The sequence below is a fragment of the Cydia pomonella genome, chromosome 19 (genome assembly GCF_033807575.1).
Source record: "Cydia pomonella isolate Wapato2018A chromosome 19, ilCydPomo1, whole genome shotgun sequence".
Lineage (NCBI taxonomy): Eukaryota > Metazoa > Arthropoda > Insecta > Lepidoptera > Tortricidae > Cydia > Cydia pomonella.
Genome location: NC_084721.1, coordinates 16,472,472 through 16,759,756, shown reverse-complemented (window position 1 = coordinate 16,759,756; position 287,285 = coordinate 16,472,472). Strand labels below are relative to the sequence as shown.

At 39.7% G+C, this 287,285-nt stretch overlaps 9 protein-coding genes across 9 annotated transcripts in view; 5 read left to right on the top strand and 4 right to left on the bottom strand.

The window, feature by feature from the left end:
* LOC133528316 (transmembrane emp24 domain-containing protein bai) overlaps positions 1-11,426 on the bottom strand; it is a 17,154-nt gene extending 5,728 nt beyond the window's left edge. Inside the window, exons 1-3 of the mRNA XM_061865659.1 lie at positions 11,124-11,426; positions 10,743-10,863; positions 9,041-9,111 (exon numbers count right to left, since the gene is read on the bottom strand). Of these exons, the coding sequence (XP_061721643.1) occupies positions 9,041-9,111; positions 10,743-10,863; positions 11,124-11,300 (369 nt within the window). The 5' untranslated portion in view covers positions 11,301-11,426. The remainder of the gene's footprint in view (positions 1-9,040; positions 9,112-10,742; positions 10,864-11,123) is intronic.
* Positions 11,427-43,053: 31,627 nt separating this feature from the next.
* LOC133528326 (steroid hormone receptor ERR1) lies at positions 43,054-104,992 on the top strand. The gene is made up of 9 exons (XM_061865669.1): positions 43,054-44,254; positions 84,089-84,196; positions 87,491-87,727; positions 88,061-88,273; positions 89,998-90,183; positions 96,407-96,568; positions 97,365-97,537; positions 98,420-98,513; positions 101,605-104,992. Exons 1-9 carry the CDS (start codon positions 44,171-44,173, stop codon positions 101,671-101,673), a joined length of 1,326 nt encoding a protein of 441 aa, XP_061721653.1. The 5' UTR covers positions 43,054-44,170; the 3' UTR covers positions 101,674-104,992.
* LOC133528358 (uncharacterized) lies at positions 62,273-63,936 on the top strand. Its single transcript, XM_061865721.1, has 2 exons — positions 62,273-62,560; positions 62,642-63,936. Exon 2 carries the CDS (start codon positions 62,727-62,729, stop codon positions 63,813-63,815), a length of 1,089 nt encoding a protein of 362 aa, XP_061721705.1. The 5' UTR covers positions 62,273-62,560; positions 62,642-62,726; the 3' UTR covers positions 63,816-63,936.
* A 5,736-nt stretch (positions 104,993-110,728) lies between the features above and the next one.
* On the top strand, positions 110,729-143,549 carry LOC133528521 (uncharacterized). The gene is made up of 37 exons (XM_061865908.1): positions 110,729-111,938; positions 112,006-112,124; positions 113,702-113,877; positions 114,281-114,470; positions 114,980-115,095; positions 116,086-116,404; positions 116,540-116,692; positions 116,830-116,982; positions 117,120-117,272; positions 117,410-117,562; positions 117,700-117,838; positions 117,877-118,142; positions 118,482-118,598; positions 118,741-118,890; positions 119,565-119,718; positions 122,141-122,228; positions 123,446-123,642; positions 125,462-125,625; positions 126,048-126,178; positions 126,319-126,525; positions 127,283-127,395; positions 127,884-128,047; positions 128,492-128,625; positions 135,104-135,566; positions 135,608-135,777; positions 135,821-136,003; positions 136,047-136,229; positions 136,273-136,455; positions 136,499-136,681; positions 136,725-136,907; positions 136,951-137,084; positions 137,161-137,374; positions 137,651-137,842; positions 139,319-139,429; positions 139,564-139,678; positions 140,722-140,898; positions 142,260-143,549. The coding sequence occupies exons 1-36, from the start codon at positions 111,832-111,834 to the stop codon at positions 140,895-140,897; spliced, it is 6,153 nt and encodes a 2,050-aa protein (XP_061721892.1). The 5' UTR covers positions 110,729-111,831; the 3' UTR covers position 140,898; positions 142,260-143,549.
* Positions 143,550-147,130: 3,581 nt separating this feature from the next.
* LOC133528319 (uncharacterized) lies at positions 147,131-235,345 on the top strand. The gene is made up of 5 exons (XM_061865663.1): positions 147,131-147,301; positions 211,070-211,174; positions 211,323-211,506; positions 229,658-229,891; positions 230,210-235,345. Exons 2-5 carry the CDS (start codon positions 211,088-211,090, stop codon positions 230,299-230,301), a joined length of 597 nt encoding a protein of 198 aa, XP_061721647.1. The 5' UTR covers positions 147,131-147,301; positions 211,070-211,087; the 3' UTR covers positions 230,302-235,345.
* Positions 157,680-159,560, bottom strand: LOC133528520 (uncharacterized). The gene has a single exon (XM_061865907.1). It carries the CDS (start codon positions 159,330-159,332, stop codon positions 157,680-157,682), a length of 1,653 nt encoding a protein of 550 aa, XP_061721891.1. The 5' UTR covers positions 159,333-159,560.
* On the bottom strand, positions 164,505-166,225 carry LOC133528053 (uncharacterized). Its single transcript, XM_061865259.1, has one exon. The coding sequence runs from the start codon at positions 165,602-165,604 to the stop codon at positions 164,567-164,569; it is 1,038 nt and encodes a 345-aa protein (XP_061721243.1). The 5' UTR covers positions 165,605-166,225; the 3' UTR covers positions 164,505-164,566.
* A 576-nt stretch (positions 235,346-235,921) lies between the features above and the next one.
* Positions 235,922-268,406, bottom strand: LOC133528323 (structural maintenance of chromosomes protein 2). Its single transcript, XM_061865667.1, has 22 exons — positions 268,122-268,406; positions 265,615-265,764; positions 265,236-265,397; positions 263,873-263,983; positions 263,147-263,268; positions 262,528-262,684; positions 259,647-259,838; positions 257,793-257,928; positions 257,078-257,253; positions 255,947-256,130; positions 255,003-255,076; positions 253,381-253,527; positions 250,989-251,210; positions 248,448-248,590; positions 247,632-247,844; positions 246,440-246,548; positions 244,698-244,817; positions 241,552-241,746; positions 240,319-240,519; positions 239,156-239,371; positions 238,400-238,609; positions 235,922-237,250 (listed from the first exon to the last, which is right to left on the bottom strand). Exons 1-22 carry the CDS (start codon positions 268,287-268,289, stop codon positions 237,140-237,142), a joined length of 3,519 nt encoding a protein of 1,172 aa, XP_061721651.1. The 5' UTR covers positions 268,290-268,406; the 3' UTR covers positions 235,922-237,139.
* Positions 268,407-268,491: 85 nt separating this feature from the next.
* On the top strand, positions 268,492-286,716 carry LOC133528296 (probable cleavage and polyadenylation specificity factor subunit 2). Its single transcript, XM_061865627.1, has 14 exons — positions 268,492-268,992; positions 269,626-269,891; positions 270,673-270,918; positions 271,527-271,714; positions 272,264-272,362; positions 273,525-273,649; positions 274,032-274,178; positions 275,424-275,622; positions 277,010-277,094; positions 279,593-279,779; positions 279,990-280,080; positions 281,138-281,258; positions 282,544-283,919; positions 286,572-286,716. The coding sequence occupies exons 1-14, from the start codon at positions 268,844-268,846 to the stop codon at positions 286,662-286,664; spliced, it is 3,372 nt and encodes a 1,123-aa protein (XP_061721611.1). The 5' UTR covers positions 268,492-268,843; the 3' UTR covers positions 286,665-286,716.
* Positions 286,717-287,285: the final 569 nt, after the last annotated feature.

Here is a 287,285-nt window from a genome sequence, read left to right as displayed (position 1 = left end):
AAACTATCTTATATTACAGGTTTCATACAAATATCTATTTCTTAGGTCGTATGATATGGAGTTCGGTATAACGGCGGAGAATATCCGAATCCCACCTCTCTGCTATCATTCTCAGGATGCTGTTTGCGCTCCCCCTCATCCGCCTCACCACAGATGCCGTCTTCTTCCTCACTATAGCATAAAAGTCCTCTACAGCGGCATCGGCAAACATTCCAGAGGCGCTACAGAATCGAGGAAGCCCAAACAGCATTCTGAAAATGTTATTATATTGGATACGCAGGGTATTATAAGTCTTCAGCCTGAAACTGGCCCACAGGCCACACGTGTAAAAACTTTGACAGTAAGCTTTGAATAAAGTCAGCTTCACTTGGGCACTACAGCGTGCGAACCTGTGTGCCAGCATCCCACCTCGGACCGACAACGCTCTGCGCTCCCTCTCGATATCAAGATCGTCTTTCAGGTCCTCGGTCACAATATGCCCTAGGTATTTGAAATGTGTGACACGATTCAAAGGATATCCGTTCAACATTATTTTGGGCGTGTAGGCTGGACACTTTAATTTACCCCTAAAAATCATGAACTCGCTTTTGGCAGCGTTGTATTTCAAACCGTGCTGCTGCGCATAAGTCTCACATGTTTCAATTAGCTTTTTTAGCCCTGATACTGATGGGCTCAACAGCACCATATCGTCCGCATAACTTATATTATTTACACAAACGTTATCAATTCTACAGCCGGCATGAACGCTGCTGAGCCCCTCAATCAGTTCATTTATATACATACTAAATAATCTAGGCGAGGTTAGCCCCCCTTGCCTTACCCCACACTTTAGCACATATGGATCTGAATATTCTTTAGCCCATTTTACCACGTTTATCTGCTTACTATACCAGTGCGACATGATTCCCGTCACAGCCGGATTTATGCCTGTCTCTTTCAATTTTGACCACAGTATATCATACGACACGGTATCGAAAGCCTTAGAAATATCTAAAAAACAGGCATAAACAGGCGTATTTCTCTTAACATAATAGCTTGCTGTATGTTTTAAGGCTAATATTGCATTTTCCGTAGACAGTCCTTCACGAAAACCGAATTGCGCATCATGTAATTTAACGTGTTGGTTTAAACAACTATCAAGAAACCTATCTAGTACCTTGGCGGTGACTGTAGCCAAAGAAATCGGCCTATAGTTACTTTTATCCGCAAGATCTCCTGTAGAGTTTTTAACAAGGGGAATGACCACAGTTTTCATCAAATCAGGAGGTAAATATGTATGTCTCAAGCATAGCGTGAACAGCATAGATAATAATCTTCCAATGTGCGAACCCGCGTGTTGAAGGTGTTCAATGCTGAGCCCGTCGTGCCCCGGAGACTTACCTCTTTTCATATTAGCTATAGCTAGTCTAACGTCTTTAGCGGAGACTACAATAGGCGTATCTCTCATATTGGACTCAGCATTGAACCCCTTACATACGGGTTGAAAAGGGGGCTCCACCTTAAAATAATCCCTGAACAAGTTAGCAACATCTTTGGGTTCACTAACGCCATCTACACTAGCCGACAGACTTGGTTTACAATTTAACTTTTTGGTACTTTTCCAGAATTTATTAAACTGTTTAGTCGCGTGTTGTGTTGCTAAAATGTCAAATTTAATCTGCTCCTGATTGTTTTGACAGAACTTAAGCCTAGATTTAAAATTTTTACGACTAGTGCACATCTTTTCATAAATGGGACCACTCCTGGGTTTCCCATGTAATACATATGTCAAAAAATCTAACCTAGCTTGCTTGTGACTGTTGGATACATGTTTATTCCAGCCTAGAATGCTTTTACGCTTATTTTTCTCATTTGACTTATGCACACTACTTTCTACAGATGCTCTATTTAGCGCGCCAATTATGTCACAGTACAGTTGATTAATAACACTTTTATGTGAAATATCCTGACACATATTATCCGCACAGTAGTGAAGTTCCTGCGGAAAATCAACTACCTTTAAATAGTTATTACATAACTCTGAGTATTTAGCGATCTGTTCAGGGCTTCTCACTCCCCATAACACTTTATTACAAAATTCATTTTTCTGTATGTCTTTTGACCTAATTACGTTAATATTACATTCAATTTTTAATGGATAGTGATCCGACCAGTATACATCATACAGAACCTCGATATTATTTAAGGTGTAAAATGCAGAAGTACTTACCAAGCAATGATCCAACCACCTTTGCGATCCGTGCGCATCACTCACAAACGTGTGGGTTCCAGACGATGTACCCAGTCGAATCACATCCGCACATATCCACTGCCTTTCATTACAAAATTCGAACATTTCTTCATAAAATTGAGCCGATGGGTGTGCATTGTAATCGCCTAACATATACACATTTTCTACACTGTTGTCCTCGATAATAGCATTCATTTCGCCCAAACATTGCGTAAAAATTGGCAAATTATCCGGTACATCTGTCGGCATATATACACATAGCACCATGAACTCCTTTCGATCCTTGGTTACGACTTTTATTCCCGCGATACGCTCACTACTGCACTTTACAACGGTGACACTGTGAAACGCACTATTTCGCCAGAGAATCGCCACGCCGCCGTGAGGCCTACCGCGAAGAACACCAGCCGACAAATCCACCGCCGATTTGCCTGTGTAACTGAAGTCCTCATCAATTTGCCCTAGAAAGGCCAAATCATGGGGCATCAGCCAGGTTTCTTGAAGAGCAATCACATCCGCCCCCTTACAAAGCGATCTCACACAGTCAACGCTTCTCTTTATATTTTTGCAGTTATATGTTATAAAAGCACTACTATTATTACTCTGGGCCGTTCTCACAAATATTGTTTATTAGACCCTGCCCCCCACTTCTTTCAGCGGAGCCACTGGGTTTGAAGCGTATGAAACGGCAAAATTTAATACCATCGGGCCATAATTTATCGTCTAGATACATTTCTAACTTGCGTTTATTTACAAAAATTTTATATGCATTGTAAGACCTCTCAACTTTCATGTTTATTTTTTGAAGTGTGATTTGGTCATTAGTTTTACATTTTATGTAATCACATATATCTTTCTCCGACGTTTCTTTGTCTACATTTGAAATAAATAGCGGTATTTTTATTTCTGCCGCCTTAAATTTCATTTCAGGCACTGCAGTGGCCTTACCGAGACGACCTGTAACACGATTTTGCGATTTTTTCTTTTTCCTTTGTACTAATGTCCATTCGTTGTGCTTAATTTTATTTTCGCTTAACACCTCCTTCTTAGCTATATCAGAAAAACGATTCGTCTTCCTTGGCAACGTATCCTCCGATGGTTTCGCTATAGATTGCTGATTATCCACCACTTCCGTTGTATTATTTACGGGCGAAGCCTCAATGGACGATTTACAATTAGTTACAGAATCGTTACTTTGTCGCGGGACTGGTTCACGGTTGCGAGGCCTAGGAGTGACGGAGAGCGCGCTCTCCGCATGGAGCGCGGCGACGCCCACGGGCGACAGAGACAGTTGCGGCTGCGCTGATTCACACTGCGCTGGCTGCGCCGTCGACTCATTGTCGCGCACGCATTCATCAACCGCTCGGGAAACCTGCGAGCACATACCCGCACAATCCAAATTTATGCTGTGCGGCAACCCAATGGGACCGCTATCATAAACGAATCCACCTCGTTTTCTCATGTTAACGTTACGAGTATGATCGCTAACCATAATAGATGCATGCTTTAAATTATCCACGTCCATTTGCAACTCCCGCAATTGTGACACCGTTGCAAACATATCTTTGTACGAAATAAGTTCGTTTTTGATTTTTATAACGTCTTTCACTAACGTAACTGCATCGACGTGGTCAGCCGACGTTGGAGGCAATTTTTGAAGGTCACGAGCCACAAAGATCGGGATCAGATGGGCATCCGTATCGTCATGCATGAAGAAACTGACTATATCATCCAGGTTTCTTATCTTTTTCCCTTCGCTCCGCCTTGATATCACCGGCTCCTTTGTTGTAACGGATTCAAATAAAAGTTTCTTTGCACTTTCCACTTCACTTTCCGAAAAATGAGCGTCACACATTTTTATTAAACTGTCCTTGTCCATTACATCATGTTTGTATTGAATATAGGATAATAGTTCACAGATCACTATATTGCAATTGCCACATTTTAACGTATTATACGCCATTTTAGACAGCACGAAACGCGCCCGAGTGCAACCGCTGCGCGAACGTCACTGATTTATGTATACAGAAAGTGAAGGAAGCGAAAGAGGTATATGTCAGGATCGTAGCAAGTGGAAATCCGTGGTCTCTGCCTACCCCTCCGGGAAATAGGCGTGATTATATGTATGTATGTATGTATACAGAAATTAATTGGTTTATTAGAAAACACAATTCCCCTAATGAGGGCGCCTCTGAACGGTCGACACAGTCTTAATATGTGTATAAAAGCGGGTTTATGACATTTTTTTCAACGATTTTATCATGTCTATAAAAGTTTCGGTTTCGGTTTTGGCCGAAACTAGAGCCAAACCCGAATCTTCGGTTTCGGCATAAAAACATGTTTCGGTCGGACACGAATGAAAATACATTCAATGAAAATGTGACTCTTTTTCTTTTAAATGACCCAAAAGTTACAAAACAATGAAATTGGTATGTTCTTGATTACTCTTTGTTATTCAGACAATTTTAGCTCAACAGAGGTGCTGTTAGTATTGTTGCATGACAAACACACATTAAGTGCATCTAAAAACCTAAAACAACACTTCGGATCAGAATCGTCTGAAATTACCCCAAATCTCTGGCAGATGGTTGATTGCAGAACACCCATTGATAGTGATCGTAAGAATTAACAAAAAAAAAAGATATAACAAGCTGTGGGAAGTAAATAATACTTTAAAAAAGAACAGATAAAAAAAAATGAGGGATTTAACAAATAATATATTGAAGGTGAGCATACATTCACATTATAGTGTTCAAACTTTGCTGTTATTCAAAGGCTTATTTAGACGGTTCGAGAACTCGCTTGCGAGTTTAATTACATTGTGGCAAAGAGAATTAAGAAGACCAAGAGTGCTCACTCCATACAACGGTTTTGTTACCAAAATACTATTATTTTCGTAGTCTACATCTAGCGTCAAGTAGCGGAACTCTCAGTACTGCTACTCGACAATAGATGACGCGGCAAACAAAAAGTCTAATGCCTGCATTCCACTGCGAGCGGAACGGGCTCCGTACATAGTCCGTTTAACTAGCAATGGCGAACTGCATATATGTGCTTCTGCTTTTTAGGGTTCCGTAGTCAACTAGGAACCCTTATAGTTTCGCCATGTCCGTCTGTCTGTCTGTCCGAGGCTTTGCTCTGTGGTCGTTAGTGCTAGAAAGCTGAAATTTGGCATGGATATATAAATCAATAAAGCCGACAAAGTCGTACAATAAAATCTAAAAATTTAATTTTTTTTAGGGTACCTCCCCTACACGTAAAGTGGGGGTGAAATTTTTTTTTCGCTTAAACCCTGGAGTGTGGGGTATCGTTGGAAAGGTCTTTCAAAACTAATAGGGGTTTTCACGAAACATTTTTTGATAAAGTAAATATATTCGGAGATAATCGCTCCGAAAGAAAAAAAAATGTGTCCCCCCCCCCCCCCTTTAACTTTTGAACCATAGGTCCAAAAAATATGAAAAAAATCGTGGAAGTAGACCTTAAGAAACACATTAAATGAAAACTATAGCGGACATGATCAGTTCAGTTCAGTTCAGATCAGTCGGTGGCAAACAAGCATACGGCCCGCCTGATGGTAAGCAGTATCTGTAGCCCATGGACGCCTGCAACTCCAGAGGAGTAACATGGACAGTTACACCGACAGGAACACAACACTATGAGTAGGGTCTAGTGTTATTTGGCTGCGGTTTTCTGTAAGGCTGTATTAGATGTCACCTCAATAGTCCGCAATGTAACTAAAATCACATGCGACTGCAATGAGCCCTAAACAGACTAGTTGTTCAAAATTATCTAAACAAATCTTTGTTGTTATCAAGATAACAGGGCGTGTAGATCATTGTGGCTCATTTAGCTACTTCTGCTTCTAATTTGACATTACCTACGTGTGAAAGCGTGAAAACAAGTAGTCGCTGAACTAAGTAGCTCATGCAGAGCCGTCAATTCAGCGCTATTTATAGCATTGGCTGTTGAGCATCATAAATAAAGTCAAAGAGAATTTGGAATAGAGGTGGATTGTCAAAGAAAACTTTGTAGCCACAGTAAATTTACTGCCATCGAAATTTACTCATATGTGTTAAATTTGTGAAATATCAAAAAGAGGCGCCATCGAATAGATTAAAAGGCAAAGGAATGGCGGCATCGTTTCAAGCGATAGCGCCACAACCGATAGCCGGTAAGCTGGCGCCACTTTTTGATAATTAACAAAGGGTCTAGCCGCAATCCTATAGTGAAACTGCCCCTGGCTGAAATGTATACCTTTCTTAGAAGCGTTAATTGGTCTTATTATAAGATATCATTTTACAATATTTCAAGCCTGGAATCCCCTTGGTTTGGATAAAAAAACAAAAATATATAAAATCTTTTTTAATTTTTCTAAGCTAAACTAATGGTTAGATTTCTTTGAAATTCGGATTATACATGGCACTAATAGCAATACATTTTCAAAAAAAAAATCAAGGTTCTAACTTATTTACAAAGGCCTAAAAAAATATTTTTTTTTGTTTAAATTTTTTTTTATTATTTACAAGAGGGCGACAACCTCAATTTTTAGGTATTTAATGCACAATACAATATTGTATGAAATATATTTTTTTCATAAAAATCCATTTGGGGCAACAAGGTAAAAATGTCTTACTAATGCAGGCCATTCGACTTAAGGCGTCTGTAGGTTACACATTGGGCCAACGTACTTGGCTCATTGTGTACTTCCGCCTTTACAACCATTTAGTAGGTATTAACGAGCAGCAGCTAGTCGAGCAGAAAAATTGTTTACACTAAGTATAATTATATTTTTTAATGCAGTATTGCGTATTTCATAATAGGAATGTTTACGTAGTAGTTGTTTACGTACAGCAATGGTAGATTACATACCGAGGCCAATAAAATAAGAAATGTCTCAGAACACATCGGACTCGCCCATGAAGGGTTCCGTACCATTTATGACGTATTAAAAAAACTACTTACTAGATCTCGTTCAACATTTTACCACTTTGGAAGTGTCTCTCGCACAAACTATTCAGTTTAGAAAAAAAATGATATTAGAAACCTCAATATCATTTTTGAAGACCTATCCATAGATACCCCACACGTATGGGTTTGATGAAAAAAAAAATATTTTTATTTTATGACGTATGAAAAGAACTACTTACTAGATCTCGTTCAAACCAATTTTCGGTGGAAGTTTGCATGGTAATGTATGTCATATATTTTTTTTAGGTTTTTCATTCTGTTATTTTAGAAGTTACAGGGGGGGGGACACACATTTTTTCACTTTGGAAGTGTCTTTCGCGCAAACTATTCAGTTTAGAAAAAAATTATATTAGAAACCTAAATATAATTTTTGAAGACCTATCCATAGATACCTCACACGTATGGGTTTGATGAAATTTTTTTTTTTTTTTTAATTTTATGTCGTATTAAAAAAAACTACTTACTAGATCTCGTTCAAAACAATTTTCGGTGGAAGTTTGCATGGCAATGTATATCATATATTTTTTTTAGATTTTTCATTCTGTTATTTTAGAAGTTACGGGGGGGGGGGGGACACACATTTTACCACTTTGGAAGTGTCTCTCGCGCAAACTATTCATTTTAGAAAAAAAAATATAAGAAACCTCTATATCATTTTTGAAGACCTATCCATAGATACCCCACACGCATGGGTTTGATAAAAAGGTTTTTTTGAGTTTCAGTTCTAAGTATGGGGAACCCCCAAAATTTATTGTTTTTTTTCTATTTTTGTGTGAAAATCTTAATGCGGTTCATAGAATACATCTGCTTACCAAGTTTGAACAGTATAGCTCTTATAGTATCGGAAAAAAGTGGCTGTGACATAATCGGACAGACAGACGGACATGACGAATCTATAAGGGTTCCGTTTTTTGCCATTTGGCTACGGAACCCTAAAAAAATCAAGGTTCTAACTTATTTACAAAGGCCTAAAAAAATATTTTTTTTTTGTTTAAATTTTTTTTTAATTATTTACAAGAGGTCGACAACCTCAATTTTTAGGTATTTAATGCACAATACAATATTATGAAATATATTTTTTTCATAAAAATCCATCTGTGGCAACAAGATAAAAATGTCTTACTAATGCAGGCCATTGAGGTTGAGGTTGTCGCCCTCTTGTAAATACTAAAAAAAAAATTTTAAACAAAAAAAAATATTTTTTTAGGCCTTTGTAAATAAGTTAGAACCTTGATTTTTTTTTTGAAAATGTATTGCTATTAGTGCCATGTATAATCCGAATTTCAAAGAAATCTAACCATTAGTTTAGCTTAGAAAAATTAAAAAAGATTTTATATATTTTTGTTTTTTTATCCAAACCAAGGGGATTCCAGGCTTGAAATATTGTAAAATGATATCTTATAATAAGACCAATTAACGCTTCTAAGAAAGGTATACATTTCAGCCAGGGGCAGTTTCACTATAGGATTGCGGCTAGACCCTTTAACACATCAGTGAAAGGATAAGGATCAAATTCAAATGGCATTAGGCAGGTCCACACAGTGCGAGCATACGCGCGTGGCAATTTCCTCGCGCACAAAACGGCCAGTGTAGACGTGCCTCGACCGAGGCGGCGCGCGCGTTTTCCTCGCCCGAGCGCGCCGCACGTTTTGTGCGTGAGGAAATTGCCTCGCGCGTATGCTCGGTCTGTGTGGACCTAGTAGAATACAGTATTCTTACTACTTACTACTATGGCAAATAGTATATTACAAACTATGAGCTATGCAATAAGTTTCTTTCTAAGCTAGCTTCATATAGAATGCCCCAACTATGAAGTGTTATTTAAAAAAATATAGTACTTACACCCTCATAGTTTTTAGCTTCAATTCCAACTTTGATGTCTAGATGTACATCCTGGCTCACGCTACGGCGTTCTGAAAGAATTATAAATTAGAACAAAACAAACTCTAGAACCCTCAGAATAGATGAGGCACAGAGCTGGCAAAACTATTGAATTGTGCATTTTTTAAATGTTGATAACTGCAGTGAACTCTAGTCAACGTTCGTGTAGCAGGGGTGCAAAATAGTAGATAAAACAAAACAAGACCGCTTGAACACCTCGCCTATGGTCACAGAATAAATAATAGTACTATGGTACAGAAATGACACTTCCTATATACAAAACCGGAGTTTGGCAGCGATTCAGGGACAAATCACATCCCTTTCTAATGTATTTATTTTATTTTTTTATTTTATTTTATTTATTTAACACAGTGCAAGCTTACAGTACTACACCAATTCGCTTACACACTAGAAAAATAGATGTCAGGAAAATAAAAACATACAAACAGATAACATTGTACTATCCCTTTTGGTTATTTAGGGTTGTCAAATTTCAAGTAATTATCTTATCTGTGGTTGTGCAATTCTGAGCCAAGGTCGCGTGTTACCCACTGCTATGGTGTGTGGCGGGTCATCGTGAACCTTATCTGAATGTAGGAAAGTTGATATTTGGCTGTGCGTTGACGTTTTTGGCCGTCAAAGGATTAAGGCAATTATTTTGCAGAAAGAGCATTTGGAGAACATTTTTCCAAGGGTAATTATGCACTTTAACCCTTTACCAGGCTGACAGTTCAAAAATGACGATTGAATGTCAGTCTTACTCATCGAAAATAGAACACGTGTTTGAAGAGCCGCATGTGGGAAATATATATCCCTTAGCCTGGTAAAGGGTTAAACAATCTGAATGCACATTATTATACAAAAATCGTTGAGGCATTCAAGCTTTCAGTACACAGTATTTTCCTTTGTAGCTCTTCAAACCCTGTTTACTTAAAACATAGCTGGCACAGGATGCTAGTATCATAATCATACAAACAGCATCACTCTTAACTTCAGTGTACCTTATGCCTTTAGTAATAAGGTCCACCAATCGACAGTTAACAGTATGGGTGATGGTAGAGTGGTAGGTTTTTTTTGTGCCAGCTTTGGTAAATCAATCCTAAAACAATGCTGTATCTACTACTCGTTCATGATAACTATCTTTATGAATATTGGATACAGGTCATATCAGTTGTCAAACTGCTTGCCTGCTTATTAAATAATAAAATAAATAAATAATAAATACCCATGACAGTGCAGAAGAGTGAATAGTGCAAGTGAATCAAACTTTTACTATAAGTATTGTCAACTTACGTCTTACATCTTAAACAACAAAATTTTAATATTAAATTAATAAGATAATTCAAAAGAAGTAGTATATAGTAATAAAAATTTTAAGCAAAATGTGTTAATAATATTGCATTGCCTGCATTACTTTGTAGTAGGGTCACCATCAGATATATTCAAAGCATCTAGTATAAAGACGTTAACACTTTCAGTGCAAAGAGCCCGATAGGTTCAGGATCCGGTTCATATTGTATTGGAATTGCGGCACTTGGCACTGAAAGTGTTAATATTAATGCCCTCCATATCCTGTCTTTCAAAATTAAATTGAGCAGCTAGTAGAAAAAACATCGATAGCATAGTAATTAGGGCTGTAAGTTTTATAATATTTTGAACCAACCTGGCGGCACTTTGGAAATGAAGCACACTTCAAAGGTGTCATACGTTTCTGTAACAAATGTGAATTTTCCCTTTGTAATTGTGTCCTTCTGTGACAGGATGTGACCTTTTGAATCACGTATCTGTAATCAAGTAAAAAATTTGCTATGACATATTGCAAGTTTACCAAAAGGATTTCTAATAGGAAAAGATGAACTAGTTACACATAAAAGGAGCACTAATCCTCAATTAACTAACTAGTATTTAAGTACAATCCTTCCTTTATGAACAGCTAATTACACAGTTCATACAATATTGGAGAATAACTTAGATATGAGCAAAGACGTTAAACCAGTAGGAACTATGAATTATTGGTCAGGAATTACAGCTTTAGTTGACTTACAGTGTAATCTACTCTCTGGCCGGCAACTTCTGTTACTTCATACTCTCCGGCCACGAGGACATTTGCGTGCAACTCCTCTTTTAAACACTTTTGGGTGTTCGGAGCCAGGCTCCACATAATACCCTCTGAACCATGCCAGAAAACACTCAAAATGAATATGAGATAGTAAACCTCCATATTTACTTTTCACTAGATCTAAATTATTGCAATAAATTAGTTTCAGTTCATTACAATCAGGAAAGGAAAACAAACATATTCTGTGTCAAAAAGACCGATGAGTTGGCCCGAGAGAACGTCGTCGGCGGCGTATTGTAAAAAGTTGCCATATTGCTGCTCTTCGTAAATTGGAACGGCTACAAATGTGGCTACATCAATACGTATCATACATGAGTATCATCCAATAAAAAAGCATTTTCAAGTAAAAAATACGGTTTTAATAATATAGCATTGCAGATAAAGAGGGATTTCAGTACTGTTAATTTCTAGGTTTGGTTTTGATTAATTTCACAATAGTGAAACGCTGCGTAAAAAGAAACACGTGGGAAAATTACGGTAAACGACATTAAGCTAAAAAAATACAAAAATACACAATACACTATCAAAGTAGTTTCTATTACAATATGATAAGGTATATTTTTGAATATGATTCTTCTCATTCTTCTTCTTTAATCATGTGATTTTTGGAAAGTAGCGTAAGTTGTAAATAGTTTATCACTAGCGTTGTATCTTTCGTTGCACAACTGCATTTTATCGATAACATAGTATTCGACTCGAACCAATCTGATTTATACTTGATTGATGATTTTAATGATGACATTGTCTAAGTTTGTCGTGGCATTTACAATTTCCACACTTTATTATATTTATATTCAAGTCGACGCAAATCACGTAAAGTTTGCTTTGACGGACTCTGCTACGAGGGTCTAAATTTATTAAATTTCCTACCGATTGGCTTATATATAGTTTTCCTTATTCTTATTTCTGCCTATAAACGGACTTCTAGTACTTTCAAAGATATTCATTATTAAGAAAGATTTTTGAAAAATACATTTTTTCTTGAGTTGATCAAGATAAGTCTGCAACGATTTTGATAGAACACGCAGTGCAAGTGTTATTTACTCGTGTTAAATTAATACGTTATAATTTTATAGGAGTTTGATGATTAAAATAACACTTGTATATACTGCGAGTTCTATCAAAATTGATACAGACTTCTCTTCTCTTATCAGCATATTTGCGTCCACGTTTGTTTCATGGATTTACATATTGTTCTGTATGCGGCGGTTCTATGCCAGGTCAGCCCTGCCGTCTTTCTAATATCGTCCGACCATCTGGCTCGTGGTTTTCCGTCACCTTGGCTTCCCAGTCGAGGTCTCCAGAACAGTACTTGCTGGCCCCATCGGTCATCATCCCTGCGAGTGCGACATATAAGGCCGGCCCATTTACACTTCAGCTGCGCAATTCTTTTAGCGTTGTCGGTAACTTTTGTGCGTTGGCGAATTTCCACATTCCGAATTCTGTCTCGCAGGGATATCCCGAGCACTGCGCGCTCTATAGCTCCATAGCTGCCACTTTTAACTGGCGGACTCTTCCAACAGTCAACGTCCATGTCCCGCGACCATGGGTCATTATTGGGAGGACGCATTGGTTGTAATCCCTGGGTGCAGACTCATTTTGGTCTAACGCTATCTCTAAAATGGAAGCTTCTTTTGAACAGATTTATCTATGTATTATCAAATATATATTTTTTGTATTATGCATGTATGAATGCACAGGCAGCTTATAACGTGCACACCAATGTCCTGCACTTGTGTTTTGTCATATTTTTTTATACTACGTCGGTGGCAAACAAGCGTACGGCCCGCCTGATGGTAAGCAGTCTCCGTAGCCTATGTACGCCTGCAATTCCAGAGGAGTTACATGCACGTTGCCGACCCTAACCCCCTCCCTCCTCCCCTCCCACTCGTTAAGCTCTGGAATCTATCATTTCGTAAAGCTTAGATCTGGAATTTATCATTTAATCTATCATTTTTATATCTATTTAATATATATATGTGTTATCAATTTTTGTATGTCTTTTGTCGTTCTTTTTGTAAGCTAATATGTAGAGGCCCTTTTGACACTTAAATGAAATGTAAGGGGTACACTGAGCGGATGTTGCCCTTGCCCGTGTCATGGAATGCACGCTGAGACAGCACCCGCCAGGTTTTAAGAACTGTTTGAGTTGATTAAATCCAAACTGTGCCAACTCGCGTCTTATGCATGTTTCACTTCCACCCCTGAAGCTTATAGCTCTAACGACTCCATTCTGGCCAGTCGGCTAAGGCAAGGCAGAGAATCCTGTACCACCCACCCTAGTTGCGGGTAACAGAACTCCCCGGGAGCACTCGGGTATGTGGGGTTGCTACTCCCCAACAGCTTACCACAAGCTGCCCTGCGTTATGATTTATATTCTTATATTTTTCTTAGGTTAGGCTTTTTACAATATGTATATAAAAGTAAAATATAAAAACACTTACAAATCTACTATCTTTAAAATACCAACCCATTTAGCTAGAGTTAGGTCAATATAAATCTGCAACGATTTTGATAGCACACGCAGTGCAAGTGTTATTTTGAACGTCAAAAATTCTATGAAACTATGCCGTAAATATAAATAAAATAACACTGGCACTGCGCGTGCTATCAAAATCGTTGCAGAGCTATCTTGGTCTAGTTTTATCAAAGTATTTTTTAGTGGTCAATATATTTAATGTCGTTTAAAACCTTCACGTGTTAAAAAGAAATAAATTTGTGTATGCCTGCTATATTTTATATCGACAAGGAAATGCATTTTGTTGTCGATGGTCAAGCTGTCAAGACAGCACTATGTAAAGTAAAAGTAAATGTCAAATAACAGTTTCTAACCCTAATTCTGCGATTTTTCCAAATATTTTCGTTGTGAATCATACAAATTAGATTTCGTGTTATTTAAATACTGTTTTTAAGGACGACGAACTATTGTATTGAGTGAACCTTGAGTTTTGTGCGTCGTAAAGGGTGTGATTGACCTCTGAAAACCTGACAGTTAACAATTTTCTTATTTTGGATAAAATATTAGTGCCAATATTTTTCCGGACTTTAATTTTAAGACTATTCTGTTGATCCCAGTCCACAATAAACGTACCAACCTCCTGAATTTACAAGTAAGTTACTTTTATCATGTTGCAATAATGTTATAATATGAAATGTTTACATAACATTGTATACCACATTATTCATACTTATACTGATATTTCAAATGTATTCAGAATACTGAGGACGTGAATTATAACGTAGTGGACTATATTATCTTTTAACATGTTTCTTTTTAATTGCACATGTTGCTAGAAATGCTAGAAGTTATAGTAATTCATGCATTATCATTGTATTATAGTATTTGGGTATCTGCCTTTGTATTTAACATGTCAATAAAAGGACTGACCAAATCAAATCTGCCATGGAGGGCCCCTGAACGCATTTGCCAGGAGGACCTCTAACTGCGAAAAATTGTATGCCAAGCAAAGAGTACAATGACAAAGAAGAAGATTGCATACAGAACGTTCACAAGTTCATTTTATGTTTATGGAGCATTCCATGAAATTGTCTATCATTGTCCTGCACAAACACAAATGGTCTCGCCGGAAGATCAGCGCCGACCTTCAGGTCAGCATTATGCTGAGGCGAGCCCATTTTGTGATAAACAATTTCAATATGTTTTAATCTTATTTTTTTTGTACTTCTCTATGTAATTCAAGTTACCATGAAATAAATGAATTATGATTATGATTTATGACAAACACATTTTTTTTTCTCTATGACTAATGGTCTAAAATACGCACAGTAATATAATTGCCGACTTTAAACGCCGAAATAAAGATGCAACACAGGAAATAAAATGCGCCCGTGGAATGCTCCTATGTTGATTTTGTCAACTCCATGACAACTGATGGCAAAGACTAAATAAGAAAACTAACCGCACTCTGAGATGAAGGCATTTAAAAAGTTCCGAACTGGCAAAATATGAGCTGCTCAGGATTGAGAAAAATGACTAGCTTTGGAAGAGGCCTTCACACAAGCGATTCCTGTCAATTAAATTAAAATGGGATCATTTTGTATAACTCACTTTCACTTGAAGGTGGTGGTATTGTAATTGTAATGGCTCTATTATCCCTCATCAGGTACATAGGGCTCTCAGAAGGGTTTTCCATTTTTCATGTTCCAGTGTGGCCTCCTTCAGATCCACCCAGCCGAGGCCAACTGATGCACCCTCCTTTTCCACTGTGTGCCTCCAGGTGGTACAGGGGTGACCTTGTTCCCTTTTCGGCCTTTTCCCTTTTCATTTAAAGATACATATAAATAAATAGATTTTTTCATGCACTACATCTGTGGCAAACAAGCATATGGCCTGCCTAAGAGAGCAGTCTCCATAACCTATGTATCATTGCCTAAGTACCCACAACACAAGCTTTAATGAGCTTACTGTGGGACTTAGTCAATTTCTGTGATAATGTCCTATAAAAAGAAAAAAACAATAGACCAAATAAGACACTCTAAAATAAGAAAGCTCTGGAGTTGCAGGTGTACATAGGCTACGGAGACTGCTTACCATCAGGCGGGCCGTATGCTTGTTTGCCACCGACGTAGTATAAAAAAAAAAGAAAAAAAAAACAGCTCATGCTCATAGCTATGCTCCTATGCAAAAAAATTAAGTGGAAGTTGGCAGGACATACAGCAAGACTAACAGATCAGACTTCTTATACTTAAAGTAACTAAAAGTACAGGCCCTCTTGGCGAAAGAGTCCATTGCAGACCACTGATGTGTTGGGACGAAGATATAAAAAGAAGAGCCGGTACAATATCTTTGATAAAAGAAATATTAGTTATTTTATAACACAAAACCGATTAGGAAAGAAAATTAAATGAAAAAAAAAAACGATTATCATTCCGAAAACTCGTTGAACTTTACAACGTATTAAAATATTTAAAAATAATTTTGGTTACTGATGATGTTAAAGTGACGTCACAAAGTTTGACTCCCCCTCCACCTTGTCACAACATTTCACATTTTCTTGACCCCCTCCCTCCCCTTAACGTGTGATGTAATTAATGAATGACCCCCTATTTAATAGTAGTTTATGTGACTGCTACATAATAAAAGGCATTAAAATACACGAGGGAGGTTTAAGAAACGAACGAAATGAGTTTCTTAAAAAGATCTCACGAGTGTTTTAATGCCTAATTATGTACAGTTACATACACTATTTTATCTACACATATATTATAAACTTTCTATGAAATATTCACTAACCCAAATTACAGCCTCCGTTGGGGCATGGCGGAACTCGCGGATATATGGTGGCGTCACCGAAATATTTTTATCGCTTGTTTTACACGAAACTTTTGCTATAGTTACCTTTGAAAACAACAAAACATATTCATTTTATACTTAAAACGAATTAAAATATAAACTGTACGTGAAATGGCGGTAAATGAAAACTTTTTTCACACATTTTTTTTTAATTCAGAGACAAACTAGAGTCGGGGGCCTGTTTCCGTATCATTCGATACAAACTAACATGCGACATATGTCAAAATTGTATGCAGTTGACATTTCATTTCGAACAAAAAGGCATCTCGACTGATATTAGAATAGAGGTCAAATCGAATTGCTTTTTTTTTCAGAGATGTTCCAAATTTAAATGCATAACCAAACCGATTTTGATGTAGTTATGAAGCTATAACTACATTATCACAGATAAGAAATTTGTTGTAACAAAACAGTTTATCGTAATGTTGGCCATAATTTACGGATTTTGAAGGCATCATAGAGGGTTTATGATATGTGTGTAGATAAAATAAATTATTTCACACCATGCACGAAACATAGATAACAATTATTTTTAAACACAATAGATATTACTTAACTAAACAGTGAGTAGAGCCCAACAATTTGTTTTAGTGACTAATTTAAGTTGGCATGTGGTTTCAGGTGTGACATGAGTCGGAGCCCTGGCGCTGCAATGAGGGCCTCATCAGAGATATGTAGCGGCCAGCCGCATACACATTCGCCATAGAGCTCAGGTACTTCAATATGACATTATTTTTATTTTTATCACACATGCTCGATAAATATCTTATTTCATGCAGGTGTACTGAAGGACAAAGGCCTATATTGTTCCCGCGGGAGTTATAGATTGTGAAAAAAAAAGCTACAACTCCCTAGCGAGTTATATATATTTTTTTGTGATGTCACGTATTCATACAAACCAAAGCATAAATGAGTTTCACTTTAAGAATACTGACGTTTATAATTTAAGTAGTAGTAGTAAAACACTTTATTGTACAGAAATTTGGTTTGTATACATAAAAAAAAGCTATCCCCTTACTCCCTAGGGAGTTATAGCTTTTTTCTTTAATTATGTCACTTATTCATACAAACTATAAGTAGCATATGATTTTTACTTTTAAAGTACTGACGTTAATAATTTAATATTTTTGTTAGTGTTTAAATTATTTAATCTGATTAATTTAACAGCCGTATGAAATATTTTTACATAATTTTCAATCGTGGCTGAATGACGAATAGGTCTGTGCCTTCGATGCCTCACTTGCCAAGAAATTACAAAATGGCCGACGAATGTTTGATATGTCACCGTATTTAAGAATTATTTTGCTTAAAATTTAGTTTTTTCTTCGCAAGTGTGATGAAAAACATTGTGTGTAACTCCGGAGGTAAGAATATTGCAAACCTGGTCTTTAATTACCACCCTCGTATCTAAAATTTCACTTACTCGTTCGCACACTCGTTGCACAATGTAGTATTGCTTGTAGAAACTATAGCAGTGTAAGCGTAAAACCTATAAAGCCTGAGGGCGTTCGCTAACGGGCGCGGATGCACGGAACGGGCGCACGCACGCGGGTGCCATTGCTGGGCTATAACTGCGAAAATCGAAGTTCGTCAATTGCGGGCATTTTTCTCTGTCACTCTAATTACGTCTTAGTGAGAGTAAAAGAGAAAGATCCCCGCAATTAGCGAATTTCGGTAGGCCCCCAGGTTAAATCCGTCGCACGCGTCCGCGCCAGTTAGCGTGGCTCATACTATTTTTCGTTAACCCCTCACCCGCTCCATGCAACCGCGCCAGCTAGCGGACGCCCTGAACTTACTAAACCAACGAGTTCTCCGTACAACGTAGTCCAACCGATAGAATACAGATGGCGCTTTTAGTCAATCTTAGAAATTATATAAAGAAGTGCATCTCTATAAGGAAGTGCATCTCTTATAGAGAGTTAGGTTAGACCAAGATAAGTCTGCAACGATTTTGATAGCACACGCGTTGTAAGTGTTATTTTAAACGTCAAACTTCTATGAAATTATGACGTATAAATAATACTTACACTGCGTGTGCTATCAAAATCGTTGCAGACTTATTTTAGTCTACCCTACAACTATAATTCAAACTATTCCCAGTTATGTTTATGCCTTGTCTAAAAATGTTTTTCTTATGCTTTATAGTACCTAGTATTGGCACTGGTTTCTTGCGATTTTAATCCACCATTTTATTAGACCACCATTTTACTCGGATAGGGACCGTGCGCGTGTAGGAGGAATGGTGGTGATATTTTTCAGTTAGTATGGCTTGTTTACACTTATTTTTAAAATTACAGAATTTGAAAAGTTGTGCGTATTCCGTTTCGTACTTCTTTTTTACATGCTTAGGTCCAATTTATAGGTAACATATTTTTTCTATATACGTTTTAAAGGTTCTACCATAAGTATAGCATACGCAAGGTTTTGTACGGTAATTTGTACCGTAGGGTTAATATTTTACTTAGAATGGCTCTTAGTTAATTGTACACATAATATGGGGTCCCCAGTTGAATCTGTGGTCGATTATGAGCCCAAGATACATGTATTCTGTGATCACTTCGATTTTTGCACACTGACACGTTGTGATATTATGCTGGTGCAGGCAGCTATGTTGATGTGCACGTGAATAATATTATGAGTAGTTGTTGTGAGCCGAACAAATATGCATTATTTTCGGCTTTTGCGCGTTAATTACTAAACCGACGTCATGCGCATTTGCAAACGGTGTTGAAGTTAGATTGCATTGTGCGCTCGGCGGCAGCTACGTCACGGTCGGCTGTCGGGTGTCGTCCGCGAACTGGTAGACAGAGCTCTCGGTTATTACGTTGCACATATCACCAGCTACAGCATTTCCGAAAGAATTTCTTTCAAATGACTCTGTTAAAAAACCGGCCAAGAGCATGTCGGGCCACGCTCAGTGTAGGGTTCCGTAGTTACTCTTCCGTCACAATAAGCTAAACTGGAGCTTAAAGTATAGTAAATTGTTAACCAAGGGATGAAACGGTACCTTTCACGCGAGTTAAACAAATAGGCAAATTTGCATAATCAGTACCTAAAGTAAGTCTTTTTACTATGGGAGAAACTTTTTCCGATAACTCAAAAACAGCGAAACTGATCATGTCCACTATAGTTTTAATTTAATGTCTTTCTTAAGCTCTACTTCCACGTTTTTTTTCATATTTTTTTGGACCTATGGTTCAAAAGTTAGAGGGGTGGGGGGACACATTATTTTTCTCTTTCGGAGCGATTCTCTCCGAATATATTCACTTAATCAAAATTTTTTTGTTGAAGACCCCTATTAGTTTTGAAAGACCTTTCCAACGATACCCCACACTGTAGGGTTGAAGCAAAAAAAAGAATTCACCCCCACTTTACGTGTAGGGGAGGTACCCTCAAAAAAATTAAATTATTATATTTTATTGTACTACTTTGTCGACTTTATTGATTTATATATCCATGCCGAATTTCAGCTTTCTAGCACTAACGACCACGGAGCAAAGCCTCGGACAGACAGACAGACAGACAGACATACAGACAGACAGACAGACGGACATGGCGAAACTATAAGGGTTCCTAGTTGACTACGGAACCCTAAAAATGGCTTGAGTTTGTAGGCGGTTCTCCGCCTTTATTAGCATCGCCCATAGTGGTTAAAGTAGATGCACTATTAGATAGTAGTCAAAGAATAACTCACTTCACAATCAAAAGCTATTTAATATCAAATCAAAAGAATAATCACAAAATAAATGCACTGGTAATTAGGAAATCACACATTTCATCGATTTTACACTCTTTCAATTATAAATGACGCGAGATTACGTGGAACAAAAGCGATTCGTCGGTTCCGTGGTGCGCTCGTTGAAGTTTAAAATCATTCTGCCATTCAACATGGCGGCGCTAACCATCGACCCAACGCTCCGCCAGACTGACAGTTAATAGCTGTCAATCTAGTTCCATCGTAACTTAAAAGATGGCGCTAGGGAAGCGCCGTCACGGCCGGACTGACCTGCGACCGTCCTCGGGCGCTTGGTGTTGCAGTTCTGTAACAATCACAAAATCAATCGAGCAAGTATCAGTAACTTAGCTTAACCGCTCGTCCAACCTGACCGAGCAGTTAACTATTATTCCAACGCTGTTCTTATCACTATGGTAGAGAAAACGTACATCCTTTCGACCACGCATGGACCGGATGGCACCTTTCTGTCAATATCGAAACAAGCAATATTCTCAATCGCAACTAGTATGTCCTTTCAACCAACCCTAACATGAAGGTCTGGCCCGGACGATACAGTTAGATCAACCTCGCAATGCTGCATTAATCTGGACCGGACGGGTGTGTCCTTTCGACCAGCCCCGTGTGCATGGCCCGGACGACACTGTCCCTTCGACCAGTTATCACTTAAGGTTGGACCTGACAAATGTGTCCTTACGACCAGCCGCTTGCAGCTGCATGGCCCGGACGACATTGTCCCATAACCACCTTCACATAATCAATTCAACCGTTTTTTTTCAGACTTACTTGTAAAAGAAACTGATAAAACATTTGGTGTGTTAGACATACCTAATAATTAAAGACTGTCTTGCTCTGCGTGAATTTCGACATCAAGCTCAATGACTTCATGGTCGGAATGATAACTTAACGTATCTGAACCTGCTGTAAGTGTACCTGATTCTGCGGTATTGGTATCTGAGCTTGCAGTTAATGTATCAAAACTACCTAATGTGTCGAGGTGGTCATTATTAAGTTCTACGTTTTCCGGCGCCGTCGTGGCCTCGTCCTGACTCATTAAACTAGTAGATATTTCAACTAATCCTTCATGCCCTTTAGGTACTAAACGCAAGTTCTCGTGTGAGTATTTAAAGGTATGGTGGGAATCACCCAACTTTTTTAATTCGTATCGGTCATTATCTAGCACGGCAGTAATAACAAATGGACCCTTAAACTTTCTATTTAATTTAGTCTGGTTGCGTTCGCTACTTTTGATAAATACGAAATCACCGGTTGCGAATGGTTTAATAGTCGCGCGACCTTGGTTAAACCTTTGAGCATCTGATGCGGCTGCTTTCTGTATGTTATTAGATGCATCTTGTCTAGCAGACTCTAGATCGATTCGCTGTTCACTTTCTGAAGTAGAAGTCCTAATCTGTGATATACCCAAAGACTGTGAACGAATACCGAACATAAGTTCGGTTGGCGTAAATTTGGTGACTGTGGAAATGGTACTGTTTAACGCTAACTGAACATTTCCTAGCTCGTCACGCCATATTTTGTTGGCGTCGTTTTCGATAATTGTTAACAGGCTTTTCAGGGTGCGCATGACTCGCTCTACCTGTCCGTTTGCCCTGCTAGAGCCCGTAGCTATAAAGTGAAGCTCAATATTATGATCAGAGCAAAAGTTCTTAAAATCTTGGCTGACGTAACACCTGCCCTGGTCTGCAATTATTCGTTTCGGAGCTCCAAAAAGATAAACGGCGTTTTTGAGAGCTCGAACTGCACTAGCTGAATCAATGGAAAAGGTATGTTCTAATATCACGTACTTAGTGAACGCATCGATAATTACGGAACAATATTCTCTGCGGTCGCTCTTTCCACTTAACTTCCCGGTGAAATCTATATGAATTGTGTGCCACGGCACAGAACTCTTTGGAATAGGGTGTAACTGTACAGGTTGAGCACCTGAGGGGCCTTTCGATGCTTTGCAAACAATGCAAGAGTCAATGAATTTTCTAACAGATTTGGACATCTGGGGGAACCAGTACTGTTCGTACAATTTGTCCAACGTTTTATCACTACCTAAATGTTGCAATTCACTATGAACGTGGTTGATTAAAGTCCATGTCAAAGAACGAGGGACTACTGGCAACCATGAAATAATCTTGTTTCTTACTACTTTCCTGTACAGTATACTGTCCCTAACATCATATGTTTTGCCGACTGTGTCAGGAAAATCGTTATTATTGTGCTTCTTGATTAGATCTTGGATCTCTGCATCACGCTTTTGTTCTACAGAAAGCCAGCCTTGATGCAATTCCACAAAAAGTATCTTTTTGGACACAGAAGTAGCTTGTGATGAGGAGGGGCCTGGTAACGGGTTTCTGGACAAAAAGTCCGCATGCTCCATACCACGACCTTCGCGATATATGATGTCAAAATCATAGGCCTGTAAAAATGCCCACCAGCGATGAACACGTGGGGTCAGATCGGATTTTGATTTCGACGCTTTCAACGAGTTACAATCCGTAAACACACTGAATCGTCGGCCATATAAATAATGACGGAAATGTTCTACCGCTCGTACGACTGCCAGCGTTTCCAGTTCGTACGAGTGGTAGCGGGATTCGACTTCAGATGTACGTCGGCTGAAATATTCAACCACATGCGGAAAATCATTTTTCTTTTGAATAAGTATTGCTCCATACCCTTCAGAACTAGCATCACAATGCAGCTCAACTGGTAAGGCTGGGTCGAAAATGGTCAGAACTGGTTCAGAAGTGAGAATCTCTATTATAGTAGTGCGGATTTTCTCGTGTTTTCCCTCCCATTTTACAGGACCCTTCAGTTTTGTAAGAGGATACAATGGTCCAACAATTTTTGTAAATCCGGGAATGAATTTTCGGAAATAGGACGCAAGGCCTAGAAACTGACGAACTTGCGTGGCTGTCTTAGGCGGAAGGGAATCTATAAGAGCCTGTTTCTTGCGTGGGTTTGGTCTTACCTCACCACACTGGAGGGAATACCCCAAAAAATCTATTTGTTTCTTCATAAATTTACATTTATTTAAGTTGAAGGAGAATCCAGCTGTAGAAAGAGCATTTAAGACTGCTTCAAGTCGTTTAAGACCATCAGATATATCCTTAGAGTAACATAAAACGTCATCCATATAAATTAAGGGCTTATCCTCGAGCTGACGCACGGCCTTTGTGATGCAACGTTGATAAACTGAAGGGGCATTGCGCAACCCGAAAGGCATTGCGAGGTATTCGTATTGCCCTTCGGGTGTCACAAATGCCGTCTTCTCTATCGAGGCCGGGTGTATGGGGATTTGGTGGAACCCCGACGCCATATCCAGTGATGTAAAATAATGTGCACCACTAAGCTGATCAATTTGTTCCTCTATACGAGGTAGAGGGTAGTGCTCAGGTTGAGTATTGGAGTTGAGCTCCCGATAGTCGACACACATTCTATCGGAATCATCTTTTTTCTTTACGAGAAGAATAGGGCTCGCGTATGGTGATGAGCTTTCTCTAATGACACCGGCATCTAGAAGTTCCTGAATTTTTTCCCTGACTATTTGCTTTTCTACCGGTGCTAACCTGTAGGGGCGCCTCTGTACAATTTTATGAGGATCTACTAAATCGATTTCTAATTCCCCTGTATTTACGCGCCTATTGGGGACACCCTCTATGAAACACTCAGCATAGCGATTCAATAGTTCGATTAGAGCCGCTCGATCATTGCCTGTCAAATCCGTATCTACTTGTGAAAAGTCTACCTTAGTAGGGTGAGACTCACAAACATTTGTGTGTTCTTCAGAATAAAACACCAAATCATTGTTACTAATTTTAGCAGTCCACCCCTTTTCTATAATATCCCTTCCTATTAAGACAGGTTCTACAAGGTGTACGTCTGGTACTACATGAAATTTCAAGGTTTCTGAAATTTCTCCAATATTTACCTTACTCAAAATTTGAGACGTACACTTTATATCACCGCCGAGACCCGTAAGACAAACGAGATTATTGCGCACAGTACCTGGGATTTTACTAAAGAAGCTTTCTTTCACCAAAGAGCAAGACGATCCACTGTCAAATAAAAAAGTGACTGGCTCACCGGATGACGTCCTCAAGACACCCCTCGACAGTCGTTGTTCACAAACATTGACCTCTTTTTTCTCGGCGACTTTACTACCGCTCTTCCTTTCGTGACAATTCGTAGCTAGGTGTCCAGGGTTTCCGCAGCTGTAACAGGTTACAGATGAAGTCTTCTCCGAGGCACGCGCAGGAGCTGAGGCATCTCGTTGGTTAGGAGTCGCAGAAGAATCTTCTCGTCGCTTTCTACACTCAGATTGTCTGTGTCCAGGGATTCCACACCAATGACATTTGCCCGGAAATCTAGCATCTGCCGTTCGTGATCGCTTCGATTCAGGTTCTTGAGTTTCAGTGACATCCAATCGTCGCTTTACGGAAATGCCGCCTAGGATTCTGAATAACTGAGCTTTAGTAGTAATAGCATGTGCGTTCAATTCGCGACGTATATGACTATCCTTTTGGCACAACACCGATATAACAAAACCAGTTATGACATCTTCCTCCATTTGAGTTTTAGGAATTCGTTCGATCATATTCCACAAACGTAAACCAGCTTCTGGTGCGGTCTCCTTCATTCCGATTTGGAAACGTAGAACTTCATCAAAGTAATCTTGTAATAACTTGGGTCGACAAAACTGGGCCATCAAAGTTTGCTTTACCGACTCCCATGTCAACTCGTTCAAATTTAATTTAGTCAAGCAGGTAGCTGCACGTCCTTTTAAAGCACTCGTGAGCGCTACAAGCAAATCTACACCTTCTAGGCACTTAGTCTTTACTATAAGTTCAGTAACCTTGCACCAACCTTCTATATCCGCGTCGGCATCTTCAGGGTTAAACTGTATAAGTTTCACTACACCGGTCTGAGAGCTAGTACCAGCCAACGAAGCCTGTGACGATGCTATCATACGGGTAAATAACGCTTCCATGTTATTAAAAAAATTCAACGCACTATTTTCATCTGGCGGCCGTTTCTCGGACTGCGGTTCGGGCGTGATTTCTGGCACTTCTGATGTAGGCGGTTCTCCGCCTTTATTAGCATCGCCCATAGTGGTTAAAGTAGATGCACTATTAGATAGTAGTCAAAGAATAACTCACTTCACAATCAAAAGCTATTTAATATCAAATCAAAAGAATAATCACAAAATAAATGCACTGGTAATTAGGAAATCACACATTTCATCGATTTTACACTCTTTCAATTATAAATGACGCGAGATTACGTGGAACAAAAGCGATTCGTCGGTTCCGTGGTGCGCTCGTTGAAGTTTAAAATCATTCTGCCATTCAACATGGCGGCGCTAACCATCGACCCAACGCTCCGCCAGACTGACAGTTAATAGCTGTCAATCTAGTTCCATCGTAACTTAAAAGATGGCGCTAGGGAAGCGCCGTCAAGTTTATATAATTTTGTATGGCTGAGAGCCAATTTCTAACACTCATTGACATACAGGTCCGATTATGGATCCCTGAGCCGTGCCTTGTTCGGTTATTTGAGTTATTTCCTCACTGTATGTGTTGTTTATCTTTACTCGTGTATGTCTGTTTTTGTAATAGCTTTTCAATGAGTTAACTAAAGGGACCAGTATATGGCTCTGTTCTTGTTTGTAATACAATTTCATAATCTTGTATTTCAAAGGCTTTGCTGAAATCAATTAAAACTTCAAGCACATGCCTATTTTCATGCATATGCTCGTTGATTTCATTATTAAAGTCACAAAGTATCTGAAAAATATTTCGGTTTTGAAAACTGTATTGTTTACTGTTTATTATATTGTTGTGAGTCAAAAATTCACTGATTTCGTTAAGGTATCTCTCAACTATCTTATCGATACACGACAATATAGTAATTGGTTTATAGTTTTTATAGTCTGTATGTATCATCGGGGTATACAGATGTGGCAAGTGAGTAAGAATTGGTGTAAGTAATCTTAAGGCAATTTACCACCATACTACATTGGGCCGATGTCGCCACTGAAATTCGTTTCTTTTTTTATTTTATTATTATTGATTCTCAACAATAATTATTGTGTCGAACATAATTACTTAATGATTAAAATTATCTACATTATATTAAAAATTAAAATAAATATTGAACATAATTATAAATAATTACAATTACAAGGTCAACTTCAAATGTACACTTCCAATTTAACAATCACTTACTAGAAATTACAAATGCCAATCTCAAGTCTAATCAAATGTCAGTCTACTTAAACTTTCGATCGTGTATTGATACGTTTAGTGACGTCTAGTTACTTATGCCGTACCAAACAACGGAGAACTCTTCTTTGTTGGAAACTGTCGGTCCATATTTACTTTGGTCCATGGTAATAGATTGACACGGGGGCACGTTTCCAATATGGGAGTATTACTGCAATTTTCTGCCGCCAGAGTGCAGCACCAGCAAACTGTAAACCATAGAGTAACTCATATATACTATGCCGTAAACACAGTTTTTTTACCCGACTGCCAAAGGGAGGAGGGTAAAGTTTTTCGAGTGTATGTATGTATGTATGTTTCTTTGTGGCCTCCTGTAGCCTAAACGGCTTGATGGATTTTGATGTATGTATGAGGTATCGTTAGATTCATCTTGATCACGGAAGTGTAATTCTTTTTGAGGTAACTAAAAAGTTATAAATAAAAAAAATAATTATTATAAAAAAACAAAAAACCCGACTGCACACTAAAAAAGAGGAAAACAAGCCCCACAAGAACATTGTTATTGATGGTAAGTATTGCCCGACTTGCATCGCGCAGCGCGGTACGCTCCTAGCAATAGCAACCACACTTGAACTTGTTTTGCATGTTTTTGTTCTACCTGACACACACCACTTTTATTATAGATTGTATTTCTACTACTTACTAGCGCGGCACCATTATTTATGTATTTACTTTTATCGCTCACTAACTTAATTTGTAATTGATTGTTGTGTTTTTTCTCATATAAGTGAATTATTGTTATTCTTTTGAGAAATAAAAATCTTTAAACGGAAGTATCGCAGGCGGGGACCAACTGAGGGTTACTTATAGTCTTTTTGGTTGTTGCTCCCCGCCTGCGATACTTACCATCAACAACAATATTCTTGTGGGGCTTGTTTTCCTCTTTCTTAGTGTGCAGTCGGGTTTTTTGTTTTTTTATAATAATTAGTTTTTGACAGATTGTAACATGGCAAACCTGCACGGTGCAGCCATCGCGCGCACTGGCCGGTGATGAAAAAACTATGCCAGTGTCGCTTGTCTTTTGTTTTTCCATGTAAAAACTTCCTCGACAATTTGTAGACGAATAGCACAACTCAGATTAATTTAATGTTATTTAAAGCTTAAATGCTATATTATTGTTTAAAATTACTTCTTAATGGGCTGCCTCTAACGCAGCCCTTTCTTCTGGTTTAAATTAAAGACGCACGATTGAACCCATAGAAATAGGATAGTATAGAACGACTGTCAAACTTCGAAAGTGTGACCAAAAATGAAATGCAAGTGTGTGCGTAAATTGTCTATGTGCGAACAGAAATAGTGATTTCATGTTACAACATATTAATAATCTATCGATGTTTAACTGCTTTATCGACTACTTTTTCAAATGTGTTTGAAAAAGTTGAGAATGAAAAAGTTGAAGTTGTTTGAAAATGTGTTCGTGTTAAGAGTTGACTTACCAAAGAAAATTTGAATTTCGCGCCTTTTCCTGCTGATAAGTTGGGTTGGGTGTGTATACGCTGTGTACAAGTATACGCTGTCTTGTGTTTCCTTGTGTTGGCGGCAAAGCCGTGGAAAAGTGGTTAAAATGTAAGTACTGTGTTGGAAAGTGAAGTTTAAACACGTGCACCTTCAAAAAAGGTATTATAACGATCGTTATTATTTTAAGTCGGTTATAAAGGTAATATGTTAATGATATCTTGTGAACAACTTAATTCCATACCTACTAATATACCGACAAGTTATCGATACAGTCATATGAACATTTTGTCAAGCCCTAGCGTAAAGTAACAGTTTATGTTTTTACACAAAATATTCTAAATTATTGACTAATATGATGAAATATTAACACACAATTGAAGAAAAACTTATAATGAACTGTATAAATTGGTTTTTCACACTTTTTATGCTGTTAATTTGATAAAATATCGTTACGAAATTTTGCTAGGAATATCATAATTACCTGTGAAATTAGTATTTTCCTGGGTTTTTTGGCCCTGAAACACTACAACCCGGCACACAACATGACACCATCGCCACTAAATTACTTAATATATATTTTTCTTTTTGATTCTCTTATATTTTTCACGTTAAAAAATACGGCAATATGATCTTGGCCGCCTCGGCCGCCTTCGAACTCAAAATTGGTTACGTTTTCTCATATGTAGTCTGCCTCTTTCGCACTTATGGCTTGTTCATATACGTCATGGTTTCCCTTTCACTCACTTCATCTGTCTGTCAAGCGAAGCGACTGACATGTCTCTGATTGAACCTACTTATTTTCTTGATATTCGCTGCTGAAGTTTTTATCTGCTTGCTCCTGGTGAGCCCGCGTAGCCCGTAGTAGCACCCGCTGCTGGAATTCATCCTTCGGCTCGACGAAGATTGGAATTCGAGATGACGATATGCCAGTGACGAAATTTATTTGGTTTAGACCATAGACAAAGGAAACTGGTTTAGACGTACGTATTGACGGATATTATTATATTTCATTGTAGATATTTTAACTATTATATTGTTTTACTATAAGAAACTAGTTTTCATTTACCGCTCTAGTTAGCCGGCTACAAGGTTTTCACAGATTATTTGTAACGAATAAATATGACATGCACATCAAGGCAGTTTGTTTACTGTTTGTGCCAGTAGCGCCCCCTACGCAGAGTTTTGCATAATATTCCCTATTTTACATTGGTGCACGAGTTTCTATTCATACGGCCCGATTCGAAGAATAAGATACGATGACGATAAGTTCTCATTTAGATATCGTTTGTATGTCGTATAATTGACAGAGGCAGCTCGATTCGGGCAACCAATATCACTTTGACGTTAGAAATATCGTAGATAGATCTTATTGGGATCACAGCGAAATCGAAATAAACGTCAATTTTGACATGTCTTTTAGTTATCGATCTTTTAAATATCTTTCCAAGATCTTAAACTTGTCTTAATTATTCTTCGAATCGGGCCAGTACGATGGTTCTGTTGTTGGATTTACTCCCGCATACTACTTACTCTACGTACAGTCAAAGAATTTAATTTGTGACCCATTTCGTACCTTGTCACAGTGGCAATAGTATGAGGTCTCTGGCGAGTTTCATGTTGTTTGTCACTGTGATAAGGTACGAAATGGTACTGAAATTAAATTCCCTGACCGTACTTAGTACGCCTTACTCTTCTCTGGTGGATGGTCAATATGATCACCCTAATTATTTTGTTTTGGGGTCTGTGAGGACGAGCTCATGAGGATGAGGAGTTTCTAACCTGGATCATAGGAAGTTTCTATATCATCATCATCATTTATTCTTCTTCTTCCTCGCGTTGTCCCGGCATTTTGCCACGGCTCATGGGAGCCTGGGGTCCGCTTGACAACTAATCCCAAGATGTGGCGTAGGCACTAGTTTTTACGAAAGCGACTGCCATCTGACCTTCCAACCCAGTGGATAAACTAGACCTTGTTGGGATTAGTCCGGTTTCCTCACGATGTTTTCCTTCACCGAAAAGCGACTGGTAAATATCAAATGATATTTCGTACATAAATTCCGAAAAACTCATTAGTACGAGCCGGGGTTTGAACCCGCGACCTCCGGATTGCAAGTGGCACGCTCTTACCGCTAGGCCACCAGCGCTTTTTTATCATCATCATCATTTATTCAATAACAATATTACATTGTATTAAAAAAATAGAAATCTAGGCACATGTATACAGAAAATATAACAAAATAAACATCATAACATAAATAAAATAAAATAAATATTGAATATTATAGGACATCATTACACAAATTGACCACAGTAACCTCAATAAGGCCTGTGTTGTAGATACTCAGACAACGATATATATAATACTTAAATACATAGAAAACACCCATGACTCAGGAACAAATGTCTGTGCTCATCACACAAATAATAAATGCCTTTACCGGGATTCGAACCCAGAACCAGCGGCTTCAATCTTCATTGGCAGGGTCACTAGTGTCACTACACTAGACCAGACCGGTCGTCACATAAAAATAAATATTAAAACTAAGTAAAAAAAAAATATAAGGGTTACTCTCACTCCATAATAGTCCGATTGAGAAACAAATAGCGTTTCTTTCGCTACGGCGCAAACGATTGTCAACTTGGCTAGGCCTCTGTACAGATATGTTAACTTACTGAGTGCAATAAATAGGATAAGGTTACTCAAACGGAACTGGGAACACATCTGCAGAATGGATAATACCAGGTGGACGAAAAGTATATGAATGGATACCTAGAGACGAAAAGCAAAAAGATGGAGGCCAAAGGAAAAGATGGCGAGACATTTTCACACAACGGGTTGGGCCAGGCTGGACGACAGAGAAAGGCAATTGTGGAAAGAGATGGAGAAGGTCTACGCCGCTGAGGCGACTTCTACCTACTTAATTGTAATATGTAATTTGTATTTATTGTGAAGTGTATATTTATGGCAGTAGAAATAAAGGCTTTTTATTTATTTTATTTGCAGATATTTTAAACTGCATATTACTAATTGTGACTGTAAATAAATAATCTCTAGTGGATTTTTGAAAAATAAAATACTTATAAACTAGTTAGGTACCTACGACACGACACGAAATAGTCACGAATGTTATGCATGTTGCGGGAAATTTCCTGTTGGAAAAACATTCTCATAAATTTCTGGTTATATTTTAGAAATGCAAAGTATAAAATATACCTAATATATTCATACAAAAATATGAGAACAGTTTCCCTTTGTAGAAATGTTGCAATTTCGGAAACTCCAGCTTCACGTCAGTAAGTTATGACTCGGAAACAAAAAACGAAAAATGGCATCCGGGCTCAAAAGTCTACCTTAAACTCTTTTAATAGCAATCGCAACAATAACATTGTTGTGCTTTAACGTATTGCGACGGCGGTGACGTAAGCGCGATGAAAGCGAACGTTTCAGCGGTAGCGTGTTGTTCCATTCAGACGACGACTCGTTCGAAACTAATAGGCGTAAGCGGCTTACAACTACACGGCGCTTAAGACGTTTTGAACGGTATTATCGCAGCGGGGTGCGCGGGGCTCGAATGTGGGTCGCGCCGTGCCAGTCAAGTTCAAGGCCACGCACGCGCGCCGGCCGCAAGATGGCGCTGATGTTCCAAGTTCGAAATTTTGCGAGCGGGGCGCGGGGCGAGGGATCGGCGGGAACGAATTTTCGGTGCAACACATACGGAGCTGCACTCGTTTACTGGCAACCGCGACGCGTGGTAGTCTCTCGGTCTAGATTTCTAACATAACCTAACAACAAGCTACATGGATTGGATGGAGGAGGTGGTGAGTACTCTTTTTTATTAAAATACCGGCCATGACCCACCATAACATTGTTAGGATTGCGGCTTGCTTTCAACTTTTTTTTTTGACAGTCACTTTCCCTTCCAATATGAAAATTTTCACGTGGTTTTCCACCTATTTAGTAACTAATTTAAAATACATATTATCACTGAGTCATAAATTAGCACTATTAGCAGCAAGAAAATGTTGAATTCCGCGGAAAAAAGACGGTGTACCAATAATTCTAATCAAATTGTATGAGACTTGGACAAATGCTGTTTTCTGTATTAATTATCATCCAATCAACATACGGCTAATTTTAATACGAGTATTCTTCGTTTCTACGCAACAAATACTGTCGAGCGCAATTTATATCCGTATTTTCATAATCAATTTTAATTAACCATTAACGCAACTGTTATTGCTTGATTGCACTACATATACTACGTTAAGCATTATTGTGTAACATTATAAAACTATTTAAAAAGCTTTTTTGACACCAGACATAATTATATTCAATCTCGTGTAGCGCCAGCCAAAACAATAGTAAAGGCGCAATTGAAACGATTGTTGCTATAGTTTCTTCCGGTACGAAAATCCTGGCATGGCGCGACCTGCCTCAACAGATCGCCTATAGCGACAACGGCGCGCGCAGTGTCTAGCCTAACGGCATTTGCCATGATGTTTTAAACTTTTTTTTTCATCCGCGCTTATTTCTTTTCAAATGTATTCAATTATTCAGCCACATTACTCTGAAACTTGTGTATGTGTAGCTTGTACACTTTTGAGAAATCAGAAGTCTCAAGACTAACCTTCCAAATTGGGTAACCGTTCTTTATCTATGTATAATAGGCTGCTCCTTGATATGCTATTAATTTAAACAAGCTCTTTGTGCCGATAAAAACGAGTCGGATCTTTTGTTGAGTTTTTATCACGTCTGCTATATAGCTAGTATGCATATTTTTAGGCAGAGTTATCTGGTGCCGCGGAGGTATTTAAAATATTGCGGAATTTATTTCTACCTATCTATTTTTCGGATCTATCGGATCATTATTAAAATTCTTTTGGATTTGATGTTATCCTCTACATCTACACTGTTTACATTGAAATACTAGCTTTGTCCTGGGTACTCATTTTTCGTCCTGTCTGGGGACATTGTTCGTTCCTGGTTTTCAGGATCTTCTGCTTTTAGTCCTCTCTCCAGGTATTTAGAGGCTCTCTAACCCCTGGAGTTGCAGGCTTCCATATCAGTGTTGGTCGAACGTTAATTAGAATTGCCCATATTGAAAATAAACCATTACAAATTTATTGATTGATTCAATTTTTATTAGTTAATTTTTAATATGGTCAATTTTAATTAACGTTCGGCTAACACTGGTCCGTAGGCTATGGTCACCGCTTACCATTGTTCGCCACCGACGTGCTATAAAAAAATCCTCTCTCATCTGAACATTGTCTTCTAACTCTTAATCCAGTGGCCTCCAAACTACGGCCTGAGGGCTGGACTCGGCCGGCCAGCTTGCCAATTCAAGCCCTGAACAGTACAAAATTCCACCCAATGCGGCCCTAAAAAAGAGACCCTGGCTCTTTGGTTTAAAAGTTTTTATCTAAAAGGATTTATTGGAGGATTTAATTTAATTTCAACTGTGTATTTTATTGCTGACATGTAAAATTGTATATTTTACCAATAAATGAGTATGAGTATGAATCCAATGCCAGGTCTGAACTAACTGAATCACAAAATACAAAGTGCATCAGTGTGCGACAGATCAGCAAAGATGGATTCTTTGTTATAATTTCGTACAGATTAGGTAGGTACCTATCTAATCTATGTGCAACACGATGCATATGATAATGATATGTAGCGGCCTTGACTGCACCTTATCTCTAACTTCCAGCGTCACACGATCGTGATATACTGAGTTACTGACACAATTTTATACTTCTCACCTATTTGAGAGGCGTTCATTATTAACATTTATATAGACTATGATTAGCGCGTTTTGATCACAAATTATTAGTAAATGGGTTTGGCTCCAGCCAAAAGCATGTTTGATAAAGGATTAGTCTTATACGATCTGTTTTTGTAATGTACTTCTTGTAAGAGCCAAACTCCATACAACTTAGACTGCGTTCCGACCAAAGTTGTGTTTTTTAAACCAATAGAATCACTTCATTTGTTTTCCTCTATCTCTCTCATTCTATTTTTACTTAAAAACATATATCTTTTGTCGAAATGCAGCCTTATAGTCATTGCTATTGATGCGGATGTAAAAAAGCGAATAAAGCAAGGAAGATTCTACCACGAAAAATAAAAATAAATCTAAGGGAAATTACGAATTGGAAATGATGCCATTTGGATTAAGAAATGTGTCTTGGTCATACAAAATATTAAAGGGATAACCCTAAAAGATTTAATATTCTAAATTTGATGAAACGGTACGGGTAACCTTTAATATTTAAAGACCTGTTTAAAAAGATGTCTTCCCTCCATGTGGAGGGGGCGATAAGTTTTTATGTTCACGACCATGAGAACTATTATCGAACATCGGCAGACAATGCAAACATGTCTGCAACTATGTTGCTAGGTGTGTACAGAAATATATATATTTTTTTGTATTTACATACATTTGAGCTACATATTTTTAGGTTTTGGTATGAATAAAGGATCTCTTTATTCCGACGTCTTTCCTTAACATTTCTACATGTATAATTACATAATACTCATGTAACACTGCATTGAAGAAAATAAGCAACCTTGAGTAGATACTGATGATTAAATAATCACGAATAGTGATAACTGTATGTATGTCACTTTATTGCACGTGAACATATTTTACAAAAGTATATCGCAAATAAGAAATGTTAATTTCTAAAGAAATATATTCCGGTAATTTTAAAGAAAATAAGAATGAATTAAATTAATTAAAAAAACATGCACTAAGAAACCAACGATCACATTTGGGAAACTAACTGTTTTTACATAACTATAATTATCTGCCCTTGTTTAATTATCACAAGTAATATATTATAGTAAACTTTCCATGCTTTAAATATTCCTTTTCACAAGCTACTCCTTCAGAGATAAATATTACGTAGCTATTTGATTTCTTCTTATCTTAGCATTTTCTTAGCATACGATAATTTCCTCCCTCTTGACGTATTTTTATTTTGGTCTTGTTAAGTTTTCGATTTTTTTCCTCCACCTATTTCTAGAATTTTGGCGTTTTTGCCTGGCTAGAATTTTTTGCCTTATTTATAGTAAAATTCCACTGATCTGTTCATAATATGTTACTCCTAGTCCCATTACTTGAGATAAATGATGCTTCATTTGTATTTATCTAAGGTTCATTATTCGGTCAAGGATGACATCGAACGATAAGTGTTTCTGTACTATTTATTGCACTTCCGTGGTTTATTAATTAATCAATTAATATTACGGGATCTTAATCTTCTTCAACTTTAGTATTCTGTAAAGCAGCTCTTACCCCCTAATTTTCCAACCAGAGAAAGTTTATGCTAAATTTTGGACATACTATGGATACTATACAGCTAATGTCTTAGTTGCTGGCTAGGCTGGCTAGGCTAGATTTACTTTATTGTCCTTACCTTTTATGTAGGTGGGCTATGAGTAGCTTTATCTAAACCAGTATCCAGGAAGGCGAAAATAATGGCTTTACCGCGTAGAGTCACGTGCTTTGTATCATGCATTTATGTTACTAGTCTATGCACCTAGTTCTATTTTTTGTTTTGAACGGCCAATTTGAGCCGGCCTTGAGTTGATTCCCGCCCGCGACGGAATCATTATTTAGGTATATTTTGTTTTCGGTTTTTATGATGAGTATTTGCTGTTCAAGGCTGCTTGCAGAAACGGTATCTTTGAAGTTCGCATAGTCTAGTCATTTGTTTTTTTAACTGTGTATTAATTGCTATATAATCTTGATGATTAGATTCAAATACTAATGGAATGCGATATGCAGCGTTAAAAATACGTCGTCGGTTGCAAGTGTAAATACTAAACAGCCTTCTGCACGCGGAATTTTCGCACCTGCAGCATACATAGCTGTTTCTTTCCGCGCCTGGGGATTTTTTCTGCAGTAACGCAGTAGTGTAACAGCAATGGTATTAGTGTGTCGGATGGTTCGGGTGGCCGGGTCGGGGGGTGGGGGGGCCGACTGGGAGATTTGGAGTTGGCCTTGGCAATGAACCGGCGGCGCGCACACCAGGACGCTAACGCACACTAACGCACGTTCCACGAATGGCCTCCCACACCAGCTGCTTAACAATTTATTATTGTTAGGGCTGTGTTAGACGGTTCCTTGTCAATAAGTTTGGATTTATTGGGTCCAGTCCATCTAACCTCAAAATCACTATAATTCACTCTCGAAATCTTGCACGAAAGTTTCTGTAGCTCAAAGCTAAGCTGAGTCAAATATCAAAGAAATTCATCCAATGCATTCACTAGATAAAAAACAAGGCAAGGCTCAAGATAAGCAAAATTATTCTTCAACTTCCAAGGAAAGATTGTATGGCCAGGCGCAGTGTTTTAAACAAATAAGTATACTTAGATACCTACATTATTTATCACTTGTCGAGGAAGTGGCACTAGTTCTTGTTTGTTACAAAAAGTAAAAACATACGCAAACATACCTATGTATGTAAAATTGTATTTACAACATGGATTATGTATGCTGCCTGCTATATCTACATGTAAATGACAATATGTCCTTTTAAATCACCTCAAGCCGTTGTATTTGAAGACACTTCTGTATCTAATTCCACCCATGCATTGAAAGAGTTTTTGCCAGATAGACCGGACATCTTATCTTCTAATTACCGGGGGCCCTTGCGGATACACTTCGACCCATAGGGATCTTTTGTGTAGTTGCCCCCTAAGGAAAGACCCATTAGCTACTCAAGAGCCTTTTTGACCATTTTCATGTGTCGGATGATGGAGCTTGGGTAGCCTTTTGAATTCCTTTGGTTCCAGATAGCCTGTTCCAAAGTCCTTCATTCTTTGTCTGGCGAGGGCGTGACATTCACACATTAGGTGTGTTACTGTCTCTTCCTCTTCACCACACATTCGACAATCGGTGTTATCAGAGTGTCCCATCCTGGCCAAAACCCCGTTGACCCCATAATGGCCCGTAAACACCCCTGTTATAATTTGGAGTTGTCTCCTGCTAAGTTTCCATAGCTTTTTGCTCCAACCGGAGTCTACTTCTTGTATGAAGAGCTTTGAGTGCTTTAGACCCGTCAGACTGTCCGGACATAACATGTCTATGTATGTCTCTAGCTTTTAAGTTATTAAACAATTCCAGAAGATTCTGTCAAGAACCTCATATCAGTGGCATGACGTCAAAAAATTGCCTATCTAAGGATAGTTAATTAAGACTTTCTATTGATTACTGGCGAATAAGTAATATCCGATACGTAACGTTATAGAGTCGGACCAAGATAACTCTGCAGCGGTTTTTGTGCAAGTGTTATTTTAAACGACAAACTTCTATGAAATTATGAAATTTATGAAGTTTAAATAACACTTGGATTTTTGTGTTATAAAAATCGCTGCAGAGTTATCTTGGTCTTACTCTAGGTTTCATTATTCAAGAATAGAATTATAGAAGCACTGTCTTAATTGGCGAAAATGGACTTAAAGCAATTTATTCGATTTACTAGTTAGATACCACATAATTTTATAATATATATGACAGTACATATCGCCCTAGTGCGGTAACTAGCACTAGACGTGCGTATGTCGAAAATTTAAAGAGACATATGTACTGTATATTGCACAATACACGTGCGGAAAGGTAATTTAACATTTAAATTTCCCACTTTTCGTATCGTAATGTACTATTACATGTGTCAACCCTACAGCCAAAAAAAGCAACGTCTACCGGCGCGCCGGTGCCTGCCCTAAGACAACACATACATGGGCAGCCTAGGGCTGCGCTATCGCCTCCCGAACTGAGACTCGTTTGGTTTGAGCTGATTATTTGTATACCTTATTGCAAGGGCATAAGGTTCAGCGATGGTCAGTGAGCGTTGCTGTTATTACGCAGGGTACAAAAGAAAGATCGATAAGGAAGGTATAATTTGCGTTTGTTAACCCGAAAGGCATATGATATGTTTATATGTAGTAGTTTATGTGACTGCTACATAATGCCTTATTATGTACAGTTACTGCTTTATGTACACATATATGATAAGCTCTCTGTGATGTGTTCAGGAACCGCATGTTACGACCGCCAATTGTTTGCAACTGACATTTCATTTTGGATAAAACGTCAGCTCGACTGATAGGTATTAGAGATGAGGTAAAAACAAATTTATTTGTATATCAGAGACTTGCAACATTTGAATGTTATTATTACGCAATATATAATAACAGTTTTACAGATAAGAATTTTGTTCTAACAAAATAATTTATTTTTATGCTGGCCGTAAGTTGCGGTTTTTGAACGCATCGGCATATAATGTGTGTACAGGGGTGTACCGAAAAAAACTGTCGACTTCAAATGAAAAAGATACCTTTAATTTACATACATACAAAATTTCAAGACTGTTCTAGAGATGTCGAGGTTTGTCATAATCCGATTATGCTATACAATAAAAAGCTACTATCTTTTTTAAATTATTCTTTTCTGTAGGATTGATATGCAGCTTCTTCCTAGCGCATTCAGTAGGAGCTTTTTACGCAGCCGTTTTTCATATTTGCCTGCATCAACCCTGATGGGTTATAAAATAAATAAATAAATAAATATTATACGACATTATTACACAAATTGACTAAGTCCCACAGTAAGCTCAATAAGGCTTGTGTTGAGGGTACTTAGACAACGATATATATAATATATAAATATTTATAAATACTTAAATACATAGAAAACACCCATGACTCAGGAACAAATATCCATGCTCATCACACGAATAAATGCCCTTACCAGGATTTGAACCCGGGACCATCAGCTTCGTAGGCAGGGTCACTACCCACTAGGCCAAACCGGTCGTCAATATGTCGGTGTGGTCGGTATAGATGGGTTATAGAGGTGATCCTCATCACCTGCTGGAGTTCAAGTTTTTTTGGCTGTTTTATCCTTCCCATAAAACACTTGATTTGAGCTCACTAATAGTCTAGAACGGCACTGTAGGACGTTTGGTGCTCCTACTCTGCTCTTCATCAATTACCAAATGCGATTTTTTGTACGAAAGAAATAGTATGATTTTCGACTTGGCATAGATTTAAATAAAGCAAATTTATTACTTACTATCTCTTACTTCTTCTTATTTATTTCTTACTTTAGCTATCCTAACCTTCATACGAAGAATCAACAGACTTTCGTCGTAGTTCGTTGCACTTTAGCCGCATAATGTACCATAGTTATTACGATAAATATGACAGGTATGCTTAGTTTTCGCAAATTCTATTAGCATAATTTCTGATGGACCTCACTGGTCACTGGACTTGTTTTTAGAGATCTGCCACTTCGAGGCCTCTGTTCAAGAGACAACTTACTAAATTAGTTATTTATTATGAAATGCACGAAACTTCGAGGTAATTTTAAGTGTTTCGAAATGCATGTAGGATGTTGCAAATGTTCTCGCTATTTGGAAAAGACCAATATTCAGTGATCTCTTCTATTGACCGGTGTAACGTCGCACACTGTGAAACCAGAATTATTTATATTGGAATATATAATGCAATAATAAGACTTTATCGCTGTAAGAAATCCGTAGTCACGTTGCTTAGAAACAAAATTACAGTTTTTGAAATTTACCGTTTTTTTTTCTTTTCTTTGTATGATATCTGGATTGTCTGGTGCCAGACGAACATAACACAGGCATACGCTACACGCAGCCTAGGGCCTTGTTATCGCCTCCGGATACTGTGACGCAGTCGCTCAAAATACGCGGGATACAGAACGATCAATAAGGAAGATTGTTCGCAGTTACCGTTTCGTAACCCGAAATGCGTGAATGTCTAATTAGAAATGGAGGCTAAAGCGCCGCAAATATGCTGGTCTGGTGTAAGACTAAGACAACACAGACATAGCAATACTCAGCCTAGGGCCGTGTTATCGCCCCCGGATACTGTGACGCAGTTTCTCAAAATACGTGGGATACAGAACAATCAATAAGGAAGATTTTCGCAGTTACCGTTTCATGACCCAAAATCCGTGAATGTTTAATTAGAAATGGAGGCTAAAGCGCCGCAAATATGCTGGTCTGGTGTAAGACTAAGACAACACAGACATAGCAATAGTCAGCCTAGGACCGTGTTATCGCCCCCGGATACTGTGACGCAGTTTCTCAAAATACGTGGGATACAGAACAATCAATAAGGAAGATTTTCGCAGTTACCGTTTCATGACCCAAAATCCGTGAATGTTTAATTAGAAATGGAGGCTAAAGCGCCGCAAATATGCTGGTCTGGTGTCAGACTAAGACAACACAGACATAGCAATACTCAGCCTAGGACCGTGTTATCGCCCCCGGATACTGTGACGCAGTTCCTCAAAATACGTGGGATACAGAAGGAACGATCAATACGATAGATTGTACGCAGTACCGTTTCATAACCGGAATTTCGTGAATGTCTAATTAGGAAACGAAGGGTAGAGTGCTAAAGCGCCGCATTGATGTCCGCGCTGATCTCTTCAACAACCATATTGCGGTAGAGACCCTAGAGGGCCATGGAGTAGTGACGCCCATATCTTATTCCGGAATTTAAAAAAACATTTGCCGAGTAGGTATTCGTGGTAACTCTAAACTAATAGTACATTGTGTATTAAGGCCGGTAAACAAGAATTTAAGAACGAGTGTGAATTAAAGTCGGAATCCGCAAAGGCGAGGGCTTATTAAATATGTTAAAACGATACGTGAGTGACCCGTTTTAACATATTTAATGTCTCTGTCTCACGGAAGTTTTGTTACAAAAAAATTCTAATCTTTAGGCGAGGGCTTAATAAACGAGTTCGTAATTCCTGTACCGCCCGTGTCACACACAATGTTTTTCACAGCCCTAGGTAGAAATTTAGGATTTACAGAACGCATCACCTACGCGTTATAACACCTTTTACGAGCAAATGTGATGAAAAAGGAATATTTAAATAATAGCCTCAGTATGTTGTTCCGCTAAGTCGATGAGTCAATACAACACGTGCCTAGGCAGAGTTTGTTGACGCTCCCCCAAACTACGCAGCTACGGTTGAAACGTAGTAGTACACGTAGGGATCGATAAGAAAGACGTAATTGTGATTATTAGTTCCCAACATGAAAGACGATTTGACACAAAAAAATGCCCTTACCAGAATTTGAACCTGGCACTTGCTTCGTAGGCAGGGTTACTACCGACAAGGTTAGGAGGCTGTATTTATGTGTCCATCATCACTTCTCAGGCTGAAGCCGGGGATATTTTTATTTCAATGATCTGTATCGGTATAATAAAGAATTTGAACAAGGAAAAAACACACGGTCATGTCAAATACCTTTTTTGTTTAAATCAAAATCTAGTCCAAGATAAGAAAATCAAGAGTGAGAATATACTCGTAAGTAAATTCGAATTAAGAACTGAAATATCTGACGAAGCATTTGAACGTCAATTGAGGATTTTTTTATTGGAAAACCCATTATATTCAGTGAATGAATACATGGAATTAAAATTATAATAACTGTTTAACATTATAGTTTATGTAAAATTGATTTAAGATGACATTTGTTCTATAATATTATTATTACTGCTCTTAGTTATGTGTATATCATTATGTGATATCTACTAAATATTTAGTTTGACATGTATTCCATTATTTCTTTTTAGTTTCCTGTTTCCTTTGTTTCGTAGTTTTTAATTTGACGGTAATTTCAAATTTGCTTTTTTTTTTTTGATAATTATTATTGACGTTTTATAATTATATGTTTGCATGCCAAATCATTGACGATCATAATGTAAATTCATATAGATTAACATAAGAATAATTTATACTGTAATTTATCGTTATGAAAATAAATAAATATAAATCTAAATCTAAAATCTAAAGTTCCAATATTTTTTGACAGCTTTAAAGCGTCTGGTAAAGGTTACCGCAGCGCCGGCGCCAATTTTTTTTATACATACCTACATAAAAATCAGCTGTGAGAATTTAAGAAAAGTTAGTATTATTTTTACCCACCTTTAGCACCTTGTACCGGACAAATGGCCGTCGGGCCGATATAGCAAGTAAGCAAACATTAAAACTACATACTAACACTACATTATCCCATACATTTTATTCATGAGAAAATAAGTAAAGGTGTGGCGGCTCTGAGATCTTGCTCTAATCGCTTACATAAAATTTTCTTAAATGTAATTGTAGTATTTAATTAAATATGTTTAGAATACAGTATGTTTATGGTCCTCGTTTTTATGGCTTCGCCTTGAATGTAAGATTAAGATAACGCGCGTAAAAGATCTATGTGTCTGCGTTCACTCATGCGCAACTGCGTACGTTGAGTCAGCATGGACTTCACGCAGACACATAGGCATCTTGTAAGGCCTCTGTAGAGAAGACAGTCTATTGTCTGATTTACATGCGTGGCAAGCCTCGACAAGCGTAAGGGACGCAATTATGCGTTAAAGGGAGCAATATTGCTATCTTATTCCACCGTATAGCTGCGTCCCTTGAGGCTTGTCGAGGCTTACCACACATGTAAATCAGGCTTCAGAAGACCGTCTACAAGATCCTTCGTCGCTGTTACACACACAGAAGTTGAGCAGGAGTGGAGCTCTTCCTTTCTAACTGTGTCTGAGCGTCGTACGTATACACAAACACGAGTGTTTTTGGTCTTAGGTATGATATCTTCTCTGCAATAAATAGCGTGTTTTGATCGTCGGCGTCTAGTAAGCTTTTTTGTATGACTATATTTTGTAAAATTTTTAGTATTAAATTTGATCTATGAATTATATTCATTAGTATTATATATGGAATAATATTTACAACATCAATAAATTGCTTGCAATTGGTTTTGCACTGCCCAATAACTTTATTTCTAGCCACTGAATCGCTATCTGAAGGTTGTCTGGAAGAGATCGCTTTTTAGCGATAAGTCCGCCTGTTGTTACCTACTTACTTATGTCCTTTTTTTTTTGTTTGTAACATGTATGTTTCTTTGTAGTGCACAATAAAGTATTTTATTATTATTATTATTGCTCTGATAATTGGATTAAGATAATTATATGTAATACTGTCTTACTATTCATAAGTGCTTGTTGCTAGGCCTACATGAATAAAGTATATTTGAATTGAATTGAATTGAAGCTGAATCAGCGCTATGGCAAATGGCGTCGCTGCGCAATTGCGCCAACGCTGCGTCGAGCAGCAGCCGTAGAGTTGACTAGACGTCGACGCTCGGGAGACGCTAGGGTCGGGTGGATCTAAGGGTTGGATTAATAAGTTAATAACTGTGTGGATGGCAGGCCCTCTGTACCTACTTTTATTACCACGTCGCCGGTAGCTTATCTTATATTATTGTCAGACACAACAAATTATTTTTTTATGTCACTGACCTAAATATTAAACTTAATTAGTGTTTGGATCAAATACTTCCATACTATTTTATATTACAACGATTAGCAATTTGATAAGTACAAACGTCAAAGCTCATTAAACCTACTGCTTATAGTGCTTATATACACGGTAGTAATTATAACCAATTATTTCCTTAAGATAATAAACATCTCTAATTAACTAACGATAACCTCGAACTCATGTTTGCGACAATAGCAGAAAATATATAAAGGGAAATGTAAATACTTGCGCCGGCGCCAATACGGATCGTCAGCGGAAAATACCCCATATCATTGGTCCATTGAAAATAAGCCAATCGGAAAAGCGCAAAAGGGTTTTAGATGGTGCATTGAAAACGACGCGAACCTCGACTTTAATGCGATCGTTATAAAAGTGTGCATGATGTGCAACTGCAACGCAGTCACGCCCGAAATCCCAACTTTAATGTCAAGGGTATAAGGGCGTCGTAACCAAGGGACCAATGCCGGAGTGCGTGCCTGATGGTGGGGGGAGGCGTGGTCTGCGCGCACGCACTGCGTGAACGTCTGACAGTGCGTGGACGCGGCGGCGTGGCTTATAGTCGGTTTAGAATTTGTACCACGATAACGTAAGAGTTCGTATTTGGAACGCTTGCTACGTAAATCGAGTGTCATTTTTGCGCTTTCTTGTTTTAAAATTTATATATTGTTGACCGTAATAAAAATTTAAATCGGACTTTTGAATTTGGAATAAAAACGTTAAAAATCTTAGTTTTTGAGTAAGGGATTGTAAGTGAACATTGCGTTTAGTTTCTTAGTGAAGTTACCACAATGTGCACAGTTGAAGACAGCTGGCTTTTCTCCAACTTTGCTAACCTGGATTTGATGAAGAATGAGGATCTGATAAAGCATGAAGTAAGATACAAGTTTTAAATAATAAATCATTAATTTGCTTAAAAAATGCACAGTAGGTACAGTTACAGATGTTCACGTTTGTTCATTTGTTATTTGTTTATTCGTACATCTAATTTCTGAGCAACATAATTGTTATTACTCATTAGTGGAAACTGTTTGGCTTGTGAATGTGTAATCTGATTAACTTTGTGTGTTGTTTTTGCCTGTTTGTTTCCCAAAGGTTTAAATAAATAAATAAATCTAGACGGTGCAAGAACTCCCATGCTTTTTTCGTTACATTGAAGAGGTCCAATATACTTCACGCGTCGAATGATGATCCTTATGACCCATGACAGTTCCTCCAAGTCCCTTTTGGATTTATTGAAAAAATAATTGAAGTAATATGTTTTTATGTTTTGTTTTTCGGCCTAGCGTGGCGACTAGCCCAAGCCCTCTCGCGCATGAGAGGAGGCCTGTGCCCAGCAGTGGGACGTACATAGGCTGAATTATGAATTTATTAGGTTTTTACGGTATTTTAATTCCTTAAATGTTACATCTCTACATCAATTAATGTGCTATACTTCCTAAAAATGATCGCAAACATTTCGCGAGAGCTGCTCCATATAAAAATGATCTGTCATTAGGACCGCGAGGTATAGTTGCATCGATCTGTCCAATGCCGCAATCAAAGAAACTTCGCAAGCAGGTTCTCGCACTGTCTTATACAAAAGCGTTTATCCATGTTTACCGATGTTACGTTAAGTTCCCCCGTTGCCGCTGGATTCTGGGTTTCACCTTCCAAACGTATCAACATTCTCTTTCGCATTTCTTTTTTCAAATTTCCTAAGCAAACCAAGATGAGTTGGCAGCGATTTCGCCGCAATCGGGTAAAACTATGTAGGTGTAGTTGGTTTAGGGCTGTTGAATACCTAAGGTTTAACCGAATTAGTCTCCTCGCCTCGACTTAATTAAACTAACTTCAATAGGCTGCTTTTCACCAGAGATGTGCTAGGATGTTAAGAACAAATATAATCTTGATTTATTTTCCTCGTTCATATGTAGTGATTCTATTGGTTCTTAACAAACAAGTCCCTCTGGGGGGAAAACAGCCTTACTTGCCGTCATTCCTTCGTTCCAAACATTACACTGTAATTAATCATGACATTTCTTAAAAGTAATGTCATTTCATTACTAGTAGTACCTAGTGTCTGGTCCGTATAAGAGTTCGAATGTCACACAAGGCATGGAATTTTCCCAAGCGCTGGTCGCCTAGCGGTAAGAGCGTGCGACTTGCAATACGGAGGTCGCGGGTTCAAACCCGGCTCGTACCAATGAGTTTTTCGGAACTTATATATGAAATATCATTTGATATTTACCAGTCGCTTTTCGGTGAAGGAAAGCATCGTGAGGAAACCGGACTAATCCCAACCAGGCCTAGTTTACCCTCTGGGTTGGAAGGTCAGATGGCAGTCGCTTTCGGAAAAACTAGTGCCTACGTCAAATCTTGGGATTAGTTGTCAAGCGGACCCCAGGCTCCCATGAGCCGTGTCAAAATGCCGGGTCAACGCGAGGAAGAAGGAACATCAAAGGTGGGTCAGCGATGGTGCTTACGCATCTACACGTGGCCCATTCCATGGTGCGTGCTTTCAACCGTCGCATGGCCATTTCACTGGTCCAGCGCTGAGCCATCGTGTAGAGGAGCCATAAGAGCAAAACTCGTAACTGACCACTATAGTTCAATCAAACGCTCGCTGCACGCGAATACGTAGTGTGCTCTCTGTCACACCTACCTAAGGCGGGAAGGTGTGACAGACACAACTACAACAACACCTATACAATGCCAACTATAGTAGATTTTATGTCTTTGCAATAATGTTCACGAATTGTTAATTAACAGTTTGGACGATGGTATGAGATAATTACAATATACAGAGAAAAATTACTTAAGACTAGCTTAAGCCTAGTCAAAAAGTCCCCCTCGAGTTGTACCCGGCGCAAAGGTACCCATTAAACTAGCCGCAGCTAGATAATTACTAGTTTCTCAAATTTACCTAGCGATATAATTATGATTAAGTAAATACAGACAGCTCCACCCTCCACCCAAATAAAAACTGGTAATAAATAGAACTTTCTGGCATTTTGAAACATTTCATTTCACAATATAGAACCATCATATACTTAAAAGCATAATGTTATGCAAAAATGCACGTGTGTGTAAATAAGAGTGAGATAAGTCATCGCGGACGTCGGTGCATTCACCTTAAAACTATCAAGGCTACAGATGCATTTAAAAAAAACGGCAAGTGTGTGCAAAGTCGACTTTGAACACTGCTAAATCAATAAAAACTACTTAATAATTATTTACAAAGAAAGAACACAGACATCTTATATAAGCAACATACATAAGTTATTTTTGTACCTTAAAGTCTTCTGCTCGTAAAGACACGGACATTCATGGTTGAGCCATGTAGGGTTTACTGTACATTGGACATTTCATACCGTTAGTATTGACAGCCAGATTAGCTTGAACCCTAAATGGCTCAACAATTAAAGTCCGTGACTGTACATGTAAATGAATGAAAAATGGAAAATAATCACTGCCTCGGTGGAAACGCGAATTCGCGCCTCCTGGATATTAGCCCGGCGATCTGCCATACCAACTGATCTACCGTGGCTTACCCGTCTGCAGAGAACATTTGCATCATATACTTTATTGTTAGGTACATATGCCTTACGATGGCACATACATAGCGATATCTACTGGAAGTTATTAAGTACACCTCTTACCAATTAAAATCATTTAAGGTCTTATTTATTTAGTCTCACAAGGAAAGGTACCCAACTGTCCGGTTCTGATTTGATTTATATATGTTTTAGAGTAGTCTAAAATAACGGACACGTATTTTTTATTAGCTGCCCAAACTCAGTCTATTGGGAGAAATTGTCCTCCAAGTATTAAAAAAATACTGAATCTTCTAACGCCTATGGAAAGTGATGCTCAATTGCTCAAGCCACTTGCAAGTTAATGGCTTTGTTTGAGTACTTATATGTTTGAGAGCAGGAAAAAATTATGAGCACGTGTTTTGTTATATCTGCTTAAACTCAAGTTTTCCTAAAAGAAACACCCGTCTTTATGTGTATCTTTAGCGATAAGATATTATAATTATAAAACTTCGAATGTCTATTTTTTAGGTAAACATGAGTTTCGGCCGATATAACAAAACACGTGCTCATTATTTTTTTTCTGCTCTCAAACATATACTCAAACCAGCCATTAACTAGCAAGTTGCTCGAGCATCACTTTCTATAGGAGTTAGAACATTTAGTAATTTTTTAGTACTTTGGAGGACAATTTCTCCCAATAGATTGAGTTTGGGCAGCTAAAAAAAAATACGTGTCGGAACCGGACAGTTAGGTACCTTTCCTTGTCAGTAATGAACTACATAAGAACTTCTCAAATTCAAACAAATAGTACTTGATGAGCAGTTAGTATAACGCTTGGAATCACCGCCATATTATAGAAAAATAAATTGCAAATTAAAAATTGAACTGGCTATGATATGTCAAAAAGTAAATTCATTCCTAATACAACTGTTAATTATATAGGTGGGTTAGAAAAAGCAATACCTAATTATTAGTCTCCCACATACACGCATGCTAGAAAATGGACAATCAATGTATCGTTATAACCGAAACTAACATGTTACTACCATAAGTTCAGAGCCATAGTGAAGCGTATTAGTACCAAATCAGGGTTGGTTTGTCACCTAACGATATGTCTTCGGTTAATAGCAGCTATTATTTCATGAGGCTGATCTTTGAATTAGTAACTACATTAGAAATACTGTATTGTCATAGGACAAAAGCACAATGAACTCGAAAGTCAGACGTGACGTAGGTAAGGAAAAACCAATCACATAACATTTATCGTTTTTATAGGTCTCATCATTTTAGAAGTGGGAGAATATTTTTATCTACCTTTTATAATTAGTTGCGTTTATTTAGTACCACAGCAGAGTATTTGAAAAATCGTTTTTCAAAAAGTCTGCCATCTGCTCGTTATTCTAAAATATTTTAAATTTTAATATTATTGGATTGTGGTAGAAGACTATCACTACTGTCATGTTGTAACACTTAAGTGGATCGAGCATTCCATGAATGGTCTACCGTAGTCCCGTACGAACGCGAATTTTCTGAAGATTTTTAGGTTCAAGAGTTTCCTTTTCAAACATCGCCAACAAATAATCGCCTGCTTAAAACGCCGAAAAAAAGTCTAAATACAGGAAATAGAATGCGTCCGTACGTGACAGCCCGTGGAATGCTACAAATATGGTAGTGATATACTTTTCCTTTATAAAACAAAAACTTTTGGGGCACGATTAACAAAGCAAAGAACGGTAGATTTATGTAGAGCTAATAGAGATAAATATTTAAATGAATGAATCGCATCACCAACATATAGGTAAAATATCAATGGAGATAATAATTCTAAATTTAGAATAACGTTTATAGTTATATTTTTCTCCACGTGTTGTTGTGAACCTGACGGCCTACCGTGAAAAACAAAAATTGACTTGTCGTTATCTTCCTCTCTATCACTCACGCATATTCGAGCGACAGAGAGGCAGATAACGAAATTCCCTCTGGCCTCTCGAGCGTTATCAATATTGCATTCTCAAAAAGTTTGGTGGTTTTAGGCTACCTAGTCCTTAGATATGACCTAATTTTTAAAGCTGCTATCATTTGACCTCTAACCAAATGGAATGGGAATAGATCTAGGTGGTATTACACTTTCATTTGGTTCATACACATGTTCTTTAATTTCTATAATGGCAGAATAAATAGGTTTCACATCACATTTTTAAGAATAGGTACCGTTTGTAAATAATTATTTAGAAATATATTTAGCAAAAATGAAGTAACAGACGACTTCTAACCGATAATTAATACATTAAACGTGTTTGAAACAGATAACGAGTATTCAGCATTAAATTTGTACATAACAAAACGTACAATGTTGACAATTACCAACGTTATCTTCTGGATACTGGCACGATAACATTTGACCTCGCTGTTACATAAATAACACTATATGTTGCACAAAATAAATTATAGGCTTCGGTGACAGTTATTTCTTCATAACTACTAAATTACGTCAAATATTTTATCCTTTTTAATACAGTAGCTTCTGTAATAATATCTGTTTCTTTATAACAGATATGGTTGTTGTCTTTGTCTGATCAAGCCTGAAACCATCTTCTAGGTTTTCCAATTATTTTTATTTATCTCTTGCAGCTAATCACTTGAAAAATCTCTCTCTCTCCCTATCTCTCTGTCTCTGCCTTTCAGATGTCCTGTGGTACATTCTCTTTTATTACTACTATTATTTTTAACGTTATATTTAGCTACCTTAGTTTTGATACTTTCTTTTCAATATCGTTTTCATACTATACAATAGTATAGGCTACCGTGCCTCTCATCTCATTGTACAAGAGGATTGATAATTAATTTTACGTCAGCATATTATTTCGAGTGACTGGAATTTATTCCCGTCTCTTTGTGTTATGGATAAGTAGGTTAAGTTTATATTTTGTGAATGAGTTCACATTACTGATGTGTGGTCAATGTGCTTGTTATAACGTATTTTGTTTTATTTGTTATCATGTAACCCTAAACAGAATTTTCTAGAGAAGCGATTTAGAACCACTTGCGTTAGGGTTAGCCAACGAACTCGGTGTTAACCCTTTATAGATAGATAGATAGATGTGGACCCGGGTATGTCCTTAAACTACGTCCAAAAGAGAGGTATGGGCAATGTGAATGTCATCTCGCCTTGTATGGTAGGGCACAGCACAGCAGATGTCATTCCAGATCTAGAGCAGAGCCCAACTGGGGAAGTACCTCCACCTTACAGAAAACCGCAGCCAAATAACACTTGACCCTACTCATAGTGTTGTGTTCCTGCCGGTGAGTAAGGTTGCCAGAGCTCAACGAGGGGGGTGGGGTTAGGGTCGGCAACGCGCATGTAACTCCTCTGGAGTTGCAGGTGTACATAGGCTACGGAGACTGCTTACCATCAGGCAGGCCGTATGCTTGTTTGCCACCGACGTCGTATAAAAAAAAAAGATAGAATACCTTTTTTTTTTTTACTCAGTAAAAGATACAGCTTAAAAACAAATTATTAGTAATAGAGGCAAACAACAGGCGGTCTTATCGCTAAAGAGCGATCTCTTCCAGACAACCTTTATATTATACAGTACAGTTGAATCCTGTACATACGGCCTGTCTTCAAAAACTCAATTCCACCGGCTGGGCATTAAAGACATCATTCTCAAATCAGAGGGCCTACCGCGAACACCTAAGTCGCAAATTGCGGGCATCTTTCTCTGTCACTCTAATTACGCTTTAATTGGAATAAAAGAGAAAGATGCCCGCAATTTGTGTATTTCGGTGTTCGCGGTAGGCCTCCAGCTCTGGGATGTCCGAGTCTGTCAGTACCCGTTTAATTCCACTCCTCGCTACTTTGTCACATTTTACGAAGCGTGAATGCAAATACATTTGAGTTTATAGCTTATTTGACTAAATAACAAACCAGTTTACCTAAAATACTTACCACTATTTTATTCAGTTGCTAATTTAAATACAAACTAAATGCATATAACGTGAATCATTGGCACTGTACGTGTACTATTGCAAATTCTGATTGATGTCTAGACATTGATAGCGAAATTATGATGATCAATTCCGCCTATCGCATTATTAGCATTTGTCTGACGATATTCACACCCGTCCCTGTCATTAATTTAATGTTAATTTAAACCTCTACTTAGATAAACTTTGAGGCATATAACATATGTGTAGTCGTAACCATCAGCGATTTCCTTAAAACTTTACATACAGCTAATTACATAATTTGCAAACAAGAGTAAAGAAAAAAAAACCGTGAATGCTTACAAACTGGAAAAAGAGTCCGCACTTATACCAACATACCTTACTAGCTTCTGTAAAATCAAGCATGCCTCTGTAAAACAATTGCAAACTCTTATTGACAAATGTTCTATCAGTATATACAATATATGGCATAAGGTGTTGCCTTGAGAGATTCCCTTTAAAACGCCCCATACTTGAAACTACTGTTGTCAAAGCTTTTAATGTAAAATTTGATACAGAATATAAGATATGTCGGCGATCTTTTTTCATGCAGTCAAGATTCATAGAATTTATTTAATATCATTTTTTGGGCTTCGCACGTTTAGCAACGCAGACGTCGCTGAACGTGGGTCCTGTTTTAAATTCCGTTGGGATAAAATAAAAAGAATGAGTGCCCTTTTGATATTTATTATTAATATTAAACGTAAATTAAATCTTTCAGTCAGAAATGCAGAAAATGCGATAAACAATGTGAAATTGCCGTTTGTTATTAGCAAAATGAAACGTTTACAAACGAGCATGAAGTATCTTTATCAAGACAACATTCCTTTCCGTCGCCCTTATGTAACTCGCACGTGCAGCGTTGTTTTAAATCTTAAAGCGCGTGGCGCCGTTGCACGTTCTGTAAGCAAATTGTATCGTCCTTGCCTTACGGTAAAATTGTTCAACGTTGTCTTGCGTAATGTCGCGTTATGAGACAGAGATTCCAGAGAACCCTTTACGAACTTTTTTTAGCATTTTACTCCCTTTAGGCTCGGATGGGATTTTGTTTACAGGTGTGTTTTGATTAGTTTTATTGTTTACGTTGTAATTGCTTACTTCGTAGAAATCTTTGTTTTCGTAGATTTGAATTGCGTCCCAATGTTTGCATATTCTATTTTCACTCATATCAATTTATTGTAGTAATTTGAAATTTAGATATTTCTAGACGTGGCTGGTCGATTGCTCTTGAACTTTTCTGCCCTCATGTTTTTAATTTCGTGATTTAAACTTTGCTTTGTTTTTATAGGTCTGTAGTTCACTGCTCCGCCTCAATCTGTGTCTAAAATAAGAATATAGACATTAACATTTAGTTAGACACCTACGTATATTTACCATGATACTTTATGTTAGTAAGGTATCATCTTTAAGTTCTTTGAAAAATACTATTAGCATAAATTATTCCTCTCTCAACAATTTTGCGTTGTTACATGAATACCTATTTGCAGCTTCATAGATGTTTTCTAGACGCCAACGGTCTTGTTTTCCGCGGCGGGACGTAGGCCGTGCCGTAGGTCGGGCGCGGGCGAGCGGTCGACGCTCCCGCAATGTCACCCCGCGGCAGATTCGGCCCCCACCCCCCAACGCCTTCCTCAGACTCCGTACCTAACATCATTTCCGAACCGCAGCGTCTTAGATTGAGCTTCTTTGTTTAAAGCGTGAGTTCTTTTGCATGTATGATACATTGGGTATGCGTGTGTTTGGTTTACTTAAGTGTTGCAGACGTCTGTGTGCCAGTGTGTCATATGCTGTAACTGACCTATTAATGTCGTTTCTTGTTCAACCATTACCAAACGCAGATATTCCAATTGTCTCTAAGAAATAATCGCTACTTTTAGTTTTCTTTATATTCATTTGCCAGGTTTATTATTTAATTAATTATATTTTAACGTAAAAGCGAAACGTTATCACGTTATTGAAGCCATGTTATATTGGTTATTCTGAAAGCATTATCATAAAATAATGTCTACGTTTTAAATCCACATACGTAAAACTCCTAAATAAATATGTCTAAATTCGTTTAGGATTCGTTGAGGTTTGTTCGTGGAGGTTATAAAAAGATATCGCTCTTTACGAAGTTGATTATAATATATCATCAATTTACTTTAAATCTGAGGGCATGATTACGTTACTTAGGTTGATCCAATTTCAAATGAAATATTAAAAGGTAGAGATATCTTGCTCTCGGTGATTTTCTGGATTGTTTGACCTGGTTTCTCGTGATTTTACTTAGCATTTTGCTCTAATGTGAATTTGTCTGTGTCCTTTTCACTTCTTTCAGTATAATTTTAGTTAAACCATTTGTTAGGCATTATTTATGATGCGAACTTTGTTTGAGGTAGGTTTTGTGCTGTATCTCTTGGGTTTTCAGATCTAATTTTGGAATAAGTAAGTAAATATTCTTTATTGCACTAACAATTATATACATTTCACGTATATATGTAAAACTTCAAATAAATTTTAAAGGAAAATAGAACCAGGTAACAACAGGCGGTCTTATCGCTAAAAAGAGATCTCTTCCAGACAACCTTTAGGTAGCAGGAAATTTAGAACTCATACAAAAGTCAACAGGTAGGGTAAGGAGCTAAATATGGAGACTATTAAACACAAACACACATACTACTTATATAAGTATTAAAACAAGAGGTATGGTTCATTCCTTAAGATCTAGCTACCATATTTATTTTGGAAATTCGGCTTAGTCCCCAATAATTCCATAAATTCTCAAACGCTGAAACTGTAAAGCAGGTGGGTCACGTTATAGTAAACGAAATATCTTAAAATGGAGATTCTCCATGATGCCTAATCGAATTCCTTTGAGGCCTAGAATTTAGGGACCGGAATACAATTTTTGTCTGTGTTACATTATGTATTTTGAATAAGCTAAATGTAAATGTCTGCCTCTTCCAGTTCGCTGGGTCTTATTTCAGGGAAAGTATAAATCTCACAACCTGTGTGTTTTCACAGTTGTTCTTACAAAACCTGTGTCGTCTCAACGTAAAATTGACTGATATCTCTGAAAACAGCATGGTTGAGGTAGGTCGAGCAAAATTCCAATCAAACCTATTCATCTCCTAAATTTAAAATTTCGCTTTCTCCAAACTGCTAATTAAAACCTAAGAGACCCGGAGACCTTTTCTTTTCGGCTCACATGTCTCACGCACGTTGTGGTAGGTCATGTTATATAACGACGCAGGTACAGATCGTCCGCGTGATATTGGGTGTTGTCGGTCGTCGAACCCGCGCTATCTGCATTATTTGGCCCGCTGAATGTCGTCGCAAAGTCACGGGTCACAGACCTAGCGCTGGCGGCGTTGCGTTCCGCCGCGTTAAACTATTGTTTTGTACGTCTAGTCTGGTTTTCGGCTGGGGCTTGGATATTTATCTTTGTCTTGTACCTTAGCTTTTGATGGTTATTAGATTTTTTTGTAGATATCTGGTTTCTTTTCTCTTTGTATTTTTTTTGGCTTCAAGATATGTATTCTTTGTTTTTTTTTTCTGGTATTACGTACTTTATATTGCCTTCTTTAAAATAACATAATTATTTAATTATTGATGACGTTTCAAATTGGGTACTGACACTAATGACCTTACACAATTATATGAAACTAATCCATAGATACTTCATATTTACCTAAACGTTATCTTTCGGTATAATGTTTCCAAGAAAATATTTCTTTATTGTCTTCACTACCTGTTTTTTTTTTCTTTTCTGTATAGTTAATTAGATTGATTTGGGTAGGTATTGCTATCTTTAGTATGTTTTCACGAATCTATATTCGTAGATCATCAATGTACATCTACTTTGCTGTAGTGTATAAATTGTTGGCTGTTTCAATCTAGTATTTGATCTTACTTATTGCTCTGATTAGCTTTCATTTCTATTACCAAAAAGCTTTTCCCAAGACACCCAAACCTCATAAACACAAATCTTATTCTTACCGCCATATCTCTAGGGCCCTTCGCCAATCTTAATTCGTGTTTCATATCTGTCACTCCAAACAAATATCCAGTTACGAACCTGATCTACCACACTTATGAAACGCTTCACTCGGTCTCTGGGTCGCGGCGACCTCGCTCGCGCCCAAACTCGCGTCGGTCAAGGCCGCCGTCTAGACACCCCCACCTCCCCTCCACCCACTACGTCCCCCTCCCACGCCTAATCCTTACTACCTATTTTTACCTTGACGGCCTGGGCTGGGACCTGAATCTATATCACAATTTTTTGATGTCACTGATTCAAGGGAGCTTTTACTGTTATGTATTCTAATTGTATTCATAGTGCAAGGTTTTCTAAAACCACATGACAATATCACAAAATTGTAATATTGCAATGTGTTTTTTAGTTGTTTAAAACATCACTTTTATCTACTTTGACATTTACAAGATAATCGACAAAAATATGTATTTTATTGTTTCTCGATATCTAAATGCTTTCGTATGAATACAGAATACAGAATACAGAATTTTATTGGTAAAATAAAAGTACGTCTTACAAGTCAAAATAAAATACAATTTTACAATTAATAATTATAGATTCAATGAAACAAATCAGGAATAGAAAAATAATAATATTTCGTTTCACGATGTTGGGTCAATGATCTTTGGTTAAGGTTATACACATGAAGTCATCAATTGAGTAGCATGCGTGTTGAATAAGTAATAATTTAAGATTTTTTTTAAAAATTGAGTCAGTTTTCGAGTCCTTTAATGTAGATGGGAGTGAATTATATAATTTTGGTCCGATTACACTAAGCGACCGTCTCGACTTAGCGAGTCGGCAACTCGGAGCAACCAGTTTGGGAGTCCTGCGGGGCGGCCGGTCACAGGTACGTATAGATGCATTAGTTTTATACGTATGCATATTTGCTCTGACGTACATACAAGCCGACAGTACAAATATACAAGGCAAAGTTAATATTTTATGCTTTTTAAATAGCGGTTGTGCTGGGTGGTCAGAGGGTTTACCGTCGATTATGCGGAGAGCACGTTTTTGCATTCTAAACACCCTATCACGTTCAGCGGCTGTGGCCCAGAGATCTACACCATGTGTAAGGATCGAATGGAAATATCCGTAATACGCTCTTTTGAGATTATCCGAAGTTAGGCTGGGTGCTAACCTGGACAGTGCATAGCAGGCTGAAGCTAGCCTGTCGCAGGTCGACTGGATATGTGGACCCCAAGTCAGCCCGGCATCAATTTCGAACCCAAGATATTTAACTGTATCAACCTGAGGGATTTGGGTGTTGTTAAGAACTATATTTAATTTTGTTTTAATCGTGTTTCTTAACTGGAAGTGGATAATATTCGTTTTATCCAAGTTTAATACCATACCATTAGCATTAAACCATTTGAAGAGTTGATTTATTACATAATTAAGTTTCGTTTTTAAAGTTTCAAAATCATCCGCATGCACAATCACACAAGTATCATCAGCGAACATGATATATTCAGAGCCCGGGCAGGCGCTCGTGATGTCATTTACGAGGATCAGAAAAAGGTTGTTACCAGCAATTGATCCCTGAGGAACTGCACAATCGCCTACTGCTTCTAAGTTTGACCTTGAGTTATGTACATACGTGCATTGTTTACGATTATTTAGAAAGGATGCAATCATTTTATGAAATACACCGCTAACCCCATACTGAGCTAATTTCGTTAAGAGAAGAGGATGATCAATCATCTCGAAGGCGCGCGACAGGTCGCAGAAGACGGCAGCGACCTGTCGGGCGTCCTCGAGGTGTCGCAGCACCCGTGTCACAACATCCCGCGCAGCGTCCGTCGTCGACCTTCCCGGTTGGTATGCGTATTGTTGAATGTTTAACAAGTTGTTGGAAATGAAATGTTGCATCAGTCTTTTGCTAATTAGGTGTTCAAAAACCTTTGAGATGATAGGCACCAGAGATATCGGGCGATAAGATTTGGGTGAGTCATGTTCACCTTTCCCCTTGTAAACTGGTTGCACTTTTATTAGCTTTAAAACATCAGGGTATACGCCGGCGCTAGCGCACTCGTTGAACAAGAATAGGATCAGTGATATAACCAAAGGAGACAGACAGTCAAGAATATGAGTTGACATATCATTAATGTCTTTCGAATTTTTTCGTTTTATTTTATTAAAAGACTCAATGATTTCACTTACGGTGAACGGAGTAAAAACAAGTGATGCAGGCATTGTGTCCAGATAATTGTCTAAATACACACAAGCAGTTACAATGCACGGTTTTAAATTGTTTACGTTGGCGTTAACGTAATACTGGTTCAGTAGTGATGCGGCGGCGGCGGCTCGCGCACTCTCGCACTCGCCCTCCGACCGGCTTATGAGTATGTCTATTGCGCGGTTTCCAGTCTTGTTTTTCCTGCACGTTTCGTCAGCTATTACTCGCCAAATATTACGGCACATATTGTCACTGCTATTTGAAATTTGCTTATTAATATAATTTTTACGTAGTTTTTTCAATAGTGCCCAATACAATGGTTCTGTTTTTGCAAGGTTCGATCGTGACTCGTGGTCATTAGGGTTATGTGAAAGATTAGTTTTTAGTGTACGTAATTTATTTCGCTTAGCTTTTATAAGATCATTAACCCAAACATCGCGATTTGTTCTAATAGGTTGATATTTTATAGGAAAATGTGCTTCAAAGTAATACTTTAAAACATTTAATACCGATTCAAACCTTTTACTCGGACACCTGTTTTTTACTAATAGGCAATCCCAATCATACAAGTCCAAACTACGTGTAAAATCCAATTTGTTACTATGTGAAAACTTTCTCTTTAAAATATGTTGCTTAGATGGGACTTGATTGTAAAAAATATTCAAAGTTACATTTACAGACAAGTGATCGGATAGGTGCAAGTCGTTACAAAATACGTTAACAATGCTAGGTTTGCCTATATTAGAATATGCGTGGTCAATACAAGTTTTCGAGTTTTCGGTAATCCTCGTTGGTACATTCACGAGGCTTTTAAATCCACTAATTTTAATAGTATCTAGCAAATCCTTTACCGTATTATTTTTAACTAATAAGTCGATATTCATGTCACCAGTTATTAATACATTATTATTTTTAATTATATTTAAGTTTAACAATTCATTTAACTTAGATAAATATAAGGATAAATCACCGTTAGGAGGTCTATATATACAAACAACAATGAGGTCAAGGCCGATGCACTCAATTGCACACGCTTCAAACTGCATTTCGACAGATAAATCCGTGATTTCTTTACGCTCCATGGTCAGGATCTCGGAGTTGGCGTATATGCAGACTCCTCCACCCATCCGTGAGGGTCGGCAATAGTGGGCACGGCGATGGAAGTTAAGTATGTTAACAGAGGTAATTTGTTTCGTGTCCAACCAGTGTTCAGATAAGCACATTATGTCAACCTTTTCACAAAGCTGAAGTTCACTTTCTAGTTTGTATGTTTTGTTAGGTAATCTATTAATGTTTAAGTGTAGTACGTTAATCAATTTACTACTACTATTTGTTTTGCTTTGGTGCGGGGTTGTCAGCGGGAGACATGGTCTCCCTGCGTCGGAGAAACGGCTGCCATTCGGAGATATTAGTGTTTATAGGCCAAACCGATGTAGAAAGGAATTTGTCATACACACCAGTTGGAATCCCTATCTTAAATGAGTTGTAACTGTCGCGTTTAGACGGTATCTTTTCAACTGTATATTGAACACCATCATGGATGCTTTTTAGGTGGTTTATGACGGATTCAGGTGTTGTATCGTTTTTGAAATAACATCCATGTAAATACCTGTGTACTATGATCCCTTTTAGGGAGGTATCGGTTGCGGTTCCTTTAATAATTACGGCAGGTTTGCGACTTTTTCGACGACTATGACGACTTTGAGCTGTTTCCCATACGTTTTCGGTAGTTTTATTAGGGATTATCGACGGTTCTAGGTCCTCTAGTTCTGAGTCAATGGGTTCTGTAAGCGAGTCAATTACCGTTAATGAGTTAGCGCAGTTATCTGCGGTCATATTTATTTTATCATCCACCATTGTTTGTGGCAGGTCATCTTTCGGTGGCTTGTCGCGGCACTTCGCCCGAACCGATTGTTTAGCCTGGGATGCCAGTCTCTCTTTTGTTCTCACGGCAGTCGATCGCTGTGCACGGGTCGGTGGCAGTGTGGGAGCAGGACGGCTAGTCGGTGTTGATGTGTTGTTCGTTGTAATCGGAGCTGGCTGCGCAGGCGCAGTTGGTTTATAATTTTTGACCACTTTACTTGATGAGCTCTCGTTACTATTTGCAAATATAACCGATTTTATTTCACTAATATCACTAGATAAACTGTCCAGTTTTTTGTATATTTCACTGATACTATGTTCAATGGGTTTTAATACACTTGTAAGCATTTTTTTAAACAGATCACTGTCTTTTTGTGACATTTTGCAATATTAATTCGAATACGTGAGCGCATGTGTTGTTGGTCCTACCGTCCGCGACCCGTGACTGATGTCTGGATGTTTTCCTCTACAGGTCGCAATTTTCAACCTATTTTAGTGAATTATGTCAGCAAAGTCCGTGGCTGTACAACCTTGCTCATTAAATTTAGAAAATTTCTCTCTTCCTCATTCTATCTATCTCTCTCTCCCAGGGATGAAGGCCACACCGAAGCCTGTAAAATGTATATAACAACCTAGTCTGGGGATTTTCCGCGATAGTATCGATTGACGCTTCCCCTTCTTGCTTGTTAAATATCTAGGCACCAAATTGTTTCGGTGCCTAGATACTGAGCATCCGCACATTACTGGCAAAGTGAACCTTATTGCCAAGACGTAATGTCTAGAATGTCAGTGTTTCTATTAATACGTGTGGTGTGTCTACCTGCGACGGAAGTCGTTGGACAGTTGCCATCTGATATATTGGAGCGGCCAAAGTGCTCAAAAATATATGTACATACACTTGATAATGCATATTTAAAAAAATACACTTAGTTGTTGGTATGGTTAATTTTACAGAAGCATGTAATGTCAACGTGGGAAGACCGTCAATTAAGTAAGACCGTCTACACTACATGCTCTTTCGTCGTTTGTAACTTGCGTTTGTACTCATACTCCTCTTATAGAAGATCGGTAGAGCAGAATGAGTGAATCTCGTATGCAAATACGAAAGTTCTTGCCCTGTCATGGTCTTTCCAATTAAGAATTTTATATGCCGGTCTTTCCCCACATTGACTTCATGTTACTTCAATGAAGATAATTCATGTTTTTTGTGAGTCACCGGGACGTTGAACTTTAGTGAAACTTTCTCAGAGATGTTGAATAGTTTGCATGAGACAACTGCTTTTAAGATCATTGAAATTAACGAAGAAACAACTTTGTTACCCTTCTAAGCCGTTTATATTTTTTTTCTTTACTTATTTTATCCATAATTCATGTCTATACATTTCCCGCAGTTTGATAATTTAAAGTATTCTATAACACATTATTCTTGCCGGGCTCCTTCAAAATTCTACTAAACGATCAGGTTTTATTAGGGTTCCGTAGTCAACTGGGAATTCTTATAATTTCGCTCTGTCCGTTTGTCTGTCTGCGGCTTCTCCCTGATGGTTAGTGCTAGAAAGTTGAAATTTGTCATAGATATATAAATCAGTTACACCGAAAAGGTCTAAAAAAATAGAAAAAAAAATTTTTTTTTTTGGTAGGTACACTAAAAATGGGAGCGATTTTTTTTCCGCTTCCACACTATAGTGTAGGGTGTCGTCGTCTTTTAAAACAAATAGGGGTCATCAGGAACCATTTTTCGATAAATATTTTCGGAAAGAATTGCCCCGACAGTAAAAAAAATGTGTCTCCTCTAACTTTTGAAACATGGGTCCAAAAAATATGTAAAAATTCGTGAAAGTAAAGCTTAGTAAAGTCTTTCAATTAACTCTAGTGGACATGATCGGTTAAGCTGTTTTTGAGTTTTTGCAAAGTCTATTTTGATGAACGGGTATCTACGGAACCCTGGTCGGAACCCTGTTCTTGGCCGCTTTTATAAACAACATTGTTTTTGCTCGCACCTGCCAACTAAACGCACCTGCCTAATACCAAATTTATTATAAACGCCCAATCACTACACACACGATAAATTGTGGACAGATTGTGACGTCACTCCGCCTGTGGCCTTGAGACGGTGCACATACATATGATACATGTGTATTGGAATGTTACTGAACTACCGCCATCGCACTGTTAAGGGGCATGGCACACTGCGTCCGATTCGGACGTGCGAGCGGGATGTCGCTATAATACGCGCATAGCGTTGTCTCGCTCGAACTTCGGAGCACTGCCATGCATGCCTAACGCAAGCTTCTAGTTTATATATTGAACTTTTACACGTTGTAATCAAATGCGAATATTATTTAAAAAAATCACACGGAAATAGGACTATATTTGCACAGGCGGCATTAGGCGTGGACGACATGGGCCACCGCCTACGGTGTAAGTATACTTATTCCTTGGGCCACCAGACGGCCTCGCTAAATGGACCTTGCCCACATAAAATTTTGAGCTTGCGCCGCCACTGTATACACCGTGTTTTTTATTTTATTTGCAAGGAGAGACTCCAACCAAAACCTTCAAATGTTAAAGTTGTGTCGACAGAAAAAAATCACGAAAACGTCAAAATTTCACTTATTTTCTGACAAATACTTTAGGTCATTTTGGAAAAAGAGCTGATTTTCTTCAAACTGCTGGATCGTTTTTATCAAACATAGCTGAACCACCGCAATCTCGCTTTCCCGTAAAAAACCGCTTCGAAATCAATCCATCCGTTTGAGAGCTACGATGTCACAGACAGACATTAGCGTCAAACGTATAACACATAACACCCCTCTTTTTCGGGGGTAAAAATGGGTTCGGTAAAATGACATGAAAATTACTTACAAAAGTTACAAACAACTTATATATTTCGCGATTTCGGGGTCGGTCCGATAGTAAAAGTTGCTCAGTATGACCTATATATTCACCCCATAAATTATTGCAGGTGACTAAACATCCTGTATGTACAGTACTAGACCAGCACTTACATATTACACTATATGAAACCTAAAATTAAGCCTTATTTCGAACTTACTTATAATACACTTACCTACTTGACCCATTTCTGCTCAAGCCCAGTACCCGTGCCATGAGTAACTGACACTGTCAAAACTGACATATACGCCATCAAGAACGTAATTTACTTCCTATACATCTCGCTCGCACTTATATGCGAGTACGAGCGAGATGCATAGAAAGTAAGTTACGTTCTCGATAGCGTTTATGTCAGTGCCGAACTGGTGGTACCCACAAAGGTCTTTGCAGGTACGATCACGTCTGAAAATATCGATACGAAAAAAGTGCCAAAATATATATATATATAAAGAAATAAGATTTCTTTGAATGGACTATCTATTATTGTACAGTCTATGACTCTGTCGGTAAAGCAGAAGTTCACTTAACAAGATCCACAGATGGCGCTGTCACCTCCATTGCCGGACTGTGTCGGTAAAACAGGACTTGTTCATTAAAGATGGCGGAAAGTGTTGTGGTTATGTTATGAAGCCAGAGATAAATCTAAATTATTACTTTGTATCGTGACGTGGGAATCGGCATGCCAATTAATAGACTTTAAATGTCGTTTCTTTGTTTACAGGTATGGTATTAGTGTAGTTAAGGCTAAATAAGTCAAGCTTCAAATGTTAACTTTTAGGTTAATAAAAATCTTTGTTTACAGAGCAACACAATACGTTTATTTTGGTTGATTCCTAATAAGTCCTGAGAATTGTCTTATAAAACGACATTTCTAGTAAAAAAAGAAGATGGAAAAATTAAGATTTACGTTCGCAATATTAGCGACGGGCCCGGAAGGAAAAACAAATACAATGTGCATAACCTCAATCGAGGTACCTGATGGTCGTGTTTTTGAAGTTCCGGACGATCTGAAACCTGCCAGTAAACACACGGGTATAACTACTACGGAAGTATTTACGAAAGTCAAAAATTCTCTGAAAAAAAGACATCAAACACGAAAATTATGGATCCCATTAACTGAAGGGTTGAGAAAAATCTACTTGGACGAAGGTGAAAATGTACAGTTCGGTGACCAATATCTAGACGAAATTATAAGTGAAACAACACAATCAACTAATAATAGTAATAACACAGAACCTGTAAGTAAAAATTTGGGGAAAATAGCTGAACGGTTTTTACTGGAGAAATTTTCAGGGAAAACGACAAACGTTGAGCAGTGGATCAAGGAATTTGAGAGTGAATGTAAAAGATTTGAAATGGTACAGGATACAAAAAAAATTGAAATGTTAAAACATTTAATGGATAAACAATGCTTAGATTGGTACAACAGCATGGTAATAAAATTTACCATAGATTCAGACTGGATGATTTGGAAAAATAATCTATGTGAGTCATATGGAAATAAAGGCTGGTCTCAGATTAAATATGCATTTACATTTAAATACCAAGCGGGCTCATTAATAGAATATGCCACAAAGAAGGAAAGGCTACTACTAGAAGTAAATAAACAGACTGACTCGCAGACAATGATTCATCTCATCGTAATGGGTCTACCAGATTTCATAATGGACAAGATCGATAAGGGAAAAATAACATCCACCACAAGTCTTTACAATGAACTTGGGAAATATGAGCATATAATAAATAAAAAGACTTACAATAAAACAAAAAGAAACACCTTTGACGCTAAAGGTGCAGCCGATAAGATCAAACCCTGCAAAATCTGTGAGAAATTAAACAAAGGTACCCGTTTCCACCCTGAGGAAAAATGCTGGTTTAAGCAGACAGGGGATCGTGACAACAAGAAAAATTACAAGAATGTGAACAATGTTGTGCTAGATGTTGAATTGAGTGATGATGACCAAAAAAACGAGTAATTACACCATTGATTAAAGTCAAACTAATATTAAACGAAAAATTGGAAGTATTGGGTATATATGATCCAGGCTCTAATGTATCCCTAGTTAATTCCAAATTATTAAAGCTAAAGAAATCAGAAAAAAATTATGATAAAAATGCAAAGTTAGTAACAATTAATGGTGTAAAAAGAACAAAAGGTTTGACAAATTTAAAAATAAAAATTATGGAAATAGAAAAACACATGGATGTGTACATAGTGGATGGAAAAGAATTTAAGTATGATTTCCTAATAGGACTGGACATAATAAAAGAATTTAAGTTGGCTCAGGATGAACATTTGGAAATCAGTCAAAAAACAGAAAAACGGTCAATGGAAAAGGAAAAACATGAAAAAGCTACTTCTAAAGTGCTCAATACTGAAATAAAGGTACATACTGTGAATTTCAATGAACACATGAAGGAAAATTTTAACACAAATATGAGTCATTTAAGTGAACAGCAAAAATCTGAAATAAATAGACTAATTGAAAAGTATAAATCAAGCTTTGCCAAAGATAAATATGATATTGGAACAGTGAGAGACTATGAAGCGCGAATAGACCTGCTTGTGGATAAATATTGTAGCAAACGTCCTTACAAATGTTGTATACAAGATAAAAAAGAAATAGAAGAACAAATAGGAAAATTACTTCAGAAGAATCTCATAGAGGAATCATACAGTCCTTTTGCTGCACCAGTGACCTTAGCTTTTAAAAAAGAGGATAAAAGAAGATCCAGATTGTGCATTGACTTTAGAGATCTAAATAAAATAGTTGTTCCGCAAGCACAGCCATTTCCATTAATTGAGGACTTAGTAATAAAGACAAGGAACTGCAAATATTTCTCAACATTGGATATTAATTCGGCATTCTGGTCTATACCACTGCGGATTGAAGACAGAAAGAAGACTGGCTTTGTCACACAAGAAGGCCATTTTCAATGGACCTGCTTACCGTATGGATTGAAGACCTCGCCTGCGATATTTCAAAGAATATTGAGCAACATACTAAGAAAGCATAGATTAACTGACTTTACCGTTAACTATATAGATGATATCTTGGTATTTTCTAATTCTTATACTGAACATATCAACCATTTGACGCAGTTATTAGAGGCAATAAAAAAAGAAGGTTTCAGGCTAAAGTTCACTAAGTGTACATTTGCATCAAGTTCAGTAAAATATCTTGGTCATGTAATACAGAATAACACAGTTCGACCAGTGACAGATAACTTAGTTTCAATAAGAGAATTCCCAATACCGAAAACTCAGAAAAACATTCGACAGTTTTTAGGAAAAATTAATTTTTATCGGGAATACATACCGAACAGCTCTATAATTTTAGAACCACTGCATAACCTACTAAGGAAAAATCAAAAATTTGTTTGGTCGGCTGACTGCCAAAATTCATTTGAAGAAATAAAAAAGAAAATGTGTTCACAACCAATCCTGGAAATTTTTGATAAAGATTTACCAATAAAAATATACACAGATGCATCACTAGAGGGAATCGGTGCGGTCTTGAAACAAACACAGCCAAACGGAGAAGAAAAGCCGGTAGCTTACTTTTCAAAAAAATTGAATGATGTTCAAAGAAGAAAAAAAGCGATATATTTGGAATGCTTGGCCATTAAAGAAGCCATAAAATATTGGCAATATTGGCTAATTGACAAGTCATTCATAGTATATTCTGACCATAAGCCGTTAGAAAATTTGAATATCAAATCTAGACCCGATGAAGACTTGGGAGAATTAACTTATTATTTATCACAATACGATTTCAGAATAAAATATGCACCGGGTAAGGATAATTTAGAGGCAGACTGCTTAAGCAGGAATCCAGTAATAGAAGCCAATGAAGATTTAGTCGAACAATTAAAAATAGTAAATTTAATACAATTACAGGATATACTCACAGATCAAGAAAAAAATAAGGACATTCATTACTATAAAAAAAAATTAATACATAGAGACAATATATATTATAAAAAAAACAGAAAACGAGAAAAAATCGTATTGTCAGAAGAATTCAGTATAAAACTAATTCAAAAAGTACATGAAAATATGTGTCACATCGGTATAAAACAAATGCAAATGAAAATCGGAAAACAATATACGGCAAGAAATATGACTAAAAATATCATTAATATATGTAAAAACTGCGAGGTATGTATAAAGAATAAAACAAGAGGACATGTTAAATATGGTTTAATGTCGCATTTAGGTCCCGCCACTAAGCCATTAGAAATCGTCTCTATAGACACAATTGGCGGATTTGGTGGATCGCGATCGACAAAAAGATACCTTCACCTTTTAGTGGACCATTTCACGCGATATGCGTATATAATAACCTCGAAGACGCAGAGTGCAAAGGACTTCATAAGACTAATCAATAAGGTAACAAAGGATTATGAAATTAATATGGTTCTGTCTGACCAATATCCAGGAATAAACTCCAAGGAATTCAAAGATTTTTTAAATGAAAAATCGATACAGCTGGTTTTCACTGCAGTAAATGCACCATTCTCGAACGGTTTGAATGAAAGACTTAATCAAAATCTTGTGAACAAAATAAGATGTAAAATAAATGAAAAAGTCAATATGACTGCGTGGACAACAATTGCTCATGACTGTGTGAATAAATATAACAACACTGAACACTCAGTCACTGGTTTCACACCAAGATATCTCTTGGATGGCTCAGATGATCCATTACTGCCAAACGAATTAAAACCAGATAAAGCAATAGATGACTGGATTAAAAATAAAAAAACTGCATTCGAAAATTCAATCAAGTCTCACAACTATAACAAAATGATATATGATAAAACTAGAAAATATCATGAATTCAATACAGGTGATATGGTATATGTAGAAAACGGACACAAATTAAATAGAAGAAAACTGGATGAGTTGAAGATTGGACCTTTTGAAATTAAGGAAAAAATATCAAATTCTATATATAGAATTAATACAGGCCACAAGAAGTTGGAGTCAAATCTTTTTCATATCACGAAACTCATTCCAGTTTCTGCATAAGTGAAGAGTCAGGATACGAATCATAGCGTGTTTGAAAATTTTCAGTGATAGAAAATTTTCTTCCCGTGGAGGGGAGATATAAAGAAATAAGATTTCTTTGAATGGACTATCTATTATTGTACAGTCTATGACTCTGTCGGTAAAGCAGAAGTTCACTTAACAAGATCCACAGATGGCGCTGTCACCTCCATTGCCGGACTGTGTCGGTAAAACAGGACTTGTTCATTAAAGATGGCGGAAAGTGTTGTGGTTATGTTATGAAGCCAGAGATAAATCTAAATTATTACTTTGTATCGTGACGTGGGAATCGGCATGCCAATTAATAGACTTTAAATGTCGTTTCTTTGTTTACAGGTATGGTATTAGTGTAGTTAGGCTAAATAAGTCAAGCTTCAAATGTTAACTTTTAGGTTAATAAAAATCTTTGTTTACAGAGCAACACAATACGTTTATTTTGGTTGATTCCTAATAAGTCCTGAGAATTGTCTTATATATATATTACACACGACTTTATTGCCTATATTAAGGTAGTGTATACATATTTTGGCACATTTTTCGTATCGATATTTTCAGACGTGACTGTACGAACAATTACGAAATAGCGATTAAGATATCGACACAAACAAGCGCTGTTATCTATTTTAGCAGTCCCCTTATCAAAACAATATAAAATTTTGCGGGCCACGTGACCAACAACGTGTTGAGGCAGGTCGACATAACTAGTTTATTTATGGATCGCCCACACTTGTTTCGTAAATCTTATTGGAAAGGCATAAGGGGGCGCCCATTAGCATGAGGAGACCAAGGGGGGAGGGGTAAAATCGAATCTCACTAACTATCACTTGGGGGAGAGAGAGGTCTAAATCACGTATTTTTTTCTGACAAAAAAATTGTGTGAAATTGTGAGACATTAAGACGAAAGGGGACGGTCGCTTCTCCATACAAACGAAGACCCCATTTTCCTCTCTGGATATTGACATTATGGAAAATATTTTTACATAATTTGACGTATATTTATTAACTATAGTTACGTTTGACTTTTTTAGATTATTGTAAAAAAGTGGCTGTGACATAATCGGACAGACAGACGGACATGACGAATCTATAAGGGTTCCGTTTTTTGCCATTTGGCTACGGAACCCTAAAAATTAGGAGCGAAAAACAAATTTCATACAAATTCTTAAATGCTCCTAAGTCCTAACTCTTATAATAATAAGAAAAATTGAAAAAAATCAAACGTAGGGGCATAGCTGTGATTGATATACAACAAATTGTGTCAAAATCAAAATAGGAAAATGAAGACTACATTTGTATGAAAAGGCGATCGCGCGGGTCCTCCACTATCATCTTAATTTGAAGTAAAACATGGTTCTGGGCTACAATACTCCGAAATCTGACACCAAATTGCTCAGTATGACCTATATATTCACCCCGTAAATTATTGCAGGTGACTAAACACCCTGTATATGCAAGTTTACAGTACTAGACCAAATATTCTATGTTAAATTATGTTTCTTTTTAATCCAACGCATTAAGGAAGAAGTACTAGTGCTCGACACTGTACTAGTCACCGACATGGGCACTTTATTTCATGGAAATATAGGTCAAATTTGAACAACGAAGATTTTTCTGTATTTGAACTTAATCCTTGTCACTTTGACATAAAGTGCCCATGTCGATTACTAGTGCAGCAGCGTCGAGCACTAGTACTTCTACCTTAGTATGTACTCAAAATACAAAATGTGAAAGATCTCACGTGACAGTAGGGACGAGAGGAGAGGTGGAGCTAAATCTCACGATACTACCAGGAGGGAGGGGGGTCAAAATCCCCAAAAACACGTCACGTAATTAATGGACGCCCCCGTAAGGTTCACCGGTGGTCAGTGCTGTTACGACATCTGCGTTAGTCATGCTAGTTTAATAGAGATATTAGTCATGCGGTAGACGGATGTGGTTTTTCTCACTGTTTATACAATTTTGGAAGTATGTTATGGAGAGTTGCAGACTACGAGAGATACCTACAAAACATGATAAGGTTAAATTGAAGATTGTCTTCGAGGTTTTTTTGATCAGGACATCCTCAAACCCGTTAACATTCCACAATGCCTGAAAACTCGCCTCTTTAACCAATGTGTCCTGCCCACCATAACCTATGGTGCCGAGACATGGACGCTCACTAAGGAGACTGTGCATAAAATTCAGGTGGCACAGAGAGCCATGGAGCGCGCTATGCTCGGCATCAAACTTCAAGACCGAGTGAGGAATATCGAGATCCGACGTCGCACCAAGGTGCAAGACGTCGGACACGTCATTACCAAATTAAAATGGAGCTGGGCGGGACATGTTGCCAGGCAGAGTGATGGCAGGTGGGCCAAAATGCTAACGGAATGGTGGCCGCTTTCAGACGAAAGGAGTGCCTGGCGTCCGTTGGCTCGTTGGGTGGACGACATTCGGAAGACTGCGGGTCACTTCTGGATGAGACTGGCTCGGGACCGGGATAAGTGGCGTACTAGAAGAGAGGCCTATGCTCAGCAGTGGGCGATAAAAGGCTGATATGATATGATGATGATGATGATGAGTATACTAACAGTAGGAATCATCGTAGTATCGATGTGGATGGGCAGATCATACACTATGTTGACGAGTACATCTACTTGGGCCAGCTAGTCTCTTTCAGTAATAGGCAAGACAAGGAAATAGAGCGCCGTGTTCAAAATGCCTGGAAGAGCTACTGGTCCATGAAAGAGCTAATGAAGGGTAACCTTCCATTGTAACTGAAGCGCAAACTCGTTGACATGTGTATTCTGCCTTTCCTAACCTACGGAGCCCATGCTTGGTCACTCAAAGAGATTCAGAAGTCCAAACTGAAGGTTTGCCAACGCGCTATGGATTGCAGCATTCTAGGTGTCAAACTAACGGAGCGCATAAGAAACACCACGCTGCGCTCAAAAACCCGCATTGCTGGCGTAGGCGGGAAAACCGCTAGGCTCAAATGGGACTGGGCCGGTCACGTCTACCGCATGCATCCGGAGAGGTGGGCTAGCATAGCCACCAAGTGGATGCCGGTAGAGGGCCGTGGACGGGGCAGGCCCAGGCGGAGATGGCGGGATGACCTGGACAGCTTACTGAACAACTGGCCGGAGGAAACACCAAATCGGGAATCGTGGATATCAAGGGGCTCTCAAACAGGCTTTAAAAAAAAATTTGGAGACTGCAAATATTTCAGTGACGGAGTTTATTTATTTATTTAAACTATACAGCACAAAAAAAAGTTAATCTACAAAAAGCGTACTTAATGCCATGAGGTATTCTCTAACTCAACCTTAGGTTAATGTAGGAATAATTCGCAAATAAAAATAAGTTATAATGGGCCCACTGAATACCAGTTCGCCGGACGATATCGGCCTTTTGCGAATAACTGACACGCCGATATCGTCCGACGAACTGGTAATCAGTGGGCCCCGTTTATTTAGAACGACAAACGAGAAGTTGGAAATATATCTCTTGTACAGTCGCCATCAGATATATCGGAGCGGCTAAGGTGCTCGAAAATATCTGAACACTTCTCTAACGCCTTGACAATAGAAATGTTTCATTTAACATTACATTTATTAAAGTGACATAATGCGTAAAAAGTTGTCAAAAGGCCAAAGCTTAAACACGACCCAATACTAAAAGCATAGCGGGCCGTATGCTTAAAAAAAAGTGTCTTAGATAAGCGAAACGGCGGGCCAAAGGCCGCTCAAGTTTAATTTACAAATTCCCTGTTTTTTTCCTTGAAAGTGAAAACAACAATGCACGCATAAGTCAAAAGCTAGAATTTAAATAATATATGACGTAAAGGCTTGTTTATCTCCCTTGATCATGAAAGTGAAACCGAATGACGACACAATGACTGCCGGTATCATGTTCAGTATCAACAACACCGCTAGCTATACCGTCCTACCTCAATACCCGGCAACAGAACGATTAGTGTTTTGGCACAAGTGCGAAAACGCTAGGGTTGAACCAATAGAATACAATACAAATACTCTTTACAGTACATATGGTGCTACTTCACCGCACTAGTGCGAAAATTAGCATATTACGTTACTATGTCGAACATTTAAAGGGCCATATGTACTGTAAAACGTTGTACGATACATGTGCGAATAGGTAATTCGCAACTCGTGTCGATTTAAAACACTAAGGGAGTGTTTTAATTTATCACCACTTGTTTCGACTTTCCTATTTTTCGCACTTGTATCGTAATGTACTATGATTGCATACCTCAATGCAGAAACAATACAAATAATACAGCAGATTAAGAAGAGGTAAACAACAGGCGGTCTTATCGCTAAAAAGCGATCTCTTCCAGACAACCACAGACAGAACAGACAGAAATAATGTACGTACGTTGCGGTTTTTTTCCTAGTGGTTTAAGGAATTTGCCGAGGGCGATTAGGATTTTAGAGGATAAAATTATACGCTTTGATATTATGATGGTAATAGCTTTGCATTAGAATAAATATGTTAATTTAACGGTTGGAATGTTGTGTTAAAAAATATTCTCGTTGCTCACCCTCGTATTGTTTGCAATGCATTTGGAGACAATACGCTAATAGCATTTAGCAACAAACACCAAAATCCCTTCTCAGATAAGCAAACAAAACGAAACTGACGACACACTATAATCAATAACAAAGCAATCTAATGGTTTTCAAGACAAGAATGTCTGAACTGATCAATACCTACATATTAGCCTGACAAATACAATTTTTTTTTATATATGAATGATATCATTTAAATGTCATTTTGATGTCAGTGTATTTTCAAATTGGCCTGATAATTTTGATGTCACGACGTTCAGTCGCTATTAGATATATCGGAGCGGCCAATGTGCTCACAAATATCGGAACACGTGTCTACAATCAAGGCGTTCATTTCATTAAAAAAATACAGACCATGGTTATATATAGCGTTAGAGTGCGTGTTCAGATTCAGAAAGGCGACTGTTAATAGTTTGAATTGGAATAAATAAATAAATATTTGGGGACAATCTTACAAAATTCGACCTAGCCCCAAACTAAGCAAAGCTATTTACATTTACTATACATAGAAAACACCCATGACACAGGAACAAATATCTGTGCTCATCATACAAATATATGCCCTGGGATTCGAACCCGAGACCATCGGCTCACCCACTAGGCCAAACCGGTCGTCAAAATCTATTATGTCAAAAACACTAAAACACCTGTATCTAAATTCACACACACACTAAAAAGCACACAGCGACAGCCCTGCGCTATTCGTTTATCTATGAAGGTGAGCGCGCGGGCGGGCGGTCGCTGAACCGCGTGACCTACCGCAACCTTGCCGAGGCCCATTTTCGGGCCCGGATACGATATTGATTTTGATGTTCGACTGCCTCAATCTAATGAGGACCTAGACATCAGGGATTTGGCTACAATCTGGGTACTAAGAAATCAAAAATTAGTATTTTTACTTTATACCATACCCCTCGCATCAAATGATGGTCTCTGTGACAGCTCCTTTATATCTCTTTTGGGTGGCCTTATTTAAATAAAAAATTGAAGAAATACGTTTTTACCGTATTCTTATTACCTAAATGTTACATTTTTAAATAAATTAATGTGAAAAACTATAGCTGAACTGTGGAATGAACTGTCGCCTGCGGTATTTCCGGACCGATACAATACGACATTCAAACCTTCAAGAAAAGAGCGTACTCCCATCTTAAATTCCGGCAACGCATTTACATCCCCTCGGGTGTTGCAGGTGTCCATGGGCGGCGGTAATCGCTTACCATCAGGTGATCCGACTGCTCATTTGCCTCCTGTATCATAAAAAAAGACTTCCGAAAAATGCCTACAAACATTTTATGTGACGGCTGCTCCATATAAAGGTCTAAATAGACGGGATGATGAACTCTTCTGATTTGATCAGAAAAGTCATTGGCGTCAATCTCTTTTAGCGTCCACAGTACACACGTACACAATTTAATGACCAATTTTAGATTTGTGGTGAATTCAAGGGCAGAATTCTTTTTCCAAAATGCGCATATTATCGTCGAAAATTGGTGTTCTTGCGTCCGCACTTCCATTTGATCTATCGTAATCTTACAATCGAATAACGTGCAATCGGCGAGCCAATTTCATTCTTGCGTTGTCACTATCTGATTTGGTCAGATAATTTAATTAGTTTGGCGAAAAATTGTTCTCGTCTGGACTGGCCTTAAAAATTTACTGTCGTAGGGAGCATTATCCGACGCGCAAGCATTGACATATACTCGTATCTAAGGACGGGCCTTACCGGCAATAAGAATGGGGCCAATACAGCGGTGTCACGCACACGAATTCGAGCCAATCGTGCAGTCTAACGCCACAACGCGACTGGTCGCAACTACTTGCGTTTGACTGCACGATTGGCTCGAATTCGCAAGTCGACACCACTAAACTAGCACCATTCTTAGTGCCCGTAAAGCCGGTCCTGAGATATATATGTCAATGCGCGCAAGATATTAGACCACCTTGCCGAGACCCATTTTCGGGCTCAGATACGATATTGATTTTGACGCTTGACTGCCTCAATCTAATAATGACCTAGGCATTAATGATTTAGCCTAAGTATTAAGAAGGCATGACACTTCGAAAACCAGTATTTAGACAACCTAACCTAAATGCCTTGCGGATACGATATTGATCTTGACGTTTGATTCTCTTAATTTAATGAAGATTGAGATTTAGCCTAAGCATCAGACTAATTTAGCCACTATTGTTTTTAATATTATAAATATTTGATTTTGACTCCACGAAGGCGTATTTACTGTAAGTGTTTAGAACTAGTATTTTTGAGGACCATTTTCAGGCCCGGATACAGTATTGATTTTAAATTTTGACCTAGTCTTATAGATCTGTGTGGCTACCACCAGTTCGGCACTGACATAAACGCTATCGAGAAGGTAACTTACTTTCTATACATCCAGAGATGTATAGAAAGTAAGTTACGTTCTCGACATATTCTCGCATATATGCGAGATGTATAGAAAGTAAGTTACGTTCTCGACATATTCTCGCATATACACGTTCTCGCATATATGCGAGATGTATATAGAAATTAAGTTACGTTCTCGACATATTCTCGCATACACATGCGAGATGTATAGAAAGTAAGTTACGTTCTCGACATATTCTCGCATATACACGTTCTCGCATATATGCGAGATGTATAGAAAGTAGTTACGTTCTCGATAGCGTTTATGTCAGTTTTGACATTGTCAGTGACTCGTGGTACGGGTACAGTAATATAATAAGGATTAGGTTTTGAAATTTAAGGACTAAGAGCAAAGCCAGATTGAATTATCTCTTCAGACTCCTGACCTATTTTGTTGGCTTAGTTACCTTACCTAAGGGCTTGTGCACAAATCACGCGAGGTTTTTTCGGCTACTTTTTTGACCTACCTCCCCCTTGGTGATATTTGGTGAGGTTCTTGGCTAACCCCCCCTCCCCCACATAACCTCACGTGTATTTTTATTTTATATTTTCATTCAATCTAATTTTAAGATAAATAGTATTGTATAGAGTAAATCTTGTTTTTAATCGCTATTTTGAACTCGAAACCGAGAAAAAGTATGTGGTAGATATTTTTTCTTAGTTTCGTTCACTATGAAAAAATACACGTGAGGTTTCCTTATACCCCCCCTCCCCCAACGTGATCTGTTGTGATTTTTTTGTGAGCCCCTCCCCCCCTATCGAACCTCGCGTGATTTGTGCACAAGCCCTAAAGAATTATGAAGTAAGCCGAGTAAGTTTTAGAACATTAAAACTTTCATGCAGCTTTGCATTAGTTATAAGCTAATCTTGATTACTCTTTAATTTTTCAAGTAAATTCGGTCATTGGGAACAAAGTAACTTTTTACTTAGTAGGTCAGGTACAGTCGCCATCAGATATATCGGAGCGGCCAAGGTGCTCAAAAATATCTGAACACGCTCTCTAACGCCTTGACAATAGAGGCGTGTTCAGATATTTGTGAGCACCTTGGTCGCTCCAATATATCTGTAGTTAGATAGGTAATAATTCAATTAAAATATATTTGGTCTTCACAGATTTTATAATGTAACAAATAGATACTTAAGATTATAGATCGTGTCATTCACGAAGACGCGTGCCTCGACTCGCATTGTCATGTTATTAAAGGTTAGATTTGACAAATCTGCGCGTCATCGTGGATGACATGTAATATAACTGCGTAATTCTTTTTAGAATCACGTTGTCTGTAAATGATGAATATATTAATATTTAAAAAATATGTCCTTTTTGTTATAAAAGGCACTCGTGCATATTTAAATTTTAAATACTTCATTTATTGGATACATTTAAATTTACAAAAACTCGATATGTAGCAATTAAATACTAGTAAGATATCATCACTTTTTTTGCGACAAAAAAAAATATAAACTTTCTCTAGTGAAATCCTCCCAAATCGGTGAGTTTTTTCATTTTCCTTTATTTCTAAAAATCCACGTAAAAAAGACATACATTTGTAACGAATTTCATTCGACTGCTGAAAAGACGTCCGTGTCAAATACTTATTAATTATTTAAATTATAAATTTCAACAAATTAGTGATTCAACAATATCAAGTAAATTCGCGTGTTAGTCTGTTTAATTGCGTAGGCGTCTATTATTCAATCTCAGTCCTGGAGGAGGCGTAAATTGATGTTTAATCTGTTAATGGACATTATTTTGGGATTGTTAGCTATTGTGCCTGTCTAAATTAGGCTGCGAGATGACCTACTGCGAGAACAAAGGTTGGGGCAGGTCAGGAGGTCAGTCCTCCCGAAAAAAGTTACTTTCGTGCGGTCTGAGAACTCTGAGACAATTACAATGATGGATTAGGTTGCGGGAAAACGCTGGGATCGGCTACGAGCGTAGCGTTACGAAAACGTTGGCAAAGAACAGGGAATGTGTTAATTTATCAACGTTTAAATTTTATACACGCCAGGGGTACGCAGGGGGTTATTCGCGATTGTCAGCTTTTGCGAATAACTGACAGGCCGATATCGTCCGGCGAACTGGTAATCAATGGGCCCCTTTTAACAATAATCTGAAATACATACATATATAATCACGCCTATATCGTGTAGGGGTAGGCAGAGACCAATGATTTCCACTTGCTACAATCCTGATGTACAGTCAACCAATTTGATTTCTAGGCCACTATAGAACCATGCCATAATGACTTCTACGACAGTGCTTATTGAGTGATGCATGTCATGTATAGAGTAGTTAAAGCGACAAGGTTCTATAGTGGCCTAGGATTCAAATTGGTTGACTGTACCTCTTTCGTTTCCTTCATTTTCATAGCATTCCTCATACACGCTCGCCGATGTAACAATCTTAATAAACTGCCGAATCCGACACGAGCAGATTTAGCGGAACCACGCCGTTCTCTCAAAATAGTGTTTAGTTTTGAGTTTATGAAATGTATGTTTGTTAATCTGTTAGGTATGTAAGGGCATTTGTTGCCTGAAAACAAATGATTTTAGATTTTTTGATTAGATTATTATCTAAATAGTTACAAAAATCTCCGTAACAGAGACCGCATTCGAACCGGGGCTTTCAGGACGCTGGAACGACTAAGCCATACGGAGGCCAATACGAGCAGATACATTCCGATGTCAAAATGATGTCATTTCGCTCGTACGTATATTGGCGTACGTATAAGAAATTCACATCATTTTGATCTCTTCTTCATCGCGTTGTCCCGGCATTTTGCCACGGCTCATGAGAGCCTGGGGTCCGCTTGACAACTAATCCCAAGATTTAGCGTAGGGACTAGTTTTTACGAAAGCGACTGCCATCTGACCTTCCAACCCAGAGGGTAAAACTAGGCCTTGTGGGGATTGGTCCGGTTTCCTCACGATGTTTTCCTTCACCGAAAAGCGACTGGTAAATATCAAATGATATTTCGTACATAAGTTCCGAAAAACTCATTGGTACGAGCCGGGGTTTGAACCCGCGACCTCCGGATTGCAAGTCGCACGCTCTTACCGCTAGGCCACCAGCGCTTCACATTCACATCATTTTGATATCGGAATGTAAGTCTGTTTCACCGTCTTTCCTTAGTACACACTTAGGTTACTGTTTAATTGTTGGACGGCGTTGGTATATAATTTTGAAATGCTTACCGCCCAAATTATTAAACACAGGACTTCTAATTGACACATATGATTAAACACCCTCGTGCGTAATATATTTATATGAAAGCTACTGTGTGAAAAACACATTTGTGGCTTTCCGTCAGAAAAGGGTCCTTATGCTTCATGTGCATATGTTTTTAATTAAAGGCCAATTAAAGGCACCTAAATTTAAACCACCTTTTGTACTGATCAAATATTGCAAATCACTCTTTCGTCATCCTCCATACTATCAACACCCACTTTTCTACATTGAACCGTTTTGGCAAGAACCCTTCTAAACCAGTACCTTTTGGAAGATTATACTTCACATTATTATCAATCGAAGTTTTATTTGAGCCGTCGAGACCCTGACCTGCACGGCGGCTATACTTTATGTACCATATGTTCTTGTGAATCATTCATCATCATCATTCATTCATTCACGTGGAGGATAAGGCCTTCTCAGAAGAAAAGTAACATTTTATTCAAAAAGCGCCGGAAAATTCATGCTGAGAAGCATAATTATATCTCGATTATTCATTCTGTCGCCACGCCATACCTATTACCCATACACATGTAGGAAACGTTGCATCACGTTCTACGTTTTATCATTGCAAGCCGGCAATGTCACGAGTGTGTTGAACCCGCCATCCTTGAAACTTTTATTATCGGATAGATAAACGTTGTTTTTGTACACTATTTATAATCTCTAAAACTGACCTGATACAACGGAGTTGGCGTTGATGATTTTTTGGGATTGTGTGTTGTCTTTTGAACGTTTTTTACAAGTTTTTATTTAACTTGCAATGTTTGTATGTACAGTCTAGTGTAAAAATATGGGTTCACGAAACTTACTCAAAAATATGTCCCATAGCTCTTAATTCGCCGACATAAGCGCTATGAGACATATTTATGAGCAACTTGTGTGCACCTATATTTTTACACTTGACTGTATAGTCGCGGACTTTAATTGTTGAGCCATTTAGGGTTCAAGCTAATCTGGTTGTCAATACTAACGGTTTGAAATGTCCAATGTAAAGTAAACCCTAAATGTCTCAATCATTAATGTCCGTGACTGTACGAGTTTATAAACATGTATACATTTCTTCATCTTAATCCATTGCAGTAAGGTAAAAAAAATTATACATATTTATGAACTCGACCCAAAGTGCTCACAAATATCTGAACACACCTCCATTGTCAGGGCGTTAGAGTGCATGTTCAGATAATTTTGGGCACCTCGGCCGCTCCGATATATCTGATGTTCGAGTCCAATATTGCAAGCTCAATTAGACCTAAATTCGATTGACCTGAAATTTCGCATAATTTATGACAAATTGACGCTATATTATGGGTACCATCAAGCTGATCTGATGGTGGACAGAGGAGATGGCCGTAGGAACTCTGTGATAAAACAACGCAACCTAATTGTGTTTGGGATTGTTAAAATTGTATCATTGAGTAGGTATTAATTGCCTGTTAAAAGAAAATCACAGTCTGCGATAAAAGCTTATATCAAAAATAGAATTTTTGACAATTTTACTAATTTTGGGTTAGTTCCTTTGTGTCAGTGAGAATTTGAGGATCTTCGATGATCATCTTCATCATAAAGGGGCCCACTTACCAGTTCGCCGGACGATATCGGCCTGTCAGTTATTCGCAAAAGCTGACAATCGCGAATAACAGACACCGATATCGTCCGGCGAACTGGTAAGCAGTGGGCCCCTCAACGGTCTTTTAATAACGGTAATGCCATTTCTGTTATGTTTTGTTGGAAGCGCTGGTGGCCTAGAGGTAAGAGCGTGCGACTTGCAATCCGGAGGTCGCGGGTTCAAACCCCGGCTCGTACCAATGAGTTTTTCCGAACTTATGTACGAAATATCATTTGATATTTACCAGTCGCTTTTCGCTGAAGGAAAACATCGTGAGGAAACCGGACTAATCCCAACAAGGCCTAGTTTACCCTCTGGGTTGGAAGGGCAGATGGCAGTCGCTTTCGTAAAAACTAGTGCCTACGCCAAATCTTGGGATTAGTTGTCAAGCGGACCCCAGGCTCCCATGAGCCGTGGCAAAATGCCGGGACAACGCGAGGAAGAAGGAATGCCATATCTGTTTTCAAACCCAGAGCAACGAGGTTTCGTAAACACTACTGTTTCGTGCATTCGCAAGAAAGAAAGAATGGGAATTTGGAATCGACATTTTAAATTTGGCAATGGCTGCTCGTCCCTACTTTTTAATTCTGGGTTGTCTATGCTAGGTGTGACCTTGTTGCGTATATTCGTACGCTGACTTTAAAAATAAAACTGTTTTCTATTAAAATCTATTAGCGAAATCGTCTGTGAATTTTCCTCCTACTTTAAGAGCTGGCCAGATTCGAAGAATGAGTAAGACATGTTTAAGATAATAAAAGTTCGATAACTAAACGACATGTCAAAATTGACGTGTATTTCGATTCCGCTGTGATCCCAATAAGATCTATCTACGATATTCAAAGTGACATTGGTTGCCCGAATCGAGCTGCTTCTGTCAATTATACGACATACAAACGATATCTAAATGAGAACTTATCTAAACCAGTGCCCCTAGTGTAAATTTAGTCGATAGCGAAACGTGACGTACGCGTTTGCGTTAAGTCTCATTTTGTATAGGTTTTTGAACAGCGCGCCAAGCGGGACGTTTTGGAAAGTCAAAAATCTCATACAAAATGACACTTAACGCAAACGCGTACGTAACGTTTCGCTGTCGAAATTATTTACACTAGGGGTACTGAACTTATCGTATTTCATTCTTCGAATCGGGCCGAGTGTTATAAATTATAACAGTCTCCTAATTTAATAGTGTTATAAGTAACATTTCGAAATGCATTGACGCATTGAATGCACCAACTGATTAAACTTTAGCAGTAAATAGGTTTATTCTATTGTTTTAACTTTCAATGTGTGGAATAATATTGCATTTAATAGTGCAGTATATCCACTACGGAGATATAGAACACACCTTTCCTTTTTACGCGCTTAGTGTATGGACTATTGGATTTTAAAGGCGTTTACATTTTTTTTGAGTGTAGACTAGTAATTTAAAGTTACTTAAGTTCTCTTTACGTCTAACCTGTTGCCGTTACATTGCTGAATTGATGAAAATTTGCAGCATCATAGCATAAATTATACATAATTTAATGGATTTGGATCATTCTCGCTGTCAACTTGTGGTGAGTTACAATTGTTTCCATTAATTTCGTTTCGTTGATTCAGCGACTGGTCTGGCACTAGTGGGTAGTGACCATGCCTATGCAGCCGATGGTCCTGGGTTCGAATCCCGGTAAGGGCATTTATTTGCGTGATAAACACAGATATTTGTTGCTGAGTCATGGGTGTTCTCTATGTATTTATCAATATACGCATGTGTCGCCTAGTACCCATAATACAAGCTTTGCGTAGTTTGGGGCTAGGTCCGATCTGAGTAAGACTGTTCCAAAATATTTATTTATTTTATTTTATTTTAAGGATGTTTTAACATTTGCAAATAAACTAAAGGAAATCTTTAAAGTTTCCATAAAATTAGACTCTCACACCGTCGACGAGAACATAAAGTATAAGAAAAACCTCATACATGGCTTGTTGCATCTCGGTAACTGGTCTGGTCAGGTGCCTAGAAAGATGATTTTCAAAAGATAATTGTAGCCAAGACCCCTAGCGTCTTTTGAGCGTCAGCGTCTAGTCAAGTCTATGGTTTGCTGCTCGACGCAACGTTTGCGCAACTGCGTAGCGACGCTGTTTTTCATAGCGCTGACTTGACGTCGACGCTCGGGGGACGCTAGTGCGGGGTGGCCCTAAGAGTAAGGTGGTCCGATGAGTTGTAACAAATAAAACCTCGCACACCAAAAGTCGGTCAAGCACGTGCACGGAACAACCACCAAACACTGTTATCTGATAAGCCGATTGACGTTTTGTGTTTGCGAGGACGGGCTCGTGTTGTCTGATATTTAGTGCGTGCCCGTTAGATCGGGAACAAAGAATTTGGAGGCAAATTAAGTTTATTTATCAAGATGACAATCTCTGTGGTGTAGACCGTCTAAGCTCTTTCGTCGTTTTTAACTCAAAAGCTCCCGCTGTTGACTGTACAGTCACGTCTGAAAACATCGACACGATCGAAGTGCCAAAAATATAGTATACACGACTTTATGGCCCATATATTAGGGTAGTGTATACATATTTTTGGCACTCTGTCCGTATCGATATTTTCAGACAGACCGTACTTATACTACTCATTTCGTTGCTTATGATCTCTGCTGCTGCGTACTAAGAAAATTAATGCTACGGGCTACGGCGTAGCGCTACGAGCCCTTCAAACGTATCGCGTAGCGAAGCGAGAATTGAGATCAGTTTGTTCAAAGGACATTGGAACCCACAAATTGATGACAATTAAATTCCATCACACACACACACACACACACAGTTCAATTCAGTCTCCTTTGGTAGAGCTTAAATGAAACGTTTTACCCTACATTTGAAAAAAAAAAAAAAAAAAATGAAAATGTTTTATTTGTTAATGATACAGGGTTCAATTGTAAAGGTTGGAGTCTTCTAGTAAGTATAAAATACCTGTGACAGAAGACCCCGCTTTTCCATAACAACACGTGTAGAATTGAATTTATCATTTATCACTTAAATATTACATTTCTATATAAATTAACGTGCTAAAAAGTCTACCAAATATTTTACGTGACAACTACTACTACTACTTTAACTATAAACGAAATAAATAATATTGTGACTACTTGTAAAAAACATAAATTAACATATTTGATATTTTCATAACAAAGTAATTCAATTTGTTCTCAGAGTAACTGTGTTAACAATAACAAATTTATTAATTTATAAATTTTTGCTTTTTCCTCGCAAGTGTATAACGTCGTATGAAACACGTGAGCTTTGGTCATTACACACATCGGCTTTCTAATAGCTTGTTCGCTTCCAGCACACAATATCGCCTCGAGTGTAATGTAATGACCAACGTAGCACACTTGTATCATAATAAATAAATATTATAGATACATTCTTACACAAATTGACTAAGTCCCACAGTAAGCCAAGAAGGCTTGTGCTGTGGGTACTCAGACAACGATATATATAATATACAAATCCTTGAATACATAGAAAACATCCATGACTCATGAACAAATATCTGTGCTCATCACGCAAATAAATGGCGGTCCGGTCGTTAAATATTATGGCTTTATTTATGATATTTGTTTTTAATTTTAGTGTACTACGTATCATAATATATTATTAAAATCGGAATGTTGCTCCGTATTTCGCGAAATATTAATACGAACCTGCCCGTGCATACATATACATATTGGATGAATGAATACAGATTCACTCAAGTTACTGATAACTTTATTGTTACTAACTGATAACTTTGTTTTCCGCTTACTGCTCCTAGACTAGCTACTTTAGATTAAAACATATTATTATTAAGGTAGGGCACTCATGGTCTATTAACACATTGCTTATTATTAATTTTTTTTTTTTGTATAAGACTGTTTGTTGCCTAAATAAAAAAATAAAAAAAAGAAATATACCTAAGACTATCCGGGCATAGTTGAAAGTCGCCCACTGCCTCGCCAATAGAAAAGCGACATCATCGGTTGACGTCACAACTATTTTGGTTGAGGCCTTGAACGCCTAAACTGTTGAGGTAGGTCAGGCTGTGTAACTAATGCTGGTTAGTCGTGAGTCTAGAGAATTAAGTTTAAAAAGACTCGACGTTTGAAAGATTTTTTTCAAGTCTCATTGGTGCGATTTTGTAAATTTAATAAATAAATAATAATTCTTTATTTCAGTGTTTGAATCTCCATAGTTTTGTTAGAGTAACCTAGTGTCGCACTGCTGGGCAAAGGGGAGGGGAGGCCCTTGTTTCCTCCACACGGCCTGTCGTTGGTATTTTCCCATCATGTGCAAGTCGTTCCGTCATCTCTTTTTGGTCTGCCTGCGCCATCTATGGTGTTCAGTAACCATTTTGGCCCACCTTACCACCTTGCGGCAGACGAAAATAATGCGCTTTGTAAATCGTTGTAAACATTTTTGAGTATTCTCTAGAAAGGATTATATAGGTATGTATTTTGTTCAGGAAAATCTAGTTCCTAAAATTTGAAAGAACTCAAGCTTAAGCAATATAGTCTGAGTAAGGGCCACTTGCATGTTCCTGGGTTAGCCAACTAACTTAGAGATAACCGTTTATACAGTACAGTTTAACCCTGTACCTTCGACCGACTAACCCATATAACTTTTTAAAGTGAACAGACTGATTGTTTAGCCAAAGAATGGTCTTTTATGCTTAATCTAACTTTATACATTACAACTAGGTCTTTACAACTTTACCTAATGGATTGAGTTATGGTTTTATTTACTTTAAAACTGTATTCTTCTTGTTAAATATAGACGCTTTAGAAATTTCCTTAAAGTCTCCTCCGTTTTTTAATACCGAACAATCATGTAATTTTTCCATTTACGCTACGTTGTTGTTAACAGTAAGTAAATATGGCAGACATACAATTTAGGTTACAGGAAATACCCTACACTTCACCCACCACCCTGAAATGTAATTCCGAACAAAACTTTACCGATAAGTGCTTAGAAAAACACACTACGTCACTACGTAATCCCACTGGATTACCCCACGGAAAATATTGTACGTGATTGATATTGGTTTCAATCTCTTCCCAATGACACATTTTTATGTTGTTATTTTTGAAATATATTCTATCTATATATTTAACTCGTAAGCACAAAAACAAGAAAAAAAATATACAAAAAAGAAAAACATAGGAAGAAGATAGTGCCACGAGATGGTCTCATCTCGGCATGATGCTTAGCGACTTTCAGAACTGGTCTTCCGATAAAACAATCCCGTGAAACAATCATGACAGGCTGTTTTACCTATTCCAAAATAGGACTAACTGAAATCGAGTACATTCGTCTAAAAATCTCATATTATATATCCTTAATGTTTTTATACTTGTTCCAGGTGTCGATGATGTCGGCCGTCAGCGGCACAGGCGACCAGCTACTCCGCCGTGTGAAACAAGAGGCCGAACCACCACCACTCCCGCGCCCCATGCTGATGCAGCAAGAGGTAAGATTGCTCACTAGAGTCACTAGATGTCGCTGTAGCAAGCGGCGCGATTTCTACATCGCGCTAACGGTGTTTTGACGTAGAATCTATTATTAATTGGTGATGTGAGTTGAACGAGTAGAGAATTACAGTACTCGCCCAGCGAGGAAGAGGTAAGATTGTCCGCTAGATGTCGCTTTAGCGAGCGAGGAGATTTCTAGATCACGCTAATTGTGGGTCTAACTGTGAATCTTTAATTAGTTGGGCAATGTGAAACAAAGTGAGCATATTATCCATCTACACAATGCTCTCTCATCGAACAACTATCTTTGGCCGTGTGTGTGGCAGTGGCTGCTCCTTAGTTGATTCAAACGATGTTAGATGTCGCTGTGGCAAGCGAGACAAATTCTACATCCCGCTAACGTTATATCGCTATAAAATCAATAATAAGGTCAATGTAAGATTTATTGCAGGGAAGACCGTTATATGGCGTGAAATCTCGTTTATGTATACGTAATTCGCTCAGACACAGTCAAAAAAGGAGAGCTTCCATCTGTAAACGGAGTACGTGTACAAACGCAAGAGTTAAAAGCGACGAAAGAGCTTGTAGACGGTCTTTCCCATATTATACTGTAGAGCTTAACTATATGTATATCTGAAACCTCCATAATGCGTATCAATACTGATTCATTCACTGTCTCCACACGGAACGTATAAAACGACCTCCATTGCGCACGCATTGCACAACGTATTACGTAAAGGAGCATTGTGCAGTCGAGGACATGCAAATTCCGACCCTTTATCTTCATTCATGCTCGTTTGTTTACTACATGTGACTAACTATACATAGGTATAAATACGGGTTTGTACGGAGTAGACGTAAATAACTTGAGTATTGGTCTTGTTGAATAGTTGCATTTATTTTATACCACGTGGGTAGCATACAAGCGTACGGCCTTTCTGAGGGTAAGCGGTCACCGTGGCCTATAGAAGCCTGGAACACGTGGGTGGCAAACAACATACTACCTTTCTGAGGGCAGGCGGTCTCCGTGGCCTATGGGCGCTTGCAACTCCAGGTGTGTTACATGCGCGTTGAAGTTTTTTGAAGAAATTCTTACTGTAGCCCCTTGCAGAAACCTTGGCAGGGAGCTCAGTCCACCACCGGAGCATCCGCGGGAGGAAATTCCTCTTAAACCGCACAGTGCGCGACCATTTAAGTTGAAGATCGTAATGGTGCACATAAGCTTCGTCGTTTTTCACAGAAGAAAAGACACAAACGATCTGCAGTACGAGTTTTAGTTATTAAATCTGGTTTCAATATGATACTGATCTGATCGGTATCTGTCAGCGTCAAAAGTTACGTTTTTTGATTCGAGTTCTTTCATTCATTCTTTAAAAATTATGGCTTTAGTCCAGTGGGAATATTTCGGCTCTATCAAGGTATTAGGAGCTTTAAATACGACTAAAATTGTATGGTGAGTACAAGACAGTGTACGGTGATTTTATCAGCTCTTGTAAAGCGCTAGCTGGACTTTACAAGTAGCACGTGGACTGCCCGCCGTTGACTCCAAAATGGTGGTTAAACGCGTTTCAAGATTAATTCTTCATTCACTGCACACTACCACATTAGTTTACTGTTTATTAAGCTATCGATATTACACTTTAGACAACATTAATGTGCAAAAAATAAAGGAATTAATCACGAGGCTAACTATTAGGTTGGCGCTCAAACCGGACGTCCTCGAATTTTAGTTATTAGATCTCACTCCAATGTGATACTGATTAGTCAGTGACAAAAGTGACGTTTTTGGTTGAAGGTTGACATAATGCGCAATTCAGAAGGTCCTCTAAAGAGATTGGAATGATTTCAGATCCATGTTAGATCAGTATCATATTATATTGTTGGAATTAGTCTGTTAGATTTACAAACATATTTTTGAACAAGCTAAAAGCAAGACAAATGCCTGCACGCCCTATGACAAAAACTGATCGCAGAATCAGCATTGTTCGTCGCCAGAAAAAAGGATCTCCAATTTGTATTACACGGTCCGTGGCAGAAAAAAGGAACCATTTGTATTACGAATATGTATTGCATGACGGACAAATCGTTTCCACGAAGTTTTGAAAAGGCAATCGCAATTAGGCACATTTTTAACGACGCCAATTTAATATTTTCAACCGACTTCACGATTACAAAAGGAGGAGGTTCTCAATTCGGTTGTTTTTGTTTTTAATGTTTGTTACTCTATAACTTCAGCAGCAGGAACCGAGGGAACTCTTCAAATCTGTGATAGTGATTTTTGTATTTTCATTCACAAATCAAGCGTTTACATTTAAAAAAGTGTCATAACGAGAAGCGCTGGTGGCCTAGTGGTAAGAGCGTGCGACTTGCAATCCGGAGGTCGCGGGTTCAAACCCCGGCTCGTACCAATGAGTTTACGAATTATCATTTAATTTACCAGTCGCTTTTCGGTGAAGGAAAATATGGTGAGGAAACCGGACTAATCCCAACAAGGCCTAGTTTACCCTCTGGGTTGGAAGGTCAGATGGCAGTCGCTTTCGTAAAAACGAGTGCCTACGCCAAATCTTGGGATTAGTTGTCAAGCGGACCCCAGGCTCCCATGAGCCGTGGCAAAAATGCCGGGACAACGCGAGGAAGAAGAAGAAGAACTTAAGTATGAACGGTTATAAATAATTCAATGGCATTTCAAACTGTTTTGTGGAGTCGGTTTTATTTTCTATTATAGATTATTTAAGTTTCTTCCTCTATTCTTAAAAACATGAACGCAAGAAAATGCAATTTTGAGCTAGTTTACAATCAAGCGTGCTACTTTATTATATGTCACAGCAAAAAATGGGTCAATGTACTTGACTTTAGGAGATTGGAAGGACATTTTTTGTACTTCATTTTGCGTATGGTCGATTTACGTTGTATCGTGTATTTTAAACTCCCGGTATAACCTAAAGTTTGGTTTATTGTGTGGGCAAGGCCGGCATTTAAAATTTTCGGCTGAGAAGACCATTATAGGGCAAGATCTCTCGTACTTGTATATTTACTTCGCTCAGACACAGTCAGAAAGGAAGGGCTTCACTCCTTCTGCTCTACCGACCTTCTTGTGTACAAACAAACACACAAGTTAGAAGCGTCGAAAGAGCATGTGACGGTCTTGCCTGATAGACGGTTTTTGCCACATTGACCTTATTTAAGCTTGGTTTATTTATTCAAAATTAGGTATAATTATTTATCTTTCTACGTTCTACTACAGCCGCTTCAACTACTCAACAACCTATATTAAACACCCTATCATCTTCCAGATGGAACTTGAGCCCAAAGAAGAGGTGAAGTACTGCGTATCGCCCGGCGAAGGCATCGTCGGCAACACCAGCCCCGACCAGCAGCACTGCTCTTCCACCACCGCCGCTGCACCAAGCGCTAGAGATGACGATGCACCTAGAAGGCTTTGTCTTGTGTGCGGGGATGTTGCGTCTGGGTTCCACTACGGAGTGGCCAGCTGTGAAGCTTGCAAGGCGTTCTTTAAGAGGACAATCCAGGTATGACGATCTGTTTAAGTTTTGCTTCTTCAAGTCTCGAAGGTTGAAACTGCTCCTATAATATTGTGGTTGGATCCAGCGCTTGAGATGATGCTCCTAGGAAGCTATGTCTTGTGTGCGGGGATTTTGTCTGGGTTCCACTACGGAGTGGTCAGCTGTGAAGCTTACAAGGTGTTTTTTAAGAGGACAATTCAGGTATTGTCAAACCTGCCCCTTACGTTTAACCCTTAAGTTCTTTCTGCTCCAAGTCTCAAAGGTTTAAACTGCTCCTATGACATAGTGGTTGCATCGAGCGCTAGAGACATTTATATTAACAAGTTTGTATTTCAACAGGGCAACATAGAATACACCTGTCCAGCCTCGAACGAATGCGAGATCAACAAGCGGCGCCGCAAGGCGTGCCAAGCGTGCCGCTTCCGCAAGTGCCTGCGCACGGGCATGCTGCGCGAGGGCGTGCGCCTGGACCGCGTGCGCGGCGGCCGCCAGAAGTACCGGCGCGCCGCCGAGCCGCCGCCGCAGGCGCGCCCGCACCTCGACGACATCAAGGTGTGTACCGCTCTCCCCGCCCCGCAGTAGCGGCGACCGGCGCCGCGTGGCGTGCCAAGCGTGCTGGACCGCGTGCGCGGCGGCCGCCAGAAGTACCGGCGCGCCGCCGAGCCGCCGCCGCAGGCGCGCCCGCACCTCGACGACATCAAGGTGTGTACCGCTCTCCCCGCCCCGCAGTAGCGGCGACCGGCGCCGCGTGGCGTGCCAAGCGTGCTGGACCGCGTGCGCGGCGGCCGCCAGAAGTACCGGCGCGCCGCCGAGCCGCCGCCGCAGGCGCGCCCGCACCTCGACGACATCAAGGTGTGTACCGCTCTCCCCGCCCCGCAGTAGCGGCGACCGGCGCCGCGTGGCGTGCCAAGCGTGCTGGACCGCGTGCGCGGCGGCCGCCAGAAGTACCGGCGCGCCGCCGAGCCGCCGCCGCAGGCGCGCCCGCACCTCGACGACATCAAGGTGTGTACCGCTCTCCCCGCCCCGCAGTAGCGGCGACCGGCGCCGCGTGGCGTGCCAAGCGTGCTGGACCGCGTGCGCGGCGGCCGCCAGAAGTACCGGCGCGCCGCCGAGCCGCCGCCGCAGGCGCGCCCGCACCTCGACGACATCAAGGTGTGTACCGCTCTCCCCGCCCCGCAGTAGCGGCGACCGGCGCCGCGTGGCGTGCCAAGCGTGCTGGACCGCGTGCGCGGCGGCCGCCAGAAGTACCGGCGCGCCGCCGAGCCGCCGCCGCAGGCGCGCCCGCACCTCGACGACATCAAGGTGTGTACCGCTCTCCCCGCCCCGCAGTAGAGACAACCGGCGCCGCGAGGCGTGCCAAGCAAGTGCCTATTGGGACCGTGCGAAGTGCATGGTGGGGGTAAGTAAAGCGATCCCAGCGCATAAGGTGGTAAAAATTTGAACTAACTGCGGATAGCGTCTTTAACATTTCGTACAATTATATGGCTCGAAATGAAACTTTGATTTACGATTACTCCTGAAATATTCATTTAAATTGTATGGTGTAAGGGATCATTGTAATTTGTATGAAATGCTTAATATAACTAACGTATTTATTTTGATAATTGTTAATAATGTATCCATGTAAATAGCTTTGCAAATGCCACATATTACGTGATCTTTTTCTAGAAGTTAAGAATGGATATAGTAAGTTATCCTTAAAAGATAGACATTTAACATCGCGGTTTTTTTTGTAGACCTATGAATGAGAAACAACCCCACCATACATTGTGTTGTTATAGCTCAAACGGATTAGGCAGCGTTTTCGATTAAAGCTCCTAGCCAGCGTGATTTTTTCCGACAACATCGTTATATTTCAAACAATTTACACAAAACCTTAACAAGTTATATACTTAAGCCTTCCTCAAGAATCACTCTGTTGATAGATGAAAGTCGTATGAAAATCCGTTCAGTAGTTTTTAGTTTTGGAGTAGTTTTATAAGATGTAGTGAATTGACGTTTTCCCCTAGACTTGCGAACACTAGGTTGCGTGACAGTCGTGCACGCTCCCAATAGAGAAGCCATGCCAAGCAATGAAGTTGTCCCAATCGTAATCTGGACCATGCGACCGAAACGTCGTAAGCGCCATAAAATTCATGGTGCTTACGCGTTTAGGTCGCGAGATTTATGCTCCGCTTCCATAGTTTGTTGTTGGACGACATCAACTCATAGCGCAGAATACTGGTTCTCTGTGCCAGCTGTATACGATTCTTTTTACAAAAACCTTATTCCAACAGATCCTGGAAGTCCTGTCCTCGTACGAGCCGGAGCCGTTCACGTGCGGCGCCCCGCCGGCCGGCGTCACGGAGCCCGCCGCCCGGACCCTGGCGCTGCTGGCGGACCTCTATGACAGGGAGCTGGTGGGCGTCATCAGCTGGGCCAAGCAGATACCTGGCTTCACAGACTTGCAGCTTAATGATCAGGTTAGTCGATAAACTACTTTATTGCTTGGATATAAGGTGTATTTTACGGTTATCAACCCGGCCATGCAAGGCTTGGAACCGGTTTAAAATACCGGTTTATTTCGGTTTTCCTCCAAACTTTTATAAGAACGCGAACGTTTTAAGAACTTTGTTGTAACCTAAAAAAATCGGTTTATTCGACGAGCGAACAAACGGCCGGCAGGCATGGTGGTATGCCACGTAAATATAGACACCGATAAAGGACGAAACTGGTTTTTATTGCTCTAAACCGGTGAAATCGACAAGAACTGTTCTCATAAAACCGGTTTAAAAATAACTGTTTTTCGAGCGAAACCGAAATTAAAAGGTATATGATAACATTGATAACGGTTTGGGTGTTTAACCAGTTTCCGAGCCTTGCGGCCATGTACAATTCTCAGACTCTTAAGGTGCAGTGAGTTCAGATTTTTCTGCGAGCTGAGCACTGAGCGGACCGCCGTGCGTGCCCAGGTTCGCGGATATCATTGTTATTTTTAGCAAAAAAAGTAATCGATCTTATCCGTTGGGTAAAACATGCATTGTAAAGATTTTAGAGAAACCATTGATATAAAACCTGAAAGAGACTTTTACATGAGATTTTTTTTTACATTGTTTTTTTTATACCACGACGGTGGCAACCAAGCATACGGCCTGTCTGATGGTAAGCAGTTACCGTAGCCTATGGACGCCTGCAACTCCAGAGGTGTTACATGCGCGTTGCCGACCATTTAAAAATCTGTACACTCCTTTTTGAAGAACCTCATACTGTAGACCCTCGGGAAAATCTCGGCAGGTAGCTCATTCCACAGCCGGAGCGTGCGTGTGCATTCCTCGGAAAAGTGAATGATTGCCAACGTAAAATTGCTCTGCCAATAGCTCGTAAACGTGTTAACGTCTAATTTTACACATATTTTATCGTCACCTTTACGCGTTTCTTCACTATATTTAAATTTGGCAGATGCAATGCACTGCAAAAACGCATAAAAACCGCACCGCGATTTGTGATGTAAATATATCTGAGGGGCTGTTCTTAGTAAAAACAAGTGACTGTCAATAATATTTATTACAGTACATATGGTCCTACTATACCGCACCAGTGTGATAATTAGCACATTACGTAACTATGTCGAAAAATTTAAACGCCCATATGTTCTGTAAAACGTTGTACGATACATATTTATTTATTTTGAAAAGTAATAATATACAGCATTACAGTCGAGACCAAAGCACTGTACAATTCAGATTACATACTAGGAAAAACAGATCACAATCAACTTTTGTCCATCACCTCGCAATATCGCAGACTCATCTGATACACAGCCGTCCATCGACTTGCAAACATATCACAATCTGGTGCCCATGACAGAAGGGAGTTCAGCAGCCTTAGAGCCCGCACAGCAGGCGAGTTTTTATGTGCTACAGTGCGTGTAACTGGGACGGCCAAAAGCTTGTGACTTCGCGGTCGCAGGAGATTTTTGGGCACAAATGGAATAGCGAGTCTAACAGTTCGTCCTACCAGTTCAGGACAGTCTGTCTCACCACGTAAAACTCCACATGCTGTCACCAGGAGATTGTAATTGCGTCTGACTGCAAGGGAATTAAAACCTAATGATCCTAACAAGTACTTGGTCGGATATAAGAATGGAGAGTAAGTATACAATACATGTGCGATACATGTGCGAATAGGTAATTCGCAACTCGTGTCGATTGAAAACACGACCGAACTTTCCTTTGCACATCTGTCAAGTATCTGGAGATCTTTCTAATGAGCCTAAACTCAATGTGTATGTTTATGTATTTCCATCGAGGAGTTCCTTTTGCTACCTTCCGAGTGCATCATCAGATCAGCTCCACGTTAGCATATTATTGAATTGTCGTCGGAAATATGGAAATAGGCGAAATTTCAGCTCAATCACACATCGGGAAGTGGTTCAAATTCAAGTTACAAGATTTGAAGCGCATATACATAAATAAAATATATACGCGGTGAAGCTAAATAAATGTAAATAAAACAATATTAACGCTACTAAAATTTATAACATAACCTTTAGCTAAAATGTTATTTTCACTTACAAAATGTTTTTATCTGATTAACAAAATACAAAAAGATCCGGGTTCAATCCCCTTCGTCAATTTAAGAAAATAACAATATCAATTATCGACCATGGAAAATCGATAAAAACGACAACCATCCAAAATTACAGTTCAATGCAAAATCAACTCTATCACTCGCATCCTAAGTGCTATAGCAAGTTCCATACGACATTTTTTACTCATCAAAGGACACAACGTAAAAACTACCATCGTCAACAATGAACTGACAATTCGTAACCCTTATTGCAAACGAATAAGGTCCTTTTGTGGTCATTTAGTAAGTGATGTTGAACCTTTAAGTCTAAAGAGAGACTTTGCCTCCTTGTGTGTGTTCTAACGCTTATAAATACACACAAGAAATTTAATTTCAGTACTATATAGTACCTAGTCACAGTGACAATATTATGAGGTTCCTAGCGACTTTCATTTGTTTGTCACTGTGATAAGGTACTAAATATATGGTATGGATAATAAATTCTTTGACTGTACAGTCGCCATCAGATATATCGAAGCGGCCAAGGTGCTCACAAATATATGATCACGTCTCTATTGTCACGGCGTTCAGTGTCAGTGCGTGTTCGGATATTTTTGAGCACTTAGGCCGCTCCGATATATCTGATGGCGACTAACATAATATATTCTTTAAATATAATAAAGACACTTCAAAAAATTACAAGATAACAATGAATTTATTACCTCCATGTTACATCTGCGAAATGTAATCTATACGCCAAAGAAAATGGCGTACCACCGCGAGTGTTTAAAGTGACGTTTAAAAATAATCTAAATAAGCTTAAAACAAAACAATTTTCCTAGTGAATTGTTATTATCTTGCTTTTATTATGTTTCTAGATATTATTAGAATACATTTTCATAACGCATAAAGGCATTTTCAATTTTTATTATTTTTTTAAATTTTCGTTACATTTGTAGCATCTCGCAAGTAGTCGGAGACGTACTAAACGCAATGAAGTGCCGGCACTACAATGAGGTGTGGAATCATTTTGTTCGAGATGCCGACTCTAGTACTATACCTCAATGTCCTCACACCCTAGAACCTAAATGGTCCTTCCTAAAGGAGCCCACTGATTAACATTATACATAAATGACGTAATTGAAATTACTCATCATCAATATATCTTATTTGCTGACGACATATCAGTAATTGTGACATCCGAAAATAGTATAATTAATAGTAATACAATAGAAGAACAAGAACATGAATGTGACATTAACAGAACGATAAAAGTAATTATTATATGAACAACTTAGACATACATTTGAGTAAATCAAAATATATCCAATTCAACAAAAATACACCCCATCTAAATGTTACACGATTAGAGAAAGTAATACAAACCAAATTTTTAGGTGTAACAATAGATGAAAGCTTGAACTGGAAGGAACATGTACAAAGTGTACGAGTATGTAGCAAAATCAACAAGTTTGTTTACGCACTTAAACAAGTACGGAAAGTTACAATCGTCGCTACTGCAATTTCAACATACAGGGCATACGTGGAATCCACGCTACGATATGGTATCCTAGCCTGGGGCAATAGCACCGATAAGGATAGGCTATTTATCGACCAAAAAAAATGTGTTAGGGCAATTTGCGGCCTCCCACCTTGGGAAAGTTGTAATAAACTTGGCTTACTACCGCTACCCGCACTATATATATACGAAATATGTATGTTTGTCAGCAAAAATAAGCATCTCTTTAAAAAGGCAGCTACCCTGAACCAGCATTATCGTAGAGATCCTAACGGGCGCGTATTAGAAGTTACTCCAAAACTAGCACTCTATAGAAAAAGCTGTCTCAAAATGTGTGTTAAGCTTTTTAACAAATTACCTGACCACCTTAAAGAATTGAATGCCAAAGCGCTAAAACCAAGACTAATTGAAAACAACTTGTATAATATTATTGACATTTTAAATTGATGGTTCCTTCTAATTAATTATTCTTAGTTTTAATATTGACATTTGAATTATGTTGTATATACCTGTCTATTTTGTTCTGTATGTCCTAGAGTTTAAGGTGTAAATTTGCATGCTACTATGTAGTTAATCATGTGTTACCCAATAACGATAGTATAATAACCATACCATGTTTAATGCAAATAAACGAAATGAAATGAACAGTCAGCTGGACGGTATCGGCCTGACAGTTAGAACAAAAAGTTGACAGTACCGAACAACTGTCAGGCCGATAGCGTCCGGCGGACTGTTAATCAATGAGCCCCCTAAAAGTTAAAGTTGCTGTTAACACGTGTAGGTTTTCGGTAAGAACTACGTCAATAACGGGCAAAGGTTCGGTGACCTTTGGCGGCGAGAAACCAGACTAAAATAACTTTCGGGCTTCTACAGTTGTTTACATAACGTACTTGGAATTTGGTAGCTTTGCTCATATTGTTTTTATAGTAAAGTAAGCTTAACTGAATTTATATTTTTTTTCCTAACACGTCGGTGGCAAACAAGCATACGGCCCGCCTGATAGTAAGCAGTCTCCGTAGCCTATATACGCCTGCAACTCCAGAGGAGTTACATGCGCGTTGCCGCCCCCCTCGTTGAGCTCTGGCAACCTTACTCACCGGCAGGAACACAACAATATGAGTAGGGTCTAGTGTTATTTGGCTGCGGTTTTCTGTAAGGTGGGATACTTCCCCAGTTGGGCTCTAGATCTGAATTCAAGTCCAATTCGTGATATTACATTACTCTTACTCTAACTTTTGAATGGTGGGTCTTATAATATAAAAAAGCTTAAGAAGTACTTTCAATGAAAACTGTAGCGAACATGATCGGTCGCGCCGTTTATGAATTATTGCAAAAGTCATCTCTTCTTAGTAAAAAGACGTACAAAGCGCTGCGATACCCTTATGCATATCTACATGATAGTTACTAATAATCCCCGTTTAGTTTATTCTGACAGAATGCTAACTACGGAACCCTACACTGAGCACGGCCCGACATGCTCTTGGCCGATTTTTAGGGTTCCGTACCCAAAGGGTCAAACGGGACCCTATTACTGAGACTCGGCTGTCCGTCCGTCCGTCTGTCACCAGGCTATATCTCATGAACCGTGATAGTTAGCCAGTTGAAATTTCTACAGATATTTCAGTTGCCGCTATAACAACAAATACTAAAAACAGAATAAGATAAATAGGTATTTCTTTCCAATCTCGAGGTTCTCATCCAATCACCGAAGTTAAACGTCGGGCGGGGTCAGTACTTGGATGGGTGACGGTTTTTATAGATAATGGTACGGAACCCTTCCTGTGCGAGTCCGACTCGCACTGCCGGTTTTTCATTTTAGTCTCTCTCAGTCACAGTCTAATTTATTTGTAATATTCCACTACGTGACGTCTAAAATATCACATATCAATCCTAACCTTACACACGGAATGACGGAAGCGAGAGTCAAAGTGCATTTTGTACAACAAATACGTCAATATTTCTAAGTACCATCCACACTTAGTTTTGCCTAACAATTTAAGTTTGACCATTGTAAACCCTATTTCAAAGACTTAAGGTCTAAGATTCAATTGTTGCTGTTGGTGTTAAATAATTAATATTTAAAAATGCATATGCTTATTTTCCGCGTGTTATTCGGTCGTTGCACCCGCTAGACATTCAAATGAATTTGGAAATCACGTTGGCAAGGTGTGACTAGTTGACATTGAATGGATTTGGAATAAAGTATCTGCGATAGCTATTAAATTACCTCTGACTTTTGTATGATATTTTGGCAATCGTGTACAGTCGCCAACAGATATACCTCAACTCTCAGCTCAAAAAAATCTCAACACGCCTCTATTGTTAGGACGTTAGAGTGCGTGTTCCGATATTTTTGAGCACCTCGGCCGCTCCGATATATCTAATGGCGACTGTACTTATTCAATACGATGAGATTCATATTCAATTGGAACAAACTTTAATTTCGTTCAGTTTTCTAACAAAACAAAATCACCAACAACGGTTCAAACGGTTCAAATTTCAGAGGCAAATTTCGGATTTTTCATTTGTAGGCTATACCTTATTGTCTACTTTTTCACTAGTTTTCTCAAGTTACCGAAAGATGGCGCTGTGACTAAAATTTTAATATTTCTTTACAGATGCGTCTCCTCCAAAGCACATGGGCAGAGATGTTATCCCTCATGCTGGCGTATCGGTCACAAACCACCGGCGGCGGCGCGCTACGACTGCGTTTCGCCACCGACTTGCAACTGGACGAGCAACAGGCGAGAGACATCGGGGCAGGAGAGCTGTTCGCACAGGTAATGTGGACCTTATTTACTTGTAATAAGGTCGCGTCTCCTCAAAAGCACATGGGCAGAGATGTTATCCCTCATGCTGGCGTATCGGTCACAAACCACCGGCGGCGGCGCGCTACGACTGCGTTTCGCCACCGACTTGCAACTGGACGAGCAACAAGCGAGAGACATCGGGGCAGGAGAGCTGTTCGCACAGGTAACTGTGGACCTTATATACTTGTAATAAGGTCGCGTCTCCTTCAAAGGCTCATGGGCAGAGATGTTATCCCTCATGCTGGCGTATCGGTCACAAACCACCGGCGGCGGCGCGCTACGACTGCGTTTCGCCACCGACTTGCAACTGGACGAGCAACAGGCGAGAGACATCGGGGCAGGAGAGCTGTTCGCACAGGTGACTGTGGACCTTATTTACTTGTAATAAGGTTGCATCTCCTCTAAAGCACATGGGTAGAGATGTTATCTAGCCTACGATGCGAAATAAAGCCAGTGCGAAGTGTAGGAGGCAGCACCTGCTTAGAAGCGTGATTTGTTTTCGCTTTCGATTCAGGTCGCGAGATGACAGACGTTCTAACACGCACGGTCTCTATCGGCACCAAGGTCTACCTGGTTTTTTTTTTGTTTTTGAATTTTTGAGTAAAAATTTGCTGGCTATGGATGAGGTTTTGGTGGCTCAGATGGCAGAGCGCTGGAGTATCGATCCAGAGGCCGTGAGTTCAAGTCTCACCCAAGGCAGTTTTTACACTTAAATTTATTGTAAACTGAATTGTTTTGTTTGTATAATGTAAGTATTGTCTCGCAGGTGGCGGGCGTGGTGCGGCGGCTGGAGCGCGCGGCGGCGCTGCGCGAGGAGTGCTGGCTGCTGAAGGCGCTGGTGCTGGCCAACTCCGAGGCGCGCATCGAGGAGCACGCCGCGCTGCGCCGCTTCCGCGACGCCATCCTGGCCGCCCTCAACGACGCCGTGTCTGCCCTCAGGTGACCTCCCAACATAGATATTATTACTCATAAAAATACTACCTGCCTCAAATGTTCCCATTACCACGCTGAATAGCCAATGGGATCTGTCGAACCGGGTACGATCCGGACCGATGGTCGCACCCCGTCTCCCTCAGCCGCCGACTCTAATCTCATAGTGTAGGCTTGAGTGGACGCTCGAAGCGGAGCGTTAGGCGGGGCGTGCAGCGTGGCGTCGGGCTCACGAGTGACGTGAGCGGCGTGCAGTAAGGCCGCTCCTATACGCTTGCATTTGTTTAAAATGCACGCCGCACGCCCAACCCGAGCGTCCACTGCGTCCACTCAGGCCTTACGAATTCCTTCGCCGCCAAAGCCCAAGGTCCTGCAGTCTCGACTGCAACTGGCACAAAGTCGAACATTGGCTCCTGTGTAGAGTACTAGAGTACATTGTACGAGAAGCCGGAAAACCGCTCAAAAATGGACGAGTGAGTTTGCGGACCGACACGTTAGTGGAGGCCCTCGAATAATACGAGTCCATCTTTAGCAACCATTGACTGGACTGAGACTCCGCTGTCCGTCCGTCCGTCTGTCACCAGGTATCTCATGAACCGTGATAGTTAGCCAGTTGAAATTTCTACAGATTATGTATTTCTGTTGCCGCTGTAACAATTACTAAAAACAAAATAAAATAAATATTTCTTTCCAATCTCGAGGTTCTCATCCAATCACCGAAGTTAAGCGACGTCGGGCGCGGTCAGTACTTGGATGGGTGACCGTTTTTATAGATAATGGTACGGAACCCTTCCTGTGCGAGTCCAGTTTCTTTTTCTCTAGTTATAATTTCGTCTGCGATATTTTGTATAAATGTTGAACATGTGTCACCGATCCCATGGTCCCCCGCAGGCCGTACAACGCGGGCGCGGCGCTGCAGCAGCTGCTGCTGGTGCTGCCCGCGCTGCGCCACGCCGACGTGGCCGTGCGCCGCTTCTGGGCGCAGGTACATTACTATGCCTATTCACATCTATATTACCTATTATCACCTATGCCTATTCACATCTATATTACCTATTATCACCTATGCCTATTCACATGTATATTACCTATTATCACCTATGCCTATTCACATCTATATTACCTATTATCACCTATGCCTATTCACATCTATATTACCTATTATCACCTATGCCTATTCACATGTATATTACCTATTATCACCTATGCCTATTCACATCTATATTACCTATTATCACCTATGCCTATTCACATCTATATTACCTATTATCACCTATGCCTATTCACATGTATATTACCTATTATCACCTATGCCTATTCACATCTATATTACCTATTATCACCTATGCCTACTCACATCTATATTACCTATTGTCTATTATTTGACGACCGGTTTAGCCTAGTGGGTAGTGACCCTGCCTACGAAGCTGATGGTCCCGGGTTTAAATCCTGGTAAGGGCATTTATTCGTGTGATGAGCATGGATATTTGTTCCTGAGTCATGGGTGTTTTCTATGTATTTAAGTATTTATAAATATTTATATATTATATATATCGTTGTCTAAGTACCCTCAACACAAGCCTTAATGAGCTTACTGTGGGACTTAGTCAATTTGTGTAATAATGTCCTATAATATTTATTTATTATTTATGTATGTATGTATATTTAGATCATCATTCGCTTGCCCTTATCCCATTCATTTGGGGTCGACGCAGCATGTCTTTTTCTTCCATATCTTTCTGTCACCCGTCATCTCATCATTCACTCGCGTTCGTTTCATGTCATCTCTCACACAATCCATCCACCGTTTCCTAGGTTTTCCTCTCCCGTTCCATCCCTCCACATTCATTCGTAATACCTTTCTCGTCACATGACTTTCATCCCTCCGCATCACATGCCCATACCACGCTAGGCGATTCGCTCTTACTTTATCTATTATGGGTGCAACTTTCAGGCTTCCTCTTATATACTCATTCCTTATCCTATCCATTTTTGTCACACCACACATCCATGTATATTTAGATATGTATCTAATATTTATTTATTTTAATATAGGTATGTATTGTTATATTTATATGTTTATTTAAATTGTAAATGTATTGTATGTACTGTCTGCTTGTATATGTAATTTTCCTATTCCTCTAATTAATTCGTGCACTACCTGCTCTAAAAACTTACTGTTCTTTATATCCTGCTATCCTAAGGTTGTCTGGAAGAGATCGCTTACAGCGATAAGACCGCATGTTGCTACCTTTCTTTACATTGTAAATCTGTTAAATGTAAATTATTACTCATTTCTGAAGAGGGAACAATATCTTTTCGAATCGAACGAAAGAACGGTAATTTTTCTATGAAATTCCATTTCGGGAGAAAACGTTTTCCACTGACTAAATCTTAAAATCACTTTGATTTTGATGTTGATCGTTTCAGCATAATATATTCTAGGTTTATAGGCTTTACTTATCTGAAAAAAAAAATTGTATAGGGAGCGTGCATGAACTGTAGGAGGCAGCACAGGAGCCGTCAGATTTTTGGCGCGAGGCGTAAATGTGATGTTTATTGTTCCGATGTAGCCCACAAGATGGCAGAACCTACTATGCACAAGAAAACACGTGACGTGTACATGTGCATGTTTATGGTTCCGATTCAGGCCACAAGATGGCAGACCCTCCAACGCGCACGGTCCCTATTGCAAATTTTGTAAAAAAGGAAATCCTATAAACCTACTTTTTCATTGTGTCAATAATATACTAAAAATGTTTTTGGCAAAAAATTTATTTTTGGTACAAGCTTTTATCGCTGACTGTACTTTTCTTTCCACAAGTAACTAATACTCATCGAGACAATTCTAAAAACCCCAAACACAATTAGGTTGCGTTGTTTTATCACAGAGTTCCTATGGCCACCTCCTGTCTCCATCATCAGATCATCTCGATGGTACCATAATATTGCATTGTCACCCGACTTACATATGTATGCAAATTTTCAGCTTCATCGGAAACCGGGAAGTGGGTCAAAATTAACTTGCAAGATTTGATTACAAACAGACAACGGTCAGGTGAAAGTAAATAAAAGCTTGTAAAAATCATGAAGAATGGAAAATATTTAGGAGTGCAAAAACGTTTTCTCTTTTTGTATGGTCGATCACGTGCTATATTTCCCTCTTAAGGTGCAATGAGCTTAGCCAACTGTTTTTTTTTTTCCAAATCGTAGCGATTTTTTATCATAATACCGAAAAAATATTAATAGTAATTTTGAAGCCTATTTCTAATAACTTCATCGATTCAAAACCATTACCTTCGATCGATTCGCTATTATTTATCGTCAATATGTCCAAAGAAAGTACGGTGACAAAACTGCTCTTATAGTGATCCTTATTGACCGAGTGTTAGCGAAGGTCTGTCCAGCATAGGCAAAAATGCTTTCGTATCTCTGGATGTTCTCTACAGGGGCCCATATCTCGAACGATATTAGACTACTATTATTAGTCCACGAACTGTCACATCGTATGAGTTAACATGACAACACACTAATAATATTAGACTATCCGGACCCGGGTACGTCCTTAAACTACGTCCAAAAGAGAGGTATGGGCATTGTGAATGTGAAAATTTGTGTGGTAGGGCACACCCAGTGGATGTCATTCCAGATCTAGAGCAGAGCCCAACTGGGGAAGTACCTCCACCTTACAGAAAACAGCAGCCAAATAACACTAGACCCTATTCATAGTGTTGTGTTCCTGTGTTCGGGTGTTAGGGTCGGCAACGCGCATGTAACTCCTCTGGAGTTGCAGGCGTACATAGGCTACGGAGACTGCTTACCATCAGGCGGGCCGTATGCTTGATTGCCACCGACGTAGTATAAAATAAACTAATACCATCCGAGAAATGGACCCCCAGGTCGCAATCCTCAACCGATTCTCTTGAAATTTTGTGAACAGGTTCGATAATTAAACAGTTAGCCTGATATTGACCGTGATTGCTCACAAAGCCATTAGTGTATATAAATAATAGGGATTAGGGAAGTCAATTATAGGTTTTCTGAAATGTAACCACACTAAAGTATTTTTTTTACAGGTATATCGTGACCGGCGGGCTCCGATGAACAAACTGTTCGTGGAAATGCTGGAGGCGTGCCTGCGGTAAGCTGCAGGTCGCACCTAACCCCTGGAAGCAAACTTAGAACGGTGCAAAACCCAGATGTAATCTGAAAGTTCTGGACTGATAGCAGACGGTGCAAAATGCAGATATAATCTGGAAGTGAACGAGTGCCGAGTGATTATGCTAGGTCCAGGTCTAACCTGGAACACAGCTGGAGGACCTGGAGTGTTTGTTTGTGTAATGAAGATAACGAACTTGAAGATAATGCTGTGAAATGGATAATATACTTGAAGAATATGGGGAATAATATAAAACAGACAGAAAAGTGATTGGAATAAGTACAGGTCTAACCTAAAACGGATGTAATGTAGAACTAAGTTTGGGCGGTGCCATATCTAGATATTTACGAACTTCTGAAAAAAAATTGATGTTTATTGAAGAGCAATAAAAATATGATGTGATTAGAAAGATCTGCGTGTGAAATGTGGAAATAGCAATCGAAATAACGTAAGAACATTAATGAAAATGCACCGTCAAGTGGGACTTATAACAGTGACAGTACTAGTACCTGGTACTAGGTACTTAGTGACTAAATACTAGTGACTGGATACTAGTGACTCAGTGGTTGGAGCTGGTATGACCTCAAGTTATTATTTAAGTGTTTGGCGCGGGGTGCGGATTTAGTTTTCATGAAAATTCTACATATCATTCTGTCGTTTAGTATACATTTAACTCTGCTTTCAGTCATTATGTTAATTTTAGATATTCTGACTGTTGGATAATTTTATATTCAACAATTTTTGTTTTCAGCAATACATTTTATATATCGTTGTCTAAGTACCCTCAACACAAGCCTTATTGAGCTTACTATGGGACTTAGTCAATTTGTGTAATAATGTCCTATAATATTTATTTATTATTTATTTATTTTAATTACTAATTCAACTAAAGTTTTTTTATTATTATTATTGGAGATGATGTGAGACAGTTGCGTTGAGATAGTTTAATATTTTTACGGTAGATGTCGCTAGACGCTATGGCGTAGCAATAATATCAATATTTGTTTATAAAATATTCTATTTTTAAATACATAATGTAGATGTTCTAACGGTCAGAATTTTCATAGTATATAAATATAAATTATGTGTTGACAGATTGCGAGTTTGTTCTGTAGGCTGTGAAATGGCAATCTTGGGGTGTCTGTAAATCTGTCACTGTCAATTGTCCGCCCCGCGCCGCGATGTACAAACGGACGTTCTAGTACAAAACTTGTTACTATTTTTGTATATTAAATATATATTAGGATTACGGTAAGGATCGAGATTTAGTAAGGTTGAATACTTTAATACAGGGTGGTGCGTTATACATAGAGATGGCCATATATGAAGTTAGATTTGGTAACATTTATTGGAGTTAAAAGTATAGTGGGTCTGTCACTATGTATCTGGATTGACTAAGAAGCAGTATTTCGAGATGTTTGTCAAATTTGTCCAATTGTTTTTTGTCTTGTCACTGGGAGTTTGACAGTTGAGTTTTTCAAACGTAAAAATGTACAAAAATACACTTATTTAAATGTTACTGCAGTCTTTTTGTGCACTTTAACTGCCAATTATTAGCACTACTGGCAGTGACTAAACTTATTGTACACTGATTGACAGACAGGGCATACTGACGGCATATTTTAAATATCTGTAATAATTCATGCTTAAAATAGTATGTACTTTTTAAAGTAAAAATCAAATTCATTAAATCACGAATTAGCTTTAAAACAGATGTAATATCTATCTGATTTCTAAAAAAAGATAGACGTCTGTCAAAAGTATCGTATGAAACATGTCAACTGTCAAACGTATACAGGGTGAGGCTTATTGACTGCGCTTTAGTTCCAATTATTATTGACATTTGACACGTGAACAAAATATGTTCTCTAGAAATTTCATTAAATAATTCCCGTAAGTCGTATTCGGCATTTATGGTTGTTTCTTGTTTGTATTTACCGTTATTTGCTTGTATTGAATACGTCTTTGTACAAATTGTTGAATGAGATTGTATTAAATACTGTTAAGATGTAGTATATTGGGTAACGTTTGAGTGGTCAATACTTGGGTGTAAGTTTGGCACACATGATATTTCACCCTGTATATTTGTGTTATAAAGATGGATGCAATTTATACGGGTTTTTGTATTTATATGAATCGAAATTACAACTATCTAAATATTTGGTGTCAAATTTGTATTGCATCATTCAAATGGCGCCCGATTAAGTATAAAAAAAAATAATTAAAGTATTGTCAAATTCGATAGCCAACCATTTTACTATTTTGTCATTTATACAAATTTGAACCATCTTATGACATTGAAGATCCCGGGTGGAGCCTGTAACAGGAGCAACAAATTTAACTGTAGGCTGCACTCAAACTTTTTTTTTATACTATGTCGGCGGCAAACAAGCATACGGGCCGCCTGATGGTAAGCAGTCTCCGTAGCCTATGTACGCCTGCAACTCCAGAGGAGTTACATGCGCGTTGCCGACCCTAAACCCGCCCCCCCCTCGTTGAGCTCTGGCAACCTTACTCACCGGCAGGAACACAACACTATGAGTAGGGTCTAGTGTTATTTGGCTGCTGTTTTCTGTAAGGTGGAGGTACTTCCCCAGTTGGGCTCTGCTCTAGATCTGGAATGACATCCACTGGGTGTGCCCTACCACACAGAGCGAGATGACATTCACAATGCCCATACCTCTCTTATGGACGTAGTTTAAGGACGTATCCGGGTCCACTCAAACTGACTAACATTTGTTCAGCGACTTTTAAAAATAACTTGTGCTTGTATACTTTACATTTTATTCTCAGATATTGCATTGCGCATTTTGTTGTGTTTAAAGCTTGACAAGCAACCTCAATTAAAATGATGATAGCGTACATTGAAAAAGTAATTAATTTGTATAAAAAATAGTTTAAAGACTTCATAATTTTAAAAAGTAGTTGAACAAAATTTGTATTGTTTGAGAAGTACAATATATGTTTTATATATTTGCTCGTGTTTCAGGAGTCACCCTGTATATTAAAATGAACTCGAGTAATATTCAGAATTTCAGAATAACGTGGAATATTTTTTTTATAAATGTCAAGAAACGTGAAATTGAATATTTTTATATCATATTAAAAGCCTGCATATAAATAATAAATAAATAAAAAGCCTGCATATGTAGGTTCACTGGACGTAATTCTGAAGTAAACATTTTTTCTGGCAATGATTATACATATAGTATATACAGTGTGACCTTAGCCATTGGACAAACCCTGAAATCCCACGTAGGGTTACTTCTCAGGAATGCTCTGACGTTAATATTTTTTTAATTAGAACTAAAGATAAAAAAATATTTTTTTTGAACATAAGTTATTTGCAATAATCGACAATAAAAAGAAACAGACTGTGTTAACCATTGGCAGTATTTTTGACAATTTGTTCGAAATGTTTGATAATGATGACATTTTTCAAAAGTCAGAAGCTTATTAAAAAAGATAATCAAAAAGGTTGAAGAAGGTTCCATACTATTCTTTGAGGATATTACCTTAGGAGCTACTAACACATACAGGCTGCTCCAAAGTAAAAATTGGTAATTTGTTAATTTCTTCGACACCACTACACCGGTTATTATGATACTTTGTACACTGGTTCTAAATACCCTAATGCATATGTACATTTCGGCTTTGTCCAACGGCTAGGGACACACTGTATACGGTCAGGAAGTTTAATGTCAGTTCAGTACCATTACGTACCTTGTCACAGTGACAATAGTCTGGTAGTCAGCTAGTCACTAGGGGGGGGGGGGGGACAAGTTGATATCGCCGGAGGTTGGGGGGGGTAGACACCGCAGAGGGGCATACATTGTATGAAAACTTGAGGTATGGGGGGTACGAAATGGTACAGAATTCAAATTCATTGACTGTACCTATATGTATATTTTGTTGTCTGAAATTATAAATATCAAAATGCCTGGTTGTGTGATCAGATTCTGTTGTAAATTTATAAATATCATAAAACATAACAAATTTTATATATTTTTATCAGAAATTACAATATTTTAAAGATTAATGGATATAGAAACAATAACAAATGTATGCACAATAAATATATTAATATATGATCAGTATTCATAGCTATGCCGTATCACTGGCAATACTATATATATTTATGTACATATAGAAACTTATATGGATGTTGGTTAATTGCAGTAGTTTAATATTAAATACCTCGTAAACTGTTACCAACATACAATAAATATAACATAAATTATATCGAGTTTTAAGCCATATTATGTCATGGTTGGTATTCTTGACAGATGAACAAATAATCCTTTAACTAATTTACGGTTTAACCGTATTTTTTAAGTCAATCGCGTAACATGTTTTGGAGAGCCTAGGTCTCCATCGGTCGAAAGACCAACCGGTTATCTCATCGCGCACTGAGCGCGCTGCGCGGCGAGCGGCAGTACGCGGCGCGCATCTATCGTGAACGATACTCATGCTCTATTATAGCTTAAAGATGGAGACCTAGATTCTTAGAAGGCTTTCCGACACATGTCGCGCAAATGACTAAAAAATACGTGAGTTAAATCGTAATATTAGCTTAATTTTAGTATGACTCACGCACGACAGTTTAAATTCGAAAAAAAAAAACCTCATTAACCTGTCGTCTACACAGAACGGATATCTCCGGCCGAAAAAAATCCTTATACATTCGTCAAGGTTTCGAGAAAAAAGCACTCCTCTATTTATCCCGGCCGGAGATCTCCGTCCAGTCTTTTGTGCCCTGGATTTGTTACGTACGGAGATCTCCGCCCATTTTAACCCCAGTCGAAAACCAGTTTTGCTAAAATCAAAACAAAGCTGCTCGGGTGCATAGAAAATCAGTCGTAAAAAAAATCTGTGGTGGCCCGCGCGGGTGGGGAGCGGGTGACAAAAGCAACAAGCAATTGGCCGGTAAAATCCGGCCTGAGCAGCTTGGGTGCTTTTTTGACAGCTTGGTAGACGGCAGGTAAATTTTTCTACCTTGACCAAAATTCACTATACCAACCAGGCTTATATAATACAGTCAATGTCAAAATCTACGGGCGTAGAGGTCATAATATCTACACACTTGTTAATAGGCCATTTAATACTTGATCTCACCTGTGTAGACATTTCTAACGACTGTACATAACCCCTATATCCCGGTGATTCGCTTTTGTCATGTATACACGACATAAAACTTGGCAATTTGTCGTCTATACACGTCAACCCCTCGACCGCCAGTCGACTTGGAATAACTACTTTAAAGCTATAACATAAAGTTCAAATTGGTTTAAAGCGGCGCTCGAAGGGCCTTTTTTGTCACCTTGTCCATGCATCTCTTACTCTAGAAGTTAGAAAGAGAGCGATATAGTTATATTTAGATAAGTTTTCGAGAATGGTGTCCCGCATGTGATAGTTGTACAAAATATGGAGATGTGCCAGATGTAGATGTTAAGTCTTGAATTGTATTTGATCTCGTTTTACACTTCCAGCAACTCAAAGACTTTATTTAATAAAACATATGACTCGCATACATCTCACTGCGGCCATGGCGCCCGTCTGGTAGCTATGGGACGCATTAGGTTTTTTACGGTTAATGCTTGTCCGAGTTTTTTTTTTAACTTTTTCCGCAAGACTGACGCGTGCGGCTCCAGCCCAATATCAACCTTCATGCATTGACATGCATTCACAATGACACGCCGCGCACAATAGGCGTGGCGTTCAAAGGTATAAAATAAGGCCATACTTTGTAAAATACATGTTTCAATGTATAGTTCATGTCATCCACGATTTGTCAAAGTCAAAGCTAACCTTTAATAACATGTCAATACTATACAAGTAAAAAAAAAACTGGTATAAAGAGCTCTCATTGGTGAAGCGCGTGTCATTAGTTTCTTTTTCACTAGTGTTGGCAGTGTTGCCATTCTAGATTAGTAAAATTGATAACTTTCAATGTTTCTTAATAAAATAATATAATTCTTGAGTTTAAAGTGCTTACCGTCATGCGGGTCGTATGCCTGTTTACCTGTATTGTTATTATAAAGATGTCCGTGATTTATTATGAAAATAATCTAGTTTTTTTTATTCGCATGGAAGTGTTAATATCAGATCAAATATGACTAATGTTTATATTAGATGACTCCAACCAACCCTGTGTCTTATTATGTATTGAATCAATTCGTACCTTGTTTCTTTTACACTATTATTATTATGCCGGTTCCGGAGATATGTGAAATAAATTATAAAAATTGTGCATTTTGTTGTCATTATTTCCTGCGTCTGGGGTACCTACTAATCCTATTATACATCAAACAGCTGGAGGCCTACTTTTGTACTCGTAAATTCATACATAAGTGTGACAGAGAGGCAACAAGTCGAACGTGGTTCGCGGTAGGCCCTGTGTAGTTGTCTGCCAAATTTAGTACACGAAATAGATAGATAGATAGATAAAATCTTTATTCAATCACAACTTACATTCTTTGTGACACAAACAAATAACAAGAGAAAAAGAAAATTGACAAGAGACAAAAGAAAAAGTAACATACAATTTGACACTAATATCAATAATTACGTCAATAATCAAATGTATTACGTGTCTTATTTTTAGATTAATAGACATAGAGATATTAGTAGAGGGTCATGTGTTGTGGTAAAGAATAGGCGCTGACTCAGCATAAATGCTGCGGAGACCACAGCGCTGATCTTCCGTCAGAACCTTAAAACCTACACTAATAAACGACCAGTGCAGCACTAGTCAATGTCAGTGCCGGATTAAGATATTTTGATGCCCTAAGCATTTCTAAACCATGGTGCCCCCTCATCAAGATTACATTGAACTTTCTTAGTAAATTGAGTGACGTTTATTGCCGCATTACTGCTGAGAATAGACTTTCAATCCGTCACATCATTTTATCACGGAAATTGACAGTACTGCAGCAGTAATGTAACAGTAGGTAAGGTCAAGTGTAAGCAAATTCGAAGACCGTGTTTCGCATAAGGCCGTAAACCAAGCCAACCAATATCGAAGTGTAAGCGAAGACGTAAGACAGGCCGTACTCCGTACAGGGTTTTGCAATCTCTATAGCTAGAGCTTTCCTGCGAAGCTCATTCATGTGAGGGCAAAGGCAGGCCTTCAGTACGGGCTTAGCCATGTCTTAAATAGCAAATTATTGACCTGACCTGACGTTTCAAGGACGGCGTTGTCCCCATGGTCTCGGAGAAGACTGGGTAAAGTCGACATCATTATCTTGACGTTGGAGGTAATTTTGGAACTTAATCAAACGCGATTAAGTCCCGTTTTCTTAAATAATAATGTATCACAATTACCTAGGCCAATAAAATTAGATTTTTTCGAATTTGGTCCTAAAAATGCGTATAATCCGAGTTTGCTCCATCCCAGGAGGTGTGCTGGTAAATGTTTCCTCTTTTTCAGTTTTTTTCTTGTAAATCGAAAACGGTACGTCCGTTGGAAAAATTGTTCTAATTATGACTAAAATTGATATCTGAGGATCTGAAATGTAATTTAACTATGTTCTTGCAATAAAATTTATTGATTGATTGAAGATACCTTAATATGTATTCGTAGTAAATTGTAAAAAAAAAGATCCGAAAACGCCTTACCAGTGTCTGATCCACCAAGTGCTATGGTTTGGCAATCCAAAGGAAAAAAATATATCCTAAGGATCCCAAAAGGTATTACTCCCATTTAAGACCAAATGAAAGTATTAAAACAATTTCCAGCTTGCTGGGAATTAATTATTATTTATTATTATTTTTCGATCTAATTTGATCGGCCTAAATCATGAAACTTTAAATCAGTGTTTTTAAAAGCAAAGGATGAGCTTTCCATAAGGCTAAACGCGCGGAGCGTTCACTCGGCGCTGACGGATAGGCCAAAGGTCGAGCTGGCCAGGCTTGAATTTGACCAATGACGAGGTAAGAATGGCTGGAGGTCCGGAGCGTCCGATCGCGGCGCGTTATCATACAATACAACCAACGGCGAGGTGTGAGCAAAGCAGAAGGCCCAGCTGCGAGAGAGGACTTGGATTTGGATCCATAGCCAAGTGAAAGTGAGGCAGTTTGCATAAAGTAGAAGGCCTAGCGTCGCATAAGACTTAACGCCGAACTGCAAAAGAGTGGCTTGAAATCGAACCTATGTAATCACGGTTCTCCTACTGCTCAGCCTTTGGCTTACCTCGAAAGCGCAGCTTGATAAGATACTTTTAGTTTTCGGCCTTCGCGGGGCCCTTTATAACACTTTGACAATTAGGTCGCAGGATCACGGCTCTGCAGAAACTCGGCCTGGCCGACACATCTGGTGTGCAAGAGAGCAAAATTCGCTACAAAATCGGTAATCTACGTCGAGAAAATCAGTTGGCCACAAGCCCGACGGTAAGATTTTTTGACCATGAGCTTTGAGGGCCTCCGCGTAAGGTTGGAGATGTGCTTACGTGTCCTCACTCTCTTACGAACCTTCGTTATTAGATGGGTAGACACATACCAAAAAGTTTCGTGTACATAAGTACTACACTACGACTGCGATGCTGATGCAGCCTGTGCGTTTTTTTTCCTACGATTTTGGTGCCCCCCTAGACGTGGTGCCCTAAGCAAGTGCTTATTTTGCTTAATGGTTAATCCGGCACTGGTCAATGTACTTATATGTTTAAATATATACTTATGCATGTTACATATATTTGTACTGTATGTATGTAGGTACTGTAAATATTTGCAAGAAATACATATACAGTCTAGCAAACAAGTTTAGAACAACTGTAGAATAAACCTATTCTCATCTCTCTTATTGGGGTTACAATACTAGCATAAGAAAAAGACAGCATGATTCTCTCGCCAAACTATACATACCAAGTTAATTTCTAAATCGAAAGATTTAAGCGTTTTAGTATATTTTTACGTGGTAATTTTAGAAAATATCCTAATATGTAAAATGGGACAATACGAGGTGTAACATATTCGGCAGTTATTTACACTTTGAAAACTTTAGGTAAGTTTTTTTTCCCAATATGAAAGTCGCTCCGACGATCCCACAATTCCCACAGTAAAAGTTGTATTATGACATTTTATTATCTACAATCTACGTATTCCGCTTGCGAGAATAAAAGGAGAAAAAAATAGAAAAACCTTCAACGGATTTTAGTTTAACTCGTCATTTTTTAAATATCGGTTTAAAAATGCTGCCTGTCAAAAATGTCAACATGTTTTTAGTATGGCAGCACTGACCAGTGTGGCCAAGTATCCCGCAGGCCGCATTACTCAAGATTTCACCCATAGAGTTACAATAATATAAAAATTTCGAAAAAGTCCTAAGTGACGTAGACGTTTTTTGTTGCGCACTGTTTTTATGGTGGGTAACATGAACCCAACCAAGTTACGTAGGGTGTTTTTGGTACGTTGTCAAGAATGTTAAAACGTGTTTTTAATTTTGTCGCCAGCAATAAGAAAAAACAGGAAATTGGTACTCCATAGATAAATGTTTAAAGTTCGTCAAAAGGCACCAATCAGCCCAAATAATTGTAGTAACATAAAATACGCAAGCAGTTTATTGCAGCAAACTACAACTTGTTGCACACCATTCATTAGTTGAAGTTTCAAAGCTTAAGAAATAGCAACAAGCCGACTTTGTCAGTAGAAACAAGCGTGAAATGCAAAATTTGAATCAGATCGACTCTTCGCGCTTATATTCTACTGAAAAAGCTCGCTTGTGGGGTAAGGAAATATGTTTAGAAATAATATATAAAATAGAATAATATTTTTTTAAACTTAACCAAAGTTATGTATGCTCACGTCTCAAAATATCGATACGGACAAAGTGCCAAAAATACATATTTTTGACACTTCCCTAATATGTATATGGGCCTAATATATGGTATAATATAAAGTCGTTTATACATATTTTTGGCACTTCGATCGCGTCGATGTTTTCAGACTTGACTGTACAATTTAACGCAGTTGTTTTTAAAGATTTCATATTTTTAGTTTTTTAAAGCTACTCCCATATTTTTCTATTTCGTTATCTGGCAACATTAAGACCAACTTTTTTTTTCTTTGCTTTTCTTTTCTGTTTGTGTTCGCGCCAATCAATAAACGAAATCGATTTCAAATTTAATTTTATTTGCTTAATTATTTCATTATGGATTTCCCAAATACAAGTGGAATTAGAAGCCCATTTTCACCTAGAGTCAGACAATCAATTTCAGGCCGACGAGCGGGCTTGTCTTCTGCAAAAAAGTCCCAAAGGTGTGACCTAACCTATTATTTTCAGTTTTTAGTTAAAATTCGTGTTATAATTTGTGATTTTTTGTAGTAAGTTTATGCAGTCCATTGAAGCCCCGACAGGAGAAGTGATCTACAAGACTCCTTTGACTACAGTGGAGACATATGGACATCCATTGCCCGTGTTAGTGACAGAGGCCCTTACATTTGGTAAGTCATTTGATAATTTATTAGGTTATTAGTATTACTACATTTTAGCGACCTATGCGAAACGGCTTTATCCAATTCACAACAGATAAACGTTCTCAAGGCAAGAATAATAGATAATTCGATGAGATTCTCTGTTAGTATCGGTTGGTCACTTATCGGAATAATTTACGCCTTTACATCGGAAATATCTAAGTTTACGCTTAGTCATGTATTGGTAGCATATCGGTTTGCCGTTGGTATAACAGGGTTGTTTAATTCATGGCCTATTATGGCTTCCGCGTACAGTCGGTATCAAAAATGGCAGAAACAACTCGCTAAAATTATCTGCCACTGCGGAATATTTTCCCAAAAAGAGATAAATGTATACATTTATGTTTAAAAGTATATGTTACAGTCTAATTGGTCTTCATATACATGATAAAATTTTAATACGTGATCAGGAACCAATTTTTTTTTATTTAGGATTACAACAGCTTATAATAATTACATGTGCAATTTTAAATATATAAAGCCAATTACAGTAATCCACAAGGTCAAATCGTGATCGTAGTAAATAGTTAAGAAGGTAGTTACAGAATAGTAGGTATACATTAATGAACATGATTGAGCACTTACTGAGACACAATTAGTTAATCAATTATATACAATAAAGAAGCTTTTTTATATTCTGATTAATGATTGAATTGAATATTGAGGTAGGCATATATTATAAAACAATATTTCAATATTTTGTGTAAGCTAGGTCTAGAACCAATAGGGATATTTATGTCTTCATATATATAGGTGTGAGTGTGTGTGTGTGTGTGCATATCTATTTACATAATTTTAATTAGTTATAAGTTGATTAAAGTACCAGGAGTAGAAACGGTCAGTAAACTTTACTCTCATACTATAGCAAGTTCACTGATACAATGTATTCTACGGATTACCACAGCTAGTAGCCGATACAACCTTTATTATTTTAGATTGGAATAAGTGTTTGTGTCCGAGAAACAAATCAATATCTTTGAATTTATTATTGTAAATTTTTTATGCAGTAATTTATTGAAGTATGTACAGTATATTATAGAGATATATTATCTTTATTATATATCTTTTTCTTGACTTGAGTCTTTTTGCTGAGTGTACTTACTTTAATATTTTATAATTAAAGTGTAAAATCCTTTTTTGGTTAGGACAGCAAATTCACTTTTCCTTATAAAGCCTAATGTACACTCCGTTTCAATCTAATTAGAACCTTTCTTAAACGAAATAAATTACCATTTATTTTGTTTCAAACTCTCAAACAAACAAAATTCATAAATTGAAATAAATGTCATATACAAAAGAAAGTGACCAAAGCCTCTAGAGTTCAAGGCTGGAATTGAACAGGTTATATTTTCATTAAAATAATTTAATTTGTGTCCTCATAGTAAACAAAATTCATCCTAATTTACTATTCAAGTAAATTAGGATGGGAAAGGTTCAAGTTAAAAATAGGAAAATTTAGTGTATTGGGCCTTACAAGGCAATTGTTTGAGTTGTGATTGCATTCCCTCATTGCCATTGCCCATGCTTTAAGTAAAATTCACTTGCAGCAAGCGGTGAAGTCACAGTCGGTCTGTCAGCCAACGGTTACTGCTGGCTTGTGTTCGGACGGAGGCTGCTGGTGTGGGCGAGGGACGGTGGCGCGGCGCGCGAGCTCACGCTGCCGCAGACCGATCTGCAGCACAAGGCAGAGCTGGTCGAGGTGTTCTATGAGGATGGGGCGCAGGTACTGTGGACTAAGACACTTGCAGGTGGAGTCACAGTCGGTGTGTCAGCCGATCTGCAGCACAAGGCAGAGCTGGTCGAGGTGTTCTATGAGGATGGGGCGCAGGTACTGTGGACTAAGACACTTGCAGGTGGAGTCACAGTCAGTGTGTCAGCCGATCTGCAGCACAAGGTGGAGCTGGTCGAGGTGTTCTATGAGGATAGGGCGCAGGTTAATGGGCAATTTAATTTAAAGTTATACACAACAATTTTTTTCAAATTTTAATTAAAAAAAGTGTTGTGCAGAAAAAAGTGAGCAATGGACACTGTTATTCTATTACGCCATATTTAATTTAGTTAAGTGCAGTAGAATCATATACATGTAAACTACCGTACATATTTAGATATTTCCATTTCCCCCACAGATGCCATCATGCATCGGCGTGTCGCCCGAAGGCGTCGCCCGCTACTGGCCCTCGGTCGGCCAGGAGCTGTACGCGGACACCAGCTGCGAGCTGGCCGGCCAGGAGTGCAGCCGGCTGCTGGCGTCCGGCTCCGCGGCCGCTCTGTTGCTGGCCACCACGTCCTGCAGCCTGCTGCAGCTGCGGCCGGAGCGTGAGTGCTGTCACCCCTGGCACTAGGGCACCTGTATTGGTTGTTTCACGAAAGATGGCACAAATGGAACGTGGGACTCTCACCTCCCGGCTCACCCTACCCACTAAATTCCATTTTGGAAGGCGTCCTGGGATCGCGAACATTCTGCCATGATACAACTTGAATGAAAAATGAAATATATATTTATTTCAGACCCAGAAGGTCCATATATGATTAGTAAAATTAACTTAAAAACTATATTATTTACAAAGGTTATGCCAGTCAGACTTGCTTGACATAGGTCAGAGTAGATCTGACCTGCTCCATCCAATGCCACATTATGGGGCAGCTAAATCTGTCCGCAATCACCTTCAGAATGCTGTTTCGACTTTACCTAAAAAAAGTAAAGTAGTAATAAGTAAGTAGTAGTTGTATAGTAGTAGTAAGTAGCAGGAGTAGTAAAGTAGGCCCTAGGCATAATATACTATGCCTGTATAGTGTATAATCATAATCTTTTATTTTGTGTACAGCGGAACGGACGGGTGTCACATGCAGGCAGCTCCGTCCACCGTCCGGGTGGCTGGGCGGCATCGGCAGGCGCGTGTCCCTTCTGTTCTTCGGCTCCATGCCTGCCAACGCTGATACTGTAAGTTCTGACCCTCCAGTTATCCTACCAAAGGGTCTGGATTTTCAAAAAGATTGACAGTTTATTGTACACAATGAAGAAGTAAATTAGATTTAAGGGATATTACCTATTTAATGTATTTAATCAAATTTACAAAGTCAATAATTAATTACTTACATTAAATAACTAAGTCATACCCGTTCCTTATTGCTTCTGGTGCAAAAGTGCCCATAATGCTCACGGAATTACCCCGCTGGATGGCTATGGACAGCCTCTGCACCAGAAACGATTCAGAGCGGGAGTCCTCTCGCTTTTGCCTAAGTCGACGATCTCCCGCACAATTTTTTCTAAACAATTTATGTATTATTGAGGTCGGTCCAGACGGGATAACTGATTAAATTGTCAATTTAATCAGGCGGTATGGACGCAAAAATGAAATTGAAAGACATTGGCTCGCCGTGTACATTATTAAATTATGTACATGTGGACGCTACATGAGATAGACGTATTTTTTTTAGATCAATTCAATCATCCCGTCTGGACAATAAAATTGTACTTATCCTTTGTCTTTCATTCGCTTCAATAAATAATAAATAAATAAATATTATAGGACATTATTACACAAATTGACTAAGTCCCACAGTAAGCTTAATAAGGCTTGTGTTGAGGGTACTTAGACAACGATATATAAATATTTATAAATACTTAAATTTCTATGTATTATAGAAAACACCCATGACTCAGGAACAAATATCCATGCTCATCACACAAATACATGCCCTTACCAGGATTTGAACCCGGGACCATCAGCTTTGTAGGCAGGGTCACTAGGCCAAACCGGTCGTCTTCTCAAACACTCTTTAGGTCACATAATTTGCGCACTTCAATTATAAAGTCGCGGACTAAACGCCAGCGGCGAGCGGCAATTGAGGCCGTTTGGTCGAGCGCGATGTATGAGCACCGTGCGCCGCTCGCGTCAGTCCAAAGCCTAAAATGTACCGTCTCGTCCAGAAACTGGTCGGCGTGGTGATCCTGCTCGACGGCCCCATGTGCGCGGGCGAGCAGCCGGGCTACGTGGCGCTGGTGGGCGGCGGCGGCGGCGCCGTGCTGCAGCTGTGGCGCGGCGCCGAGCTGCACGAGCACAACCTGCGCCGCGCGCTCACCGACGCGCACAGGGCTCAAGGTGACGTCATTACTTGCGGGCGAGCAGCCGGGCCACGTGGCGCTGGTGGGCGGCGGCGGCGGCGCCGTGCTGCAGCTGTGGCGCGGCGCCGAGCTGCACGAGCACAACCTGCGCCGCGCGCTCACCGACGCGCACAGGGCTCAAGGTGACGTCATTACTTGCGGGCGAGCAGCCGGGCCACGTGGCGCTGGTGGGCGGCGGCGGCGGCGCCGTGCTGCAGCTGTGGCGCGGCGCCGAGCTGCACGAGCACAACCTGCGCCGCGCGCTCACCGACGCGCACAGGGCTCAAGGTGACGTCATTACTTGCGGGCGAGCAGCCGGGCCACGTGGCGCTGGTGGGCGGCGGCGGCGGCGCCGTGCTGCAGCTGTGGCGCGGCGCCGAGCTGCACGAGCACAACCTGCGCCGCGCGCTCACCGACGCGCACAGGGCTCAAGGTGACGTCATTACTTGCGGGCGAGCAGCCGGGCCACGTGGCGCTGGTGGGCGGCGGCGGCGGCGCCGTGCTGCAGCTGTGGCGCGGCGCCGAGCTGCACGAGCACAACCTGCGCCGCGCGCTCACCGACGCGCACAGGGCTCAAGGTGACGTCATTACTTGCGGGCGAGCAGCCGGGCCACGTGGCGCTGGTGGGCGGCGGCGGCGGCGCCGTGCTGCAGCTGTGGCGCGGCGCCGAGCTGCACGAGCACAACCTGCGCCGCGCGCTCACCGACGCGCACAGGGCTCAAGGTGACGTCATTACTTGCGGGCGAGCAGCCGGGCCACGTGGCGCTGGTGGGCGGCGGCGGCGGCGCCGTGCTGCAGCTGTGGCGCGGCGCCGAGCTGCACGAGCACAACCTGCGCCGCGCGCTCACCGACGCGCACAGGGCTCAAGGTGACGTCATTACTTGCGGGCGAGCAGCCGGGCCACGTGGCGCTGGTGGGCGGCGGCGGCGGCGCCGTGCTGCAGCTGTGGCGCGGCGCCGAGCTGCACGAGCACAACCTGCGCCGCGCGCTCACCGACGCGCACAGGGCTCAAGGTGACGTCATTACTTGCGGGCGAGCAGCCGGGCCACGTGGCGCTGGTGGGCGGCGGCGGCGGCGCCGTGCTGCAGCTGTGGCGCGGCGCCGAGCTGCACGAGCACAACCTGCGCCGCGCGCTCACCGACGCGCACAGGGCTCAAGGTGACGTCATTACTTGCGGGCGAGCAGCCGGGCCACGTGGCGCTGGTGGGCGGCGGCGGCGGCGCCGTGCTGCAGCTGTGGCGCGGCGCCGAGCTGCACGAGCACAACCTGCGCCGCGCGCTCACCGACGCGCACAGGGCTCAAGGTGACGTCATTACTTGCGGGCGAGCAGCCGGGCCACGTGGCGCTGGTGGGCGGCGGCGGCGGCGCCGTGCTGCAGCTGTGGCGCGGCGCCGAGCTGCACGAGCACAACCTGCGCCGCGCGCTCACCGACGCGCACAGGGCTCAAGGTGACGTCATTACTTGCGGGCGAGCAGCCGGGCCACGTGGCGCTGGTGGGCGGCGGCGGCGGCGCCGTGCTGCAGCTGTGGCGCGGCGCCGAGCTGCACGAGCACAACCTGCGCCGCGCGCTCACCGACGCGCACAGGGCTCAAGGTGACGTCATTACTTGCGGGCGAGCAGCCGGGCCACGTGGCGCTGGTGGGCGGCGGCGGCGGCGCCGTGCTGCAGCTGTGGCGCGGCGCCGAGCTGCACGAGCACAACCTGCGCCGCGCGCTCACCGACGCGCACAGGGCTCAAGGTGACGTCATTACTTGCGGGCGAGCAGCCGGGCCACGTGGCGCTGGTGGGCGGCGGCGGCGGCGCCGTGCTGCAGCTGTGGCGCGGCGCCGAGCTGCACGAGCACAACCTGCGCCGCGCGCTCACCGACGCGCACAGGGCTCAAGGTGACGTCATTACTTGCGGGCGAGCAGCCGGGCTACGTGGCGCTGGTGCTGGTGGTGCTGCTATTTCTTTACAACAACATTGTTACAAATTTCCGCTAACAAGTTTCGTAAAACTTACTTCATTTACAACAGATTAATCAGCATCCTCTGTGAAAAACGACGGCATTTTTACGTCATCCGTACTAAAAATCGAGCCCTGCTGATCTTATAGCAAATTAAAACTAAAATTCATGTCAGTTTTGAATGATTCACGGTTAATAGACTTAAAAACAATATAAAAGGTAATCACGGTTTATATCCCGGTCGACTTAAGTGTAGTAAAATGAATATTCTCCACAGGCGACGTGAACAGCCTCCAAGTGATGTGTCTGGACGTGCGAGCGGGCGGGCCGCAATCGCTCGCGCTGCTCATCGCGTGCGTCAACGTGGCGCGCTCCGACACCAGACATGCCATTGGTAACGTACACACACACCACCTCAACTACACGTGAACAGCCTCTATATTTCGACTCAATAATTTGAAATGTTCCCTAGTTGTAATTAATACTTCCTAGACCTAAAATATATAAAATATAAAATATAATATATTTAATTTCAGCGCACATGTCCGTGGAAGACCCAGCCAACCCCCGAGTCACCTCCCTCATACCTCTCCGCGGATGCACTCTGTCGCCAGACATCGCTCCGCGCCTGCTGCCGCTGCCCTCCGCCGCCGCCCTGTACACCAGCACATATGTGGCTATAGTCAGTGAGTACATAGTATGTCAGTGTACAAGACCCTGCCAAAGCTGATACGTGCACATCAATGTCCTGCACTTATGTTTTGTCCATTTATAAAACACACGACACACACCCACTCACACACAACGCACACACACACACAACGCACACACACACACACACACAACGCACACACACACACACACACACACACACAACGCACACAACGCACACATACACGCACACGCGCGCGCACACTCACTCACACACACACCCACCCACACACACACACACCCACACACACCCCCACACACACACACACACACACACACACACACACACACACACACACACACACACGCGCGCTCACGCACGCACGCACGCACACACGCACGCGCGCGCACACACACACACACACATTCTCTGGGGGTTTTTTATGTATTTAAGTATTTATAAATATTTATATATTATATATATTGTTGTCTAAGTACCCTGAACAGAAGCCTTAAGCTCAATAAGCGAATAACTGTGGGCCTTAGTCAATTTGTATAATAATGTCCTATAATATTTATTTATGTATTATTATTTATAACTCAGGAATAAATATTTGTTATAAACACGGGATCCGCTTCGTAGCCAGGGTCACTACCGAAAAGGCTAGAAGACCGCCAAAACTTACTTACTTATTTTTTTTTCTTTTAGGCACAGTGGCGAACGACAAAGTGGAATACATAGATGTAGCTTCAGAGGGAGACAGAATCCTCGGTGCTACTCTGTGTAACGGGCAGCCATTACTGTTCAGTCGGAAACATGGCGTGCTGGCGCTCACTTCAGCCGAGACGGTGTCTACCAACGTGTAAGTACCATAGTCAGGTCTAGACATAGACAACTCTATGGCTGCTGCTCGACGCAACGTTGACGCAACTGCGTAGCGACGCCATTTTCCAAGGCGCTGGCTAGACGCCGACGCTCAAAAGACGATAGTGTGTGGTGGCTTTTATTGCAAAGATATAAGATCTACGAATGGCTGCATCGTTCCCTCCCTGCCTTCTGCCTTATGCCTGGCTCCGGAACATGCTGAGACACAACACCAAGGTAAAACACCAACAGTACTGGTCTAACCTAGGCACGTGCAGGCAGGCGAAGGAGGCCCTCCCGACAATCGACCCCGGTTTGTCGAGGAGGCTGAGACTGCTGAAGAGGCCACAGCTCCAGCTTTTGACTGGGGCCATAACCGGCCACGCCCCACTAAACAAACACCTACTAACCCTACGTTTTACAGATAGCCCCCTCTGCAGGGCGTGCATGGAGGCAGAGGAGACAGCCGCCCACGTCATTCTTGAATGCCCAGGGGTGGCAGAATACCGGGCACAATACCTCGGCCTCGGTCTCTCCCAGAAGTCGTCGGCAATATCAAGGGTCTGCTAGGCTTCTTGGTAGAGTTGGGTTGGCAAGAGTAGTGCCGACAACCCATCATCACGCAAAATAGGCGCGAATAGGGTTGTTTCCATCTACAAATCTTAGGGCAGAATTGTATCCCAATAAATTCTTTTGGATTATAAGAACATGTTAACCTTTTGAACGCCACGCCTATAGCACGCGACGCGTAATCGTGAACCTTGTCGGTACGCATGAAGGTTGATATTGGGCTGTAGCCGCGCGCGTCATATGACGTCTTTGGCGGTCAAAAAGTTAAACTACTTTTAGGGGACCTGTAAAGACCATATTTTTGTAAATATTGAATTTAAAATATCTTTTGGCACATGTCACGTGACCAAACTCGAAAAGTCATTGAAGATTCTGATGACGTCACAACTCTCGGATTGACACTGTTGACAGTTAGGCGATAAACAACAAGTGACAAATGTCAGTTGACAGTTCGTATCTTCTACATGTGTATGTGTCAAACCGTAATCTATGACGTCACACAATTTTCAAAGAGCGTTTTGGGTGCGAAATCATCTGTCAAAATATATTTTGTTAATTTAACATATTTAAAGCCGTTTTTAGTATAAAAGTTGAATTTTAGGGCAACCTTTAGTTAATATAGAACGTAATACAAGCGTTTCAAAAAATTGGAAAAAACCCTATTACGACGTCGAGTTGCGGAAACCAAGCCCGCGAATACCAATACCAATACCAATCTACGAATGGGTAGTGAAGAAGCCCAGAAGTGAGACTAAAGTAAAAAGAAAAAATGGGACTGCACAAGGCGACCTACATCCACATGATGATCAATGATCTTGATCATTGGAGACGAGGGAATTGAGTTTAATTGAGAGCATATTTGAAATTAGGCCGCCGTTTTAAACTTTTTAGTTTATGGCCCGATTGCATTATAGATGGATAGTGGTTTTATCTAAGCCTTAAATGGATACACACCACTTGAGGTTGTGAGTTCAAACATCAAATCTCTTTGACGCTCAATAGTTGTAATCATTCTGGTTTTCATGCGTGGTGGAGCAGTAAAGACTGCTAGTTCCCAGAGACACCTCAGTCATAATTTTTATATTTAGCAGAAACGTCTGCGCATGATACCACAATATATATGAGGATATGGTGAAAATATTCGCTGTCAAACGGTATGTCTCGGTAGCTTAGTGGGTAGAGCGGTGGGCTGGTATTTCGGAGTCGCTAGTTCGAAACTCGCCGGAGACAGAGTTTTTCTGTACTTTATTTCTAGTCACCTCACTTTTATTTATTTATTTATAGACATGAGGCTATCAGGAATACATTTTTATACTGTGTCTATAGTTTTCCTTAATCTACGATAACCGATTCTGTGTGCCTCTGGGCAAAGGCCTCCCTCAATCTTCTCCACTCTTCCTCATTTTGCACTAATCTGGTCCATGTTTTAGTCCTTCCAGCCATGTCTTCTATTTCATCGGACCATCTTTTAGATTGCCTACCTCTGTTTCTTTTATGTCCTCTAGGATGCCATGGTGTTACAATTGTACTCCATTCATCTCCTCCTCTAATAGTATGTCCAGCCCACTTCCATTTCAGTTCTTTTGTTTTGTATGTCATATAATTATTATTGCTGTTAGTCTAAGTTTCGTGACGCATTGGTTCAACTGTAATGTCATGTAAACATTTTTATCAAAAAAATATAAAAAATAAGACACATTATCCAGCTCATTTCGTCGCAGTCTGGTAACTAAGACAAAACTTCGTACCGGCGGCGACACGATCACGCTAGATGAGAAATTGTAACCGGTTAAAAGGTTAAACTATTATATCGTATATAAGCGGTGATAACGTGAAAGTTATATTTTCAGGTCCGTGTGCGAAAGCCCCATGGGTTCGCCTTGCCCGTCCGACATGTACGATGGCAACCTGTCCCTCTACGAGATCGATCCGCACGAGGTTTGTTACACATCAGTCTTTCTTATTTGTTGTTTGTTATTGCAGTTTTATTGTTCTTCTTTATATTTTAGAGGTACCCTAAGATAATTGTTTTTTGTATTTTTTATTTTACCGTTCAAATTGACAACATTTCAATTTTCTGACCCTATAATTTTATTTGTTCTCTAGATTTTAATTGAAACGAGGAATACGCTAATAATTTATTTTTCCACTAGGATTTGTATTTAATAATTTATTAAATGTATAATTATTATAAAATGGCGTAACTCTAGTTCTACGCTAGAAGATAGGTCTTATCTCGATAGAAAAAAAACATGATTTAATTAATCTGATGTTGTCTGTCATTGTCAATGTATTAAACTGGCCCGTTCTAGTTTAAAAAAAAAATTGATAAAATATCAGATTTCTACGACGATTCGGATATTATAACGGATAATGATACACGAATACGATACCAGGCTTTCATACGGATACGACGGACCGACGGATAAACACTAACGAATGTAAAGTAATAAAATGTTTGTACCGATATCTTTGACGAATTATTTTTGCAGTAGGTAAGGGACGAAACAGTATTTGGTATACTTTGGAGGAGTATATGCCTCATCGGCTTTGTCAATTTTAAAGACGATTAGTAGATAGTAACTTAATAATATAAATACATTGCTCTTTGTTTTGAAATTCAATCAATCAATCAATTTTTCGTGTTATGGCTCCATCAAGGTGTTGATGATTCTGCCAATGTCGAGGTTGGATAAGACACGGCTAGTATATGAATCTTATTACGGTCATAGACAGTGTTCGGTGGAGTATCCGAATACGTCGTATTTAATTGACAATGTCAAAGCCAATATTATGACTGCTAATTTTTTTCGTGATGAATGGCAATGGCATTTCACCTATTGTGGCGTAGAATTCGTAAAATCACAACATTTTTTTAAATTCTTTGGATTTTTTGTAATAAGCCATATTAAATTTATATTAATATATTGCAGTGTTCAGGAAGCAAAATATTTCCAAATCATATGTAAAATTTCAGGTTTTGTAAAAATGAAATGTTGTCAATTATATATCCATGCCACATTGCAGCTTTCTAGCACTAACGATCACGGAGCAAAGCCGCTGACGGACAGACGGACGGTTATGGGGAAATTTTAAGGGTCCCTAGTCAACAGAATTCTAAAAATGATTCAGCTCATTCAATTCTGTTGTTCCAGGTGAGCATGGTAACAACAGACGCGTGCGGCAAACTCAAAACGGCCTTCCTGTTCCATCTGCGTCGCGACGCGGCCGCCTGCCGCGCCATCGTGCAGGAGCTGTTCCCGGCCAAGCAGCGCGCCGACCCCGCGCTGGACAACACCGTCGTGCGCATCGCCACGGAGCTGTGCGACGACGTACCGCAGGGGGATCCCAGGTGAGGCCCAACCTTCCTGTTCCATCGTGCAGGAGCTGTTCCCGGCCAAGCAGCGCGCCGACCCCGCGCTGGACAACACCGTCGTGCGCATCGCCACGGAGCTGTGCGACGACGTACCGCAGGGGGATCCCAGGTGAGGCCCAACCTTCCTGTTCCATCGTGCAGGAGCTGTTCCCGGCCAAGCAGCGCGCCGACCCCGCGCTGGACAACACCGTCGTGCGCATCGCCACGGAGCTGTGCGACGACGTACCGCAGGGGGATCCCAGGTGAGGCCCAACCTTCCTGTTCCATCGTGCAGGAGCTGTTCCCGGCCAAGCAGCGCGCCGACCCCGCGCTGGACAACACCGTCGTGCGCATCGCCACGGAGCTGTGCGACGACGTACCGCAGGGGGATCCCAGGTGAGGCCCAACCTTCCTGTTCCATCGTGCAGGAGCTGTTCCCGGCCAAGCAGCGCGCCGACCCCGCGCTGGACAACACCGTCGTGCGCATCGCCACGGAGCTGTGCGACGACGTACCGCAGGGGGATCCCAGGTGAGGCCCAACCTTCCTGTTCCATCGTGCAGGAGCTGTTCCCGGCCAAGCAGCGCGCCGACCCCGCGCTGGACAACACCGTCGTGCGCATCGCCACGGAGCTGTGCGACGACGTACCGCAGGGGGATCCCAGGTGAGGCCCAACCTTCCTGTTCCATCGTGCAGGAGCTGTTCCCGGCCAAGCAGCGCGCCGACCCCGCGCTGGACAACACCGTCGTGCGCATCGCCACGGAGCTGTGCGACGACGTACCGCAGGGGGATCCCAGGTGAGGCCCAACCTTCCTGTTCCATCGTGCAGGAGCTGTTCCCGGCCAAGCAGCGCGCCGACCCCGCGCTGGACAACACCGTCGTGCGCATCGCCACGGAGCTGTGCGACGACGTACCGCAGGGGGATCCCAGGTGAGGCCCAACCTTCCTGTTCCATCGTGCAGGAGCTGTTCCCGGCCAAGCAGCGCGCCGACCCCGCGCTGGACAACACCGTCGTGCGCATCGCCACGGAGCTGTGCGACGACGTACCGCAGGGGGATCCCAGGTGAGGCCCAACCTTCCTGTTCCATCGTGCAGGAGCTGTTCCCGGCCAAGCAGCGCGCCGACCCCGCGCTGGACAACACCGTCGTGCGCATCGCCACGGAGCTGTGCGACGACGTACCGCAGGGGGATCCCAGGTGAGGCCCAACCTTCCTGTTCCATCGTGCAGGAGCTGTTCCCGGCCAAGCAGCGCGCCGACCCCGCGCTGGACAACACCGTCGTGCGCATCGCCACGGAGCTGTGCGACGACGTACCGCAGGGGGATCCCAGGTGAGGCCCAACCTTCCTGTTCCATCGTGCAGGAGCTGTTCCCGGCCAAGCAGCGCGCCGACCCCGCGCTGGACAACACCGTCGTGCGCATCGCCACGGAGCTGTGCGACGACGTACCGCAGGGGGATCCCAGGTGAGGCCCAACCTTCCTGTTCCATCGTGCAGGAGCTGTTCCCGGCCAAGCAGCGCGCCGACCCCGCGCTGGACAACACCGTCGTGCGCATCGCCACGGAGCTGTGCGACGACGTACCGCAGGGGGATCCCAGGTGAGGCCCAACCTTCCTGTTCCATCGTGCAGGAGCTGTTCCCGGCCAAGCAGCGCGCCGACCCCGCGCTGGACAACACCGTCGTGCGCATCGCCACGGAGCTGTGCGACGACGTACCGCAGGGGGATCCCAGGTGAGGCCCAACCTTCCTATTGTTGGGCCTGTGAACGCTAAGAACGTAAAATTTTGCCAAAAAATCGTAGTTATGAACAATTTGTTACAGATGGAAGCAGCGCGCAGGCGCCCTTGCGACCAACATCCCGCTGGGCAGCTCGTCGGCGCTGCAGATCAACGCGCAGCTCCGCGACAAGCAGCGCGCCTTTTCGCTCTTCGCAGACTTCTTGCGGGCCACGGGCTTGTGGCAGCGGCTCGGCTCGGTCGCTCTAGGTAACATCCCTTTCTAACAAATAGAGACGTCATAATGACAGAAAACGACAAACGATTATCAAGAGCTTGTCAGACTCGGACTCGACAATCGTTCATAAATATGTCAGTCTAGTCAAAAGTCCCACTTTTTCGCTTTCCATAAGGACGAGATAAAAAATAGTAGTATATTAGGACGAGATTATATATATATATATATTATGTGTCATACATTTTATTTTTCAATAAAATGTAAGGAATCGAATGGTACCATTTTATTTTTTCTTTTAGAAGTTTTTTTTAGACTGGAGCCTTGATTTTTTTTATAATCTGAATATGTATTTTTGAATTTCACTTTTTTATAATGGGTGGCTCATTTTCTACTCATACAGCTTTTTGTTATAATATTCAACACGTGTCAAGTACCCAATTGTATTGTTTTACAGAAACCGGTGGCGACTGCATCAGTACAGTCTCAGCATTGGGCATGCTGGCAGAGAAGCTCGCTATCGCTCTGGCGCTGAGAAAGAAACAGCAGAGTGGAGATTCACAACTTATCGACGCCGCCGTTTATCAGGTTCATCATTTACTTTGAGTGGAAATATGTTTATAGATCGTGTCATTCATGAAGACGTGTGCCTTGACGCGTAATGTCATCTAATTGAAGGTTAGATTTGACAAAAAAGTTTTAATAGTGATAATTTTTTAACAATACAGGTGGTGTGCGGCGACGAGGCGGAACCAGAAGAACCGGAAGTAGAGGCAGCGTTGTCTTCGGGCGCGTTATCCCCGGCGGACGTGTGCTTCCGGCGCGTGTCGGGCGTGCAGCGCGCGCTGGCGGCGCTGTGCGCCGTGGGCGCGCCCGCGCAGCACGACGCGCGCGCGCTCGCCGCGCACGCGCAGCAAGTTTCTAGGCTGCTCACGGTAAATATACTACTATTTTTTTTTATGATTAAAAAGAGTATATTTCAAAATAAACACAAAAAAAACTACTAATTGTATTGTCATCTGTAGTATTTTCGGAACGAGTGAAGGTCGAATTAAAGAGTTATATGTATAGGGAGCGTGCATGAACTGTCGTAAGCGTGCATGCGAGGCGTAAATGTGATCGGCAAATAGAATTAATATTTTATCAAAATATTTTTGATTAAAGAAATATTAGTAATTTTAAAACCCAAAACTTATTAGGAAAGAAAATTTAAACGAATAAAAACAATTATCGTTCCAATAACTTGTTATTTAACTGTGCAGCGATTAAAATTTTTTAAATTAATCTTCGGTTACTGATGCTTAAATTAAAGTGACGTCACAAAGTTTGTGACTCCCCCTCTCCCTTGTCACAACATGTCACATTTTCTGGGCCCCCTCCCTCCCCCTAAACGTGTGATGTAATTAATGGATGACCCCTTGTGGTAAATATCTGTATTGTATAGGGAGCGTGCATTAACTATAGGAGGCAGCACAGGAGCCGTCAGATTTTTGGCGCGAGGCGTAAATGTGATGTTTTTTGTTCCGATGTAGCCCACAAGATGGCAGAACCTACTATGCACAAGAAAACACTTGACGTGTAAATGTGCCTGTTTACGGTTCCGATTCAGACCACAAGATGGCAGACCCTCCAACGCGCACGGTCCCTATAACATTTATTTACGATTTCTTGTTTTTTATTCTAAATTCCCAGAGCATCCTAACCGAAGTGCACGGCACTTGCGCGCAGTGGCCGGCGCGGCCGCCGCGGCTGGGCGCGGGCGCGCTGCTGCCCCGGCTGCTGCAGCTGCACACCAGGGCCGTCGCGTGAGTCGCACTGCATCCTCTCATCTTGCTATTGCTTCAAAATATGCTCATCAACTATTGTTCTTATTTTGTCCTATTATTCAATAGATAACAGTAACACAGTTTCTTAGAGTAACGGTTTATTAATACGCTAGGATAGGATGGTGATAGGACGCGAAGGGTCTAAAACTACCATAAAATTAATATGTAATAAATAAATAGTTATTTATGATACAAATGCGGAAAGTAGGAAATTCGCAACGAGTGGTGATAAATTAAAACACGACCAAAGGGTAAGTAGCTATCAAAGCGCCGTGTAGAGGTTTCTGGTGACCCTTTCGCTGGCGGCGGTGCGACGGCGGGGCAGCGTGGGTACCGCCTTCGGGCCACCCTACCGAGCGGCCACGACTTAAGGCATTTTTTTTTATTTATAAGTTTTTATATGTATTTCGTTGTATCGATAAAATGAAGGATATTATTTAAAAAAAAATGTTGGCTGATTCCTACAGTCAATACGGTCCCGGTTGCCCGGATGTAGTCCTCCGCTCATCACTGTACGAGGCCACCAGTCTCCTGGCCGACCTTATACTGACGGAGGCCGAGTCGCTGCGACAGCACAGCGACACGCGACACGTCGGCGACAAGATGCGGCGAGACATCATACAGCCCTATAGTTAGTATATGCCATAGCCAGATTTTAGAACCATAATATTTGAAATATTTAATTTTTACTTGTGATGTATTTATTTGGCCGACTAGCCGACTAATCGGCGATCGAATGGCCAACTAGTCGGCTAAATTATATTTCAATAACATTAAGAGTTCTCCTGCGGGTTGTCTCATTATTTAATCTTTATACATTCTCACAGCTCGAAAGCGATGAAACGGACAGTAATATGCACAAAAATGTTCGTATAGACCCTAAAATCTGTATTAGAGTGAAATAGGCGTAAAGCATATGGTTAATATTGACTATTAATTTCTCTTATTTTTCTGTCACTTATAAGTGCCGATTAATTGCCGACTACGAATGTGGCCGGATAGTCGGCTTTCCCGAATAGTCGTTGACTAGTCGGTCCATCCCTAATTTCTACTTAATTTAAATTGTTTTCTTCAGTCGATGCCGGACAGATGGAGAGAGCTGCAGTGCTAGCAGAAAAGTTCAAAGATTTCGAGCTTCTTATCGAGATGTGTGACCGTCAAGATGATATGGAGCGCTTGTATTCTTATATTGACAAGTATTCGGGCGAGGTGAGTCTTTAAACGTTAAATGGTTAATGTTTTTACAGTACATATGGGGCTACTTTATAGCACTAGTGCGAGAAGTAGCATATTACGTTACTGTGTCGAACATTTAAAGGGCCATATGTACTGTAAAACGTACGATACATGTGCGAATAGGTAATTCGCAACTCGTGTCGATTTAAAACACTCCCTTCGGTCGTGTTTTAATTTATCGCCACTCGTTTCGAATTTCCTATTTTTCGCACTTGTATCGTAATGTACTATTATGGAGCGTAGTTGGAAGCTCTCAGGTGAGCCCATTCGAGGACTGGGTAAGCTCGCGATATTGAGTGAGCCCATTCGGGGTTTGGGTCATCTTGCAACATTTTGGTGGCCCATGAGGGGATCGAACCTGCGACCTTTCGCGTTATCAGCACGATGAGGAGAGAATCAGCACGATAAACGGAAGTCATCTGGGAAAGTGTAGCCGCTGCCCCTTGCGGCTGCTGACGATGCGATTACCTGTCTAAGTTAGGTTGAGCACGTGGACACTTCGAATGAACATTCTAATTCTAATTATGTTCATTTGTAGTAGATGGTGTTCGTAGAGCGTTGGCCGGTCGAATTATTTGACAGGTGGCGCTAGCATATGTTTTACTTGTTGGTTCTACGAATAGTATCAAATTTTTTTGTAAGGTTGTGGCCTGATTAGCCCTTTAAGCCAAATTTCATAGAATAAAACTAGAGACGGGTAACTTACCAACTCTGTTTTTCCAATTGGAAATATTATGTATTATTTATATTAAAAGAACCTGTATTTGTTATGTTTATCTATTTACTTGACAAGATTCTATTTGGTTTTGAGAGGAGTGTCGTCGAAATTAGCCTACGTAATGATAATAATGTGTGTAGTTGCGTACGCCGCAATATATAGTAGTCGAATAAAATGTCAGGACCCGTGTAACGTCAACGATTATTATATAATATTTATTTATTTTTATTTGGAGATCCAACAGCTGTGACATAAACATAGAAAATATAGTAGATACAGGAAGCCAATTCTGCCGTCCTATCTCTAAAACCGCTCAAAGCTGCATAATACCAGTTTTCATTTGGACAAATATTCTAAAAGAGAAAAGAATTCTCTATCGACTGGTCTTGGAATCATATTTTTATCTGTTGTAGTTACGGAGATACAGACTCGACCTAACACGCTAACTGCATTATAATTTGATACTTCTCAATACTATAAAATCGCAAACCTACATTATTCTTCTATAAGTAATATAAAAGCGCTTAGCCAGTTGTTTACTTTAATTAATCTTTTACGTTATACATAGCTAAAACACATTTACTTGGAAAAACTATTAATATGTTTTATCAAGTACATTTTTTTTTATTAAATACTACACAAAAAAACAGTTACTATGCTTAAACATGGCTAACTTTCTTTAACCTTTTGTGTAAAAGACTTTTATTGCGATTCATGTAACAAATACACCACTAAAACCTATTTAGTGTGCTTAACGGGTAATTATGTTTGAGAAAAAGAATATTAATACAACAGTTAAACACGGCCAACCAACAATGCCACGCTAAAACCCCGCTAAGTGTAAAACATATTCCCTTGAATTTTATTACGTAAGGCAGACAGTTTAACAATGCGCCGTGCGCTGGAAGTTGTCTTTTTTATTTGGTGACTGATGGATGCATGCTTATATAAAAAAAAAAACGAAAACCGAAAGTAAGTGCTACGATTTACATACAAAAATGGAGAACGATAAACTAATGATAATTCACGTCGGTAGTGGATTTCTACGTAGCGAGAACATGGTCACTACGAAGACATGATCTAACTTAAAAAGCAACTATATACTTAATAGAGAGTTGCTGGAATTGCTTAAACATATTGAGTTGGTCTTCCAAAGGTCTAAGTAGCAAGTGTCAGCATAAACTAATATAGTAAGTAAGTGGGATTGAGCTAATGCAATCTTAGTGGCGTAATGTTTCGAACTCTGCGGAGTGATGCTTTTATATCAAAAAAATTCCTTCTAAACTCGCTCATCTGAGGTATCCATGATAGAGAAATAGCGAGATTTAAGAGACCTGGGGAGAGTAGGAAATCTAAATAGGTACCGTTAAAAATAATGGCAGGTAGAGTACTAAAATCAGTCTTGGCAGAACACTTTGACCTAGGTACCTATCACTATAACTTAAATTTCAGTGGATTTACCTTGAGACCGTAACGTGAAAGTCCAAATCAAAATGCTTTCTAAATTAGTTGGTGCAGATAGTCTATGGTAGATGAGTAAAAGAGCCTTGACAGTATGTTTAAAGTGGTAGAAGAAGGAAATATAACGTGTTAGAGTATATAAAGTAAGGAAATGAAACAGGAGACAACACGCTGCCCCGTCCTGTGCAGGCACAATGAAGATTAAGAGCAATCCACCTCTGTTGACGCCCTACTTAATAACTATGAAACTAGTTCACTGTCACAGGAGATACATTAAGAGAACGCAATATGCCTACTAAGATGTCGAAGTGACCCGTGTTGAAAGCATTACCGAAATCCAAGAATGATAACACCGTGATATACCACATCTGCAGTATTTTTACAAGAGCGATAATTGTACTGTGCCGAGTAGGGTAACCGGGTTAATATGGGTTCGTGAGCGCATGTCTGTTCAAAACGGTAATCTGTTTATGTACAAAAGACACTTAAGAACTTAAGAGAGGAAACAAAGAAATGGAAATAAGTAGAGCGGTAGTTTGAGAAGGAGAAGGAATTGGACTTTCTAACGGCATCTTACCAAAGCGACTGGAAAATATAAGAAGAATAGAGCTATCGAGGATACATATGATGATATGATCAATACGGTCAATTAGAGGGAGGATCATGTTTTGGCTCGCATCGTCTTTTCCAACGGCCTTAGACGAGACGAACATTAAAAAAAGTTAAGTAGATGCATTAGAAGGGAAGTTTTAGATTTTTCTACTTAACGAGAAAAAAATTCAGAAGAAAAGAAATGCAGATTAATGGAGTCGAAATCAAAAAAGGTATTAATTGAGCTTTGTAATATTTACTAACTCCAAGTAACTTAAGAAACTACCACACTTTAGCGGGTCCCCAAATGCAACGGAATTATGAAAGAGAAGCCTCTGATCATCTCCGCATATTGTACTACAGCCATTCCATAATGCATAAGATTAATGCTTTATTTTTATGCGAAGGGTTTTAAAGGCTGATTTTGGCTGCCCTATATAAAAACCTACTAGGTAAGGTGGGTAACTAATTATTGGAAATTCGTTTTTTATCTTATTTGTATCCATTTCGTAAGTACTCACCCGATTACAGAGACACCTGCTCCAAAAAACAATTATTATGATTACTACAGATTTCTATGCCTCTAAACCCAGTAAGTAGCATGTTAACTTACCTTTTACGTAGTAAAACTCAGGAAGTCACAAATTCCGTATAAAAAACTAGTAGGGATCTGAGAAATGATAAGTTTTAGTGTAGTCATTTAGCCTTACTAGGTTTTTGAACTGACAATCAAAGCGCGGGGGGCGCATTTTCAAAAGTGGGCTTCATTAGACACTGGGCCTTACATGGATCAGGCACCTTACAATGGTTAGTAATCTACTTCATCACGTATAATTTTTTATATAAAATTTAACAGCTTTTTGAGACTGACACAATTTGCGTTTTTAAAATTATAAAAAGTTGACTGATTTGTCAGAGTTTTTTAAGTTTTTGGTTTTATTTTTGCATGCGAATAAATACATATACGATACAGATGTGATTTAACATATTGATATTCTCTTAAAACTTAGTAGTATAATGCAGGTTAACATGATTTTGTTAATACAATAAACCTTTTTTTGTGAATATTTCCAAGACTTAAACCTAGTGAGCATTACTAGTTCGTCATTTAACGGGCTTTTAGTATAGGAATGCATACAAATTACTTCAATATGTATAGTCATTACATAGCTAAAAAATAGTTACAGTCCAATAACGTGTTTATTACAAATGTTTTCTAGGTAATATTTTAACAGATAAAATACTATAAAATTGTTCAGTACCTTTGCGGTTATTAAGCTATGTTTTGTTTATTACACAATTCACAATTACGATACTATAAACACGTAAATTGACTTGGTCGTTATTTAGTTATTTTTTATATGTTATTCAATTCTAAAGAACGGTTAAGGTATACTTAACTGTGTTTTAGGAGTAATATCGCACATATTTTAGTAATTATTTGCAACACTAAAACACAAAATTGTGATTTTCTAATTAATAATATAATATTTGAGGAAATGGTTTTCAAACAAAGTAAGGATAAATTTAGTTTTAATTTTTGCACAAAAGAAATCCGGAAGAAATGTACACATTTTCTAGAGATATGGGTTTGAACGTTTTTTGCCCATATCTCAAAACTATAATTTGTGGGTTAGATAGGTTTTAGTGATAAGACGGCAGAATTATAGGAACTTACAGGTAGTGAAATTATACTTAACTAAGGTTACGTTCTATCGCAACCACATATGTGAGCAAAGCGAATACAAATGATACCTAATAATAACTTCGTAACATAATGAGATCTAAGGTCAAAGTATAAATAATAAATAAGTAATTAATAGGTATTCAAGAAGGCGACAACACGCTCACTCAAAAGACTCGAAATATCTCTGCATTAAATTACGTCTCACGCTAGGAATGCAACAGTTGAATATATATATTCATCTAATTCTTTAGACAGCTCATTTAGGTTACGACTGGCGCGCGTTAAGAAAACTATTCTGTCTGTATTTGGATTTTAAATTATAATTTATTAGAAATGCTACAGAATCCTTTGTTATTTTATTGATGTAAATGTTTTATTGTACTCAAAATATTTTTCTCGCATTTTAGACAATCTTTTTTTAGCATTTTTGTGGTAAAACATTTATCCGTATTTTTCCAAGCTTTTATTTACTTTCACCTGACCGTTGTCTGTTTGTAATCAAATCTTGCAAGTTAAATTTGACCCGGTTTCCGATGAAGCTGAAAATTTGCATACATATATAAGTCGGGTGACAATGCAATATTATGGTACCATCGAGATGATCTGATTATGGAGACAGGAGGTGGCCATAGGAACTCTGTGATAAAACACCCGTAACCTAATTGTGTTTGGGGTTTTTAGAATTGGCTTGATGAGTGTTAGTTGCCTGTGGAAAGAAAAGTACAGTCAGCGATAAAAGCTTGTACCAAAAATGAAATTTTTGCCAAAAACTTATTAACCCGTGACGTTTGATGTCTCTTGTCAAAGAGTTTTCTCGACAGTAAAATAACTTAGTATCGTCAACCGGGGTGAATAGGGTTAAAACTTTAAATGTGATTTGATGGACAATTTCTTAAAAAGACCCTGTTTGACGGTACCACTGAAAATCCGCAACATAACGAAAGCAAAAAAAAAAAAACGTTCAAAAAGGATAAAATATTATCCTTTTTTAAGTATATGCGTTACCAACTGATATGTTTAAAGCCGGTGCCAAGTTAAAGCTAGAAGCATGCCATGATTTTGGGACGATTCGCCTATATAAGTATGTACGTTGGATTGCGTTACACGACGGCAATGAACATACTTTCTACAGGTATCTAAGAACACACGGTCGAATCTTATTGCTGCATGCAAGTTACCGGGACCGGAACTGAGTTATTTTTCGTCTCTTAAAAGAGAACTTCATTTCAAAATATAAAACTTTTTACCTTCGTGCCAAATCTTACCTAAACCGGTTTAGTTGTTTAGCCGCAAAAGATGACAAAGAGACAGATAGAATTACTTTCACGTTTAAAATTCAGTACAGTTGTGATGGGGTTTATAGACACAGCGGATTATGTTTAACCGGTATTGTTATTTGGCTTGGCACCGACTTCAGACATGTCAGTTAGTAACGCATATGTCGCGTATATTAACATAATCGGACAGACAGACGGACATGACGAATCTATAAGGGTTCCGTTTTTTGCCATTTGGCTACGGAATCCTAAAAAGGGTAATATTTTATTTTATCTTCTTTGAAGTTGGTTTTTATTTTTTTAAAGTATTTATTTTTCAATTTTTCAGTTTTAAGAGCGTTACATGCCTTTTAAAATTGTGATTCTATTATCAAATCAGAACCAGATAAATATGGGACGTTGGAGGTAGCTTCTTTCTAACAAAAAAAAAGAACTTCAAATCGGACCACGGGTCTCGGAATAATCGGTGAACATAGATAGCCACAACAATGTGGTGTGTGGTGTATGTACACCCCCTTATGTTTGCTTCTATGGTTTTGTCTATGCCCATGATGGCGTCCGTGTAGATTTAGATATTGATTGTGTCTTATTAATAAATTAACAGCATTATTTAATTAAGACATCACATAACCGAATACAGAACCTCTTCCTTCTGGGTAAAGAAGTCGGTTAATAAAATCATGTCGCCTATATACGATGTAACATGATTTTGTTCAGGGCATCGCGGAGTCCGCATTCGCGTACCTGATGGAGCGCGGCGGCGGCGGCACGGCGCGGCTGCTGCGCGCGCTCGGCGCCCGCTACCCCGCGCGCCTGCGCGCCTGGCTCGCCAGGACCCCGGCCCGGGACCCGGCCCGCGCGCTGCACCTGCTCAGCGCCAAGGACTACGGGCAAGCGGCTCGAGTGCTGGCCCAGCTGGCCAGGGGGGAGCGGGACTCGGTCAGCAGGCTGACGGTGAGTATACAGTCTGTACCTGACGGAGCGCGGCGGCGGCACGGCGCGGCTGCTGCGCGCGCTCGGCGCCCGCTACCCCGCGCGCCTGCGCGCCTGGCTCGCCAGGACCCCGGCCCGGGACCCGGCCCGCGCGCTGCACCTGCTCAGCGCCAAGGACTACGGGCAAGCGGCTCGAGTGCTGGCCCAGCTGGCCAGGGGGGAGCGGGACTCGGTCAGCAGGCTGACGGTGAGTATACAGTCTGTACCTGACGGAGCGCGGCGGCGGCACGGCGCGGCTGCTGCGCGCGCTCGGCGCCCGCTACCCCGCGCGCCTGCGCGCCTGGCTCGCCAGGACCCCGGCCCGGGACCCGGCCCGCGCGCTGCACCTGCTCAGCGCCAAGGACTACGGGCAAGCGGCTCGAGTGCTGGCCCAGCTGGCCAGGGGGGAGCGGGACTCGGTCAGCAGGCTGACGGTGAGTATACAGTCTGTACCTGACGGAGCGCGGCGGCGGCACGGCGCGGCTGCTGCGCGCGCTCGGCGCCCGCTACCCCGCGCGCCTGCGCGCCTGGCTCGCCAGGACCCCGGCCCGGGACCCGGCCCGCGCGCTGCACCTGCTCAGCGCCAAGGACTACGGGCAAGCGGCTCGAGTGCTGGCCCAGCTGGCCAGGGGGGAGCGGGACTCGGTCAGCAGGCTGACGGTGAGTATACAGTCTGTACCTGACGGAGCGCGGCGGCGGCACGGCGCGGCTGCTGCGCGCGCTCGGCGCCCGCTACCCCGCGCGCCTGCGCGCCTGGCTCGCCAGGACCCCGGCCCGGGACCCGGCCCGCGCGCTGCACCTGCTCAGCGCCAAGGACTACGGGCAAGCGGCTCGAGTGCTGGCCCAGCTGGCCAGGGGGGAGCGGGACTCGGTCAGCAGGCTGACGGTGAGTATACAGTCTGTACCTGACGGAGCGCGGCGGCGGCACGGCGCGGCTGCTGCGCGCGCTCGGCGCCCGCTACCCCGCGCGCCTGCGCGCCTGGCTCGCCAGGACCCCGGCCCGGGACCCGGCCCGCGCGCTGCACCTGCTCAGCGCCAAGGACTACGGGCAAGCGGCTCGAGTGCTGGCCCAGCTGGCCAGGGGGGAGCGGGACTCGGTCAGCAGGCTGACGGTGAGTATACAGTCTGTACCTGACGGAGCGCGGCGGCGGCACGGCGCGGCTGCTGCGCGCGCTCGGCGCCCGCTACCCCGCGCGCCTGCGCGCCTGGCTCGCCAGGACCCCGGCCCGGGACCCGGCCCGCGCGCTGCACCTGCTCAGCGCCAAGGACTACGGGCAAGCGGCTCGAGTGCTGGCCCAGCTGGCCAGGGGGGAGCGGGACTCGGTCAGCAGGCTGACGGTGAGTATACAGTCTGTACCTGACGGAGCGCGGCGGCGGCACGGCGCGGCTGCTGCGCGCGCTCGGCGCCCGCTACCCCGCGCGCCTGCGCGCCTGGCTCGCCAGGACCCCGGCCCGGGACCCGGCCCGCGCGCTGCACCTGCTCAGCGCCAAGGACTACGGGCAAGCGGCTCGAGTGCTGGCCCAGCTGGCCAGGGGGGAGCGGGACTCGGTCAGCAGGCTGACGGTGAGTATACAGTCTGTACCTGACGGAGCGCGGCGGCGGCACGGCGCGGCTGCTGCGCGCGCTCGGCGCCCGCTACCCCGCGCGCCTGCGCGCCTGGCTCGCCAGGACCCCGGCCCGGGACCCGGCCCGCGCGCTGCACCTGCTCAGCGCCAAGGACTACGGGCAAGCGGCTCGAGTGCTGGCCCAGCTGGCCAGGGGGGAGCGGGACTCGGTCAGCAGGCTGACGGTGAGTATACAGTCTGTACCTGACGGAGCGCGGCGGCGGCACGGCGCGGCTGCTGCGCGCGCTCGGCGCCCGCTACCCCGCGCGCCTGCGCGCCTGGCTCGCCAGGACCCCGGCCCGGGACCCGGCCCGCGCGCTGCACCTGCTCAGCGCCAAGGACTACGGGCAAGCGGCTCGAGTGCTGGCCCAGCTGGCCAGGGGGGAGCGGGACTCGGTCAGCAGGCTGACGGTGAGTATACAGTCTGTACCTGACGGAGCGCGGCGGCGGCATGTATCAGCATTCTATCTATTCAATAAAGAGTATTCTATCTATCTATGTATATACAATGTGTTTGTGCACGTATAGTGGAGCCGTTAACCACGTATGATATATATCCATTCTCTATACAAACACATTGTATAAAGAATGGAATGTAGATATAAAGAAAAATAGATCAACCTTATCAAAAACTCGACTAAAGAATAATGGCCCATGTTTTAATTTATTTCGTTATCCTTATTACAGACTACGGCATCCTTGGCCAAGCTCTGCCTCTTGGCATCCGACGAGGAAACTCAACCCTCCGACCTGTGGAATAAGGTGGAAGGTTGCCTGTCTCTAGCCGAGCAGCACGCGGCGCTGCCGCGCGACATCAAGCTGCTGCACGGTCTGGACGCGGCGGACTGCAATGTGATGCCGCCGGAGGAACTGGTGCAGGTACGTTCTTGATTGTCTTATATCTGTTCTTCCTTGGTTATGTTTGTATTATATCTGCTCTTGAATTATTCCTATGTTTTGTTTATTTATATTGTGATTGGTATTGGTAATCATCGTGGAGCAGTGTATTGATACGCTCGGGCACGGCGGAGCAGTGGAGCGGCGCGGTGTGCTTCTTGATTGTCTTATATCGGTTCTTCCTTGGTTATGTTTGTACTTTAGCTGCTCTTGAATTATTCTCGTGTTTTGTTTATTTGAATTGTGATTGGTATTGGCAATCATCGTGGAGCAGTATATTGGTACGCTCGGGCGCGGCGGAGCGACGGAGCAGTGGTGGAGCAGTGGAGCGGCGCGCAGTGCTTCTTGATTGTCTAATATCTGTTCATCCTTGGTTATGTTTGTATTATATCTGCTCTTGAATTATTTCTGTGTTTTGTTTATTTGCATTGTGATTGCTATTGGTAATCATCGTGGAGTAGTATATTGGTACGCTCGGGCGCGGCGGAGCGACGGAGCAGTGGTGGAGCAGTGGAGCGGCGCGGTGTGCTTCTTGATTGTCTAATATCTGTTCATCCTTGGTTATGTTTGTATTATATCTGCTCTTGAATTATTTCTGTGTTTTGTTTATTTGCATTGTGATTGCTATCGGTAATCATCGTGGAGTAGTATATTGGTACGCTCGGGCGCGGCGGAGCGACGGAGCAGTGGTGGAGCAGTGGAGCGGCGCGGTGTGCTTCTTGATTGTCTAATATCTGTTCATCCTTGGTTATGTTTGTATTATATCTGCTCTTGAATTATTTCTGTGTTTTGTTTATTTGCATTGTGATTGCTATCGGTAATCATCGTGGAGTAGTATATTGGTACGCTCGGGCGCGGCGGAGCGACGGAGCAGTGGTGGAGCAGTGGAGCGGCGCGGTGTGCTTCTTGATTGTCTAATATCTGTTCATCCTTGGTTATGTTTGTATTATATCTGCTCTTGAATTATTTCTGTGTTTTGTTTATTTGCATTGTGATTGCTATCGGTAATCATCGTGGAGTAGTATATTGGTACGCTCGGGCGCGGCGGAGCGACGGAGCAGTGGTGGAGCAGTGGAGCGGCGCGGTGTGCTTCTTGATTGTCTAATATCTGTTCATCCTTGGTTATGTTTGTATTATATCTGCTCTTGAATTATTTCTGTGTTTTGTTTATTTGCATTGTGATTGCTATCGGTAATCATCGTGGAGCAGTGTATTGGTACGCTAGGGCGCGGCGGAGCAGTGATGGAGCGCTGAGTGGCGCGCAGTACTTCCTTAACCTCAATAGTCCGCAATGTAACTAAAATCGAATGCAAGTTTCATTACATTGCGCGGTTTGATCGGTCGGCTGAATTGGATATAACCTTAATAGTCCGCAATGTAACTAAAAGCGCATGCGAGTTCGCCCGCCGTCTAAATGAGCCTTTATTAGTTAACAATGATTTCTGCGTATGTTTGCAGATGTACATCGAAAGCGAGAGCGACGCATTAACCGAGTACGACTACAAGAAGGCCCTCGACCTGACCGACTTCGTGCAGGACATGGAGCGCCGCGATGACTTGAGGCTCAGGGTAATTACAAACTTTTACATTTATGGAATTATCCCATATGCTGTGTTGCCATCTGTTATGATCTAATTTTATACGTATCCCTGTTTAATATTGATGAAGCAACGGAAACTTAAGAATAGGAAATGGTTTGTCAGGTGTGGTGCGCGTGCATCCGGCGCTCGTCGTGGGCCGCCGTCGACGTGGAGGCGCCCGCCGCCGAGCTGCAGGACAAGATGGTGTTCCGCCTCATGCATCTAGTGCACTTCATGGGTCTCTACTTCATATCGATACCTCACCTAACACTACTTCACTGGCTCACTCACCCGACAAGGCTAGAACACGAACGCCTACCAAATATTATATATCTCACCAAATATATATCTTAAACGAAGAATGCTGACACGGAGGATTTAGCATACATACGTTCCACTGCTGGACATAGGCCTTCTCTCATGTGTGAGGGCTTGAATTATAGTCCCCAGGCTGGCTTAATTCTGGTTGGAGACTTCACATACACCTTGAAATTTCTTAACAAATGTATGCAGATTTCCTCACAATGTTTTCCATCACCGAAAAGCTAGTAGTAAATATTAAATAATATTCCGTATAATTCTTTGGTACCGAAAATCTCATCGGTACCAGGGACCGAATAACCTTTTCTTCGATGAAAGCCTTTCAATAGGCTTTAAGACGGTTAACCCAAAAAATGACTCACCAGTTCGAACCCATTTATTTGACTATCACCGACCAAAAAACTTTCCAAACAACAAAGCTAGTCCTTTATAAGAGCTACCCTAACAATTTAGTGATTTTTTTAATTTATTGTTTTTGTAAACTTTTGTAAGTGGCCAGTAATAATTGACATTTATACATATGAAACTTTTACAATCTCTAGTAAAATAGACCCTGTCAATTCCGAGTATAACATATACTAGACGATCGCTATCGGATGCGAAGTAATGTGTGCTTTATGAACAAGGGAAAAGGTGCTAAAAAGAACCCTTTATAAGGCCAACAATTATGCAATATGCTTGTATTTGTGAGCGATGATAAGGATTTTGTAAGGGTATTGGGATACCAATTAATCAAAAGGGTTAGCGTTTAGATAAAGGGTTTAAAAGTAAAATAAAAGGGTTTCGTCGGGGAAAGGGTAGGGTGAATTAAGCGTTATGTAAAACCTATGCAAAACCCTTTATAAGTACAAGGTACAAGCCAGGATTCGAACCGGGGCGGAATATCCTCCCGGCGTGCTCTGGTTTCCGCGTGATCGTCAGTGTGTGTGACCCGGCCGTAACATCGGATGCTGTCGGCAGGCGGCGACCTGGAGCTGCTGCTGCCGCCGGCCGAGGACGTGCTCACGGCGCGCGAGCTGGCCGACCTGGTGTCCGACGCGCGCTTCCGCTACATCATCAAGTACGGCTACGAGTGCCTGCACGGCCGCCGGCACGACCGGCCCCCGCAGCAGGAAACCGCTATGATCACTACATAAGGTTAAGCGGATGTTCCGGTTTAACACACGTATTTTTAGTCACAAGTGCCAGCTTACAATGATAGCGGCGCGGTGGGTGGCAGTACGCGGCGCGCGGCTATCGTGACCGCTGCTGATGCCCTGTTAGTGCTTGAAAATGGATACCTAGGCTTTCCGAAACGTGTCGCAAGTGACTAAAAATAAGTGAATTAAACCATATAACCGGCTTGATGATCGATTATTACATAAAGGTATCTGTGCCAACGAAGGTTCTTAAATTTGCCTACTTTATTAATAAAGTGTGAATGGGTTCAAATTTTGCGCCCATGTTCGCTATTACCATAGACAAAACTGCAAGTTCATATTAAACATAAGAAAAGTAAAAATAGCGATGGGCCCATCTTTGGCGCAGGCCTTTGCCTTACATAAACCGTTTGATATTACCATCGATCGGATACTTTCCGCCACTTACTCGCAATGATGTACACGCGACTCCAGTAACAATACATATAATCAATTAATTTCTGTCCTAAAATTCGATTCCTAGCAGAAAGGTACTAAATAATGCTCGTAATCCACTAATGATAATAAATTAAAATGTAATCGCAGGTCAAAAATAAATTTATAGAATCTTCGGAATCATAGTTTGCCGAGGTTTTCCCGAGGGTCTACAGTATGAGGTTCTTCAAAAATGGAGTGTACAGATTTTTAAAGGGTCGGCAACGCGCATGTAACACCTCTGGAGTTGCAGGCGTCCATAGGCTACGGTGACTGCTTACCATCAGGCGGGTCGTATGCTTGCTTGCCACAGTCGTGGTATAAAAAAAAAATATTCATATTATTGCGAGAAATGACGCCAATAATGCGATCTTTGCATATTCCAGTAAACTATTAAATAGTTTGGGGGCATTCTACAAAAAGCTCTACCTTATCGAGGGACCTGACGCGTATTCCAGCTACCTTAATAACCTGCAGAAATATTAGTCACATCGATATTTCTCCCAAGGATTAGTATAAAATTATAAAAATTTATCGAGGGCGCCACTGAGCTTCAACAGGCAACCCAAATGATGCAAACACGTTTTATGTCATCTTCCGAATTTAACTAGGGTAAACCGTCTATTACTGGCCACCAACCAATTACTGGCCACCTTATACTAAAATGGCTAAAATAAGAATTCTATTTATTTATTTACACAATTCAAGTAAACTAAATAACACGTTCTGATGGTTAACTTAGATTGTGTGATTATTAAACAGAATCCCTTTTAGTATAAGGTGGCCAGGAATTGGAGGGTGGCCAGTAATAGACGGTTGACCCTGCGTTTTGTTTTATTCATTTTGATGCTTCTATGAGGCTGTGAATGCTTCCACACCACGCAGTAGGAGGACATGTTTACAGCGCGAACCAAAACGGTGTAGTCTTCGATGCCACTATCAAGAAACTGAACCACCGTATGCAGTATAGTGTTTGATTGAAAAACAAGATGTATGCGTTTTCCTTAATCCAGTATCAACATTTAACAAAAAGCGCTAAAGCCCCACAGGTTGCGAATTCTAAATAAACTTTCGTAACCGACCTAAAGACTTATTTTTACTTAGGTTTTAACTATTATGTTTGTGCAGGCATATGGTCGCGGTTATCAGATAATTGGAAAAACGTCATTTTCTCATTCTAAGTCTAGTAAGAGACTGCCTTTTTATCTTGTTACTAACGTACTGTAAGCGCTACCATAATAGCCCTGCTGATATATGTAAGATCTTACATGACGGAAAGCGAAAACAGATGTGACAAAATTACTTATTATAGTTGAATTTTTTTGGGCTCAAACAGCGCGGTAGCTACTGAATATCTTATTAGTGAGAAGGATGAAGCCCGTTTAAATGGCAATTTTAGCGTTCTACTTATATGGCTTAAATTTATGTAACAGCTTTTCGTTACCTCCGAACATTTTTACCTGAATTTGATTGAGGGTCGGTAATCCTACATTACCCAAACGTGTTATCTCTGAACGCTGTTAAATGAATTTGAGCCATATACATAATAAGAACGCTAAAATTACCTTTTAACGACCTACCTTTCCCTTTACCTTTAACCTTTTACCTTTTTTGACGACCGGTTTGGCCTAGTGGGTAGTGACCCTGCCTACGAAGCTGATGGTCCCGGGTTCAAATCCTGGTAAGGGCATTTATTCGTGTGATGAGCATGGATATTTGTTCCTGAGTCATGGGTGTTTTCTATGTATTTAAGTATTTATAAATATTTATATATTATATATATCGTTGTCTAAGTACCCGCAACACAAGCCTTATTGAGCTTACTGTGGGACTTAGTCAATTTGTGTAATAATGTCCTATAATATTTATTATTATTATTATTTAAACGAGCTTGATCTTTCTCTCCCATATCAAATTCGGTAGCTACCACGATGCATAAAATAATCAATGCCTTTTATTCAACAATTTAAGGTTTGAGCCGAATCATATTAGAATTTTTTACTTTATATGGAAATCTTGTGCTGAGCTTCATTCTCTATTGTCATGTAAAAGTTACCATCAACTCCTCGTGGGTTAAGGAGCTCTTGCTCGCCAAACTCACCATTCGATGATGTACAGTCAGACTGAATTAGACATAGGACGTCCGCTTGCACCGACTGTACAAACTTATCGTTAGGAATCACCAACCCGCCGGCAAAAATCCGCTCCCATACAATCCAAGGTACGCTCTCATTTAATAGAGATGAAATCGGGAGGAGCAACAAGTCACCCGACCAAATTACGTAGGTTGTTTTTGGTATTAATGTTGTCAGTAACGTGTTTTTAATTTTGTCGCATTGCGTACCTATGTTCTGTCCCTCACGGGCGCACACGTATAGCACATCTATATAAAATACTAGGTCTATGACATTTCATTTCGGTGTATTGTCACCACCTATTTAATGTTCTTTGATGGACACTTTTTATTCATAGACATTTTGTTCCTTTTTAGGGTTCCGTAGTCAACTAGGAACCCTTATAGTTTCGCCATGTCCGTCTGTCTGTCTGTCTGTCTGTCTGTCCGAGGCTTTGCTCCGTGGTCGTTAGTGCTAGAAAGCTGAAATTTGGCATGGATATATAAATCAATAAAGCCGACAAAGTCGTACAATAAAATCTATAATTTTTTTTTTTTTTAGGGTACCTCCCCTACACGTAAAGTGGGGGTGAATTTTTTTTTTCGCTTCAATCCTAGAGTGTGGGGTACCGTTGGAAAGGTCTTTCAAAACTAATAGGGGTTTTTTGAAGAAACATTTTTTGATAAAGTAAATATATTTGGAGATAATCGCTCCGAAAAAAAAAAATGTGTCCCCCCCCCTTCTAACTTTTGAACCATAGGTCCAAAAGATATGAAAAAAATCGTGAAAGTAGAGCTTAAGAAAGACATTAAATGAAAACTATAGCGAACATGATCAGTTTAGCTGTTTTTGAGTTATCGCAAAAAGTTTTCCCTTCATAGTAAAAAGACTTACTTTAATTAGGTACTAATTATGAAAATTTGCCTATTTGTTTAACTCGGGTGAAAGGTACCGTTTCATCCCTTGGTTGACAATTTACTATATTTTAAGCTCCAGTTTAGCTTATTGTGACGGAAGAGTAACTACGGAACCCTACACTGAGCGTGGCCTGACATGCTCTTGGCCGGTTTTATTCTACATAAATACGATAATCTTTATCGCACAGAAGAAAATAATACAGAGAATACAGCAACTCAACTTTAAAGCGGTTGTACTTCGATAAAATATTAACAACAGTACAATACAATTTCACTATAAAAATTCTTATTTTTATATAAACACAAACTAAAATCGTTTGTGCAAGCGGACATTTCGAGAATAAGTTTAGTATATAATAAGAGAATATTGTATTATTTGAGACAACACCAGTTACACTTATCTTATGTATTTTTGGTAACCCATATTATGTTTTGTACCTGTAAGAAATTTAAGATATCAGAAAAATAATCTCTAGCCGACTGTAAAGAGGTTTCCCGTTCCAATTGAAATCGTTATTTAGACAAATCAAAAATGCATTTGTATTGGCAAGTTGTGATGTCAAGGTGGCTAGAGGATAATGCTTATTTTGTTTTGAGGAAACCGGCAATAGCCACCATAAATATATTGTAGTGTTTTTACGAAAAAGTTAACTTTTCAGACCAACTAACACTAAATCATACAAACTTTTTTTTAAATAATTCGTTGTCTTATTTAAAATGTATGAGTGTTATCTAATAACTTAATAAACATTAATATTTTATTGTATAACAAAATGGAGATGGGCCGAATATTCGGTAGTATTGGGCATATTCGGCAAGTTTTCGGCCAAATTTCGGCTATACAAAATATATTTTCGTTTTTCGTTGACTTGCATGACATTTTAATGTACATCTGGTCTCCCGCGATACAGGCCTAGCCTAGTGCGGGGACTCCTGGAAACACGGTTGTCAACCTAGCCATGCACCAACTCCTAAAAACATTTCTGTGTCTATCTTATCTTAAATTATTCGTTTAACGTGCCGAATATTCGGCATATTTTTATGTTTGTCTTGTAGCAAAGCTGAACTTTTCCAGTACTATGTTCCATTCCATGAAACATATGATAAGGCTTTTCTGTTTGTCTCTAGGGAATTGTCTAGGAAGCAATTCATCTTTAGCCGTTAATGTAATTAAAGCGTTTTCAGATGGTTTATTAGAACGAGACTGATGAACCGAATAATTCGGCCGAATATTCGTATTCGGCAAACTTCATATTCGGCCCATCTCATCAAAACTATTATTGCGATGTACTGTTAGCTCATGATTTGATTTAAGATTTGTTACTATCTGGGGGCCGACTTTTGAATTTAGAGCGCTCGATTCGTCACCCGAAAATCTGCAAACAGCGAAATGCTATTTTTGAAATACGAGCAATATAAATTGGGATAGTGGTATTGACCACTCGTTTTCAATTCTATTAGTAGAATTTAAATGCCTACTTGTGGATATAGTATTAAAGGGAGAATACGAAATCGAGCGATCGAGTTTCAAAAACAGACCCCTTGTTTTGTTTTGTTGTAAAATAAGTGGTTAATCAAAACCGCTGAATAGACCCAGAATGGCTAGTTCGTACTTCTTGATACAATTTCAAGAAAATTTCGCGAGAGTGTAGGGTATGATTAAGTTATGTGTTTGTATGAATTTATTCTGAATAATATTGTGATATGATTTCCTGGCCGAATACCTAGTAGATCTGCTTGGAAATAAAATGAATTTTGTATTGTTTGCTGAATAATAAAGTTATTTTTTAAATCATTTATTTTATTTATCTTATCTACAATAGTTACCCTTTAATGGTATTAGACAAAAGGAAATATAGTCGGACCAAGCTGACTCTGCATGCATTTGCAATGACAAAGTGTGGTACAGTCCATTCACTAATATGTATACTTACATATTTTCACGTTCTTGCAATGGATTAAGATGAAGAAATGTATACATATTTATGAACTCGACTGTAATGTCATAATTAATGAATTCAAAGATGCTGGAATGGCTTAATTTTAAGCAGGGGCTTTCCAGTCCCTGCTCCCGTGAGACTGAAACGTATTAAAATTATTTTAAACGGGTTCATAATTCATTTATTGATCGCTTTTGTGAGTTGACAGTAGGTCTTATGTGGTCTTATAAGGGGACTGCATTTTTATATTTACACCATATCTATCATGCAGAAAGTTTATATACATAGTGTCTTTTGTTTGCCTAAATGGCTGTTGATTATTCCTTACACAGCTCAAAAATATAAATTGAAGTTAAAATTTTCAAACGAATAAAATGTGGTCTACAACTTTCCATACTACTAATATTTTCAAGAAATCTTAAGGATCATTTTTGGAGTTTGATTGCGCTAACAACATGGGCGCTGTTGCCCCAGAATATGACACCATAGCTTAACAATGAATGAGCACACGCATAGTATGCAATAGTGGCGGTATCTAAATTAGTACATTTTTTTAATTCACACAGTGCATATGTAAACTCACATATTACCTATTAACGAAAAACGCTGGACATGTTCTCGACTCGTGTCTCCTAATAATGTTTACATATAACAACTAACACTAAACCGAATGAATTTATAAGAGCCGATCAAATGCCTTCTAAATACTGTTGGCACAAACCTGACGCCAATCTTGCACTTAACCCTTCATTTTCCCATGTGACATACCCCATCCTATAACACAACCAGTCGCCCGCCGACCGCGAGTCAGAGCGCACGCGCGAACGCCTTTGTTATTTTGTTTACATCCTACATCGCCATTCGGCGCCGAGCGCTCCGCCCGACCTCGCAAAACATTGTGAAGTGTAGTGAATATCTACGAATTCAGTAAAAAAAAGGATTGTTCGCTTTTACGGGTAAGTTTTAAGTTAAGGAGGAGAATTAAGTGGAGATTGAAAATTATTTTAGCTCAAGTGTTTTGCGCGTTTGCGATTGAATTTTCAGGATTTTTATTGTATTATTGTGATAATGTTAGGTTTTATTTTGGTTCAGTATAAGCTTTCCATTTTCATTTTATTCAATATGTTTATAATGGTGAAAGGTTATTTTTAAGGTGTCGCATTAAGTACTTTTCGGATTTTTTCTTAAAATAAATTTCACCGGAGTCCACTATAGGGAAATAAAATATGTTGGCCCTGACATTAGAAAATATGGATTAGTATAATATAATATTGATATGGTAAATCAAGTGTATAAATATGGGTGCATACAATGTACTCAAAAATATGTCCCATTAGTTCTTTAATTCGCCGACATAAGCTATGGAACATATTTTTGAGTAACACCCATATTTTTACACTTGACTTTACCTGTCTGTATAGGTATGTATTTTGGTCACGTCGGGAATGCACGTAATAAATAAAATAAAATAATTTAAAATAACAGTAAGGACATTTCAAATACATTGTAACTCTCAATGTTAATTACATAAAAATCATTTAAACTATGTAAGCATTAATGCTCTACCTTTAACCTAGAGTTTGTCTCGTATAAAATACCATCTGATATGAAGTCCGCCGAATGTATTATTTCGTAAAAATATGTTAAAAGCTCTAAATTAAATAATCTAATTGATAACGTAAGCTGCTTGAAATTAAATTTAGGTACTTTCTTTAGTTTGGCGTTCCTATTTATTAAGTAAAATGGCTCAACCTTGAAGCCAATTCGAACTTACATTCCGCGATGTCATTTTGTTATCATTCGCGCTAATACATGTACGAGCTAAAAGCACGCGCGGATGATACCAAAATGAAATCATTTTGATATCAGATTGCAAGTCCGAATTGCCATCTTTGTTTGTCAAAAGGGGGAGCTAGTCAAGGTCGTACGATCCCTATCGAGGGGTGAATCAACTATGGAACGAAACTGCCCATAAAATGTACAATAAAGCTCTAATTAAACCTTTTTATTTTTAGTGAAATTACGAGGACTAACATAGGTAGAGCGACATTTTATTCATAACTAGTACACTGACAGATCGGTATCATATCGCAGTGATTTCTAAGAAGTATTGTTCGAATTGGGCCGTTCGTCTTCGTAGAATAAATGTTTTCATATACCACTTCCATAGTCATATCCATCACCCTTTTCAGTCCCTTAATAATAATATATAATAATAAATTCTTTATTTCAAGTTTAAAAACTCATACAATACAATTAAATAAATAAAACAATAACATAAAATTAAACATAAATTGAAGCAGATGCTATAGACCTTAAGGGATGATTTTCAGGATAAAAACTAATCCTATGTTCTTTTATACTAAGTAAATTTCATCTGGATCGGTTAAGCGGTGAAAGCGTGAGGAGGCAACAGGTTGACATGCCAAATGTTACAGTACATGTTAAAGATATAGGAAAAACCGTGACAAGGGGGAGGCGTAGTCCAAAAACTCGACACTTTGCGTGACGTAATTAAGTGGCTGTCAACACCCAATGTCCTTGAAATTGATGTTACTTAAACAGTTTTTTAAGAAAGACTATTTGTTTTAGTCAAGTAAGAAAAATATATGTTCATATTAATTATATTTCAAAGAGTTGTACTCGATACACGATTGAACGAAATCGGCTCGATAGAAAATAATTGCAAAGATTGGTCTTAAACTCACAATTAAACGGTTTTATGTCTTTATTGTTTTGACTTATGGGTCTGCAATCACAATTTCATAACATTTATATCTAAACCGCTGTTGAGTAAAATATTACACTAATAATCCACTTTTTTTATTTAAATATTTTTCTTATTATTACCTTGCCCAGGCCCAGTAACATGCGACAGTGCTATCTCATTTACTCCGATACAAATAGACAGTGTGCGCGCTTTAGGTATTGACAGCCTCTTAAGAGGCAACAGGAGTGGTCATTCCTTCATACAAACGTACTCGACTGTTTCCTCCGTGGTTTTTAAAGCTAGAGCAATGATTTTTTCAACGCAGATTATTATTATTATTAATATCTGTGTTGGACTGTTTTGCGTTTTTAAATATAATATTCACACTTCAAATATTCGCAAAAACGGCCTAATTTACTAGGCCACAAAGAGAAGCATGGTATTCAAAACTGACATAAATTAGCCTAAAAAACAAGACAGTCCGACTCAGATAATCATTACCATTTAGATCTCAAAATTTCGTTACATTTGGTTGAGTTTTGGAGGAGGAAACAGTCGAGTACGAAACATCGTTTTTTGAGATTTTTACGCAGGATTTTTCGCCTAACCTAGTGTTGTCCTTATCGCACTAGTTTTAGGAGCCGCTTCCGTTAGCGAGACGGATATATTCGCCTAAAATATTTAAATCTTAGCTCCCGTATCCTCTTAATGGATGACGCCCTAGAGTTCGTGTCTAAGCTAACTTTAAATAGAGTAAAATGAGGGAGTGTCATTATAAACTTCATATTTTCATAGGAATTTGACATTATGAACTGAACTGAATCATAGCAACTGCCACACAGGTTTTGCTTACCTCAACTATCCGGTTCAAAGGACCAAATTCACGATAGAAAGTGATTCTTGTTAAATTATAACAAAAAAACGTGTTTACAAATATCATGTCCTTAAGTTTTTACCTGTTTATGCGTTGTGTAACCTGTAAACCTATGAAATGTACCCGGCTGGTTACATAATACCTAGGGATGTACTAAAGAAAAGAAAACAAGAGTTCACTTGATAGTCGTTTTATTTCTTCTTTCAAAACTCCTACATACCCTAAAAATTCAACTTCTAGCTCAGACTGCTAACGGTAGAGCTGTTGGTTCATTCATATCTGTATTCTTACACTATAGGATAAACCACCAACTAACTAGTTGTTTAATTAAATTTTATTCTGCTAATTATTATATGAAAAGTTACACCTAAGCATTAAATTTGGCAAGCAACACTGTCCATCAGACCTCAGTAAACCTTGATTATGATATTAAAATTATTCATAAATGTGACAAAAGCAAAAGGTTACCGATCTATGACAATGACAAAACTTGTTCTACAAGTAAACTATGAGCTTCTTAAGGGCTACCTAAGGATTTTCTAAGGGTTTCCAAAGGGTTTCCTAAGGTTTTCAAAGGGCCAACACATACCTGCTGCCACAGACGATGTTTATTCCTCCGAATTAACTCCTCTGCATTCCGCCTGACGAACAAGACAGACGACAGAAAAGTCTGTTGCAGTCAAGAATAGCATTTGGGTTGGAACTCGTAACAATGGCCGTGAAGGCGTCCCGAACTGGACGAAGAGAAGTCCCGTCTCTTACATCAGCCTGCCATGCTCAAGGGCACACTCCTCTTTCCTCAGCAACTTGGCAAAGGAAAGCAACATTTGCCTCGACCTATTAAAATCCAGAAACCAAAATCTGAATCTCCGGAACTATATACTCGTATGGCGACAATAAATTTCCACGCTGAGTTTTATAAATAACTATTTTAATTTTTGTATCAATCAGTATTCTAACACAAACCCATGCCGTCTTTTCTTCTCCTTCTTTTTTTCCCTACATTTCAAATTTAGTGCTCTTTTCAGCCAGAACTGTGTGTTGTCAGCAAGGCCTGTCGACTTCCTTAGAAAGACATGACGCTTCATAATTGCGCATGTGTGGTCTGACCTTCTGGAAATAGATACCAGTTATAAATATAAAAATATTTTGTTACAGCAACATTGCTCCTATCTGACTTTGTCTATTCAACTTTGGGAACAAATAAAATCATTTTTATCAAATATTTTGATTTATGTCACACTACCATATGTAAATTATTATTATTTTATATAAATTATTACATATTTCAGTTTGTCTTTGTCTATGTTCATAAAATCTATGGAGGTCAGAGGCACATATACTCTCCATAAAGCCTTGCACTTGGGTCTGGCCGGTTAGAACATAGACTGCAATGTCAATGCTGTCAAAGTCATTGAAGCAAAACTATTTTCATTTTCAAAACTATCAGTTTTCATATAAAATGATTAAATAACGATTTATGTTCTTGAAATAGATTTATTGATTAATTTTTAAAATTAAAAATCCACCGCACAGTATCTCCGCTCAGACTCGGTTAAAGTTTAATCCATTTTACTGAACTAAGAAACAACAATTATTTCAAGGTAAGAAATATTTTAATCTATAAATAAAATAAGTGTACTATTGCCAAATTCAAGTACATAAATTTAATCTTACCACCCTCTTAAGTTGCACGGCCGCCCTATCGCGTCCAAAATTAAAATCTAAATTCATCATAGAAGTAAATTCTAACATTGTTTTAGCTGGCAATTTAGAACTCTGGTAGCTATTAGCAAGGTTAGTAATTAGGGACATAGGTTATAGTATTGTTTAAAATGTGATTGTTTTGTTTTAGAGGGTGAACGTGAGCAAAAAATTCTTGGGCGTCATATCATTTCCTTGGAAAAGCACAAAATCAAAAGGCACGGATCCGCCACATAATTGTGACTAGTTGTAGATTCCCGGTGACCATCAACAAGACCGCTGCACTGACCTGTGGAGCAGAAAGTGTCCGACAATCGGATAGATGTAATAACAACTTTGTCTGTCATATAATCATTTATTTTTAGTTTTTTGGGCTAATATATGTGATATGATTACAAGTTACACTAATTGCAATTGTGGAGTAAAATCAGATGTGCCAAAGATCATGTTTTAGATATATAAAAAGCTATATTAAATGCAATAAATAGTATATGTATATATATAAAATTGTTTTTATCATGAAGATTTTAATGACTTCTATTTATTGTTATGAAGGTGATCTGGGAATTAAAACATGCGCTAAAAATAGGTGACCTAAACATAAATAACGCCTTAAAAAAATCAAAAGATAATCACACGCACAGGATAGGTTAACTATTTGGTACCCACATCAATAATGAACCGAAATTACCGACCTGTGGTCTCATTGAATAAAATTCATATAGGTATGTAGATATTATATGGAAGTGTCACAGTTAGTTCAACAAGCCCCGTCCGATACATAAATTTGTATAGAAAATGACTTTTTTCCTGCCTATTGTATGTTTTTCGAACGAATTAAGCTCTTTTGATCCTAATATATAGGAATAAAAATATTTATAACTTGATAATAAACTGTATTGTTACCTTTTATATTGAAAAAACTTTAAAATATAGATATCATTATCTCTTAGGACAAAAGATGCCTGTGATTTTGATTAATATGTAACATAATATTTTTTTATTTGATAAATACTAATTTAAAAACCTCACCCCAACAAAAACAAAAAATGAAAAAACACAAAAAGAAATTCCGTCGCCGGGATTCGAACCCAGAACCACTAGCTAGAACTGGATCACTACCTAGTACCTACCAAAACCCGCCAGGCTAAACCGGTTGTCAATTTTAGTACTGAGATACAAAGAGAGCGCCACTAGTATAAACGAACTTTTGAAAGGGGCATTTTTTTGTATGGAGTTAGCGTTCTTCTCCTAGTGAGTATTATATTCTTTGGTTGTCAGTCAAATTGTGCTACCTTTTAAAACATGTAGGTTTCATTACCTAACGACACAATATCCAGAAAAAAATGCTGAAATACAACTATTTATATTTGTAACTAAACTAATTAAATTACAACGAAGTTACGCTAACACCACTAGATGGCGCTATGTGACAGTTGCTGGCGCTGCGTTGACATAGTAACGATGTATTTAAATGCAAAAGTTACGTATACTTCATCACAATAGGGATTTAATTACCGTGGGTATTGTGGCCTACTTATGAATACATCTATTCAAGTCAGCTGTAAATAATGCGAGCAAACTCAATCTTTTCAAAAACTATTTATTGATGACAGGTTGATACAATGGTAGGGCAAACATAATATTTTTTTTAATAAATAAATATTATAGGACATTCTTACACATACTAAGCCCCACAGTAAGTCAAGAAGGCTTGTGTTGTGGGTACTCCTACTCAGACAACGATATATAATATATAAATACTGAAATACTTAGAAAACACCCATGACTCAGGAACAAATATATGTCACATAAATAAACGCTCTTACCGGGATTCGAACCCAGGACCATGAGCTTCATAGGCAGGGTCACTACCCACTAGGCCAGTCCTGTCGTCAAAATTGACCGGGGTCAGATCATTTGGATAAGGTGGAGGTAATTTAACATGTTTTTCTTATTTCTTAGACAAGTGTAGGAAAAGGTACTCAATGCCCTCAAATTAGGTAAGCTGGTGTGAGAATCGAGTTTTATAAACCATATGTATGGCTGGCTCTGTGTTCTAAGGGCTAGCACCTTTTTTTGTCTCTGTCGCACTTTCATACTACCCATAGACTACTTTAGTTGCGAAGACAAATGTTGCTCGTGCGGGCCTAGCCTAATAGGATAAAAGTGTGAAAAGTGTCCTAGTCTGCATTCATTAAATATTCAAGACATGTTCGACTGTTCGTTTATAATATACATTATGTTATACAACAATAATTCAAATTATAGTCTAATCCTATAACAAAACGCTTAAGATGAAAGTGGAGCGGAAAATCGCCTTTTCATACAAACGTAGTCCTAATTTTCCTCTCTGGACATTAACATTATTGAACATATTTTGACACAATTGTATATGTTGGTTTTTTTCGAATTTTTAATTATTATAAGAGTTAGGAGCAAATATAAATTTGTAATGCATTTGTTTTCGCTCCTAATTCTTATATTAACCAAAAAATAAAAATAAAATAAACGAAGGATATAGTACAAACATTTAATTTTAATTACCCATTATTTCAATATTCAGAGAGGAAAATGGGGACACCGTTTGTATGGTGAACCCGTCGTCCCCTTTCCTCTTGAATGAATCGAATAAAAATACCGTGTTTAAGAGCTAATACCAGCTGAGCCCCGTCTCAGATTTGAGAATTTTAGGTAAATATCTCCGTCGCGCTGACGGGGGCGGCTCCTAAAATTAGTGCGATAAGGACAACTGCAGCTTAGGCGAAAAATCGAGGTTTCGTTCTCGCCATTTTCCTCGTTCAAAACGTAACGAAATTCTAGAAACGGAATGAGAAATTTACGCATTCGTATAAACGAAATTTTGGAAACGGAATGAGAAGAAAATTATCTGTGTGACCGTTTAGATTTTTGCGTTTATTGTCGCCAATTTTGGCCGTTTTAGCGCTTTTTAAAGTAACCTAGTTCTTATGAAAACAAGAATACATACAGACAGGCACTGGTTATATTGAACTCATACAAAGAATATTCATCTAGACCCAAAATCCAGAAAGGAAAATGTAATCTTAATTCAAAATTCAAAAAATTATTCTGCAAGTAGGCCTCAAGGGTTCTTTTACAAGTCAATACAACATTATAGTAACATGAAAAATACATAACAACTTTAATAAATACAACAGCCAATACCAGTAGGGCTAAGATGGTCGGCACTTTATCATTTGTCACCGTGCCTGTCACGTTCTAACGAGTATGTAAGCGCGAAAGTGACGGGCATAGTGACAAGTGATAAAAATGGAACCATGCTGCCACTGGGTAAACATTACATTATAATAAATACTCTTAAAATAAATAATTACTACAATACAATAGAGATGTATAGTCTCTATGGTTAATAATCTTTTCAAATGTCATTTATGACTGTGTGACTGAACAGCAATGCTTAATGAAATAGCGATACTTCCTGTCCTCAGCTCAGTTGATATGGCCGATCAGATACGAGACAATCAATAACAATGAGTCGATTAATTACAACGATATTGATTTCAACACCTGATCTTACTCGTAGCTTGATGTCCTCTGCCGGTACTGAAGCGTTAGGATACTGGACGACCGCTGTTACAAATGTCCGTATGCTCCCCTCTGAATTAATACCTATTATGGAAAATATTCTTAGATTTTTAAATAATTCATTGTATCGTCAGGTGACAAGCAAAACTCACTAATTACACCACAAGTTCATAGCCATAATAAACCATATTACTACTAAAATAAGGTTGATGTTTGTTTAATTATTTTATATATTAAGAGGGAAGTATACCAATTGATCGTCCATACAAAAAGAGAAAGCGTTTTTCCACTTCTAAATATTTTCCATTCTCCATGATTTTTTGTATGTTATTGACATAATAAATAAGTAAATAACTAGGTTTATAGGATTTCCTTTTTTTCAAAATTTGCAAAACAATTTTTTTTTCTTTCATATAAGCGAAACCTATAAACCTAGAATATATTATGCTGAAGCGATCGACATCAAAATCAAAGTGATTTGTTAAGATTTAATTAGCGAAAAACGATTTCTTCCGAAATGGAATTTCATAGAAGAAAAATTACCGTGATTTCGTTAAGATTCGAAAAGGTATTCTTCCATCCTAACTGTTGCTAATGTTTAATGCACCTTTGTTTGACTTTTTCCGAGTTTTTTATTGTTTTAAATGAGCTTAAACAAATTCCATACATTTTTTATAAGCTCCTAAGGGCTTGTGCACAAATTATGCGAGGTACTTTGTCACTGTGCGAGCTTGACAGCAATATAATTATGCGCGTGCAATATAGATAGCCACAGGCGAGTCAATATACTTACCATAATCTATCTGGAAAGCGTCTCTGCTTTACCCACATTCGCTTTTTAAGAGGGAAGTACCTGTACCACGTACTCGCCAAAAAAGGGAAAGACTGCACGATTGGCTCGAGTTCGTGTGCGTGACACCGCTGTACTGGCCCCCATACTTATTGCCTGTAAGGCCCGTCCTTAGATATATAAATAAATAATAATAAATAAATATTATAGGACATTATTACAAAAATTGACTAAGTCCCACAGTAAGCTTAATAAGGCTTGTGTTGAGGGTACTTAGACAACGATATATATAATATATAAATATTTATAAATACTTAAATACATAGAAAACACCCATGACTCAGGAACAAATATCCATGCTCATCACACGAATAAATGCCCTTACCAGGATTTGAACCCGGGACCATCAGCTTCGTAGGCAGGGTCACTACCCACTAGGCCAAACCGGTCGTCCGGTAATATATGTCAATGTCTAGAGCTGATTTAGTATAAGACAATTAAAACCGGGTGCACCTTATATGGAACCCTAAATAAAAGTTTGTAATATTAAGCGTCACCGTAGGTAGTCAATAAAAAGTGTATTAGTTTTTCCTTGAAATCGGTCACGCTTGTGTAGGTACTAGTTTACTTAGCGAGGTGAAACGAAATGTTGGCGACAATAACATTTCTGTCTTGTCTTATAACAAAACCCACAGATTCGTGACGAATATCTATTGGACCCGGGTACGTCCTTAAACTACGTCCAAAAGAGAGGTATGGGCATTGTGAATGTCATCTCGCTTTGTGTGGTAGGGCACAGCCAGTGGATGTCATTCCAGATCTAGAGCAGAGCCCAACTGGAGAAGTACCTCCACCTTACAGAAGACAGCAGCCAAATAACACTAGACCCTACTCATAGTGTTATGTTCCTGCCGGTGAGTAAGGTTGCCAGAGCTCAATGAGGGGGGGCGGGTTTAGGGTCGGCAACGCGCACATAACTCCTCTGGAGTTGCAGGCGTACATAGGCTACGGAGGCTGCTTACCATCAGGCGGGCCGTATGCTTGTTTGCCACCGACGTAGTATATAAAAAAAAAAAAAACATAGACAAAGAACGAGTTTTTCAAACATTCAGTTTGAAAAACTATAACCCGACCCGACTAGCTTGTGTTTGTCCTCTTTTTGAAACTTAACTTATAAATTTAGCTTGTCACCTGCATGTAGTCATAAAAATAGGTAAATCGATAACCACCTCATTCATCAAAATTTGGCATTATTAGTATGTATGTATATACTTTATTGTACGTAGAAATAAAAACACAAAAAACACAGTTACAGAGTAAATTAAATACAACTGTTATGTGGGGTGGAGTAAAACACAGTTTGACGGTTCAAACTAGACTGATTTAATTCGGGACGTAGTACTGCTTATAAGGGAGACAAGTCTCATTAGGATATTAGGATAAACATGAGAATAATAAACACATTATGGTCTCAGGACCATTTGAGATAAGTTAACACTAATGACAAATAACACATTAAGACATGAGGATGTTTACAATTATTGATGGGAAGTGTAAATAAAGTATTTAAGAAACTAATTATGATTTCAAAGTACAAAACTATTGGGAAAGGTAAACAAATATGTGAGTAGCAACTTAATAACTAAAACTAGGTATATGGATGGATCATATTATATAACACCTCCCCCCTTAGAATAAAGATTGGGCGTTTGCGCCTGATCTTTTAGAAGTTGCAGGAACAATGGAAACGGGTGAGATTGGCTGAGAATGCTGAGGCTCGATGTCTTCGTCTTCATCTTCTGTGACGCAGCTAGTTGAGATTGTAGACATGGGAATTGCGACGTGGGTTCTCTGTTGTCGAGATGAATTTGCGAAGCAGTTATTGAAGATCTGGATGCATCCGTTGGAATCGCGATTTGGAGAATTTGGTGTTCGGCGGCGTAGTAGAAGTCCATTGGGACAGCGTTTGCAAATTTTAAATACAAGGTAGGCTAACATTATTAGGCCAAGTGTAAAATAAACCCAAGAGAAAGTAGTGGTGTTCCTTTGGGCGAATGTTGTGGATTTTATTTTCTTGATTTCTTCTTCGTATTTATCTATATGGTTTTTGATTTGTTTCAAGGAATCTAGTGGCAATTCATTAATTTTAATTGGCATCAGGTCAGGTTTCGCGATGTCCCTGTATTCTTCGAAACAGTCGTCAGTTCTTATGTCGGGTACGATTATAGGGTAAGTTATATTTTCTTCGGAGTCTTGTGATGCTGATAGCGTGCTGTATCCAGTGTGGAGTTTACAGTTTTTCTGTAATGATAGGATGCCTGCGCCCTGTATCTTGTGATGTGTTACTTCTTTAGTGCATTGTAGGACGCAGTTGGTTTCGCCAGACAGTATGTATAGCCACTTGTTGTTCTCGATGTATTGAAAAGTGTTGATGTCGGCTTCGAAGGTTGAAGTAGTGCAGATTTTCGGAAGGGATTTGGAGATGCTGTGGAGAATTTGTAGTTCACACAGGGGACGAGCTGTAGCGTCGTAGGCGACGAGACCGGTGCAGACTTGTTTTTCGCTGGCGTATGTTTTGCAGGTTTCTAAACTGCTTGTCGACACGTAGGTTTGGCCGCTGGGGTTCGCAGCCAGGAACACGTGCTCAGGGAGGATAGTGGTATGAAGAGAGGAATTCGGATGTTTTATAGGGATGGAGTATACATGGTATAAGTCGAGAGGATCATTCTGAATTAAAGGGAATGTAAGTATATATACAAGTTTATCTGAATATACATATGCTGATAGAGAGGAAGATTCTAAGATTGTGTGTATATTTTGTGGGCTAACGGTGTCAACTAGATGTTTATTCGTGCGAATATGATTCGATAAGAGGAGTTCTTTATAAAGTTTTTCCAAGGTTATAATTGACGGATGGATTGTATTGGACTTTGCAAAGAGGATACTAGTTAGGCATTCGTTGATTTCGTTTTCAAGGTTTACTACTGACTCTAAAATTTGAAGGGAAATAGCTGACACATCTTGGCTGGCTTTTAAACTAAACAGAAGTGATTGAGAAGAGTTAAGGTAATTATTTAAGCGTTCGATATTTTCGTTAATGATTAACTCATCATAAGTGATTTTGAGAATTGATTCGTTGAAGGTTTTGACAGTCGAAGAAATTATTTGAGTTTGTTCGAGCATAAGTGATGAAAGATCGGTTTCACGTTTTTCGAGTTGGTTAATACAATCTTCATAATGCATGGCGTCTTTGGCATCAGGTGTACCAATGAGCCATTTAAGGACGACGCTCAGGCCGTCTAATAATTCGCGTTTTTGTCTTGAATTTTTTCCTAAGTACATATTTAATTCTGCTAAACGGTTTTCGATTTTTCCTAGGTTTAGTTTAAGAAAAGATTTCGTGGTTTCAATGTGGGTAAAATTATTATATTGGGTAGAGACGATATGAAATTTGGTTGCTAATCGAACGAGCGAATCTTTTGCGATAAAAAGGGGTCTAAGATCCCTGTAGATAACTAATTTCCAGGATTCGTCGCTTAGGTAGATCGTGCCTTCGTTTTTAAAGAACAGACCGGAGTAGGAAGGGAGTGGTTCGGTCAATTGACCTGTAGCTCCATTCGCCGAGGCGAAGGCCCTGAAAGGGGTATATTGGTTTGATTAGAATTATGAGATTTATTTGTACTACGTAATTTGATTATTTTTTTGAGTTTCTTATATAATTTGTAGAGAACTATGTATAATATTAATTTGATTATAGAGCATATAATAAAACTAAAGTAGGGATTATTCATAATATAAGATAGAGATGAGGTATTTTGGGGAATAGGTAGTGCAAGTGCCGGGCAGATGACCCTGGAATGACAATATGTTTTAAAATATAAGAGTTGTCAATGGATTTTGATTTATAAACTATCGTACTTAAATTTATTTAGATTTATAAACTAGATTTTGATTATAGTACTAGATTTAGATGAGTTTTCCTAACCTAAAATTATCCTAGATTAGTCGCCTTTTACGACACGCTTGCGAGACGCGTTAGGACTATTCTTGACATAGCCGGTCACTACACGGCTAAGGGGTTTAGTCGCCTCTTACGACATGCCAAACATTAAAGGCAGTAGGATTATTCTTTGGTAAAGCCGATCGCTACACGGCTAAGGGGTTTTAGCTTTTAGGATTATTTATATTTACATCAAAAGGTCTGAGTCGGTTGGCATGGACAAGTTGATTCTTACCGGATTTCCTAATCAGGTAGTTTTCATTGAATCCAACTCTGATGACTTCACAAGGTCCTTCCCATTTGGGATCCAAATTGTTGGGATTAGGTGCTTTTACCAGGACTTTGTCGCCTAACGCAAACTTAGCTATGTTCCTAATACTACCATCATAACGCTCTTTGGCCCTTTCTTTCATTTTTTGGACGTTTTGGATTGCCACATCACGAGCTATTCTCAATCGTTCGTTAAGGTCTTTTATATAGTCGGCTGCTGAGTATTCTGGTACTGTTTTGAGTGAATAAAAGGGGCGTGGCTTGAAGCCGAAAAGTAGTTCGTAGGGCGTATATCCTGTGGAGTTATTGACAGATGTATTGTGGCAAATTATTGCCATGGGAATTATTTGATCCCAATTCTTTTGCTTCCTCGTTTGGTACATACGTATGTGGTCTCGTAGTGTACCATGGAATCTTTCAAGAGCACCGTTCGTTTGGGGGTGATAGGCTGTATTGAATGTCTGACTTGTACCTAGAAACTTTGTTAATTGTTTCATTAGTCCGTTCATGAATTCGGTACCCTGATCAGAATGGAACCGTTTGGGTACTCCAAAGTGTTGGCAAAAGTGAAGAAGATATTTGGCAACTGTAAGGGCTTCTTTGTCGGGAATGGGGTAAGCTTGGACGTATCTAGTCAGTTCGTCTTGTAATGTCAATATGTATTTATTATGATTGTCGCTAATATCGGAATATGAGACTAAGTCCATAGACACGCGTTCGAAAGGTTCTGAAGATTGGGAAGTTATGACCATGGGGGCCTTAAAAGTTCGTCTTTGGATTTTGTTACGTTGACAGATTTCGCATGAGTTTATATAATTTTTAATGTCTTCTGACATGTTTTGCCAAAAATAATTTTCGCGGATCTTTCTACAAGTTTCGGTAATACCTCGGTGTCCCAAAAGTGGTTCATTATGATATGTTTTTAAGATTTGTGGTATTTCTTCAGATGTGGGGTAATCAACCTTATTTTCACAGATTGTGACATTACAATTGTACAGCTCTGCCAGGTAAGCGGTGATATGTGACTGTTGATTTCCTCGTAGTTTGCATGTTTGGTGATGTTTTAGATCTGGGACGAACAGGGTTTCGGGATGGTTTTTTTCTAGACATACTAATAAAGACTTGAAATAACTTTCGGCATCCCAGGGGTCGTAGTATGAAGGTCTAGTATAACAAAAGTAAAGATTTTGTTTAGTTTCTGAGATTAGATGATCGGTTTCATAGATATTTTTACTTTTATCAGGGTAGGTACTAGTTTGTGGGCATAGACCTAGAGCTTCATTGAACAAATGATCGAGATCGGCGTTTTTGCATGGAATTGGAATGAATATATTTTTGTGTCGTGCGTCTAAGAGTCTTTCGGGAGTTGTTTTTAGCAAGTGAGAATTTGGTGTGCAACCTTGTGATACGTATTGTTCATAATGTGTTTGTAAGAAGTCATTTGAAATAGATTTGGAGTCATTGATTCCTATGTTGTTAATTGGTGGACGGGAAAGTGCATCTGCGTTAGTATTCATTTTCCCCGCTTTGTATATAATTTCGTAATCGAATTCCTCAAGTTTGAGCCTCCATCGAACGAGACGGGATCCTGGATCTTTAATTGAAAATAACCAAGTGAGAGGTTTGTGGTCAGTGACTATTTTGAACTTCCTACCAAAGAGGTATGGTCGGAAATGTTTAACTGCCCATACTATTGCTAATAATTCTCGTTCTATAGTTGAGTAGTTCGTTTCAGCTTTATTTAAAGTACGGGATGCGTATGCTATAGGCAAATCCTTACCTATTTCGCCTTGGGATAGGATAGCTCCGATGGCATGAATGGAAGCGTCTGTTGTGAGTATAAATTCTTTGCTAAAATCGGGGTATTGTAGTAGAGGAGTAGTTGTTAAAATGTTTTTACATGAATCGAACGCTTTCTGTTGATCAGGTCCCCAAATAAAAGGTACGTCCTTTTTTAAAAGGCTCGTCATGGGTTTCGTAAGTTTACTGAAATTGGCTATGAACCTACGGTAATAGCCTGCTAGTCCTAGGAATGACTTGATGTCTTTGCATGATTTGGGAGTTGGGAAATCTTGAACAGATTTTACCTTTTCAGGATTTGGCTTGACTCCTTCGCTGGATATTATGTGACCTAAGTAAGCCACTTCTTTTCTCAGAAATTCGCATTTATCGGGTTGGATTTTAAGGCTGCATTTTCTTAGACGATTGAAAACTTCGGTTAGTTTATCTTCGTGTTCTTGGAGACTGGATGCAAAAATAACGATATCGTCTAGATAAACGAAACACCGTTCACCTTGAAGGCCGTAAAGAACGCTATCCATTGCGCGTTGGAAGGTAGCAGGTGCGTTTTTTAAACCAAAAGGCATTCTTAAGAATTCGTAGTGTCCATATGGTGTATTAAAAGCGGTTTTTGGTATGTCCTTTGGGTCTAGTTCTATTTGGTGAAATCCGGATGCAAGATCTAAAGTCGTGAAGTAGATTGAATGACCTAATTTATCCAGTATGTCAGTGATATTAGGCAGTGGGTAACTATCTCCTATAGTGATGTCGTTTAACTTCCTGTAATCGATGACAACACGCCATTTTTGTTTTCCGGAAGCGTCTAATTTCTTAGGCACAACCCAGATGGGGCTGCTCCAAGGGGATGTACTAGGTCTTATTATATTTTGATTTAGCATTTTATCCACTTGGGTCTTAACTTCTTGTTGGTGAATTTGTGGAAATCTGTATGTTTTCGTATTAATGGGCGTATCGGAGGTAGTGGGTATGGAATGTTTTGTATGATTGGTGAACGTCAAAGGTTCACCTTCAGTATAAAAGATATCGGAAAATTCTGTGACGATTTTATTTAGAGATTCTTTTTCCTCGTTATTAAGGTGGTCTTGTCTAATAAGTTCGTTTATATCTTTTCGGGGTCGAGTGTTTATATCATTACCGCAGTTAAATGTATGGAGATGGTACTGATCGAAGTCTACGTCGCTTATTGAGTTTACATGGATGGTGGGAATAGATATAGTTTTGTCTTCATTGCTAGAATTTACGCACGTTATTAAGAAATGATTATTTTTGATAACAACAAGCGCGTTTGGAAGAGTTAGGTGATCGTCAATGGATTGTTTGTCTACGATTGCTGTTCCGTCTGAGATATCTTTAGTTTGGCAAGTGATAACAGTTTCTGATCTTTGTCTGAGGGTTTGTTTATTGTTGTCGATAGGAGGATTTGTAGAATCGTTTAGAGTAAGAAATTTGTATGTTCTGTCGCGTATTCGCAGGGTTTTAGATTCATATGAGATATCGACATTGAATTTGGACATGAAGTCATTACCCAATATGCCATCAGCGTGAATATTAAGGTTAGCTACGTGGAATGTGAACTTGGGCAATTGATCTAGGGATAAGTTACAGATGCCGTAAGTTTGGACGGTGGAGTTTGTGTTAGATACACCTATGATTGAGGCGATTCTAGACGTATCGATTTTATTGTTGCCGATTTTATCTTTATTTATGACTGAGATGGCTGCTCCAGTATCTATTAACAAGGTTATGGGTTCACCGTCAACATGGAATACACAATGTTTAAGATCTTCTGGGGGTATGTTTAACGTGTTTATAGTATATTCTTCCTGGGGAATTTTAGGCTTTTGCTTAGATTTTGATTTCCGCTGTGATTTTGAACGATGTTTTGATTTAGACGATTTTTCACTTTTGAATGGGGTATTCGTGATTTGGTTTAAATTCGATAGATTGTCCATTGATTTAGAGTTAGCAATGATTTGGGATGTTTCCTTAGAATTATTCTCGGAGTTCGTATTATTAGGGTTAAAAGAGGCTGTCGCGCTTATTTCTGGGGTATCGTTTGCATTTGAAGTTTGTTGTAATAAAGATTTCGAAAGAGATTCAGTTACATTGATGAATTGAGTTAGCAGGAAGTCGATGGATTTATGAAGCTCTAGTACTTGATTTTGTAACGTTATAGATCTGGGAGACTCTGAAGCTTGATTTGACGATGCAATAGGTTTAGGAGGCTCTGAGACTTTACTTTGTATTGTCATAGATTTTGGATCTTGATTTAGCGATTTAGTGGATCTAGGAAATGGATTTTCTGTGATATTAGATTGTTCTGGTTGATTTAGCGATTTAGTGGATCTAGGAATTTGATTTTCTGTGATATTAGATTGTTCTGGAGTTTGTGTGGATGCGTCGCGCAGGTGTCTCCGATAGACTGGGTTTGTTTGCGGTCGCATAACTTCGGCATTTAAAGTATTTGGAGATTGCTGAAATTTTGAAGATCTAGATGTATTTTTATCTATTGTAGTTGTAGGTTCTGCATGGTTTCGTAAAGTTCCGGGGCTGTGTTTTGTCTTGATGAAGTCATCGGGGTATTCGGGCAATATATCGAAGCGGTTCCCGAGTGAAAGCCCGTTTCCTCGGCCGCTTGTAAGTTTAAATTATTGATGCGAAGAGGGGCATTAGTAGGGCGTTCTATATTATGATTTTTTATATTATTATTGTAAGCTCTCTTTCTGCATTCAGAAATCAGGTGACCGGGTTTTTTGCAATAATTACACGTTTTTGTTGGCCTAAATGTGTTTGGTTGTGCGGTTGAAAGTGAAGATTGAGTCTGATTAATCGGTGGCGTTGGCCTACGAATGGTGCTACTATAAGCTGGGGTTCTAAATAGGACCTGACGTGCGTGATTCATGTTTTGAATCTTTTCTTCTTGAATCGCGAATGTACCAGCCTCGGACAAGGTGGTGAAACCTTTTGTCCTCAGCATCGAACCCAGATTAGAGCTCACACCATTTACAAATATGCTTAAGGCGGTTTCCTCAGTGCTGGTCTTCCGGCCGATCAATGATGCGTCAGAAACTTCGGCGGTTAATTTGTCGAGGATTTTATTACGGCATAAGTCAACTCTATGAAAGTAATCGGTGACCGATTCATTCGGTTTTTGGAATAATGATTGAAGCTCTAAGTTAAGATGTGTCAACGTTTTCGTTTGTGAGAATTTTTGAATTAGGAATGTTTTCAGCTCTGACCAACTTTGGTACCTTTTTGCAAATATATCTGACGAATTCTGCCCAGAAATTCTATTTAACGTATATGTGAGGATCACTGGTTGTTGAGATGCGTTTGCCAATTCAAAAGCGGAGTCGCATGAGCGAACGAACCTATAAACTTGCGCGGGTTGTGCTGTGTCGAAATCCGGTATTAACCGGAGGAGTGTGTTTAAAGGTATTGTTTCCGAATTGGCCTCATTTGATGTAGTGGGTGATGTTGTCTCTAGTTTGATTGTATCTTTAATTGCTGCTTGCGCGGCCATAGTTTCAGTGATTGGGGACATTTTTGATTAAATATATATGTCACAAGATAAAGAGATTTCGGATTTAAGATATATATAGTAGCCTGGAGATATAGGATGTGGGAACAGAGCAAACGTGTTTGGCCACTTACCACAGTAACGGGATCCAAATTTGCATCACGGAGCGTTGTTCGGCGAGCTGTTTGAAGCCCTGTAGGCACCGTCTAGGCTGGTGGCGATTTTGTCCTTAGCCCAGGCGTTGAGCTCGTCTGCTTAACGGCGGTGTGACGCGGTTAATGTATCCTACCGACTGCGCCAAAATTGTTATGTGGGGTGGAGTAAAACACAGTTTGACGGTTCAAACTAGACTGATTTAATTCGGGACGTAGTACTGCTTATAAGGGAGACAAGTCTCATTAGGATATTAGGATAAACATGAGAATAATAAACACATTATGGTCTCAGGACCATTTGAGATAAGTTAACACTAATGACAAATAACACATTAAGACATGAGGATGTTTACAATTATTGATGGGAAGTGTAAATAAAGTATTTAAGAAACTAATTATGATTTCAAAGTACAAAACTATTGGGAAAGGTAAACAAATATGTGAGTAGCAACTTAATAACTAAAACTAGGTATATGGATGGATCATATTATATAACACAACAAAGGCGAACTTATCCCTGTATGGGATCTCTTCCAGTCGTGTCAGTTAGTGTTTAGTCGTATTTCAATCATAAATTCGGACCAAATCGGCTTTGTTTGACCTAAGGAACAATTGTGCCAAGCGACATCGCCTGAGACATAAGTGCATATATATGTATATACTCACTGCACATACTTACCCTACGAATTCAAGCTAGAAAAATCCAAAGATTTCGCGTTCATTTCGATAATTAACAAAGATGCGTTCGGCGTTCATTGGGCTAACATCATAAACAAGTCTGCAAAAGATCAGAACTATTCACCGGATTTCACGCAAAGAATGTATAAAGTTACTGGATTAGTACTCAAGACTAGGGAAATAAAAACGCGTTAAGTAGGTATATTGTATACAGTACCCCTAGTGTAAATAAATTCGATTTCCACGTTTGCGTTTAGTCTTATTTTGTATTGAATTTCGAAAGAGCGCGCCAAGCGGGACGTTTTGGAAACTCAAAATCCTATACAAACTGGGTACTGTACCCCTAGTGTAACTTTGATCGACATCATAACGTGACGAACGCGTTTGCGTTAAGTCTCATTTTGTATAGGATTTTGAGTTTCCAAAACGTCCCGCTTGGCGCGTCTTTCGAAATCCAATACAAAATGAGACTAAACGCAAACGCGTACGTCACGTTTGGAAATCGAATTTATTTACACTAGGGGTACTGGTATATACTTAGATACTGCACGTAGACCAAAATAGTAAACAAGGGTCTAAAGCTCCGAGAGTGTTTACATCTTTCAAGGATATAAGATTCTACTTACGTATTCATCAAGCGTATATAAAGATGGAAAATACGTAAACAAATCAACTTATTCCATTACTTCGTATTGATTTGCATCAGGTAGAGCTCTTTCTTAATATCCAAGATAAGAGAGAATCTATACGTAGGCCGCTACCGCGATGTCTGAAGTTGGCATATCAAAGTCATAGATCACATTTTTATTGGAGTTTTAACAGCATGCATCATAGTTCTAGAGTTCCTGCCCGCGTAGCCAACATGCATATCGTTCGCGGTCCGTGGCGAACGAAACGCAACTGTCACAGTCGCACTAATATGGAAGAGTGATAGAGAGAGATGACTACGCTACGCTACGGAGCGTTAACGATTGTAACGTTGACTACGCGGCCTGATACTTTATAGCAATAGTTCTGGCGTTTTCATCATAAAAACCAATACTATAGATTTTTACCAAATGATATGCTAACTTCACACACTAGCATATTATTTAGTTACAAATGGAATAAAAAAATATATTTATTTCACTTTTAAAGTATGTTAACTGCCTAGAACTATCATTCAAGATCAAATTTAAGCCTAAATCTCCTGAAAATGTTTCAGCAGACCACACCTGAATATTGACTAAATCGAAATTCTGCTAGGAGATCTGCTAGACTTTGATATGCCAACTTCACAGACATGTTACCGCGTCCCGCGTCCCTTATATGAACGATCCGTTCTGGACGCGAGAAATCATCTTGCATAGGTACTTTAATATCCCGCACCCTTTAAGATGACTCACGTAAGACCGGCCCGGGCCCGGGCGAGGGCGTCCGATACATCGTTTTCTATAGAAAGCAACACGTGATCACCGATCACCCGTCATGGAAAACGAAGTGTCGGATGCCCCGGCCCGGGCCCAAGCCGGTCTAACGTGAGTCATCCTTTACTCTGGGTAATTAAGATAAATGTCCCAATATTTGGCACCTTATTGGTCACCAGTATTGCTATAAATTAGTGAAGGTGCCAATGAACACTGCACGATTTGTTTACTTTAATTATTTATATACAGTCGTAGGTAGATAGCCCTACTTTATATTACAAATGCGAAAATAATACTGTCTGTCTGTCTGTTACCTCTTTACCCTTAAACTGCTGAACCGTTCTAGATACGGCTAATAAGAATGGGACCAGTACAGCGGTGTCACGCACACGAATTCGAACAGCCAAACGCGATTGGTTGATGAGTTCGCATCACGCGCGCGATTGGTTTGGCATTCGTGAGTGACACCACTGAACTAGCATCGTTCTTGGTGCCCGTAAGGCCAATCCTTAGATATATGTCAATGGTTCTAGATGATATTTAGTAGGGAGATATTTTGAGTTTCAGGAAAGGACAAATGATAGTTTTTATCCCCGACAAAAAAAAATCTGTAATAAATATTTCGTTTTGTGATGCATTTTCACATACATTTTGTATGGACCGTCAGTGACAAAACTGACATCCAAAATTGGTATGAAAAACGGGAGACACTTTTTTTCTTTGTTTCAATCGATAGTCTCGTGATTCCGAGTCGAAATATGTAAATCAAAAGTTGTTAGTTATTCTAAAAAAAAAATTCTGAAGACTTTCCAGCTACTTTTTACTAGAAAATCATCGCGTATCCTGGCTGCCTGAGATACAAATTTGTATTAATGGTATCATGGTATCACCCTTACTTTAATCATTTTTGAGGGTAAAAAAATATTTTAATAAAATTGCTACTTAATAATAATAAATTTTACAATAAAATTTAGTAAAATAGATTAGTAATCTATTTTACTTTAATCTAAGTAATCTATTTATCCCTATTCTATGCAGGCGAAGTCACGGGTAAAAGCTAGTAATGTAAGGAGTATTCATGTGTGGTAATGTGCCGTGCACACGTAATTAACGCCTACCTACTTGACTAATGCAGGTTACGCGGCAATTCAAATAAATTCATTGTTGAAGTGGCCTTCTATCTTAGGTAAATAAGTATATTATTATGTACCTATACGTGTCTCTACTCTGGACATTAACCGAGATCCCGAGTAGAGTTCCTTCTCAGGGATGTTCTAATATGGTAAATTATTTGATTAGATACCTAAACATTAACTAATCAGCTGGATCCCAGACCCGGTGTGGAGCCTTTCCACATTAAAAACGTCATTAGCATCACATATATTTAAAAAAGTTAAAATTACTACGACATTTTCTGTGGGAATGTTCTGTGGTGGGTCTATGGACAGTAGGGTTGCCAACTATTTTTTGGTGGAATATAGTATTTTCCAGAATAAGGCATTAAAAATATAGTACATTTCAAAAAAATATAGTACTTTTAGATAAAATGCTTAACATAAGTGTAATATACGTTTAATCATACTTACTAGCACTCTGTTGAGATTAGTTATGGTAACGATTTTAGAGCAAAAATGTAAAATTGAGAGATTTAGTCGTTGTACTCCTTTTGTTACGTAATATCTAAATAACAAGTATTGGTTTCTATTAGCGTGCGTCCCCAGTAATATGTGAAGAGAAGGGACAATTTTTAAAAATTCATCAAAAAACTATGGTAGTAAATTATACAAAATGATGTATAAGAACAGTTTTAGAAAATGTTGTACATTGTTTAAGTATCAAAATTTCGTTGAAATTAAGTCGATTTTCAGAGAAATTGTCACTTGTTTTCAAGTTAGTTCTGGAGAAAATTGATTACGTCTAACTTTCATTCAAATAACTAAATTCAAATTTATAATAACAAAAATGTAGTTTATTAAAGTTGAAGTACAGGATATGTGTAATACAAACTTACCATTTTTAGCAGTCCAAACTTTACGAAATTTACAAAGAAGATAAAATCAGTGCTTTACGCGCGTTTACCTAAATGTTCATCAGAAAAACAATCATTACTAATTAAATGAGTTAGTTATATAAGTAAAACTGCTCACTCGTCATCTCATACGCCCAGTAATAATAAAGAGTAAAAAAAATCTTTTTAATAACAATATTTATTTAAAGTTTAAATTCATATTTTTTATTGAGCTTTGTGCACTTTTTAGTAATGTCTAATTTTTAATAAAATGAGAGAACGATTCAGTACATTCATCCTGAATATTATGACAATTTAATAGCTCACTTTTATTAAATTTATGTCAGCCCTGTTGCATTCCTCACGCCATTTTGTCTTATTACTTGAAATAATTTTATTTGATTAGAATTAAATTGATAATCGATCTTGAACAAATTAGAAGGATGTCGGAAATATAGTATTTTAGCGTACTATATATATTTTCAACAGTATATAGTACAGACAGCCAAAATATAGTACAATACTATATAATATAGTACGGTTGGCAACCCTAATGGACAGGCTTGTTTCGGTTATATGTGTGAAATCATTTATTTACATGGGTACTACAGCGACTAAACTAAACTAATAACTAGCTTAAACTTAGCAGTTATTTTAATTTACAATGTTAGCTTGAATTACATAATACAATGACCTGTGATCAATAACAGTATGTGATAACCACTCGGACGTTTAAGTTTTAACATACCAAGGTTTCAATATACATACGTATGCAAAAGCGGCTATAGTTAATAATATTTATTATACCTATACTAGTTGATGGAGGGTAGATTTAGTTTTTTCTGCCAACAAACTGTACTGTAGTTTGGCAGATTAGTAGTTTAGGGCTTTTTGTAATCTTCTTTTGATTCAATTAAATAAAAAAATAAAAAATTAAAAAAATATATTTTTAAAGTTAAATTAATTCAAATAAGTCTTCAATAAAGAGGAGTATACTATAAGTTTTTCACGATGACGATAAGATTAAAGTGGCACTAGTGACATGACATACTCTTTAATTACCTTGTATCTTCATACAGGCTGTTCCGAAGTAATTAAATAGTAAATCATTACTTTCTCCGTTAATATTTTGTCGTTTGGAATGAGCTGTACATAGATTAGAAATAGCCTAATCGACACGTCCCTCAGATCATAGAAAGTACTAGATGGCTGACGGAGGCGTGGCGCGTGTCGCTGCGACATGGCCACATCGTGGCCATACCGGCCCGCCGTAAGACAGTAGCAAATAAGCTGTCATTGAACAATGTGCGCGTCAATTTTATTGAAATGCCGAATTATAGCATTATTTTGTGTCGAAATAGGAGTGCATCCAAAAACTATAAGGATCATGGAGTTACATAGTAAATTTTTTTTCACGTATTAGTCAATAAAACCACACATTTTAACAAATAAATCCAGTGACATAATTTTTCTGAGTCAGACCATGTTGTCATACAAACGCGTGGCAATTTGTCTATGCATTCTACATTGACGCTTTGGCATGGAAAACTATTTGTAGTGTCCTTAGCAACGGTGCAATGCATTAAACCGCTAGCGATATTCACAGGGACATTATTGTTTCTTGGTACGACCGCCAACCGCTCCCTTCATTGACGCCGCGACGTAGAGTGGTGCTCGTGCATATAATTGATCTTTGAGCGTTATCGATAAAAATGTTTGGATAGTGTATACACACATTAAAAATAATTACTTTCATACGAAAGTAATTATTTTTCAAGTAAAATTTTAAAATTATTTTATATGCACCTAATGTTTAATTTAATACTTATTAATTTGGATTAAAAATCGAAAAGGTAAGCCAAAAAATAAATTGATTTAATTAAGTACAATTGTACAAATGTACAAATGTTTTATTTCAGAAATAAAATAATAACAGTATTACATTTATGCTGGCCCCCACACTAGGCATAGCCTGTCCTGTGGTGGATAATACGGTTTACAAGTAAAAAAAAAAAACAATACTACAATTGAAAATAATAATATACAATTATTTAGAGTAAACAATTAAAAAAGAAACGGTGGTGAATGGAATTTACAGAGGTACAGTTTACAGTGAGTCAAAAAAGAAATATGTTCATGATTGCAATTTTTTTCAGTTTCCCGAAAAATCCCAGTATTAACGAAAAATCGATAGATGCTACAGGAAGAGGGCCCTAACTAGTTTACGAGCGAGAAAAGTGTTATTTGTTCGGATCATTTTCAAGAAAAATGTTTCCAGTTACAGATAGAATATAAATATGTTTAAAATAATAGTATATTGTATACTTAGTCGATCCAAAAGTTCTATCAGAAAGATTTTTACTGATAATTATGATTACTGTTTCCTTATTATTCGTATATATGATTTAAAAGCTTATTTAATGGTGCATTATACTTACTATATAACATGCTGGAATTGCTTTCAATTGGTGACGAAATATGCTATAATAAACTGAAACTATTTTTTTAATGAAGCGCTCGCGTCTAACGACAATCCCAAAGTAAACAATTTAAACAACCATTACATCAAATAATGACTAAAATTTAAACCAATTTGATTAGTTAAGCATAAATTAAACAAGCTTTCGCATCATGGTACATGTTTTTTTTTTTAATTAAAAGCTTTGTATTACATTTTATCAGTAAAAACCTTTGTGAGAGAAATTATGGATCAACTAATATACCTTACACGTACCTTAAAATTCTTAGCTCGCAAATAAGGTCAAAAATTTAAAGGAATATAAATTAAGTCTATGGCAATTATTACTTAAAACAAAAATGTCAAAACTCTAAGGTCATTTTCAGAACATGTAAAAAATCGATAGCTCTATCGAATTGTCCTCACTCTAGTGCCGCCGCTCTAGGCTCCTACACCGCGCGGTTTGGCCAATCACAGCGCGTGAGTTGGTTGTCTGGCCACGCCTTTAATGATGTGGTGGGGGACAGTTGGAGACAGCGAGACTCGTTGAAATTATGCTTCGTTATAAATCTCCTTACTTCTTATATCTATGACACGTCCTATTCATCTATGTCCAGAGGGTAGAGGCACGTTGAATAGGTCATACTCTGCAACTTTTATTATGGGACCAATATCGGACCCGCGAAAAAAAAATTGACTCAATATCAGTTGATATTTTGTATGGGAGAGTAATTTTTTGGTCTGATGACCAGCCAAAATGTATGAACCTGACAATTTTATTTTGCGATTTCCGGGTTGGTCCCGTAGTAAGTTAATAGTATATTGATTGTATGGCATAACTGTAGTATACCTACCGATCTAGTTAAGTAGTGTATAAGTTATAAGTATGTAGGTTATAAATGGGTAGAACATAACATGTTAAAGAGCGCTTTATCCGCCAACAAACTGTCTTCAGCTTGGCGGAATATAATTATGTAAAAACCATTTAAGTTTTTTTTGTGATAAATAAATTTAAAAAAAAAAGTTGATCAGTGTGACTATAATTCACCCCGTAAATTATTGCAGGTAATTAAATGTACATTCTGAATACACTGCGATTAAGTAATGTCTAATCGAAATCAGTACCCCTAGTGTAAATTTGATCGACATCATAACGTGACGAACGCGTTTGCGTTAAGTCTCATTTTGTATAGGATTTTGAGTTTCCAAAACGTCCCGCTTGGCGCGCTCATTCTAAATCCAATACAAAATGAGACTAAACGCAAACGCGTACGTCACGTTTCAAAATCGAATTTATTTACACTAGGGGTACAGTACACCTAGTAATTTATTTACACTAATTTATTTACACTAGGGGTACTGTGGTTTCAAGGAATCAAGAAATTTAATCATCTATGAACGGGTTTTGGTTCCATTTCTTAATACATTCTATTAAAGGTAAATCAGAATCGCAAATTAGGGATGTGAAAAACAATTTTTTTTTATGTATTATTATAAAATCGTGCGTGACGTAACGCAAACCTTGAACCCCCCCCCCCCCTCCCTCCCCAACGTAACAGGACCGTAACGCTTGGCCTGACCCCCCCTCTCCAATTTGCGTTACGTAATTTGTGGACGCCCCCTTAATAAGCTGAAACATATCAGGGAATAACTCTTTTCAATAAGTTGCCGTTGGACCTGGATGTAGCAAATTCATACATATTTGGTAATAAACTTAAAAAAATCCTGCTAAACCAGTGCTTGTATTCAGTAGAGGAATTTATGACTAGTGCAATTGATTGACATGCCATAGCAACATTGACACTTTATGTTAATATTAAGTTATTATGTAAATTTGTAGGTTTCATTAGAATTTAAGTAATTATATAAATCTAGTGTAATTTGTGGATGCTTAAATCTGAATATTAATATGTTAATTCTTACTTGTGACCTGTTTTTGTTATTTAAATTGGATATTTTTGTACTTGTCCTAGTCTTTGACATAGATATAGTGTAATAGTTACTCAGTATAAACTTTGTCTTTTATTGTTATTGTTCTGTGTTATATAATTTCAAACACAATCGTGTATTTAATGAAATAAATAAATAATAATATAATATGAAAAAAAAAAAAAAATATTAGAATCTACCTGGAGCGTTTCCATTCCCCACCTCAGCTAGTCCGTATCTCTTTTACAATACCTAATTCCTTTCAGGCGTATTCTTGAACGTTTATAATTGAAACTTGAAAGAAATGTCACTTTTGCCATTCACAGATCAGATCCATATATAATGCAGATCTAATTCATATCCTTTTATTAAAATTATAATACGCCTGTCTGTTATAGTGTGAACAATTTCACAGTGAATCAACCCCACTAAACGTATTACAGTAATACAGCATTAGCGCAGTTTTCCGACTATCAGAGCAATCCCGCCGATTGCTGTAATGGCGCTCATTGTAGCCAGTTCCGTGTACACAGCACAAGGCTCATTCTATTACTGTAAATGCGGGAAAATGCGGAAAAATTGCTGGAAATATTTAATTTACAGAATAACCGGACGGCTTTGGAACTTTAGAAATACATCTCGATCAAGCGAGGTGAAATTATATTTTTTTTTTTAATAATTTTAAGATTTAGAAGTTTTTTAATTCTTTTAAATCTTGGGATTAGTTGTCAAGCGGACCCCAGGCTCCCATGAGCCGTGGCAAAATGCCGGGACAACGCGAGGAAGAAGAAGGAAGAAGAAGAGAAGTTTTTTAATATGTGTCTCCTAATACTTCAAGGGGAAAACAAAACTGCCAAATACCTATGTGACGTCACAGCAAGTTTTAAATAAAGAAAAAAATCGCCGCGATTCGGTACTTAAGCTTCAGTGGCTACGTTGGTAAAGCTGTGGACCGGTATCCATGTCCTAAGCTATTTCTCTTTTAATTTTATTAAGTAAGTACCAAATACTTGAGCGTTGGCGTACCTAAAGCGCCTGTTTGGGAAGTACTTCTTGTCACAGACCACGATGCCAACTGGTGATTATCACGCAAGGGCGTCTGCGAGTACAATTAAAACATTAAAATCCTTTTTAAATGCCCTTAGGAAAACCAGCAATTATTCTATTAAAGTAAGAAACGAACCAAATTACCACAACGTTACGCAAAAGAAATCATGAACGTAACGTAATGGTACGTATATCAAATATCATAATTTAATGTTTATATAAAATACGAGGACTATGACAAAAATCATTATAAAATAAATTAACCTTTTTAGTAATTATAGGAGAAACGGAATTATATAGTAGCTGAATAATGACACAGTCACTTCACACAAATACACACAAATTGATAATAGGAAAATTATATATGGTCAATGGTCAAAGGGAAGGCCGGCATAAAAAAATGATTGCTGGAAAGATCGTCCTAGGGCAAGAACTCTCGTATTTATTTTTATTTAACTGTATGGCGTATTAACATAAATATTTCAAACAATATATAGCTAAATAAAATAATCATAAATCCACATTCAGAGTCCAAAGCCACGAGATTGCGTCAGGTGTTAATTTAAACAGATCTTCCGGGGGCCTCAAAAAGAGTGCAAAGGGCAGCGCTGAATAATATGTTCGATGGTTTGAACGTCTTCATCACAGTCGCAGAGCGCAGTCCCGCCAGCCCCATTTATGGCGATAATAGTAACAGCGTCCGTGCCCGGTCCTCAGTCTGTTTACATGACGCCAGTGTTTTCATGACAGGCCAAAACCGTCTGGTTTCGCTGTGGGATCTATGTCTTGTATACGTACGTCGCTCAGACAATGTCAGAAAGGAAGGGCTTCGCTCCTTCTGCTCAAGCGACCATAACAGTAAGTGGAGTATGTGTACAAGTGTAGACGGTTTTCCCTTATAGATTGAAATTGTTAACGAAACGCACATTCTGTATTTAATAAAAGTTCAATTAATTCGTCTCAGACAGTACTGACCGCGTTGATTAGAACCAACTGGCAAAAACCCAATTAGGAACGGAATTGAATTGGTAGTATTTTAGCTCTGTGTTTTGCTCTAGAGTGCTCGCTCCTCACTTCTTACATGGCTTTCCTCACTTAATAATAATAAGTTGTAGGGGAGGTATGTAAACTGGCTTAAAATCTAATACTTGTTATGCTTTTTAGCCTTTGGGTCATGTCCTCTTTTTGTCTTTGGCCTTCGGCCTCCCAACGAGGACAATGTGGTTCGTAGAAGGCCCAGCAACAGCACACACCGTATGCATGTTGTACGTGGTTGTGGCGCAACATTTCAGTTTATCTTTGACACAACTAACCATTGTCGTTTTCGATTTCGAACTGTGGTCTCCTGCAAGTCGGTTTTGCTTGCACCAATATATTATACTACTCTATGACTTGCACCGTGGTCTATGCCTATATGAATTTTCGATGGCTGAAATCACTCTCGTATTTGCACGTCCGCGCCACTTAAAACTTTTTTTTACATTTGTCATTTCGTCGCCCTCCCCCCCCCCCCCCCCTTACCATTTGGCGCCTAGAGGTTCCTAAAGTATCACATCAAGAGGGAACTATAGTCCGTAGGTACTCGTCCGTACAAAAAGAAAAAATGTTTTTCCACTTCTAAATATTTTCCATTCTCCTATTTTTAGTATGTTATTGACACAATGAAAAACTAGGATTATTAGTTTTCCTTTTTTTTTACTTGCATTACAAAAAAAAGAGAGACCCATAAACCTACAATATATAATGCTGAAGCGATCGACATCAAAATCAAAGTGATTTGTCAAAATTTAGTTAGTGGAGAACGTTTTCTCCCGAAATAGAATTTCATAGAAAAAATACCGTTATTTCGTTAGGATCGCAAAGCTATTCTTCCCTCTTAAGCAAAATTTTTCTTGTTTTTCATACTTCAAGATGGCTTCTCAGCCTATTTCATGGGGCTATGGAAGGTATAGGCAAGGAACAGAAACTCCTTAGGCAGAATTGTTGCAGTGTCCAGCTATCAGCTATAAATAATATTTCCAAATCTCTCCAGAGTAGCGCTAGAGTAGCTTAGAACCTAGGCGTTATTGACGGAGTGAAGTGCGCTGCCTATGATTAGATTTTTTTCTCAAGTATTTTAGGTACCTATTGTAGCGCCACCTATTTATGGTTTTTTCGGACACTTTCATACAGGGGCAATGGAAAGTGTGATCGTAGGTTATGGGTGGTAATGGTGCATGAGTCACCTCGCGTGCCTGGCCCAGTTAAGGCGGCTTCACACTTTAAGAAGGCAATTAGGACAATGTCCCATACACACGCGAGGGGCAAGAAACTACGGCCGTGCAAAGCCTAATCAGGATCGTCGTGTCGGCAATACGTTGATCAATGGCTCATACACACAAGGAAACAAATAAATAAATATTATCGGACATTATTACACACATTGACTAAGTCCCACACACAGTAAGCTCAATAAGGCTTGTGTTGAGGGTACTTATTAGACAACGATATATATAATATATAAATATTTATAAGTACTTAATTACATAGAAAACACCCATGACTCAGGAACAAATATCCATGTTCATCACACGAATAAATGCCCTTACCAGGATTTGAACCCCGGACCATCGGCTTCATAGACAGGGTCACTGCCCACTAGGCCAGATCGGTCGTAAAGTAAATTCATTAAAAAAAAACCACGACTGCTGTAGTTTAGCGAACTGGGTACGTAGCCAAGATGCCAATCGTTTACGCTCCGTAGCGAACGAAACGCAACTGTCTCTATCGCACTAATATGGAAGAGTGGTAGAGAGAGATTACCGTCTAGAACCTGGATAAGCACCCTATAAATAAATTAAATATTTTAAGATAGGTACTTATAAGTTAATTACCTACTTAACATTTGTGATCACGACTGACGATTGCAGTTACAGACCCTTGATGTATTGCATTTTCCTATTCAAAAGGTTCCCCGACTGCAATCAATAATTTTATTTTTCGAAAAAAAAAACATCCTCAAAAGTAAGCCCAAATACCTACAAGCCAATATCTTACCTACGAAAGCAACTATAGTCAGTTAAATATCTGTGGCCCTAGTGAAAAAGGGTACAAGTCTCTGGCAGCGCAGATGTAAAGGGGTGTAAGTTCCACGTAACACTTATGCCCTTATATACCTAAACTGCCAGAGACTTGTACCCTTTTTCACTAGGGCCACAGATATATACCATTATGTCCGAAAATTTCATGTGGTTTAGGTAATTTAGTACATGCCTCCGACCTCTAAACCGTTTATTTTATGGATTTGCATGTTCAGGCCAGATGGGCTAAGCCGATTGCTTGCACGATATGCTTAGAAAGCCTTCATTTCCTTCCCAAATAATATGGCACTGTAGCAGCAATGGTATAAATACCAAATGGTAAAGGGCCAATAATTTGGTAGTTTGCCGTATTGTATTGCATTGTGTCAAGCAGTGTGTAAGTTGGAGATCATTTTTAAAATTTCCGAAAATTTCTGGTAACTTTTATGAGAAAATTCTCATACAGGAAACTTAGAAAGTTCCCGTTCGTTCTGATTATGGATTATTACTCAATGTTTTTAACAGTTGACCACTGTTTCATTTAACATTTACATCACGGAATGAAACGTTGCTAATTGTATCCAAGACTGTATCTCGACAATCTTGGGGTACATATATACTAACAGTTGGTGCGGGTTTCCGGGTCATCTGCAACTATTAGGTATTCGAGCATAAGGAAAATATAAGGGAGCAGGGTGGGCGAGTGGATCTTTCGTCCGACTTTAAATCCTGGCTCCAATGAGTTTTGTGAATTCATTACAAATACAAAAAATACAAAATACTCATTTATGTACGGAATATATTGGATATTTGACGACCGGTCTGGCCTCGTGGGTGTTTTCTATGTATTTAAGTATTTATAAATATTTATATATTATATATATCGTTGTCTAAGTACCCTCAACACAAGCCTTATTGAGCTTACTGTGGGACTTAGTCAATTTGTGTAATAATGTCCTATAATATTTATTTTATTTATTATTTATTTATTTACCACTAGCTTTTCGTTGAAGGAAACATCGCGAGGAAACCTGCATACATCTGCGAAGAAATTCAAAGGCGTAGGTACATAAGTGCAGTCCCCAGGGGGACCGCATTGCGCCAGCGCAGCGTGGGACTAGAGCCCAAGCCCTCTCGTGCATGAGAGGCCTGTGCCTAGCAGTTGGACGTATATAGGCTGAAATATTATTATATTATGAGGGAAACAACCTTCTTACTCAGCATTCCATCAGCACCCGTGCTACCTCACTATTTTTTATCGAAAGATTTATCACAAGTGAATATACATGTAAGCTCGACTTGCCTCAAGTTCTTATCAATCTCCAGGTCACTATTACTTTGCTTTGCCTCAGCGAGCGTTCGACTCGCAGCTAGGTTAGAAGACTGGAAAACAATCTTGGTTAGCGGCACATCGGCGCATGCGTTGCATAATGCGTGCTCACCACGGATCACTTGCATAGATATGTCGTGGAGATTTTGATCATGTCATGACATGTAATTTTAAAATTGATCACTTCATGATATGGTTAGGTTATGGGTTTGAGTTTTTATGATGTGGCCAAAGGAGCATTTGATAAAATGGTTTCCACATCATCAAATGATCAATAGGGTGTTTGCCTGCTAGTCAAATCAGTTTCTTTTGCCGAACTATCAAAACGATGAGCCGATTAGTATTAGAGTAAGTGAAATCACGGTCAAGTCATCTCTCCTTTTTTAGTTCTATCCGATTGAAATTATAAATTGTGTCAATAAATAACTGCTGTCCACATTTTTCTTCTAATAATTTCTGGTACCTATTTCGTGCATGGTGTGAAATATCTGGCCACGACAGATGTCCATATCTTGCGATTGCAATTAGTGTGCACCCGTCATGGCGGGTATATTCCTACATATATATCGATGCTACAAATAAAGCAATTTTAATTCTAATTTAATACTTAACCACATTGTTAATTAAATAATTACGGTCGGCTCCTCGCGGATGCGGATGGTGCCGGACGGACTCCATCGCTTCTGCCATACATAATGTATGGCACATTGAAATTACGACTCCAGTCGGTCAGTGGGAAACGTACATTATAGATTTCAATTTTCATTTAAGTCATCATCTGTTAAAGTGAAGTAGCTATAATAATGATTTGATTTGAAAGTGCGACCATGTCAGGCTTGTCTGCCAACAAATAGAGTCAATTTAATATTGATATCATATTAAATTGACCTAAATTGCCATATGAATAAATATCGATTTAATAATTATGCCATGTACAACAAAATAGTACATTACGATACAAATGCGAAAAAGAGGAAATTCGAAACGAGTGGCGATAAATTAAAACACGACCGAAGGGAGTGTTTTAAATCGACACGAGTTGCGAATTACCTATTCACACATGTATCGTACAACGTTTTACAGTACATATAAATAAATAATAAATAATTATTATAGGACATTATTACACACAATGACTAAGTCCCACAATAATCTCAATAAGGCTTGTGTTGAGAGTACTTAGACAACAATATATATATTTATATAAATATTTATAAATACTTAATTACATAGAAAACACCCATGACTCAGGAACAAATATCCATGCTCATCACCTGATAAGGCAAATCATCATCTCATCCTGGTAAGGGCATTTATTCGTGTGATGAGCATGGATATTTGTTCCTGAGTCATGGATGTTTTCTATGTATTTAAGTATTTATAAATATTTATATATTATATATATCGTTGTCTAAGTACCCTCAACACAAGCCTTATTGAGCTTACCGTGGGACTTAGTCAATTTGTGTAATAATGTCCTATAATATTTATTTATTTATTATTTATTATCACACGAATAAATGCCCTTACCAGGATTTGAACCCGGAACCATCGGCGTCATACGCAGGGTCACTACCCACTAGGCCAGATCGGTCGTCAAATGGCCCTTTAAATGTTCGACACAGTAACCTAATATGCTAATTTTCGGACTAGTGCGGTAAAGTAGCACCATAAGTACTGTAAAAATAGTTCCACATGCTAGAGTCTAAGCGGAAAGAGAAGAGTCGTGGAATATAAAGTAATCAATAGGTACATTCTATGACTCTTATTCTCTGTCCGCACAGACTCTACATGCGGTAACCGCCGGTCTTCGCATATGATTTATAACGCTAAGTCTATGGGGCGTTGTCTGTGGTGTGCGCACACGCATGATCACGTATGTCTCGTGCTGATGCTTAGGTCGTTTAGCCATTGTCCTGGCTGCAAGCCCGCAAAAAGAAAAATGCAATACGAAACGGCCTACCTATAAAGTATAAGTACGTTTCAAATATTATTGCTATTCATTCATTCATGTTCGTTCGTTCATTATCGTTCCATTTGCCTCTTTTAGAATGTCGAGACATATAGATAACTATATACGAGACCCTGTAAGTGATAAGTTATAAAACTAAAAGGTTTATTTTAGGAACAACATAAAACAACAATATACAGTAAAACTTGCATAGGTATAACTACGAGTATCTGAGGGCCTACCGCGAACCACGTTCGACGTGTTGCCTCCCTGTCACACTTACGTACGAATTTACAAGTACTACAGAGAGGCAACACGTCGGACGTGGTTCGCGGTAGGCCCTCTGATTTTGTCAGTTGAATTCACATTCGAAAGTTGTGTTCATTGCAAGTTACGATTAGGAGGATGACTAAAATAAACTAAGATTAAGAGAAGTAAAAGAGGAATGAGGGCACATCACTATAATATTCCTTTTTAGGGTTCCGTAGTCAACTAGGAACCCTTATAGTTTCGCCATGTCCGTCTGTCTGTCTGTCTGTCTGTCTGTCCGAGGCTTTGCTCCGTGGTCGTTAGTGCTAGAAAGCTGAAATTTGGCATGGATATATAAATCAATAAAGCCGACAAAGTCGTGTAATAAAATCTAAAAAAAAAATTTTTTTTAGGGTACCTCCCCTACATGTAAAGTGGGGGTGAAATATTTTTTTCGCTTCAACCCTAGTGTGTGGGGTATCGTTGGAAAGGTCTTTCAAAACTAATAGGGGTTTTCAAGAAACATTTTTTGATAAAGTGAATATATTCGGAGATAATCGCTCCGAAAGAAAAAAAAATGTGTCCCCCCCTCTAACTTTTGAACCATAGGTCCAAAAAATATGAAAAAAAATCGTGGAAGTAGAGCTTAAGAAAGACATTAAATGAAAACTATAGCGGACATGATCAGTTTAGTTGTTTTTGAGTTATCGTAAAAAGTTTTCCCTTCATAGTAAAAAGACTTACTTTAATTAGGTACTGATTATGCAAATTTGCCTATTTGTTTAACTCGGGTGAAAGGTACCGTTTCATCCCTTGGTCAACAATTTACTATACTTTAAGATCCAGTTTAGCTTATTGTGACGAAAGAGTAACTACGGAACCCTACACAGAGCGTGGCCCGACATGCTCTTGGCCGGTTTTATTTATACTACGTCGGTGGCAAATAAGCATACGTGCCATCTGATGGTAAGCAGTCTCCGTAGCCGTACGCCTGCCACTCCAGAGGAGTTATATACGCGTTGCCGACCCTAACACTCCGCACCCTCGTCGAGCTCTGGCAACCTTACTCACCGGCAGGAACACAACACTATAAGTAGGGTCTGGTCTAGTGTTATTTGGCTGCAACTATCTATTGTTTCGTAACCAAGTGCTTTTTATTTCCATAAGTTTAAAGAAGAATAAAAAAAGTACAACTAGAACTAGAACGATTAACACGATTGGAGTGCCATCTGCCATCTTTACTTTCTTACCTTTCTTTCCGACGTTTCGACAGTTCGACACAGGTTTAACAGTTATCCGCGACCACGACCAATGAAACCTGTGTCGAACGAAACGTCGAAAATAAAGGTTACAAAGTTAATTAGCGTTAGACCAGGTTTCCAAATACGTTTTAATATGTGTTCAAAACGCGAAAGTTTTAAATTTTATCCTCATCGTCAAACTACCTACTACAGGAAGTCACACATTGACTGAAGTGGCCTAATTGCGAGATAATGGCGCCAAACGGCGAAAAAGATGCGTAGCAAGTAAATGAGCGGATTGACGGGATGTCCTCTTTACTGGAACACTTGAATACGATAAGGTAATCAACTTAATCATAATGAAGATTGAGGAAGGCGGGTTGGAAACTTCCACCTTCCTCCTACAGTATACAGTACACCTTGTTTTTATATGCCAGATATCAGAGGCGGCGCTAGGCGTAAGCGACGGGAGCCACCGCCGACGGCCTCGCGGTCTGAGGGCCTCGCGCCTCAAACACACATCTCTAGGAACAGGGCCGGATTTAGGGGAGGGCAACCGGGGCTACTGCCCCGGGCCTCCACAAAAAAGGGGCCCCCCACAATAGAGAATTCGGTAAATTTACCATTTTATTTGGAAAAAATTTGGGGCCAGGGGGCCTCCACTCCTTTATTGCCCGAGGCCTCCAGACCTCTAAATCCGGCATTGTCTAGGAAGCAACGTAAAAAATATTCGTTTGTTTCTTGCGCCACCAGAGGGCCTCGCTACCTGATATTAAAATAATAGCTCGATTTTAGAACATAAGAAGGATGGTTGGATAGTTAATTAGCTAATATGTAGGTACTTAACTCACTTAGAAACCTGATTTTTAGAAATAAGACCAATTTTTATCGTCAACCCTCACCGATGATTAGGTACATGAAATTTGGATTACATTGCGGCATTTTGTTGCACCAACCTAGCGAACATTTATCTAAAATCGCATGCGACTTATTGCAAAGTCTGTAGATGCCTTAATTAAAAAGGAATAAGTCCTTAATTCGTTACTCTTTATAAGATAGATACATATTTTAAAATTCCTAACGTCACCGTCACACACCACAATTTCAATATTGACGCAAACGTGCATGACTATAAGAAAACTATCGATATCTAATTGTATACAGTGTCTATTGACTCATTTACACACAATAGTTAAAACATATTCATTACGCCTACTGTGTTTCGCCTTTAGCTAACCAGTTTAATTTGGAAAAACAGTACACAACGATCATAAGTTTTAAAATTATAATACTAAATAACAGGTAGACTTATCGCTATATTTATTTTGCTCTGGGCAAGAGAGACTCTGAACACACTTGGCAGTAGGTAAGTGTCAAATTTGGCCAAGTGGTATAGAACTTATACGGATAAGGATACCACTTTGCAGGAAAACTTAGCGCGGTCCGACTTTGGGGATTACCCAAGGGCCTAGCCAGCCAGTGAACTGGGGGGGGGGGGGGGGGAGGTTGATATCGCCTAGGGGGGGAGGCCAGACACCGCATAGGGGCATACAATGTATATAAAATTAGGCAGCTCTCCCCCGCCTGTACTTGCCATACGCCCATGCCTATATGTGTTTCTCTCGTCCCGGCGTTTCTCTTATCTCAGCTGACTAGGTGTTGACAGTTACACAGTGTTTAGTGAATAGGTGCGCGTGCGCACAGGCTGTGAGGCAAGGGTTCCACGGTGCATGGTGCACTGTGTAAGTGTGTAGCAACGTAATACTTACCTAGTAATGAGGCCCGATTCGAAGAATGAGATACGATTACGATAAGTTCTGTAGGCCTAAGATGGTCGAGTCTTTATCATTTGTCACCATGCCTGTCACGTTCTAACAAATATGCAAGTGCGAAACTGACAGGCATAATGACAGGTGATAAAAATAGAACCATGCCGCCACTGCTGGTTTAGATAATTAAGTTCTCATTTAGATATCGTTTGTATGTCGTATAATTGACAGATGCAGCTCGATTCGGGCAACCAATGTCACTTTGACGTTAGAAATATCGTAGATAGATCTTACTGGGATCACAGCGGAATCGAAATAAATATAATAATAATATAAATAATTTATATCCATATTATAAAATCCTAACCTAAGATGAAAGAAAAATAAAGAGAATATGAGTGACGTATGTACCGTAGTATGTGTATGATTTGTTACATAGTTTACAGAACATACACATGTGTTCTAGTAATAATAGATCATACTTGTGATTGCTATTTGGCGCTTATATCATTATCATTACCTATATCATTATAGCACTAAGAGTTATTTACACACACACACACACGGTAACATCTTCGTGCGACCTTGATGCGGAGATCAACAGCAGGATCGGAGCTGCTGCTACAGTATTCGGTAAGCTGGATGCCAAGGTCTTCCGCTCGCATGACCTAAAGCTAGCTACAAAGATCTCCATATACATGGCGGTGGTGTTGCCCAACATATTGTACTCCTCTGAAACGTGGACCGTATATCGTCGTCACATCCGCACACTAGACCGATTCCATCTTAAATGCCTCCGTAAGATCCTAAAGATCAGCTGGTCCGACCGAGTGCGGAACACCGAAGTCCTACGGAGAGCCGGCGTGGGCGGAATCGAAGTCTACCTCATGCGACGACAGTTACGTTGGAGCGGCCACGTTTCAAGAATGGTGGAGGGTCGAGTGGCTAAGTGCGTCTTTTATTCCGAGTTGGAGGAAGGCAAGCGAAAGCAAGGCGGACAACTCCTCAGGTACAAGGACGTGCTTAAACGCCATATGAAGAACTGCGACATTGAGCCGCTACAGTGGGAAAAGCAGGCCGCCAACCGCCCTGTGTGGGGATCTTTGATTAAGAAACATACGGATATTTTTGAATCCCGTCGTCAAACAGATCTGGACGACAAGAGGGATGAGCTGAAAGCCCGACCACCAGCGGTGATCAGCTATAATTATATTGATGGTGTCCTCTCGTGCCCGTTGTGCGCACGGGTCTTTGCCAACAAGATCGGCTACGTCAGCCACACGAGAGCACATGAACGCCAAAAAAGGAGTTGAAGCAGTCGCCGTGGCCGAAAACGGTCAGGGAGCATATATAAGAGTTATTTAAATATACAAAGTTAGGTACCAATGAGTTTTTCGGAACGCCCTATATTTTTCTATCTGTCAGTCTCGCGTCGTATGATGTTCCCTTTGAAATTTCCTTCAAGTCTCCTTTGGCTGAATTGAAGAAATATGTTTTTACTTTATTTTAATTACAATTAAACTTCCAAAAAATGTCTACAAACATAATACGGGACAGCTACTCCATAAAAATTGAAATGTCATATTCGATACGAGAGGTATATATATATAGTTCGTGTCATCCACAATGACGCACAGATTTGTCAAATCTTATAGAATATTTGTTAAATAATGATACATTACGAGTGAACGCACGCGTCTTCGTGAATGACACGATCTATAAATGGTATAATAGGTCGAAGGCATCTTTTCAGAAATACTAGGTAGCAATTCAATGTTACCATTGAAAGTGAAAGTCAACCCGCATAATCAAAACAGTGGGTACTCTACCTACGATTCCACTACTGTCAATGAAACACTTATCTAATACATACTATCGTTAAACGTGCAAAAAATCTTCAAAGCTTGAAAGCCTCATCCTTAGTGTACCGTAAATCTCTGAAGTAGAGTAACAAAAGCCATACAAAAAAAAAAGTGTGCCGCTGTGTATATATTATATGTATGTATGATTACAAAATTGAAATGTCATATTCGATACGAATTCATTCATGGTGTGGGCACCTTGTACGTATGGCACCATCTAGACTGCCTAAAGTAGTGTTTTACTCTGAGCTAGCTGCAGGTAAACGCAAGGCTGGTGGGCAGTAGCTACGCTACAAGGATGTCTTAAAACGCCACCTTTCGGCCACCGGCATATCATGCGAGTCGTGGGAGGAGCTTGCATCTCGGAGATCGGACTGGCGAACTGCTGTCAACACAGGTCTTAGTAACTTCGAGCACACCCGACTTGAAGATCTTGACGCCAAACGCCAGCTCCGAAAAACTCAGCCCAAGCCCTCCTACCATTACACATAAAACGCATCTGGGCAGCTCTACTGTGTTTCGTGTTGCCGGACTTTCAAAACAAAATTTGGATTCGCAAGCCACGCCCGCGCCCATGCACGTAATAGTTAAGACCCTTTTTATTTGTCAGGATGTCGCCGTCGACGGATACGTCTGGGAGGACATCATCATCATCATTATATATATGTATGATTACATTTACGTAAATAAATAAATATCAGGGGACATCTTACACACATCAACATAGCCGCAAACTAAGCAAAGCTTGTACAATGGGTACTAGGTGACGATATACACGTATGTAGATTAATACCTACATATGTATATACATAGAAACACCCATGACTCAGGAATAAATATCTGTGCTCATACTGGGATTCGAACCCAGGACTTTCGGCTTCATAGGCAGGGTCACTACCCATTAGGCTAGACTGATCGTCAACCGGTAGTAGGTATGTATATTTATTTTACTATTTAGATGTATTGCTATATATTTATTTAATATATATGTGTACTGTTTCCTTAATGTGTGTGTAATTTTCTTACTCCTCTAATTTCGTACACTACCTGTATATAAAACTTTTTGTTATTTATAACCTCCTACCCTTAAAGGTTGTCTGGAAGAGATCGCTTACAGCGATAGACCGCATGTTGCTACCTTTACTTACATAGTAAATTTGTTTTTTAATTTGTTTTATATGTGATGCAATAATAAAATATAAAAATAAATAAATTAATTTGATTTTGGTTTTAGGAAAGCACCCATATAAAACAAAGTGATACACGAAGAATAACGAGTACCTATACAATATAAAATGACACACAAGTGTAAAAAGTATATAACTGTAAAACAATAATATTTTATTAAATTACAATGAAAAATTTGAAAAACAATAAATAAATATATTCTAAATAATAATTTTACTTACTTACATATCAACGTTGCACATTAGCCAATATCCTGTATTCGTTAATCTATGGTTTTCAATAATCTGCGGTTTGAGAATTTTTCCAACAATATTTGCTGGCACTATCTCTATTTGCTTACAACTGCCACAGTAAAATAGCTTTTATTACCGGTGAATACAGGTGATGTGTAAACTCTACGTGAATGAATGACCCTTTGTATTGTATGTATGGGCTCGGCAGCTGGCCGGACGTTTGTGCAAATCATTTAGAATATATATATCTGTATGTATATGTCTTTGGTGAATGAAATATCGGTGAAAACGAATTGTAGATGGCACTTATTTGGATTCCATACGATAAGACATATAAGATGAATGGTTCCTAAATATTTAAAACATATATTATAGGTTCCAACAGAACCGTTACCCCTCCTATACAATTCCGTGCGAAATCACCTTTTCATACAAACTTAGTCCATAAATCAATTACAAACAAGGAATTTTCAGATACAAATAGAGAGATTATTACAATTAATAATGTAAACTAAAACTAAAATATGACTAAATTAAATCTAAAATAAAACTAAAATAAATCTAAAAATGGCTGCGGAACTAAACTTAGTGCTCATTTTCCTCTCTGGATATTAACATGATTGAAAATATTTTGATACAATTTGTTGTATATCAACAACAGCTTGTATTTGATTTTTTTCGTCTTTTTAATTATTATAAAAGTTAGGAGCATTTAATTCGTATGTACCTAATCTGTTTTTCGCTTCTAATTTTAACAATATAAAAAAAAAAGTCAAACGTAGGGGCATAGTTATAGTTAATAGACATCAAATTATGTAAAAATATTTTTCATAATATCAATATGTAGAGAGGAAAATGGGGACTACGTTTGTATGGAGCAGCGGCCGTCTCCTTTCCTCTTGTCTTTTTTTTAATAATGTACAACAACCACAACCCAGGAGTCTAGACTGGATACTTAATATTAACAATTTAATATATCAAACGATCACTGGATGCATAAAGAAAACTATTTAGTTTATACAGGATGCCCTGTTAAAATTGAAACTATTTATTTTATTGGTACATTAATTTATTTAATCTTTATTGCACACAAGTTTGCGTCGGTTTTATAAATTGTACGTAGATTTTTGGCCAAAAATTTTTTTTTATCCAGCAGATACGTCTGCGCGTGATACTTCCATTTTCTTATTTAAGGAAAACAAGAGGCGTGTAAACAAAAAAAAGGAGTGAAAAGATTTCCTTGGAAATTTTCAATGGAATTTCTTATGGCTTCCCCATTGACAACTGTCTAGACATAAGTACGAAGCTTAGTTGACCTACTTCCAGCTGACATCACCTGCCCTTGGCACCTGGCCCGCTTCGGGAAGGGTGCAGGTCAGTGACCCCGGGTGACGACCGATACCAAGTCGAATTGGTTATTCTTTGATAAGTTATAATCATTATCAAGATATGCACATTTTTTTTGGTATACCTATTAAATAGTGTATAGTGTTGTGTTCCTGCCGGTGAGTAAGGTTGCCAGAGCTCAACGAGGGGGGTAGGGGTTCAGGGTCGGCAACGCGCATGTAACTCCTCTGAAGTTGCAGGCGTACATAGGCTACGGAGACTGCTTACCATCAGGCGGGCTGTATGCTTGTTTGCCACCGACGTAGTATAAAAAAAAAATTAAGTTTTTTTAATATATCCCTATCATCCAGGACGTCCTCCTGCTAGACGGCCCAGGTACAGTCAGCAATACTAATCGCTTAGCACCTTTGCATACAATAAACTTCTATGCAGGGGGGGTCACTTCTCTGCAGCTAGTCAGTTGACAGTCCTACGCTCTTTTCACGTTACGACCTTCATCGATTATCTCAAGATGACCTAACCACCGGAGTCTGTGAGCTTTAGTCTCCCCCATGATGTTAGACTCCACTAGGTCTTCAATTTCACGGTTCCTAAGAACTGTCCAGCTTCCATCCGGTCTTCATTTGGGGCCCAGTATCTTACAGAGGAAATAATAATTAAGTAGGTTATACTAATAATGGAATTGTTAAATAACAAAAAACGTAGAACAGCTATCTATAAGAAAATATAGATTTAGGTGGTATCTACACCGTGAAAAATTCGTCTATTATAATTTTAGCTTACCGGGTGTTATCTCTTTCACACTAATAAATAATTATATAATCATCTCTTTCATCTATCATCACGGTTGACTAGCGCCTCTCCCGCGCATTCAACCGAGACTAGCATAACAAAAAGATGTATATGCATATTAATAAAACGGGAAAAGTTACTTTATGACATCGTCGTAAGGTTCAAATTTGCCTGCATAGAGAAAGGGTATTTTAATAGTTACGGCGTTTTAATTTTGGGCGGTAGGTTAGGAGTAATCATTGCTTTTGTTAGTAAGTTCATGGCTTTATTACTAGTATTTGGTAGCTCAGTGTTAATTGCGCGTAAATCTTCATTATAAAATATCAATAATTTAAAGTAAAAAAAATGCTGCAGGTGAGACTTGAACCTGCAACCTCGGCCTTATTAGAGCTAAAACTTTTCGAGTTGTCGGGCATTAGAAAAAAAAAAAAAAACACGTGAAGATCGATTTAAAGACATTTATTCTCATAAGAACAAAAAATTCCCTTAGGTATAGGTACATGAGATTACAGAAAATAACATTAGGTATGTAACTCCATCTTAATAAATTCTACTCTAGCAAACCCAGTTTGCCAGAGAAAAAGGTGCGAAATTCAAATTTTCTATAGCATTGCAACCCTTCGTATATATATATTTAATTTTTATATATATAAATATATATATTTAAATGCTTTCGGTCGTAACAACCGTTACTACGCTAAAAGAACGGCTAGAGCAAAAACTGCAACGTTTTTACTGGGACTGGCACAGTTTTTTCCACTATACTGCAAGCTTTTTTTGCCTTGTTACTTTGTGTCGAGAGCTGCATTTTTAAAAACCGCAAATCACTGGTCATTATTCATTTAGTGGTTATTTTTCTCCCTAAATAACTGCACATTTCATAGAAAGATTACGTAGATTAAATAAAAATAAATGACCTTATTTTGTGTTTATGATTAGGTGCCTAAGGCCATAGACTGGACGCACGCGACCGGCGGGGCGGCGAGCGGCAAATCAAAGCCGTTAATACATGATACATTTTGGTCGAGCGCAATGTATGAATGACCTTGATTTGCAGCTCGCCGCCTACACTACGCCTCGCCGCGCCGGTCGCTTGCGTCCAGGCCGCGGCCTAAAGGAAATTGAGAAATCGTTACTAAAGCTGTAAATTATTAATAATATTAATATATAATACCTAATCCAAAGTGTAATATTCGAATATAACGTTTTTTACTAAGAAGAAACACAGTCTGTTTAATTTAAAGTTCCAGCAAAGACCAAATAGCAACGTGCAAAACAGAATATAAAAAAAATCAAAGACATTTTTCTGCACATTTATTGCCAAACCACCTTACAGTTAGTTTTGATTTACTTATGCAGTGTGTAAATTCAATACGGGAAAATCTTTAAACGGTGGCTAGCATAGGACCTAAGAAGTAGGTATATTGAGATAACTTTTGCTTAGAAATACAATTAAAATATTAACCATACAAAATAATGCGGCCCGCAACGTAAAGCAACACGCAAGAGAAAAGCTCGTATCTCGTAATGTCATGTCACGTTATGCCTCGTTACGTTTGCAGTACATCAGCGGTGGCAGCATGGTTCCATTTTTATCACTTGTCACTATGCCCATCACTTTCGCGCTTATATACTTGTTAGAACGTGACAGGCATCTTAGCCCTGCAGTGCTGTTCGGTAACTTTTCAAAAATTAATATTAAATTAAAAGTAATTAAATGAACTTTAAATCTTAATTCATGATTACACGGGTAAATTCAATGGCTGGTAATTCTATGTATGTTCCTATATTAGTGGATTTACACACTTGTAATAGACGAATATGTTACGTAAATATTAAATGAAACAGTCGTCAACAGTAACAAGCATTGTGTAATCTTATACCTTTAAACGAGCAATTCTTGTATAAGTATATATATATATATATATATATATATTTCTGTGATCTCGGAAACGGCTCTAACGATTTCGCTGAAATTTGGTATATGGGGGTTTTTGGGGGTATACAATCTATCTAGATTAGTCTTATGTTTGGGAAAACGCGTGTTTTCGAGTTTTCATGCGTTTTTCTTTCGTCGCAGAATATGGTCGCTAATTTCGTGTTGCCGGCCACTGTCCTTGTGGTCCAGCGGGTTATATCGCGGACTGCTCAACGAGTGTTACGGGTTCGAATCTCGCCCGGTGACTAACTTTTTCTTTTATATGTTCAAGTTTATTTTTTAGCAAAGCTCGGTCGCCCAGGTACTAATACTAATAATTCCTAATCTGGGGCCCAGTTCTGGAAAGATATTAGTCTAATATTATTAGTGTGTTGTCATAGCAACCCATACGATTTGTCAGTCCGTGGACAAATAATGTTAGTCTAATATCGTTCGAGAAATAGGCCCCTGAACGGGAACTTTCTAGAAATTTTGGAAATGTTGAGAATGTTCTGAAACTTGCACACTGCTAGTACAGTCGGCACGGAGCGGCTAAGGTACTCACAATTATCTGAACACGCCTCCATTGTCAAGGCGGTAGAGTGCCTGTTCAGATATTTTTGAGCACCCCGGCCGCCAATATATCTATACCAAAGTACACTGAAATTGTATGCTACAGCAGATTTAAAACACCTCGGATGCGGGATGCATATTCAATGTCAGACACATTTTTGCAAATCTAAATCCGGAAGCCGGTCGTCCATCAAGCGACCATTCAGATGCTAATTCTTTTTGTCTTTATTATGCACGGCGGGAGCACTAGGTCCTAGTTAGTTAGTTAGTGCTTCTGGGCATTTTCCGCAAATCGACAACCATTGTGCCTATTTTGCGTGAAACGAGGTAGCGCTACTCTAACCACCCCAGCTCCTCCACGAAGCCTAGCAAAGTTTTCAGGTTGCTAAATGCCTCTCCTAGTGTGCACGGAGTCCCTAGGTATTTGTTCCTGTATACTTCTACCTGTTTGCAGTCTAGGAGAATATGTTTTGTTGTTTCTTCTTCTTCCATGCACGCTCTGCACATGGGGCTGTCTGTTTTACCCATATTGTGTAGGTGTTTGTTAAGTGTGTTATGTCCCGTAATTAATCCTACTATTTTACGTAGTTGATGTCTAGGTGTTTTCAGTAGTATTTTGGTGAGTTTGTGGTTCAGTTCCGGTAGAAAATCCTTGGTCTGCCTGCATGTGTCCATTTCCTTCCAGTATTTATTGTGCAGTTGTCTGTGATGTAGGTCTAGCTGGTTGTGTATATAGGATATTGGTAGGGGTATGATGGGCTCGGGTCCATATGCCGGCATTTCTGAGCCTTTCCTGGCCAGTTCGTCCGCTGCATCGTTTCCTCTTGATCCACTATGCCCCTTTATCCATTGAATTGTTACTTTGTTGCCTTCTTTGCTCACTTCCGTGAGGCTTCGATGACATTCGAGTACGAGTTCTGAATTAAGTTTGTCGCTGCATAGCGCTTGTAGTACTGATTTACTGTCTGATAGTATTAGTATATTTTCGTGTTTCACTTGTCGTCTTGTTATAGTATTGCAAGCTTCTATTATTCCCACACATTCAGCTTGGAATACCGTGTTATGTTCTCCCAGGGGTTTTGAGATGTGTATATTCAGGTCCTCCGAGAAGACACCACATCCTGTCCCTTCAAATGTTTTTGAGCCATCTGTGAATATTCTTAGGTTGGTTTGGTCTAGTCCTTCTTTAGGATCTTCTGTTAATGATATGGCGTATTCTTTCCAGAAGATCATAGTTTTTGGTGTTTTGTCGATGGGCGCCTCCAGCATGGGTAGTTTTGAGATCATATTTTCATAGATCTTCTTGTGCGATGAGCTGAAGGATGTCCATAGGTTTAGCTTTTTCAACCGAAGAGCCGTGGCAGCCGCTTCTTTTTGTATGTATATGTGTAATGGTAGGAGTCCTAGCATTATTTCTAGCGCCGCAGTCGGAGTAGTTCGCATACAGCCCGTCGCAGCCACACATGCTAGTCTTTGTGTTTTATTTAGTTTGTCTATTACCGTGGTTAACTGGGTGCGGGGCCACCATACGACCGCGCCGTAGCTGATCATTGGCATTATTACCATTTTGTATAGCCACAGTATGATGTGAGGAGCAAGTCCCCATCTCTTGCCCACCATCCTCCGGCATTGCCAAAGGGCTACTGTTGCTTTGTTTAGTTTATTGTCCAGGTGTTTGTTCCAGTTCAGTCTATCGTCCAGGATTATGCCTAGGTATTTTACATCCTTTGAAAGTGTCAATCTTGTGCCAAAAAGGGTTGGCAGTTCGTATGTACCCAGTTTTCGTTTGTGTGTGAAGAGAATTGTGTCGGTCTTTTTTGGGTTTACCGATAGGTCATTCTCCTTGCACCATTTCTCTACTATTTTCAGTGCTGTCTGTGTGAGATCGCACAGTGTGTTTATTACTAGGCCGCTGATTAGTATTACTAAGTCATCTGCGTACCCTATAGTCATAAAGTGTTTGTTGTTTAATTTTGTTATCAATTCGTTCACCACCAGGTTCCAAAGCAGTGGTGAGAGTACTCCTCCCTGGGGGCATCCTCTCATGACTAGTGCTTGATGAGTTTGGTTTTCGGATAGTCTTATTATTCTCTGTCTTAACATATTCATTATCCATTCGGTTACGAGTGGATTGGTTCCATGTCTTTGTAATGCTTGCTGAATGCTGCTAAAGTTTGTCTTGTCAAAGGCTCCTTCTATGTCGATGAAGGTGCCTAGGCATGAGTTCTTCCTTGCTAGCGCATTCTCTATGTTGCTTACTACAGCATGGAGAGCTGAGTCAGTTGATTTCCCTTGACTGTAGGCGTGTTGGTTTGGATGGATTTCTATGTTTTTTAGGGCCGTGTCCTTCAGTTCTCTGTCACATAGTCTTTCTAGTGTTTTTAGCATGAAGGATGTAAGGCTGATTGGTCTGAAAGACTTGGGGTCCGAGTAATCGGTTTTGCCTGGCTTTGGGAGGAAAATCACTTTCACTTCCCTCCATTTATGTGGTATATATCTAAAGGCTATACAGCTGCACAGTAGATTGGATAGATGTTTGATTAATGTATGTCCACCCCATTTTAGTAGGGCTGGGTAAATTCCGTCTGTTCCCGGCGATTTAAAGTTATCAAAACTATTTACTGCCCAGGTCGTTTTGTTATGTTCTGTTATACATTCTGCTGTTCTCCATTCGCTCTCCGTTGGATTATAGTTCATTGTATCCTGTTCTGGGTCTTGCTCATTTACTACTTTGCATCCTGGGAAATGGGTCTCCACCAGCAGCCTTTCTGTTTCAGCTGGGCTACTGGTGGTACACTAGGTCCTACTAAAGTTACTGTAACGTACCAACTCGTCGTCGTCTACCTTCCTCCTTTGTCACTGGGCTGGAGTTCCAGGGGGCTTACCGCGAAAACCGAAATTCGCAAATTGCGGGGATCTTTCTCTTTTACTCTTACTAAGACGTAATTAGAGTGACAGAGAAAAATGCCCGTAATTGACGAACTTCGATTTTCCCGGTAGGAACCCAGAACGGAAACTTCATGTCCAAGGGGCCTACCACGAAACCCGAAATTCGCAAATTGCGGGGATCTTACTCTTTTACTTTCACTAAGACGTAATTAGAGTGACAGAGAAAAAATGCCCGCAATTGACGAACTTCGATTTTCACGGTTATAGCCCCGGTGCGGCCCACTTTATGCAAAAAATGTTCTGAGCATTTCTCAGCTCAAGTGTAGTCCCGTTATTCAATCCTCATTATTACTTTTAAAGTATTTCTAAGCACTTGGCTACACTTGGAGCTGTGCTTATACGAAACTTATCTTATCAGAACTTGAGATAAGGGTTGCACACACGGCAAAGCATACTTGTAAGCTTATCAGATCCTTTGCTGCTCAAACTGAACATTTCAAACATTATTAAAAAATATTATCTAAAATAAAGCTAACTGCTAACCATAAAAATATATTATTTGCATTTTTTATCTGAATTAAGAGGTTATGTTCTGGAAGGAAATGTATTTTAAATTGCAGGGATACTAAATTTTGATGATACATAATAATATAAAGTTTTTACAAAAACATGCAATAATACTTCTTGTACGTAACACGTAGCGTATACTGTGCATAACGAATTACCGAAAACCATAAGTGTCAGATATTATTTCAATGCTTCATAGTCTCAAATACAAATTAGCTACTTGCATGATTTTATTGGAAAATGTCAATCGACTTTACTTCCCGTGATATTCAAATGTTTCTATAAGTAATAATGCTGGCTATCTAAATCTATTGTTCCCCGGAAACTAGCAAATTGCGAAAATAAACGTGACGCGTGCACACGTGCACCGCGAGGAAACCCCACAGGCCGCGCCGCGCGGCTGTGCTAAAATGTATTGAAAAATAAGTTTTTCGTTATTTATGTCGTAAAAAATGGGTTTAAGCAGGTATAAAATAACATAAGAAATCTAATAATAAAATTGTTTAATAGGTATATATTTGAGCAAAAAAATTATGCTACAATTATACGTTTTTAAACTCGAATAGAATCTTTACAAAAATAATCGGGCTCCGTAATTTTTAGTACTTGTTATAGCGGCAACAGAAATAGCTACATCATCTGTGAAAATAGGGTACGGAACCCTAAAAATGGTGTAAAAGTAAAAGTGAAGTTTTGCATTAATTTCGTCTTTTGGAACGTGTTCATTGAACAAACATAAAATATGTTTCATACACATTTACCTGTCAGGAGTACAAAGTTGTTGTATGAACTTATGTAGCTGACACTCTGCTACGTTTCTTTAGTGCCGTGGTCCTACTCTGGTTACATCGAAGGGTGGATCTCCTTAATTAATACATGTGATTACAAGATAACTAACAGGACGGGAAGCCGGTGAGTAGATCGGGTTGCAATGTGATTATGTGAGTCACCCACAAAATCTTTACTACCTTTTTTTTTAACGTTGGGGAAATGCTTTTACGCATGCCACCTAGTCCGGGGGAAACCAGGGGCGATGACGGACTAACCAGCAGAGGACTACCGTCTAAAACCACCAACGAATGCCGGCTCCGCCTTAGATTGGGTGCCGCAGGGTCGCTATCAGCATTCGACTGCGTGCAAAATCTTTACTACCTAATAAATAAGTTGTGTAAAACTGAAAAGTGTTTTGTGTTTCGAAGAATGATTAAGACACGAAAGGAAAATATTTTAAAAAGATCGATAACTAAACGACATGTCAAAATTGACGTTTATTTCGATTCCGCTGTGATCCCAATAAGATCTATCTACGATATTTCTAACGTCAAAGTGACATTGGTCGCCCGAATCGATCTGCTTCTGTCAATTATACGACATACAAACGATATCTAAATGAGAACTTATCTAAACCAGAACTTATCGTTGTCGTATTTCATTCTTCGAATCGGGCCGTATGTAAGTTATACGAGTATCCACAGCTTTCACAAATATCTTCCTAAGAGTAACGATCAAAATGATGTGACGTCATACTGCAAATCGCTGCATACGCTTTATTGAATAAAAATAAACGATTTTGAAACTTTTTACTTCGCTATAGATTGATCATCCAGTTGTAGTATATACTGAAAATTCCGCAAAATTTCAATAAAATTTAACCATATTGATACTTTTAATATTCCTTTATAGAATATGTTAATATATTATCGCTCAACGCATCAGTCTAACGATCCAGCGAGGAAATGCTGCCAGCGTCTTCGGTACTATGCCGCAGGGGCCATTTTTAGATTTATTTTAGTTTTATTTTAGATTTAATTTAGTCATATTTTAGTTTTAGTTTACATTATTAATTGTAATAATTACTTTTAAAAATTCATTTTATATTACTTTTCACGAAAGATTAAGATTTAAAACGTAGCCAATAAAAATATTTCATTAATATATTATTATCTAAAAAGGTAGTTCAAGTACCGCAAGGGCCATTCAATTGTATTAAAACTAGCTTCTGCACGCAACTTCGTCGTCATGAAATGATTATAATGATTGATAAAAACTATCCTATGTCCTTCCTCGTGCCTTAAACTATCTCCATGCCAAACTTCATCTAAATCGGTTCAGTAGTTTAAGTGTAAAGAGGTTACAGAAAGACAAAGTTACTTTCGCATTTATACGAGTAAAAATATTAATAGGGCATAGCATAACAATAATTCAGCCTATATAGGTACGTCCCACTGCTGGGCACAACAGGCCTCCTCTCATGCGCAAGAGGTTTGGGCTATAGTCCCCATGCTGGCCCAAAGCGGATTGTGGACTTCACATTCACCTTTGAATTTCTTCGCGGATGTATGCACTCACTGTGCCAAGGAGTGGAATGCCCTGCCCGAGTCTGTGTTTCCGCATGAGTACAATCTGGGTCTCTTCAAGGCTAGGGTAAATAGGTATCTCATAGGTAAGCGTGCTCCACCGTAGACCGCATCATCACTTACCATCAGGTGAGATCGTGGTCAAACGCTTGCTTATCGTTACAAAAAAAAAAATGCAGGTATAGATAGGTATAGGTTAGGGCATAGTATATACAGTTCATCTATGATTTACAATATGTGCTAGTGCTGCACTCTGGCGTCAGAATGCAATAATACCCAATTCAAGGCCCAAACCATTGATTCACAACCTATACACCGTGTTTTTATTGAATTGCGGTAACTCCGGGATTTCGGTAAGTACGTTTAAGGAAACTAAATGGCATAGTTAATTTAAAAAAAAAATGTTTTTGTTTTGTAAATGTTTATGCATATAGCGTTGTTGTAACACGGGCATTACATTTAACTCAACCAAACAATTGAAAACTGTGATATATCAATGTCATTTCTAACATCGATCGTCCGAGATAGTACGTACGTTTAGTAGTAAATGTATAAACTCGCACTAAACACTAATCAATAAGTAAACAGGCCCTAAGGCAAGTGTACACGCTCGTAAGGGCCTTATAATATAAATATTTATGATTGATTATCTCCGAAATGGAGTTAGTTAAAATATCGGTATCTTTGAGAAAGTTACTTAATTTAAGCTCAGGAATGCACCCTCGAAATTAACGCAAATCAAAAAAAACACGGTGTTTATAATCTATTGCTTTCTATTTACGTTATGTTTCTAGTAGGTACGGGCGATGTAAACCTAACACTCGGATTTACGATCTGTATTATGACCTGTCAGATTTTTACGAGTTTCGTTACGAGCTGTCGAAGATAAAGTGTAATGCAATATCAAGGACGTTCGGGTGTTATTTCTAACGTATGAGGGTAATACTTAAGTGTTTTTTCTTTCTTGGTCTTCAAAGGAGCCCTCAAAACTGACCAGACAACGTAATAAATCATTATGGGTATGTTAAAATATAATAATTTTGCTCCTAATGTGCATTATGGGCTAGTTAGTCGCCATAATGTTGCTAAATATCTCTAAAGTTATGTCAATATGACTAAAATTGAAGTTTCTATATCGGCACCCTGTATAGAAGTAGTACCGAGGCGATATGCAGTAACCGAATAACGAATTGATGAGGTATTATTATATTCATCGGCTGTCTATAACTAGAATGCCGTAAATTTTTATAACACTAAAGAGCTATTAGTACGGTCGCCAAATCTCAAAAGCCCTCTAGAAACACGATTTAATTGACTCGGCTCGGCCTTACCCACAACCGGTATCAATGTGTTCGGACAGTTCTCCTGATCACCGTACATGCGGTAGTAAAGCGGAAAAATGGTGGAGGGGATAGTAATGACGTCACAAAGATGGCGGCCGGACCTATTCTTTTTGGCGGTGTATCTCGAAAACCACTTAACCGATTTTAATCATCGAGGTGTCAAATAATAGCTTATATTCTGGAGATTATTTCTTTTTCTACAAACATTTACGTGAAACCTATAGGAAAAAAAATAATCACAAAAAACAGTTTTTTTATAAAATTATTATTTTTTATTTAGTAAAAATCTCCGTAAATATTAGCATTTCGCAAATTTTGTTTAATATAAAACATATTGCTTCATTATCAAGGAATATAATGAGCCTTAAAACATACAGATCGAGTAATAAACAATGAAGCTACACTCATTTATTTGCGCATGGGTAACGATAACTGGCTTTTACCGGTCGAAACTGTGGTGACTGTTACGATACGTATTGAATGGAATTTATAGAGTATCGGTTTTAATTACTGAAATTATAATGACAATTATAAAAACCAGACACAATAATGTTACCTTACTTCGACGTTTAGTCTCTTTTTTCGTCTTAATCATAGGTAGGTACATATTTCTTTTTACTTAAAAATTTTATACAGGGTGAACTTTTAACCACCAGTCATACTCTGCGCAGCGACTTTATAGGTCATACTGAACAACTTTTACTATTAGTAGTCCCCAAGCCGCTCCGAGGCCAGATTTAATTGACTCAGCTCGGCCTTACCCACAACCGGTATCAATGTGTTCGGGCGTTTCTCCTGATCACCGTACATGCGGTAGTAAAGCGGAAAAATGGTGGGAGGGGATAGTAATGACGTCACAAAGATGGCGTCCGGACCTATTCTTTTTGGCGGTGTATCTCGAAAACCACTTAACCGATTGTATTCATCGAGGTGTCAACTAATAGCTTATATTATGGAGATTATTTCCTTTTTAGGGTTCCGTAGTTACAAACATTTACGTGAAACCTATAGGAAAATAATAATCACAAAAAACATTTTTTTTATACATTTGGTTGGTAGGTTTGTCTTATGTTTTAAAGCAGTAAAATCTTTCAAGTCGTAACACAGTATAAATATACATTTTGTTGTCTAATCTAAAAGTATGATGTTCATTGTTTAAGACTGATTAGTGATTACTGAATTAAATAACATGCTATTTGTTATATTTGTTTTTTTTTTTAAATCAGGTATTAATTTATTCACTATGTATCACTATACAGGCAAAATGTGTATCATAGTTGGTCTGTAAGTACTTACTACTTGTGTCGAATATAGGTATAAGATGAAATTTTAACCACCAGCCATACTCTGCGCAGTGACTTTACAGGTCATACTGAACAACTTTTATTATGGGACCAATGCCGAATCACGCAAGAAAATTTGGATCTGGAATGACACCCACTGGCTGTGCCCTACCACACAAAGCGAGATGACATTCACAATGCCCATACCTCTCTTTTGGACGTAGTTTAAGGACGTACCCGGGTCCATGACGCATGCTCGCCACACCGCTGCTTAAAATAAGCTGACGCACCGTAAATTGAACTGCGTAAAAATCGCAAAAAATATTACACGGAGATCTTATGGCAGACACCGTACCGGTGACGTAAAAGACGCAACTGTTTTGCGAACAAAAAAGATTCGCGTGAAGCACGTCACTGCGATTCCGTACCGTCACCGTTTTTTAAACAGCGGTGTGGGGAGCATGCGTCAAAAACGGTACGCATACGACGCGTCACTGCGATTCCGTATCGTGACCGTTTTTTAAGCTGCGGTCTGGTCGCACCTTGTATTGTATTGTATTGTATTGTATTGTATTCGGGCGATTTTTCCGCAACTCGACGACTTGCGCCTATTTTGCGTGATATGTTGGGGGTGGGCTAGTCCTGCCAGCCCAGCTCCTCGAGGAATCCTATCAAACCTTTCATGTTGAGTAGGACCTCGGGGAGGTCTCTCGGAGATCCGAGATGTTTAGCCCTGTATGGAGTCACTCCGCTGCATTCCAGCACCACGTGAGAGGCTGTTTCTTCTGTCTCCATGCAACCTCGGCACAGGGGACTGTCTGTGACACCTGTTGTGAAAAGATGTTTGTTAAATAGTCCATGACCTGTTATGACACTGGTTACCATACTCAGTCGGACCTTCCCTAGTTGCAGGAGCGCCCTTGTGAGTTTTCCGTTGATGCCAGGCATGGCTTCTTTTGCCTGTCTGCATCCAGTCTGGTTCAGCCAGTGTTCTGTGTGTAGTTTCCCTGTACGTGCCAGCAGCATTGAGCGTACCTTGCTAAATGGTATCGGAAGAATCGGTTCCGGACCAATCGCCCCCGCATTCGATCCTTGCCTGGCAAGCTCGTCCGCAGCATCGTTACCTCGGGATCCACTGTGTCCCTTGATCCATTGTAGGGTGATCTTGTTATTATGACATACCTCCATTAGTCGTTCGTGGCATTCGTGTATAAGTTTGGATGTAACTATATGGCTATTTAGAGCCATTAAGACTGCTTTACTGTCGGAGAGTATGCGGATGGAGGATCCTACTACCTTCCTTGCAGTGATGGCAGCCGCCGCGTTTATGATGCCCATGCACTCAGCTTGGAATACCGAGTTATGGGCTCCTAGCGGAGTGGTGATCGACATGTTCAGGTCTTCTGAGAAGGTTCCAGAGCCCGATCCGCTGTCTGTTTTGGACCCATCAGTGAAGATTCTCAGCTCCCGGGGATTGAGTCCTTCATGATTGTCGTCCTCATATAACTGTATTTTGTACCTTTTATCGAAGATAGCTTGTTTGTGAATCCGGTCCGTGCCTGACCTAAGCACTGGAAATTCGTCATACACCTTTTCCAGGCATTTTGTGTGAAGAGCTCCTGTGATGTTAGACCATATCTTGAGGGTTCGCAACCTTACCGCTGAGAGACTGGCCTCTTGCTGTATGTGTAGGTGCAGCGGTGGAAGGTTTAGCATGACCTCCATGGCTGCAGTCGGGGTAGACCTCGTGCAGCCAGTGGTGGCCGCGCATGCGAGCCTTTGAAGTCTTTGTAGTTTGTCTCGTACGTTGCCTAGGTTTGTTCTTGGCCACCAAACCAGAGCACCGTAACAGAGTAAGGGGCGGATTATCGTCTTATAGAGCCAGAGGGTAATTTTCGGGTTGAGTCCCCACCTCTTACCAATCATCCTTCTGCACTGCCAGAAGACAACTCCCGCCTTGTCTATCCGTTTGTTGATGTGGTTGTTCCAATTGAGTTTATTGTCGAGAGTTAGTCCTAAGTACTTAACTTCATCGGACAGCTGTAGCTCAGTTTGGAAAAGTGTTGGTCTGGTAAAGTGGTCGCACCTTTATATGGGACAGTCAAAATTTTTTTCGCGATTTCGGAATTGGTCCCATAGTAAAAGTTGTTAAGTATGACCTATAAAGTCGCTGCGCAGAGTATGACTGGTGGTTAAAAGTTCACCCTGTATAAAATTTTTAAGTAAAAAGAAATATGTACCTACCTATGATTAAGACGAAAAAAGAGACTAAACGTCGAAGTAAGGTAACATTATTGTGTCTGGTTTTTATAATTTTAATTATAATTTCAGTAATTAAAACCGATACTCTATAAATTCCATTCAATACGTATCGTAACAGTCACCACAGTTTCGACCGGTAAAAGCCAGTTATCGTTACCCATGCGCAAATAAATGAGTGTAGCTTCATTGTTTATTACTCGATCTGTATGTTTTAAGGCTCATTATATTCCTTGATAATGAAGCAATATGTTTTATATTAAACAAAATTTGCGAAATGCTAATATTTGCGGAGATTTTTACAAAATAAAAAATAATAATTTTATAAAAAAACTGTTTTTTGTGATTATTTTTTTTCCTATAGGTTTCACGTAAATGTTTGTAGAAAAGGAAATAATCTCCATAATATAAGCTATTATTTGACACCTCGATGATTAAAATCGGTTAAGTGGTTTTCGAGATACACCGCCAAAAAGAATAGGTCCGGCCGCCATCTTTGTGACGTCATTACTATCCCCTCCACCATTTTTCCGCTTTACTACCGCATGTACGGTGATCAGGAGAACTGTCCGAACACATTGATACCGGTTGTGGGTAAGGCCGAGCTGAGTCAATTAAATCTGGCCTCGGAGCGGTTTGGCGACCGTACTATATACAGTTGTAAGCCTTGCGAACTAGGGTAACCTTGCCATAGCTTTTCAGTTGACCTTTGGTATGGAATGGGTGTTATTTTAACATAATTTCATTGATGTTTCAAGAATAGATTTTTTTGTCACAGTAAAGCAATGACATCAAAAAAAGAAATGCTGTAGAAATGTGCTCATAGTCTATAAATTAGGCAAGACGGTAGTTACCGAGTTCATTTATTTGGGAATGTAATATTAAATAATAAAAATACGGTAAAACACATAGATTAAATTAATTTGAATAAGTTTGTTTTTAATGCATTTAAAAGAAAAATAGTAGCATGTCTTGTTTAGCTTTGGCAACAAACGTCTTAAAAAAACAAAGGGACTAAGGTCTCACTCGAGCCACTTTTCTAGACACGTTTTTTGGAGGCGAGAGTGTAGTCTACTTTAATATATGTCTTTGATCATCAGCAAAGTGGTTTACGCAGTATAAAACAGATGGCGCTGTGTTGCGTGTAACGAGAATGATCGGTCGGAATTGTATGCATGGGCTTATCTTTAATTTGAAGTCATTGAAGAAGAGACTTGGACGAACTGTTAAAGGGAACATCGTTCGACGCGAGAGGTATAGTTTTAACTCACTATTATATGTAACCTAATGTAACAACTATGGATGCAATAAATGAATGAATTATGAACTTAGCGTGTCTGAGGCATTGTATGGTTTGAGTATAAAGGGGCCTACTGGGCTATAAAAGAGCCTTTGAGGCCTACTTGCAGAATAATTTTTTGAATTTTGAATTTATAACCGCGAAAATCGAAGTTCGTCAATTGCGGGCATTTTTCTCTGTCACCCTAATTACGTCTTAGTGAGAGTAAAAGAGAAAGATCCCCGCAATTTGCGAATTTCGATTTTCGCGGTAGGCCCCCTGATTAACAGTCCACCGGACGGTATCAGCCTGTTAGTTGTTCGGAACTTTTTGTTCTAACTATCTCATTATAATATTATTTTCTGTACAAACTTTACTCAGATAAATGTTGAATCACATTGTCCGTAGCTAAACTTTAATGCATTGTAGCTGCTAAACTTTTGCATTGTAACCTAACTGAGTCAAACAAACTGCAACTACATTGCAAATGCAACTTTGGTGAATTCAACGTTATTTGAAACGTTATCTGTAGAAACTTTGCAGATAAACAGTTAACTAGCTTTTGTTGAATCGCGAATGTAACTAGATGTAAAATGTAGTGTTTAACATACATAGTTATTCTTATCAGTAGTTAGATATACATCATGTACATGCAGACCAACCTTCGCCTTCCTCAAAGTTTGATACTGGCGGGCGTAAAAATGACGAATATTAGGCTTCTATCAGTTTTCTGTGAATATAGATAACTGTAATTCGAATATACATAAGGGTGAAAATCGTGTTAGTTTAAGTCAACATAATAACGAAAGATATCTAAACCTTTTTAGGAATAGAATATGCTCCAGTAGGTGGCGTCACAGCCAAAACAGGCAGGATTTTGTAGTCATTTGAAGATCATAATTCATAGAAATCATAGAATAGATAAATAGATCCGATCATCATCATCTCAGCCATAAGACGTCCACTGCTGAACATAGGCCTCCCCCTTGGACCTCCGCATGTACCGGTTGGAAGCGACCCACATCCAGCGTCTTCCGGCGACCTTAATAAGGGCGTCTGTCCATCTTGTGGGTGGACATCCTACGCTGCGCTTGCTAGTCCGTGGTCTCCACTCGAGCACTTTTCGACCCCATCGGCCATCTTCTCTACGTGCAATGTGGCCTGCCCATTGCCACTTCAGCTGCATATAGATCCGATAGTAACCGGTTACTCGAGTTTTCAATAAACGGTTGTGAAATTTTGACAAAATAATCGGTTAAAACCGATTATGTCGGTTACAATTATAACCGATTTGCGTTCCCTAGGTACCCATAGTATCAAGCTTTGCTTGGTTAGCAATAAATCTATCGCTGACATTTTACTTATGATTTTTATTTCTCATTACCTACTACACGCCAATCTTCCTTTTTCACAGAGATGAAGGCCAATCAAGTGCTAATAGAGCCATTGGTTGTTGTACGTTCGTCAGGCCCTTCGTGCCACTTTGTGCCACTAACCCAATGAAAGGGAATTAGGACGGCCCGCGGACTCGTGACTCGAATATTTATATTCGGGTCCCAGTTGTGACGAGCGTTGTGTTGAGACGAGTTGTGTGTGGGGAAGTTTGAAAGTAGCACCGGTAGCGGAGAAGATAAGGAGTGGTAGGTTAGCGTGGTATGGGCATTTAATGAGGAGGGATGAATGCCATATAGGAAAAAGAATGTTAGGAATGAATGCTGATGGACGGAGAGCGGATGGTAGACCCAAAAAACGATGGATGGATTGTGTGAAAGAGGATATGAGAAAGAAAGGAGTGAGTGCTGAGGTGACGAAAGATAGAGGAGAATGGAAGAGAAGAACATGTTGTGCCGACCCCACATAACGTGGAATAAGGGCAGGAGGAAGAGAGAGTTGTGACGAGACAATTTGGAATAAGATTTTTGTCAATAATTACGTTTGGCACAGATAAGATATTAAACATCGATACAGTAAAGTGCCAAAAATATGCGTACACGACCCTATTGCCCTAAGTTACGGTAGTGGGTACATATTTTTGGTATTTTGTCGATATAAAATACCTCTACTGTAATCTCGCCGCTGTATCTGTCAATTTCCTTGATGAAATGAGTGACGTTCGCCGCCGCATTTCTGCCTTGGGTGCATAGCCGACGTGCCCATCGTTAACGGTCTATGGCGTAGCGTAGTCATCTCTCTCTATCACTCTTTCATATTAGTGCGACAGTGACAGTTGCGTTTCGTTCGCTACGGAGCGTTAACGATTGGCACGTTGGCCACGCGCCCTGATTCTGACGTACCATCAAACAACTTGATTCCGCCACTGCGAAACCATTTCTCATTTACTAAATCATAGGCATTAAACTTATTTAAAAAGTAAAATTACTAAGACACTTACTGTGAAAACGTTCTGTAGCCTTGCCACAAGTTTGACACTGTGATATCCGCTAACCTTTGCGTAATTTACCTACTTTCTATACATCTCGCTCGCATTAATATGCGAGTACAAGCAAGATGCATAGAAAGTAAGTTACGCAGTAGCAGTACGCACACGCTAGCGAATATGTCAGTGACAGGTCATTGTCAAACTCGTGGTAAGGCTACTGGTTTTTTTAAATACTACGTCGGTGGCAAACAGGCATCGGTGCACCTGATGGTAATCAGTCTCCGTAGCCTATGTACGCCAGCAACTCCAGAGGAGTTACATGCGCGTTGCCGACCCTAACACTCCGCACCATCATTTAACTCAATCAGTTTATTCGATTGTACAATCCGTCACTCAATTTATTAAGGAAATTGACAGATACCTACAGCGCGTAATGCAGTAATGCAGTAATGCAGGTTGCCATCCGACCGCCACCTTTAGAAGTGAGAACTTCAGCACGGCTACACGTGTTGGCTTTGGACATTTACGTTATCGTCTGCGTGAACTCGATCGCATTTCCTCTCTATCGCACCAATCTATAAGTGCAAGCGAGATGGACTGCGATCGAGTTTACGCAATCGCTAACGTAAACGTCAAGTGTCAACTTGTGGTACGGCTACACAAGTGCAACGTTCCTCGCGGCGTCGCTGTCGCACGCGGGCTGCCTACTAATGACTCGGGTAATGATACTCACACACGTGCGTACATGCATTCCCACTCCGTAAAAAAGGGTTATAATTTTTGCACAACCTTGCTAAATATTACTAGATAATCTGTTTTATCATAGAATACCTAGTATCGTTTACTTTACTGAATATTACATTACGTAAATGTAACTGTACCTACTGCTATACTCTGTACACTGTGAGGTAGTTGTAGTGCAGTAGGATTCGCGTTCGTGGAACGTATACAAGTATACGTATACAAGTACTAGTGGATAGTCGTACCGTACATTCCGCGAACGCGAACATACTAGCGGCCTGATTCGCACTTTAAGATAAGACAAATATATTAGGTCTAGATACGATATAGATCAGTTGTCAGTGTCAAAAGTGACGTTTTTGTTTAAAGAAACGTCATTTTTGACAGTGACATATCCGATCCATGTCGTAACTAGACGTAATATTTTAAGGGACTTATGGTTCGAGCGCCATCTTGATAGTCACGCCTCGTAATTAATTTCTTTGTTTTTCGCTCATTGATATTGTTTAAAGTGTACGATCGGTAGTTTATTATACAGCTTAGATTGGGCGTCTGCGGACTAAACTTTTAGGGGCCATAATTTATGGTTTATTCTCCGTTAACTTCGACTTTTGGACGACATATTAACTAGTTTACAATTTACAAGGTAGTTTTCGCAATTCCGGTATCTTTTTTTATTTTTCATCCAAAATAATTATATGCTCCATATTGCATGCTCGCTATTGTAGAACAGGCAACAGGCATTACAGGGTAACTCAACGAAACAATTGAAAATTATTTCAATGTCTTGTAGGACATCTAAATAATCTGAGATACCCCATAAATAAAGCCTCATTTAAACAGTACCCCTAGTGTAAATAAATTCGATTTTGAAACGTGACGTACGGGTTTGCGTTTAGTCTCATTTTGTATTGGATTTAGAAAGAGCGCGCCAAGCGGGACGTTTTGGAAACTCAAAATCCTATACAAAATGAGACTTAACGCAAACGCGTTCGTCACGTTATGATGTCGATAAAATTTACACTAGGGGTACAGATCAAGAACTTGCATGGGATTTTCGTTACATTGCGGTATTTGATCGATCGACTGAATCATTGTACTCTGTAGCAATGTATCGAATCATCCGTCCTAAGGGGGCTTTAGGCATTTTTTGAGCGATCTAAAATGTAATAAGAACAAACTCAAAATATAGTTTAATATTTACTGTAGGCACATCTTTAATCATCTTGAGACTAAGAATTTGCATCTTTCTATTGGAGTCTCCAAGGCATCAAATATTGCTACTTGGTTTGCATGGTGTTCATAAGGCTATTTGAATGCATGTGCGATACTAATAAAATCTTATAAGACTGATGTCCTTTCAAACTGCAATTCAAAGGGTAATTTATTTCATAAAGCTACCATAGAAGGATCAATCATATGATCAGAACTAGGTTGAGGGTGGAAAGCATAGCTATATTGTTGGAGCGCCATCGAAAACTGTCCGTCTGCGTCATCACTTAAAATAATGCAAGAGCATTAACAATCAGCATCAAATATACTACTCAAAAGAAAATATAAATAATAAATAAATGAGTAAATATTGGACATTTTTACACAAATTGACTAAGCCCCAGTAAGCTCAAGAAGGCTTGTATTGTGGATACTCAGACGACGATAAATATAATATACTTAAATACATAGAAACACACCCATTACTCAGGAACAAATTCTGTGCTCGTCCCAGAAATAAATTCCCTTACCGGGATTCGAACCCAGGATTCGAAGGCCAGACAGGTCGTGCGCGGGTGCGCGCGCGGACGGGTACTCGCGGGCTTGGTTTCCGCAACTCGACGTCATACAATTGCACCTTTTTGCGGGGTGGGTTGTCGGCACTACTCTTGCTAACCCAACTCTACCAAGAAGCCTAGCAGACCTTTGATGTTGCCGACGACTTCTGGTAGAGACCCCGGCGAACCGAGGAAGGTGCAAGTGTTATTTTAAACGTCGAATCACTTATATAGTCTGTGCTATCAAAATTTGCAGAGTTAGCTTGGTCTGACTCTAATTCATTAATTAAATTCCGTTTGGTGTCCTGAATTAGTTATCGTCATTGGTTATCGGAGTTATCGTATTGCATTCGAGTGATTTATCTTATCGAAACTTAGATTCAGGATTAAAGGATGCAGATAAGCTTTTTTCCTTTTATAAGTAAAGCGCATTATGAAAAACATGTTTGGGTGATACAAACGTTACACTGAAACTTTTATATATATATATATATATGTCGGGAATCGTGGGCGTATTATATCATAGACAGTACATCAGGGGGCCTACCGCGGAATTCGCAAATGCGAGGATAATAACAGAGAAAAATGCCCGCAATTGACGAACTTCGATTATAGCCCAGAACATTCAATTGTGGATGATGAGTGGAGTGTGGATTCTTCCAATGAAATCCGATAAACGCACAGTCATTACTGGACAAGACATTACAAATCATAGCACTTAGGTACATTTCTTATCTTAAACAAGCCAGTGCGTTTGACCCAAGAACCACCACATACGTCATCTTCTCCCATTCGATCACATCTGAAGATTGATTGACAGCATAACTTCGTTTGTTCTGGATTTCAATTGTTTTGACAGCCCACTCTATGACGCGTCGGCGGCACTGCGACGAATGCCACTCAGATTCAGTAATACCCTAGTTTGCTCTATTTGTCAAGTATTGCGTGATAAAACGCCTCTTAAAGGCGATAGATGGCACACTTCAGCCGTTCTCCGACACGGGCAATCCTGACATATGTACGCGTCCCTGCGTATATGTTCTGCTTTTGTGATTTTCAAGTGGAACGTTAATCATGTTTTATTTTATGATATAGGAGGCAAACGAGGAGACGCTTATAGACACCTGCAACACCAGAGAGGTTGCAACTTGCAAACGCGTGGCCGGCCTGGAATGAGATGGGTGTATATTGTATTCGATTCTAAGGATTTCTCGAACGATCTTTTAGTTTTTTTTATGTTTGTCAAGTGATAGTTTTATTAGAGAATGGAAAAGCTTGACTTTGCACTGTTGAAGTCTTCTCCCGAGATCTTTATTATTTATTTTTAATCTTACCAATAAAGAAAATAAATAGTTTGTAAGCGGGTTTTAGTGGTCGTTTCTATTAATTGTGTACTAGCCTCTACCAAGACCAATGTGTTTATGTCCAGGTGCTGGCCTGCGATGGGATGGCGGCGGGCTGCGCGCGCGCCGCGGTCGCGCTGCTGCTGCCGCTGGCGCTCGCCGACGTTATTTTCCGGGTACCTGAAGTTATGGTAAGGAATGCGCATACGCATCTCTCCAGTAATGCCTGAGAAAAACTATTATTTCACAAGGGCCACAAAGTCATATTAGCAGGGCTAGAACTCATGGTGAGGGTACTGGTCATATTTCACCACATTTAATTTAGTTAAATACTTCCAGGTCCGACACGCAGCTAACACGAAATCAGTAGGAACGGGGCGAACGAACACAAGCCGCGCCAACGACTCCGAGGCCGAGGCCTACGAGGGCCTACTGGAGGTCCGCTATGAAGAGTACTTCGTGGAACACGAGATATCGACACCTGACGCTAGGAAGGCCGCCGTAGCGCTGGACTTGGATAAAGGTGAGTCTTTTTTTATACGACTTCGACTGCGAGGCCTTTTATTTTTTGTATAGGTAAAAGGCTGCTTTTGGGCAATAAAAGGCTAAAAAGATGATGATGTATGATGAATACAGCGTGGCAAATAATATTAAGCGCGATTCGAACTGTAACTACCTATAGAATTACATGTATTAGCAAAAGTACCTCTAGAGGGTAGAACTGGCAGATACTTCTGGTGCATTGTTCTATTTGCTAATTCGTCATGAAATTTATATTGGTCCGTCCCTCAGAAAGGGGCCGGCATTATTCCATTTTGTTTTGTCCCTGATCCAAGCATGGATGTATAGAGCCTTCTGGTTAGCCTCGATTATCTAATTATCGTTCGTTTTAAACTGTCATTTATTTTTGACTTATGTACCTATGTGTAGGAAAGGGATAAAACATAAATTAACAAATTGAGGCTTTGTAAAGTAAGATAGTTAGATAAATAATCAGTTCTTTTTAAGTTTTATGAATAAATCCCCATTTTCGGCCCCATTCGAGCTTTAAGTTACGTCAAAAATTTCCTAGAGCTATGATATGGATTGGATATGTCAGTATCGTTGAGTCGTTGTGTCGGGTGTTTCAACTCTCGTGGTCATACCTATACCTACGCTACAGCGCTAGGTGTTCGGAGACGAAGGCCCATCGAAAACCCCCAGCCAAAAGAAACTTTGACAAATACCGCCCCAGTTAAGGCATGACGCAATTACTTGGCCACTAATTGAAGATGTCGGCGCCGAATCAGACTAATGAGCCGGATTAAACCGGACCCGAGGCCGGCAGTGGGCGCATACTCATTATATCGGGTCGCGTCTACTGGGCTGTTCATTGAAGGGTTCTGCTAATTGAGACGGTTATTATTATCAGTATTAGGGCTCCTTTACACGATGGCTCAGTGTAGGCCAGTCTAAGGGACACAGTTATGCGGTGGAATGAGATAGAAATATCACTTGCTCCCTCTAACGCATAAATGCGTCCCTTGGACTGGCCTACGCTGGGCCATCGTGTAGGGGAGCCATTATCTATCGCTCTGATGCGCCCTATGCGCTATCTGATGCGGCACTAGCGTGATAACCATTATACTTAAGAGGGCGACCGTCCAGTGGCGCCCTCATTAGGGGGATTGTGTGTTCTAATAAATTTATATATACCAAAGAAGACTTGAAATAGAGGTGGATTGTCAAAGACAACTTTGTATTCACAGTTTTGTTGTCATTTTTCGACACATGATTAAAACTTTTATAACGTCATTTAACTTTGATCCTTATTCTTTCACTGATATGTGTTAAATTTGTTAAATATCAAAAAGTGGCGCCATCTAATAGATCAAAGGCCAAAGGTAGTATGATACCTTTGGGTATAGTGCTTTACGCACCCTAGCTTCCCTTTCCCTCCCCCTGATACAACCCCCCCCCCCCCCCCCCTTTAGCATGAAATATGTCCCGGTGACGGTTTATTTTCATTTTTGAGAAAAGTATTAAAGTCAGGAAAAAAGTATAAATGTAAGAAATCATCCTTAATAAAAAATTTACAAATATATAAGGTTACATTAGGGAAATTTCAAAAAATACTTTAAATTGTCTCTTAAATGCCCCATGATTGGGGCCGTTAGGTACTATGTACCTACGTACTACTTGATCATATTGCACCAACAAACAGGGAGTTCCTATGCTACAGCTCATGCACGCTCCCTATACAATTAAAGTAAGTTAATATGGCCTTGGGCTTTTAGCAATTTAATTATATTATTACACAAAGGCTCTTTTACACTGAAAAACGTGACTTACTCCTTTCTGACTCTCTGGCCGGCATGTGTTGAGAATTTAATTAAAGTACATACATACGATTACACGCATATTTACGCGCGGATAATGCACTTAATGATGCTCATGAGTTGTATGTGTGTGATAATAATATTGTAGTGTTATGGTAATGTCAGCATTAATAAAAGCGCACAGAATGGGCCAAAAGTATCTTCTACACTCTAAGTCTAGTAAGAGCTCCAAACGTCCTGCAGTGTCGTCCACTCAACTATTATTGGGCTCAAATCAAAAGCGTATTAAAAGAGAAGAATGAAACTGCCAAAAAACATTAATAGTTTGCGCGAGAGACACTTCCAAAGTGGTAAAATGTGTGTCTATTTTGCATGTCTCCTGTAACTTCTAAAATAATAGAATGATAAAACTAAAAAATATATATGATATATATACATTACCATGCAAACTTCTGCCGAAAATTGGTTTGAACAAGATTTTGTGAGTAGTTTTTTTTAATACGTCATAAATGATAAGGAACCCTTCATGGGCGAGTCCGACTCGCACTTGGCCGCTTTTTTCAAGTTCAGATTATCGAGGCTTACTGCCTCGGTGGGTCTCTAAAAACCATTTAATATTTTTGTCTTTACCTTGTAACATTGTAAGCATCGGTTTAATAAAGGGATCGGTTCAAAGTTCAAACCCATCTATTACAACATGTCATCTGTCAGCTACCGCGACTGTGTCACCGTGTCACTGTCACGTGACATGACAGGCTGCAATTAGCTTCGTTAGCGACTAATTCGCGCCATGATTGAGCTGTGTCATTACAGATTCCTTCATTAGAATCCGCATGTAACATTAAGTATTAAAAATGTCGGCACCGTAACTGATCTTCCGTGGCCAATATTACAATTTCGTATAATGATCCACTTGGAGATGTAGTGAAATAAAAGGTTTATTATTTGAAAATCTAACTTTGAATTTTTTTTCTATTACAATTTATGTGGATATCATGTTTATTTTAGGAATGCTGGCAGTTTGAAAATTTGTCGAGCGTTTTTATAGCGAACGTATTGTTGTGCAACATTACTGTTGCAGCATAGCTGAAAGAATGTCATAATCAATGTATATGCCAAAGTGGAAAAACGTTATCTCTTTTTGGACGATCACGTGGTATACTTCTTAAGAACCAATAGAATTACCTAGTAAATTAAGTAATTCTATTGGTTCGATCAGCGCAGCCCCAGTGGACAATATTCTATTCGTTTTTAACAAAGACATCCCTCGCTACGCATTCTCGCATATCTCTGGAAACGCAGCCTAAGGGTCGAAAAATAAAATGAATCCCACTACGCTCTCAATAGCCTAAATTTATTAGTAACAGGGATTTGTTAATGTGCGTTGTGTTGTGTGGTTTTGCATGCTCCATCTAGCCATTAAATAGTCTATGTCTATCGCTTTCGACCAAAAAAGTTGTGATTCTATAAGACTTGTAATGAACATAGGACCTTATGGTTCTGGTTCGTGTCGAGTGTGTTATTAGGGGAAATAATATGCACTTGCAGTTAATAAGCGGCTATGATATGTGTGAGATAATCATTGTATCCGGCGTCACCTTCAAGTTGACAAATAAGTTTGTTTTTGCTTTGTTTTATACAAATTTGTTAGAGCGGAGCCCAACTGGGGAAGGACCTCCACCTTACAGAAAACCGCAGCCAAATAACACTAGACCCTACTCATAGTGTTGTGTTCCTGCCGGTGAGTAAGGTTGCCAGAGAGCTCAACGAGGGGGAAATGCTAGGGTCGGCAACGCGCATGTGACTCCTCTCCTCTTGGATATAGGCTACGGAGACTGCTTACCATCAGGCGGGCCGTATGCTTGTTTGCCATCGGCGTAGTATAAAAAAAAAACAAAGGAAATATAAGTAAGGATGATTCCGAAAGAAAAAACGCTAAAAAGTAGCGGATAACTCGGGGACTCTATTACAAAGGAATATGAGTAATATTTAAATGATTTTTGAGATAACCCAATTTATGAATATCGGATACGTATTATATCTCTAGTATATTTTACATTATATATATTTTTACCGTGGGTCTTTATAGGATCTAACATCTATTTTATATGATCGACGTATTTTTGTTAGGTTACCTAGCTTTAGAAGAATGAATTTAGTTGTATTTTAAACTTACCTAAGTAGTTTGCTTTTACTTTTGTTCATAGAATATAAAGGATGACTCACGTTAGAACTGCCCGGGTCCGGGCCGAGGTGCCTGACACTTCGTTTTCAATAGAAATCATGCAAACCCGGCCCGGACCCGGAACTTTTTAACGTTCATTTTATTGGCCTTTGCCGTTCTCAAATTATGACCATTTTCATGGAAATTAATTGGCATCATCAGGGATGATGGCAAGAGGACACCCTGTCCTTGGTTCCTTGGAGCCTGGGACGGATGTTAGATGCTACCTGCGTAGACACACTGGCACCGTCCCACCTCCAACGGACTAATGTATAATTTTTAAGAAATAAAACCGACTTCAATGAGGGAGACCGGTGAAAGAAAGATTATTGTTGATTTTGGATTTCATAAAATGAAATTAAAAAGACTGGTAAAATACCCGCATTAGGGTATTCGACTATATTTACACTAAATTATTTCAAACCATGCTTGAAAACATATTGAAAATGGCTATAAGTTTGCTTAAAAGAGTTGAGAAGTACCCTCATTTCCTCATGGAATCCATCATCAAAACTCAAACTTGACAAAAATGTACCTTGCAAACCTAACTGATTCACAAACATGCGAAGAGAACAAATTGCCAAACGTGAACTATGCGGCGTTGAAGAGTTCCATTCTGTTCATCATCAGCAGTTCTGCTTCATCAAATGTCACTTCTAGAAATGTAAAAGCTTGATTTGATGATAAAAATACTAAGATCACTATATATAATATGCCTTTAACATTTGAGGAGTCCCCTCGATGCTTCATGGACCCCATCGTCAGAACTCTAACTTGACAAAAAATTGTCTTAAATACCTAATTTGCTTCACAAACACAGCGAAGAGGACAAATCGCCAAACGTGAACTATGCGTCGTTGAAGAGTTCCATTCTGATCATCATCAGCAGTTCCACTTCATCAAATGTCACTTTTTAAATGTAAGAAAATAATTTATTGATGAAAATACAAAAATCACTATCTTCACATTTGAAGAGCTCCCTCGATTCCTCATGGATCCCATCATCAGAACTGAGTTTTACCGGGGGACCGATCTGTATGTATATAGATTCAAGCAAAAAAATAATTTTCAAAATCGGGTCAGAAATGACGGAGGACCGATCTGTATGAAGTAACAAACATTTAAAAAAAAAACATACACACCAAATTGATAACCTCCTCTTTTTGAAATCTTGAAGTCGGTTAAAAAGCGGGCGCAGCGGCGGAAAACGCCGAAATTTTGAAACGTAATAAATATGAGCCTCGGTAGAGAGTACCATTTTGTAACATTTGGCGCACAAGTTTTTTGCAGAAATCGCGAAGCGACTGGTTGACGTAACTGGTGACCGAAGAGCTGGCGGCTTCCTCGCACAACGTATTCATCATTGCGATGCGATACAACTAGGAAATGCCGCCAGCATCCTTGGTACTCAAGGGCCTATTTTAAATTTAAGTTAGTTATAGTAATCCTCTGTATATATCCATTATGTATATTGTTATTGTAAACTGAATAATAATTAAAGTACATAGCCGTGTTTTCTCATACCACTTCAGATCATTTTCAATAAGTAGTTTAAACTAAATAATGAGTAACAAACAGGTAATTTAAGCCTAAACGTATCCTCGTATAAAGGCGTAAATTGCTATTTTGCATGTCTCCAGTAAAGCAGGATAGTGTGGGCGACTCATTGAGCAAATTCTTTACGAACTGCTGATTACCAGTCCTGAGTAGTTAAAACTATTTTTAGCTGTGACTTGGATGCGTCTACTCATTGTAATTGATATTAATTGCTAAGAATAGGTTGATATACATGTATCGACACAATTGGGTCTAACTTGATAATGGCAATCGTTTGGCAATTTAGTGTTTTAGCAAATAAATTAATTGAATTGTATATTTTGGAATCGTGCAAAGTTTTTACGAAATTAATTAATCTTATTCGTACGTAATATGTAATAGGAAAATTTTGTGGTCTTCCCTTACTCTGAATGGTGAATATGTACTTATACTATTGATTTACAATAACAATATACATAATGGATATATACAGAGAATTACTATAACTTGTTTAAATCTAAAATTGGCCCTGGACACAAATAAAAGGTTATGTTTGCAACACAAGTCATGCGTCAATGTTTTCTATGGAGAACAGTACCCCTAGTGTAATTTTAGTCGATAGCGAAACGTGACGTACGCGTTAAGTCTCATTTTGTATGGGTTTTTGAACAGCGCGCCAAGCGGGACGTTTTGGAAAGTCAAAAATCTCATACAAAATGACACTTAACGCAAACGCGTACGTCACGTTTCGCTGTCGAAAATATTTACACTAGGGGTACAGGCCGCGTAGCCAACATGCAAATCGCTTACGCTTCGTAGCGATCGATACGTAACTGTCGCTGTCGCACGAATATGGAAGAGTGACAGAGAGACACACAGCGTTTCGTTGTCGAAGCGATAGCGATGGTCACCTTGGCTAGGCCGGTTGATTTCTATCGAAATAGCGAAGTTTTTATGCAGAGTGCAACGTCAAGTATAAGGCTTATAGATATGAATGCATTCTTACTGCCAAGTGCAAAGTTAGCATGGTCAGAGACTATTCCCTTTTCGTATACCTAGTCAGATATTACAAAATCACTCAGTATAGATAGACATACATATGCCTAGAAGCACGTAGATTGTCGTATTGTCGTGCTCATGAATGTATTTAATTGAAGCTTTAACGATGTCACTGCAATTATGTCACCATAAAGACATCATTAAGGCTAAGATGGTCGGCTCTTTATCATTTGTCACCATACCTGTCCCGTTCTAACAAGGATGTAAGTGCGAAAGTGACGGGCATAGTGACAAGTGATAAAAATGGAACCATGATGCCGCCGCAGAGGGCTTATATAAACTGCACATTTCGCATGTTTATAAAAATACCGGGATCCCGATATTCCCGATTTTGCATTTAAAAATAACGGTAATGGAAAATGGACCATAAAGGCGGGACTGAAAGAGACCTCCTGTTTGAATAAGTTGCTACATTACCAATCATTAAATTTGAAATGTGACAGTTTCTTATATGGATTCTATGATAAACTAGCGTTACTTAGTTTGCGTCTGGAACAGCGCCATCTATCAGGAAATTGGGACAACAAACTAAACATACTCCCGCGCCACCCCTGGTACAAAAGTTTCCATCATACTCGAACTGACCCACGCAATAATTAATGCCAATTCGAACGTACACTGACATCAAAATGATATCATTTAGCTATCGTGCGCTTCGCCCGTACATGTATAAGCGTTAGCGATAGATAACTAAATGAAGTAATTTAGATATCATTCTGATCTCAGTGTACTTACGTTGCAATTGGGCTGACAGATTATTGTTTGCCTTCAATGAAAATCAGAACATGATACGTGCTATAGAAAACGTCATAATTATTCTATACGTCTAGAGGTTTAGGGACGTCACGACTAAACAATGGTCTCCAGAAACAGATGTGCACTGGTTATTGAATGAATGGCGATTGATTCGAGCGCCTTCCTGCGCCAAATCAATGGGCACTGGCGGTGACTCACTCAAACACCTGTCGGAACTTATTCTACGTACGAGACAATTCAAAATAAATTAAAAATTAAATATTTATTCTGCAAGTAGACCTCGAAGGCTCTTTTAGAGTAAGAAGCTAAGTTGGCTATGATTTCCATAGCCTGTGCAAGTGTTAAGTAAACGTCATAATTTCATAGAAGTTTTGACGTTTAAAATAACACTTGCAGTGTCTGGGCTGACAAAATCGCTGCCAACTTATCTTGGTCTGACTTTATAAGCCAATAGAACATTTACTGTGGCACTACAATATTGTAGCAGTAATGTTACTGTAGTCGGAATCTGAACGGCACCTTTACTCATATTTGACTCTGCAATCTTATTGACTACCCTGAATATTCGACTCTATGTATATATTTGACTCTACAATCTTACTGACTACCCTGAATATTCGACTCTATGTATATATTTGACTCTGCAATCTTGCTGACTACCCTGAATATTCGACACTACATATTTGACTCTGCAACTTACTACCCTGAATATTCGACTCTATGTATATATTTGACTCTGCAATTTTACTGACTACTCTAAATATTCGACTCTACATATTTGATTCTGCAACTGACTACCCTGAATATTCGACTCTACATCTTTGACTCTACAATCTTACGGACTACCCTGAATATTCGATTTTATGTATATATTTAACTCTGCAATCTTACTGACTACCCTGAATATTCGACTCTACATATTTATTTATTACCCTGTCGACTCTACCTACATATTTGATATGGCGAGATTCATTGCAAGCGGTGTCAAGTTCGTATAATATCAATAAAAAATCAAAGAGGCCAATTTGAACATACACTGTGATATCAATATGATACCTAAATGATCTTGAATTGGCCTAGTTCAATTTGTTAGAGTTCGAATACGCCTTCTATTGGAGTGATGTTTGTCCTCCTGCCGAGTGCCGAGTATTGCGTTTCGTCTTGCACGACCGATCAAGTGCACTTTTTATGTCGGTTTGTAATGTACACCGTCCCGGTAACCTTCTGTTGTGTATTTTTTATTAATTCTGATTTACTTTACTCCGCTGTTTACGATATTGATAATACAGGTTAAGTTAAAGTGTGTAACTTTACTTTTGAGTGACATTAACGTGAGACACTTCATTCGGTTCTTGTCTGTTTTAATTTTTTTGTCTTTTAATTATTTATATAAGAATTCAAGCCTTGGCGACCCTCTACATCTCTAAGGATAATTTAATATATATTTTTATATTTTATCTCTGACACTTAGAGACTTATACATCTCTAAAGAATTTTAGTATTTTATGGTTTTATTTTTTTATCATAGTTTTTTTTGTGTAATTTGACATTTAGAGACAGTATACATCTCTAATAAAGTATTTATTATTTCATAGATTCGATATTTGTAATTGTTTTTTTTTTAATTTATTGTTTGTAAAAATGGACATGTAAAAGTGCCCCTGTGGCCTATTTGCTGAATAAATGTTTGATATTTGATATTGTTGAACCAAGTTAACTCTCTCGTGCCTACTACAATGTGTTTTATTTATTTATACAAAGAATTCCAACAGCTATAAAATATACATTAAACTTTTTAGATAGTAATAATATAATATAATAATTCAGCCTATATACGTCCCACTGCTGGGCACAGGCCTCCTCTCATGTGCGAGAGAAGGCCAATGCGGATTGGGGACTTCACATACACCTTTGATTTTCTTCGCAGATGTATGCAGGTTTCCTCACGATGTTTTCCTTCACCGAATAGTAATACACAGCCAATTACAGGAACTCGCAAATAGAAACTGTATATATAATTACAAAGTATACACTACATACAAAAGCACATGTGACTCAAGATATTACAATTAAATTAAATTTATATGATTACAATTAATTTTTTTTGCATTAGAAAGAAGGTAAGCGATTTAGACGTGTCTTTTTATATTGAAAAACACTTTAAAAATAAATCACGGCATCATTTACATTCTTTTGCTTTCATAAGTAAGTTTCCGATTAAAAAAAAAACTTTTTTTTTAAATAAAAAGTCATGTCATGATTGTTTACCTTTTTTAATGCGAAAAATAACGAACTATAACTAATGATTCTGTCCGTTGATCAAATGAGTGTCATTAAATATGCCTACTTTGCTCCAAAATGCGAAATATATAATTTCAATTTCAAAATTATTATAGGTAAAAAACTTAAGTAAGTCACCTGTTGTATGTAGTTGTGACGTGTTAGAATTGACATTTGTTTTGTTTGTGTGTGCCTTTTAAACATGTATTGTCTACTCGAACACGCCACAACTACATACAACAGGTGACTTACTTAAGTTTTTACCTATATTTTGTGGTACGAGTATGTATAGGTATGTTGTTGATTTATGTGCCGATTTAAAGTGGACAATCCCTACTTTCTTTATGTACCTATGCAACAAACGTAAGCTATATCTGAGCGAACGTAATAATAGTTATGCTGCTGTTCTAAGCTTTAGTGTAAGTACGATTTTACCCATGGCAATGTTATAAACGGCAATGTTATGAGCGCCTATAGCTCACTAAACTGTATTAATTTATTGTTATTACTGTCTAGGATGGAAATGTACACTAGATTAAGTAATTACATTGTACTAAATTATGTTAAATAAAGAACTCATAAAAAAAAATCCCTACTTTTATGTTGTAACACTTAAATGAGATTATGATATAGTTTTTAGAACTATTATACATGTGTTTTATGTGTTCATGCAATTTTGCAGTTCGCTGTACCTATAACCCCGTTTTAAAATGTTATAATACTAAAAACAACCTCCTAAATTTTTGAATTGAATTCCTCCTCAATCCTTGAATTTTTGTAATTTGTATCCTTGTCAGCGTTGTTAGAAATAAAAATACTTCTATACCGGTAGGGCTGCCACCTTTTTTCTCCCGAAAAAGTGTTTACTGGAAAAATGGAAAAATAATAGGTCACCAATCCAAGTTGGCAACGATTTTGATAGCTCAGCCTGTGCAAGTGTTAAGTAAACGTCATAATTTCATAGATGTTTGACGTTTAAAATAACACTTGCGCTGTCAGGGCTATCTAAATCGTTGACTTATCTTGGTCTGACTCTACGATGCGATATCGAGGACATTTGTATACCCCTTTCTTCAGTAATGAAAATATAGTATTTTTCTTACTATATAGTTTTTATATAATATATAGTATAACTGATGTAAACTTTCACGATTTTTACACATTATTAACTAACACAAACGGGACTTAATCGCGTATTAAGTTTAAGCATTAAGTAAGTAACATCCCTAGTGCGCAGAATGTTCAAGTCAATAAACAAGATCAAGTGCGGGTAGTTCGAAAAACTCGCGCGGCTAGAAGATGTTGATGTCAACTTTAGCCAGTCTTCTCCGAGACCACGGAAACAACGCCGTCCTCGAAACGTCGGAGGTAAATTTAAAACTTAATACGCGATTAAGTCCCGTTTGTGTTAGTTAATAATATAGTATAACTGACTAAAATATAGTACGACGGGTATGGGTGGCAACCTATCACGTCGAAACATGGAAAAATAAACACATCGTCCACAAACCCTATTTCCGTGCTCATTCTAACCACATACCTCCAAATATAGTTTATCATTATCTTGCCATTACCGGAGGCTAGTAACTAAAACGACTGGCAACCTCCATACAAACTGTAAGTCATTTGCATTATTAATGAGCTCCAAAAAAAAACTAGATGGCCTTATTAAATAAGAATATGTACCTATATGCTTTTATTACCTCTGCTTTCATTTTAGATTTAGACCAAGCTAAGTTGGCGATTTTGATAGCCCAGATGGAGCATGTGTTATTTAAATAAATGAATAAATATTATATAGGACATTATTACACAAATTAACTAAGGCAATAAGGCTTGTGTTGTGGGTACTCAGAGAGGTATATATGTGACGTTATCTATGAAAAGGGACCTTATTGTCGATGGCGCTTCCGCCGTTATAAACGATACTCCGATACAAATACAACGCTGCGCGACGCAGTGCGGCGTAAGCGCCATCGACAATAAGGTCCCTTTTCATAGATAATGCCACATATATGATGCGATATATATAATGTATAAATATTTCTAAAAACTTAAATACGTACAAAACAATGAAATCGATATTAATAAAAACGAAGAATATTACTTTGCCAATCCGCGAAAAGATAACGTGCTAGTCAACCAGTGCTAATCCGTTATACTTACTTGCGTATTTTTACATGCAATTAATGTTCCCAACCTCCCACCGCAAAAATAAATACGCAAATAAATATAAAAACCCTCCAGCAACAATACAAAACTCGACACGTGTTTCGCCTCTTTATGAGGCATCCTTATGAGATCTATCTTTTCGCGGATTAACAAAGTAGGGTAAAGGCACCTATTACCGTGGTAGTTAAGGAACTTTTCAAAAGAGATCCAAAAATTAAGGGTATCAATGCTGTCTAACAGCCAGGAATATTTTTTTTTCATCAGAGCATTTAATGAACTTTCCGTTTCACACGTTTTTGGATTCATTTTGGGTTATTATATGTATTAAAATATTTTTTGAAGCCAAAATGACCAAATCTTCTATTACCGTGGCAAGGGCCAGGCTGTGATTCTATTATCGCGAATTGAGCTTTCATTACCGAGGGTACAATTGGCATGATTTTTCTGCACTCGTTAATAGAAACCAAACTCAAAATTCGAAACCTAATACCGAGGGTTAAAACAATAATAACGACGTGGGTTCTGTATATTATTTTTGTGTCATTAAGTTTAATAATGACACAAAAATAAAAAATAAAACTATAGGAGTATGTTTAAAAATAAGAGATATATTCGAAGAGATTATAATTACACTTTGGCACAATCAAATACTATTAAATAGTTAACTTACCAAGTACCCACGAGTACCTGTATAACAAGTTATAAGTTGAATGTTTTACATGTAAAACAACAAAAAATATTGTTAGTAAAGTTTTACTAAGGACGTATATGACAAATAGGCCTGCCTGTTATTAAATAAAATAATTTTTAAATGCTATAAAGATTGATAAGAATGTGTCTTACTGACAATTAGCTGCACAAAAAAAAACAAGTAAGTAACATTTTCTCATAAGGCACAGCGTAAATTATAGTCAAAATTTTATAAGCTGGACGTTTACTACCTGAGTGAAAGTTTACCACAGTGAAATGGTAAACGTCCACCTCATAAAATTTCGACTATATATAAAAACATGAAAATTTTTAATTCTAATATTTTTGATAAGGTAATTAAGTTAAATAAAGTCTCTCACATATTATGTGTTATAATTTACCCGTTTATAATTAACAAATCACAGTACTTTTCTTATTGCTGATTCTTATAGCTAAAAAAATCATGTGTGAGATTTTGGACTACTGTATAAATAAAATTATATAAAAAAAAATTTAATCGGAACTGTCCGGCAGTTGGGTACCCTTACTTGTCAGAGTAATAACTGAATCAGAAAACAGAAGAATTTAAATCTGATAATGATAACTGAAGTCTAAATTTTATCAACGAAATCTGTACTTGCGGTACCCTAAATGCGATATTTCAATACAATACCAAATAGTCACTCGGTAATAGATAACTCTTTAAGAGCCTATTACCGACCCATTCGATATTTCTCTGGGTCGGTAATAGATTTCTATACATTCTATTACCGAGGGTAATCTGATCATACCATCGGTAATAGGCTTAATTTGGAGTTTAATTAAACCTAATTCCGACCCATAAAAAGAATAAAACACAGATGGTTTTTCAAATCAAATCAAACACGTATATTACAAGCTTCTTGTAAAGACAAAATCACATAACTGGCAAGTAAATTTTAGGATTTAACTCAAAATAAAAAAAAGTTGACAGATTAAGGGTTCCCATAGAAACAAGGAAATCGGTGCTGAAGTTTTTGTCAAAAATTAAGGGTTAGTTGAATACTTTCCATACCACGGAAATAGCTCTTTAATAGCGTGAATAGATCAAGATTGGAATAAATAAAAGAAATTATAAAATTGATAATTTGTACCAAAACTAAAGAGTAAATAACAAAACTACCACTTTTTTTTATTACCGTGGCATACCACGGAATTACTTACCACAGAAATAATTGGCGCCTATCACCGCTGTATTTTATTTTCAATTTTAAACGTATTTCCCGGTCAAAAACTAAGTTAAAAGTAATTCAAAATCGTGTAGAAAACAATACACAACCTCTTAAAAGGCATTGCACTAGTTTATTTGCCATAACTATTACGTAAAACACTAAGTAAGATTGGAGTGCACTTACCTGTGGTGTCACGCGTCTGTATGGAACAACCGGTTCTTGCGCCGCCGTCGCACAAACTGACGAATCGCGAGTTTTTTGTTACACTCACACAAATGCACACTAATGGGCACGATAGACCAATGAATGAGCTTGTTTTGTGTATGCTTTATTTCTTAGAGAATAGATCTGTTTGCTTGCAAAATGAGTATTTGTAAACACCGCGGTGTTAGACGTCGATTTTGATACCCGCGTTAATAGCCGCCGTTACCCTAATATTTTTTGTTTTAATTAATATGGATTTCCGCAATGTAACGCCTGATTCTGTTCGTTAGAGTTAACAAATTATAAGAATAGAATGTTGAAGTGTTGAAAGTGAGGTATCCTTATACAACCTACAGGGCGTCCGCTAGCTGGCGCGGGTGCACGGAGCAGGCGCACGCACGCGTGTGTTATTGTATGTAAAAAACATCGCACCCATCCGCGCCATTTGGCGTTGCTCTGATTACTCATCATACTATTTTTCGTTAACCCGCTCACCCGCTAAGTGCAACCGCGCCAGCTAGCAGACGGCCTGTAGGTTGTCAGTCTTTTCTATTTACTAGTCTGCCATTACGAATGACACACCAAAGTCAGAACAGTGACAATGCCGTGACAAATCCGTGACACGCCCCCGACCTTCGGCGGACTGTAATTTGGTGACCTTGGGCGGTTTGACATTTCCCAATGTACGTGCTAAACGGAAATTATACACAATGCCAAAAATCGCTATGCTGTATTTGCGTGAATATTTTAGTTCTGCATTTTTTTTAAAATTTCTATCAGTTTTCTTTTTCTATAAATGATAATGCGTCGAATGATGGTCCCTATGACTATGACGGGTCATATTTAATATGAAGTAACGTATCTGCCGCGTAAAATTTTTGTAGACATATTTCGAAATTTAGCACATTGATTTATTTAGAAACATTTAAGTAATAAAAATACAGTAAAAACATTTCTTCAATATTTTATTTTAATTAATTAAGCCTAACCAAAAGAGATTTGAAGGAACTGTCATTTTTTTTAATACTACGTCGGCGGCAAAGTAAAATACGGCCCGCCTGATGGTAAGCAGTCTCCGTAACCTATGTACGCCGGCAACTACGAAAGAGTTTCATGCGGAGATTCATATAAGATTAAAATGTGTTACTAACAACCAATTAATCCTTAGTTGGTGAAAACAAAAATACAAATACGTTTACTTCATACAGTAGTTCATAGGTATAAAGGTTAGGTAGGTAAGTAGTCCATCTTAGGTGCAAAGAGTAGATAAGTATTTATCTCAACAATTAAATTTCTTTTTTATAATTTTTAATTTACCCAATTCGAAGTTTTTTTATAAACCAAAATATATAAATCAACTTAACAACTAAAATTAAAAAAGATCAAATATAGGGGTCTCGGCCCCGAATACGATTTCGTACCTTTTGGCGTCGAGACCCTTGGCCCGTGGGGTCCGAATGCATCTACACTGTTCAAGGAAATATCCAAAAAAATAGCAGACGCTACCGGTGATCGTAGAGCTGGCAGCTTCCTCGCACAGAGAATAAGTATTGCGATACAACGAGGAAATGCTGCCAGCATCTACGGCACCATGCCGCAGGGGGATAGTTTTTAATTATTTATTTTAAGATTAGTTTTATTTATTTTTAGATTTAGATTTTAAGTTTTATATGTATTATGTTGTGTTTATAAATACTTAGTGTATTTATTAGATAAAAGAATTTTCATTTGTATATTAAATACCGTAAGTTTGGTGAATTAATATGAAACTTAACAACTTAACGGAAAACTCGAACACCAATTGCATTGCACCGATATCGCAGATGAGATGAGAGAGATGACGCATGTGTAGCAGGGTGCACTATTGATCTAGATTGTAGGGCTTACAGCAGCCCTAGCTACAGCTCCAACCCCTGGCCAATGATATCGTAATTATAGATACATAGGTTAAAATACGCGCCCCAAAATTGAATTACTAGTGACGATTGTACAGAATGGTCTTAGTCGATTATATTATTGGACTTTAACTATAACGCGCAAGTTACAAACATTTGTAGTTTCTTTTAAACTTAAGAGCCCGGTAACGATTTTAGAGCAAGAATGTAAAATTGACAGATTTAGTCGTCGAAATTGTACACCTTTTGTTACGTAATATATAATTAACAAGTATTGATTTCTATTAGCAGGTCTTCTCATCTTGCCTTTTAATAATGAGGTCGCAAGCGTGCATCCCCGGTAATGTGTCGACAAGGTACCATTTTAAAAAAAAACATCAAAAAATATGGTGGTAAATTGTACAAAACGATGTATAAGAACAATTTCAGCGAATGTTGTAGATTGTTTAAGTATCAAAATTACGTTGAAATTAAGTCGATTTTCAGAGAAATTGTCACTTGTTTTGAAGTAATTTCTGGAGAAAATTGATTTTTTCTAACTTTCATTTACACTACTTCAAATTTATAATAACAAAAATGTAGTTTATTAAAGTTGAAGTACAGGATATGTGTAATATAAAATTACCATTTTTAGCAGTCCAAACTTTACGAAATTTACGTACTGTAGGTAAAATCCGTTGCACGCGTCGTCCGCGCCATTTAGCGTTGCTCATACAATTTTGGGCTGGCTGAGACGGCTGGGATACGCGTCATACTCGTGAACGGGTGTTGTTCGTGGAGACTGGTCTGTTTGAGCTAACACGGGCTATTATATTTAGTAACTTTATTTTTGAGTATAAATACAGTGAGACACCTCATTCGGTTCTCGTATGTTTTTTTTATCTTAATGAATGTTTTAATTATAAAGGATTTTCACTCTTGGAGACCCTACACATCTGTAAGGATAATCTGATGAACGATATAATCTTTTAGTTTTCGTTAACTTGCTCACCCGCTCCGTGCAACCGCGCCAGGTAGCGGACGCTAGTGCATTGCTAACTTAGACTATTTGTAACCTGGACTCGCCCTATGGATTGCATACTTTCGTCGTGAGTCAACGGTTAAGCGCTTCAAGATGGACATTTTGAAGTGTGGCCGGGAATACTAATGCACTTGACGCGCTTGGAAACCCTACCTTTTGTACCTAATGTTATTTGTATAAGTAATGAGTAAAGTACTAGAAACTATCCTTATCGTACAAACTAATATCCCTATCGTAGAAAAAGATATATAGTCTGTATCTTTAGGTATTTAAAAGAATGTAAACAAACCACAATTAGGTATTTTATTGGCGAGAAAATTCAGTAAGTCAATTAATTTAACTCGATGTGCCAAAACTTACAGAAGTTTTACTACGATAAATTCAACATAACAATGAAGCTGCTGTAATTGTGCTATTTTTTTAATAGAAATATATCGGGATGATTTATTTATCAATAGTAAATTCGTTTTGTATTATTTGCTATTACTTCGCCCTAGTAAAGAACCTAAAACAAAATCGAATATTTAGCCATTTGAGGGTAGATGAAAACATTACACGATTAAATGAAATAGGTTAAAGTCAGAACGATGGAGAACAGATCCAGGCAGTTTTCTATTTGGTTGGTTAACTGATAAATGTTGCAAGTACCCGAAAATGCAAAAACACATTGTTTACATTTATTTAACTTCCTCAAGATACAGACTTATAGGCTAGGTATATATTGGTAGCTACTTTGCAGAATGTTTTAGTCGTACCTAAATCGTATTTAGAATTGTAAGTAGTTATAAGTACAGTCAGCGTCAAATACTTTGTAGCAGTCAAAGTGGCCAAATAGTTCGGTACACCATACAAAATATATTTAAAAAAACATACTTAAAATAAAATACTCTATATTGCACAGGCACATCTCAAAAAAAGAAACAGTTACAAAGAAACACAACATACATATCTGTGTTACGTGGGCTGTTACTATTAGCCTGTTACCGTAAAATGTGCCTACTTTGCTCCCCACTGGGAAATTGTGTTCTAACAGTTTTTATATAAGAAATGAAAACTATAGCACAACAGCATTTAAGTGATACCACATGATAGTAGTGCCTGAATTGGGGAGATTCACTCGGCAATGTGATCCCAAAAATTAACAGAACATCATTCACTTCCCGATTGTTATCTGATTCACTTGTCGACATCGCTGTATGCTTTCTTAAGATCTCTAAGATAATTTTATATATATTTTCAACATTTCAATGTTTCAACTTAGTTGATTAGTTGAGTGATATAAATGGACCGTTTAATTTGGCATTTCAGTACCGGAAACCCTGCCGGGCTGCGGCACCTGCTCCAAACGTGAGCTCCAGTACTGCGAGACCCGAGTGCTGGCGGACCACTGCTGCTGCGAGCGGCAGGCGTTCCCGGAGCCTTTCCCCTGGCTCCCTCACACCTGCTACATGGGACCGGGCCGGTGCAAGCCGCTGATGCATGACTGTGCCAAGTACAAGAGGATACGGGACTGTTGCTGCTATAGGAAGCTGGCTGAGAGATGTGAGTAACTGTCCATTAGCCAAATCCGAGAACCTAAAGTGTATCAAACGCCCCTTTTGTCTGTTACAAAACGTGAGCAGTACTGCTAGTCCCAAATCCTGGCGGACCACTGCTGCTGCTAGCGGCAGGCGTTCGCAGATCCCTTCCCGTGGCTCCCTCGCACCTGCTACATGGGCCCAGGCCGTTGCAAGCCAGTAATACATGACTGTGCCAAGTATAAGAAGATACGGGACTGTTGTTGGCTATAGGAATCAGTATTTTTTGAGGGACGATAAAAATTATAAAGATTTATCAATAATTGTTTATTTCTTATTCCAGGGAAGCAAATCCTCTCTAGCTCAGGTCGGACGGGTGTTAGCGGCGCGTCCCTTCTCCTACTGTCGATGCTGCTCTTTGTGGCGTATCTGTGACAGCAGGCGCCCCCGCCAGCCCGCCTGCCCGTGCCAGTATAGTCTCTAACTCCAATGATAAGACAATACGACAGGCGTCAGCGTGTTCCTGCTTCTGCTGTCCATGCACCTACCTCTTCGTCGCCTATCTGTGACAAAAGGCGGCACAACCTAGTCTCTAAATTCAGGAGAAAAGACAGTATAACACGACGGGCCAGCGTGTTCCTCTGCTTCTACTGTCCATGCTTCTCTTCCCGGCCTATGACACCGATGTGACAACCAACACTTACAAGGTTGACAGTCCTCAACTGTGCGTTTCTCCAGAAACTACCTGCATTGCACAGCTCAACTGTGGAATAAACTGTCGCGTGCGGTACTTCCGGACCGATACGACCTTCAAACTTTCAAGAAAAGAGCGTACTCCCATCTTAAAAGCCGGCAACACACTTACAACCTCTCTGGTGTTGCGGGTGTCCATGGGCGACGGTAATTGCTTGCCATCAGGCGTTTCGTGACATACAACGCCGGCACATGGGCGGGAGAATAATGTAATTACGCACGTGTGATAGAAATAGGAAAACTTTACCTATTGTGGTACGATTCATACGTTTGTAAATATTTAGCAATGAGATATCGTATAGAATCCATTTCTGTTGACGTTCTAGAGTAAGGAAAAAAAATATGCAATAGATTTCGTGTCAACTACTCGTGTGTGTTTTCGAGTTTACTAGTGTTTCAGTACCAAAATTACAGGATGTACACGTTATTTAAGTAGCTATAGACATATAAATCCTACAACCCTTGCATTGTCTTGAAGGCCTTACACCCTATCCTCGAAAGGCCCACGGTCCTACCCGTACTAATTGCTTCAAAGTAATTTAAACCATTTTCCATTAAAATAAAGTTGCATTTCTTTTATTTCGTTCGATTTCAAAACAAAAGAAATTCAACCATATTTCCTTCACTATGTCAAATTCAAATGGCCTTTTTTTGTTCAGTGGGCCTTAGAAGGCTACGGTTGGACACATATTTGTTATATTTATTCTATATCTATGAAATTAAAATGTCATATTTATTGAAACAGGGTTGTTCAATAGTATTTTAATCAATATTTCGTCATAGCTAATAATCATATAATACATTCTCAAATGAATATTTATAAATATACCATTTAATGTTAATATTGAATACCAAAGTTTTATGTAATTGGCCTAATTTGTCTATTACTGTGTGTGTGTGTGTGTAATCTATCGGGGTAAATACCTACGTTATATTCAGATATCGTGTGACAACGACGCGGTACTGGCGACCATAATATGCCATGATACAGGTTGACCTTAGCCATTGGACAAACCCTGAAATCCCACGTAGGGTTACTACTTAGGAATGCTCTGACGTTAATATTTTTTTAATTAGAAAACAGATAAAAAAATTTGCGATCGAAAGTTATTTGCAATAATCGACAACAAAAAGAAACATACTGTGTTAATCTTTGGCAGTGTTTTTGACAATTTGTTAGAAATATTTGATAATGATGACATTTTTCAAAAGTCAGTAGCTTTATTAGTGTCATAAATAAAAAGATAATCAAAAAGTTCGAAGAAGGTTTCATACTATTAGGAGCTACTAACAAATACAGGCTGCTCCAAACTAATTTTTTAATTTCTTCGAAACCGCTACACCGGTTGTTATGATACTTTGTACACTGGTTCTAAATACCCTAATGCATTACATTTCGGCTTTGTCCAATGGCTAGGGACACACTGTATATACACTCTGGGCTGGTAAAACCCGACAGATTTTAACCACGCATTCCTGAGGTCATAAGGAGCAAAACAATTTTGTATGAATTTTGTTCAAATTCTTGTTTTAAGAGAAATAACTTTTTACATCTTGGCGAAAAAAAATTACTTAAAAAAAATAAGTTTTTTTTATTTACTGTCAAAAATTGCGAATGTAATTTATAACTTTAATGTCTGTTATGTATGTTAGGTATGTCTAAACCAACTCACATGTCTTTGTCTCTAAAACAAGACCGATTTCAAACTTTGTATGACAATGTAGTCTCTGTATGCGATCAAGACTACACCTCTAAAATCTGTCGGGTTTTACCAGTCCACGGTGTATATTATATAGGTACCTGTAAACCCATATGCACAAAATGTATAACTAATTAAATGGAAAATCTTGCGTCTAATTAATAGCCGTAGACTTAATTAACTACCGTATTGCAAGTGTTAATAACTACAGATGTATAATTTGCGAAAACTTTCCAAAGAGTTGGAAGGGTTCTCGGAAATTTCAGCTAAATTTGACAGTAAACATAGGAAACATTCATTTAGGAATTTTTTATTTAGTTCAGTACAAAAAAAAATACATAACAATAACAAAACATTTAAGACTAACTTAGCCTAGTTAGGAAATGGAAAATTTCGATTCCCATACAAAACTATGAAGAAGTTTCGGAAAATTTCCGTGTGGAAATTTTGCAATTTTGGAAACTTCAGATGGTACATCAGTATAACTGTATGTCTGTCTCTGATATTACTGTCTGTCTGATATCACGTAGAAAAACTAGGTGAAATAATTATTCATAAAATGACTGTCGTTTGTAACCCCCGACAAAAAAGAGGGGTAACTGCGTCCAAATGTTTCTGGAGTGAGATAAAACAATATTAAGGGGCAAACGTGGACAAAATCTCCATTTATCTCATGTATAATAAATATGTTTACAGTACATATGGTGCTACTTTACCGCACTGGTGCGAAAATTAGCATATTACGTTACTGTGTCGAACCTTTAAAGGGCCATATGTACTGTAAAACGCTGTTCGATACATGTGCGAATAGGTAATTCGCAACTCGTGTCGATTTAAAACACTCCCTTCGGTCGTGTTTCAATTTATCGCCACTCGTTTTGAATTTCCTATTTTTCGCACGTGTAACGTAATGTACTATTGTAAATATTAAAACCTTAGTGGCATTTTCGCCTCGTTAATGAACAATCACACAAAATAACTGCTATAGAATCTATAGAAAGGTAACTATCAAAATGAAGTGTACAGTCAGCGTCAAATACTTCGTAGCAGTCAAAGTGGCCAAATAGTTCGGTACACCATACTAAATATATGGTGTACCGAACTATTTGGCTACTTTGGTTGCTACAAACTATTTGACGCTGACTGTACCTCAATTATTTTACGAATTAAACGTAAAAAGTACCAACGAAATTATTTATTACTTGCCATTATTGCACGATTTGTTTACTCAAATGGGGAGTTACCACGAAAAGTTACATAGGTATTATTCTTTATACCTACATAAAATATCCACAAGAAATCAATATGCCTAATGGGGTTGGCAACTGTCAAAGGTTTGCATAGATGGCGCCATCATAGCTTGCCTCTGTCTCTAGTTTTGTTCTATGAGATTTGGCTTAAAGTACTGGAATCCAGGTCACAAAATTCCAAAAAAAAAACAAGAATTTGACACAATTCTAGGGATTGACAGGGCAAGCTATGATGGCGCCATCTGCTTAATACTTCGACCGGCCAACCCCATTTTTGAAATACATGTAACCTGCTTTGCGGTGTTTTGTCTAAGTGGCCCCACGAAGGGGGAAAATCGTGAGCTTATAAGTTAAAGAATGCTTTAGTTGTGTAATTTACTTAAGTTTTCTGTTGTAAATGTTCAAATTATTTCATTATTGATTGTTAGTCCTACGCCAAAGGTGCTTAGCATAAGATTAAAATAATATAAATGTTGTATGTACTTCTGCAGATTTTATTTATATTGAAGGTAAAATGCATCACCATATCTTCTTACTTCAAATACTTAATACAAATAATAAGTATGTTTGATTTAGACCATTCTAAATCAAACATAATTACTTAGTATTTGTATTCTTATAAATTGTAGACTGGGAATAATTGAATCGTGTAAGGGAAACGTGGATGAGGCATATAAAAAAAGTGGCTGTGACATAATCGGACAGACAGACCGACATGACGAATCTATAAGGGTTCCGTTTTTTGCTATTTGGCTACGGAACCCTAATAGTAGGGTCGGGCAGACCGTCATAGGGCGAGAACTCATATCTGTACAGTCACGTCTGAAAACATCGACACAATCGAAGTGCCAATAATATGCCCATATATTAGGGTAGTGTATACATATTTTTGGCACTTTGTCCGCATCGATATTTTCAGACGTGACCGTACTAGGGAATGCAATAACCAGTCAAACTTCATAATCGGTTACGGTTATGCCCGAAACATAACCGATAATCGGTTATAATCGATTACGGTTATTTTCGACAAAAAATAATACATTTACAATCAAGTAATTAAAATTATTACGAAAAAACGGGAATATTAGGGAATGTACGTTCGTTCTACAATAAAACACAAATAACGGTAAAAGTCAAAATGTGACCTTGGACGTGAAACAATATTCAATCAAGATATTTCATAAATAAGGGAAGTAAATATGGTATATTTTCGTAGTACACGAATGACAAAAATTATATTTGACGACCGGTTTGGCATAGTGGGTAGTGACCCTGCCTACGAAGCTGATGGTCCCGGGTTCAAATCCTGGTAAGGGCATGTATTCGTGTGATGAGCATGGATATTTGTTCCTGAGTCATGGGTGTTTCCAATGTATTTAAGTATTTATATATTATATATATCGTTGTCTAAGTACCCTCAACACAAGCCTTATTGAGCTTACTGTGGGACTTAGTCAATTTGTGTAATAATGTCCTATAATATTTATTTATTTTATTTTATAGTCCCAGGCGTCACAAACAAAAAAGGGGCAGGATTTTGTATCATCAGATCAATTCACAGAATTTAATTCATAAATATATAACCGAAAATAACCATAGCCGATTATTTAAATTTCTTTATACAGGTTTCCTTACGATGTTTTCCTTCACCGAATAGGTATGCATATAAGAAGATATAGTGAAAGAAAATTAAGATCTAAATAAAACATTGTATATATTTATTCTTAAATTGTTATCAATGTTCGAAATATAAATAAAGAGTTACCAAATTGCAAACTTGTATTTATTCAATTTCTCTATTGCTTAAGACAGCAGGGTTCCATATGTTTTCAGTCCGTGGCGCACTTGGAAGTTTAAAACTAAATTTCGGCGCCCCACTTTACCGTCTACCACGCATCAGTACGGTTTGGGAACCCCTGGTCTATGAAAGCAAGGAACATATAAATTCCATATACTAAAAATTGCCAAAAAAACATAAATAGGTGGCGCTACAATACCTAGAATACTTGAGAAATAAATCTGATTATAGACAGCACACTTCACTCCGTCAATAACGCCTAGGTTCCTAGCTACTCTGGAGAGATTTCGAACTATTATTTATAGCTGACAGCTGGACACTTTTGCAACAGTTCTGCCCAAGGAGATTTTGTTCCTTGCCTCTACCTTCCATACCCCGGTCTAAGATAGTTTTTTCAACTTCAACATTTATTCAGCAAATAGACCACAAGGGCACTTTTACATGTCAACAATATAATATGATGATCGTCCGTCCTCCATTTTTTATTAGTGCTCTTCAGTGGCTTCCTCTGCCATGCCACTCTTATAGTATGGGTAATAAAATAAAAGATAACATATAAAATAATTACTTTATGTCATAGCTTAAAAATACTTAACATACAACGTTAAAGACAATAGAAAACAGTAGTTCCGTTGAAAATAATATCAGAGTCGGACCAAGATAACTGCATTTGAGTGTGGCAATGTCTTCGATAATGTCAAATTTCTATGAAAATATGACAATTATAATGACACTGTCTCACTTTGTAATCTTCAAATCGGTGCAAAGTTAGCTTAGACAGACTCTGGGAACAGCGTTACAATCTGCGAAATTGGATGGAAACATTATGAATGAAATTCATTCGGAGTCTTGCCGCTGCACTGTGGGCTGAAATTCGGCTTTCATTGACATAGAAACCGAAGTTGTTATTTTTATGTTTTTTTGATTAAAATAGGTTTTGCCCAGCATTGTTATGGTAACCTATGGATTTTAGACGATTTGGAATGAAAATTGTGGAGTTACGATTTTTTTTCAAAATAAATGTATGGAGCAGGAACAAGAAATCATCATTACTCAAGAACCGCAAAACAAACCGTAATATCCTCGCAGGTGGTTATACTACGAAATATTTGTGATTTTTTGGCATACTACATATATCCGCCACGGGTGCGGTTTTTTTTTTAAATCATTAATTGTTTCTATGGAAAAAGCACAAAAACCAAATTCAACATCTTAAGATTTTTTTGATTGAAATGGGTTTTGCTCAGTGTGTTTATGCTAAGTTATAAGTTTCACACGATTTGAGTTGAAAATGGTAGAATTATGATTTTTTTTCAAAAAAAATGTATGGAGCCGGAACAAAATATCAAAATATCTCAAGAACCACAACAAATACGGTAATATTCTCGCAGATAGTTATGCTACGAATTATTTGTGTTTTTTTGGCATACTACATATATCCGCCACGGGTGCGGTTTTTTTTTTTAAATCATTAATTGTTTTTATGGAAAAAGCACAAAAACCAAATTCAACATTTTAAGATTTTTTTGATTGAAATGGGTTTTGCTCAGTGTGTTTATGCTAAGTTATAAGTTTCACACGATTTGAGTTGAAAATGGTAGAGTTATGATTTTTTTTCAAAAAAAATCTAGACCGTTCGCGATGTAGACTAAAAGTGATATAGGCAAAATATTACACTAGTCATTTTGCGTTTTAGACCATCCGCGAATAACCCCTGTTGTCAGTGCTCAGACGTTTTTGAACCTTGTAATAACAAGTATAAGGTCTACTGTTCACCGGCGGTTGACAGTCCGTTGTACGGCGGACATGCCGTCGACGAAGCGCGTCCGGAAGAGAACGTTGGCGTTATTGAACATGCCGTCTTTCAGGGATACTATGATGAACTGGAACAAATATACATTGTTAGATTCTGTGAAATTGTTACTGTGTAACTTAACGCATTCACCTCCAGCACAAATTACGCTTCGCTTGTAGCCGATTAAACGTTTTTTTCCGTTTTGTAACGAAAAGCGCCCACGAATAGAAAACTCGCCTAACAGGTCGCTGGCAGTGAATGTGTTAAATAAGGTGTGTTCGAGTAATTCTGAATTCATAAAAACCGGACAAGTGCGAGTCGGACTCGCCCACCGAGGGTTTCATACTTTTTAGTATTTGTTGTTATAGCGGCAACAGAAATACATCATCTGTGAAAATTTCAACTGTCTATCTATCACGGTTCTTGAGATACAGCCTGGTGACAGACGGACGGACGGACAGCGGAGTCTTAGTAATAGGGTCCCGTTTTACCCTTTGGGTACGGAACCCTAAAAATGATGGGTGATTATGAAAACGAAGTTTAATATAATAATCTATGGGTAATTTTCGGAATGATAACCGCTTACCATCGGTATCGTTGGAGTATCTCAAGCGTTCATAGGCTGCATTACTCGCTTACTCGTATAGAAGGTGTATTGCCAGTGATACATGGGGCGGGGCCCACTGGGAATACATCATGTATAAGATATATTGGCTTACACGAAAGGTCGACTACACTCATCGTAATACCGACCGGGGCTGGGCAGAGCTGTCTTCCAAGGATCTCCACAACGACCGGTTTCATCGTCTTACCAGCCGCAAAAATCCTCTGACTAAAAGCTTCATTTAAGAATCTCTACAAAGTTCCTTGAAATCTTGACTAGATTACTGGTCAACCTTGTTCGGGACGTTCGAGTGTGAAATTATGGGAAACGATGCGCTGTTTCATACTAAAACAATATCCCGCTGTTTATATGTTGTGTCGAGTTGATGACTCTTCGATAACTGTGTCCAGTTTTCACAATTTGTGACTAGTTTGTTATCTTCAATCCATCTAGCAGACGACAAAATAAACAAAAATAACAGGTGTCTCTTCTGTTCTATAATATAATTGTTACATATTTGCCGTGATTTATTTATCAGAAGTGTTTTTCAATAAACAGACGTCACAATCCTTTACCTTCTTTCTAATGTTAAAACGGAGTATAAACAGTGTATAATTATTTTAAGAATGTAACCTGTGAATGTCTAAAGTGCTCTTTGAGCATGTGTCCGATGTTCTGCGTGTGCGACAAGTCCAGCGCGGCGTCCACCTCGTCCAGGATGTAGAGCGGCGCCGGCTTGAACAGCAGCATGGCCAGCACCAGCGACAGCGCCACCAGCGAGCGCTGCCCGCCCGACAGCTCGCCCAGGGACTCCTTCCAGGTGTTGTTGAACCCTACTTTCACCTGGAGACAGACGACATGTTACAAGTCAAACAAGGGCAATATTATTATTTGGGCTCGGACTGCTGTTTTCCCATTTACTTTGAACAAATATTACACTTTGAGACCTCGGAATAATGAAATTAATTCACTCTACAGAGGCAGCCGAAGTACACGGTATGTGACTAGTTTTACGGCACTTGTTCGCAAGCTGTGTCCAGTTTCTTGTCTCCAATCGATCTAGCACAGGAAGCCCCTAAGACGGCCGGAGTTTAGTCTTAGCGCTCAGTGCTAAGGTACCGAATATCGACCATAGTCTCTATTTACCTGTGACGAGTGTGTGCAGTATGTGACCACTTTCTTACCTCCAATCCATCTAGCACAGTTAGCTCTTCGAGGCCCCTAGCTTGGCCTGAGCAGTCGGTAGTAATGTACTAAATATCTACCCGAAGTTGTTGACTTGTTTACAGATTGTGACCAGTTTCTTACTTAATCCACCTCGCTCAAAGCGTCACTTATGAGTATACACAGGCTGTGAGCAATGTTCATAATATGTGACCAGTTTCTCACCTCCAATCCATCCAGCACAGTAAGCCCCTCTGGCGGCCGCAGCTTGGCCTGAGCACCGGGTAATAAGGTACTGAATATTGATCCGAAGTCCCTGTTTACTTGTTCACAAGCTGTGACGAGTGTGCGTTTCTTCTTTTCGTCCAGTTCGGCCATTACTTGGACGAGTTTTGCGCGGTCGGCTTCGACTATAGCTTTCTTGCGGAGGACGTCTTGATACTGCGAAAAGAAAATGAATATATTGTTAGATACTTTTTGGTCTTTCCTGGTAGAAAGTTAAGAGTAAGATCAGACATGTTTATCTCGGTTGCAAAAACAATTTTCAACAAAGAAAAACCCCAAATTGACACTTAATATATAAACCTATTTATAAAATATTTAAACCTTCCAGTTGACTTATTTCAACAAATCATACATACAGGCAACGTAAATACGAATTGCACAAAACTTGGAAAATCGCAGCTACAAAAGCGATCTCTTCCCGTAATAAATAATTAGCCATATCCTTTGTACTTAGATGAACCAACATTACCAACATAAAATAGTATTTTATACAACGTTGCATACAATATTTTTCCTACGAGTCAACAAAAATAAATCTTAATTTAGGTAAACAAATTACAGCAAAAGTATATAGCCAAGACGCGCGAGCATACCTTGTTACGCGCCCGGCCCGCCCCGGGCCGCGGCCGGCCGGTCGGCGACACCTCCTCGTAACTCATGAGGCCCTGGTACTTGCTACTTGCTAAATTAATTTTTTGGACAGTTTTTTCTCAATTTTGGCCACCGTAGCCTACGGAGACTAACAAGCAACGCTAAGCGGTCTTCGTAGTCTATGGGTGTTGCTATATTACGGGTATCACATGCGTGTTTCTGACTTATGAAGTAATTATTTTTACTATGCAACCAAATGAATATTTTGTAAGTTGGCAGCAATGCACTTAGTTTAAAACTGTATTCGTTTTGGTTTTGTTAGGTTGGTAGCCATTAATCGCAGTAACGTTATAGCGATTAAAAGCACAAGAGCTTTTATGAGGAATAGACAATATAGACTTTTCTTGAAACCTTTTATGTATGTTCTTATATTCGTGTTAATGAATGCATAAATGACAGATAACAGTAGAGGAGTAGGAAAATGTATTATATGGCTCGACCACACCACTGACCTGTTCCTCCTCCTTCCCGAGCAACGTGTGAGCCCTGGCATTAAGTCCCCGCGCCAGCTTGTCCCTCCTCTCCTTCAGCTGGCCGAGCCGGGCGCCGGCCGCGTGCGCCTGCCGCGCCGGGAAGTCGTACAGGCCGCCGGCCGCGCCGAAGTACTGCTTCTCGCCGGGGATCCACGTGTGCTCCTTCTCGAGGGCTGTGATCTGGGGAATGGTCGAGTGTGAACTATTGGAAGAATAACACAAAGTGTGGAAAAGTTACAATTGTCACCATTTATTTTATGGGATTAGTTTTTTGGTTAACAATTTGGACCATATAGCTGATATTGCAACTAACGATAAGAGCTTCCTTAAGGTAGTAGTTAGTTAGTTAGTTAGTGCTTCTGGGCATTTTCCGCAAATCGACAACCATTGTGCCTATTTTGCGTGAAACGAGGTAGCGCTACTCTAACCACCCCAGCTCCTCCACTAAGGTAGTAAGTGACGAATGAGAGGGATGTCGCAATGTGAGACACGGTGGGTATATCTACATCTCACTTCTATATATGGCTACGTCCCTGTCGTCAATTACAAAATTGAAGATGTAAAAAATCCTTTAAAAAAACGTTTTTGTGCGTTACGTGTAAAAGATTTTGAGAATAACTTTCGTGTGTTAATTAAAATCGCATTTTTTTATTCTTTACAAAATTAAATTCTGTCTTACACTCTCCTCTTCAATTGTTATCAATATTGGCACAAGCTAGCACAAACAAACTTACTTTAAAAAATAGCTAGATAAAGATAGTTTATTTTCCAAGTAGGCATAAGTAGGTATATATAAGTAGTAGGTATAGGAGTAGGGTTAATGTGCTTATAAACGTCAAATAAAGCTACACCGGCTCTAACCCTACACCTCTGGCCCGAGAAGATCCCATATTAGTATACCCTCCTAAATTGTAGGAGGGTATCCCAATATGGGACCGGCAAGAATCTCGGCATGTCCTGCCTCTTTTCAAAACAATGCATTTTATAGCTAACGTACAGAAAAAAAAAATCATATGGAATTTAAAAAAACAGTAGTAGGTACTTTCTTATAGAAATTTTATGCACTAGATTGCTTATAAGGACGTTATCATTGCCAATATCATAAAATGGCGACACATCATAAAATCATAAAATGTTTTTGAAGCTATGATCACAATTCACGGAATCTCACAATACCATTATATGGAATAACACAATAACCTGGAATCTTACCTTCTTACCACACTCAGTGGCCTCAGTCTCCAGCTCTTTAATCTTGAACTCTAACTCCTTGATCTTAAGGTTGATATCGTTGTTCTTAGCGTCCAGCTTTTCTCTCTGCTGCGACAAACGAGCGATTTCCGTGTTGCGCGACGCGATTTCTGCTTTCATCGCTTTGATGCGGCCTTGGATCTCTTTTACTGCGTTCTGCGTTAATAAAATTGAGAAGTTATTAGTTTTAGAAAGTTCATATTTAAACCAAATCAAAGAAAACACGTTCGCTGCGACAATTAGTGCAACTCGTAATTAACTACACGCGTAGCGGATTCTAGCGTTTTCCCGTTTTGTAGAGGAAAGCGGCTATGAACAGACGGCAAAAAAAGAACGCTGAGCGCTGTACGAATCGTCGACGATCCCAAACTCACAAGCGGTATTGAACCTTTAAGTCTAAGGAGAGACTTTGCCTCCTTGTGTGTGTCCTACCGCTTGTACAATGGGCTGTGCTCTGAAGAATTGTTTGACATGATGCCAACGGCTACTTTCTATCACCGCACCGCCCGCCGTCGGCAGGGTGTTCATCCTCACACCCTAGAACCTAAATGGTCGCGTACTGTGCGGTTTAAGAGGAATTTCCTCCCGCGAACGCTTCGGCTGTGGAATGAGCTGCCTGCCGAGGTTTTCCCGAGGGGCTGCAGTATGGGGTTCTTCAAAAAAGGAGTGTACAGGTTTTTAAAGTGTCGGCAACGCGCATGTAATGCCTCTGGTGTTGCAGGCGTCCATAGGCTACGGTGACTGCTTACCATCAGGCGGGCCGTATGCTTGTTTGCCACCGTCGTGGTATAAAAAAAAGCGCAGAGAAAAAAAGAAATTAAGTTTTTTTTTTATTCTGCTTTTTATTTACTTTTTTTTTTACTGATAGTTTCCTCATTTATTTTAGGTTTTCAGCTAAAATACTACTTTCTTTATAGTTCGGCTCTTCTTTTACTTTTAGGCTTATATTATACTCTGTATCTTTAGGTATTTAAATAAAAGTAAATAAGATCTACCGTCAAATGGCTCCTTAAGCAAGTTGAGGGTAGATGAAAACATTATATGATCAAATAATGTAGGTTAAAGTCGTGTAGTCGTCGTCGTGTAGTTTGACGACCGGTCTGGCCTCGTGGGTAGTGACCCTGCCTATGAAGCCGATGGTCCCGGGTTCAAATCCTGGTAAAGGCATTTATTCGTGTGATGAGCATGGATATTTGTTCCTGAGTCATGGGTGTTTTCTATGTATTTAAGTATTTATAAATATTTATATATTATATATATCGTTGTCTAAGTACCCTCAACACAAGCCTTGTTGAGCTTACTGTGGGACTTAGTCAATTTGTGTAATATTGTCCTATAATATTTATTTATTAAAGTCAGGTCGTTCAGTCATAGATCCAGGCGGTTTTTTATTTGGTTGGTTAACCAATAAAAATGTTATAAATACCTGAAAATGTACAAATTGTTTACTTTAGAGTATAGTGTTGGCGACGGCCAACCTAGATGATAATCGCGATGAAACATATGACGTTTCGGTGCTAAACTAAGTGCTGACTCGTGCTTGTGGCCACACCCTTTTCTACTAGTAGGAGTAAGTATATGTCACAAACCTCGGCGGCAGTATGCTCGTCCTTGGCAGTCTGTAGCGCCTCCGCGAGTCTCTCCGCTGCCGCCTTAGTCTCCGCCAGCTGACTCGTGCTTGTGGCCACACCCTTTTCTACTAGTAGGAGTAAGTATATGTCACAAACCTCGGCGGCAGTATGCTCGTCCTTGGCAGTCTGTAGCGCCTCCGCGAGTCTCTCCGCTGCCGCCTTAGTCTCCGCCAGCTGACTCGTGCTTGTGGCCACACCCTTTTCTACTAGTAGGAGTAAGTATATGTCACAAACCTCGGCGGCAGTATGCTCGTCCTTGGCAGTCTGTAGCGCCTCCGCGAGTCACTCCGCTGCCGCCTTAGTCTCCGCCAGCTGACTCGTGCTTGTGGCCACACCCTTTTCTACTAGTAGGAGTAAGTATATGTCACAAACCTCGGCGGCAGTATGCTCGTCCTTGGCAGTCTGTAGCGCCTCCGCGAGTCTCTCCGCTGCCGCCTTAGTCTCCGCCAGCTGACTCGTGCTTGTGGCCACACCCTTTTCTACTAGTAGGAGTAAGTATATGTCACAAACCTCGGCGGCAGTATGCTCGTCCTTGGCAGTCTGTAGCGCCTCCGCGAGTCTCTCCGCTGCCGCCTTAGTCTCCGCCAGCTGACTCGTGCTTGTGGCCACACCCTTTTCTACTAGTAGGAGTAAGTATATGTCACAAACCTCGGCGGCAGTATGCTCGTCCTTGGCAGTCTGTAGCGCCTCCGCGAGTCTCTCCGCTGCCGCCTTAGTCTCCGCCAGCTGACTCGTGCTTGTGGCCACACCCTTTTCTACTAGTAGGAGTAAGTATATGTCACAAACCTCGGCGGCAGTATGCTCGTCCTTGGCAGTCTGTAGCGCCTCCGCGAGTCTCTCCGCTGCCGCCTTAGTCTCCGCCAGCTGACTCGTGCTTGTGGCCACACCCTTTTCTACTAGTAGGAGTAAGTATATGTCACAAACCTCGGCGGCAGTATGCTCGTCCTTGGCAGTCTGTAGCGCCTCCGCGAGTCTCTCCGCTGCCGCCTTAGTCTCCGCCAGCTGACTCGTGCTTGTGGCCACACCCTTTTCTACTAGTAGGAGTAAGTATATGTCACAAACCTCGGCGGCAGTATGCTCGTCCTTGGCAGTCTGTAGCGCCTCCGCGAGTCTCTCCGCTGCCGCCTTAGTCTCCGCCAGCTGACTCGTGCTTGTGGCCACACCCTTTTCTACTAGTAGGAGTAAGTATATGTCACAAACCTCGGCGGCAGTATGCTCGTCCTTGGCAGTCTGTAGCGCCTCCGCGAGTCTCTCCGCTGCCGCCTTAGTCTCCGCCAGCTGACTCGTGCTTGTGGCCACACCCTTTTCTACTAGTAGGAGTAAGTATATGTCACAAACCTCGGCGGCAGTATGCTCGTCCTTGGCAGTCTGTAGCGCCTCCGCGAGTCTCTCCGCTGCCGCCTTAGTCTCCGCCAGCTGACTCGTGCTTGTGGCCACACCCTTTTCTACTAGTAGGAGTAAGTATATGTCACAAACCTCGGCGGCAGTATGCTCGTCCTTGGCAGTCTGTAGCGCCTCCGCGAGTCTCTCCGCTGCCGCCTTAGTCTCCGCCAGCTGACTCGTGCTTGTGGCCACACCCTTTTCTAACTCAGCTACCTGGTAACAGTAATATCGTTTAGGGACGAGGTCACAAATGTCACAACAAAAAAGTTTTAAACGCCATGTGAAGTTCATATTGGGTCATGCTCGGTGTAGCATTGCACGTCATTGAAATATTTTTTAAGCTTTTAATCTTAAAGAGGTGAATACATTTCTCCTACTCTACCCCGAACACGTTAAATGATTATTATTGACTATGCAAAAAAACACATCAGTAGCATAGTGTACAAGGTGCCCGTGAGCATTGCTAGAGATTTTAACGGTGCATTCCTGATGGCAACAGAAGCAAAAAATGTTATACGACTTTTTGTGAAATTCGACAAAAATAATTTTTTTTTTGTCCCTTTTTTGAACACTCCTGTACATAAAAAGTAATTTTTATTGATAAACACATAACCTAAAATTAACTAAAAAGTTTTTTTTTATTTGGGGGTAGCCTCTCGAATACATTTTTTTTAATTTTTCGATGTCATTCAATAGGTATGTCCAGACTAAACCTCAAAGTGGCAATACCGCAGTCAAATATGTGTTTTGTACCGACTTATGGCGAAAGAATGATTTCGAAAAACATCTAATTATCTCTGAAACTAGGCCTAATCCAGAAAATTTTATATGACATTTTAGTTTCTAAATATTACCAGGAATGCTTAGTTAAAATGTCTCGCAATGCTCACGGGCACCTTGTATACACGGTGCTCACGAGGAACCCAAAAGATTTTGACAGTGTATTACTGATCACATTTAGAGACTAAAATGTCATATAAACTTTTATGGATTTCGCCTAGTTTCAGAGTAAAAAAAAACATCTTCTTATCGTAACTTAGTGCAAAATGCCTTTTTGATCGCGATAATGCCATTATGGGGCGTAGTCTAAATATCCTTATTGATAGATGTCAAAAAGTGACATGTAACCTTTGCAAGAACTAGTTTTACCAAAAAAAAATCGTAAATAAAATATTTTCAGTGCCAGTTTTACCATAACATTAACTTTTTATGTACAAATACGTTTAAAATTTGAAAAAAAAATAAATAAACAAAAAAACCTAAACCTAAACCTAACTTGAGTCCAGAGCAAGCTCGGTTCTCCATACAAATGTAGTTACGCTCTCAGTTTAAGGGTGAATCAACTTTTTTTGTTTTGTTATCCTGTCCCGTTGTCCAAGGGACAACAGTGGCACAGTTTGTTTGAAGAGACGTTGTATGCCGTTCTAGTAACATGTTTAGTAGGGGGCCCATTATGGACATTGGTTATAACGACCACAAAAACGCAAGTTTAATACATTTAAGTACCATAAAATCAGTATTTCAATGAACTTTTGTCCCCTAGACAACTAATCGTAACCATGGCAACTAGTGACGCTAAAAAGTTGATTCTCCCTTAAACGACTAGCTAGATTGCTTTGAAACGTTTGATTGGGAAGGTGAAATTCGGCCGAGCTTACCGGGAACTCTTGTTCAGAAGGTTAGAATTGCTTTGAGTGCAACCGTTTGACTTGAATCATACACAATGAGAAAAGCATAACTGGTCCACACTGTTAACTGACAATTCGTAAACCTTATTACAAAGACATAAGGTCCATCGATGGTCAGTGAAGAGTGTTGTTGTTAGTAGGGAATACCTCTAGCTGCAAAGTGGAGAATTCCTGCTCCCTCTGTTTCCAATTGCTGCTGTGATGTTCTGCTTCTTTTTTGGCCTTCTTGAGAGCTTCTTCAGCTTTTTTAAACTCCCTGTTGAAGAAAGTTTCAAAGTGAGAATCGTAAAATAGGCCAATCAACTTAGATAAAAAAAAGCGTTTTGAGGAATTCATTCCTAGCAAGCTGGAAATAGTTTTAATACCTTAATTTGGCCCTAAACGCTTGTAAACAGAGTTTGCGCAATCCCAGAAGGTGTACAACAATAGTACATTACGATACAAGTGCGAAAAATAGGAAATCCGAAGCGAGTGGTGATAAATTAAAACACGACCGAAGGGATTGTTTTAAATCGACACGAGTTGCGAATTACCTATTCGCACATGTATCGTACAACGTTTTACAGTACATATGGCCCTTTAAATGTTCGACACAGTAACGTAATATGTTAATTTTGGCACTAGTGCGGTAAAGTAGCACCACATGTACTGTAAATATAATAAACATTTACTGGTCTTGTGTTGATTGGCATGTAATGGCACTGCAATGCAAACTTGTGAACTTACCTTTCACTGTGACATATAATTCCTTGACCTTGACCTCCAGGTCTTTAGCCCTCTTCTAACAGTCTTACTAGCTCTGTTACTCTGACATTTAGCGATGCTTCCTATAAATGTTACTAAAACCTTACCTTTTTCAATGACCTTTGTCTTTGACTTCCAGTTCTTTAGCCCTTGCCGAAGTTGCCTGCTGTTTCGCCTTGTCCTCTTTTAACTGTCGCACTAGCTCTGTCACCCTCCCATGTAGCGATTCTATGTGAGTTTATATCTGACGTTATTAAAATCTTACCTTCCTTTATGACCTTCAATGTCTGACTTTGGCTTCCAGCTCTTTAGCCCTAACTTAACTTTAACCAAAACTGCTTCCTGTTTCGCCTTGTCCTCTTCTAACTGTCTTACTAAGCCTGTCACCCTCGCACGTTGCGATTCTATGTGAGTTTAATAAAATGTTACATTAAAGCTTACCTTTCCCAGTGACCTTTGATGGCCATGACCTTGGCCTTCAGCTCTTTAGCCCTAGCCAAAGCTGCTTGCTGTTTCGCCTTGTCCATTTCTGTCTTAATAGCTCTGTTACGATTCTATCTTTACCTTAATTGTATATGATGTTAGACAACTTTACCTTTCTCTATGACCTTTAATGTCCTTGACCTTGGCTTCCAGTTCTTTAGCCCTTGCCGAAGCTGCCTGCTGTTTTGCCTTGTTTTCTTCTAACTGTTTTACTAACTCTGTCACCCTCGCACGTAGAGATTCTATCTCAGCGTGAGTTTGGGCGTGCGATGTGGTGGCGAGGCGAGCTTTCACAACTTCTAGTTCGTGGGACATCATGTCGAATCTGGAAAAATTGTTTGATGTTATTTTGATGCTTAATTAATTGGTTAAAATGTTTTTTAGATCGTTACGATTCGTGAATCTTTGTAATTCGTTTTTTTATAATTTGATGTCGTGCATTGTTAGATAGAGATATTACGGTTACTAAAATAGTCATTTGTGGGTTAGTTGACAGATAGTCAGAGAGAGTTGAGAGAGGTGTGGCGATGAGCTCGGCCTGGTACTGCCAAAGAGAATTTGAAATAGCGATTTATAAAAATGGCGCCATCTAATAGATCAAACGCCGAAGGTATGGCGGCATCGTTTTGAGCGATGGCGTTCTAAAAGTTTATAAAAAAGTTTTAAAAGTTCTAATGATGTGTCGAAAGATGGCAGTAAATTTACTGTGGCTACAAAGTTTTCTTTGACAAATCACCTCTATTTCAAATTCTCTTTGGTACTGCTGCAGCTGGCAGTCAGCTCGGACCAGCTCCTGTAACTGCTGGATTTGTCCTACCTTTGTTGTTTACTGTTGTAAGCTTCAGCCACCTGCATGGCGATGAGCTCGGCCTGGTACTGCTGCAGCTGGGAGTCAGTTCAGCTCCTGGAACTGTTGGATTTGCTGTACCTTTGTTGTTTACTGCTGTACGCCTCGGCCGCAGCTTGCATGGCATTGAGCTCGGCCTGGTACTGCTGCAGCTGGGAGTCAGCTCGGCTCAGCTCCTGCTCCAACTGCTGGAGCTGCTGGATTTGCATGAGCACGGGACCTCCCTGCGGGAAAATACAACACTGAGTAAGAGTATGTAAAATTTACGTCGAAAAGGAAAATTTCTTAAATATGCGAGCTTTATCTATTATGTACGTTCGTATTTATAATAATAGGCTGAAAGATATAATGTTACAGGTACTTTTGTGTAACGCAAAATAGGGTTATTATTATATATATAAGACGGCTTCTTTCGCGTCATTCGACATTCGGCCGGAAATTCTTTTTTTACGGCTTTTGGAGTACTAAATTACCTATTCAAATTCGGCTTGGTAACTGAACATTCAGTGATCCTACCTTAACCCCAGCACCTCCTGACAGCGTCCCAGTCGGGTTATAAACATCCCATTTACAGTAACGCATGGTTTCCTGATCGGCGGGTGGAATGTCACTTTGTTGACTCTCCTCAACCGTACGCTAACGCTGTTCCTGTTAAATTTGACTTATCGGCCGTGTACAGATCTCACCTTGACTCTAGCTCCTCCGGACAAGGTCCCGGCCGGGTCGTACACGTCGCCCTCGACAGTGACGCAGCGCTTCCGGATCTGCGGGTGGAAGGTGACCCGGTCGGCCGTGTACAGATCTCACCTTGACTCTAGCTCCTCCGGACAAGGTCCCGGCCGGGTCGTACACGTCGCCCTCGACAGTGACGCAGCGCTTCCGGATCTGCGGGTGGAAGGTGACCCGGTCGGCCGTGTACAGATCTCACCTTGACTCTAGCTCCTCCGGACAAGGTCCCGGCCGGGTCGTACACGTCGCCCTCGACAGTGACGCAGCGCTTCCGGATCTGCGGGTGGAAGGTGACCCGGTCGGCCGTGTACAGATCTCACCTTGACTCTAGCTCCTCCGGACAAGGTCCCGGCCGGGTCGTACACGTCGCCCTCGACAGTGACGCAGCGCTTCCGGATCTGCGGGTGGAAGGTGACCCGGTCGGCCGTGTACAGATCTCACCTTGACTCTAGCTCCTCCGGACAAGGTCCCGGCCGGGTCGTACACGTCGCCCTCGACAGTGACGCAGCGCTTCCGGATCTGCGGGTGGAAGGTGACCCGGTCGGCCGTGTACAGATCTCACCTTGACTCTAGCTCCTCCGGACAAGGTCCCGGCCGGGTCGTACACGTCGCCCTCGACAGTGACGCAGCGCTTCCGGATCTGCGGGTGGAAGGTGACCCGGTCGGCCGTGTACAGATCTCACCTTGACTCTAGCTCCTCCGGACAAGGTCCCGGCCGGGTCGTACACGTCGCCCTCGACAGTGACGCAGCGCTTCCGGATCTGCGGGTGGAAGGTGACCCGGTCGGCCGTGTACAGATCTCACCTTGACTCTAGCTCCTCCGGACAAGGTCCCGGCCGGGTCGTACACGTCGCCCTCGACAGTGACGCAGCGCTTCCGGATCTGCGGGTGGAAGGTGACCCGGTCGGCCGTGTACAGATCTCACCTTGACTCTAGCTCCTCCGGACAAGGTCCCGGCCGGGTCGTACACGTCGCCCTCGACAGTGACGCAGCGCTTCCGGATCTGCGGGTGGAAGGTGACCCGGTCGGCCGTGTACAGATCTCACCTTGACTCTAGCTCCTCCGGACAAGGTCCCGGCCGGGTCGTACACGTCGCCCTCGACAGTGACGCAGCGCTTCCGGATCTGCGGGTGGAAGGTGACCCGGTCGGCCGTGTACAGATCTCACCTTGACTCTAGCTCCTCCGGACAAGGTCCCGGCCGGGTCGTACACGTCGCCCTCGACAGTGACGCAGCGCTTCCGGATCTGCGGGTGGAAGGTGACCCGGTCGGCCGTGTACAGATCTCACCTTGACTCTAGCTCCTCCGGACAAGGTCCCGGCCGGGTCGTACACGTCGCCCTCGACAGTGACGCAGCGCTTCCGGATCTGCGGGTGGAAGGTGACCCGGTCGGCCGTGTACAGATCTCACCTTGACTCTAGCTCCTCCGGACAAGGTCCCGGCCGGGTCGTACACGTCGCCCTCGACAGTGACGCAGCGCTTCCGGATCTGCGGGTGGAAGGTGACCCGGTCGGCCGTGTACAGATCTCACCTTGACTCTAGCTCCTCCGGACAAGGTCCCGGCCGGGTCGTACACGTCGCCCTCGACAGTGACGCAGCGCTTCCGGATCTGCGGGTGGAAGGTGACCCGGTCGGCCGTGTACAGATCTCACCTTGACTCTAGCTCCTCCGGACAAGGTCCCGGCCGGGTCGTACACGTCGCCCTCGACAGTGACGCAGCGCTTCCGGATCTGCGGGTGGAAGGTGACCCGGTCGGCCGTGTACAGATCTCACCTTGACTCTAGCTCCTCCGGACAAGGTCCCGGCCGGGTCGTACACGTCGCCCTCGACAGTGACGCAGCGCTTCCGGATCTGCGGGTGGAAGGTGACCCGGTCGGCCGTGTACAGATCTCACCTTGACTCTAGCTCCTCCGGACAAGGTCCCGGCCGGGTCGTACACGTCGCCCTCGACAGTGACGCAGCGCTTCCGGATCTGCGGGTGGAAGGTGACCCGGTCGGCCGTGTCGGCGTCCCTGCACACGAAGGTGCCGCCGAACACGAAGCCCATGGCGGGGCGCAGCGCGGCGGGGAACGAGATCAGGTCCACGGCGCGCTGCACGTTCTCGGGCCCGCCGCCCTGGGGACATGCGGAATTCATTATTAACGGTGGGAAAACACACTTCTACCTTCCGGTTCCTGTCTTACTGTACTGTGGTAAGTATTGGGACCGTGCGAAGTGCATGGTGGGGGTAAGTAAAGCGATCCCAGCGCATAAGGTGGTAAAAATTAGAACTAACTGCGGATAGCGTCTTTAACATTTCGTACAAGTTATATGGCTCGAAATGAAACTTTAATTTATGATTTCTCCTGAAATATTCATTTAAATTGTATGGTGTAAGGGACCATTGTAATCTGTATGAAATGCTTAATATAACTAAATACTTAATTGTTAATAACGTTTCCGTGTAGATAGCTTTGCAAATGCCACATATTACGTGATCTTTTTCTAGAAGTTAAGAATGGGTATAGTAAGTTATCCTTAAAAGACAGACATTTAACATCGCGGACTTTTTTGTAGACCTATGAATGAGGAACAACCCCACCATACATTATGTTGTTATTGCTTAAACGGATTAGGCAGCGTTTTCGATTAAAGCTCCTAGCGAGCGTGATTTTTTCCGACAACATCGTTATATTTCAACCAATTTATACAAAACCTTAACAAGTTATATACCTAAGCCTTCCTCAAGAATCACTCTATTGATAGATGAAATTCGTATGAAAATCCGTTCAGCAGTTTTTAGTTTTGGAGTAGTTTTATAAGATGTGAATTGACGTTTTCCCCTAGACTTGCGGACGCTAGGCTGCGTGACAGTCGTGCACATAGCGAATAAATGTCCACAATTTATTCATTGGTCCATAGCTCCCGACGCGGCCGTGTCTCGCTGGTCGGTAGCGTCTGACCTTCTGGCATAATGGCCATTCCCTGACTTGGTAGTAAAGAATTGAAGACCGACACCGCACCGATCGTCAAGACAAACTGGGTGCGTTCCGTAGGTTTCGTGTCCACCGGACCGGAGAACAAGGCTTAAATAAAAGAAAAAATACTCACGATTTGCTGCGCCAGCTTCAGCGTCTGATCGACAATGGTGTAGGCGGTGATCTGGATCAGCGGTATCGTGATTCAAATCTGGATGTGGCCCTTCTTGAGCAGTAGTACCGTCAAGGTCAAGAAGAAAACTCACAATTTGCCCGCTTCAGCGTCTGATCGTCAATGGTTTAGGTAGTGATCTTGTTCAGCGGTATCATGGTTCGAGTCTGGATGTGGCCCCTTCTGAGAAGTAGTACTGTTAAGATCTAAGAGGAAAACTCACAATTTGCTGCGCTAGCTTCAGCGTCAGATCGACAATGGTGTAGGCGGTGATCTTGTTCAGCGGTATCATGGTTCAAGTCTGGATGTGGCCCCTTCTGAGAAGTAGTACTGTTAAGATCTAAGAGGAAAACTCACAATTTGCTGCGCTAGCTTCAGCGTCAGATCGACAATGGTGTAGGCGGTGATCTTGATCAGCGGTATCATGGTTCGAGTCTGGATGTGGCCCCTTCTGAGAAGTAGTACTGTTAAGATCTAAGAGGAAAACTCACAATTTGCCCGCTTCAGCGTCTGATCTTCAATGGTTTAGGTAGTGATCTTGTTCAGCGGTATCATGGTTCAAGTCTGGATGTGGCCCCTTCTGAGAAGTAGTACTGTTAAGATCTAAGAGAAAAACTCACAATTTGCTGCGCTAGCTTCAGCGTCAGATCGACAATGGTGTAGGCGGTGATCTTGTTCAGCGGTATCATGGTTCAAGTCTGGATGTGGCCCGTTCTGAGAAGTAGTACTGTTAAGATCTAAGAGGAAAACTCACAATTTGCTGCGCTAGCTTCAGCGTCAGATCGACAATGGTGTAGGCGGTGATCTTGATCAGCGGTATCATGGTTCGAGTCTGGATGTATCCCCTTTTGAGAAGTAGGACTGTTAAGATCTAAGAGGAAAACTCACAATTTTCTGCGACAGCTTCAGTGTCTGATCGTCAATGGTGTAGGCGGTGATCTTGATCAGCGGTATCATGGTTCGAGTCTGGATCTGGCCCTTCTTGAGCAGTAGTACCGTCAAGATCTAAGAGGAAAACTCACAATTTGCTGCGCCAGCTTCAGCGTCTTATCATCAATGGTGTAGGCGGTGATCTTGTTCAGCGGTATCATGGTTCGAGTCTGGATGTGGCCCTTCTTGAGCAGTAGTACCGTCAAGATCTAAGAGGAAAACTCACAATTTGCTGCGCCAGCCTGAGCGTCTTGTCATCAATGGTGTAGGCGGTGATCTTGTTCAGCGGTATCATGGTGGTTCGCGTCTGGATGTTGCCCTTCTTGAGCAGTAGGTCCACTGTGGCGTCTGTGTCTACTACTACGTTGTATAGCTGTGAAACAGTATAGAGTAATTGCAACAAGTGGAATTTTACCATACTAGTTTCATATTTAAATTTGTATATTATATGGACATTCTTACACAAATTGACTAAGTCCCACGGTAAGCTTAAGAAGGCTTGTGTTTTGGGTACTCAGACAACGATATATATATATATATATATAATATACAAATACTGAATAGTAAATCCATGACTCACAGGGAAAGGTACCCAACTGTCCGGTTCCGATTTGATTAATATTTATATATGTTATAGAGTAAATATTAAATATAAATATTATATTATAGGACATTATTACACAAATTGACTAAGTCCCACAGTAAGCTCAATAAGGCTTGTGTTGAGGGTACTTAGACAATGATATATATAATATATAAATATTTATAAATACTTAAATACATAGAAGAGTAGTCTAAAATAATAGACAAGTATTTTTTTTAGCTTCCCAAACTCAACCTATTGGGAGAAATTCTCCTCCAAAGTACTAAATCTTCCAACTCCTATAGAAAGTGATGCTCAAGCAACTTGCTAGTTAATGGCTGGTTTGAGTATATGTTTGAGAGCAGGAAAAAATAATGAGCACGTGTTTTGTTATATCGGCGGAAACTCATTTTTTCCTAAAAAATCGACAGTTTTATAACACGCTAAAGATACACATAAAGACGGGTGTTTTGTTATTTATGTTCAAGAAGGTGGAAAAGAGAAGAAAACCGACTGGACCCAACCATTTGCTGCGTCCTGCAACACCGTCGACGCTGCTGTATGTCCCGTCTACATTACCTTACGAAGGTCGATGACATCGTAAAGTACGTGAGAGTAAAGTCCTGAGGGTCGCGAAGTTGGGATCCCAACACAATGCGAATTTTATTTGTGGTGAGCGTTCCGACTGAACGTGTAGACCTTCAACAAGGAGTTTTGGCTGAAGGGTGTCAAGTTTCGGCGGTTTCCCGACACAGCGGGATTGCGTAATGCATCGCAACCATAATGTGATTTGTAGTGTTGTTTTAAAATATTTTTATAATATGTAAGGTACTTGACGCGTTGGTGGCCTAGCGGTAAGAGCGTGCGACTTGCAATCCGGAGGTCGCGGGTTCAAACCCCGGCTCGTACCAATGAGTTTCTCGGAACTTATGTACGAAATATCATTTGATATTTACCAGTCGCTTTTCGGTGAAGGAAAAACATCGTGAGGAAACCGGACTAATCCCAACAAGGCCTAGTTTACCCTCCGGGTTGGAAGGTCAGATGGCAGTCGCTTTCGGAAAAACTAGTGTCTACGCCAAATCTTGGGATTAGTTGTCAAGCGGACCCCAGGCTCCCGAGCCGTGGCAAAGTGCCGGGACAACGCGAGGAAAAAGAAGAAGAAGAATATGTAAGGTACTTTTATGGGCCTCTAGTTGCTTGAAATAAAGGTTTTCATTTTTAATTCATTTCATAAATTATCTGACTAATGTTTGAATACTCACTTTGCCGCCCGCGGCAGTTTCCAACGCAGTGCAGTACACTGGATCATTGACGTTTATCAGTCTCGCCACGATACCTATAAGTAAATATATTAGTATTAAGAAATAAGTTTTTAGCAAAAATTTTTTTTTTGGTACAAGCTTTTATCGCTGGTGTACTTTTTTTCCACCCAAACACAATAAGGTTGCGTTGTTTTATCAGAGTTCCTATGGCTACCTCCTGTTTCCATCATCAGATCAGCTCGATGGTACCATAATATTGCATTGTCACCCGACTTATGTATGCAAAATTTCAGCTTCATCGGAAACCGGGAAGTGGGTCAAATTTAACGTGCAAGATTTGTCCCATACATACTAACAGGGCAAGTTAATAAAAGCTTGTAAAAACCAGAGACTTGCGAAACGAGCTGCCTGTAAATACACACGTGGACGCGGGGGTCCACACAGAGCGAACATACTCGCGAGGCAATTTCCTCGCGCACAAACCAGCCAGTGTAGACGTGCCTCGGCCGAGACGGCGCGCTCGGATTATTCGCTCGCCTAATGCGGAACTAGAGAAAATACATTGACCCGCCTGTTGCTATCTCTATTGTACGCGCATAATTATATTGCTTTTTCGCTCGCAGTGACATTGACAGCCGGCATCATGGTCGAGACAGCAATATTACGAAAATGCTCGTGATAAGCGTCTTTTCATTAACATCGTCCAACGTTGGAAGCTGGGATCGCAAGAGTCGGTTCACTGTTTTTGAATGAAGTATATTTTAGGATTAATTTCTTTTAATTATTATTTATTCCTAAAAATAACACGCACACAATTGAGATGAAAACCCGCGCGATGGTTATTTCTTCCGTCGCAAGTTTGGCGCGGCGTGTCATATTTTTCGTTCCTTTCTAATTTCCTGTTTCTACTTAACTTTCTTACTGTTTCGACTGAACTTTCTTACCATGTACTTTGGAATGGTCGAAGTCTCTGGTCGGCGCCTGGTATTGAAACTGACAACGCTGAAGTCTTGAACTTAGACGGTCTAATGAATCTCTTTTTCCGACTGTCTCTGACTGGATTTGCCGGATGAGACCCTTTAGCTCAGTGTTGCGAGCTTCGCTGAAGTTCATGCTTGAGAGCTCGGCCTGTGAATAAAAGTATGGGTAAATAGCATAAAAGTATTGTTTTAATTTATTATCAAATCAACTCCAATATTCTATAAATGTTTAAAAAAAATGTTCTAAGCAAAACTAAAAGGTTTTTAATTTAGCAGTTGTATGGTGTTCCACGTAACATCTAAAGTACACCCTAATTTGAAAATGAATTTTATGGCCTGATGAAGTAGGTTATTTAACCAGTTCCCAAAAAGGAGTCATCTTCACTTCTCTAACTCGAAGAAAAACTGCCTCAACGCCACGCCTATCGCGCGGCGCGCCATAGTGAACCTTGTCTGGATACACGAAGGTTGCTATTGGGCTGTGCCGCGCGCGTCAGTTGACGTCTTTCGCGGTCAAAGCGTTAGTGATTACTAAACTAATATCTACCAGTCTAATATGTTTTATAGATGTTTATGCATCTATGACAATGTATGATTAATACAAATAAATATTAATTACCTGTAGCTTATCCAACTGCGCCTGCTGCCTGCCTGAACTCTATGCTATCCTGGTCCTTAGTAAACTATGTGCTGCTCACTTTAAACTCCTCGAAAGAGCTTGTAGACGTTCTTTTTTTATTGACAGTAGTTTTACTAATATACATTTAGTCTAATATTACCTGTAGTTTATCCAGCTGCGCCTGCTGCCTGCCTTTGTTATCCTGGTCCTTAGTAAACTGTGCGCTGCTCACTTTAAACTCCTCGAAAGAGCTTGTAGACGTTCTTCTTTTATTGACACTACCTTCTACTAATATATATTTAGTCTAATATTACCTGTAGTATATCCAGCTGCGCCTGCTGCCTGCCTATTTTATGCTGGTCCTTAGTAAACTGTGCGCTGCTCGCTTTAAACTCCTTCAAAGAGCTTGTAGTTTCTTCCTTTATTGACGGTCTTCTCCATACTACCTTCTACTGATACATTTAGTCTAATATTACCTGTAGTTTATCCAGCTGCGCCTGCTGCCTGCCTATGTTATCCTGGTCCTTGGTAAACTGAGCACTGCTCGCTTTGAACTCCTTCTCCAAAGTCTTGAGCCTGTCTTCAGCGTGTTTCTTCTCCATTTGGGCTTGCGATATGGACGTTGAAGCTTCGGATGCTTCGGCCTTTGCAGCTGTATAGTAGGAAAGTAGTTTATATTAAAAAATATTCAATAAAACACCCTTCAAGTTGTACCAATAATGGAATATGACACCAAAAGAAATCCAAACAAGCAGAGTCCGTGTATTCCCATTTGGACCTGAACCCTGACCGGGGAATAGGGAATGATTCATTTCCATCTGTCCCCGGCGGGAACAGATGGGAACAGTTTCATTTGCATCTGTCCCTGCTGGGCACAAATGACTGGATCTATTCCCATTTGTCCCCGTCGGTCACAGATGGGAATGTATCCTACCCATTTGTACCCGCCTCCCAGTCAAGTAACGGGCACAGATGAGAATACACCGCAGAGTCGCAGTTACAGTATACTAGATATATATATCGTTTGAAGTGCTGACGAAAGGACCTTTAGAATATACAAGCGTATATATGGCCACTTATACTGGCACTACAAGTTCCACTGCCCAACCAAATGTATCTTTATTAGGGTGTAGAAACACTAGGCTAAACCCTATCACTTTGCAATAAAGTTCGTAATAGGCATTGAATTACCCATTAGCTGGTCCTGCAGAGACTCGGAGGCGCCCTCGTTGCCGGTGCTGACGGATATGAAGGTCGCCTGCGCGGCCGCTAGGGCTGCCTCTGCGGCTTCACTCGCCGCTCGTAGGCCCTCGAACATTGACGACGCCTGTAATAGTACATTACTAGTATATAGTTCAGGCACACACAAATACACATTAAAATGTAAATATAGAGCTGTACCTAAGAAAGGTACATTATGCTAGTAGTGACTGACCCCAATCTCTCCGGGGACCAGTCTGAAAATCAGCGCGGAGCCCTCTGGCACTGCACATGCTGAGATTGGGAACCTTTGCCACATCATAGATTTAAGTTATAGTTATTATGTTAAGATAATAAGTTTAAGTTATTTTGTATTTTTTTAACGTTCAAAATACCCATATTTTAACGGAAATTGTAATTTTTGATTGTGTTGCAATAAAGATTTTTTTTTTATTTACTACAGAGGCGGGGAAAGATATAGACGGCCGAGCGTTGTGAGGTCTGTATAGGGATACGCGGCAGGCAACCCCGTTTCTCGATGATATTTTATTATTTTTGCGCTACGACGCACGGTTTAGGAGATACAACCCTAAAAAGATTCCTGCATGTCTGTAAAAAAACTATATACGGCTGTATCTCCTAAACCGTACGTCGTAGCGCTATAATAATTAAATTTTCGTTCCTCTTTTGATAACCCTGAAATAATAATAATAAAAAAGCATAATGGCAGAATATTGTTTATACGTTTTTTTATGGTTAAATGCCAAGACGTGTCACAATTTGACGTATAAAACAAAAGAAAATTCCTGTACTATCTTCACTCAACGCATCGGATATGTTATATTTCCGGACCTAAATTGAAGTAAGTCACGTCAACATTTGATTGCAAGTTTGAGAAAATTATATAAAACAACAAAACAATATAAAATAATTTCTTGCCGGTCCCATATTGGGATACCCTCCTACAATTTAGGAGGGTTAGAGCCGGCGTAGCTTTATTTGACGTTCATAAGCTCGCTGTATAATGCCTACTTAAAAAAAAACTGTAAACTGTAAAATAAAAATTACAACAGGAGAAATTAAAGAAACAAATACTATAGTGAACAGTTGAATACATAGCATTTGAGCCTTCTCATCATCCTTCAACGACCTCTCCATGATCCTAGCCTGTTTGGTCTGTGTGCTGACAGCCTCTTTAGAAACTAGACTAACCTAAGACTTACCTCACTCAATATATTACTCTTATCATTAAGAGCATTCTCATCATCATTCAACGACCTCTATATGGTCCCAGCTTGTTTGGTCTGTGTGCTGACAGCCTCTTCAGAAACTAGTCTAACCTAAGACTTACCTCGCTCAATAATTATTAAGAGCCTTCTCATCATCCTTCAACTCACCATAATTTTAGCCTGTTTGGTCTGTGTGCTGACAGCCTCTTCAGAAACTAGACTAACCTAAGACTTACCTCACTTAATATCTTTCTCTTATCATTAAGAGCCTGCTCATCATCCTTCAACGACCTCTCCATGATCCTGGCCTGTATGGTCTGTGTGCTGACAGCCTCTTTAGAAACTAGACTAAACTAAGACTTACCTCGCTCCATATCTTCCGCTTATCATTAAGTGCCCTCTCATCATTCAACGGCCTTTCCATGATCCTGGCCTGTTTGGTCTGTGTGCTGACAGCCTCTTTGAAACTAGACTAACCTAAGACTTACCTCACTCAATATCTTTCTCTTCTCATTAAGAGCCTTCTCATCATCCTTCAACGACCTCTCCATGATCCTGGCCTGTATGGTCTGTGTGCTGACAGCCTCTTCAGAAACTAGATTAACCTAAGACTTACCTCGCTCAATATCTTCCGCTTATCATTAAGTGCCTTCTCATCATCCTTCAACGACCTCTCCATGATCCTGGCCTGTTTGGTCTGTGTGCTGACAGCTTCTTTAGCAGCCTTGTGTGCTGCTGACGCACTGGCTTCAGTCTTCTCTACGCCGGTCAACTCTTTTTCTAGAGCTTTTAAGTTGTTGCCGCTTTGCTAAAGGATGTAAGGGAAAATTTATTAGCAAAAGTATACGAGTACAAATTAAACATATTATTCATAATTAATGTTCATATACACTTTACCTACATCGTAATACTTGATTCCCAGCAGCATGAAATCAATATCGACATGTTAAAACACTTGAATAGGGTACTTTCCTACTAGTCAAATCAGGAACAAGTGCAGTCACGGTCAAGTCACCTACATTATATTTATCCCAATTATAAAATAGTAATGGTGTCTAAAAATAACTGTTGTTTACGTTTTTATAATAATTTTCTGGCGCTTTATTTTGTGCATAGTGTGAAATAATTTATTTTATTTACAGGATTCATCCTTAGTGAATTTCAAATTAAGAATAGAATAATTTGTCTTCATTTAAGCGACTCGCTAGGCGGGATGTCTATTTGTAGGCGCTTTTCGCTACATACGGTTTCTCCCGTGTTAACGGCTATGGTGGTAGCGCGTAGCTTGCGCTGGCACTGAATAGCCCAGACTGTCTTTTAAAAGACTTCAGATATCTTTTTAAACCATGACACCATGATAGTGGTATGGTGAAGTCTGTAATCGATTTGGAACTTGTGAGTCATATCAAAGATAATTTGAAATAGCAGTGGATTGTGAAAGAAAATATTGTAGCCACAGTAAATTTACTGAAAAAAAAGTCAATTTTTTGATATTTAACTTTAACATATATAAATGAAAGAATAAGGATCAAAGCCAAATAGATTCTAAAAGCTTTAATAATGTGTCGAGAGATGGCAGTAAATTTACTGTGGCTACAAAGTTTGCTTTGACAATCCACCTCTATTTCAAATTCTCTTTGATATGACTCACAAGTTCTAAATCGATTACAGACTTCACCATCGTTTTTAATTAGGTAGTTACTCTACAACTTATACGCTAGGGGTTCCCAACCTTTTACCCTATGCGCCTCACCCAACATTATGTATGTATGTATGTATGTATGTATATACTTTATTGTACATAGAAATAAAATCACGAAAAAGACAGTGACAGAGTAAATTAAATACAACAAAGGCGAACTTATCCCTGTATGGGATCTCTTCCAGTTAACCTTTGAGGAAATAAGTAAAACAGAAGTAACAGCGAATGAATGACAAACACAAACAAAAGTGTACAATCACTGAAATTAATGAAATGCACGTTTTGAATATACATTGATACAAATATACATAGATAGAAAAATAACCATAAAATAATGCATACATATAAATAAAAATACATAAATAAAAATAAATAAATATTCAATATATAATACATCGCGCAGAGAGTACATTGCGCTGCTAAAACATTGGTACAACAACCAGGTCAATAGGGTGAGATGGGCGGGGGTTGACTCGGACGAGTATAGACTGCAGTGTGGAGTTAGACAGGGGGGATTATCATCCCCAATCCTGTTTAACCTCTATGTTAACGAACTGATTGAGGGTCTTAGCAAGGAGCATGTCGGATGTCACATAGGCGAAACGTGTTTCAACAATATAAGTTACGCGGACGACATGATCGTGCTGGGACCGTCAATCAGTGTTGTCAAACATCTTGTTAAACTGTGTGAGAGCAACGCGCAACAGCATGGTCTTAGTTACAACGCGAGCAAAAGCGAGGTCGTTATCTTTAAGGCTCGTAAGTATAACACTAAGACCCTGCCTGAGATCATGCTGGGGGGAGTGGCTCTCAAAATAGTTGATAAATTTAAATATTTAGGGCATGTAATTACGCGGGAGCTCAGGGATGATATGGATGTGGAAAGAGAGAGGAGAGCTTTGGCAGTACGAGGTAATATGCTCGCCCGCAGGTTTGCGCGCTGTAACGAGGAAGTAAAACTGACACTTTTTAAGGCTTATTGCCAGACGTTTTACACGTGCAGCCTGTGGGTGAGTTTCACACAGAAGGCCTATAAATACACTGCGTGTGCAATACAACAACGTCCTTAGAATGCTGTTGAGGCGACCTAAACACTGCAGCGCATCGGGCATGTTCGCCGAGGCTAGAACCGACGACTTCTTTGCCATAAGGCGAAAAAGAATTGCCTCACTGCTTGGGAGAGTGCGCGGAAGCAGCAACAGCATGCTAAGGATGTTGGCCGATCGCCTCGACTGCCCGCTCACAAAATACTGGGTTGATGTGATTATTGGGAGGGACAAATAGGGTAAGACTATTTATCGCTCCCAATACCTACTAGGTTAAGTTTCCTGTAGATATATATTTATTCATAAGACTAACATTTAAAAAAGTAGTACTCAATGGAACTAGGAAGTCGTAACCAAAGTATAGGAAAGCCACATTTTTTTAAGCTTCTCCTTGAGTGATGCTACAGATTGGGATTGCCTCACGGACACCGGAATCTCGTCCCATAACTTAACGGCATGGACAGTAAAGGATTTCTTGTATGTGCGCGTCGTATTGGAAGGAATTGTGAGTGAAAAATTGGTGCTTGATTGCATTATGCTACAATACTAAACTAAACAGGGGGCCGAAATGGAGAGTACATAACTATTGGAGTTTTTACGAAAGATGGGGGTAAATCTGGAGCTGGTCGCTGCGCCCCCCTTGGAATCAGTGTAGGCCCCGCGCGGGGCCCGCACCGGCGGGAGCCCTGTTACATGCGGACGGAGACAAGGGGAGGGGCCAGGGAAATATAAACTAACTGCAAGCTTACATCTTCTAGCTTCTTATGCAACTCATTCATCTGCTTCTCCAAATCCTTTGATGTTTCCTTGTTGCCGACAATCTCATCTTTCTTGGCCTGTATCTCATCTTGAACTTCCGTCACTTTGTCTTGAGCCTCTTTTAGGTTCTTTTCGGCAGTCACATATCTGTAAATACGTATTATTTTTATTTGTATTTTATGGAAGTTCAAGAAATTTGCTATTTTGACTCTGAAATATTGCGTTTATGTATACAGTTGTCATACAAGTTATTTTTCAATAAAATGTAAGGTATCGAATGGTACCATTCTCTTCTTTCTTCTTGAAAGTAAAAAAATCTTTTTTGAGACTTTGGAGCCTTGCACTTTTTTTATAATCTCAATGTGTCTTTTTAAATTCCACTGGATGGCTCATTTTCTATCCATTTAGCTAAATTTGGAATGACACTTTGTACATAGGTTAGAAATACCCTAATCAAGACGTCCTGTTCATCTATGTCCAGAGGGTAGAGACACGTTGTATTAGACCGAAAAAATCTTCGTCAAAAAAATAAAAATGATTCTTGACTGATAGTGAACCTTATAACGATAAGATAAGGTCTACCGGAAGTCAGTGTTTGCCAGTACGCACCTGTAGGCTACATATAGCCGACTGACGTTCTCCAGTTCCCTGACCACCTTCTGGTACTCCTGGAACTGCGATCGCTCGTCCTGCAGCTTTTGGAGCTTCGGCGCGATGTCCTCTCGGATGATCTGTACGAGATGAAACAAAGTATATATAGTCTATTTCATGTAGATCTAGGTCAGAATTTCCCAAAATATGGGTCGCGAGTGAATATTGAGTGGGCCCTGAAACACAAGGCGATATTCCGACCGATCAGGCACTGAGCTGGCTCTGAGCACTACTAATAATATTTTATGCTCCCTTTTTCAGGCAGCCAAGACGTGTTCTATATCAGTGAAAATAACCAAATTCCGCACAATTTGGCCCGCAAAATGGTAGGTCCCTGTCCTTTGGGTCAAAAAGTTTGCAGACCCCTGATTTAAACCTTTGAGTCCGAGAATCTATGTCAATTCAGCCAAAAATTTACACAAATAAACGCCCTTAATGGGATTCGAACCCAGGACCATCGGCTTCATAGGCACGCGAGTCCACACAGAACGAGCCGCCTCGCGAGGAAATTGCCGCAGCCGCATTGCTTCGAGCGAGGCTCGTCTACACAGACTGAGCTGCCTCGCGCGGCAATTTCCTCGCGAGGCGGCTCGGTCTGTGTGGACCCGCCTAATTATGATTGTCTTTGTGGATTCTATGATGAGTCCTAGGATTTAAAGAATCAATGTGTCAATCCATACTTACATCATTGAGTTCCCTTAGCTTAGCATCTTTCTTCTCAATGGTCTTCTGAGCCGCCTGCTTCTTGGCTTCATACATGCGAGTGCCGGCCGCTTCTTCTACCATTGACAGGATCTGTAATAACACAGCATCCATTTAAACATCTTAAACCTTTAAAAAAATTGTTTCATGATTATCTGTCCTTGGGCTTTTTAGCCAACTACAATTTGAATGTGGATATGGTTCTTAATGTTCCCAGATTTCTCAGAGATCTGAGCCCATTTTGTAAACTGTTTTTTTTTGTTTTTGTTTGAAACCTAGTGATTTAGATTAAGATTTATTTATTTTCGTAACGATAAATTACAGTATAAATTATTCTTATGTTAATCTATATGAATTTACATTATGATCGTCAATGATTTGGCATGCAAACATATAGTTATAAAACGTCAATGATAATTATAAAAAAAAAAAACAAATTCGAAATTACCGTCAAATTAAAAACTACAAAACAAAGGAAACAGGAAACTAAAAAGAAATAATGGAATACATGTCAAACACAATATTTAGTAGATATCACATAATGATCGTCATTAAAACTAAGAGCAGTAATAATTAATAATATTCTAGAACAAATGTCATCTTAAATCAATTTTACATAAACTATAATGTTAAACAGTTATTATAATTTTAATTCCATGTATTCATCCACTGAATATAATGGGTTTTCCAATAAAAAAATCCTCAATTGACGTTCAAATGCTTCGTCAGATATTTCAGTTCAGTGATGGGATCCTTTATAAATCAAGGGAACTCTTCAATGGGCACATATCTAAATGGTTAGTATATTTTTTATGGTAACTCACCGTTGTTCTCTCAGAAAGCAATATTTGGTGAGCTGTTGTAAGAACAGTTATTTTTTTTGTTAATAGTAAATAATAAATAAATAATAAATAAATAATAAATACAACATTTTACAGCACATATGGCCCTTTAAACTTTCGACATAGGCACGTAAACTGCTAATTATCGCACTAGTGCGGTAAGTAGCATATATGTACAGCAATAGTACATTACGATACAAGTGCGAAGAATAGGAAATTCAAAACGAGTGGCGATAAATTAAAACTCGACGGAAGCACATGTTTACAGTACACATGGCCCTTTAAATTTTCGAAATAGTTACGTAATGTGCTAATTATCGCACTAGTGCGGTAAAGTAGCACCATGTGTACAGTAAGAGTTATTATATAACTTGAACATTATAGCTGTCATTTATTTTTCGTATATCATAATTATATTAGTTGAAGTTTGTGTTTTTGAGGCTTGTCTTTAATCCCAAAATTTATTGAGTGTAGACAAATATATTGGTAATTTGTAATAATACCTCAGGTGGCTTCATGTTGAGCACTTTAGTGATGCGGCCCTGCATAATGAGGAAGTGAGGGTTGTTGACGTTGAGCTGTACAGAGCAGAACAGATCACTGACTCGTTTGTTCTGGACATTGATGCCGTTGATGAGGTACTTATTCTTGCCACCCATGACCACCTAATAACATCAGGTTTAATAAGTTAATTGTTAAAAAAAAATGTTTATACAAATGAAATGAACACTTTATATCAGGTGTCTTCAAACCCGGCCCGCGAGGCGTTCTAATCCGGCCCCCCGACAGCCAACGCGACAGCCTACGGTTGAAATAAAATCAAAATTCCAATAACTCAAAAATGACATATGCCACTTCAAGAGTTATAAAAACAGTACTAACCTGTCGAGTAACAGTTATTTCATCATGGTTCTCATAGCCAATGGGGCATTGATTCTTGTCTCGGTTATCAAATGTGATGCTAACAGTGGCTTTGGTGATGCCCGCCTGTCCATGCTTGTAGATTAATTCTTGAAGGCTTCCCGCTCGCACCTATGTATCATAAGTAAATAATGCTTGTAGAATACGATACAATACAAATACTCTTTATTGCACAAAAATGAAATGTATTGTATATTGCTATTATAAGTTAAGAAGTAAATATACCTAAATGTAATCTGAGTGTTAGCATGTAAGGTTTATCTGTTAGTGCTAATATTATATATATTAAATAAAATAAAAAATACAGGAAAATAAATTCAGAAAAAAATATACAGGGTGACTGGTAATTCGTCGTATTCCTTCAAGGGGGTTATTCTACAGCTTATTTGGAGTGATTTAAGTCCAGTCAACCAGGGGTCAAAACTCATTGGTTTTCAAGTTATTCAAGATTTTAGATTTTTTTAATTAATACCCGCTTTTTGACCTAAAACTAGTTTTTTTTTTAAACTACGTATTTTTCAAATAAAAAAAAAGATTTTCCGAATAGCCAATGAATCACTGATTACGTAAAATAATAAAAAAAGTACAAAACATATCAAAATTTTGCAAATAAAAGCATCTGAAATCAGAAGTTTTTGTATTTTTTTTTTCAAATCTTGTTACATTTTGAGGCATAACTAAAAAAAAAAGTAATAACACTTCGCGTACAAATTACAGAATTTATTTCCTCAGTTCATAAGCTTTCTAAAAAGGTACAATTTATGACAATTTATGCTCATTTTTTACAATTAATAATAATAATACCAGAGCAGGTACAGGACTTAGCGTACTTGACTTTACTTGTTTGTGTCGTTTTAAACTCGCCGAAGGCATACTTTGTCTCCAGTTTCTTATCTTTTGAGAGTTTAAGTTGCCCGGGGTGATACTTTGGTAAGTAATTAAGTAAGGGAATAAGAAAAATAGGAAAAATACAGTTTCATTATTAAATAAAATTTAATCTTAAAAAGGAAAAATGATAAATCTATCTCGAACTGTTTGCCCTGCCTGCGTATGCAAGAACGAAGCATTCTTCGTACTTCAGTGATTGTCACTCGCCTCGAAAACCCGTCTTTCATCGTCTGTGCAGCTGCTAGGATTTTTTGCCGTAGGTCTTCTACGTCACGTATCGGTCTGTCGTAGACCAACGTCTTCATGTGACCCCAGATGTAGAAATCACACGGAGTTAAATCTGGGCTCCTGGCTGGCCAAGGGGTTGGGCCACCTCGACCAATCCAATCCATCTTCTTGGGTAGTTTTCATCCATCCACTGCCGCACACCCCGGTAGAAGTAAGCAGGGCAGCCATTGTGCTGATAAATCATGTTAATTCTTGTTGCAAGCGGCACATCTTCCAGTAGCGTCGGTAGCTCATCCCTCACTATTCGTCACCATCACAGAGTCCGTAATAATAAATGATATCTGCGTATTCTTCAAATTTGTAAGTACCCATTTGAAGAATAACTTAGTTATCAATATCGTCCGAAATGGAAAGAAAGTTGAAAGTAACTAACTGATTAATTACTACATGACCTATTTAAACCTGGTTAGTCTCACCCCCACCCCATGAGAAGCATCGCCACCCAATAAAATTAAGATAAGGAACAGAAGGCGAAAAACCCGCCGTAAGAATTAAAGTGACACAAACAAACTAATTAAAGTAATTTAACTTCATTAGCTCATTAGCTAATGACCCTTAATCAGTTTGTTTGTTTCACCAAAGGGAATCTGCAGTGCCTACTTCCTCATGGAAAAAGATAAGATAAGAAACTGGAGACAAAGTATGCCTTTGGCGAGTTTAAAACGACACAAACAAGTAAAGTCAAGTACGCTAAGTCCTGTACCTGCTTTGGTATTATTATTATGAATTGTAAAAAATGAGCATAAAATGTCATAAATTTTACCTCTTTAGAAAGCTTTTGAACTGAGGAAATGAATTCTGTAATTTGTACGCGAAGTGTTATTACTTTTTTTTTAGTTATGCCTTAAAATGTAACTAGATTTGAAAAAAAAAATACAAAAACTTCTGAATTCAGATGCTTTTATTTGCAAAATTTTGATTATGTTTTGTACTTTTTTTATTATTTTAAGTAATCAGTGATTCATTGGCTATTCGGAAAATCTTTTTTTTTATTTGAAAAATACGTAGTTAAAAAAAAAAAACTAGTTTTAGGTCAAAAAGCGGGTATTTATTAAAAAAAATTAAAATCTTGAATAACTTGAAAACCAATGAGTTTTGACCCCTGGTTTACTGGACTTAAATCACTCCAAATAAGCTGTAGAATAACCCCCTTGAAGGAATACGACGAATTACCAGTCACCCTGTACAATAAACAAACATCTTTTGTTATGGCTATGGAGAACGCAGATGGCGGGAGTTTACAGTAAAAACACGTAGTAAATCATCAAAATCATATTAGAAAGCATACTCACGTTGGATAAATTGGTAATACCGAGCACGAAACAAATAGAATCCAGGATATTTGATTTCCCGGTGCCGTTTAGTCCCGTGATAGCGTTAAATTCAGGGTCAAACCCGGTAATCTCAACACGGTTCCCGTAGGACTTGAATCCGTCCAACACGATAGATTTGATGTACATTTTGCTGCTAGTATATACATCGAACTTTAAATTACATTAAATACAGCTTAATGTATTACAAACATGAGAAAACACGAAATCCCTCCAAATCGGCAACCGTTGGTGTTTGACGACTTTGACGGTATGTATTGACAAATTGACACTAGTTTTTTTGTGTTTGTAGGGTACGTTCCGTAAGCTTTAAATCTCGGCGAAAAATAATTTAAATTACTTTGTATTAAAATTTAGTCACTTACATATATTAAGTAGGCCACAAAGTTAAAGTATACCACTTATTGATTTTCTTTTCTATTAGAATTAAAATTCTATAATACTGTTGCTGAATATTAATGGGGATTCTATAGTCTATTTGCCATTCGCCGCAAAAAAAAAAAACAAAACGTCTGTTTGGCGCTGGAATTTTGTTGTACAATAATAATATCAATAAAATAGTAATATTATTAGAATATACTAAATTATTACTAATTTACGCTTATTATTACTTGTATTCGTGTGGTTAAATTATGATGAAAGTGTAAAAGTTAGTTATACTCGGCGTTCATTCTGCCGGCGTCATGACTTCAATTATCAAGCTACATTGTCTCTCCGGGGCTGGAGATGAGACACCGCCGTGCTACGTGCTCCATGTGGATGAGTTTAAGTTCCTCCTCGACTGTGGATGGGACGAGAAGTTCGATATGGAGTTCATAAAAGAGCTGAAGAGGTCAGTTTGAGGTTATGTTTTGGTGAGCAGATTTTGACCGAGAACCTTCTCTTCATCATCTTTCAAAGTCTTGATATTTCCCACGGCTGGGCAGCCAACTCATCTCTCCTCTTATGTATTAGTGGGATTGGGCTACATATTTTTTAAGGATTCATTTCAGTGCATAAAAAAACAAGAGATATGACCTAAATCTAAAATATACGTGTATTTTATGTACTATAGTATTTGTACTATTCACCATCTTATTCGCCAAATAATTAGAAATTCCATTCTTTGATATTTATAATAAAATATTTTTTTTATAACTGACGTGGTTGGTTATATCTTAACCAGTGCAAGATCACCTAATTAAATTAAACAGTAATGGGGCACAAGATTCTCAGAAATCAATTGTATTTAACAGGAGAGAAAGAGAGGCACCATGGTCTAGGAATGCTTAGGCCTTAGGGCATCAAGACTTAAGAGTGGGTGGCACCAAATAGTCTTATCATGATAAATTTTACTGTAGAGAAAATTTTATAGACCTTTCAATTATGATTGTTGGAACTGGCCCTTAATCTGGCACTGATCTTCCCTTAATTTTGTCATAGTACTCTATATACCACAGTGTACTAAGTTTATTTCTAATTTCAGACATGTAAACAGCATAGACGCAGTCCTCCTTTCACATTCCGACCCACTGCATCTTGGGGCTCTGCCGTATGCAGTGGGTAAACTGGGTTTGAACTGTCCCATCTATGCCACACTGCCGGTGTACAAGATGGGTCAGATGTTCATGTATGACCTGTTCCAGGCACATAAGAATGTGTCGGACTTTGATCTGTTTACACTGGATGATGTGGATGCTGCGTTTGATAGTATTGTGCAATTGAAGTATAATCAGAGTGTTGATATGAAAGGTGAGTGCTGCTCTGCTTCACTGTACTGTTAATCATGAAATAGTTATTTGTTTTACAAGGGGGCAAAGTTGTTGTTTAACCGCTCATGCTAATATTGATACCCGAGCAAGCGAAAGATTCCAAAACTGAACCACGAGCGTAGCGAGTGGTTCGAGAAGTGGAATCTCGAGCGTTGCGAGGGTTTCAAGGCACGAGAGTTAAACAAACTTTGCCTCCGAGTGAAACACAACATTTTTCACCACACCAATGCGAGGAAAATAATAACTATGAAATAGTAAAAACAAACCAAATCAAATCCAAATGGACCTAATTAAATATTTATCATCCAAAATCATCATTTGAAAGTCAATTCTTCCAGCTAACATAAGGAAACGACTCAAAATTTTCCATCTGATTACTTTGCCCCACATGTGGATAAAATGCAACTTTCTCATTCGTTTTTGAACAATCAAGAGGGCTTTTACCAGTTGGTGTGTTGAAAATTACATTGCCTTTTCAAATATGTAATTTGGTTTTTCTTATGGACACAAATGCATAGAATTAAGACAGAATTTGAAAGCCAACCTACACTGCATTCATAAATTGGCATGGATTTTGGTTCTGTGTAATGGATGACCTGCCTTTATGAGCCGTTAATTGATTTGTCAGATGTGTATGTTTTTGGACAAGTTTTATAAATGTATCCTGAGAAAATCTCCAACATCTACTTCAGAGTTAACCCAGGAAAAGCAAGTTCCATTGTAACAGTTAAGAAAGTTACAAGCGTTTTAACTGTTTTCAGGCAAGGGTCTGGGGCTGCGCATCACGCCCCTACCTGCTGGCCATTCCTTGGGTGGCACAATCTGGCGCATCGCCGCCCCTGGCGAAGAAGACATTGTGTATGCGCCTGACTTCAACCACAAAAAAGAGAGGCATCTCAACGGCTGTGAGATAGAGAGGATCATGAGACCATCTTTGTTATTGCTGGGGGCCATGAATGCGGACTATGTGCAGCCGAGGCGGAGGCTCCGGGACGAGAAACTTATGAGTATGTTGAATTAGACTGGCTCATTTTTGGCCACCCCTCCCACTTGGTGATTGGTGAGGTTCTTGGCTAAACCCCCCCCCCCCCCCCCCCCCCCACCTAACCTCACGTACTTTGTTGAATTTTTTTCATTCAACCTAATTTGAAAAAAAAAAACCAGTATTGTATATAGTAAATCTTCTTAATTTTTCTATTTGCGTTATGAACTGATGTATATTATGCTATCTACAGTATCTACTCACACTCATGCGTTAGATATTTTTTCTTACTTTTGTTCACTAGAAAAATACACTGAGGTCTCCTTATACCCCCCTCCCCCAACGTGATCTGTCGTTCGTGGGGGGTCACGAACCCCCCCGGCGATCGCGTGATTTGTGCCCAAGCCCTAACCTTTTGGCTTCATTTTACAGTTGTTATCATAACTTTATGAAAAAAGAGGCAAACTGGCACACTGCCCGCCTGATAATAGACTGGCATGCTATCCCCTTTACCTACGTGTAAACATATTTTTTAGGAGAACTCATGTTGTAGTGCTCAATGAAACATGGACAGGGAGTTTATTCATCATGGTATAGCTAATGAAATAATCTGTTTTGTTTTTTGTATTACAGCAACAATATTAAGCACACTCCGCGGCGGCGGCAGTGTTCTAGTCTGCACAGATACAGCTGGTCGAGTGCTGGAATTAGCCCACATGTTAGACCAGCTGTGGCGAAATAAGGACTCTGGGCTGGTTGCATACACTTTACTGCTGCTCTCCAACGTCAGTTATAACGTTGTTGAGTTTGCCAAGTCGCAGGTCAGTTCTAATGGTTATTTATCACTTTGTTGTCCGTCCGTCTGTCTGTCTGTCAAGACCCTTTATCTCGGGAACACATGGAGGTATGGCGGAGGATTTGAAAATTGAAATTGAAACCATATACTTAGATATACAGTCCATTGAAGCTGTGAAAAAATTCAAACTTCTAAGTTAACGCAAAAAGAATATTGTGAAATACTGACTTACCATGTAATGATCATGTTACATTATGGTCCATAAATAAACTAAACTAAACTATGCGCTGACGGGTCCGCGCGGCTAGCCTATGGTGCAAGCGCCATTGGCGGAGCGGCTCGGGCACCGAGTTACCGCTACAGTACCATCAAGCTGATCTGATGATGGAGACAGGAGGTAGCCATAGGAACTCTGTGCTAAAACAACGCAACTTAATTGTGTTTAGGGTTTTTAGAATTGCAGCGATGAGTATTAGTTGCCTGTGGAAAAAAGTACTGTTAGCAATGAAAGCGTGTACCAAAAATGAAATTTTAGTCAACAGGTTATTTTGTTAAAAGTTACTTTCATTTACAGATAGAATGGATGAGTGATAAATTGACCCGCGCCTTTGAAGGAGCCCGAAGCAACCCGTTTCTTCTCCGTCACCTCCAACTATGCCATTCTGTGGTGGAGGTAAAAACACTTGTTATTTTATTGTAAAGAATAAATATTACATTGTTCATAAACTTAGTGAGAATCTTTTACATTTTGTATTACTTAACTAAGGTAGTGAGAATCTTTTACATTTTGTATTACTTAACTAAGGTTACAATACAATACAATACAAATCCTCTTTATTGCGCAACCTCTGAAAAAAAATGTACATGGAAACACATAAAAAACATGAAGATAGAGGTAAACAACAGGCGGCCTTATCGCTACAGAGCGATCTCTTCCAGACAACCTTTAGGTAGTGGAGAACTGAAACTTAGTAGTACACGGGTTGAAATTAATCACCGGAGAGATTCCGGTGGTTACGCAATACCGTTTTCACATCACCTACTCGGAAAAAAGGTTTTTCTTCCCTGCCAGGAGGGATCAAAGTGACACTTTTCTTCCCTGCTTAGCGGGATTAAAGTAACACTTTTCTGTTCTAGAACACTTATTTGCATACAATTTTTAACATTTTGAAACAATAGTTTACTCAATAAGTGATTTGAAAAGCAGTATGTGTCACATTGTAGCAAAATTATTTCCATCTTGGGCGTAACACACTTAATAAATAAATAATAAATAAATATTATAGGACATTATTACACAAATTGACTAAGTCCCATAGTAAGCTCAATAAGGCTTGTGTTGAGGGTACTTAGACAACGATTTATATAATATATAAATATTTATAAATACTTAAATACATAGAAAACACCCATGACTCAGGAACAAATATCCATGCTCATCACACGAATAAATGCCCTTACCAGGATTTGAACCCGGGACCATCAGCTTCGTAGGCAGGGTCACTGCCCACTAGGCCAAACCGGTCGTCATATGTCACACTTGAATCCCTCATTACGCTCAGGATTATATTTAAGAATCCTTCGCTTCGATTAGGATTCAATGTACGCCGTAAATATGTCATTTTGCTCCCTTGTGATACAATGTACTATTTACGAAACTTTTTTTTGTATAAGATATACCGTTACTTTAATGGTTCCTCTACACGATGGCCAGTCCTAGGGACGCATTTATGCGTTAGAGGGAGCAAGTTATATTGCTATCTCATTTCACTGCATAGCCTGCGCTGGGCCATCGTGTAGAGGAGCCCAAAAATCAATATTTGAACATTAATTAGGTAACGCGGACCCCGGGGCCCAAGGTGGTGCTGGCCTCGTTCCCCGACCTGGAGTGCGGCTTCGCCAGGGACCTGTTCCTGCAGTGGGCTCCCAACCCTCAGAACGCCATCATACTCACACACAGGTATGAATTTACGACGTGAAACGTCTCTGAAACGGAGTAGTCGCTTGCAAAAATTTAATGTAAAGAAAAGTGCGATTTTTCTGCCTCTAGATATCTCAAATAGCTTTGGTCATCTCAATACAACTTCGCGAGATTTTGCGTTTTAAGGTTATAAATTGTTTGTAGATGACAGCTTTCACCGTAGCCAAGCTATTTGCAAAATACTATAATATAAGACTATTATTGTGGTGTCAACATTAAGTTCCTGATGTGCCATCATAATTGCGAAATTTCGGAAACTTCTCATGGACCGAAATATTCAGTTTCAAAAGAATGTTTCCATAATTTCCTGTTTAATTTTCCTTAAGAACTTTTTAAAATAAAGAAAATTATTTTTGTATAGATCCTCCCCCGGAACTCTAGCTCGTGATCTCATCGAGAACGGCGGAGACAGAACCTTGGAGCTAGTAGTGCGGCGTCGAGTGAGACTGGAAGGCGCCGAGCTGGAGGAGTTCATGCAACAGCGCGCCAAGGTCAACAATTCTGTCAAGTGAGTACATAGCGCATTATATCGAGAATGACGGAGAGAGAACCTTGTTAGGTGTTAGTAGTGCGGCGTTAAGTGAGACTGGAAGGCGCAGAGCTGGAGGAGTTCATGCAACAGCGCGCCAAGGTCAACAATTCTGTCAAGTGAGTACATAGCGCATTATATCGAGAATGACGGAGAGAGAACCTTGTTAGGTGTTAGTAGTGCGGCATTAAGTGAGACTGGAAGGCGCAGAGCTGGAGGAGTTCATGCAACAGCGCGCCAAGGTCAACAACTCTGTCAAGTGAGTACATAGCTTGTTATAGAGAAGAGACAGAACCTTGGAGTTAGTAGTGCGGCTTTGAGTGAGACTCGAAGGCGCCGAGCTGGAGGAGTTCATGCAACAGCGCGCCAAGGTCAACAACTTCGTCAAGTGAGTACATAGCTCGTTATAGAGAGGAGACAGAACCTTGGAGTTAATAGTGTGGCGTCGAGTTAGATTCGAAGGCGCCGAGCTGGAGGAGTTCACGCAATAGCGCGCCAAGGTCAATAACTCAGTCAAGTGAGTACATAGCGCGTTATATCGAGAACGATGGAGAGAGAACCTTGGAGTTAGTAGTGCGGCGTCGAATGAGACTCAAAGGCGCCGTGCTGGAGGAGTTCACGCAATAGCGCGCCAAGGTCAACAATTCTGTCAAGTGAGCACATAGCTCGTATCGAGAACGAAGGCAGGACCTTGGAGTTATTAGTGAAAGTCAAGCTGGAAAGTGCCAGACCAATAGCAAATTTTATATTTAGTTGAATATTTTTTTTCTTGGCCTCTATTATTTCCTCCGGGTTATCTCTTAACACATTCATTACTAAGAACCAGGGCCGGATTTAGGGGAGGGCAACCGGGGCTACTGCCCCGGGCCTCCACAAAAGAGGGGCCCCCACAATAGAGAATACGGAAAATTTACCATTTTATTTGGAAAAAATTTGGAGCCTGGGGGCCTCCACTCCTTTATTGCCCGAGGCCTGCAGACCTCTAAATCCGGCATTGCTAAGAACACGTATGTGTGGTTATTTTGTATTGGAAATGAGGCGCTTGGCATTGAAAGAGTAAAATCCCTGATTTTTTGGTATTTAATTTTAACAATTTAGTAGAACGTGATTTACTATTATTATGCCACTATTTTTACCTGGACAACGGGACAGAATAACAACTAGAAATTCAACCCATTTCAGTTTTTTTTTTATATTTCTGTCATTGACATAATATTTCAACAGGGAAGAAGTAGCAGGCCTATCCTCCGACTCAGACTCTGACGGCGACCTTGAAATGTGGGTGGTGACGGGCCGTCACGACATCCCGGTCCGACACGACACCCGTCCGACGGGCTGTTTCAAGAGCAACAAGCGACACCATGCTATGTATCCGTGCCATGAAGAAAGGGCGAGGGCTGATGACTATGGAGAGGTTATACGGGTAAGTGAAACACTTGTCCGACACGACTTCGGTTCGGTACGAACCCGGTACAACATTGTTTCGAAAAGATCCGACATGATATTGGTCCGACACGACGTCGGAACGATTACGACACGAGATCAGTCTAGCAGAACTAGCAGGCTGGCATTCGGCTCGGACTCCGACGTTGACCTTGAAATGTGGGTGGTAACTTTCCGACACGACATCCCGGTCCGTCTAGTAGAACTAGCAGGCTGGCATTCGGCTCAGACTCCGACGTTGACCTTGAAATGTGGGTGGTAACTTTCCGACACGACATCCCGGTCCGTCTAGTAGAACTAGCAGGCTGGCATTCGGCTCAGACTCCGACGTTGACCTTGAAATGTGGGTGGTAACTTTCCGACACGACATCCCGGTCCGTCTAGTAGAACTAGCAGGCTGGCATTCGGCTCAGACTCCGACGTTGACCTTGAAATGTGGGTGGTAACTTTCCGACACGACATCCCGGTCCGTCTAGTAGAACTAGCAGGCTGGCATTCGGCTCAGACTCCGACGTTGACCTTGAAATGTGGGTGGTAACTTTCCGACACGACATCCCGGTCCGTCTAGTAGAACTAGCAGGCTGGCATTCGGCTCAGACTCCGACGTTGACTTTGAAATGTGGGTGGTAACTTTCCGACACGACATCTCGGTCCGTCATGTCACCCGTCCGACGGGCTGTTTCAAGTACCACAGGCGACACCATGCTATGTATGTGCCATGAAGAAAGGGCGAGGACTGATGAGTACGGTGAGCTTATACGTGAGTCTGAGTAAGATTCGATATTGGTCCGACACGACATCGGCCCGAAACGACACCGATACGACACGATACCGGACCTTTAACCCTTTACCAGGCTGACAGTTCAAAAATGACAATGGAATGTCAGTCTTACTCGTCGAAAATAGAACACATGCTTGAACTGCTTCATGTGGGAAATATATATCCCTTAGCCTGGTAAAGGGTTAAAAGAGAATATTTTAAGATATACAGAAAACATAAAAATAAATAACAAATAATAACATGAAATAAAGTATTAGGGATTCTGAATGCACTATTGATTAATATAATGTAGTGTTGACTGGACTGGATGTAGGGGCCGCCTGTAGGGGACGTACGGGGTGGTAGTTGGCCGTCTTTTGGGTGAGTGAGTGATCTGTCGATACCCCCCGTCAGGGGGGTATGAAGGGCCGCTACCGCCTCACGGCTGCGGCGGCTGTCGCGGGTCGCTTCCCCACCGACTGGTGGGGTGGTCGTATGGCCGTCGTTTTGGGGACGGTGTGGGTAGCTGGTGTGTCTTTTGGGGGACGGTGTGTGTGGCTGGTGTCGTAGTGTTGGAGTAATCTGTAGCAGTAATGTCTGTGTGCAGCCCGAGGACTACCGGCTGGCCGAGGTGCTGGACGCGGAGGGCGAGCTGCGCGACGTGGCGCCGCCGCCGCCGCCCGAGCCCGAGGGTAGGCTTGTAGCATACACACTTTTTTTTTTTTTTTTATTAAAAAACTGATCGTCGATTGGCTCTAGTCACACCTGATGGAAAGTGAAGACAGGGCCTAAGATGGAGCTCACCGGTTCAGTAGTAGCCTATTCACTCTTGCTTTAAAGAGACTATTACATTCTATGTTTTTTTTTTTATATTTGGGACAAAAAAACAGTTACACACAGGTTTAGACGCAGAAATAGAATACAAAGAATAATAGAGTGTGAGACTGACAACATCGTCCACAGATTACTAGATTGCCTACTAATAAATCTACAGTATATAGCGCTAGGTAACAATATAAAGGATATTATAAAGAATAATGTTAAAAAATAGTACATTACGATACAAGTGCGAAAAATAGGAAATTCGAAACGAGTGGCGATAAATTAAAACACGACCGAAGGGAGTGTTTTAAATCGACACAAGTTGCGAATTACCTATTCGCACATGTATTGTACAACGTTTTACAGTACATATGGCCCTTTAAATATTTGACACAGTAACGTAATATGCTAATTTGCGCACTAGTGCGGTAAAGTAGCACCATATGTACTGTAAAAAATATTACTTAATCATGTTGGAGCATAGTTCGATTTCAGATGTTAATGCAAACTAATAATAAGCCATTTTATTGATATTTCTCTAATGAAGGAGCGTGCATGAACTGTGGACAGCTGCACAGAAGCCCTGTATTCTTTGGCGCGAAGCAATATGTCAAGTTTTCATTTTTTAGATCTAAGCCACTAGATGGCAGATCCTATTATCCGAAATAGAGCCGGCGTTTAGTGTAGGGGGCAGCACCTGCTTAGAAGTGTGAATTGTTTTCTCTATCGATTCAGATCACGAGATAGACCCTCCAATACGCACGGTCTCTATTTAAAATCCTTTAAACAAGTTATTTTAATTATTTAATTCTATGATAAGTAAAACGACTGTACACTTAGCAAAACCAAAAAGTGCCATTTATCCGTCCTTACCCTTAACCTCGTAAGGCCCAAGGTCCTACCTATAGGACTTATTCAGTTCGATGAAATTTAAATCATATTCAATTAGGACAGAGTTGCATTTGTTTTGTTTCGTGCAATTTTCAAACAAAATAAAATCTACTGTATTCCATGCACTATAGGTTCAAATTCCAGTGGCAAATTTTGGATTTTTCATTTGTATGGCTGGGCCTTAAGAGGTTAACTTAGACGGGTCGTAAGAAGTTATTTATTAAAGTGTGATTTGTTCGTGCGACTGAACAGTAATGCTCAAATAGTAAAATAATAATACTACATTTATTTCCTAACTAGCGTAAATATAGCGGTGGTGGCCGAGTGGATATGACGTCCGACTTTCAATCCGGAGGTCGTGGGTTCAAATCCTGGCTCGTACCAATGAGTTTTTCGGAACTTATGTACGAAATATCATTTGATATTTACCACTAGCTTTTCGGTGAAGGAAAACATCGTGAGGAAACCTGCATACATCTGCGAAGAAATTCAAAGGTGTATGTCAAGTCCCCAATCCGCATTGGGCTAGCGTGGGGACTATAGCCCGAGCCCTCTCGCGCATGAGAGGAGGCCTGTGCCCAGCAGTGGGACGTATATAGGCTGAATTATTATTATTATTATATTATTTCCTAACTAAATTACATTTTAATAGAAATTGCAGGGAAAATTAGAAATAATTTCGTGACTTATTTTCTATCGCGCCATCTTTAACATTTTACGGTTTTGGTTAGTCTGCCCTTGCACATATAAGTACCTGGTCTAGTTTCCGTGAGATTTTAATAATTTCACAAAATCTACAATTTACAATCTACGTGTAAAATATGTAATAATTTTACATACAATCTACAAATTTACAATCTACGTGTAGAACATGTAATAATTTAATATAAAATCAACAATTTACAATCCACGTGTAAAACATATAATAATTTTACATACAATCTACAATCTACGTGTAAAACATGTAATAATTGAATATAAAATCTACAACTTTGCATTAGCCCCCTCTTCAAGTAATTGAAGTAATTCAATTTGATGAAAGTAGTTAGATTTGTATTAGATGTAGGGTAAACCGTCTATTACTGGCTACTTTCTAATAACTAACCACCCTATACTATAAAGGTTCTGTTTTGTGAATATTAAACTTTATAGTATAGGGTTTTATATTCAAGTAAATTCTCAGAACGAATGTTATTTGGTTTACTTGAATAAATAAATATAATTATGTACCTATAATTTTAGCCTAAAGTGGTATAGGTGGCCAGTAATAGGCGGTTGACCCTACATCTAATACAAATCTAATTACTTTCATCAGTTAAAATCATATGAAGAGGGGGCTAATGCAAAGTTGTAGATTTTAATTTAAATTATTACATGTTTTATACGTAGAATGTAAATTGTAGATTGTATGTAAAATTATTACATGTTTTACACGTAGATTGTAAATTATTGATCTTATATAATGTTTTTCTTACAGAGGAAGAAATGGAAATCCCAAGCAAATGCCTGACGACAGTCCGCCAAGTGCCCATAAAGGCATCCGTCCAATACATAGAGCTAGAAGGTCGATGCGACGGCGAGTCTCTGCTCCGAGTAGTGGCCCAGGCGAAGCCGCGAGCTATAGTTGGTCTGCGTGCCAACCAAGCCGCTCTACAGACTCTTAGGTGACCAGTTTTTAGTGACCACTATATAGTCCGTTTTTTTTTGCGTTAGAAAGAAGGTAATTGATTTTTTATTAAAAATCACTTTTGAAAATAAGTCACGGTAGGTCTTGTGTACGTGTGTGTGTGGGATTTTACTTTTATATTCATATTATAAATAACCTAATCTAAGATTTTAAATGAATACAGGAAATAACATTGATAATTTTGTAGGAAATACTGCGAAACCGAGGGTATTGAGAAAATATTCACTCCGGAGCGCGGCGAAACTGTCGACGCCACCACCGAGTCGCACATCTACCAGGTAGGCTTGTGTGGTACAGTCAGCATCAATAGTAGCGGATGAAACAACGCGCCAAAAGTATCTGATATTCCAGATAACTTTTCCAAATATAGATAAATCTCTAAAATTTACATTCAAAAGTATATATTTTACCACCCTTCTTTATTCCTGTGACACGATTAGACCGCGGACCAGCATATATCGTCAGCCATCGCCTCCCGGCTGATCTTTGTCAGATGGTAGTTTAGATGCTATCATGAATTTAAAAATAGTGAGCCGGTTGTAGGTCGGTTTATATCTACAGACATTGAGCGTGCCAGACACGTGCCGTGGCAGACACCGACAGACACCGTTTATTTATATCTACAGACATTAAGCGCACCAGGCCAGGACAGACTCCGTTTTTATTCACATCTAGCAGAAGCGTGCCGTGTCAGACATTGACAGACACCGTCGTCGGTGTTCACACTGACCGGCAGATAGCAACAGACCTGTACAGACATGCACTGCGCAGATAAAATATTCTTTCCGCGCATACTGGCCGGGCACGGCCCGTGTCTGTCGGCGTCTGCGCGGCCGTGTTACGATGGATATAAATTTGTTAATAGAAACTGTATAGAAGAATATTTTTTTGTGTCTGGCACGCTCAATGTCTGTAGATATAAACTGACCTTGTATCGTGGTGGAAAGACCGTCAGCTATTTACATGAACATGTAAAAAATACGTGCCCGCACTTTATGTCCGCAAAGTATGCGTAATGTGTAAATTGTGTAATCCGTTTATTTGAAACGCCTGATGAAATGTTACATGCAAAGTTTCATGATTTTGTTATTACTATCATAAAGAGGTAAAGCGCTTATTTTCTGCATGTTCGTGCGACCACCAGACGATCTTACAAAAAAAAAATTAAGTAACAATAGTATCTGTGACTGTGATTCCTCAACCCACCAACGGAGCGGCAGCTGACGTCCACGTGGGTTCATCATACATAGCCGTTAACCACTATACGAGTTTTCGCCCGGGTGGCGGTTGATCATGGAAATCTGTTCTCGCGGTGTAGATGACAGTTGTGTCCAGGTGAAGCTGACGGACGCCGTGATGAGCGCGCTGTCGTGGAAGGCGGCGGGCGGCGCGGAGCTGGCGTGGCTGTCCGGCGTGCTGCAGCCGCGCGCGCGCCCGAGGGAGCCCGGGGCGCCCGGTAACGTGCTGTTATTTATTTTTCTCAAACTTGCTATGAAATATATGTACTATAATATATGACATGACTTACGTCAAATTAGGTCCGGAAATACTAGATATCAGGTGCGATGAGTGAAGATGATATGTAAAGGAATTTCATACAGCCTTACACACCTAGGCCTGTAAGGCAACCTTCTTTTGTTTTTAAACGTCAAATTATGGCACGTCTTGGCATTCAACCATAAAAAACCTATAAGCAAAATTCTGCCATTGTTTATTTTTTATTTTTTTGGCTTTTTTCTTTTTTTTCTTTTTTGTGTTTGATAAATATTAATTCAGGATTTCAAAGGGAAACAAAAATTTCATTATTTTTGTGCTACAACGCACGGTTTAGGAGATACAGCCCCATAAAGTTTTTTTTTCAGTCATGCAGAAATCTTTATAGGGCCGTATCTCCTAAGCCGTGCGTCGTAGCGTAAAAATAATCAAATTTTCGTTCCCCTTTTAGTAACCCGAAAGTAATAATAACAATCATCATCATCAATCATCAACATCCTATTTTTTTAAATTATTTCATTGCAAGTTTGAGAAAAGCACTATACAAATCTCGGCGAGAATCGGGGTTGCCGGCCGCGTATCCCTATATCTACTTGGCCTGCAACCCTTCGTTTCCCGTCCTCTATAATAATGTACTATTTCTATTCGTCGACTGTAATGCTTGAATTAAGATTTCGTATACCAGGGTTCACCAATTAGTTACTTCCAGGGTCCAGTTTTTAAAATAAAATGGCCATCGCGTCGCGGTCCGTTTCTACTTGAGTCTATAAGCGAATTCGTACTCCGCGAACTGCATCTCTCTCTCTCGCACGTTATTTCGCTCGTCCGTTGTCGAATTGACGGCAACAAAGACAAAACGCGGGGTGAGTTTTGTTAAATTACATACTCAGTTATACAAGTTACAGTTTACCGCGGTCCGCAATTGGTGACCCCTGTCGTATACCAAAGTATAATTGCGTACGTTTCATGTATACGCTGAATATAGCTTGAACCTTGACTGGTTTTACAATTAAAATTAAAGTCCGTGGCTGTACAAGTGTAGTGAATAATCAGATCCTATCTTATTTGTACTTTTTTATACTGAGACTGAAATAGCATAACAAATACGAACTTTTCCGAAAAAATACGATGAAAAAGGATGTCTATGTCGTGGATAAAATGGTTGCCAATTACTTTAAGCTTTACTTCGAGCATCTCGCGTGTGTCGTATTTAGAATATTATCAAATATTTGTCATTGTCCTAACAGAGGAGGAGTCTTCAGAAGACGTGGTGATGTCTCTAGAGCCCGGCGGTGAAGGCGCGGCGCACTGCGCGGCCTACATCAACGCCGTGCGGCTGTCCGAGCTGCGAGCGGCTTTGGCTAGAAGGGGACTGGCGGCGGAGTTCTCCCATGGCGCCCTGGAGTGCTGTAACGGCACGCTGGCTATACGACGGGTAACTTTGATATACAAGTCTTCAGAAGACGTGGTGATGTCTCTAGAGCCCGGCGGTGAAGGCGCGGCGCATTGCGCAGCCTACATAATTGCTGTTCGGCTGTCTGAACGTAAATCAGCCTTAGCTAGAAGAGGACTAGCGGCAGAATTCTCCCATGGCGCCCTGGAGTGCTGTAACGGCACGCTGGCTATACGACGGGTAACTTTGATATACAAGTCTTCAGAAGACGTGGTGATGTCTCTAGAGCCCGGCGGTGAAGGCGCGGCGCACTGCGCGGCCTACATCAACGCCGTGCGGCTGTCCGAGCTGCGAGCGGCTTTGGCTAGAAGGGGACTGGCGGCGGAGTTCTCTCATGGCGCCCTGGAGTGCTGTAACGGCACGCTGGCTATACGACGGGTAACTTTGATATACAAGTCTTCAGAAGACGTGGTGATGTCTCTAGAACCCGGCGGTGAAGGCGCGGCGCATTGCGCAGCCTACATAATTGCTGTTCGGCTGTCTGAACGTAGATCAGCCTTAGCTAGAAGAGGACTAGCGGCAGAATTCTCTCATGGCGCCCTGGAGTGCTGTAACGGCACGCTGGCTATACGACGGGTAACTTTGATATACAAGTCTTCAGAAGACGTGGTGATGTCTCTAGAGCCCGGCGGTGAAGGCGCGGCGCACTGCGCGGCCTACATCAACGCCGTGCGGCTGTCCGAGCTGCGAGCGGCTTTGGCTAGAAGGGGACTGGCGGCGGAGTTCTCTCATGGCGCCCTGGAGTGCTGTAACGGCACGCTGGCTATACGACGGGTAACTTTGATATACAAGTCTTCAGAAGACGTGGTGATGTCTCTAGAACCCGGCGGTGAAGGCGCGGCGCATTGCGCAGCCTACATAATTGCTGTTCGGCTGTCTGAACGTAGATCAGCCTTAGCTAGAAGAGGACTAGCGGCAGAATTCTCTCATGGCGCCCTGGAGTGCTGTAACGGCACGCTGGCTATACGACGGGTAACTTTGATATACAAGTCTTCAGAAGACGTGGTGATGTCTCTAGAGCCCGGCGGTGAAGGCGCGGCGCACTGCGCGGCCTACATCAACGCCGTGCGGCTGTCCGAGCTGCGAGCGGCTTTGGCTAGAAGGGGACTGGCGGCGGAGTTCTCTCATGGCGCCCTGGAGTGCTGTAACGGCACGCTGGCTATACGACGGGTAACTTTGATATACAAGTCTTCAGAAGACGTGGTGATGTCTCTAGAACCCGGCGGTGAAGGCGCGGCGCATTGCGCAGCCTACATAATTGCTGTTCGGCTGTCTGAACGTAGATCAGCCTTAGCTAGAAGAGGACTAGCGGCAGAATTCTCTCATGGCGCCCTGGAGTGCTGTAACGGCACGCTGGCTATACGACGGGTAACTTTGATATACAAGTCTTCAGAAGACGTGGTGATGTCTCTAGAACCCGGCGGTGAAGGCGCGGCGCATTGCGCAGCCTACATAATTGCTGTTCGGCTGTCTGAACGTAGATCAGCCTTAGCTAGAAGAGGACTAGCGGCAGAATTCTCTCATGGCGCCCTGGAGTGCTGTAATGGCACGCTGGCTATACGACGGGTAACTTTGATATACAAGTCTTCAGAAGACGTGGTGATGTCTCTAGAACCCGGCGGTGAAGGCGCGGCGCATTGCGCAGCCTACATAATTGCTGTTCGGCTGTCTGAACGTAGATCAGCCTTAGCTAGAAGAGGACTAGCGGCAGAATTCTCTCATGGCGCCCTGGAGTGCTGTAACGGCACGCTGGCTATACGACGGGTAACTTTGATATACAAGTCTTCAGAAGACGTGGTGATGTCTCTAGAACCCGGCGGTGAAGGCGCGGCGCATTGCGCAGCCTACATAATTGCTGTTCGGCTGTCTGAACGTAGATCAGCCTTAGCTAGAAGAGGACTAGCGGCAGAATTCTCTCATGGCGCCCTGGAGTGCTGTAATGGCACGCTGGCTATACGACGGGTAAGTTTGATTTAGAAAAGTCTTTCGAAGACGTAGTGATGTTGCTCGAGACCAGTGGTGAATGCGCGGTCTACATCGTTGCTGTTAAAATGTTTGAACTTAAAGCAGCCTTAGCTAGAAGGGGATTAGCGGCGAGTTCTCTCATGGCGCCCTGGAGTGCTGTAATAGTACGTGGGCTATACGACGGGTAAGTTGGATTTAGAAAAGTCTTCAGAAGACGTAGTGATGTTTCTCGAGCCCGGTAGTGAAGGCGCGGCGCACTGCGCGGTCTATATCGTTGCTGTTTGACTGTATGAACTTAGAGCAGCCTTAACTAGAAGAGGGCTGGCGGCTGAGTTCTCGCACGGCGCGCTGGAATGTTGTAATGCCAAGCTATTAGACGGGTAAATATATCTTTACTAGGTTATAAATGCGGTTATGAATGCTGTGTAACTGTCCAAACTGCGAGCAGCTTTGGCCAGAAGAGGACTAGCGGCAGAACTCTCATGTAACGCTGGAGTGCCGTAACGGCAAGCTTCATTTTAGACGGGTTGGGTAAGTTTAATATCGAAAAATCTTCAGAAGTTGTAGTGATGTCCTTAGTCTTAGAACCCGTTGAAGGCGCGGCGCAACGCGCAGCCTACATCGTTGCTGTTCGACTGTCTTAACTTAGAGCAGCCTTAGCTAGAAGAGGGCTGGCGGCTAAGTTCTCGCATGGCGCAAGTTACAGAAAAATAGAGTAAACGCCTGCCTATCTATACATAAAAAAAGTAGGTATTAGGGTTGAGATATGGCTCTTATAAATCACATATGACTATAAGATATAGGGGCAGTCTTTAGCGAGAAGGGAATTAGCGGCAGAATTCTCGCACTCGCTGAAGTGCTGTAATGCTATTAAACGGGTAAGTTTGATACAGAGAAGAACATTTCATACATATTATCATACAACATACCCTCTTAAGGCCCAGCCATAGAAATGAAAAATCCAAAATTTGCCACTGGAATTTGAACCTATAGTCCACGGAATATAGTAGATTTTATTTTGTTTGAAAATTGCACAAAACAAAACAAATGCAACTCTGTCCTAATTGAATATGATTTAAATTTCATCGAACTGAATAAGTCCTATAGGTAGGACCTTGGGCCTTACGAGGTTATCAAAAACAACCTACGTAATTTAGTCGGGTTATTTGTTGCCTACTATAAAATACGGTGGGCAACAAAACACGTCTACGTCACTTAGATCTTTTTGGAAGTAGACAGAAAAGAAAAGTGAGACTGACAAGGACAAACAATAGCGCTCTCTGCTCCTTCTACTGAAAGATACATAAGACTATCACGTTCTGTCAGTTCCCCCCACCACTCATGCATACTAAATACTAGGTTCATGGTCGTTTCTGAATTCCAATTAATCCAGCTTTGATGATTCATTTGAAGACAAGTGACATTTTCTGAAAGTGTAATCTAATTTGAACCTTAAATCGGAATGCTAAAGTTGAAATTCTAATGGCGCGTATGTGGTCGATAAATCGTACTATGCCTGGAAAAGGGTTAATGCGATGGGTCCCATATAGAAATTTGATCTCTATAACAAACTTGGTCGACTGATACCATGACACAAACTTGCCATCTAGCCTATAAGTGGTATAGATCCCGTGCGCATTGATACCACTTTATGGCGTAAATCGAAAACTGCCTTGATATTTTCATATCAGGCCATTCTTACATAAGGCATTGTAAGTTTCATTTACGTTAGTAGGGACACAGTTATACTACATACTGGAGATGAATATCATTATCTCATTCTAACAAATAGCTGTGTCCCTACTTACGTCAGTATAACTTATAAGTGTATCTTAGGCCTGTCTTGTTTGGTTTCAGTTGGAGAACGGTCGCGTGGCTCTGGAAGGCGTGCTGTCGGAGGAGTATTATAAAGTACGGGAGCTGCTGTACGAGCAGTTCGCCATCGTTTAGTGGCTGTCAGATTTATTAAATATTGGTTTAGAATAATATGTTTATATTAAAATGTTGTTTTTCTAATATATTTCCCGTAATGGTTTATATTGGTAGGACCGTTTATTGTTTACTGGGTGTTTCACATAGGCCATTACTTTGAGGCACGATACGATCTTAAATAACGTCGTACTCATTCTATAACTCATACAGCGGATGGTTCTTTTGAAACTCGCTTTTGTGCTAGAATCTAATTGCAAAAAGAGACGCCAATAGGAAATATTAGACTCTGCGTAGGGGGCCCCCTACCCAGAGTTTTGTCTAATATTTCCAGATTGAGATGGATTGTGGTAATGGGGCCCCATTTTGGGGCAATCTGAGAGCCTACCGTGAAACAAGATGATAGTATTATCTGTGAAAACTTATCAAAAAACAGTTTAAGGCACAGTATGTATGAGTTACTCTACGGTTTACGATAGGTGTGGTGCACTCTGGCGGTAGAACTATGCAGTAATACTCCCTATTCCGACACGTCTTTTAAGATTATTTCATACGTCGACAAAAGACTTGGACCCGTTGAATAAAATAATAGGTACTTGGCTCGGAGTAAGTATAGGTCCGTCCAGTACCCCTAGTGTAAAT

Excerpts from the sequence above, each read along its gene's own strand:
- LOC133528326 (XM_061865669.1), top strand. The coding sequence starts at position 44,171 with ATGTGCACAGTTGAAGACAGCTGGCTTTTCTCCAACTTTGCTAACCTG. Across the intron at positions 44,255-84,088 it reads AGGATCTGATAAAGCATGAA|GTGTCGATGATGTCGGCCGT; the intron begins GTAAGATACAAG and ends TACTTGTTCCAG. Across the intron at positions 87,728-88,060 it reads TCTTTAAGAGGACAATCCAG|GGCAACATAGAATACACCTG; the intron begins GTATGACGATCT and ends GTATTTCAACAG.
- LOC133528358 (XM_061865721.1), top strand. The coding sequence starts at position 62,727 with ATGGAAAAATTAAGATTTACGTTCGCAATATTAGCGACGGGCCCGGAA.
- LOC133528521 (XM_061865908.1), top strand. The coding sequence starts at position 111,832 with ATGGATTTCCCAAATACAAGTGGAATTAGAAGCCCATTTTCACCTAGA. Across the intron at positions 111,939-112,005 it reads TCTGCAAAAAAGTCCCAAAG|TAAGTTTATGCAGTCCATTG; the intron begins GTGTGACCTAAC and ends GATTTTTTGTAG. Across the intron at positions 112,125-113,701 it reads GACAGAGGCCCTTACATTTG|CAAGCGGTGAAGTCACAGTC; the intron begins GTAAGTCATTTG and ends ATTCACTTGCAG.
- LOC133528520 (XM_061865907.1), bottom strand. The coding sequence starts at position 159,332 with ATGTACTTAGGAAAAAATTCAAGACAAAAACGCGAATTATTAGACGGC.
- LOC133528053 (XM_061865259.1), bottom strand. The coding sequence starts at position 165,604 with ATGTCCCCAATCACTGAAACTATGGCCGCGCAAGCAGCAATTAAAGAT.
- LOC133528319 (XM_061865663.1), top strand. The coding sequence starts at position 211,088 with ATGGCGGCGGGCTGCGCGCGCGCCGCGGTCGCGCTGCTGCTGCCGCTG. Across the intron at positions 211,175-211,322 it reads TCCGGGTACCTGAAGTTATG|GTCCGACACGCAGCTAACAC; the intron begins GTAAGGAATGCG and ends AAATACTTCCAG. Across the intron at positions 211,507-229,657 it reads AGCGCTGGACTTGGATAAAG|TACCGGAAACCCTGCCGGGC; the intron begins GTGAGTCTTTTT and ends TTGGCATTTCAG.
- LOC133528323 (XM_061865667.1), bottom strand. The coding sequence starts at position 268,289 with ATGTACATCAAATCTATCGTGTTGGACGGATTCAAGTCCTACGGGAAC. Across the intron at positions 263,984-265,235 it reads TCAACATGAAGCCACCTGAG|ATCCTGTCAATGGTAGAAGA; the intron begins GTATTATTACAA and ends GTGTTATTACAG. Across the intron at positions 257,929-259,646 it reads AGCGGAAGATATTGAGCGAG|GCGTCGTCAATGTTCGAGGG; the intron begins GTAAGTCTTAGG and ends GTACTATTACAG.
- LOC133528296 (XM_061865627.1), top strand. The coding sequence starts at position 268,844 with ATGACTTCAATTATCAAGCTACATTGTCTCTCCGGGGCTGGAGATGAG. Across the intron at positions 269,892-270,672 it reads TCAGAGTGTTGATATGAAAG|GCAAGGGTCTGGGGCTGCGC; the intron begins GTGAGTGCTGCT and ends AACTGTTTTCAG. Across the intron at positions 275,623-277,009 it reads ACTATGGAGAGGTTATACGG|CCCGAGGACTACCGGCTGGC; the intron begins GTAAGTGAAACA and ends GTCTGTGTGCAG.